General features: G+C 40.1%; 4 protein-coding genes across 18 annotated transcripts; 1 reads left to right on the top strand and 3 right to left on the bottom strand.

Annotated features, from left to right (window-relative positions):
- Positions 1 to 43,971: 43,971 nt before the first annotated feature.
- On the bottom strand, positions 43,972 to 184,264 carry adgrl3.1 (adhesion G protein-coupled receptor L3.1). 11 transcript variants are annotated; one of them, XM_088302184.1, is made up of 27 exons: positions 183,721 to 184,264; positions 164,204 to 164,284; positions 142,886 to 143,009; positions 135,793 to 136,006; positions 117,942 to 118,051; positions 107,099 to 107,113; positions 105,347 to 106,135; positions 89,440 to 89,847; positions 88,923 to 89,026; positions 87,296 to 87,481; positions 85,754 to 85,792; positions 77,394 to 77,577; positions 73,020 to 73,142; positions 72,719 to 72,924; positions 71,304 to 71,480; positions 69,859 to 70,068; positions 64,115 to 64,335; positions 61,221 to 61,287; positions 59,312 to 59,403; positions 55,553 to 55,721; positions 52,576 to 52,752; positions 52,005 to 52,098; positions 49,933 to 50,061; positions 47,939 to 47,956; positions 47,338 to 47,394; positions 47,092 to 47,271; positions 43,972 to 45,819 (listed from the first exon to the last, which is right to left on the bottom strand). In XM_088302184.1, exons 3-27 carry the CDS (start codon positions 142,938 to 142,940, stop codon positions 45,179 to 45,181), a joined length of 4,665 nt encoding a protein of 1,554 aa, XP_088158310.1. In that variant the 5' UTR covers positions 142,941 to 143,009; positions 164,204 to 164,284; positions 183,721 to 184,264; the 3' UTR covers positions 43,972 to 45,178. The 11 variants fall into 11 exon arrangements, with proteins under 11 accessions (XP_088158310.1, XP_088158314.1, XP_088158307.1 ...); XM_088302188.1 differs by having other exon boundaries at positions 49,933 to 49,971; XM_088302181.1 differs by having other exon boundaries at positions 47,092 to 47,394.
- Positions 184,265 to 185,516: 1,252 nt separating this feature from the next.
- LOC148332306 (multiple PDZ domain protein) lies at positions 185,517 to 230,957 on the top strand. Of its 5 annotated transcripts, none has more exons than XM_088302237.1 (43): positions 185,517 to 185,725; positions 186,583 to 186,682; positions 187,555 to 187,721; positions 189,119 to 189,340; positions 189,564 to 189,632; positions 190,043 to 190,165; positions 190,907 to 190,990; positions 191,062 to 191,166; positions 191,624 to 191,726; positions 191,818 to 191,909; positions 194,642 to 194,855; positions 195,250 to 195,324; positions 195,849 to 195,928; positions 196,303 to 196,449; positions 198,974 to 199,159; positions 199,270 to 199,431; positions 199,923 to 200,132; positions 201,036 to 201,197; positions 205,913 to 206,036; positions 209,673 to 209,871; positions 213,093 to 213,326; positions 214,915 to 215,085; positions 216,025 to 216,202; positions 216,511 to 216,621; positions 216,856 to 216,921; positions 217,273 to 217,344; positions 217,804 to 217,903; positions 220,168 to 220,376; positions 221,537 to 221,628; positions 221,702 to 221,831; positions 223,563 to 223,637; positions 223,721 to 224,005; positions 224,145 to 224,228; positions 225,375 to 225,568; positions 227,401 to 227,548; positions 227,621 to 227,692; positions 227,866 to 227,962; positions 228,096 to 228,139; positions 228,316 to 228,438; positions 228,759 to 228,863; positions 229,020 to 229,114; positions 229,274 to 229,397; positions 230,113 to 230,957. In XM_088302237.1, exons 2-43 carry the CDS (start codon positions 186,667 to 186,669, stop codon positions 230,257 to 230,259), a joined length of 5,496 nt encoding a protein of 1,831 aa, XP_088158363.1. In that variant the 5' UTR covers positions 185,517 to 185,725; positions 186,583 to 186,666; the 3' UTR covers positions 230,260 to 230,957. The 5 variants fall into 5 exon arrangements, 4 of the variants coding, with proteins under 4 accessions (XP_088158363.1, XP_088158362.1, XP_088158365.1 ...); XM_088302236.1 differs by having other exon boundaries at positions 227,839 to 227,962; XM_088302239.1 differs by lacking the exon at positions 213,093 to 213,326 and having other exon boundaries at positions 227,839 to 227,962.
- A 2,949-nt stretch (positions 230,958 to 233,906) lies between these two features.
- On the bottom strand, positions 233,907 to 241,175 carry tyrp1b (tyrosinase-related protein 1b). Its single transcript, XM_088302863.1, has 9 exons — positions 241,049 to 241,175; positions 240,174 to 240,532; positions 238,920 to 239,028; positions 238,311 to 238,524; positions 237,799 to 238,003; positions 235,279 to 235,446; positions 234,758 to 234,937; positions 234,275 to 234,421; positions 233,907 to 234,210 (listed from the first exon to the last, which is right to left on the bottom strand). The coding sequence occupies exons 1-9, from the start codon at positions 241,060 to 241,062 to the stop codon at positions 234,005 to 234,007; spliced, it is 1,602 nt and encodes a 533-aa protein (XP_088158989.1). The 5' UTR covers positions 241,063 to 241,175; the 3' UTR covers positions 233,907 to 234,004.
- A 1,418-nt stretch (positions 241,176 to 242,593) lies between these two features.
- LOC148332304 (uncharacterized) lies at positions 242,594 to 247,016 on the bottom strand. Its single transcript, XM_088303396.1, has 7 exons — positions 246,953 to 247,016; positions 245,760 to 246,821; positions 245,128 to 245,400; positions 244,381 to 244,501; positions 243,980 to 244,095; positions 243,380 to 243,488; positions 242,594 to 242,768 (listed from the first exon to the last, which is right to left on the bottom strand). The coding sequence occupies exons 1-7, from the start codon at positions 247,014 to 247,016 to the stop codon at positions 242,594 to 242,596; spliced, it is 1,920 nt and encodes a 639-aa protein (XP_088159522.1).
- Positions 247,017 to 255,676: the final 8,660 nt, after the last annotated feature.

Raw genomic sequence — 255,676 nt, 5'->3', positions numbered from 1 at the left:
CCAATATCTTCTTAATGAATATATCTTTGACAAGCCATGAGCTGTAATAGTCTCCCTTGGAACCAGGCTGCTGAGACTGATGAGCTCAAGCTGGCTCAGAGTCAGCATTTTAATTCATGCCAAATATATTCAATGGGTAATACATGGGCCCCTGGAATCCAAGAAGGCCGCAGAGGTTTATCCAAAACAGACTTGGTAAAAGTGCTCATTATGGACCTCACTTAGGTCATGAGGTCATTGTAATTTTACAGGAGGGAATGGTCCACACGCCCCTACTGACTGCAATTTCAGACTATTTTGCAGTATTTTGCTTAACTAAACAAGGAAATCATTACAGAATTCTGAACAGAATACAAATGCGAGTGTACTCAGAACATGCACAATCGAGGACAACAAAAAGCTGTATTTAAGAATGGCCTTTACTAAGATAATTATCGGTACTGTTCGCTGGTGAAGAGGTATTAAATTAAGAATATATCCAGGTTGCGGCATGCAGTAGGATGGATAGGCACCGCATCATTCTGAGAAGTATATACAGGGGGCACAAAAGTAGGTATGCAGCTCTAAAAACGAGAAAGCACCTTTAACAATTATCGTGGATATCATACAAAATAATTGAAATACTTTCATCATGTCACTAATTTCAATGAAGTGATACTACTGGACAGAAGTGGGCATTCATAAGTTGTGTAGACTGTCTCCTGTCCGTCCGAGTTCTCGTCCGTATTTCATCCCGTCCAGTCAGCCAAACGGCGAGTGCCGCACGCCTGACACACAGCCAAATAAATAAAAGATAAAATAGTGTTCTATACCCTTGAGTCCCTTAGACCTGTTCTTTTTTATTCCACCGATCATATTTGCCAATAGTCAAATTTAAAATTTAAATTGAAAAATCCACAAATTGCATTGTTTTTTGTTGTTGTAACCTTTCAGTGTAGCACCTGGGTGTTTTGTTGATAACAGATTTTTACTGATCATAGAGATCTGCAAATCTGTCAACTGCAAAGTGGATAGGGCTTCTGTATTATCATTATACTTTGTAACGCATGCATTTACAAATATATTAGGAGAAATTTTGACATTTTTTTGGAATCTTTCACCATTAATCTTCTCTCATCCTTGTTGTTAAATGTACTTTAACTTCAGTGTCCATTGGGTGGCAGTAGCACAGCATTCAAATTAGCAGCAGCAAGCAGAGTGAGTCACAGGTCACAGAGGAGCAGCAGCTACTCAGACAGACGGACAGAGGCTATTAAAAAAAAAAAAAAAAGAAAAAACAGGCCAACCTGCTCAACTGGCCCCGGTCTCAGAGCACCAACTCCTCTGCTAACCTTCCTGGATAAAAGCAGCGCCTGTCTGCAACAGAGCATCATCCCGGTTTCATTCGCTCAATAAGAGGAAAACAGATCACAACAAGAGGCATGTTTTATGGAGGAGGTATAAAAGGCCTGATGTGCTATCATAATCCAAAAGGTGGCAACCCTTGGCTAAATCGGACAATTTAGAAGTGGGGAAGTGACGCCTCTTATGGATTTCAGGGCAAACTGTGAGGTGGGTGGTGAGACATCATTATGTAAGACAGCAGAGGCACTACAAGTACGGTGCAGGGAGAGTTTCTTTGCAAAGGCACTTTTTCCCGAGCATTCTGTGCCATCTTTGTAGCAAACAGATCATCCGAGGCCTCACGGTCTGACAGGTATGAGTTTGAAAGATGACGAACATAATTATAGTGTTAAGGTGTTTATGGGACGACATGGCTCATTGCCCAACCTGTTGTTGGTTCCCTCGTTAGCCCTTGAGGCCATGTCAGTATTCTTGATACTGAACCACTAGTTGCTTCCTACGCTGCATCATAGTGGGTGAATTTGTGCGGCATTTAAGTATTTTGAGTAGCTCGAAGGTAGAAAAGGAGAAATGATCTTTTCATGAATATAAAGCAAGAAAAAATTTTGTGGGATGTCAACCTCTTTGTTTCGACATAAGTTTTTCTTCTTTTTTTATTTTTTATTTTTAAATATTCCATTAACGAAAGCAATGCAGTAAACTACAGAAAGCAAAGATTCTTCCTGATTAATTACAGCACTTAAAAATGGAAATACAGGTTTTATCTGTCTAGAATTATTTGTTGGTAATTGTTGCTAGGTAGAATTCAAGTAGGGCTCAATAAAAATGTATTAAAAATGGCACAGATAGTATAGTTTCAATAAAAAAAACAAAAAAACAAAGGCAATTGATTTCACGCACATTATAGAGTTCATGACTACTTTGTCAATTTATCTTCTCAATAAAATAATATCTATGTCTTTGTTAGAAGTAGATTGTTTTGGCTTCTTTGTACATAAAACGGTACAAAGGTTTTAATTTATCTGATGTTTCGGCAAATGTGATGGTACTGCGCTGCCTCCCGTTCAACTGTTGGCATTTTAATTTGACTGCAGAGCTAATTGTGCGTGAAGATAAGCGAAAATAAAACTAAGACGGTTGCACTTTATGACCAGGAATAGTTGACAGCTTTTTTTTACTTAAAACAAAAACATTTATCTTGACATATATACGGATACACATGACAACAAAATTCAACTTTTTTTTGTCATGAATTAAGGAAGTTATAACATTTGAAATACTTGAAATAGTGGGCATTGTTTCCATTTCATACCAATGGAATCAATTAAAAAAAAATGGAATTTATATGAAACAGTGTCGATGCTCCAAACATACTTTTGTTTTCTCCGTGAAACTTGAAATGTCTGTGCGGCCGTGTTGGGACAAGTAAGAACAAAAAGAAGCATTTTGAGTCGAGATAAGCATAGTGAATGATTACGATTGCCATAAAATCCATCTCTGCAGTGCAACCCCTGTCTGGCTGTTGTTTGTTTTGCTACCAGATTCCCACACCATGGCTGGTAACCGACAGCTGGCTTATCCCGGTGGACGGCTCCACTGCGTCTCTCACAATTCACAGGAAACAAAAATTTTGGCACCGTATTAATTTGATTTTTTTGTCATTGAACCAATTGGACTTAAGTTTGTCTGCATGTCTGCAAATACTAGGTTAGGTAGGTCTAAAGAAAAAAAAAAAAAAAGCAAGCGAGACTTAAACACATTTTGGGTGGTCAAAAATGGCTTCTGCTGCTGTGCCTGCGATAAACATGGAAAAATATCTAAAAAGAGATACAGAAAACAGACAGAATTTTTTTTTTCTGAGAGGAATGTAAGACAAAGAAGCATGAGGTGATCACAAGAAAATGGCTTCACAAATTAACTGGACTCAGGTCAAAGGTCACCTACCTACATATACGTATGTGACTTTTTGCAAAGTTTTTATCGACTGTTTAGAAGACTGGAAAACGATCCAGCGCAGATGTGCCACTGGGCACACATAAACACGTGAATGCCGCTTTTTGTTAATATAGTGATTGATATTGCGAATTCATTTTTAGCCTTCGTTTGCAAATGCCAAGGTTTTTTTTTTTTTTTTATCAGTTGCATGCACTGTATACAATGTGCATGTATAACAGTTTTTACCATTTAAGTGTGAAATTTGTGTCTCCATGTGATGGCGTGTCACTATCGAACCGCTTGGTGAAAACGACTGTGTCGTGTCTTAACCCTGCGGGTGTCACTTAATCCCGGTTCCTGATGTTAATCTGGGTATTGAGCTTCTGTATGGATGCGGGGTGGTCATGCTGACTCCTGATGGTAAAGAGGTCAAAACCGGGTGAACGTGAGTGTGCATGCGCGCGTGGGTGTGCGAAATGTGTGTGTGATGCTTCTCATGCCCTTTCCAAATGTCACAGATGGGCCAATTCCTACGGAGTGGGGCCATATTGCGGGCCCAACACATGACGGACGCGTGTGTGTGTGTGTGTGTGTGTGATCTTAATCTGCAACATTAAACACTTCAAACAGACATAGTGATGCTTGAGTGTGTATTCGTGTGTGTGTGTGCACACATGGCCAGTGTCGCTCCTCTGCATCCTATTCCCGATTCTCTCAGTGCATCTTTAATAGCGAGCGTGCAGAGAGCAGTTCATGAAAGTTAAATTTAGTTTCAAAAGGCAACAACAACAGAACTACTGCACTATGCAGTATTTTTGCCATTGAAAATTAGTTCATTGTAAGTAAAAATACTTAATAAAAATAGTGAGTAAAAAACCTAGCACTGCCATACCAGGGAACTTTTTTTTCCCCCTCCATACTAGAATAACGTGTAATAGCACGCACTCGATGATGGTGCCCAACGCATGCTGTGCGTATTCTGCATTTGGGAGTGAGAGCTCTCCTCATACCCAACTCCAGGTCCCTTTGCACGTTTTAAGTTGATTTGTTTTAATTTCATTTTATCTGGAGTTTTGTTTCCCTGTGTCTGTGTCGCAGTCGCCTCTCCTCATGGTTTCTTCAGCTCATATCTCCCTGTGTCAACCAATCAGCTCTCTCCATTCACTTGTGTGATGTCCAGATGTCACTTTCCCATTTCTGTTGATTTAGTTACCAATATTTGCTCACTTATTCTTGGTTCATTGTCCTGTGTCGCATGTCCTATGTCCTGCCGTCTATGGCGGTGATTGCATTGCTTGTGTTTTCTTCTATTTCAATTGTTTTTGGAGTTTGTTAATATTTTTTAAATCAATTTTCAATAATTAAATAATAAAATAAATAAAATAAAATAATAACACATTCCAAATAATGTCACGTTCTGCGTTTTATTTCTGTTGCTGTAAATTTAATAATCTGCAGTCCACAATTGTAGGTGGGTAAAATAAATCCTTATTTTTTCTTGCAAATGCTCTATGCAATGCTAATAATTTCTGCGTCTTGAAAAAGAAAATTCAAAAACCCACATCATTTATCATTCAAATGTATCCCTTGCCCACGTGAATATGTGTGGAGAAAAAAAAAATAAAACAAGGTGCTGGATGCCGTCTCAGCTTGTCCGCCTACAGTCTGTCACCAGTTGGTCCTTTCTTATTCACTTAAATGAGATCCAAATCCACAAATTTCGCTTGAGCATTGATGACCATCTTTGCCAAATGAAACAGAAAACAGAATATGTCAAGCGTTGCTTTATGATGCTAATGTTTGTTTGTTTTTTTATTTTCCATGGAAGATTTTCAGCAACACATCTCTTTTTTTCTGGCAGCTGGGATTGTACAAAACATAAGACAATGCACAACAGCAAACAAGCCATGCTTGATGTATTCTTTCTCGGTTATCTCTTCTCTCGCTCTATTTCCCCCACTGCTCTCTGAGGCTGATTTCTTTTTGACAAGTTATTATTTGAGTTACAAACACTGATGATTATGCTGTCCAAACACACAGGTAGCCTATAATAAAATATTGATTATGACGCCAAAATGTGGTTTTCTCCAAAATTCATCCACATACTACACGTCTCATATCGATAAACACCACTTTTCTAAAATGCACACGTACCAAATGAGGGGTTTTGTAGTTTTGAAATGCGGCAATAAAAAATAGCATATTTACAGCCAATGGAGTCAAACTCTGCAGGAGGTGGGGAGGCCACCGATGGTGGGGTGGGACTCAGAGTTGTGCAAATGAAGGATGAAAGAGCGAGAGAGGTTTCGGAACTGGTTTCTATGACAACAATGACACAACGGGTTGTCTTACTCATGACCAGAACCTCTAATAATTGTGTTTGAAATCACAGGAATATGGCAAAAAATATTATCATTATTGGAGCAAAACTCCCACCACCACTGCACAACTGTCAAATTACCGTAGGCCTATTGGGAGAGGAGATATGCAAATTGACCAAGTACACTAAATAAAAGGGTTACATCGATGAAAACTCATGGGGGTTGGAAGACTGTACATCTGTCTGCATTGCAGATAAATGTAGAATTCCAGTCGTCATCATCAACACCTTCACTAATTAGGATACATTAGAATATTTAATTTCAAACATTGGTAGTGCTAATGCTACAAAAGCCAATTAGCATTGAAAAGTACAACAACAATATTTTATTGACGATTTAAGCCATAGTCTTCCATAATGCCAGTTGCAAGTTAACATTACCAAACAGTAAAATTAAACATTTAAACATAAATATCAAAAGCGTACAGCTGCACACCAACATATTTACGTTTAGTCAAGAAATCGTCTTTATTTTATTTTTCATTAAAATATAAATATATATATGTATTTTATTTTATTTTTCCATAAAAAAATAAAATAAAATAATAAAAAAACTTAAACAACACCGTTAAAAATGAGCTTTCAATAATCTTGGCAAAACAGGTTGTCATTTATATGTTAAGGTGACGCTGTCGGTAGTTACATTTACCATCAAGAAATCAGTAAAGTAACTAAGTTACATTTTCAAGGTAACGGTGCCAGCACCAGCTAAGAGTTAGCTGATGACTTACTAGCTACGAAAGATGCTCGCGTGTTTTTTACCTTTCTCTGCCTCAAGCGTCTCGGTTTTCCTTTTGCGACTCAGTGCCATTATGTCTAATTGTAGCTTGAATGTACTATTGTTAATGTTTATGTTAAGGAATTGACAATCACATTGCCTCATTTTATTTATCAATTTAGCTAACTGTTCAGCCTTCCTTACCAGCATTACAAGTAGAAAGCTTACATTAGCTAACGTGTAAAATCTCCAAAGTCACATCACTTTGGCTATGGAGATGTTTTGAAGTTTTCCTGACCACTGTTTGTGCTTATATAAAGATGATTAACCTCAAACAGGTGATTTACTAAAATGAGAAATGAAGCCTCATTGTTCAGTTCGCTAAAGGCAGTTCTGACTAGTTTTAGCAGAGCATAACACACTGATTCAGTGTTCAACAATAAGAGAAAGGGTGGCCTTGCTTTATCAATCTCCTGCCCATAATGTGTTTGCTGAAGTATTTCTATTGTTTCTAGCCAATTCACAATGATTAATTCCTCTGCTGAGGTTGGACCCTTTTAGCTTTGACCAGCTGGACCGTGTGGTAGCAGATGTCATGGGAACTTGGAGGGTCAGTTTGTGTTTGCGTGCTTCATTTATTCAGGGATTCCCCTGATATTAGATGGCAGCCGTTACTTTCTCAGCCTCTTTCATAATCCTTTTCTCTTCTCATGAGTGATTCCCAGACCAAAATGGAAAACAATTTGAATAATGAGGTTCTATCTGGCACAATATTTCCCTTTTTATCCCAATCATCTGTTCCAATAGTAAGGCAACCACTGTTTGAGTTTGGACAATATGGCGAATAAAAGACAGTCCCTCAAAGACATAGTAAAGTTATGCCATATGTATCTGCTTTGCATTTATGATTTTAATGTATAATATTTAAAGTTTGTGCATTATTGCCATTTTTAAATTAATATTTTCACAAACCAGGGTTGAATAGAGCTTGAATAGAGAATTAATTGGAAATGGGGGAAAATACCTAAATTACATGGGTGGAGTAATCTAAGTTTTGGTATTTTTGCAGACGTTTGCAAGCCGATGCAGCGTGGTGCATTTTGAAAAAAAAAAAATAAATTGGACTGTGTGAACACAGCTGCCTTGATTCGCAGTAAATCAAAGCCGCTCCTCTCATTTCATTTAAGTGCCGCAACGCTAATAGTCCTTCACATAGTGGAACAAGACACTGATTTGCTTTAGTTCACAAAGTACATTTTTAAGAAAATACAAGCAGACCTTCTTGGGCGGATGACATGAAGCTGGGCAAGGGAGAGCACAGCTCTGTGAAGTGTATACTTGGAGACTGCCTTCCATCCGGATCGTTCATGTCCGTGTGAAGCTGATGCACTGAAAACTCATTGACTGCGCCATCATCTTATGTGTGGAAGTGTGACAATCTGCTTCTTAAACAGATGAGCACTTCTGCTAATGCTCATATACAAGGCCTGAAATATCAATCCAGCTCAGTGGCAGCAATCATATGACACTTAAGCATCACAGGAAGCGAATAGTGGAAACATGAAAGCCACGTTAGCGTGTTTGTGTTTGGGAGCGTCTGAGATGCCAAAACTCACCGGAAAAAGTCCACGCTTGGTAGAAAATATGAATTGCTGCACTTAGGAAAAGTGTATTTGAGTATTGATGGATGCGTGGATCATATTCCATCTGGGAAGAAGGATATCCATTAGTTGTGTAGAAGGAGGTGGTTTAATGGTGCCACACTGGGTACTTTCCCTTACCAATAACTTTGATTGCTGATTGCTGATTCTTATTATAGACTAAAGTCAAAATATACAGTAATCAACATTTACCCGACCTACTTATAAAATTCAGTAAATTGCTGTAAACGGAAAACTGGAAAGCATATTATCCAAACCTGTACAGATTGTGCATGAAAGGATGGATTGACTGAGACATCAGGAGCTATCGATAAAGACAGAGGGGCCCATTTTCGTTCCCAACATAAGTCTAGCTTAGGGGTGGGCAAACTTTTTGATTGGTGGGCCACAATGGGTTCTAGAATTTGACAGATGGGCCGCACCAGGAGCAGATGGATGGAGTGTTTTGGTCACCTTACCTCATCAGAGAAAAAAAAATATATTTAATTTTAAATGAAAATGAACAAAAGCATTACAACAAAATATCGGTCTTTGACACACTGCAGTATTTAGAAAATAAAGCATTAAGGTTTATCCATTTAATTTTTTTCAAGTTTGGTGGGCCGGATTAAAACATTTAACAGGCCGCATGTGGCCCCCGGGCCGTAGTTTGCCCACGCATGGTCTAGCCCATGCGTGGAGTTTTCTTTCATTTTTGTATTTTGCTAGACTTTGCACTTGTAGAATCGGCCTACCTGGCCTCAGTAATGACGGAAGTGCTATACAAATATTTTCAAGATGATAATGACCATATTTGTTGAATGAATTGATTGCTACAACGATTCAGAGGGAATTTCATGTGCTAGTGTCATATTTTTGAAAGAATTCTGCTGATATACATCACACACGTCCGCGGAGTGCTGAATTTGTCTGACTGCACTCTGATCAAATACACCAAAATCCCTTGACACTAGACCTCCTTTTAGCTTGTCGAAAAAAATGTTTGACACCAAATTGCAAGGGGGGCACAAAAGTAACATCCATTGAGAAGTAGAGCATCTACCAAATACAAACATGCTGAACTAGACCATTTCCCTGGCACCATTTTATTTTATTTTTTTTACTACGCCAAGCGCAGATTACTTTCTATTGCCAAATTGTAAGGAAAGAAAAGGCGGAATACAGCCCCAAATATAGTAAACTTGTGCTGGCATGAAAATGAAGTAACGCCCATTTTTACGCTAAGTACATGGATGCCAGTCTACCAAAATAGGGCCCAGAATTATTGCTAGATAGATTGAAAAATAGTCCAAGATATACATGAGGACGGAAAGATGGCAAGATAGATAGTGGTGAATGACATATAAAAATATACATGAATGAATGAACAAATCAAAGCAACAGATATATGGACTGTCGGATGATAACTGCACGCTTGGATCGATCGATAGGATAGACAGATCAGGAGATAAAACATGGATGGGCAGACTGACAGATAAAGAGATAAATGGATAGTCCGAGATAGACGAGGCAAGCAAAGATCGACAGACAGACAAATAGCGTGATTGATCAAGAGGTGGATGGATATACTTTGTACAAATGCTCGATCATTTAAATGAATAATTGATTAGGCGAATAGATCAGATGAAAGATGGAAGGATGGAAAAGACAGATGGATAGATGTACAAACGACTGGACAACAAGACCAAGAGATTGATAAAGGAGGGGGAAACTAGTGGCTAATGCATTAATCAACAGATGGATCCACAAATATGAGGATGAACTGACAGACATAAGGATTGCTCGATAGATATACAGAGAATTGGTAATTTAGGTGAATACTTGGTCAGACAGACCAAAAAGAAATGACTGATGAACGGCTGGACAGACCGAGGCAAACAGACAGACAGATGGAGAGGAAGATACTCAGAAGGACAAAAAGAGGCATAGATCAGAAGAAGGGCCAGACAAAACAGTCCAAGAGAAAGAAAGAGAGGTAGTGGCTGGTGGACAGACAGACCCATAGCTACGAGAACGGACCGACAGACAGATACACGTTTTGTGTATTGGACAGGATGATGAAGCGAGAGCATGGATGGAATGACATCATCGAGGACAGATGAAGGGATGGACGGACAGAGAGATTATGAAAAGTTGTATAAAAGAACACAAAGATGGCTCAAGCAAAATATGGACGGATGGACAGACATTTTTTTCGGTCGTGACTATTATTAGTCTCCCTGGAGACACCTGCAAACAAGCAATGTTGATTGCTACGCTAACAGTGAGGCACTGAGATGGCCATTGAATCAGGACTAGCTAATTAATGAAAAAATATTTAGCAAGAGCACCTATTTTTAAGATGCAAACTGTGTTCTGCCACATACTGTAAGCTGTCAATAATAGCCTTTAGCGTTTTTCGAATTTGGTATACTTCACGCTAAAATAAATATAAAGAAATAAAAGAGCCAGAATGGGACCACAGGTTAGCTGCTGAAAGGCCAACTGACAAAATCTGCATCCCCTCAAGGGGTCCTGCTTTAACTGACCTTCATGAATAAGCACGGGCATTCACACGAAAAAAAATGAGAATGGAACAAGAGCACAATGAAATGGGGAGTGTGTGTCAATCTCCGTGTGTTTTTGAGTGTGCATGTGAGTAGAAGAGCGAGCGAGCGGGTAGAAATGGGGTACACAATACCACAAAGCATCTCAAACCCAGCTCCCTGATACATTGACTTTGCAGCCTTTAACGACCTGAGTGTGCTGTTAATTTGTCACTAAGTATGAGCTGTTTTCACCCCCCTGCTGTGGCTGGGGCCTTGGTATTGCAGTCCTACTGTGTGTCATGTGGCGGTGGCATTGAGATAACCAAAAGACCGCATGCTGGTGAGGGTTCAAAGCTTCTACAACACAGGTGTGACAACACAGGCGGCGCACAATAAGACATTATCAATTAAAGGAAGAGAGACGATCATCCGACATGGCGCGGGACAATGATTGCCAGTCGGGGAGCTGGTAATCAAAGTGAAGGGGTGGGACGTGGTTATCACCAGGCTGAGGGAATGGCTCCTTCTGGTTTGGCTGGCTGCGGGTGGTTGGCATTGCAGTGAGGTTGGGGAATACAAATCCACTTCCCAAGAAATATTGGAAAAACTGGTTGTCATTTTTATGTGCAGGTGGCTTTGTTGGCAGCTGCTGAATGTAACTATAATAGTTACTAAACAAGCAACGAGTACACGGCATTTTCTGGACTATAAGGCGCACCCGCACACAAGCCGCGGCAACGCTTTGCAAAAAAGATATACAAGCCGCCCCAGGCCGCAGTTTTTTATGTTGAAAAAAATGAATTGTTTACTGCATGTACATGACGATTTTGTACTGTGAATGCACATTCATGTACCTTACATGAACAAATTCTTCAAACAGTGCCTTTCAACACAGCAACAATTTGCTAATTAAAACAGAACAGACCCAAGAGAAAAAAAATGTAAAAAATCGAGATTTAGTTCGCGTATTTTCTGAACTATAGAGCACCCCTACTGGTGAAAGAAAAATTCACAGAAAAGCCGTACCATTGTATTAGCCGCATGGTTCAAACTATAGGAAAAAAATAGCGGCTTATATGGTTTTAGTTTAGGTTTTAGTTTAGTTCCTTTCATTATCAAGAAATCAGTGAAGTAACTACGTTACTTTTTAAGGTAAATGTGGTAACACCACTATTGTCATATACCATTTTATAGTTTTCTCTGTTGTTTTTTTTTTTTCTCCCGTTCTGTCCACTCTCAAACCTTTTTCTGTCAGGCTGCATTTCCAACAAACATCCATCACAATACAAATAAGCACAGAGGGAGTATTGCACACTCCCATGTTACAAAGAAAAATGTTGCGGCATAAAAAGGCGCACAGATCCACAAAGCCAAACTTGTATTCTAGAAGGCAAGCTATATATATTTTTAAATGATTTCAATACATTTTTTGGTTAATTAATTATGAGCAAATTTTAAGTAATTCAAATTTACACAATTTTCAAATGGTCACTGATGACGTAGCGGTACAACCTCCTGACAAATTGAGTTCACTTCCCCCTTTAGTGACATTGTAAATTTAAGTATGAATGGTCGTCTGTCTCTGTGGCGTTGGACTTGCAAGTATGTTTCTCCAATGCCAGTTTGCACCTGAATGAAAATCAGATGCCTGTTCACCTAAAGGACGGGGTGACAAGATCCAGTCCTGGAGGGCCGCTTTCCCGCATGCTTTCCATGTCTCCCGACTGCAACGCACCTGATTCAAATGATCAGCTCATCAGCAAGCTCTGAAGAAGCCTGTTAAGTATCCTGCTCATTTGAATCAGGTGTGTTGCAGCCGGGGAAACGCATTTCAACTTATTCTTTAGGTCCTAAAGGATGTGATTAAATGTGTGGTTAAATGGTTGGGCAACACTATTGCAATGCGTCAGTGCTGGCGTTTCTTAAAGCGGTTTTCCAGGTGTACTGTTGCAAGATTCAATCGCAATGTTACATTTAATTGTCATGCATTTTGGACGAGTTTCATCAAAAATGACTTGGTTGTGATGGATCCCCCCAAATTATTGGAATTATCAATTTATTTTCTGTACCTCAATGTTTACCTACTTTTTCTACTCACACTTTGAATGCCATCACTTCAAATTTCCTTTTGTGCTTGTGTTGGTCTCCTAGATTTTGCGAAAATCATCAGTGCTACTGTCATGGTCTGTGTTTCTTGTTTTCACATTTAGTTTCATGTTTTTCCTTGTTTGGTGTGAGTCCGTGCCAATTGCGTTGACCTGTGCTTGTCGTCTCACTCCCAAGGGTGAACCAATCAACTCCCTCCAATCCTTTGTGTCGTGTCCAGGTGTTCCTCGTTGTCTCGTTACTTTGATTGTATTTAGTTCCTTGTTTGCTTTCAGTTCCTGTCGGTTCATTGTCCCTGCGTCACTGTTTTCGGCAGTTGTCATCCTCCCTGTCTCGCTTTTTTCCGTTAAGTCAAGTCCTTGTGTTTTGTTGCACCCAGTTGTTTTGTATTTTTTGATTAAATCCTATTTAAGTTACCCCTGCCTTGCTTCCCTGCGTTTGGGTCCTCCTCTTCCTCAACTTCCACGAACACCTTGACAGACACGAAGGGTTGGTGAGAGCTGATTAGTTCACACCAGGGAGTGAGAAGACAAGCGCAGGTGAACATAATTAGATTTAACATGAGACACACATCAACCAAGGAAAAACATGAAGCTAAATACAAAACCAGAAACAACAAACACAGACCGTGACAGCTACCGAAAGCGCAAAACCATTGTTTCAAATACAGGTTGGGAGCTATCGAGATGTTATGTGTAGAAAACCATCACCACGGTGACAATAAGTCAGGCTGCATCCCTCGTAAACGTCCCTAATAAATTGGCTCTTTTTTTATGGTTACAAACAGCTTGGTGATTCCCGTGGAACTCGCTGCTTGTCTGAAGAGCTATATGTACACGCTCCTCACAACAGGAGAGTAAAAAAGATCCATGTTTGACAATATTTTTTTATATATACCAGAGTTAAGTCAACCTAAAAAAAAAAATCTGTTTTTTCCGAATATGCTCTGACTTTTTCTGTTGCACTGTTTTCATAATATAATAACAAGCTCATATGTCATATACTAATATATTTAGTAATATTTATGAATTAAGATTTCATTTGAGCAACAGGGAATTACTACTCAATAAATTACTACTATCCATTTTGCACTACATTTTATAGGTTAAACTAAAAAAAAAAAAAAAAACTTAATGTGCTAGAAAAAAAATAAATTTTTTAAATCACCAGAAATACATTTAGGTACACGTAAAGCCTTCTCTGATCTAAAAAAATCTAAAAATCTGTTGCAAGTGGCAACTAGCAGAGAGGTGAAAAGGAAGATGTACCCATTGACCCAACTATCCTCCAACTGAAATGCGATAGGATGAAATAAATTAAGGACAGTGATCTTCCAGGAAAATCCATGAACTCGTCTCCAATAAAAGGAAAAGCGCAGAACTATTAGGTTATTAACTATCGGGGACTGTTAAAGGGGAAGTCAACCCCACCAAAAATCTTTGCAAAAATATGTTCTATATGTGCCCTCACTAGTCTTAACATGACATTCTAATGAATATTGCTTAGCAAAAGATGAGTTAAGCAGCAAAATCCTCCTGTTTTTAGAGTCGGCCATTTTGTCACTTTCTGTCGACTGAAAATGATTTACAGATGACTTACAGACTTACAGTCGCTCAGGTAACGACCAATGTAGAGTCATATGTTTTCTGCAGTTGACCCATGATTGGTCTTTATCTTGAGCAACTGTGATGTCATTTTAATCTGACAGCAAGAGACAAAATGGCCGCCCCCCGAGATGAACAAAAAATGAGTTTCACTGCTTGACTCACATTGCACAAACGCAATACGAATCATTATGCTGTTTTTATATAAAACATATTCTTGTAAACATTTTTGGGGTTGACTTCCCATTAAAAAATAATATTGTAGCTCACATTTACTGAGAAAGTGGCCAGTTTCACTATGTAAATCCTTGCATTTTCACACCGACTTGAAATCCTTGCATTTCACATTGCATATTTGTTCTATAAAACAACTTTTTTTTCTATTCCCGCCATCACTATGGAAACACACATGCATAAACTATGGGTGCACACAAAGTATGCCCACACACAAGGAGCTCTTTCATCTAATGCTGATCAGCTATAGTAGTTAATTACTGCGTTGAAGCAAATTGCAGAGAAAAAAAAAAAAAACTGCTCTCGCTTTGCATTTGACAAGAAACTTGGACAAATAATACCAAATGTGCTCTTTAGTGTTGCTTTATTTCACTCTTATGGGTTTTTGTTGGTATCATAGATAAGTGAGACATTAAAAACCAAAGACTGAGTGATTACAACCTTGTGAATGTTGTATAAAATGTGAACATTGCTGCATGCCTGAATGACATACAAGAGAACATTTACCCCGCGTCTTGTGCAATTTTGCTTCTTTTTGTTTTTTTTTTCTACAACCGCAGGCGCTCCCAAGACAAGATCAGAACCAACTGAGCCTGATGCATCTATTGTGCATCAAATTCACAACTTCTTCCAACCAGTCGCTCTTCTCTTAACCCTTCCTTTTTTTTTTTGGAATATCACTCTTGCTATCTTCACACTTCTCCTAACAGTGCCATTTCTCACTCTCTCTTGCTCCTTCTCCCTCGCTCACGCACGCGCACACGCACAAACACACACACGCAATCTTTCATTTCCTCACACTCCTAGCAATCTTTTCAGACTCACTTCCTTGATTCAGATCTTTGATCCCCCCCCATTTATGAACACTTTATTGAGAAGCAGAGAGGTGGCAGAAGAACAGACGTAATTGCCTACAGGGATAAGTTATTGGAAAATGGATGAATTGCTTTCTTTGGGTAAGGGCTGTGAGAGTGTCAGGAATAAAGCAGGCTCCTTAATAACGCTGAAGGTCAGGTGTGGGGATGTTGGGAAGCCATTTCTTTATGCTACTGCAGTATTGTGGTGGTGGCGCTGGGACGAATAAACACAAAGCAGTTTTCTCTCTCTCTCCACTATTGCATACGTAATTTATCACTGAATCTCTGAGAGTGTGTGTGTGTGTGTGTGTTTGAAGGTTCAGGTGTGTTTCGGGACTGCTGATATTGTTCTTCCTCTCCACGTGGGCTCGGCTGACTAAGGTCACAGCTTCTTTTGATTGCATCATTCCAGTTTGTGTCCAAGGTTGCAAACAGAATATGCAGCTGGTTGTTTTTTTTTTTTTTGTTTTGTTTGATTTTGAGCAGTTCAACTAATACTGTATTTAATTTCAGAAAGATATGACTCATCAAAAGGGAGTCATGAGTTTAAAGGAAGAAAAAAAAAATGTTGCTTTGTATCTAGTAAGGGACTTAAGAGAGTGTTGCTGCATTGGCCCAATTAATTAAGCGTTGTTTCCATTATTTCAAAGCTATTTCCTAAATGTGTGTGGTTGAGTCAATATCATCTGATTGCACATTTCAGATCCTCTGACGGTGGTTGGGTGCTTTTAAAACATTTAATTTGCCCACTTACCAAATTAGTTACTCCGACTATACAAGAGGTGTAAAAAGTTACAAAGCAATTCATTGTTCATTTTGTCCGTCGGAGGAATATTCTCTTTATTATCGTGCTTGGAGTTTGCAATGGTATAGAACTGCACTGCATCATACTGAGAAATAAGGGGGGCAAAAATTAACATCTATCAGTTTTCCATGACTGCCGCGCAAAAACGCAAGACAGTAAGACTGCGACAATAATACTGTGTCAGATCAAACCGGTGTTGCTAAGCTGGCTTCCAAAGTAGGATTTTAAATGAGGCCCATGTTTATTTTTTTCCCCTCTTTTTATTTATATTTTTCCCCTATGTTTTGGTCCCTAACAATTACTGTGTCAGCTCATATACTGCAAAATCTAGTATGCTGCAGTCCCACTAAGAATGTGACAGATAGTGTCAAGATGGGAAGCAAATCTGTTACACAGCATGACACGAGGCATCCATTATTTCTGTTTACCGCTACACAACATGTCAAAAACCTGATCTTCACCCGCTTCTGTGAGAGGCCCGGTTTTGATGGATGTTTGGGATGAAAGATGTTGAAGAAGACTGAAATCTTAAGGCGACCCAGTCATGCAGTGTATGCCTTACAGTATTGTACATAAATTCTAAACTTTAGTCTTGTCCCGAAAGTCTCACATTGCAAATGGTTTTAGAGAGAAAGGACCAGACGAGAGAGACAAAAAAGAGACCAATCGGGAACAACAAAGGAGGTCTAGGACACCAGTTATCTTCCACCTGCAGCCCTGTTCCTCCATCCCAGCCCTAGGAGATTTTGGCCCCTTGAGACAACCAAAACTCCAACAGCTGTCATTTCCTCTCTGCCTCAGGTGACTGAAACGATTCTCTCAAGGCTGTCATTACAACGGTCGGGAGAACTAATGAACCAAGCTGTAGCAGTGACCTTGATAACGACCCCACGGTTGCTAAACGCCTGGGACTCCCCTCGAATCAGTTTAAAGCCGAAGAAGGCCCTCGGATGACAGCGTATTGTCTTCTTGAACGAGCCCTTGATTCGACGATCCTCTGGGATTTGTGACAGGCAGCACAATGAGCAAATTAAGTTACCTTGATGGATGAGGATCATTTTAAAAGAAACAGTTATATAGCGCCGTTGATACCATGGACCAGTGATAGGTTGAACTGCTCAGGAGGAAAGAAAAGAAACGGGAACATTACTGGGTAAAAAAACTGCACACAACCGTAGAACGAGTCTATGGACTCTACAACCTTGTCAATATGGACTTGTGCATTGTTATGATGAGCTGAAGCCCAAGAACTTATTCAATTTGGTTACAAATATCGAAAATGGGGGTGAGAATTAAATTTCCGAGCATTTGTCCCAGCCAATCCCAATGTCTTGAATCATTGTCAGTGACCTAAATTTGCTAAGTATCACAGAAAATTTTGACTTTTGCTAGAAGGTTCCGTTTTGTCTTTGTGAGGTTTCGTCAATTAATTCAAATTGATCAGGTTCCTCAAGAATAAAAAAACGGTATATCCTCACCATCCTAGGTGCTCCTCCATTTATTATATATTTTTATTATATTTTTATTTATTTATTATATTATGTTGGGTTTTCAATGTTTTATTTTATACTGCTAACAGTACGTCAGCATATATCACATTTACTGTATATTTTTGGTCAGTTTACACATTGCTGATTGCTGAAGTGTTCATTAAATGTATAAAAAACAACGATAAATGTTTTTTGTTAACTGCATGAATTGAAAGTTCAAAGGTAAAGTATTACATTTATGAAAACAAACTATAATAATAGCAAAAACGTCCTTCGATTTCATCGGTGTCATTTAATATCACACGTGAGCTTTTGGAATTCTTTTTTGATGAATTATTTTTGCTATTATTTATTCCTCTACAAAAATAGGAAGTTCAAGCAGTCATTTGAAAGTTGTAATTTACTCGATTGCCCACTTTTTTTATCTTGCAATTGACAAACACTCCATATAAAAAACTAAAACTTGTCGTGAACTAATAAAGACAAAACTAAACAACCTCCTTAGAAAAAAAATCCCGAACTATTTGAACTATTTTTCACCCCGACGAAGCCCCGTTTTCTCCTTCTCCTAAAATGATTTCTTTAGCTTCTGAATCAATTTTCAAATTTTGAAAAAAAAAACATTTAAAAAAAAAAGTGCTGAGTAGAGATAAAACCCATCATAACCCCTTGGATAGCGGCAATATGCTGAAGTCGTAATGTGAGTTGAAAGTCAGAAATAGTGGCAGGAGACGGTAAAAGGATGGTATCATAATTACAAAAATTGTAAGAGTCACTTCATTTAACACTTGCAAGTAACATAGGTACATGAGAACGTTAGCCTTTTGAATCAAGAGGAAAAATGTCTCCTGTGAGTGAGCTCAGAACAAAAGACATACAATATATATATATATATATATATATATATATATATATATATATACAGACATTGGAATTGTACTCTCATCCATTTTCAAATCAACTCTATAAGAGTTGCACACTGGGAAAGTAGGACAAAGTGTTCTGGCAGCAGAAACGGAGAAAATCTAAGCATTTGGCAGTCAGGGAGGCAAACATAGAGGCTAGCATGCAGTTCTAAAGCCGTTTCAGTGGTTGAAAGCGGGTGTCGTCTGGCTGTGGCAAGGTTCTCGTCCTGCATACAGAGGAATGATGGAAGAAGAAGGGGCTAAATTTGGAGTTTTCCGATGAGAATCTCTTTCCTGGTTGTAACAGGATGTATGGAGGGCAAGGAAGAGACAGTGAAGTGGAAAGAAAGGCAAGTTGGGGAGCTGGAAATAGGATGTTCAGAAGTAAAGAGGATAAGACAAGAGAGCTAGTAAAAAAAAAAAAAAAATGCTGATAGCGAGGTGGGAAAAAAGTAACTGGGGGAACTAGTGCAAAGAATCTTTGCCATTTTTTGCTTTTATTTTGTTCACACTTTTATTCGATACACCACGCAACAAACATGCATACTGCTCTCATGGGAGCTAAGCTTGTTTGGAGTGCTTTGTTTGCCACTGTGTGTGAGTGTGTGTGTGTTTTTAAACGTGTGTGTGTGCGTGTGGGAGGTGGGAAACCGAGCAGGTGCGTAAAGGGAAAAAAAAAAAGAATGGAATATCTGTGAGGGAACTATCGCCATAGTGTGTGTATGTATATGAATGCGTGGGTGATTGAGTGTCCGTGCAAAAGAATGCGAGTATAATTAAAGTGTTGGGCTCTGGGTGTTTGGAGTAAAATTTATAAGCGAACAACCACATAAATAAAGAACTTGGGTACACCGTGCACACAAATAGCACTGGACGATGTTGATGTGACAATTCCGGCAGGTAGGCCCTACTCAAGAATGTAAATATATACGTAAATATATTAGTCTTGATTCTCCGGCTTTTAGTTAACCTTTTTTAAAAAAATCAATCATGTTAAAACTGCCACTCTCTGCGGCCAATTTAAATGACGCAGTACTGTTGCAATGTGTCAGCTGTAATATCATGTTCAGCTCCCGCTGTAGAGCAGCGGGCACAAGTCGAAAAGCACTTTTCACAAACATCAGAACCTACAGCACAGTAAGTGTTGAACCACATACAATTGAATCCTGCTGCAGTATGACATTAATGAGGCGCAGCGCGAGCTAATTTTCTCACTTGTACCCTTCTCTCGTTTCTCCTATGACTATAATTCTGTACTTTATTCACTTGAAGATGTTCACCATGAAAGGCACAGCACTGAATTAAGCTCTTAAACTTGTATTCATTTTTCAACGGGGATACGTGATAAACGGCGGTAAAGACTTTCTTGTCGGCGTTGCCCTGCTTAAATTTTGCAGCCAATCTTTGTTAAACATTCTGGGTGTGTTTTATGTGTTCTGTTAAGACATAAAGTATCAGTAAAAAAAATAAAAACAAACGAACTCAAATGCAAGCTGTATGAGGTTCGATCAATATGACGGGGAGGATTGTTTTGGTGCAGAGCTCTATCGGGTTTCTTCAAAACATCAAATCAACCTTCATGATTTATTGTTCAATGTCATTACGAAGTCATACGGATTCGGAATAGTTTCCAATGAAGAGGCTTGAGAATTTGACATTACAAAAACAGTAACAACCAAAGCAAATCGTCACACATGATTAAGACGACAGTCATGTTAGGTAATGGTGGGATTAAAAGGTAAGAGTTATTGTTATTAATATTATTATAATAAAAGACCTATTTGACACAGTAAAAATGTTTTAAAATTTGGATTTTTGATGAATCGACATTTTCACACATTGTCACCATGTCGTTACTCATTTCTCGAGCTTGTGTGTTTAATATTAGCGTAATGCGAACGAGACAATTATCTTGACATGCGTCAAAGCAAGATTTTTTTCAAAAAATGTTTCCCTTTCCATCCGTGTGGCCCGCCGCTGCCTGTTCAAAGTGGCCCTCGACCCTTTGGTTGAGGACCACTGCACTAGGTTTTAACTCTTAAATTCAAGTGCGCTAAATTCAAGTTCATAAATGACTTTCCATGTAACTTTGACCCATTTGTGCTTTGGGTTCTAAGACGAAGCTTTGTCCTTTAAAGGGTCGCACACAGCAAAGCACATAAGACGTCGTACACGGACTACATTGTGACCATCCCATGTCACCCTCTGTCCACCCACCCCCCTGGCGACACCAGAACCTTGGAAAAAATTTTTGTATCTGTAATTTCTCTTCCATTTTCACATTGATGCATTATTGTTGGACCCTTTGACACTGTCACCATTTTTTTGATCTTTTTAATTAACTACCGAAAGAATAAACGTACAATTGATCGAAATGAACCTGTCTTAAGTTAAGGACATTCAATTGTTACAGTCAACGTCAATCAAATTCATTACGTTCACACCATGGCAAGCAATCAATGAGTTTATCATGGTTTCGTGAAGTAAAATACATACACACGCACACTCATTATACAGCCATTATCAAACCTAAGTAAAAAGCAACATTTAGAATTGCGAAGAAATAAGAGATTTTTGTGGCATTGGGCTTTTTAGATATGACTTCAATGAATGAGCCATGAAGTACATTATGAGATAGTCCACAAATGCAATGTGATGGAAAAGAAAATGGCATGAATCAGTAAATTAAGCCCAGCTAAATGTTGCTTTTTATTTTTGACTTGTTCCCGGTTGATTATTAGCATGATGGACATTGTTCTGGATGTGTGTGAAATGATTGTGACCATGACTGTGGATGGTATGATTATGAATGATTTTTGTATGCATGGCTGCCCCTCACTCGAGTGTTGTGCCACTCTGGCCAACCCTCTGAAATTTTTGGACTATGCCCATATCTGGTTCTGCAAGTACAAAAGGACAATTGTGAAATTGGGCCATGCCTAGTTGCTGTAATGTGGCAGTATTGACCAAACACAAAAACCAAAACAAGCCTTTTTGGAGTTTACGTCATACAATAGAGCAGAAAGGACCAAACAAGGATTATTTTCAGTTTTGTTAATTATTGGAAGCAAGGAAGTCATCAAAATAAGAAATTAATATTTAGCAAAACTCAATTCAATAAATCAAAACTCTGCTTGATTCTTTGCATATGTGACTCTTTCTGTGTTGTGTCTCCATACCTGGCTAGGAATGTTCACTCCAGCCGACTGCATCTGCACCTTGGAGGCCACTCAGTGTGCGAACTGTACGTTAGTCAGACCCTCCAGAGAGATCAACCCTGCTCTGCTCATTAGCGGTGCGTTTAAATAAATCCACATTTGACTTCAATCTAAGGTATTTGACCATTTTTAAACGTCGATAAACCAATTTATATCACGTTTCTCAGCAGTGTGTGGGAATGTGGGTGGCGTTTGCTATCATTTACCTTATGTGCTTGCTGCTTGGATCTGATCCATTTTCATGTTCCACTCAAATTCTCGGCACACATTCTACTTGATCTCAAGTCTCCATCAGTAGATGTGCCACATGACTATAAATATCTAGACATTTCAAATAACCCAGCATTTAATCCTGCGAAAGAAGTTGTGAGAAATTGGATAATGTCTGCTGATAGGGCAAACAGCACCTTTTTTTTCAGCCTTGTGGAAAAAAACTGAATCAGGGAAGATTTGGACAAGGATCAAACTTTTTGAATTAAGTCAACACGGGGACACATTGGGGCAGACATATATTGCAGGCACTTGCTTGCGGGTGGCTTTAGATAGATAGGGCACTGTTAATAAAATGATACGGGCAATAACTGTCTCAGATAAGATGCGATAGTGAATGCTTTTATTATTAAACTTCCTGTTTGTGTGAACGTCCATGTATGTGAGTGTGTGGAATGCTCACAGAGCGACAACATAATGAGAAATCCTATAGCAAGCCAGAAATATGCCATCATAGATGTGTCAGGTGTCAGTGTCTCCCTTTTCTTGTGTTCTTAGGGCTTCAGCTGCATGCTACAAACATGTAGGCAGCTTTTCCACTGCATGGTACCTTTAGTTCAGTGCTTCTCAAATAGTGGGGCGGGTCCCCCTTGGGTGGGCGTGGTGCAATGCTGAGGGGGGGCGCATGTTTTTTTTGTGCTGTACTACAATAAAGTGTAATTGCACCTCCACTCCAGTAGTTGGCAGTGGTGCTCTCATTTCCTATTGTGTGCAGCGTGTATTCATTCTGCGGGGTAATTTGGTTTTGTAACGAAAATGCTATTATTTATAGTTGCGGTGGAGAGTGGGTGGAGGCGTGAATTTTTTTCTTCTTGCTGGGGGGGCATAACAGAAAATATTTGAGAAGCACTACTTTAGTTCATCATGCTTAAATTTGTTATTTACACTTTTACAAAGGCAAAACTAAGCACTATTTCTAATAATTGGTCAGTCGAGGGTTGTGATCTTAGGGTGGCGTATCGATCAGCTGTTTTGTCGTTGGTGGAGCGGGTTAAAAAAATATTGCGAGAAATTACAAAACCGCAACCAAGCACGCTAACGTTAGCGCACTTTGTTGCTATGCTGCTTGGTATGCTGGAGTCTTATACTTCGTTGAGTCCAATTTATGGCAGGGCTCCATTTTCAAGTTGCCTTCCATTTAGCATCCCATTCTGTTTAAAGAAAAATATATATATCTCTTCCTTTTCTCCGCTATACAGTCGCTACTTACCGAATGGTAAAGTCACTGTGATGCTAGCTTGGTATAGGAGGCAGTTTATGGTTTGGTATGGTTGTTAAGAGCGATGATATAATGGATGAAACGGCATTGTTCATGGTTCCAACTAGAGAAAATTGATAATAACGGTGTGGAAAATGGACAGAGGCCTACAAAACTGCTTTTGCTTGACAAGCACCAAGAAAAATACTGAACTATCAAGAAAAGCCTTGAGTGCAGTTGTTTGCTCTTCTTTCAATAAAGTGATGTTGTTGAATTCTGTCCAAACAGCGGAACTGTGGATGCTGTGGATAATGTCTTCAGGGGTCTGCCTTTTTAAGTTGTGCAGTAGCTATATGAGTTCCATGCTTGGCAAGTCTGCGAGATTTCATTACCTGTATGCATGCACGTGACCCCCAAAGCCTTCATCTGTGTTCCCAATAGCACGGAATAAGGTTCAAAACATCTTGTCTCTTACGGTTTCTAATTTATCTTGAGTGAGTTTAGCCCAATGCACATTGAGATGAAATCAAACCAGGGGCGGTGACTGTTCAAAGCTTTCACAGTCTTGTGGAGTCTGATGCAGCCGCTGCTACTGTTACAGTAACAGATCAACCATAAAATTGGGATTTTGCTTTTTTATATTGTGCATTTGTGGTTTAAAAAAAAAAAAGAAAGAAGAAGAAATACAACCCATGCATATTAACATCCCCTCATACTAAGGCCCAGTAATTTGAAATCGGCTTATGTTTTTTTTTTCCCGATAGAAAACTGTTGAGCGTGACCTCAGGTGGATTTCAGGTGAAACCGGCAATACCCTTTTTTTTTTTTTTTGTCTATGCTTTCCTTTTGCCACTCAGAATTAGTCTCTTAAATGTCTAAAATGTTGATGTGATTTCAAATCACATGACCGTTTTCTTTCTTTTTTCCTGTGCTGCTGTCAAATCAGCCGCTCTGGATTTTCGACCCTCTCACTGCTGGACCATTCGTTAATGCCTTTGTTGAGCTTTGTCTTCCCTCTTAAAACACGCTGGAACTCATCTCTTGGATCCGGTCCTCCTGCCGTGCTACACTGGATTCGGCGGCTCCATTAAAAACCATGCAGTCAAAAGCCGCCTTGGTTTAATGACAGAACTCACGCAGCTAAATAGGAGAGCCGCAAAGCCGGTCGCAAGCGGAAAAACGACACGCTGCAGGTCTCTTATCAAATCTGGAAAGACTGCTGGTGTAACTACCACATCACAGTTTAAGTGGCCAAAAGAGAACATTAATCAAACCTTATTCAGGCTAAACCGCCACAACCCATGTGTACTATTTAAAACTATTGATTCTCTACTTAAACCCCGTCAGCCTATTTGCTCAATCTTCCTCTGAAATGTGCAATAGATTCCTGCAGCTGTTCATTGATAACGTTTCAAATTTTGTATTTGTTTTTATTTTTGAAAGTATACAGGGACAGTGCATATTAATCAAACAGTTTCCTGTAAATATGCCAGATTATAGCCAATGGCTAATTTGCATCCGTTGTCCCTGTAATCGGCCTGCCATGCATGTTTTTAGAATGTGGGAGGAAACCGGAGTACCCGGAGGAAACCCACGCAGGCACGGGGAGAACATGCAAACTCCACACAGGATGGCCGGAGCCGGGATTGAACCCACGCCCAATGCCACAGTTGTCCACGCCCTGTGTTCAGCATTGTTAAATTCATTTGAAACGGTTTCCTTGACATTTTTAGAGGATTTGCTTTGCCGAATTTAGCCATCTGGCTCCCCTTAGGATTCTGTTCCGACACATTTTTTTAAGAAATTGGAGGCGAGTGAGTTTAATACGCGCTTAGGTCGTCGCATTCTATTAGTTCACCACTAGTAATGTCGAAAGTCTAACAATCATGGCCCAACTTTAAAGGAAGGTCTGAGATCTATTCATCAGAGATGGGCATTCCATCCCAGGGATGGAATGGTCAGTCAAATGAGTCCCTTTTCACATCTCTCGACCAGTTTTTAATTTACAAGCGATCTATCCCAATCTTTCAACTCTATTTCAGAGAAAGACTCTTATTGATTTTAAGTACGATAATATGTCATCTCTGTGTTGCATATTTTCCCATCTTTGTGTTTAGGCACCCCTCAGTGGTATTTATAGGACTTATTATACATAACTGAAATGGATTGAACGTGAAAAGAGGTCTATATTTTGATATTTAATATTCTCACGATATCAGCCATTCAATTTTTCTTTAAGCTACTGATTACTTCCACCTTTGAGCGCCACATTTCTCATATAATGAAACCACGTCTCAATCTTCTTTGCTCCTTTAGATTCATTAGAAGGAAATATGTCTCTCTGTACAGTTCTGGAGATCTCAGAGAAGAAGAGATAAGTGGGCATGAAGGACATTGAGTGAAAAAGTAAGGCAGCGGCTGCGAGTTGGAAAGATTATGAAAATCAAACATGTAAAATACGTACCGTGGTGTGAGTGGCTCGAAGATGAGAGACGGTAGAAGAGCATGATTCTCCCACCAGCGGTGAGCAGATGTTGGACCCGCAGACCCCCACCAATATGAAGCCCCCCCAAGACCTCTAAAGCTGGCCCTGCTGCAAACACACCAAGTGTTTTTGCCAAACCTGTTTCTGTGTATTGGAATTGTTTTTTTCAAGCATTTCAAGCTATCCATCCATTCATCCATAATTGTTAAATAAAATGAAGCAATCATGCAACCTGACTGCATTCTGGAGGAACGTCTGCACAGTCCAACCCTGTGGGACACAATTCGTAAGTTCTCGTGCCTCTGTGATCTCAACTGTTCATCTCACTCCTTAGATTTGACATAGGAGGAGTAAATCCAACTGCTTTTGAGAGACAGCAAATCCAAAAGTTCATACAAATCCTTGTTACAACTCTGATTTCTAGAAAGAAAATCTGAAAATCTTTGGGGGTAACACACACACATACTCATGCAAAAACCTGTCCATCAGTTTAAAAAAATATACTTGTAGGTGGTTACCATGGTAATGAGTGAAGAAAGAGCCAAAAAACGACCAAGAGAAGATTTCTCCAGAATTGTCCATGTGTTGGGGGCAAAATTCAGTCAAGCTCGTTTTTGTTCTTGGATCAGGGGGTTCTATGTTGGAGCACAAAATCTCAGCCCAGGGTGGTGTTGGTCCACATCCATCTAAATCAGCGTGTGCTGTCGAACCCACTGGTTTTGTTGGCACAGAGAGTCCACTATTCAAATCAAGATGGTTAACTGGAAACGTGTCAGGTTAATTAAGAGACATTTCCATTTGTCAAAATAAGCGTTGCCCAATTCAAGGTGTTACTTATACCGTTATTTTCCACCCACAAAAATCCTGAACATAGTCAAGACATTTGTTCTCTCCCCTTTGTGATTGAGCCCAATCTTGTTGGAAGGATATGTGGCATGACGGTTGGTATTCCGGCCAGTAGCCTGAATTGAAGCTTGGAAGCACTCAGCCTTGCAGTCTGCTGCTGCTGACCTGATGAGCTGAGACGAGGTGTCCGTCCAGATGAGCTGGAATCCTTTGTGTTGATCTGATGACGTCGCAATCCCCAGATTGTCTGTCAGCGCCGGGCTCAACAAGAAATGGTTGGCGCAAGCAAATGTGTGCTTTGTGCCTACTTTGATCTTGCATTTATATGACGGCAAATAAAGAAATCAAGTCCCTACTGCTGCCCCTTATGTTACTTCCTCAACTTTTTTTAAATAGATTTCCCTAAAGTACGGCTTGACCTTTATAATGGATGAATCGTTCCTAATGATTTGGAATAAGACCTAAATTGGGGGCTCATTTTAAAAGCACAATTTGAATGATCTAGAGCAAGCTAGATTTGGGTAGTTGTGTCTCGCCCTCCCAATTTGTCCCTCAAGAGGTTACGATGAGTCAATGTAGCATAAAGTAGGTGCGGCCATTATTACGCATGTTCTGGTCGAGTTAACGATCTCTCTCTCAAGTACCTCTCTTGACTGCGATGGGCAAAGGGAACCGTTTCTGTTGATGTAATCTCATTATGTCAGTCTCTCTGATTACATTCTGACTCATAAGCATAATTATGAAAGATGATGTGTTCTTCTTGATCATGTGATCTTTCATTGTTCGCTTGGTGGTTGCAACGGATTACTTTACAACACAATGACAGACCTTTTTTTTTCTTGTATTTTGCTACAAATTATATATTAAAAACAGACCACAAATTAAAGTGCTGAATGAACGTGTTGCATCGGGCTGATTTCCTGTTCCTGTCAGCATTTATCGTCGAGTGAAGGAGTGTGTGTGGTACACCTAATTAGTGACCCGAACTAACCCTTCCACATGTAAACACACATTTCGATGACGTTAAGGTGACCAGACAGCCCAAATCGGCCCTGACACATCCACTTTTTGAAGAATAGTGTTGACAGCACACAGAATGATTTGCCTTTGGCAATGGTGAACATGTTCAACATTTACAATTGTCAGCCAAGACCTTTTTCTCAGCCGATCTCTCTTATAACACCACGCAGCTCCGGATAATCGGCAGGATAATCTTTTTGAGCCGTGCAGTTATTGGGATTTTTGGAAAAATGTTCAAGTTCTACTCTCAGTGTATGTGTACCCTCCTGATCCAGGTATGTTGTCTGGAGAAAACTCCAAAATTGTATTTTCAAAAAAAATCGTGCTTTCTCAGAATCAGAATCAGAATGCCCTTTATTGTCATTGTACTCAGTGTTCAACGAGATTGGAGAGCTCCCCTCTCCAGTTCAATATGACAAATAATGTAATTAAATATATCAATAAAGTTATGGAATGATTAAATACATAAAATAAATAAAAAATAATTTAAATAATATATAAATATAAATAAAAATAATAAATAAATAAATAAATAAGTAAATAAATAAATAAATGTAAGTAGCAATTACATTCATCTGTTATGTTTGGTAATTCCCTGACATGTAAATCTTGTCATTGGTTTCAAGGCAAAATATTGAGTAGCAATAATGAACATTTTCTCTGCAAAATCTATTATCATCTGGAAGATTTAATGATGTTTATTTTAAATCACTGACTCCAAAATTAAGTTATTGTATGATTTAGGGGAAAGGTAAAAAGGTTCAATTTGATTGATTAAATATAATGTCATCAAACCAAACAAGGACCCTTCACCTCAAAGTCTGAATGACAAATTAAGAAATTAATTGAGGACTGCAGTTCTTGTTAATACAAATTATCGGCATGCCCTCCACGCATTAATCATTCAGTTGCAAACTATCCACCTCCTTTTTTAATCCTCACCTTACCAAGATGTTTAAGAAAATATGCTTTTAACGACAGCTCAATGCACAATGATAGAATAATCTACCTGTGTCCCAGTCTTGGAACCGTTTTCAGGGTCTTGAACATAATGAGGCGTAAAATCCAAATATATCCGATCTAATACTGAAATATAAACAGCTTTAACACACTTTTTCCTCTTCTTCAGTGCATATTCTGATTTTAAAACAATTCTTTCTTAGACCTCTTCACTCACTGCCACAAATCCACCCACTCGCTCAAATTAGCCAGCAAGCAATTCCTCTCTGTATTTGCTGGACAACGAACAGAACCATCAATGCGTATCAAGTTGCGCAGGTCAAATAACAAACATCAAAATAATCCAATAATAGGTATATTTGCCATATGTTGAACACGATTCTAATTACCTATTCACGGCCTCTGTTCTAAGTCGTATCACAAAAAGGTTGAACATTCCGGTAACTGGTGTTGGATTGTTACTCAGTAGATAAAAGTTCACACACCCCCGTCCAAATGCTTTCCTTTCGTGACAACATTTAAAAACGTCTCCCAACAATAATGTGACCTACAGTATAATCCCGCCAGCGCAATCGAAACAAATGAAAGAAAGAAATCTTTTACAGAGAGGAAGTAACAGCAACTCACGTAATGTGTATACTATATTCTCACAACTGGGGATGTGTCTAAGTTTAGAACTTGGCTATCATATTCAAACTAGCCTGTGAATATTCTCATTTATCGAGGTCATTTCATTCTCAGGGAACTGAATCGATTTTAACGGCTCTGCTCTGTTCTGTCCTCAAATTCGACCAGAACAGTCCAGCTGTGATCGATTCAATGGCTTGAGAACACGTTCAAACCCGTGTCAAACACAACTGGCACCTTTTTGAGTGACCATAATAAACCCCAAATAAAGTTCTGCTGTTGCTGTAGTCTTTTCGTGACAGTTTTCTTGATTCATGGTCGAATATGAAAAACACTGACTGGTTTTCTCGGCAACTTTGCTTACTTGCAACTGAAGAAACATGGTTGATGAGGTGTGTTACTTACCTTTTGGAATTATGGACAAAAAGTTCATTTTTCCTCTGACTGCCACATGCATTTGGGAAATTTCAAGGCTGTTTTTGCAAATTGTAGCCACATTTGGATGTTTTTCTTTTTTTAGGTAAAGTTTCTGTCTTGCCACCCAGGCCTATGGCTTAGATGTTATCACGGGTACTTAACAGCCAGCTCTCCCCAGAAATGCCGCTGCTTCATTGCTGCTGGTCGTCACCTGACAGCTTTCCTGATCAGTTTTTCTCTTATTTTTTTCAGCAATTTTGAGAGCTGTCCAATTTTTGAGTCGGTCACTGTGAGAGAGAGAGAGAGAGAGAGAGAGAGAGAGAGAGAGAGAGATGGACAGGTTATGGGTCCAATTAATGGTGTAAAAAGTTTTAAAATGACTTGTCTTAGTCTCATTTTTTGGGGGTGTGTAGACTTTTTATATCCACCGTGTATTGAATTATAACTGGGAGTCATCTATTCTTATTCAATGTCATCAGAAAGCAAGTCAGTCAAGTGACCTATGAATATGCGAGAGGCTCGTCTTTTTCTGAACGTCTCTCTTGATCCTTTCATAACAGTTTCTTTGCCACTAAATCATGAAAAGTCACCAAATTATCCTCCTTTAAAAATGAGTCAGACAAATGATGTCTTCAAAAAGTGAACAAAAAAAGGCAGGTTGTATTAAATAAGAAAATATTTGCAGGTGAACAGATATTTAGCCATTGTCGGCGAACATCGAGTTGCTCCTCTCATTCAGAAAGCTCCGGGGATGATTTATGGCATTCAAAGCAATCAAAGATTGACATGCCTTCAGATTTAAGGCCAGAGAGCACCTATGTGTGTGTACGTTCATGTGCGTGTACGTGCATGGCAATGAAGGGTAATTGAGGTTCCTGGGCCCAGAGTTTTGATAAGGCCACTAATGGCGCATGCGGTTGTCGTGGAAACCTTTGTTTGAACATGGCAGTACAAGGATCTTCATTCCTGCACTCGTACGTGCAGCCCTCTTCCTGGCTCACTCTCTGCTGTCATGAGAGCGTACTTTTTTCATCAGTGATTTGAAAAGAGGCAGCAGATACATAATGAAGAGTCCTTGGATGCTCCAGCAAACAGCCAACATTTTAATCCTTTTCCTGCCTCAGGGTTCTGCCAGCATGAGGGCATTCCTCTTTGGCCGCATTTGGGACCCAGAAAAAAAAAAAAAAAAATCGCTGAAAACATGCATTCATCTAAATGGAGCAGATGTACACAAAAGAAGCCGCAAATACCCAGCGAGCGCGAGTGACCTCATGCTGAGGAAGTGTTGGTAAATTGTTAATATTGTGAGGTGCATTGCGGCTTATACATTTGAATGGTTCTTAAATTACATTTTAAATTTAGATGAGGTGTTGCAGTTAGCTGACAAATGTGTTGTCCCGCTCACCGAGGGAGGGAACGTGCAATTGTTGGTGTGTATTTTATCAGCTGCAGACGAGGCAGCCCATCAGGATTCAAGATGTCACTTTTCTGCTCACCTCACCCACGCTGAGCATCCTTTTTGACAATAATGTGTGTGTGTGTTAGCTTTGCGAGCTGTATAAAATTAATTAACATCTTTCATTCAGGCACATCCTTTATAGCAGGTAATCATGCCCTCAAAAATGTAATCAAATTGAATGTTTGATGATTCTGCCGCAATTTCATGTGCAAACTCCAACATTTACACACCCGCGTCTGACACACAAGTACCTGTTGGTTATTGTCAATACTCCACTGAAGCCTCCCAGCTCACCCACTGATTCTATGCAAATAACCATGATCTATTCAAATAATGCAAGTACATGCAGGATGGAAATATGAGCCTGTAAATGTTTGCACCCAATATTCAGCCCCACAACTACTGAGCAAAGCATTTTGCAACGGTGCTCAGTATTCATGCAGTCTCCGCTTTACGTGAGCTAAATAAATCCTTCACGCTCGCCAAAGCTGGCTGGAGTTGGGATCGTTACAGCGGTGGTGTATGTAACAGAGAGAGCTCATCACATTCCCTGTCAAGACTGTTTGAGGTTTTATTATATATAGATTAGTACAGTCAGGGCACATAGATGCATTTTCATTGGTCTCAAAAAAAAAAAGTGCACAGCCTTCATATCTGTATAACGCTGGCATCACGCCAGAACCTCATAAGTCACATTTTCATACTTTTTAAAAAAAAACTTTAAAAAAAAATCTATGCCTTTGGTCAGTCCACACGTGTGGGTGTTACTTTTACACATTATTAGTGTTGAAAATGGCTTGCTCGCTTTCACAGTGTAGTGCGAATGGATGAACAAATTGATGACTATTTTGGAGGTACAAGGTTTTGGCCCCACGGCAGCGATGTGTATTTGTTGTTTTTGCGAAACACAAACGTTTCACAGAAATTGTCCTGCCTGAAAGTATCTAGCACCAAATTATCCTCCTTTAAAAATGAGTCAGACAAATGATGTCTTCAAAAAGTGAACAAAAAAAGGCAGGTTGTATTAAATAAGAAAATATTTGCACGTGAACAGATATTTAGACTGTCAAAGTTTTTGACCCAAAAACATGTACACTTTTTGGGCTGCAAGGATTTCAGTGCTTTATGTCAAATTGTGAAAACTAATAAATGCAGGTGGTTTTATAATTTTGGCACGTTTATGTGTGCCACTTGAAGAAGATAGGGTATGCCATTTCATGTTTGCTTTTGTTTCCCCTTGAATTTTCTTTTGTTAGTAATCTGAACCACACATTTTGGACAATTCTTTACTTTCAACCTGGTGGATGATTTGCTTTCAATGACGACATGATTGAACGAGTCTTGGATAAAACTCAAAAGCATTTATTTATTTATTTTTTTTTTAATTCATTTAAATTTTTTTTAAATTGATTTATTTATTTTGTATGCCCAACCCCTATATCCATCCCATCAAATAACCATTCGAACACACTAGAACAACAGTTGTGAGTCAGGCTGTCTCAGTTCCAACATCTGACCTCACAAATGGACAAGAATTCCCACCGAGACATGTCAAAATCTTGTTGCCTTTCCCAAAGAGTGAGAGCTGTTACAGCTGCAAAGAAGGCACCAACTCCCCCCACAGACTTCAAATTTAACCAAATGCAACACAAAAGCACCAATTTGTGCATATCAGTCACTGAGTGCCGTCTTCTTATCTCATATTATGTATTATCAAGTATCTACTGTGTGGCCAATGTTCCTTGTAATGGACGTTACACTATTTCTGGGATTTGAGCATATTTTGCTTCTCATAAAGACAGTGATGCGCATTGAGCTAAGTATTCATGAATATTCTGGGGAGTGAAGCTGTGTAACTGTCAATTATCCGAGAATGTTAATAATATATAATATGACAATATTATTATAATATATGACTAAAACTGCTATTACTGGTATTTAGAAAAAAAAGAGCCACCATATTAAACTTCAGTCTAATGAGCAGACCCCAGGTGGTTTCTGTAATGTTCCACAGGAATATTAAAAACCCGATAGTGCCTATGTATAAGGAAGTTTGTCTGCATCAGCTTGTTCTAAAATATATATTAATTCACATTTTTATGACTCTGCAGAAATGTAATGTTTGTTCTTTTCCTTTCACTGAATTATGTCCTGTACATATCGAGCAATAGACGGTATACCTTCTGAATGATAGGTTGCCCTACGAAATAAACTGCACATTCCTGATCATATGAGATCACTGATCAAGTTACCCTGTTATCTTATGTGCCCAAGCAGGATAAAGCTTATTTTTGGTTGTGTAAAAAAAATACATTGTGAAAACACTGGGGATTCAAAAATGCTTCACAATCACATGACAAGCGCTCGTCTCCTACCATGTTTGTGCACCAACTGGTGGAAACTTAAGGTGGCAACTCGGACCTGGGCGCCACCCTATGATGTCACTTATCAAGGACAGTTATTTACAAAAATTCAATTTCTATGTAAAAATATGTTGATAAAGTTTAAAACAAAAGTCAACTGGTATGTGAATGGTGGAAATAGAACCACGGTAAGGAACAGCTTGCGAAAAGATTGTCAGGCGCCCGTATGGAATATTCTGCATACCACTTATAGTCAACTTTGGAAAAAAAGGTGTAAAAAGGGCCATTACTAGATTCTTTCTATAAAAGTGACATTCCACTCAGTAAACCTTCACTTGAGTCCTACAACATATGCTTTATTCACAAGATGCTGAGGAGTCAAGAGACTCTCGGCCACTGACAAAAGAAATAAGTCTCACCCGTCAAAATTTTCTCTCCCAAGGTGCATCTCGGAGCTGTCATGTAATGTATCCATAGCAACAAGCAGCCAACATGTCCTGATGGGAATGAGAGATGGATCTGTGATTCATATACAAACAAAAAAGCCCCCGAATCCAAATATACTGCGGTCACCCAGATTGGGAGGCTGACAGTTTGCAGGAGGGTGAGGACCAAAACAAATACTTTGTGCATTCCTTCTTCATTTGCTCATTGTTTGTCTCGAATAATCGTAGCCATTTGCTGTCCCACTAACACACTTTGTGCAAACTTATGGCAGCAGGAAGGAATCAAGAAAAATGAGAGATTTCTTTGTGAGTCACGTCCTTTTGATTCAAGTACAGGGAGTGAATGTCAAATCCAAGCAGGTGTGCCTCGACTGGTTTGTGATAACTTTTAAAGTGGCGGTTTCTGGGATGGGTGATATGTGCACCCGCAAACATTTTATGATAATATTGCATGAAATTAGTCAAATATACTTTTAATTATCTGAGAAGAGCGCTGCGTTGTTATTATCCAGGTGCACACTCACAACATGGAAAATTGGCAAGGCGTCGCCACACAAAAACACCGCAACAAACATGCACAATGAAACTCAACCAAATAAGTAAAACTCTCAAACTACCGTTACTGTGGGAAAAAAATCCGGCCAAACAAAAAAAAAAGGGGGTTATCAGCAAAGGGAGAAGCTTGGACCGCCCCTGATTATTTATTTTACAAATTTGATGAATTTTGTTTTGTTTTGTTAATATTCTGTTTTCAAACCAAATCTTTGTGTACATTCACAACAGCAACGGTAATAACACTGACCCCTGAGGAACCTCAAATCAATGATTATTTTCTAACGTTTCTCAGAATTTTTGTCAAAGTGTTTTAATGTTGCCTTTTGGCATGCAATTTCTATTCGCTATCGCTTGGTCTCACATTGGTGCATCAGTCCTTTTGTGTGCCCCTGAGTTGGTGTGCTTTTCATTGACACATATTCTTCCGTCTAGACTTGTGACACATCCACCTGGTGTACGTTGAGAAAGAACGCAGACGTCCCGACAACATTTGAATCACTGAGAAAGGAAGCTGTCTGAAAGTCATGAATCTTTTCTGACACTGTCGTCGAAATCCATGAAAAAGATAAAGCACATTTTAATTTGGAAAAGTCCTGACAGTGGTGACGTGCACACCTCTCTACAATTACACTTTGAAGGCTAGATTTTTTTTTTAACTCTCTGTGCAAAGTTTGAATCTATATATATATATATATATATATATATATATATATATATATATATATATATATATATATGGACATAGCACAGCTGGAAAGGAAAATGTGAATCATAACAAGCAAGATTGAGATCTTCACATCACCCCCCCCAAAAAAAAAAAGGAAAAGTCCCTCGACACAATGCGGTCATCTTCATCACATTCGACCTGCTCTCGTCAGCGTTAGCCATCAACGCTGCGCCTGCTGGGGCCGTCCGCCGGAAAGAAGCTGTTCCTCATTACCAATTAGAGGAACATGGGAGACCGAGGCCCATGAGAGATCCCACTTTGGTCTGTTGTGGAGACAAAGCACAGGATGCTCATCCTCACACTGTCTGCTAAGATTCACACTCACATTATTTACATTTTACTTGGCAGCAACACATCTTTGGATGCTGTCACTTTGTTTTTCCCTCCTTGATACTATTTTTTTTTCCTCATCCTTGGAACTTGTTCTGGAACATTTGAGGTTGCTGGCATTTAAATGTATTTGTCTACTGACTTTTGTTAATCAAGTTTAGTGCTTTAGGACGCATGCACAAGTCAGAGTAGAAAGCATAGATTTATTATAGATTATATTTATTATATGAACGATCACCTAGCTTACATTTCCTTTATAGATACAAATACACTTTTTTTTCCACCAATGCTTCCAACACACCAGTTGTTACAATTGTATTTTAGTTAGCAGAATAACGCGATTTACATTTTGATAAAAGTTATTGAAAGCTGTTCTCCCCAGATGTTGCAAGTTGTGTTGCTTGATCCTAAAAAATAAACAAATTATTTTTAGCACTTTTGGTCATTAGTTTCACATTTTAAAAAAGTACTTGATATGAGTCTTGAAACAGTGCGGTATATTCCTGTTTGTCATCAAAAAAATGAAAAGGGTTTTCGGGTTTCATTCCAAAGTATTTTCATTCAGCAGCGTTTCATCTGGAGTTGGTCAGAGGTGACTTCAATCATGGCAAATCTAAACGGCTCCTTTGATTTCCTTTAAATGTCGGACGCCAGTCACGCACTCGACATTGCAGAAGTACATCTGCGTCATGAAGTGGGCACTTGGAGACTGCCCTCCACCCTCCAGTGTTAGTGAATAACACAATTTTTTAAACGTAATATAAAAGTGAAATGTACTCAAAAACTCTTGTGAAACTTACTAATGCGACAAAATTGTTTTTATAAATAATATTTTTTTTCCAGTAAATATCATGCACACCATTTTTTTACAATGTACACAATGATTCCGAGGGTTTGACGCCCGCTGTTGACATATTTATGAATGAAATAGGTCACATTAGTGCAACTTTCTACCTTTTCTGTGCCCGACTGATCTGAGCAGGTGCAAAGTTTGAATCGACTTTCTGCCGCCAAATGTTCACTCTGTCTCGCACATCTCCAAGGCACTCCTTCTGCTATGCCGCCCAGATTGATTTAGATTGTCTGCCGAATATGAAAATCAGAATAATGTGAGTAATCTAATGTAACGTAAATGTAAATTTGTAGCAGATATTTTTGAGTATATGAATTATGAATTCTACCTTCCTGGTGGTTATTCAATCATTTTGCTACCAATCAAATAGTTTTAAAACTAGTTTCTTTGAGATACTATATCAGGAATTTTGATCTCAAACACCAAAATAAAGCAATTTCACCTGGCTGTACTTGCTCTCAACAAAGGCACATTGGCAGCAGGCCAGTGTTTCTACTGTATCTATCATACGCACCAGTGACAAGCCCACACCTCTTCCTCCCCCTTAGCCATCCCAGCAATAGTCTAAATGTCAGTGTTTTCTGGGCTCCTAATATGTTCCTGAAATAGCATCTCCATTGCTGAGGCGCTGCGAAAAAAGGCACGCTGGAGAAAAGGCGTAGTGAGTGTGACTCACAGCAGAGGCAGCCGAAACACCGCTCTCCCAAAGCCAATTAAACATGCATGGGGGTGTATGTGACCTAAAAAAAAAAAAAAAAGCCAGAGGATTGATGTCCCCATATACTCTGCGTCCCTGCTGAAGCCCCCCCCCACCCCCACTCCAATGTTCCACCAATTACAGTGAATTATTCAGGGTGGCCCCCCTCACATACCTGTTAAGTGTTTGTCTTCCATGCGCACTCTGTTGGAAAATTGAGGTGAGGAGACAATGAGAGGTAAGTGTGCACACACTGAGACAGACGCTGGCCAATGCTAGCAGATGAGGTGGCATTCGGGCAGGCTATGCATGCACACAGAGCAAGGTAGCACGCTCGGGTCAAGGCAGGGAGGCCTGTGCGCATGTTGATGTGATTCCACAAGTCAAATGTCAGGCTGGCCATTCTGGAGCCGACTTGATGTGGCTACGAGAAATACAAATTAGCTTTCGCCCCAAAAGCTAGACGATCTAAGCAACAATGGAATGGCCGCAGTTATGCATGCTACTGTACGTGCATTCCTTGGATGTAAACGGTAAGCTATTTCAAGCTGGACAGTTTACAAACCTTTATAGAGCCAAAGCAGCCATTTGATCTTGACAAAAAATGGGAATGTGCACCAGTGAGCAAAAAATGCTACAAAAAGTATGAATACTGAAATAGTGATGATCTCGTCACATTCAATTCATATAACGTGAAATTGAACACTTTTTTTACAACCTGTTTTTGTTTTTTTTGCTTGTCAATACACATTGCTGGCACAAATGCGAGGGTCATTCAAGAAATAAGGTGAATTTGTCGGTTTAAGGAATTCGAATACAGATAGAAGCATCCTTTTTTTTTTTTTCAACGTAGTCTCCAAGCACTGTCACACTTTTTCCCCTCAGTGCACAATCTTTAGACTGATGTCTCAGTCAGTCGCTCACAAGACTTTTGATTTTGTCACTTTCAAACTTCATGCCTGTCGTGAACGCTTTCAAGGAACCAAACAGTTGACAGTCTGAAGGGGCAAAGGCTTTCGATGACCTCAGGCGACCTCACTTCTGAAGACCTTCCAGGCCTGTCTTCATCCTCAACACGGCTCCATCCTTCTTTAAACAATTTAGCTCACTTGTAGGCCGAAACATGTGGCACCAGACACGTAAAACATTCTCCCATGAATTTCAACCTGTTTGCGCCCTCCAGCAACCAAGAACCTGATAACTGGCCTCTGTTCAATCCTGGAGCATGCATCTTTGTTAATGGACCAAACTCTCAAACTTTTTTCTAATCTACAAAATAAATGAAATACACGTGCAAAATAAGTAAAACAAAAAAAGCTTCTGTCTGTATTAGAAGTCCTTACACTGAAAAATTCACCTTATTGTTTGAATGGCCCTCGTGGATTCGTAAAGATAAAGTATAATTAATGCAATTAATGAATGTGAGAAGCCGCACAAGCTGCGCGAATTTTCACACTTGACACTTCAATTTTCCGCTTCAAATTGTCCACTAAGGTTGTATGATAGGAACTCCAGAAACCTATTAAGTTACCTCACGTTAAAAAATTTCAAATATCTTCATTTAAAATAATAGATTCCTAGTAAGCAATCCAAAAGGATGTCCATAATAATAATAAAGATTCACCATGAGACTGCTTATTGTCATTCTCATCCTATTTTTTCCATTCAAACAAATTAGAAGATTTCCAGTGTCTTGGAACAAATTATATCCAACTCTGAAGGTTCCATTTCGGTTTCATGCAACAGATTCCCGTTCCCCTCGCAATGAAGAAAAATATTCTCTGCATGCTTTTTAGTGCTCAGTGGCACGAATGAGGTAAATGGGATGGAAATTTCCAAATGCCAAAGCATATATGAATGGACTGATTTTCTGCATTGATTCAAATTCCAGTTCAGCTTTTAAATGTCATAGTTGCCTTAATTAACAGGGAGAACAAAGTCATATTGGCCCCCCACAATGGAGAGCGCTTGTTACCCTGCCATTCTTTCCACTAACACTGGCCTTTGCTTCTCAAATACATCAAGCCTTTAAGTAAGTGACTGAGAGAGAAGAAATGTGCACTTTGGAGCACATGTGTTCAATCGTTTCTTCCAGACAAAATCCATCTATTCTCAATGCTGCTTATCTGTTCATGGTCACAGGCTACTGGTGCCCATCCCAGTTGAATGGCAGACTACACCTTAAACTGGTCGCCACTCTCCGGTCAGTCGCAGGGCACAGATGATCAGTCAGACTCGCATTCCCCCTGGCACTGAGTGGTGGGACATGAATCCTGCAGCAAAGTCAGGGAAATGTTCTTCTACGCCAGGGGTGGGCAAACTTTTTGATTGGCGGGCCACAATGGGTTCTAAAATTTGACAGAGGGGCCAGACCAGGAGCAGATGGATGGAGTGTTTTGGTAACCTCACCTCATCTGAGAAAAAATAAATACATTTAATTTTATGCAATGCAACGAAATATGTCTTTGGCACACCACAGTACTTAGAAAATAAAACATAAACAAAATGTATTCGTTAAAATTTTCCAAGTTCGTCGGGCCGGATTAAAATGTTTAACGGGCCGCTTGTGGCCCCCGGGCCGTAGTTTGCCCACGCCTGTTCTTCACCATCATTGACTTCCAGACAATATGTAAACATAAATATTATCAGAGAAAACAGACTGAGCAGATTTTTTGTTGATGTTATTTGAACTGTAATTTCCATTCTTACTGACTGTTTTAGAGCACCTATCATACATTTTAACACATTTCAAAAGCCTGCTTTAAAAACACAATAAATCCATTCATAGCCTATCCCAGCTGACTTTGGGTGAGATAAATGGTACCTCCAGGACTGGTAGCCAGCAAATCAGAGGGCACATATGGACAAACATATGCAATTATTATTATAAAGTCTCGCGATTTAGAGTCGTAAATGAACCTTATATAATGGATGCCATCTTGCACTGAGAAAATGAATGTGAATCAAAGCGATTTGCTTGCTTGACCTGGGGGAAGGTGGTCGTGCGGGTTCAAGCCTCGGGCATGACTGCACTACGACAAGATGCATGTTTTTGATATGTGAGAGCAAACTTATACAGACCATGGGAACAGCACACCGAAAGGCCGCAGTCTGAATGCATGACTTGTGAATTGTGAGGCAAACCAGCCTGTCACCGTGCCATCCAACAAAGAATAAAAATGGATTATTTGATTGGATTCACTGATTTATAATCACGGACTTTGTGGATGAAGCCAGTGGGCCACTGTTACTGACAATTTCTGCTTGCTTTTCACTGAAAACTGTTAATTGGTTGATTTTAAGCCAAGATACTTGGAGTTAATAGAGCTGGTCAAAGAATGAACTTCACTGATTGCATCGACCATCCAGAGTGTATTATCTCAGGATCCGGAATTGTGGAATTGTGACTTCCAGAGGTTAGGTGCCGTTCGTCGCGGTGAGCGAATGGCAACGCAAGATGGCCGCCGTTGGCCACATTCCTCACTATGGTGGTGGGTGGGGAAGCGGCATTGTTCGTCATTTCATTTCTGTGTATATTACCGCCATATGATTCACATAAAGAAATAGAACACAAAAAAGTAATAGTAAAGTTGAGTTATTAATTTTCCAACATTATTATCTCTCTATCTTATATTCTAATGAACCCAAATTTAAATAAATGACACCCTCTGAAATATCAAGAAAGCGCTCAGTGTGACACATTGCAAACCACCTCAACAATCACCATAAAAATCCTAATGAACCTATGAACCCGAAATTACCTCATGAGTGTTATATTCAAATTAGAGGCACAAAAACAGACAGAATGTACATGAAATAACAACATCTACACATGCAGCCCTCTGTGATTGTGTTTGTGTGTCTGAGAAACATGTCATCTTGTAAGACAGCCTGAATACTTTCCCTTGAAGGAAGGAGACCGGGAAGATAACAGAGCCACGCAGCACTAAACGATCAGAGTGCTCCAGCAGAGATATGGCCCACATAGACCAGTACTCATTTAGTCAGCGTCTGACTGGCAGGAAGACAAAGAGGAGAGGTGGTGACAGAGGGAGGATGGCAGTTAGGGGCCCGCAATGACTTTAAAAGACAGCAAAAATACATTTATTAAAAACAGTCTTTTCATCTTTCATCTTCTCCTTCCCTCCTCATCATTAATTCATGCGCATTTTTTTTTCCCATGAAGCGTTTCCGAAAGTATGTTTCTGGTTTTCAGGACCGAACGGCTGCATCGGCTCGATTCATAAAATACCATCAGTGTGATACGATGACAGTGAAGTTTGTTTGTCTTTAGTAAGTCTAGTTGAGTATATGACCGGCACTGGCGGCGTACCGATACGTGCTGCTGCCTTTCATGTTGATGACACGGCTATGTTTCTCAGCTGACGGGACAAACCCAAAGACACACATTCCTGTATGACCTTTCACTTAACTCATTCATTGCCATTAACGGATATGGACGTCAAAAAGTACATTCATAAAATGGACTGGTATGAATGAGTTCATGGCACACTGCTATGCATGCTGTTGTGCTGAGTCAAAATTCAGCCCTTGCTCTGCTGGGATTGACAGATTTAGAAGGTACACCTGGCTGCAAGCTGCACCAGTATGCTTGGACAGAAGAAGGGCCTGCATTTTGTATTAAATCAGACAAGCGGAAAGCAGCTACCATCAGCAGGTACAATAACTTCCTATTCTTGTATCATGAACTGCAGCAATCTTTGAAAATAGTACAATAGATGTGCCTTAGATGCACTATTTTTATTTGCACTGAGAATTGTTTTTGAGAAATCAACCATTCTATAGCAAACTTCTACCCTCTTGCCCTGAGATGCAGCAATACAGCCACTACTTCCTTGACTAAACTTAAAAAGTAAGGTAAGGTACCTTGGCTACCCTAAAGGCCCACTCAGAGTTCAGGCTCAAAACATTAGAGTCTCCAGGGGAAAGTGCTGCAATATCATACTCAGTAACTGCAACAAAAAGTCTCGCCTTGGAGTCAAGATGGTCCCAGATGAGCTTGTCCAACATCCAAATTATTCCTGCGAACCTCAGCCGGTGTGACCAATACACGGCCGAGCTCTTTTATACCGTATATACGTTAAAAGTGGGAGACAAGCCTGAGGCCACTGATGGGCTGTAGCTCATTTTCCCTGGAGATGAAAGAAGAGCAGCACAAATCATTCCGCCCTCTATTTTACTGGACTGCAGCTTTCATTGGACAGCTGCTTTGTTGCCTGCTTGCTCATAAATAAGCACAAGTAAAGGCGTAAATCACGATGCAATAGGATTCAGTGAGAAAAAAAAAGTTTACGTTTACACGTTTAGGTGCGACATATAGTACAGCGGCCATGAACACAACTTCCAGACTGTCGACCTTCCACTTCCATTTAATGAGGAATTTGGCCATAGTTGAATCCTATTCAGTGAATATATTAACGTTGCAATAATATTAATTTACACTACCAGTCAAGAATTTGGACAAAGTTTCTCAGTCAATAGCATGAGAAGGTGTGCCTACAAAACCTTAGAGGGAGAGAGAGAGAGCGAGAGAGAGAGAGAGAGAGAGAGAGAGAGAGAGAAAGAGAGAGAAAAGAAAGAAAGAAGAAATCAAGTTTTCTCTCATCAGTCCTGCTTTTTGGATCTCTAGAAAGCAACAACTGTAGCTTCATTTTCCAATGTCAATCTTTGGGCACATTTTTTGATGTATGTTGTGAATTTGTGATCAATTTGTTTGTTCGGAAAAAAAATGAAATTATATTTTTACTGTAAACACAAACAGATTAATAAACTATTAAATTGTTTGCAAAAGATTTTTATCCATTGGTCTTGCCCACTCTCAATGTGCTTTGTGTTAACTATTTCAAATGTGTGTCGCGATGACACTAATTATTTAACTGACGACTCCTGAATTTTACTGCCTGCCGTACACTCAGCCACCACTAGGGGCACCATATTTTTTCCATATTAAATTGAAAAAAAAATAGGCTGAATAAATTCGACATATAGTCATTATAAATCAGTTTAAATACTTTTAAAAAATAAGAAAGTACTTTAAGAAACACAGAGGAAGTGTTTGAATGGGGTATTTCCATATGGTGGATTTCACTTTTTGCAGTGGTGGTCAGGAAAGTAATCCCTTAGATGGAGGCGGGATTTCTGTAGCCAAATATTTCATCTTCATAAAAAAAAAATACAAGAGCATGTGTGAATGCGTTGAGATGCAGTGTTTGCATTTCATCCCAAATTTCCATATCAAGTATGAAAAGTGGAAGAAAAAGCCTCAAAGCTATGTCAGTAATTTATTTGTTGGCAAACAACTTTCACTGTTACAACAAATATTAGTTATGAGATCATTCAACTTGGAACCCATACAAAAAGAATAAATAATCAGCAATAATATCGTAATAATCAACATGATCGTAATAATTTAAAATAAGAACAACCCCCCCCCCCAAAAAAAACAAAAAAAAAAGAACGGCCCAGTGCCACTATTTACTCCTGCATAAAGTCAGCTCATTTTCCTCCAAGCTGGTTTTTGCTTTCTTTCAACCAATGAACAGATAAATAAATAATTTCTCTCTCGGGGAACTTGGAAGGGGCTTTTGGGATATATGTGCAAGCTACTCTTAATACACTTTTGAAAATCCCCTCCTAAATAAGTAAACATTGGCTTCAATATTAGCCTGTGCTGCTATGTGCAGAGTTGTTTCAATACACATCTATGAAAAAAAAAATCATGGCATTTCTTTCTGGTTTTTACTTTTTAGAAGGACATTTGTTCCCAACATGTTTTTCTGTTCAAGTTGACCAGTACAGCTAAGTCATGTATTTGGCAATAAAAACGATATGCGTGATATATAAGTTGCTCGAAAATACCTGGTGTGGTTTTTCTCACCCAGGTCCCCCACCCCCCACCCCCTTGTGCCTAAAGGAAGGAAATGTGTTATTAAATGAAAACAAAAACGTCAGCGGACTCCACTTCCAGTAAACGTGTTCCCTTGGTAACCCCTCCTATTTTCCCTTTTAACTACACAGTGTAAAATATATAGTAACAATTTGCAAAATGTGAGCGTGGTGTCACTATAAAAGGACCAGAAAGAAGTGTGCGTAGGGTAAATGCATATTAGTCAGAGTGCGAAAAACTGTCTCGATGAAAGATTGTTCTTCATCCGCTCCGTTGTCCATCCGTGACCAGAACCAAAGGAGACAAGTTCCGAACAGTTCCACAGACAACTGACAAATAAGAATTGGTCATATGCAACATTTGACTTGGTATTCTATACAATACAGAGAAATGATTTCACCATTTCATTATAATTCTTTGATAACTGAGAACTTGTACAGAAGAAAGAAGAAACAACCCATTGTCAACCCCCCACCCTCCTTTTTTTTTTGTTTGTTTGTATTTTTTTAAACCTATAGTCTCTTGGATATACAAGCTCTCTTCTTTGTTATTAGCGAAATAAACAGCAGCCGCAATCACTAGAACTCGCAGGAAGGAACAAATGACACCAGCCTGGACACGACTCCCGTTGAGCAGAGAATTGAGAACATCAGAAAACATATGGGTACAGTTTGGTTGCTATTTTTTTTTTGTATTTATTTTTTTTACGTATGCACCCCCCCACCCCCTCTTTATTGGCAGGTAGTGGGGCGGGGCCTCGCCCAAAGCCAGTTCAAGTTGTAGCTTCGTTCGACCACTCAAAAATGTTTCTTTTGAGTGAGAGTCATACGGGCGCGAGGACGATTCCGTTCGCCGGGAGGATGGGTAGGAGGGTGGGGGGTGTTGGTCAACCTCAGTCGTGGTAATAGTGGAGACTATACGATATGGTGGAGGGCCACATTAGAGAACGTTCATGTCTAATCCAAGATTTCAATGAAACACATAGAATTACAGATCCCTCCCCACTCCTCTCCCTTCCGGGTCCAAGGTTCTACTCCGGTTTGATATTCACAAAGTGTCTCTCAGCATCACCTTTGTGGCGACAATACATTCAGCCCCCTTTGTTGTCCTGAACCATACACATTAACCAGGACTCAGTCCAGGGGCGGACCTGTTCGGCCTGTCAGTCAACAACACGCGAGTGGAAGGTTGCAAGAGTGGATTCGGGGAGGGATAGGAGTCTCTTGGTGAGCTCTATAGACTGGTGACCAGGTGGGAAGGGTCTACAGGGGGTTCCTCTGGCGAAGAGTCGGATTCCTCCTTGCTGCCGGACACCATGTATCCATCGCTACCTCCACGGCCCATGTGGTAGTAGCTCTGCAGCTCATGAAGGTGGTTCCGGGAACCCAGATTCGGCATGCTCTTGTAGTAGACGTCATCTAACTCGGGAGCAGTGGCGCTCTTACAGGGCTGCAGTTCACCGGAGCTGTCTTCCTCGCCGTCTGTTAAACCGTTCATCTGGCCATCCGGGAGGTCGGTGAGAACCGGCATGCTGGTGTACAGCGAGTCTCTGTGGTTGGGCGAATGCGTGTGCTCGTCGGTGTGCTCATTGGTCAGCAGCGGGAAGAAGCTCTCGCTGGTCTCCTGTGGGATGCGGCGCGGCCTTGAGTAGCTGTGCGGGGGAGGCGGCGGCGGGTGGCTGTCTGGTGGAGGGGGGCGCGGAGGCAGGAGGGGAGCGTTTGATTCTTCTCGGATTATCTCCAGACCCAGGTTCTCGTCGTGGGGGAAGGCCGAAGGGTTGTCCAGCACCATGGGAACACTGTCCTCTTTACCGTTGCCCATGCAGCCACTGACCCCGCTGCTACTGGAGCTACTGCTGCCTCCTGCCATACCCCCTGAAGGAAAAAAAAAATATGGTTAGGATTCAAGTCTTAATCATTAAAAACATGCACCTTTGCGGCTCGGCTCCACAAAATTAACTGCTTCTAAACAAACTTTTCCCAGCTACAGTTTTATCAGTTGAACAAGTTGCAAGTCAAATTTAAGAGGAGGCGGGACTAATCATCTCACGATTTAGTATAATACTCCACTGCTGTATAGTGTCACTTGTCATAGGCCTGCACGATATGCGGTTTGAACATCGCGATTGCGATGTGCGCATGCGCAATAGTCACATCGTAGGACGTGCGATGTTTCTTTTTTTTTTTTTTAGAACATGGAAACTTTTGGGTTTGTTTCATAAAAGCAGCATGCTACACTATGCTCTACATTGTTGAGACTACACAGACCGTCTTGCTCACGCCCCCTGATGATCACGAATGCAATTACTTTTCACGCGGCGAAAGCAAGCAACTCAACGCCGTCACGAAAGAGAGGTTTAAAAATAATTATCCGCACGCTCGACAAAAGGTATAAAATGCCGTGGCCTCAAGTGGCCATCCCAGAGCTGTGTAATAAACAAAGCAAAGTCTTCCCAAACAGAGCTATTTGAGTCATCTGGTAAAGATTTTTCCAATTTCAATATCGCAATGTACATCGTAGCCTCCCCAAAAATCGCAATGTCATTTTTTTCCAATATCGTGCAGCCCTAACTTGTCATGTGTTTTTAGCGTTTTTTTATGTTTCGCTATTTACAACAGTTAACGTCTCCAATTGTGTGAGACACACCGGCAGTGTGAATTCCTTTTGTATTACACCTTTGTCAATTAAGTTAAGTGTTTTTACGCCTTAATATTGACAGCAGCTCTTTTTTTTTTTTTTTTTTTTTTTTTACACATAGAATTCATGCTAGCTAAGAATGTTAACATAAACATTGAACATCTGTTAAAATTGTTATTTCTCTCTCCAATATTTCCCATGGGAATAATTGGAGGTTGACCATCATTCTTCAAGGGATTACGCTTGACCTTTGAGAAGACACAGTATGACCTCTATATTGGATTGTCATTGGAAATTAAATGAATTGCTTGAAGCTGGTATCTCATTTAGCGGCAAATGCTTGTGAATGTTTGCATACATAGTGAATTTAGGGTTTTTGTCAGGTATTGTAAAAGGTTGCAAAAATGTTTGCACGGAATCTGAGTTTTACATTTTTTGCTACACAGTTTTGCTCTTCATATCCTGCCTAGATGAAAGCATGACGAGATTCATTCGAAAGAAGAGGTTACCTCCATTGGCCATGCTGCTGTTGACCAGTTTGTTCATCAAGTTGTGACTGCGCTCGCTGGTGACCCTCTCGTGGTTGTTGAGATACGAGGGGATGTAATTGGAGGTGAGCTCCTTCAAGATCTTTTTTTCGAGGGTAGTCTCTTTGTGGTTGCTATGGGTGCCGTAGCCGCCGCTCCGGTCTAAAATTTGCACACAGTCACTCAAGTATTCGCCGCTGGCCATGCTGTAGTTGTTGCCGTGGTTACCATTAAGGGGTAGTGTGTCCATAACACTGGAGTCTCTTGCGTTGTTCAGGATGCCTTCTGAAATACAAATGACAGAAAGTGGAATAAGGAAAATTTATTAAAAGCAATCATGACGTAAGCAGATTTCTCTGATGAAAAATGAATTAGTGAAAACAATTTGTGTGGGATATCATAGAGTTTTCAGAGGATTTAAGATTAACGAGAAGCAATGACATTTTTTTGTCCAAGATTAGAAATCATTTAATTTAATTTAATTTAATCATTGTCATTGCAAAAGTGAATTTGACAGTAAAATAAGTCAAAGTAGCATTAATTGAATTAAAAGTCAATTCAAAGGTAAAACCTATTGCACTTTCATTCAAGCCACTCAAATCTATAAATTAGATAGACTTGAGCGTCCTCAGAAAATATGTTAAAACTATTTTCCCAGTGAGCAAATGCCGAGATTCCGTATAAAATCAAATAATCCAATGAAACGATACTTTGCAAAGGCTGACAGCCAAACATAACTTCTTCTTGGCTGGAGAGAAACAAATTTGCTTCAGAAGCAAGACATGAGAAAAGGAAGCCTATGTTATTGAAGTATTAATTTAGCCCGTACTTGTGTCTCGATAAGATGCTATTGGAGGCATGAGGGAAAAGAGAGAAAAGAGACACATGTGAGGTCAGACATCACAACACCAGATGCTAATTGGAGGTAAGGTAAGATTGTTTGTTTTGCTAGATTGCCAGCATATCGCTGTCACATGTTATCATTTATTTATAACAGTAATCACACAGAATAAATATCACAAAATGCAGTGACAACACTCCACAAAACATGCACAGATGCAAAGTGAATATGAGATTTGCCATGCAGTGTTTAACAGTAGTGTAAAAAAGTGAAGTAAGACCCTTTCGCACTGCACTTAGCATAGCACAGCATGCTGTCGACAAACCCATTCAATGTGTCTGCGCTGCCTTGGCGTGGGTTTTTCAATGCCATGTGGGATGGGCACCAGCGCCTGAATTGAAAAATCCTCAATTTGAACGCAGACTCTAGTGAAATCTCGATGCATGCAATCGGAGTGATTTCAGAGTGACAACCGCAAGATATTTGGGGGTGTTCTACAGTGAAAACAGCATGGAGGAGAAAATGGAGGAATCAATAATTAATGCGCTGTCTCAGTGTCTGAGCTCTGGGACACAAGACAGATGTCATGTCATGACATGGTAGAAAAAAAAAAAAGCACCACGATTCAGGGAGATCTATTTTGGATGTACCACGGTTGTTGAAATTGTGAGAAATGTGTGATTTTAGCTTCCTGCGCCTCCTGAAGTACTCCTTAATGTGGCTGTAGCTTACCAAGTCGATTACAGTTAATGGAAATGACCAAAATAACTAAAACTAAAATGGAAAAAAACATTTACATCAACAAAATAAAACCAAAACAAAAATGCTTTTAAAAAACTAAACCTAATTGGAGCTACATTTTATCTTGATGAATACCAAAAGTGTTTAGAATTATAATGAACATGTCCTTCGTTTTCATCTTTGGCATTTAGCATGAACTTCCGGGCTTCATTTCAAATATTTTTTATAAAATATCATTGAATATATTTTGATTTTTATATCTTTGCAGAATAAGGCTGGTGCACAAATAATCATAACCATATATTTAAAAAACTAAATCTAAAAAAACTAAATCTAATAAACTAATTCTGATAAAGATATACTAATACAAAGCATTTTAAGAGAAATAATTTAAAAAAAACTAACAAGCTTTCTCTATTAAAATCATTTAAACTAACTGACTTAAAAAGAAATTCAAAAGGAAATAAAAACTAACCATAATGAAAAATCCCAAACTATCATAACCTCGTAGCTTTACAGACGAGCCAAAGCACCCTCCGATTGTGTCGTGCAATTGCAGTCGGATGGATCGATACCCTTCTTTTTATTGCTGCTCATCTCCTCCTCCTCATTATAAGCAAAGCCTGAGCTTACAGTGACGAATACACACTGCAGAGCTTTGGTCTGCTTTACCTCCAAACCAACAGGAAAAGGCACCAAGCGAGTTCCTACTTGTTTGCTTCGTAACATGTGCCAAATATGGGCTTGCTAGCGCCACGTAAACTAAGCACATTTGGTAAAACTAGAATTTGATATTTTCACAAATATAATGTGATTATTGGAACGTAGGGAAAAACATTCATTGCATGATGAGGAAAAAGAAGGATGGAAAAGTCTCATCTTTTTAAATATTAATTATAATGTGACAGGAGAATCAATCAGAATCTTCAAAACTCCTGTTTCCAAGTTGTAGTGTTGCTCTTTCTAATTGCAAAATAGTTGCAACCACGTGACCACCATCTCTGTCAATCAAATCCTCACTCCAATGACATAAGACCAATTATTATTATTTTTTTAATATTTAGACACAATTGCCAATGACAAAATCATAAATTCTTGTGCCCATCCCTGTTGCAGAGTAACATCTCAATTATTCATACTCAAGCCAACATCACAATCAAACAATCATGCCGGAATGAGATTCATCGACTTTTGTTAATGCATTGCATGCAGTACATTAAGAATAAGAACATCAGGCACACCTTGGGTGTTGTACATGCCGGCAGCAGGGTTGTTATAGACTGCAGAGTCCCCCAGCAGAGTGTTATAAGGATTGTTAGTACCATGGGGACGAAGGAGAGCATTAGTTATAAGATGATTAGCCATGGTTCCTGGTACAGGCAGATAGAGAAAGGAAGGAGGGAGGGAAAAGCAACAGCCGAGTTAAGAGAAGAAAAAAAAGGAGGAGAGAAGCATTTGGAGATTGAAGGCAAGAGAGAGCATGTTGATGTGGCGCAGTGGGAGTAAGTACAGCGGGAGTCAGAAAAAAGATGAGGAGCGAGTGTGTGGAAGAAAGAGGGAGAGAAGAGGACACGTGAATCAAACAAGCAAACACAAGTTGAGGAGAAAAGCAAGTCAAGTCATTCCTGCGGCCACAGGTCATGGCAGGGGAGGAGACGCGGCACACGGTCGGAAATATGTTATGTTTGCATGTTATAGCGGCCTTGGACATAATGCACGACAGCTAATAAAAGAACGAAATCAGGCGTGGGCAAACTACGGCCCGGGGGCCACCAGCGGCCCGTTAAACGTTTTAATCCGGCCCGCCGAACTTGAAAAAAAAATTAAGTGAAAAAACCTTGTTAATGTTTTATTTTCTAAATACTGAGGTTTTCCAAAGACATATATATTGTAATGCTTTTGTTCACTTTCATTCAATTTTTTTTTTTCTCTGACGAAATGAGGTTACCAAAACACTCCATCCATCTTCTCCTGGTCTGGCCCCTCTGTCAAATTTTAGAACCCATTGTAGCCCGCCAATAAAAAAGTTTACCCACTCCTGAACTAAATGTAAGAGAGTAAAACTTAGTTCCAAAAATTTCCCATTTAATTTTTCCTCAGCTATAGCGTCAAATATTTTTTTTTTTTTCAGTGTTGGTTAAGCAGCTCTCTGCACCTTCCAGGAGTGTATATACTCTAGAATATGTGTGACAAGGACAAGGAGAAGTAGAATGGGTATGGTAGCGGGGGGGATGCTAACACTTCCTTCGCTAAGTGTGCGATAATTCAGACGCTGACATTCCGTGTCTGCTTTAGCTTCAATATGTCATGCTAACAGCTTATTAGTAGCCTGGAGGAAAAGCGAGCCACACTTCAACTTTGAGACTAACAAATGGAAATGCGAGGATATTTCACGATTTGGATGGCACACACTTCCTTTGTAGCACCGCTTTGACCTTCACAAGAGCGGCAGCAGTAGATATCACTGAATGCAGTGAATTATACTAGACGTATCTGTTACATGCACTCGCTGGACACTTCATCGGGTCGATCCCTACAATGAAGAGGTCCCATAAAAGAGCAGAAGAAAATTCAGCTTTTTACAAAGATGACCATAATGTATCCTACGTGATATGTGAAATGTTCGTATGCATTCCACGAGTGGTACAGTAGAATCTCTAAATTGTAATGCAATTGAAGTCATACCGAGGATTAAAGGATTAACTCCGATTTGGCTTTTTCTTTGGCTATTTTGCAACGCTGTTTTGAAAAGACCCACCAGTGTCATGCATGAGTTCACCTTAGAGCTCAGCCTATATTTCAAATACCTGATGAGAATTCCATTCAGTGAGTGTCAAATGGGTGTGAAATCTGAAAAAACGTTGAAGTTGACCAATGCCTACAATTGATTGTGTTGTTCCATTGTAATAAATTAATATTATCAAATATCTGTAAATCCTTTTTTTTTTCCAAGCAAGGAGGAAATATTTACTTATAGTTTGTGCAGGTCAACTTAATTGAACTAATTTGAAATTGAAACCAAACAAAAACTTTCTATACTAAAAACATGAATATTTATTTTTATTATTTCTGATGACAGTTTATTTTCCAGAGAAAATAATATTCAATGAAAGTGTGCTTTCCGTTTCATCAAATAGTCAGATAGAGTTTATGTGCCTACCGTTGAAATGAACAGTGTTTTGTTACAAGATGCACGGACTCCGAGCACATCACTAAATGACGGCTTATGATAGCTAAGCCTTTCGCTACCGATAAAGAGGATATGTTGATGTGACAGTGATGGGGATGCAAATGTCTGGTATCCCACGGTTACCTCTGTTAAGCGTGGCAGAGCTGTTTATGTCGCCCGTGATGAAGGATGACTCCTGTTTCCTCACGGTGTCATTCCACATCCGCCTTATTCGACTCTACGCACATACGGGAGGAAGCCAGATGGAAGAGGGAAGAGGAAGAAGTTGGGTAGGGAAAAGAAAAACATGATGAGAAAAGGAAGGAAAAAAAGTACGGAAGAAAAGTCAAGGTAAAGCAAATTTACTCAAAAAAACAGCATTAAAAAAAGAAAAAAAAAACTATATGAAAGGGTGTGATGTTCAGAAAAATAGGCAATTAGCGTCGGAAGGGCGGCCAAAAAGGCAAAACAACAAGCAGCTAAGCGATAATAGGTAGGGAGAAAAAAAATAAATAAACACCCGTATATTTCATTTACACTTCAAAACAGCAACTACTGTATAGGCACAGCTGTGAGTCAAGGCTGAGGCTCGCTCCACTTTCAACTCAAAATGTCGCATGGACTTAGCTCAAATGAGTTCAATGAGCCCAATTGGATCGACAGTTGAAAGTGAAACGCGATAGCCCAAAACCCGGCCGGCGTGCAGCTGTCTCACCTGAGATTCTGCTGTGCTGTAGCGTCCAGGTGTGCAGGCAGGTAAGCTCACCTGTGAGCCTGTCGAGTAGCGGCCGGGTGTCCGAGACGTGGTGGTCTTGGAGGAGGAGATGGACGTCTCCACGCTTTTGCCGCTACAGCAGTGAGTCCGCAGACACTTGCCGTACTCTTTACGCACCTGCAGACGGGGGAAGATTGAAAGTGCTGTCAATGTAGAATATATTGAAAAAATTATTTTAGCCGCCAAAGCTAATTAATGAAAACGTTAGCATCTGCTCAACATGCCAAGTCAGCTATTTAAGTGACAAAGGAAGAAACTGACACACTACTTTTGCAGCTAAATTTCTATTCTATGGCGAACAAAATTACGCATCAGGGCCATTGCCGACTCCTGCCAGGGAACTCGCCATTCATTTCAATTATGATTTGCATAATTTTTTCTCTAATTCTAATTTTCAGAGGACACTGTATGCATATTGGGAATACAAATGTACATTTGTTGCAAAATACTCCGACTCTGAGATCTACTCTCAACAGAAAAAGCAAAATATCAAGACCGAAACAGAATCCTGGAGAGAAATTGAAGAGAATTTTGCTGATCTACAGTTGCATATGTCATTGGCATATATGTTTTCTTTTTGGCGAATAATTATTTCAGATGCAACCGTAGAAGGGTATTACGGATGGAAAAGCAACAGCTCAATATAATATGGTCAAGTCATAAATACTGTAATTTTAAAACATTTTTTTCTTTCACTGGTTTGACTGACACAAGGGGGCGGCGGGGAGCTAAGAAAATATTTTACGAATATATTAACACAATATCAAATAAAATGCGAAAAAGACTTAACTACGGCTAAACGGCGTTCTGATGGGGCTATAGTTATGTAATGAGTTTTTTAACAATAAGAAAATTGTAATATTATACTTTTGCTTTAATTTAACCTCAGTGGCTATTGTAGTGCTCCTTCTGGTGCGCATGCCGTGGCCACCTGGGAGCAGGATAATCAAGACATACACAGACATGTCACACGAGTCATATCAGTAGTTCTTTGCAGAGGATAAACAAAACATGTCGGTGAATATTGTTATATTACGTGTGTTACCTAATGGCCAACACAAATGCTTTTAAAACTTATTTCCAGTGGGTAAAAATGTATTCTAAAGTTTTGATGAGCACCCAGGAGGAAATGAAGTCTCCACTGTATTTCATTGCACCACGAAGGTCCACGCCACCACAGCGATTAGCAGTGAGGAAAATCAATTGAAAAAAATGACCTATTTAATCTTTCATCATAGTTACCTCATATCGTACAATTTGTATGGAAGCTTGAAGACTGACAATTGTGGCTAAGCTTTCAAACATTAATGTGACTCTACCATGTCTATTTTCATTTTTCAAAAGTGTCCTTTTTTTTCATCAAATAAAAGATACATTCAGTCAATCATTATTTGACAAATGCGCCTGGTGCCACACTGACAACAAACAGACTGGAATGGACTGCGGCCACATTCTGTGTCTACCCGCAGCTTCGATGGGACAACAATAACGTTGGCTTAATTTGATATATTACACTGCGAATCGCTTTTCTTGCTGAGGTTTCTTGACCAAACATCGACTCCATCAAAATGTCGGCGTTAAAGGATTAACTTTATAACTTTGCCCATTAACACAAACCTAAGTTTATTACTGCATTCGTAACGGCCATATTCCTCCAGGAGTCATATGATGCACTTGTACACACAAAACATCTGCATTTAGATCCTAATCAAGTTAGAACAAATAACAGTGTAATTGCTTTTTAACAAGCTTGTTGGATTGGCAGCCGTGTTTTGCCGCATGCTCTGTTTGAACAGCTGTGCGGTGAGCCACTCCGAAAATCTTGGGAGAAACCAGGTTGGGCTGCAGCCAAAGAAAACCTCAGCACGGTTCTAAGGACATCTCTCTAGATACCTGATCTGACGGCCTAACACATACTTTAAGTGGAGCTTGGACACACACGGACGCATGCACACCCACGCACACACACACACACACAGACGTATGGAAAAGCCAACATCCTCGATGGGACTGCCGCCACATTAGAATGTATTGAGTACTGGGTAAATTTATTGCCATATCTCGCTCCTCTTCTATTCTCTCAGGTAATGATAAAGTGTGGGAGGATGTGGAAATGTGACAGGATGTGTAGGCTCCTCCTGGAAAGGCATGTCATTCAAAAAAATAAAAAAATATAATGTACTGTATATTAGGGCTACAACTAACGATTACAATGGCCAGCTGCAAAATTTTAACCAGATGCCTTTAAGTGTCCCTTAATGTATTTTGGAATTGAATTTTTAAAAAATCGCTTTAGTTCATTTCTGGCGCATCAGGCTTTGCAGATATTTTAATTTCTCTGTTTTAAAGTTTGACTGACGTGTGCGCAATGAATTTTACCATGCGGTTGTATATATATTGTATTATATATATATATATATATATATATATATATATATATTATAATAAGCATAACAACAATATATTTAACGTAAATAAAAACACTAAGGCAAACAAGGGACTAGGAAAAACTAAAATATCAAAGTACAAAACAAGGATCAAAGTAACAAAACAAAAATGAGCAAAATAACTATGAAAATTGAAGAACGGACGACCGACATTTAACAGGAGACATTGACAACGACAACGATCCGACAAGAACTGAAATCGAACCCGAAACTGAAGCCAAACAAATTAACGAGACAACGAGGAACACCTGGACAAGACATAAAAGGGTTGTAGGGAGCTGATTGGTTAACACTAGAGAACGGGACGACAAGCACAGGTGGACACAATCAGCTTCAACAAGAGACACACCAAACACAAGAAATAACATGAAACGAAAAACGACAAACACGGATCATGACACCAACTGCAAATCCAACACGGAATTTGGTTTATCACTCTTCTCTCCACATTTACTCTGCATGTTACTCACCTTCTTCTGTAGAATGCAGTGGAAGATGAAGATGAACATGCCCTGCAGCGAGTTGAAGATGGTGAAAAGGTAAGCCATGATGACAGTGCTTTCGTTGATGTACATCAGACCAAAAGCCCACGTCAGGCCCAACAGGCACAGCAGGGCGATGGCCCCGATCACCCAAGATCTGTAGGAAAGGCAAGATGTGTGAGAAAAGCTTTTTCCCCTTGTACTCAACATACTCCAGTCTTTGAACAGAACGAGTCTCCTCTTCATGTGTCAAATATAAGGGTCAGTGGAAGCCACGGATAATGGACACCCATTACGAAAAGAGTACTTTTCGGTTTGCGCTATGCTAACCTTATCCGTTGCCCTCGATCAGAAATGCTCTTCAGCCAACTGCGATACATGCGGTACCATAAAGGATGAGAAAGGGGTTAGGGAGGGTTCACCTAAATCCCTGACAAAGTTGGATGGAGAAACCTAGGAAGATGTTCCGGAAGAGTTTCAAACTCTCACAGGAAGCATTAAACATCACAGATGTGGAGAGAGGTAGAAGAGGCCATGACCTTGCTGGCAGCGCTAGAGAAGACTTTTTCCAAATCCAATTTCAAGTTCAACTCAATTAATATTCTAAATCATTACATTTTCCACGCCGCATTTCTTCATCAGGGTCGCGGGGTACTGGGCCATGACTGTCCTCGCGGTCCGAGAGATACGCAAACCAAATTTCTAGCATTTTGGCTTTTTTAATGAAAACAAGATTCCAGAAGTGTTATCAAATAAACATTTCGCCCCAAAAAACAGAACAACAGAGAGCAAGTGAAACAAATCAATGGCCAAGCTACAGGGTGCTTTTAAATTTTAGTTCCATTTTTCTTTTCCGATGATGGGTTTGTTAATGTGGTCTCCATTTTACTGTGCATGCAGAACATTTTTTTTTAATGCTTTACAGCTTAAAACGGCCTGTTCCCAATTTAGCTCGATTCCTCCTTACTTCTTCCTGTCCCATTTTTTTTTTCTTCAACGCAGACATATGGAGGCCAGCCTGGGAATGCAAACGCTATTTATTTCCTGTACCGTGCAGATTTTCTTTTACTTTTCAGTTCAAAAGGCATTCTTCCAGGCGGCAAATCTGACTTTGCAAATTCCCACTCTATTCTCCCGTGAAAATGTGCCGTATTGACATGGTAATTTTGCAAATACGGACTCACTCAGCCCACTTTCCGTACACGATGGAATTTTATGATTTTTTTTGCCTCTCAAATACTCAGTGTACACCTTGTGTGGGGATTCAATACGCAGTAAGTTGGGCCATCAGAAAGCGACATTTCCCCACAAAAGGTCACTGTTTCTGGTCCACTTCAGCTTAGATAATGACCTCTAATGCGATTGGCTGACCGGGCAGAGGGATAGTCACATGAGGAGTGCGGGATATAGGAAAGGATATTAGCGAGATATTAAGCGAGTCAGGAGGAAGGAGGGGAAAGAAAAGAGGAGAGTAAGTGAGTGCGACTGAGGTGATTGATTTGATGTTGCCCTCCGTGGCACCATTCAGCTGAGACATAAGCGCCAATAAAGCCCGTCTGCCGACCCTCTCCAATAAAGGCGCGCACTCATCCCTCTTTTTTCCTTCCTTCTGCGCCCCCTTCTCTTCCGCCTTGGTGCTCCCTTAAGTCAGCCTCTCAGCTGCTTCCCCTCGCTCACATTGTAACATTTCAACAGCACATTGGGCAAGTTATATGGGTCAAAGAAACAGCTCACAAATGTCACACATGTTCAAGGAATTCATATTCCGGGGAGATGAGTCGACACGACCGGGTCTATTAAGGAAGGGAAACGAATACGGGGCCGCTTCTACAGACGCATAAAACGACCAAAACCGATCAAAAATGTCCGCGGGGCATCTTGATTGGAGAATGGCCTTACCAAAGACAACGTATGATCTCTTGAAATGAAAGAGACAAAGGAATGAGACAAAAAAAGGGCACAATTTATGATTATGATTAACGAGGAAATGAGACATGACTAATAACGAAAACTAGATTACAATCTATTCAACCTTCAGCATATTCGGAGAAAGAGAGAACGCCATTAAAAAAGCGTTCAGGGGGGGGATCTAGGAGGGGGCGGGATCCAAAAGCGTCATATTCTTTAAAGTGCTCTTTGATTTTAATCTATCATCAGGCCCTTTTGATTGCATCCCCCTGAAAGGCACTGAAGGAAAGATCATGCGGTTGCTCCTTAATTTCCAAAATGCTTTCCCAGCGCTGTCGCCAAAGGAGACGGCGGCAGTGGTGTTCATAAGGAACAACAAATGATCAGACCACCTCGTGATTGACTTTAAACACCATGCGCCGCATGTCGACAGGGCACCCGCCACTGAGCGGCGGCATATTGTTCAAATTAGACCGTAGCCTTTTGTCTCACGCGTCGGCGGAATGAGAGAATAACACAGTCGTGATTAGTTAGCGCAAGCAGACAGAGACGCAGCGCTCCTTCTGAAATGAAGTCATATTTTCAAGTAACGTTCTCAGAGGGTCATATGCAGACAATAATGATGTGACTTTCAATAAGAGGCCTCTTGAGAGGATGTCAGACAAAAATGAGATGTGTTTCATGCAAACATGCTGAATCAAAGAAAGACAATGGGAATTAGATTGGAGTCCCATTCAGACATATCTCCCTTTGGGTTTGTACAGTGGATGTGGAGCCAGAATACAGATAGCTTAGCTGAACACACACATGCAAGCAGGTCAAATGTTGCTCTGAGCAAAAAAAAAAAAAAAAAAAAAAAAAAAAAAGACAACAATGCAGCGATGCTGTATTCACTGGTCTCTTTTTCTTTTTGAGACACAAAATAATTGGCTTTGGAAAATAAATAAAATTTAATGACTGATAGATGATTATGGATGATTGACGTTTAACTCATTCACTACCAGCCAAAAAAAAAAAAGATCTTTGACGTCTTTATCCGTCAATGGTAGTAAAAAAGTAACTTATGGAAATATCGCAAGTATACAATATATAGTCTTGCTTTGTATTGCTTATTTAAACTCACTGATTACGCCTGTAAAATATAATGACAGCCTCGCAAAGTTAAAAATGAAATTAAAATAATTGTTACCGTTAAGAGCATCCGCGCTGATAGGCCCGTCATGCATTATTATTCTATTCAATAATGCATTTTCAAACTACTAGTCAATTTACCAAATATGGTATTAAGCTTAAATGAATGCATCACAAGTGATCATAACTACCTTGAAAAAGCAAATTTGATAAAGGTTACAAGAACATTTTTCTGTATGTACCAAACGTGGTGGTCGATGGGTGTATAGTTAAAAAAAAGCAAACATACTTTAATATGCAAGGTGTTGCACTTTCTGTAAAAGCAGGCATCTTTTTCTTTTTTTCCCTCTGTGGTGTTGCTGGGCAACAGCAACAAGTCTAGATGTTGCCCAAGTGAAACCACTTTCTTCGATAAGTCCATTTTTATGGATCAAGCAGACACTACATAATGTGTTGATGGGCTTTCAAATTGTTGCTAGGTGGATTCCAGGATTGAGCAAGGACAGCTTTTCTCCCTTTATTTATAAAACTTAAAAAAAAAAAAAAAAAAAAAAGCAACATGCTGGATCTCGCATTTTCCACTTCAAACGTCTTCGATTAGCTATCGCACTTTACAAAAGACATTTAAAACAAATGCATTGATGCGCCTTATCTTTCTGCACGGGAGCGTGCACCATCAGCGCGTAGCAGTGCCGAATGTACACTTACTTGATGTTGTCCAGACATCCAGAATCCGGTTTGAGGATGGCCGTATGGTGGAACATCTTATAGAGAGCGATGCCGAGGAAGATTACGTTGAGCTGAAACACAAACGCAGATACTAGTTGGTTCTTTGTCCCAAATCAAAAAACCCAACTGTCTCTCAAGCAGGGCACAGGCCAACGGTAACTAGAAGTTTGGTCGTGTGCTGAGATTTAAAAACATCCTGCAGTTATTCTATCCATTCAGGATCAGCGTTGGAGGACATATCCGAGTATCACAGTTGCAGTTAGTGTTTTAATAAAGTCGTTTTTGTGCTTCATCTTCGAGGCTGTCTGGTTAGCCGTGGGTGTAAAGACTGCACACTACGCTGCCCCCTCTCCTAATCTCGGTCAGATCAGCGGTAGAAGGAAGTGCGACAGCAGGCTGACTTTAAGACAAGCACGAAGCACAGCAGTGTGTATTCTAGCCTTCGTTTAATTGGGAACATGTTTCATTGCTACCATCGCGTGTGGAGTTTGTCTTTTATCCGCGTCTGACAAAAAGCTCCAACTCGATTTCCAACTCTGTGTACGAGACACAAGCGCTTCGTTTTACAAGAGTCGGATGACTAGATTATGAAGGGAGAATAATATTCACATGTTCTTCTTGTTACATTTGCACTTTGCTGGCGCTTTATTAAAAGAAGCTGGAAGAGTTTTGAAATGTTTGTGGTTGCGGGCTCTTGTACAGTAAATTGCAGATCACACGGCTGTTGATAAAACGTCTACAGTGAAGCGTACAAGGACTGAAACCAGCAGAGACACATTACGACCATCCATCTATTTTCAACAGCTTATCCTGTTAAGGCCGCGGGGGACCTGAAGATCATCACCGCTGACCGTGCTGAAAAAGTCAAGCTGTCCACTTTATTCTAGAAGGGCTGTGATGTTGAAACAATTATGGCCGCGACTTCCCGCGTGACACCGGAAGTAGAAGTGAGTAATTAGTTTGCCGGAGTGGCTTATTTGAAAATGTTTTGTTTTCTTTTCTAAATAATTGGGGGGGGGCGATTTGGGGGGGCGTGTCCATGAATGTCATTTTGCAGCACCTTGAGAACATGGATTGATTTAAAGGGGAAGTCAATCCCAAATTTTTTTTATGTTCTATACACGTCCATTAGTCGGAACAACCAAGCACGGCTCAATTTCAGAAAACAGGTGAGCCGTGATTAGTTTCTTACCTGAGCCCTGAGCCAATGTGATGTCATTTCCAGTTGACAGAAGTGACAAAATGGCCGACCGCTGAGATGGATAAATTGGGTGAATTTTGCTGCTAATTATGATTAAGTTTTTGTAATGGTTACAAAATGGTTTGCGGGGTGGCACGGTGGACGACTGGTTAGCATAATGGCCTCACGGTTCAGAGGTCGTGGGTTCGATACTGGCTGTGGAGTTTGCATGTTCTCCCTGTGCCTGCGTGGGTTTTCTCCGGGTGCTCCGGTTATCTCTAAATTAATTTAACACTCTAAATTGTCCCTAGGTATGAGTGTGAGCGCGGATGGTTGTTCGTCTCTGTGTGCCCTGCGATTGGCTGACAACCAGTTCAGGGTGTACCGCGCCTACTGCCCGAAGACAGCTGGGATATGCTCCAGCACCCCCACGACCCTCGTGAGGAGAAGCGGCTCAGATGACGGATGGATGGAAACGGTTTTTCATCGCAAATATTTCCATCTTGTTGAACCGCAATTTAAGAGATAATCTATATTTTATATTGAGATTTTAAATTGATATATTTCCACACTTTTGAGATACGCAGGGAAACCAAGGCGGAGATTTGGCAACACTTCCACGTAACTTGCGCAAACAGCAACCAAGCCAAGTGTGCTGAGAGAGAGCATGCATGTGTGTGTGTGTGTGTGTGTGTGTGTATATCTCACCATTATGATGAGTGTAGCAGGGCCTATAAAGCTCCAAATAAAGTATGTATCCAGTCGCAGCCAGCACCTAAAGAAAGAGGAAAGATGCAGGGGGATTAAAACATGTCTCAGAGGAATGCTGGCTGGCAAAGATTTACCAGCAGATGACAGCTTATGCATCACAGACGTACACAGACACGCTCTGGAGGAAAGGCAAACAACTTATTTACATGATTTTCAAATGCATCATGGTAGAGGTGTAGGACAAAAGGAATTGTAAGAAATACAGCAATGATGGAGTGAAAGAGGGGACGCACATGGCTCAAACATACATCAACGCAATGGAGGAGAGATGATCACCCGTGATAAATCTACCTTTACGCCACCCTCAGGGGATACATACTGTATATGACACAAACGCGTGGTGTGTCGGCGAAACATATGTAGAACATAATGTGTTTTTTTGAAAACAGAGGTATGGCTTGGAAGACTCCGTTTAAGGAGTCTCGGGTTGAGAATCGTGTGGAGAATAGAGGCGTGTGTGCAACACCCTCATGCGCATTTACACAGTTTGCAGAATTACAGAAAAAAATATCGAACCAATTTCTAGACAACTTAAAGGCACCAAAGAAGGTGGTTCTCAAACTGCGGTAATTGGACCCCTGGAGGTCTGCAGGCCATAGGTCAAGGGTCCATAAACTAATTTCCAATCAATTATATTGTATTAAAAAAATGCATAAAGTATCTAATTATGCAGATTGGAAACAAATTACTCTCTTTGATATGATTGATCTGATCACCACAGGAGGGATTACACTACTCCTGAAGCCACCATATGTATACATAAGCGCATATGTTGCTGCTACCCTCAAACTTTCTTGATTTGCAGAGGAGAAATTGCATCTTCCACTGGGGGGGTAACAACTCCACGCTTAAAAAGTTTCACTGGAGCAAAATGGCTGACTGATTCACGGCCAGCTGCTTTTGAATTATTAATCTTTCAATTTCCACCACATTAGAGCGCTCCTCCATTACGGGGGCCCCGCACTGTGTCACTGTAGCTTCCACCATGGCCGCCTCCGTCAAGTCATTGCTTCCCACCTTCATTATGAGACGCAAGAAGAGATTTGGGGCGCAGTATGGGGCGTTGTATCATATTTTTGTTCAAAAAGGCTAGAAGCGGTGCCATTTCCAAGGTGGTGGTTGATAAATGAGTCACATAACTCAGGTTTTTCAAAAGGTACTTTGCATTTATCATTAGGTGGATTTATTATACGATCAGTCCGATTTAGAAGTTTACATTATACATTTCAATGCCATACATTGTAAAAAAAAATAATAAATAAAATTATATTTCAAAATTAATATAGTGCAAATTTGAGCGTGGTTGTTATATTATCTGTATTTGATGGAATAGTTGTACCTAATGAATTGTCCCGTGAAGTCTATGAAGAACTTTTATCTGCGCTTCAATAAAACACGTACTTTAATTTTCATGAAATAATCTTCAATTTAGCTGATAAATGCTGCTCGTTGTTATTGACACTGTCAAAGAATTTTAACTTGTGAAAACAATTACTATTTTGGGCTACGGCCAAGTTTGATTTGGAAGATGAATCATTGTTTTTGATTTGGTTTGATGCTCATGTGAATGGAGGCCTTGTGATAAATTGATGGCTTGAAATTTATTATTAAAACAAAGACATCTTTTTGAATTCTATTGTTGTAATTTTGCCTTTTTACTGTGCAACGAAACAAATCGTCTAAAAAGAGCTCTGTCATCTGGCCCACAAAAGTACACACAGTGAACATTCATCTGGAGCCCAGCATGCAGATTCATGTTTTATTGATTATCCAGAGATGAAATATTGAGCTAAGTGGCACCGGTGCACCTTCAACATCTGATTCAACCCTTTCCCACTTGCCCAACTTCCACAGAGTGATGCGCACCTCGTGAAAAGCTGAACTTTACAAACGATCTCCAGAGCAGCAGAGCGAAAATGTGAATCATTTAACAGCTTGATAATGTGCTGTCATTGTTCCCTGCCTGTATGGAAGCACTTATTTATAAGGCGCCCAGGCAAGAGATTTTAAATGTTTAACATAAATGTATAAAGTTTGAAAAATGCAACATTCAGACACAGTTCTTGTACTTCCCAGTGCATCATTATCAAATACATGTGGTGCATTTTCAATCTGTAATTTCATTATGTAATCTAAGGCGTGTATGTTCAAGTTTGAGTCGCTTGATTTTAGCTGTGTTCACACCCACAATGGCGGCTTCTTTCATTATTGGGTTGAGATTTTATTCGCGCATAACTGCACCGCATCACCCTGGAAACTGTTTCTGATATTGATTTGGAATGTCACTAAATAGGCTTTGATGTTGTATATTATTATAATGTGCAGGTTTATGTAATATTGTGGCCAGTGAGTGCCTAAGCACTTATGAATAAAATGTTGACCTCATTTCCTAGGCATAGGACACACATGTTCAAACTTTCATGAGATTGACTCTTGCACGTAGAGCATGCATATGCGTCATATGAATGAGGTGTTGGCTGCCTTCTCTCTCGGTTTTCAGCCTGCGACTCAGTCAAGCATGCGTGAGTATGTCGTCATGTACGTTGACGACAGCGCACTCCCTCCCGGGAATAAATCCGCCGCTCACAAAGAGGCCAAGCTTTCTATTCGCACCCTTTCAATATTCCCACATTGTTGCGCTCCTGTAGGCAGTCTCAACTCTCTATGTCCCTACTCCGCCATCCTTCACTGCTTCTTCCCCATCTCAGCCTCTCTGTAGTGACACTTCTCAAGCGCTTGTAGAGTCCAGTGCCACAGCCAAAACGACAGCAGGCACACTCCCTCCATCCCCATCCGTTCTTCACACCCCATCATCCCTCCGTATTGCTTACACTCGGTCGGTGCCGTAGCTCCTGTAGTCCACGGCAGCGGAGACGGCCACTATGACAGCAGGCACGCCATATCCTGCCAGGTAGAAGTACTTAGTCCGGGAGTGTTCGCTCTCAAACACCTCGACCAGCATGATGTATAGCTGCACCCCTTCCAGGAACATCCAGGTGAAGGCTGCCAAGAAGAAGAAATGGAGCAGTGCCGCAAAGACTGCACAGGCAATCTGGTGAGGAAAAAGAGGAGAGGATTTAAATAAATAAACACTATCACAGCACTTATATAATATTCAAACTGATGGCTGTACTGTTTTTTTTTTGTAGAAAGTTTAAAAAGAAGGCAAAATAACTTTGGCTGTGACTTAGATTCCTAAAGCACGAGTTTATCATATTCAAATAAGGGAGGAACTGCGAATCCTCGGAAATTGGGTTGCCGATAGTAGAATTGACGGGAGAATTGACTGTAGGCTAAATAGAAAAACAGCGCGCTGACAATCATCACATATTATAATGACAATTACAGACAACGGAATCACTTCAAGACAGCACTAATAGAGCAGCCATTACTCAACGTCAACAAGTCCCCAAAGAAGACCAGGGAAAAAATATAACTGACAAGCTGGCGCCGCTGCCACGGATTTACACTCGATGACGAGTCAAGCACACCGTTCAAAAGACGTCCATGAGCCAGAGAGGAAAAACTATTGTTGACGCCGAAGAGGAACAGAGCATGTGAAATACAATGACAATAAAGGGCATTCTGATTCTGAAATCATTTGGATAATTAACAAGAAAACGACAAGAAAGTTCGAAATTCAATTACGGTTATTGGCATAATCGTAAAAAAACGATCATTATATACAATAGATACAACACTCCTTTTACAATGTCTAGTGTGTAAATTCGTAATTTGAGCAATCAATGGAAATTGGTTATTTAAATCTCGCAACACTTCTATGGCAACTTATAAGTGTATAGAAAGTAAACTCCAATATGATTTATCTTTTCTTTGAAATTTTACACTGTTTACTGGGACCAATTGGGTCTTTTTAGAGTAAAATGTACTCGATAAAATTTACGATATAATTACTGTAAATTACAAACTGCGTTCAATTATTGTCATCACAGGCTGCAAAATCTGAATTCTAAATTCTTAATTCTACTACTAGTACTACTAATAATAATCTTTGCTAAGGCATGGCTAAATGTTGCGCCAGAAACTGATGAATGCATTTCTATCACATTGTGGTCACCAGCACGTCATGACAGATGATAAAGATGTAAAATGAATTGGAGAGGCAGATGATAAGACATTCTCAAAGCCTTGTGAGTGAGACTCTCTGGCAGTATATAAATACATACGAAAATGAAAAAGAGCGCAGCAAAGATGAGCACTTGGAAAATGAAAAGAGAAGCATCAAGCCTAAAACAGTATTAACAATTGAGGCAAAAGGGCAGGAAGAAAAGAGGCGTGCTTCAGAAAAGAGGCAGAGGGAGGAATGATCTGTGCGATTTGGGCCATCATTTCCATGGCGATCTAAAGAGTCGTTGAATGAAAACGCTCAAAGTGTGAGAGAGACAATTACCTAATGTCTGACACACAATGAGTTAAGGGAGCCGGGGAGTCGCTCATTTCCATTTCTAACGATGGCACGTTTTGCCTTGCGCACACAAAGGTATATAAAAAGAGAAAAAAAAAAGTATGCTGCTTATGCAGAGTCATTTTCTTTTCCTGATGGATTTACTGGCTTAACCGGCTACAAGCTAAGTGACGCTGAAGATGTTAATGGAGGTCACGAATAGCCACCGGTAATTAACGGGAGAGTGGTTTGCGCACGCACAGCAGCTAGCGTGCATAGAAAGACACATGATCCCGTCCACACAGCCAGAAAGAAGCACACGAATCCAAAAGACAATATCTTAACACGTTGTTCTCCTCTCTGCCGTTGACAATTAGACAATTTGATGAGATGCAAAGCGACTCCGTGGAGGCGATGAAGGATGCTGCCAGACGGTGCGCAAGACAGGCGGTACATCAATAAATATTTCGAAAAGCAAAAAAAAAATATGCTGGAGAAAAAAAAAATGTTCCATGTTTGCGTGACCTTGCTTGGAGGAATTAGTCTGGAATTTGTTTTGTCCATACAACATTTGCGCCACCAAGTCTGCAAATACCAGTTGTTTGAGTCAACTCCCCTTTCTTTCATGACAATGACGATGACTAAAACATGATGCGATGAGTGCGTTTTTGTTTGTGACAAGACAAGAGCGGGCGAGAATGTTGGTGGGTGATTTGTCAAGGCTTTTCAAGATGCAAGCTCACCATGCTGATGTTGATTTGAATTTAAGATCTTATACAAGTAGGGTTTTATTTTCGTAATTGGTTCGACCTGATGTTGCTCATTTTGAACACGGGCGGTTCTGTGAGAGGGAGAGCTGCGCAGGCATAGGAGTGGTCATAGCTGACATCACTCACGGTCAGTAAAAGCGGCGTCTTTCATTGCCTTTAAATGTGGCGCATTAACTGCGCCATTAAGTACAATTGGAGACCGCCGTGCACCCCGATTGTTCGTGTTCTCACCCCCTCAGACACTTCTTTTGTTGCGCCTGGCCTGGTTTGACAATTAGCAAAAAATGAATAACGTTGTTTGAATGTTTGCAATGACAGAAAATTATTATTGATAATTCTGCATCATAAAAGATACATGAAATGAATATTCGTGATTAGGGTAATACAATATATGAGTCATTCGTGAGATTCTGGTTTGTTTAATTTAAAATTAAAAAATTAAAATTTTAGATTTTCTTCACTGCTTTTTTTTTAGGCCTATTAGGCTCTCTTAGGCACTGCAGCTCAGTTCAGATTTTTTTTCCCCAGATGCGACGTATCAAATTTTTTCGGGCCTTTTTGCTTTGCGGATATAAACCGGACATGTATGCGATGCATCGGTAGTATAAATGCTCATCCGTAGCCACCTATACGCCATCAAACGGCCAATATGGATTCCCGGATGGGTGGGAGAGATTGCTCAGGAGACGACTGACGTCGATCATGAATATGCAAAGTTGTTTTGAGTAACAGTTCTTGGCTTTGCATTTGCGTTTAATTGAATCTCACTTGAAACGTGAACCCTAAAGTGTACATTTATGCTGATAGCAGTAATTAAGCCACACAGACGGTTAATTCATTACACGCGGCAATAACGTGACGTCATTTTTAGTAGAGGTCTCCATGAAATGAGAGGATTAAGGAGCATTGCCTCATCGCTTCAAAATATTTCTACCTCCTCCCGCCTGGCTACTCTGCCGATATCAAAAGCATATTCTCCAAACCAGGGCAAATGTTATAAAATGTGTTCCATAAATAAATAAAAGTTTTAAAAATAAATGTTGTTTTAGTGAGTGTGCAGTACATTTGCAGTTTTTAGTGAGACTGAAAGAGTGTGGCTCGGCTCACTTTTGCGCACAATATGCCAAATAATTACTTCATTTCAAACAATGCAGGATTAGAATTAGAATTAGAAGCAAACACTAATAAAAAGTAATAAGGAGCACTGGGAGGGAGAGCTGTTAGCCGCTGCGTCTATGCGCGCCGCCATCTTGGAATGAATGATACGGTGTTAGTTGCTATGCCTCACTGACCACGGAAAGAGATAACATTATTGTAATTATTTTGGTAAAATGAGACGGGAAAATTTGATTTCGTTTTGTCATTATTATTATTATCATTTTTTTTTAAATATATAATTATTTTGCAACTACATGACTAAGAGCAAACGAAGAAGGGTCCTATTTTTGTTTTGCATTTATATCTTCACAGAATATAATACTAATTGATGAGCTCATGAAAAATGGGTAAACATTATCCAAATTCAAGTAGATTCAGTTCATGAGTCAACAAGTCGGTTGAAAATGTATTTTGATTTTTTTTTCCTCCGCAGTGGTAAGAAGAAACAAAGGCTATATAATTAGAGTTGGAGAAAACACACAAAATCGACTGGCTTTGACATGCCAAATTAACCTACAATCTAATTGGCAGCGTCCGAATCATAATGAATGATTGTTTTCTACCAGAAATTATTGGAATGGTGTCAGCCTGGTCAATTGAGATTAGCAAAAGGGTCTGGCCAGGCTTAGCTGTCGCTAATCAACTGAAAGCACCGCATCAGTGAGCGTGATGAATATGACCAAGACCATGAAAAGACTCAGTGACCCAGAATAAAACTACTCAATCTTATCTTGTAGTGTTTGATCTGAATCCAGGATCTCCGGTTTTAATATGAATCTAAAAAGACAGTCGTGCTGCGGTGTAGGCATCATTTACATATGAGTTATTTATTTCTTTTACATTCTGAATATACTTAATTTACACCATAAAAAAAAAAGCAGTGGCAAAAAATGTGTCTGGTTCGTGTCTGCGTGTTGAATGTGTTTGAATGGAGCAGCTTGTAAAATGTAGGCTGTACTGAAATTCATGCATTGACTTCCTTGGCAGAACCAAGTGGATTTTGGGATTTCCAAAAAAAAAATAAAATATATTCATACTAACCTGAGGGTGAATGACTCATGGAAGAGAGTGAAGCAGGACTGAAGTAGCACATTATTAGAGCAAAGCAAAAGATAGTCATGTGCACGTACGCTAATATACAATGTACACAAAATGGCAGGGATGAATAGCCGACAGCGCATTTTCTTTCCGAAATACCAGAGTCGGGTTCTTAAAAGACAAAAACTGAAATGACTCTCTGATGGGAAAAAGGTTCTCCACCCCTATGAAAAAAAGAGGTCTTCTGTATTCCGTATGAGATAAAACTTGAGCAATTTTTTTCACTCTTCACAATTGGAAAAAAAAAAAAAAAGTTATGTAACGCTGGTTTCGCCTTTATGAGGAGATTTTGATTTTTCTGTGCCAACTTTTCTGGCAATTATTCTCTGCAAAAAATGAGTGGCTGGTGGGTCAGGAATAAAATGAAACGTGTTTTATTTCATTTTTTAATTTCAATTTGAGCTGCCTCAGCCCATTTTGTACCACACACACACACAACCAAAAGGTGACAATTTCGCTGTGGTTAAAATGTCAAATGGATAGATAACCGCTGTTGAGATGCTCTTGAGCAAGGCACCGAAGCCGTTCTCAATTTCAAAAGGTACATCACCCTTTGCGTCCTCTTTTCTTTACTCGAGTTTAACATTCCATGCCTGCACATATGTGAACTGATTTTCTGCGCGGTATGCAAGACAAATATACAGCCGAGTGTGAGGTGAATTTCCCCTTGACGAATTCTAATGAGTAAAACAAATGGAAATGCTTGGTCATTGATGACTGCAACGTGTCCCTGTGGGAATCTGACACTCGGCAATGATACTGCAAATGAATCTAGCATAAGTTAAATAAAAAAAAAATATATATCCACTCAAATTCAAGTGTCTTGTGATGACATAACCCCATTAAATTTATAGAAAGTTGTAAAATAATTGGCTCAGGCCTTTTCTGAACACATACCAGTGATCATATCATCAGTGCAAAACTCTCCGACGACAATAAACTGCTAAAAATTTCCATTGGTTAAGTACTAAATCCCCCAGCCCAACCCCTGATTGATTAATTAATTAGGAGGTTAAGCATTTTGTCCATATAATGCATATAGCAGCAGTATTTTCAGCAATGCCAGCAATGGTCTTCTTTTGAAAAAAAAAAAAAAAAAAAAAAAGACTGCTCGGTGCAACCATATTGCATGTCTTTTTCTTACCGGCTGGTCTGCTCTGTTGATTCCGACCAGGAAGAGCGACTCAGCAATGAAGAGGCTGATGCAGAGGTTCTTATGGATGGTGTTGCGGTCGCTCTGCAGTCCGCGGAAAAAGCAGAAGGTAAAGATGCAGATGAGCAGGCAGACCAGGGACAGCAGGATGCCAACCCAGGTGATGACGTCCAGGAGCAGATCGTGGATGCTGTCCGCTTTCTGTGAGCAAGACAAGAGGAAAGTATAGTTTTCCAGAATATGAAACAAACAGTCACACGGAATGACCCTCCCTGGCGTGAATGATGGCAGTCTGGCTGTGTGTCATTGAGCGTTCAGCGTTAGGGCGTTGCAGAGTGTTGCACAGGTGTTCCAGCTCTATCTATCAGTGTCCTGCAAGCTGGCAGGCTGATCTGTGTTGAACGCAGCAGTGGCGTGATCGATATACTGCTCAAAGCCTCACGCTGCATTCACGTACGGCCGCCAAGTAAGCGCGCCCTGACAATGACCTCTCTTTGAAATAACATTCGTACTCTGGATGAGAGGGCGTGTGTCCGTATGCACGACAGCTGATTCTTAATAGAAGAAAAGACATTGATGAAATGGTGTTTCTCACACAGAGTGAAATTGAGGTTCCACCGATGATGCAAATGCGTAGTTTTGGAAAAACAAGAAAAATGACCTGTTACCTTTGATAACTTGATTAAAACACATTTACTGTAATATTTATGTACTTCTATATATATGGCTTCTATATCCGTCAATGGCAGCAAATGGAAGTTTTCATAAAAATATGATCTATGCAATTTTTTTAATTCTATCTAAGTTTGAATATTTGAACCAACAGTCAATTGTCTGAATCAATCAAATCCGTCCTCACAGGTGTCAGAGCGGGCTTTGTACATGGTCTGTTTTTTATTCATGCGGCTTTAAGATAGCGTAATGCGCCCGAGACATTTAGCATCGTGACGTGCGGTATGAGTCCGACGTCACTGACAGAAACCGGTCACTTTATAAACAAAATAATTTTCAGCATCAAATAGTAAAGTAAGTACTGCAACATTTTTTTTTTTTTTAAATCTTTGTGGCCCATTCCAAAGTGCCCCGTGGACCAGTACCGGGCCACGACCCGTGGTTGTGGACCACTGGTGTAAAATACAAAACCTACTGGAGTCCCTGGTTTTTCGATAACATAAATAGTAATATCTGATATTATGATCAGGATATCCTAATAGAGTTTTACAAATCACTTGTAAAACTTTCCAAAGAATGACAACAAAGTGTGGAGCCTTGAGAGTTCGAAATCCATTTGCCAGATGTTGTGGTCCCATTCTCTTCCTGTCCTCCACCCCCCTCCTTTATAAGATGTGTGTGCTGCAGCTTTTCTTGCAATCAAATTGGTGTCATGATACTTTCCAGAAGCATGCTGGCCAGGCCCAGCCCAAGTCACAGCCTACCTTGACCTCCACGTGGGCCATGAGCACGGCGAAGCTGGTGAGGTGAGTGCAGGAGCAGCTGGTGTGGGTGCGATTGGTGGCCAGCAGACGACAGTCCTGCGTGGACCAGAATCCTGTCATGGTGCGCTTAGAGTAGCTCCAGAAGGTACAGTTGGGGTTGAAGTTGTCTTCAGAATGCTGGGGGAGCAGAAACAGAGAAGATGACAGAAAAATGAAATTTGCGCGAGAAAACATTTGGAGGGCACGGTAAAACAAATAGGACGGGTCGAATGATTAGAGGCAGTCAAAGAGACAAAAGTACAACAAGCAGAAGGGACGGAATACGCAGCAACAAATGTCATGTCAAGAGGTGACACGGCAAAGGCTGTGCTTGTTGTGTGCGAGATTATGAGTGGTGGTGGTGTGAAAACTGAGGAATCGGAGTGTTACTTTCCAAATGAGCACCGGAAACACAGCGTGTTCGTGTGTGTATGTGATAATAAGGTCTGCCCTAACAAAACTGTTAAACTGTTTGAAAAGTAGAACTAGAACAGCCGACATGAGAGGACTTACACTATTTAGCCCAATTGGTTCTCGGGGACAACAATGACTTTTTAAGGCCTATTAGGGTATATAAAAGCGACACATCATAAAGGGAATGCCAATTTAAAGTACTAATCCATTTTGGAGACTTTTTTTTTTTTGGAGTGTTGTGTTGGGATTTGCTTGTTAAAAATAAAAAAATCACTTCCTTGTACGCATTCCGGACAAAAGTGTTGGGTCATGTAATTATAAAGCAAGGGATATTTAAAGCACAACACAGTTATTATTAAAGAGTGTTTTTTTTTTTCCTTTTTTATTATTGCTGTCAAGTGATACAATTTTTTAACTAATTGAGCGCAAAAAAAAAATCATCTGTAATTAATTATGATTAATTTCAACGGGTATTTGCTTGAATAATATGAATCGGAAACATTTTATTCGAAATTAAAAGAATTTAACTTTGCAAGATATACAAATTAATTTTCGAAGTAAATAACTGAGGTAAAATATTTAATTGCGTGATTTTTTTTAATTAATCTTGAGTTAATGCTTAAATGTTGACAGCCCAAGTTTTTTTTTTCAAATTTGTTTTAAGTACCTTTTCAAAAATGCCCAGTGTATATTAAAAGTCTACACACCCAATAATAGGTTTTTGTAATATAAAAAAAATTACCAAGACCAATCCATTCCAGATTTTGTCATTAAAATATATAATATGACCTATAATCCGTACAATAAAAAAAACAAAAAAATACAATGTCGTAAAAAAATGAGACTATGTGGTTGCCCAAGTGCGCACACCCGCTGCCACTCATGAAGACTCCTTACTAAGCCCTCGCACGTTCCGTCACAGTTCAGCGGCATTCGTTCGGTGCGCTGTGAGCCTTACTCACCTGTAGATGTTTGACCGTGAAGATGACAGGTTCCGACAGGTAAACCTTGTTGCTCTCCTTGTTGATGGATGCCATGATGACGGGGGAGTTGACAATGACCGAATAGTTGGGATAGACGGCCTCGCTGCTCAGTCGGACGCTGGCGTTCTCCGTGGAAAGATAGGAGCCCAAGTTCCTGTAGAGGACGAAGGCCATCCTGATCTCACCTGTTGGAAAACAACACATCGGTGAGCTCGATCACCCCGAGGAGGAGTTAGCGTGACAGATTTGCCGCAGCGTGACTCGGAGATTTCCTCCTTACCGTTTCTACCGTGCTGTTTGAGAGTGCTGGCTGACAGCTGGATGGAGTTTCCGTGTTGCTCAGACTGAGGGAATGTCAAGTCGGTGAGGCTCCCATCCGTGCTAAGCCGAGCCACTTCCAGTTCTGCAACACACACACACACACACACACACACATTAATTCACCCTTAAGACAAGTTATTGCACAGCATGTTACATCAGGTTTGTTTTGTAGCCTCTTGTACAAAACGTGTTTTCTCACTAAGAGCTTCACAGATGTTGATCCTCAAGCAATTCTCATTCATTCCATGCATGTAAAAATATCTGACAAGTCATTAAAGTGAAGTCAATTATATTTTAAAAACCACACTGGCTAAAGTGTCTTCAGGTAGATAATCCTTAGATTGTGATTATCAAACGTTTCCGTCGGCGTTTGTTAGCACATCCTTGATTAGGGCTGTGTAATGTAATAGATAAAGATTCTAATTAACAACTAATTAAACATTTGGTGTACACTATCTTCGGCTTCGGAGCGATTTGATGATTGAGACGCTGCTTACGGTGTGAAAACAGCTCGCACGTCAAATAAACCACACGAGGGCATGCATATTAAATGAAAAGAGGAGGCGTAGCGGCAGGGTTGAGGTCAGAGGGGGAGATCAAAGTGAAGAGCTGAAAAGAAGAGACCCAAGTCAGAGGATATATAAAGGGTTGGTAGGAAATGGGGCGAGATAAGTGGAATGCAAGGTAGATAAGACGTGTACTGGTCTCACTGTGGCACACAAACCAAATTCTTCGGCAAAAGGTAGCGAAAACATGTTTTGTATGTGCTGAAGTTAACCTTGGCTTTTAAATTGTAGCGTCACTTAGGTAACATCCCCATGGCAACCCAAGATAACTGAAACATTGTTCAACCAGCCAGGACAACACTTTTGTTGTGTACAGTTCTCGTTTGATTATTTTTCACAATTTGACGCGACGACACTTGTTGATTATTTTAAAGCCTATAAAAGGGACATTCATTCTTTCGAACCTTTATTTTGAGTTTTGAATGGAAAGCTAAAATCATTAGAAAATAAGTCCGCAAGTATGTTTGTATTCAGATTACTTGATGATATTTGTTAAAGCTCAAAATAACAGTTATTGAAATCAAAGCGTTTTCCACTACAAAATAATTTATAAATGAATGAACGACATAACCAGGGGTGTCCAAACTTCTGCATCTGAGCGCTGCACACAGAGAAATTGAAAGATTGGATTTTTTTTTTTTTTTGCTGTGACTTATTAAACATGGTAAAACCAATTAGTCAAAACATTGTATATATAATGTAGTTATTTTTTTTAAAAGTTGGCGACGTGTAGGCCTTCTATTTAGTTCATGTTTTTTTTTCTATTCTTATTCATTTTTTTTTTTTAGGTTTTGTACTAAGCAGAAAGTGGAGAAAATTTTTTTTTTTTCTGAAGCGGAATGCAATTTTATTTCCCACAGTGTTATGAAGAAAAAGTCTGTAACGATTTAAATAGTGAATTTATTTGTGCGTTTTAACTGTTTATCGGTCGTAGTGGTGGTAATCACCATTACTCAGGGCACACCGCTTTTTCGCCAGCCACATTTCTAACGCTGCCCAGCTCCCTTTTTTTAAATTTTTTTTTTTAATCCCATTGCGAGCCATGGCAGAAATATTTTTTAGTATATGTCACGGACTCCTACAAAAATGGACTGGTATCAAATGGCCCACGAGGCCTTAGGTTAGGACAGTCAGGTCCAGAGAATGAATTATTTCAAACCATTTATATATATATATATATATATATATATATATATATATATATATAGGACAAATTTCGCAGGGACCCTAGCATGTTTGGTTTCTTGCTTGCTGCTGTGGCTCTAACAAGAAGATCGAGCCACAAACACACACACACATCCATACGCGACTCAGCAGGATATCAAAACAAGCTGAGTCGAAGCTAATTAAAGCATCCTTGTCATGACAATCCACTTCATAAGAAACACACTTGTTCATCATTGTTATCACACGTGTGCATGCTGATGCCGCTGCGTTATCCATTCAAATCACTCTTTTGCTATCACTAATAATTAATTCATCTGCCTATTACTGGAGCGTATAGTCGCACATTCAATAATGCCGCAATGCTTCTTCGGGCTTCTTCGGGATGTCTCATTCAGATTCCTGTTGCACGCGCCCGTGAAAGACTTAGAGGGGGAGAAAGCAGGGATAGAAGGGAGAGGAAGCAGAGGAGCACGATGAGAAGTGCGATCAGGCCAGTTATGAATAAAAAGAAGAGATAATCGCGATGGATCTGCCCACTGGATTAGCTGGGAGGGAAGATTAACGGCACAAAAAAAGAGAAATGAGCACACAACAAGATTATTTCCTGTTTTTAGTTCTTTGGAGATGAGCTAGCCTACATTTTGCTGTGTGCTTAGCAAGCATGCAGGCAAAAGAAAACGACAGTTCATGGCAATGAAACCTATTCCAACTTAAGTGGGTAAAGTGTAATGTTCGAACCACATTAGGTGAATAGCTGTGATTTCGCTGCCTAGTGATGTGACAGAAAAACTCTCAAAGCATCATGTGACATTCCAGCACCGCCATCAGCCTCGCAGCGTTCATTGCTCATCATCTCTTACTTAAATTCCTTTCCTGCTTCTCCTTTTCACCTCTGATGGCGTAACATACAAGCGGATTGAGTCTTCCCACCGGGGGGGGGGGGGGGGGGTTGCTGGTTGGATGTGATGTGCGGGAAACATGAGATCAAACCACACAAGCGTAGAAAGGAGGAGGAGAGGAGTGAAGGAGGGCAAAACAAGAATGACACTCGAGGTTGAGATGAAATGAAGGCGAACACACAAACTACATATCGCTGCTTCTTGTTTCTGTGAAGCCAATCGCTGATTCGCAGTGAGGAAAGACACTCGAAGGTTGATGGTTATCACAAGCCACCTCTGTCATATAAAGTTTGGCTCGCTCTTAAAACTAATGGGATTCCGCCTTCAATATAGAACAATAATCAAAGTGAGCATGACAATGCTGACAGGACATCTTCAGGATGTGCTACTTTGGGGAGCAAACCCCACACAAGAACTACAATTAAAGGCAGGTTCGAAGCATGGACGCTTTTAGGCTTTTCACTCGGCCGTATTTCTTTTTTTTTTTCTCTGCAGCCGACTGTTCAGAATGATGGCATCAGTGAGACGCAAGGAGGAGAAATGATGGAGGAGCGGGAGGCAGAGGAGTGAAGGCGGTATGCGCACCGCTATAATAACTAGCTTTGTTTTTCTTTGCTTAGAAATATGTGCATGCATGCGTGTGTGCGTGTGTGTGTGTGTGTGTGTTGTGTATGGAAGAAAAAAAAAAAAACAGGTGTGTTTGACAAATTCATTCCATGCTTTGGAAGCCTCAAGGTCATTTTTTTTTCTCTGTGTTGTTCTCACTCAACGCAGGTCTCAGTGGCGTCAAAGTTTCTCCTTGAAGCTTTTCATTCTGCCTTTTATTTATTTTTTTTGACAGGTACGCGTCTGCTCAGTGTAACACACGTGAATGTCTTGCTAAATTGAAGAAGCCGCTATCCCCTTGCACATGTCATCACAGAATTATTTCCGGGCAATGTGATAATTAAATGAAAAGCAACGAACGGTCTTTATTAAAGATTGACTTTGATCGTGCCGCTCAGGCCGTAGGTAAAGCGACAAGTACTGTTAAGCAACCTTTCAATTTGTGCGCTAATAATGTTGACACGTTCTGAGCGCTAAAGTTAACAGCATTAAACACCTCACATTTGCCAGAGTGTTTTTTTTTTCTTTTTTTTTTTTTATTAAATGCAGGGTAACTCAATGATGCAGTGGAACACAAATACTACTTGTCACATCGTGCCAAATCGTAATGGGCGATGTTCACTAAATTTTGGAGAGAAGTTACATAAGTAGATTTGAGAAATATTCATCCTTAATCTCTTTCAATTTTATTTGATTTTTTTATGCTAACAGGTTATTATGAGCCGTATTTTGTTTGTGCTTTATAATTAGATGTTGTGTTTTGCACTTCAGGGCCACCGTGATTGGTGCACTGGCGATGATCCATCGGTAGATTTGTTGGGCTGTTGATAAGGAATGGAAGAATAACTAAGTACTTTCAATGAATACTTAAAAAAAAAAAAAAAAAAAAGGAGTATAAGAAAGTCAAAAGTTTTGGACTAATTGGTAGCAAACCACATCTCACCGAACAAGAAATCCAAATTCAATTCATCCATTGTGTACTGCAGTATGAATTTAATACCTAAACCTTTCGTCGACTGCTAAGTGACTTTCTTTTTCGACAGCTTGCATTCAGCAGCATTTGTGCACAAAAGAAAAAAAAGAAAAAATACTCACGGATGTTGTCAGTCGTCTCCTGCACGGTGTCGGTCTTGAGGAGGTTGTCAGCTAACATAAAAGCGCCGGTCTCCACCGTGTCGAGGAGCAGTGTGGCCGAGTGCAGTTGCTCGCTAGTGGACAGCTCTCTCCACGCTGTCTGGGCTCGCGGCTGCAGCAAATTATTCACCGTCTCCACCATGGCCTGAGGGGCGGCACAAACATTGAAGGAAACACTTAATAAATAATGACTAAATAATGCCAATCCATTAAGAGCGCATGTAACATTAGTGTTCCGTGACAAGAGTAGTCAATAACACAAGACAATGGCAATGTAGCGGCCTCTCATTTATCATGTTGATAAATTTTGTTGACAAAAATGTAAGGGATGCAAATGCGGCATTCCCATGCAGACATTGTAAAAGAAATTAAAAAAAAAAAAAAAAAAAAAAGCACATTTTTCAAAATAGAGATCCAATCATTTGCTGAATTTATAAACTTGTTTTTCACCCCCAGGTACAGTTGCCTTTCACGTAGTAATAAAAAAAAAATAATACTAATAAAAAAAACAATACATATCAAACCAAACCTCTTATTACTCACAAGAATGGCCTGCTCAGCAGACGACGGTAGACCAATAATAATTTTCCTTGCTATCCTCATACATCCATGCTAATGCTAATGCTATTGTTTATGCTACTTGTTGCTACATCGACATTGCGCTATTTAGGCTGCAACCTGATTTCTTTAATTTGATCACAAAGGAACCAAACCACCCTGATTTACAATGAGAAAATTGATGTACGGCCCATTTCAGATCCTGCACCAAAGTTTTGGAAACCCTCAACTAGAAGTCCAATTAAGAGGGCCTAAGGTTGCTAGTGTGAAAGCGCCTTTAAATACCCTTCATCTGTTTGTTCTGAAAATCAAACTCAGCTAATGAGTCGATCGTGGTTTCATGCAGGGGTATCTTTTAAGTTTCTAAACAAACACTGCTATTTTTGAGTTGGCGTTCTGCTGGTTCAGAGAAGAAATGATATAAGCGGTTGTTAGCAGCTTTGAATTGAAAAATATTAGCCGAGTAAACGGAAGAGAATAGAAGAAATATCCTTTCTGAAACAATCCTTATTTTGACTCCAGCCCACATTCCTTCACGCTCTTAAGAATTCATCTTCTCATTTTCAGACACATTTTAAAAGACCCTGGGAGAGATAGAGAAACTAAGAAAGGGAGTGTGGAGGGTGGCGGTGGAGGGGGAAGACACATGAAGAGAGTCATGGGAGGGCGATAAAACAGTCCAATGCTTCCACGGTGACAGGCGTCCTCAGAGAGAACGAGAAGAGCGTATACAGGTGCTATCAAAGGCATACATCGCACCCTCCCATCTGCCTCTCAATTTTTCCTCTATTTCTCACTCCCGACTTGTAAAGCAACCTCTCTGCAAACGTCCTGCCATCGCTCACTTGTGTCTCGCGCTTTTGCTGCCTCTCGAAAAGGAAGCCGGAGGAGAGCAGGTGGCCTTATACAAGCGTAAGACGTCTCTGGTGAGGGATGGCCGGGGTGGGGGAGCTGAGTGAAATATGTCCGTTTATTGTCGATCTGAAGGGGACCGCAGTGGACATGAAAATAAATGGCGCTGAGTTGGGCGAATGCCTGCTACAAGGCCGAACAGACTGCATTTGGATCAGGACCATACGGTCATTTTTGTATGCATCTATGTTCTGGAGTGATTGAATTGTGTCCCTAACAATCACGCTTGATTGATTCATAATAAGTACAATTTTTAGTTGAAAAAAAAAAACACACCATCCCAACCAAAATTATTATTATATTTTTTTACATTATCTATTTAGTAAATATTTAATTTTTCTTCACACAAAAAAATTTAAATGATAATGACTTGGTGGAGATGAAAGTGACAACCCTTAACCCCGTGACAACAAGATGGCCACTAAATTCAATCCATACTCTTTCTGTTTATTCATGACGGCAAATAATCCTCAGTATGATCACATATGAAATCCGGGATGCTAAAATTACAGTGTGATCCCCCCCCCCCCCCCCCCCCCGCTCCAGCTAGCAGCTAATTAGCTGTGATGCATGTTGCATGAGTTGCGGACGTAAACCAAACTAATTAAGCCAGTGATTCGGCAAACAAGTTAGAAGTTGGACAAAATCTGAAAACACACAAATTCGTGCACATGCAAAAACAAAAGATTTTTTCCTGTTTAGTCAACATCAAGCTTCAACAAGGCCCCCATTGGCAGCATTAGACGTTACAATGAAACAAAGACTTTAATGAATATTCATTATATCAAATTAGCGTGTGCAAAAAAAATAAAATATATAAAAAAATCCACCATTTAATGTGATTGTCCTTGAACATGGCGGACATAAAATAGGTTGATAATCTATCGCAGGTGACCCACACTGAACTTGAAAATGAATACCCAAGGTCAAAATTCTATTTGCAACACACCATGCTGACTTGCATCTCATATCAAAGCCCTTGATTCAACCTTTACAGATCGGCGCTAATTTCCTTAAATATATCACGTGTACTGTATGTGACATGTGACAACACAAGGACAAAAACAACTGGACTGTACAACACAGACACCACATTTGAAAACATGCGACGGGCGATTAATTTTTTTAAATTTTTTTAATGTAAATGTAAAGTCATTGTTTAATTTTTCAGGTATTGCTTGTGTTATAATTTTCAAAATACACTTTTACACTTTCGCTATTTCAACTAATGATTTTGAATCCAGTTGTTTCATGTTATAACTTTAAAAAAAATGCAAGCTTTAGACAAATCATTATTAGTTACAGACCTAAAATCTAGCTCATTGATAACCCAAATGATTAAAAGCACTTTAATTGAAGTCAGCAGAATTTGTTACTAAATTGTCTTCAGTACGTAAGATTTATACACATTATTCCAAAGAATCGTTCTTAATCCACCACCGAGATTTTCTTCTAAACAGCACAAAGGGTCACCGTTTTACAAGAAACACATTTGCATTATTGTCTTATGATAATGTCAGAAAATTGCGCCTTCATCCACTTGGATGATTGGGACACTGTCCACAATCATGAGAGACGATACATCGTAGCCGTATTTAGATACTAATAAATTACCGCATTTCTTTGTGATTTCTTTTCCATATTGAGAATTACAAAAAAAAGTGACAAGATCTGAGAAACAGTGTGTGGGTGCCTTTTTTGTTTAATATGCAAGTTTACAAATGCATGAGATGTGTGCGTGTGTGTGTGCGTGTGTGTGCGTGAGCGCACGCATGGGGGGCTGGAGAGGAGAGGCATTGCAGTGCATCATTCTGCTCCACTTGCTGAGACTATTCTCAGTGCACACTCTGTTTTCCATTCCCTCATGCTGTACTTTGATGTGTTTCAGATAACCACCAACTGACACCCACCCTCCCATCTAACTCTCATTAAACTTCTCATCGCTTTTTATTGAACTTTTGATTATCTTGCATTTTCTATTCCATAGAATTATTATTTTTTTTTTCATTGAAATGTAATTCTCCGGTGCTGAGATTACATCTACAGAGGAGAAGGGCGAGTTTCTGAGGGAAAAAAAAGGTATGTGATTTCCTTGAGGTTCAGACATCTTTACATCATAAAAGCCATGGAGTTGATATTTGTGTGTGTGTGTGTGTGTGCGTGTGTCTTGTAGCACAGTTGCCTCTGGTGACATCTACACAAGTCTGGCAACTCGAGGGCTAAAATTCTGGCCTTTTTTTTCGGGGTTACTCACTCTACAGAAACAGATAAGGGTGTTCATTTCTGCACTTGTGTATGCACATAGCATGTGCACCCCGAACACACACACACACACGCACATCCCCACACACCAGTAAATGGGGCAGAAGTGAAATCCTTTGAAGCGTTGGGGTAATCCAGCGTAAACAAGAGCGGCAAGACAGACGAGAGGCGGCCTGTTCTACTTCTCGCAGCTACACGAGGGCTACACGTGCACACGCATGAGCGCCAGTGCGTGGACGGCCAGTGTGTGTATGCTCACGCACGGCAAGGCGCACTTTTAAACTGACAGCATTCGGATGTAAAAGTAGAAAAAAAAATATTTTCTTTCTCGCTTGACTGCACTTGAAGAAAGTGCATGTTTTTGAGAATGTTTTTATCGGAGAAGCAGGCTTTTCTGTCATTTGTTGTTGGACTTCTCTTCTGTCCTTCCTGACAGAACGAGTTTAGGGCTAAATCGGGCTTTACGTTCACAGCATGTCATGTTCTGATCCTGCCATCCCATAAATAGAGGGCATATTAGACATTGTCATTAGGCATCGCTGTCTCCTCCTTGCCCGTTCTGTTTTATTTTTTTTTAAATTTTTTGTCTGATCGAATCTTTTCCTGTTTTGGCCCGCAGGCAACGACATATTCCGAAAATTCCGACGAAAAATCCGACAATCATTGATTGGCCAGCAGAGGTGACTCAGCCTCAACTAATTTCAACCCTTAACATCATCAGTTTTTGCTTAGTGAAAAACATCAAAATCGAACATTCTCCCATTCCAACTTCTGTCCACTGACTGACCAAAGTTGAAATTCAATCAATACGTTTAATATATTTATACTGGTTGCTTCTTACTCGCACACTCCCATCAAACTGCGCCATCAAAAAAAAAAAAAAAAAATCAACAATCAATCCATTGATTGCAATTCCTCCCCACGGGCCTTCAAAGAAAAGTAGTAAAACGCCCGTTGTCATTCTTTTTAATTTCTACCCCGCGCGCTCTCCATCACTCTTTCTTTCTCTCTCTCTCTCAGTGCACCTTGCACACGCTACCTGCCTCCATCAAGCAGCCTGCAGCATCAACGCCTCTTCAAATAACCAACTTCATCATGAATAAATTGCCAATTTAGTATACATGAAACGAGTCCCCAGATCCCCAAACGGAATGCGTGTGAGTGTGTGCGTGTGAACAAGAGAGAAGAAGAAGAGAGAAAGTGGGAAGAGAATTCAATTATTTTTCATCTCTATTAAGAACCCAAACCTCCTGCACGCTCTCCTCACTTGACAATTAGTGCAGCAGATAATTAACGAGGAGAGGGCAGCAACACACCACATCCCTAATCACGCACATTTCTATCTGGCAGAGTCGGGGACTGCCGCGATAATTTTGTTTTGCATTACGGAGGCTAATTATATAATCGATCACTTCCACCCAACCCGACGCAGAAGGTGTGCGTGTGATGTAATGTTCTCGACCTGGAAGGAGCTGTCGGTAGGTCGAGAGGCGACGGATGTAAAAGATCGAAGGGAACGCATCAAAAAAAAAAAAAAAAAAAAAAAATGTGGCGCGCCGCTGTGATGTGACAGTGTAGGTTCATCAGGGAGTTTATATTTATACATTGGCGACGTGTGTGTCGCGTGTTTGTCAGCATCCATACAGTTACAAGCCATGTTTCTATGATGTGACATTGCTGACTGGTGCTGACGTGGGGAGTTTTTGCAAAGGAGGGGAGGTTGGGAAAAAAAATCAGCCTGCATCAGGAGAAAAAGAGCTAGCCCATCAAGGGTGTGTATGAATGCGTGCGTGAGAGCAAAAATGAGATGCTGCAGGCTGTCTCCAGCACACAGATGAGGTAGGTGCTCTGCTGCCTTGTCTTTGTGTTATTACCTCTTTCAAGGGAGTCCAAATTCTAGCGCGGTTCTGGGTTCTTTGTTTATTAAGCGGATTACACAAAAGATACTTGACCAATTTCCACTGTACTTTGTTGGTGGTTATCGATTGTCTCTTTCAGCGGCACCGTACCAGCGTAGCTTGGTCTGAACTCGTTTCGCATCGATTCCCATTGGACGTGCCATTTCAGAATACGGTAATAGAGATTGGTCGAAAGTCACAACAAGCGCGTCGGTAAAAGTAAACACGCATCAGCCAAATAGTAAATATTGAAGAGTAAAATATTTAGCGTACAATTAACTCTGAGAATTTTACACTGAATATTTTACTCTCAAATTTTACCAAATATGCTGATAGTCTTTTTCGGGTAAAAGGAACGCTACGAAATTTACTGCGAACCATCATTAACTTGTCTGATAATTTTCAAACGAAACAAAGTGCTACTTACAAATTTGAGTCGTATTATGTTACGTCTCTACGTGATTCTACAGTCTTTGTGCGAGAAATTCCGTCAGATGCTAATTTTTTGTTAGCATGTCAATGTGATTTTACGTGACTTTAGCATTGGCGTCAGCAATGTTTTCAAAACGAAGCAAGTTTTGTATTTACATAAAGAAAGCGTGTAATCCTTTTTGTTGTTACAGTGAAGTCCAACAAGGTGTCGTTAAACGTCTCAAAATATGCTCAGCGATGGCACTATCACTTATGCTACACGCTTGCTACGCAAGCAACATGGCTACATGGTGTATTCAGGTTAAATGTGACACTTTTGACTGTTCCCACTTACACGGTGTTCTGCATATTAATAATTCTCCGCCAATCATAATGTTTTAAAGAGCAAGAGAAGCCAAAATCAAAATCACAATTGATATTTTGATTAATTGCCCCAGCCAGTCCTGCAATGAGTGACGAGCAGTGACTTACATCACGCGTATCGCAGCACTTGGATTATACCTGAATTTGACAAACGCGACAATTGTGACTCGAGCTGAGGTGAACCGCATCAGGAGCATTTAGTGGAAAATATGAAAGCGTATGAAGAGTTCATTTGGACAAAAATAGAGCCAAGCCTGCTAGCAGAGACTGACCATCACGCCATTGTTGTCAAGGTTGAGGAAGGTGAGGACCCAAACGCAGGGAAGCCAGGCAGGGGTAACTTAAAGGGCATTTATTAAACAGAAAACTAAGGCAAACAAGGAACTTGGAAAAACTTAACGACAGGAAACCAACTACAGGGAGAGGCGACAGGAACTGGCGACAGGAACTGGCAACAGGGAAAGGCAACCGGGACAAGCGACAGGGACAAGCGACAGGGACAAGCGACAGGGACAAGCGACAGGGACAAGCGACAGTGAAAATGCCAATGAACCAACAAGAACTGAAAGCAACCAGGGAACTAAATACACACAAATTGACGAGACAACGAGGAGCACCTGGACAAGACATGGAGGGTTGGAAGGACCGGATTGGTTGACACTAGGGCTTGGGTAAACGAGCACAGGTGGACACAATAGACAAGACGAGACAAGACACATATACAAGGCCAAAACATGAAACCAAATACTAAACCAAAAATAACAAATACAAATCATGACAATTGTTCCATTTTTCATTTCCTAACCTTGAAAAACAAATCAGCTACTATGTACAACTGACAATAATAAAGTTTCTATTTCAGAAAGTGACAAGTACTCCAATGAAGCCATCATCCCAAACCCGTCCTCACAGATGTCCGGGCCCGTTTTTCAACGAATATGGCTGGTGAACATAAAATGTGATAACTCTCGAGCCAGTTCTTCTAAAATCACCCTCTTACTTGCTTCATTTAAGTTCATTTAAAAATAAATTTGCTTTTGATCAGGCAAAAATAGAAATATAGAGATGTCTGATTTTTTTGTTTAAACTCCTTATATGAAAGTGTACAATGTGTTGTTTTTTTTTGGCTGCTTTCTCTGCACTTGACAGAAAGCCATTTCATGTAATTGCAACGTTTCCCGAAAAAAAAACAAAAAAAAAAACGTGACAATTTGTGTGGTTGCAACCTGAACCACAATCCACAAAGTGACAAGGACATAGAAGCCATGAACACTGAGCCAACCATACACATGTTAGTATGATTTAAAAAAAAAGGACGACCATGATCAAGAACCGGTGTGCAACAAACTATCCATCATTCCACCTCACTTTCTCTGATGCGCCAGCGGCAGCCGAGACATTTCAATGAATGGAGATGGATAGCGAGTCATTTTGCTTCCAGGCAGGCCGTTTACAACCCAGGACACGGTCTTGCAAAATAGATGAGCTACTATTGATATTGATCATGGTCTCTTATCGTTACCGCTGATTGCAAATGATATGACGAAAAAAAAAATGCAAACGAAAATAAAAGAAGCCAAACCCTTTGAGGAGATGAAAATACTGTCGGCAAACACCTGCGAATCCAGGTGACGCATGATGATGATTTATGATCGAGTTAAATTCCCGTCCTCCTCAAAGGGTTTCAATTCAAATTCTAAATCCAGAGTACTACAAAACCAACATAGCGCATCACAAATGTGTGATATCACACACAGGCTTGCTTGATAAATTACATGCGGAGCGTGAAAGTAAAAAAAAACAAAACTAAAAAACACACACACATACATAGGCTCACGCACACACAAAAAGCGGGATGTGGCAAAGCAATCAACGGATACCAGGAAGCGGAAATACCTGCGTGAAAAACCTGCAGGACCGCTCTCTCTTCTGAAGCTGTAAATTCAAACAATTCAACTGTTAGCGATGTAACACCTCTCATTCTCACACTCGCACGGGGCCTACGGTAAGCAAACTGGCGCACGCACACACACACACGTACACAAAACTATGACATTAACATCACTCAAACCGACTTTGGGGAATGGAAATAGATCATTATCCTTCTCACTCACCTTTGTTTTCAATGCATCTCCCAAAACAACCTCATTTCTCTTATACTTTGTCTTGTTTGTTTCCTAACTGACACTTTGTGACCTCAATCTTGGAGACGAGACTCGTAAAAAAAAAAAAAAAAAAAAAAAAATATTGACTCTCTCCAATTAAAACTGTCAAAGTAATTTTTTACCTTCTAGTTTATGAACTTTTTCCAGCAACGTAGTTCATAAAGTCATAAATTCCTGTGGTTAGACAGATTTAGGTCAAACATTAGTCGATGTATTTAAAGCATTGCTATATGCGGTACGAGTGATTTTAATGTTTTGATATGCAGATGTAAACATCATGATATGTATCTGACTAAAATTTTTAATATTAGCGATTGACACCATCAGCGTGTTGTGCATTATATTAAAAAGTCAAAAGCATCATAGGTGAGGTGAATGGGCATTTTCCTCGGCTGGTGCGCTATGCTTTCCATTTTTCCACTAGCACAGATTCTTGCATTCATTTTCTGTATCTACTGTATTATGAGTTTTATTATAATGCACTCCAACATGAATGGTCATCATTTTAACATGCGGTGATTTAATTATATATCTGGGTCATTAATGAGATCAGGAGCAGTGCTTTTCCTCTTAGAGTGGGAAATTCAACCTCGAACTCGCTATTTGGTCAACAGTGAAGCACAAATTAATGGATTCCACTTGCACACAAGCTTTGATGTGATCATTTCAGATAACTGAGAAAGGGCACAGGTTGCGGTGAGACAAAAAGGCAAATGGGGAGAGAGTAAATAGGTGCAGGCCCGGTGACTCAGAAAGTAAAGTTAAAAAAAAAAATTGTGAGTATATAAGAGTTGGCAGCAGCTGTCAGTCTCGCTCCCAAAGTCAGGCTATCACTGTTGACCTCAGCAAAGACAATCAAGGAACAGTCTCCCATTAAATGAGTCAGCCAGTCAATTAGGCAGCCAAGGCAGCCAGTCAGCGAGTCCCCAATGACTTGGCTCACTTTAATGAATGCCTACATGAACAAACTACCAAACTAAATTCATCCTTGTTCACTGCCGATAAAACAGATCCTCTCCATACTCAGGTTTGAGTTTCCATTCATGCAACCCGAAAGTCAGACGTACAGTTTACAGTCTCACAAGTGATTGTAAGGGAGGCTTTTGATTAGAATTTGGTTTGAGAAAAACAGATTGGACTAATTTCAAGGAAGCATGTCACGTTTCTTTGGAATATTTTAATATTTTTTGATCCATGTTTCCACACATACTTCCAGTGCTGACGTTTGCAATTATTTTCTGTTATGTAATTTGCAACGCCTTCAACACAGTACCTTGGTGAGACTGCGGGCGGCGCTGTCCTTGCCCCCGGGGGTAAGGTTCCTGAGCTGCACGTCGAGCAGCTCCACCAGCTGGGCCATGGCCCGAACTGTGGAAGGCACGTCGCCAGGACGCAGGAGCCCTTTGGTCTGCTCTGCCAGCTCCCTGGCCACGATGGCTGCCGTCTCGCCCGACCGGAGCTGGATGCAGGAGGGGGGGTGGGGTTAAACGGGATGATGGATGGAGTTGGGGATGACATAGTAGAAGTTGGAGCAAGGAGAAAAAGTTGCAGGGGAAAGTTGACAGCGAAGAGGAGTAGAGGGACATGCAGGAGAGAGGGAAAGTGAAAGAGGGCATTGGGAAGGTATGAAAAAAAAAATAGAATTATTCATAGAATACACTCTACACTGTGTTTGCACTTGGGCAATGTCATGATAAACAATTACATGTTGTGGAACCTGAACACAATATATGTTTCGATATTTATAATTATGAATTCATATTTAATGCATGGCTTGGAATGAGAAGTCAACTAAAAATGTGCACACACCGTCCTTTATATAAAGAAATTAGTGCTCGTTAAATAAAGTTACACAAAGCACACATCCAGACTCGGATATGCAAGCCATTACTTATGGGAAGAATTTAAACATCACAGTTGGGCTCCTGCCTGCTGTGCCACGGCTGAAGAATTTCTTGCATTTTTTTCCCCACAAGTACGGGTATTTGGAAATGAAGGTATTGCCTCAATTTTGTCCTCTAAAATTCACAATATGGTACGGGTACTGGTGAAGCATTCTGACTCATCTTACAAGTCTGATGACTTACACAGTTAATAGTGAACATTGAAGCAGTTTCAAGGACATGAGCCGGTGATTCAAGTGAAAATTTTTTAAGGTTGTGTGTTTATAACTGTTCATAACTGACAAATAGGCGCTACTAATAGTAAAATGATGAGGTATTGAGTCATGTGCTGGCATCACTCATGACATAAAAAAAAATGTAGTTCAACTCCCAAATTTTGACCAACTTAAAAAAAAAAAGCATATTTTGCATTATAATTCTCATCCAAGTCAGAAGGGTTGCCTTGAGCCGTTGAGAGCTCCCCTTCTACTACTCTACAGGAAGATGCTTGACACAATATTATCACAACACTACCCAGTCCATATCCAGACACAACCGAGTAGCTGCGAACAAAATTAGGATGTAATCAGAGCATCTTGATTGGATGCTGCAACTGGATCATGTTTGATGTGCATAGCTCACTGACAAAGTCAACGATCGCAGCGGCCGTGTTTGAACCGGGAAAAGTAATAGCTTACCTTTCCAAACAGCGTTTGCTCATTGCCTCTAGCATGTTTTTTGTCTCACAGTATTCACACACTATTGGCAATCTTGGAGAGCAAACCATCAACGTAGATGAAGTCTTTTCTGCAAAACCCGGAGATATCTGTACTCCCCGACAGCTAGATACAATCTCGTCTGTTTCAAGCACTAGTTGGTAGGTTGACAAATGGAGATGGATACACGCGGGATAAATCACTCCCTGTGGTCGTTGCATCTCCATGCGTGAGAAATGATGCACTGGAAAACTATGATAAGCGCACATCCTCGCAAGGGCGGGCTGAAACATCCACTTACTTTCTGCATGATGTGGTTGACCCAAGGAGACGTGCAGTTGCTGAGGTCGGGGCCTTTCGGTTCCCAGTAGCCCAAATGGGCCATGCACATGTATGTGGCCACGCCTGCAAGAGCAGCAAAACTAATAAGGTGAGACAGCCCTGACATTCACCGAAAAGACTTAAACGCTGTGCGGCGCCCGCAAGGGGAGTATGAGGGAGGTCTTTGTCATGTAAGCAAATTAACATGAACATTGTATCCCGTGGGGGTACTCGACAAGTGCGCGGTGATGAATGGACCGACAGTATAAAACATTGTCTCGTCACTTTTGGGATATGTTCGTCACCTGTTAAAACTCTAAAAGACTAAAAGTCTTGACCTACAAGAGGAGTTACAATGTTACATCTTGATCATTTGCTTAGAATATTTGAACCTTTTCCCAAATGGGTGCAAAAAAATCCTCATTAGTCTTAATCAGGAGCAGACACTTTGAACATAAAAATTGCACACAGTGACATCATCCAGCCTTGTTCCTTACCAAGCGTCCCAACTGGGCACGGCTGTTTGGCGAGTTGGCCTTGTTGGGTGCGGGGCCATGAAATATCAGCCGTCACACGAGGACTACAGAAGTCCTGGGGAGGCAAAAGTGGCGGCTGTGGTGCCGCCGGGGGGGCTTGCACAGGCGGGTAGCGTTCACCAGCTTTGCGGTTGGTGTCTGGGATCTGATTGGTGTCAGACGGTGAACCGCCGGCTGGATTTATGACAGGCTGGCGAACCGTGGTGGTGGTTCGGTAACGTTGTCCTGGTGAGGTTGTGAGGAGAGGACGCGGGGTGGTGTAGTAGGGTGGAGCGCGAGTCGTCGTAGACCGACTGGTTGAGGATGAGGAGCCCCCTCCGATGGCACCGCCTCCTCCTCTGTTAGGAGGGATCATGGGCGGGCGGAAGTCTGTGTCGGAAGAAAAGCAAAAGTTAAGTATAAAGGGCCAAGATTATAGCTCACATGGTTCATCAGATTATCCACAATCTAATTCATGGAAAAATCATATTTCAATGTCTAAGTACCAAAATTGATAAGAGTAAGAAAATATGGATGGTTTGCACTATGGACTAAAGTTATTAAAGTTTTACTATACTGCGCTGAGGATATTAAACTACTCTATTCTACTCTACTCCACTACCCTATGAAGTGATGCCTTGTGCTACAAATTTAATTAATTCCATAAGCACACCTCCAAATCAAAAAACTTCATCTTTTTTCAATGAAGTGAATTGAAATGCTATTAATTTGTTGTAGCCACTAAACTAACTCATTTTGCAAAAAAAAAGTGTTTTTTCATTAGAAAATGTAACTAACACTTTATAATATTTTTCTTTGTAAAAAAATAAATAAATAAATATAATGTAAAGCATTACACAGTTTGCGCATCCTGATTGAAGGCTGCAAGACAATTCAGTGTAGTGCTACTTCTGACCACTGGGAGACGCTACGGTAGAATACAGTCAACAGATTTCTCTTACTACAACTCAGCGAGTTGCATTTTTTTAAAGAGTATGAAGAATAACTATCTGTGAGTAGTGTCATATTATCTGTCCATATGTGTTCCTCCACCATTTGTGTTCAAACATTGGTTGCACAAAGGCCTGTAAAACCGTGACGATTTTTGCTAATCGTTAGCAGCTCAATGGCTTTTTCCATCATACATTATGCATTATCGTGGTTCTAAAGGCTACATAAAAAATGTGTTTTTTAAAACGTGTATCTTTTTGTTTTGTTTTGTTTAAGAGTAAACGCCTAATAAGTGGTATTTTAACAACCGTTTCGCTATTTTTAAAACTACTCCTGAAATTCTGATATTATATATTTTTACATTATTATACTATTATTACTAAGTTATAAGTACCAGACCATACAATTCCGTATTACACTATATTGCAGTGTATTGCATGATTCATAATCCAGTGACATCATGGGAAGCAGCACAATCCCCTAATGCATGTGAGGCATTTTTAGCGTCAATATTTCATCGTAAAATAATCCTAGTTATTCACACTGAGCTCAGAAACGAAGCAGGAATCGCTGCGATGGCAGGGGTGAAAAGAATGGAATGAGTGTTTGATGCGCAGCGTCTCCGAAAGTGCACGTACTATAGCAGCTTGTCTCATCCTATCCCTGAACTTGCTGCTGCAGCTCCGTGTGGTGCAAATCAATATTGCATTACAGAGTGTTAGATAAAGGGAAATATTTACACATTGCCTTCATAGAGGCCAAGGCAGAGCCTGACCTCACATCTTTAATTAAAAAATGCTTTCAAACAAAACCTGCAGGGAGGGAATCTCTGTCATTTTTATTTCACAATCGTCTTTATTAGCCAGGAATTTGTCCCTGGTAGGAGGAGCTAGACTAGAATTTTCAACTTTGAATGGAGAATTATGCAGAATCCTTGAGCACTTCAAAGCAGCCCTTATCAAAATGTTGTTTTTTGCATGGGACCCCGGTGAAGCATTTTTTTTTTTGTTTGTTTTTGAGGGGGTGGGGATACCAGGTAACAGTAATCACACTACTCCTACTACACAGTAAGATAACTCTGGCAAGCTCATTGCCACCATGTGCGCAAGGAGTATAAAGTTACAGATGTCACATGACTGATGCATTGTGCATATATTTATGCGACTATGCTGGCAGGAAAGTAGCGGTGGCAGGCGAAATAAGGACTTCCAATGGAACGCAGTAATAAAATTTGTTTTTACCATTCAACATTTCGTCCACATCTCACTTTGATGAAAAGGACATAATGAGATACTTGTGCAAGGCAAATAGGTTCGGTATTACAGATCCCAATCAAGTGTTTTTTATAACTATTGAAATGGCAGATGGCGGGAACTACAATGGTGAGTCCTTGCGATGCTTATTGTAGACATTAATTACGATTTCTTCATTTTAATTAAAAAAAAAAAAAGAAAATGATAATTTATTTTTTTTTGGTATTTTAAAATATTTTGTTTATTGTTCCTGAGTCAACATTGATGATAAATTTGTATTTATTCATTTCAATAAATGTCAAAGAATGTTTAAAATTTGGAAAGGGATTTAATATTTTCGAATTTCAGGAAAAATAAACATTTGAGGATTTTTTTTTTTAAACTTTACATTTTTAAATAATTAGCTATACATCGCCAATAAGTGTTTTCCATGAAAATGGGGGTTGCCCCCCCCCCCAAAAAAAAAAAGAAAAAAAAGAAAAATTAAAAAAAATCTGAGCGTGTGAGGGTCCACTGTATTCTGTAAAGATGTCGGCTGATTGAAATTGACCTACTTCCTCAAAGACATCTGCCCCAGAGGCAGCAATATTCTGCTTCATAAAACCTTGACATAGAAACACGACTTCAAATGGCCTTTCACTTGTATAGCGCGTTTCTATACTGAGTACAAGGCACTCAAAACGTCTTAACACTGTCTCCTCATTGACCAGACTGATGATGCAGCATCAGGAGTCACTGGAGGTGACACAAATCACAAGCTCACGGTCCAGACCACCACTCTACCACCTGAGTAATGACACATACACAATTAGCGCAATTTCTGCTCCGATTAAAAACAAAAATGCTAATTAATTAATTGATTAATCATGAATTTGTCTTAAGTTGATCCACGAACTTTAGTCAAATGACCATCCTTTGCTTATTCCAAGAGACAACAACTACACTAAATGTCACAAACCCCTCTCCCCTGGTGTCTTCATATGAGATTGCCCGTCATGTTTACGATTGTCTTGAGAGTTGGCTAAATGAGCTTTTTTGGGGAAGAAATTTGTGTGAGGTCATCGCGTCACCTTCTTTCAACAGCGATGCTTGTTACCATTGATTTAACGATATTTGCACAGTCCTTTGGGTGTGAATTAAAGAGTTAGTGGAACGAGAAGGTCTTTGTGGTGGTTTGCAATGAGTGGGTGTCTATATTATTCATTGTGACCAGAAGTTGACCCTTCCTGGGGTCTTTAATGAAAACCACCTTCCTTCTTTTGCTTTTCCGTCGCCCGCCTGCTTGACTGACAGCCGTGAAACATCCCGCTGTACACGCTGTACATTCGCTCTCTCCATAACTTAATGGAGTGTTTCGCAACCTAAACAGAGCTGCACCCTGTTCCTGAATTATTGCTGGCCCTGCCTTATGCATTCTCCACGGAACATTGCCATCAATCATGTGTGTCAGCAGTGGCCTAGGGATGAGCTGTCAATCTGTGTGTGTGTGCTCTTGACAAAAAAAAAAAAAACAAGTGCGCGTGTGTGTGTGTGTGTGTGTGTGTGTGGGATGCGCGATTAGGAGCCCTGCCACAACAGTAATGGTGTGAGTGTGTCTGTGTGTGTCTGAGGGTGATGTCTGCTGTCATTTGAGTACAAGGCTGAAAACAGGGCTGGCAGCTAGGGGTGAGGCAACATAAAAGCCTGCGAGCATCATCGACAACGGGGCCACAGCAACTCTGTCTTTTCTTTTTTTTTTCTCTGCTGCTCTCTTGACATTTTCCACCTGACATTTTCTGACTTGATTGCTCACTTGTAACTTTCTTGTTCACACTTTTATTCTCACTATTCCATTTTTCTGTTCGTCCAAACACACTCTTATTTTCCACATGGCTTTTTGGGTGATAACATACCTCGTAAATGCCATGAATTAATCATGACCGCCACTCAAGTTGCTTTTAAAGAAATTGCAGGGGGAACGGGAATAAGAAAAAAGGGGTATGGGTTGTCGTCATTGGGACTGCAAAGTCATGCTATCAAGCCATAACTACATGTCACGAGGCCACCTAAAAGGAAACGCTTTGCTTTGTCAATAATGCTTTCCGAGCGGTTCGCTTGCTTTGCTCCGAGTTGCAGATTACGTAGAACACATCAGCACGACACATGTTTTCTATCACTACAACTGCGGCATCTAGGCCTGGGCAATGAATCAAGATTTTATCGTGATTCTGATTTTGGCTTGTCACGTTCAATTTGTACCCTGAATGCACTGAGTTGTATAATGACATTCCAGTTGTAATAATGTAATAGTAGACGTAATATTTAAATACACAACTTGTTTTAAAAACATCTCCAGTGGTAATGCGAAGAGTCAATGTAAAATCCCATTGACATGCTAACAGATATTAGCTTTGCCTTCTGGGATCGATTGTCCGTCAAGGAACAAATATTTACACAAAAACTCTCTAGAAACACATACAAAATGGTACGACTCAAAGGCACATGAAAAACAGGTTCGATTAATAGAGCTCAAGCTACAGCCGGTATTTTATTTAATGTTTTTTTTTGTTTGTTTGTTTTTTAATTGCTATTATTCCGTATGTTATTTATTTATTTATTTATTTATGTATTTATTTATTTATTTATTTTTATTTTACATGTTGCAAATTTAGTTTTATTGAACGTTGTGTTTTCAAGGATTAAGTGAATTATTGTTACACTAACACATATTTCCACATGATATGGCACATGTAAATATGATACAGTAGATCACACGTTAGCCCAGTAAGTCCCAAAAGATTGTGAAAATAAAAACGGAACAACAAAATCATATCAAATCAATACAACATAGAGCAGGTGTGGGCAAACTACGGCCCGGGGGCCACATGCGGCCCGTTAAATGTTTTAATCCGTCCCGCCAAATTAAAAAAAAAATTAAATGAATGTAAATGGAGTGTAAAATAGTGACTTGTGTGCTACCAAATTACAAACTCAGTTCGAAGCAGTTTTGCGCAAACTCTGGTTTTGCCATAGATATGAATCATTTTAGAAATTGAGCTACAAGAATCACTGTTGGAGTCGAAGCACTCAGAAAAAAAAGGTAATATCACAAGTTGTCTTAATATCACATAGATTAGAAGTTCTTAACTTCCCTGGCAAAAAAATGAAATTAATTAAACTTAAGAGAGTCTGACAGCTGAGGAAAATGAAGTGATAGGATCAGAACCTTCAGATGGTCCGCTAATTATTTTTGATGAGATTGTTTTTATCCACTATTATGCCGCAGCAAAGTCTTTCAAGGAAAGTTGAAAGCTCGGCAGTGATGTTCATAGATCGCCTGGGGCTATTTGTTCCAAGATGACGATACTAAATTTCCTTTTGATGGAAATCATAGGCGAGACATAATAGCGCCAGGAGATAATACAACCACAATATATCATGAAAATCACCCTTATCCACACGTTCAAGATCAGAACTCCTTTTTTAGCTTCATTTGTCAGCAAAATTTCCTTTCCACATGCAACGGACAACAATTCTTTTGTGTATTTGGACCAAATCCTGTTCAGCACCAACTCAAAGCAAAATAACCTCTCTTGTTTTTTGATGTGGAAACAAACAAGCGTTCGGACGACACACAAAAAGACCCCAAGTCAGGTTCTACGAGCCATTAACGTCAGGAGTGGACTAAGTGTTTCTAGTTCCAGCTAGCTTGTTCCTGCTACACTCATCAGTAAAACACGCGTCACATTTTAAACAAGTGGTTCAGGTCAGTTCACAATAGACTTGTCACCTCGCCAAAGGCCAAAAGTCATCCTGGAAAGAAAACATGGCACCCTCAAACATCCAGCAGACATGATTTTAGTGTGTGTGTGTGTGTGTGTGTGTGTGTGCGTGTGGGTGTGTGTTTGTGTAGTGAGATTTCTCAATGTGGCTCTAAAACTGCATATATCTGCACGCATGCTCTCCGTAGCCTGGAGGACTCTCGTTGACTTCTCACTCAATAAACAAAAGCCCTGTGAATCGTCAACACCAAAAGGCTGAAGGGGTTGAAGAAAGAGCAAGAGAGAAGATAAATAAGCATGGCAGGATTCCCACATGGTCAGGAAAAAAACAGGCAGAAAGACAGGAAGTGGGTAAAAAAAAATAAGGGGGGATGCATTGAGGAAGTGGTGATTTGGAGTTTACAATATGAAGTGTCCTTAAACAGAAATGGCGGTTTGGTAACTCGCTTTCTCTCTCACTGGCAAACGCACACACCACTTGAAGGGTGGGGAGGGATGCATCCAAGGCAAAACGATAATCTAACTGGAGGACACAAAGCATTGCTGCATGGCACCACAAACATCGGACGGGGCTGCATACTGCGATAACACACTGTCCCTATGGCTGGCACACACACACACACACACACACACACACACACACAGCTTGTGGCGAGTGGCTCGAGCTTGCTGATAAGACAGAATAGAGCACTTCAAAGCAGCGATATTTAAGAGATAGAAAGCCACCTCAGCTAATAAAGCCTCCATCCAAATGGCTGGCAGGTCCTGACAAGTTCAACTGCTAATTTTGTATGCACATTTAATTCATGAATTTGATTTTTCTTTGCAAACACATCCAACCCGTGCTGGAGTTTCAGTAACATAAGCATGGCATGCTGAGGTCAGCTGTTGTTTGAGGCCCATTTCTTGTTCAAAAAGCATATAGGATATAATATATATATATATATATATACATTTTATCTTCCAAAAAAAAAAATTCAATGACAAATGATATTCCATCGTCACGGTCGCTCATTGAAGCCGCTGTGGCAGCTGTGGTTGTTCATCCTGCAATGTACTTGCAATTGAGCACAAATGGAAACTTTGTGGCTGAGGTTCCTTTCTTGGCGAACAAGCACTTTCATCTCACAACTTCCGTACACCAATTTCCTTGAGCGGATGCTGTACAAGCGAACACCTGGCTCCTCCAATTTGTGGTTCCAAATTTTCATCTCCACCTTTTTCCTGTAGCCATGCCCAGCGCCTTTTTGTTTCAATTTTTTTTTCAATTAATGCTGCGACACAGATTGATCAGAACTGGTCATCACTCAAATACTATGCACAGATTGATGTTAACATCATATGATCTGTTAAGATCGAGTTCATTTGTCAATTTAGCAAAGCACTTTTATAAAAGCAACATCTTGATTCAAAACAAGTTACAAGTACTCCCACTGCCGAAGAGCTGTATGTTGGTTGGCAATTTAAAGTCCCTATATGACGACATCGCTACTCATTTACGTCAAGACAGAGCATGTTGGATATTTCTACTGAACTGTTTGCAGAAGGAATATATAAACTGTGAATGTTTTAGCGGGTTGCTCGTTGCATGTTGTGCAGAGCGGGCTTCGTACATCTGTTTTTTTTTTTTTTTTTTTTTACTCATTTAATATTAGCATAATCCAACCGAGACAATTTTCAAAATGAATTATTTTTCAGATTTGAATAATAAATAAACCGGAAGTACCCCTTTTTTTAAACTTTTAAAAAAAAATTATTTATTTATTTTTTTGGACCGGTGTAGCCCCCTCGGTGGTTGGGGACCACTGATATACAGTACAATGTATGTCTTTACAATTATTCTGCAGTCTTTCATAGGTTCCCTAATTGTGTACATCTGTCTTCCCCTTTTTCCAAAACTGTAGCTTTCTCTTCCACCCTGGCGCTCTGGATATGCCAGCCTAATTTGGCACCGGCCGCTCGGTAGATGGAGAAGCGGCGTGGAAGCCAAATACACACAGACGGCCTGGCAGGGCCCTTTGAATCGATAAGGACACACCGCAGGCAAAGAACAGGTGTTCCAGACTCTCTAAAGCAAAGTCTCTGGTGAGGAGACTGTGTCGTAATCTGTTTAGTAGAGGAGAAGATGAGGCTGGGAGCGAAAAAGCAGCGAGAGAAGCGATGAATACAAGTGGAAGACATGAGGAGAAGAGAGTGAGTGTGGAATAAAGCCCCTTAGGAAAGAAAGTGAGAGCAGCAGAATTAAGGTGTAACATTGCGATATCACACTTTGCAAGTTGGTAAAGTTTAGATTTAACAAGATTCACAAATGTTCTCAAAATATGATTTATCACTTTAAAATGTGACCCCCCCGCCCCCCTCACTCTCCACATACACGCACACACACACACACAAAACACTTTGGATGAAAAAGAATTGTGCAGTAGCAGCTCAAGGACACACCGGCACAACACAAACTGGTGTGTGCTGAGTCTCCGAGTAATCAGTGATGTGGTGAAAGAGGGTTCTCCACTCCAGCCATAAACCGGTGTTATTCTCTCCACTTAAGCTTGTTTCCAACATTTCCTGCCATGCTTATCCCTACCGACTGATTGCAATCAGGAAGGAGAGGTGGAAAGGAGGGGCTGAGGGGAGGAGGGAAGTAAGCGGCAGCAGGAGAGGAGAAATGGGGAAGAGGTAGAACAGGAGAGGAGAGCAGAGCAGCGGAGGCAAGAGAGGGGACGAGGAGAGGACACGAAGTGAGTAAATAAATGGCCGAGGGTTAAGACAATAGCTAGTCCATGCTTGACTTCCCAAGGAAATGGGACACTGCGATCTCAGCCATTAGGGGTTGAGAGGTGAACTTTTAAATTTCCGCTAACTGCCAGAGTGGCGAGAAGGGCCAAGTCGAGTTCAGCTCTGCAAGACCATCTATTAAAAACCATGATTTGACGCCGACAAGTGATTGCTCTCCCAGATCAGTTTTGACAATTTGAACATTTATGCAAAAGGGGGTTTGGCGCTAATTAATTTTTTTGTTTGTTGCTTCAAGAAGTCAACCCTTATCGCAACATCGCAATCAGGCTGTGTTCACTGAAGTGTAATGAACAGGGCAAATAATAATTTTGTCAAAATTATTTGTGCACTTATTTTCAAAATAGTATGTTGTATCTTGAAGTGAGAAGCAAGCGATTATCTTACTGATATGTAACAAACCAAATAAGTTAATAAGTTATGCGATTTGCCAAAACGGACAATAAAAATCCAACACTACATTATTCAAGCAAGCAAGTAACATTTCTGATGTCACTGATATTTAAGATAAAAAAATAAATAAAATGATGATATACGCAAGCTCTTCCCCCGGGTTGACTCATGCGCTAACATTCTAGTTTATTTACGGTTTTCTGACCTGTCATGTGTGTACTGTACAAACTCTTGTATTATTCTCTCTCTTAAAGTTTTAACTTTACTTTCCAGGTCATAATTTCTTCCCCTCCATTGTAATGTGTTTCCAACCAGACTTGTGAAATGTGTACTGTGGCACCGAACCACTCATTCTGCAGTTTCACGATTCGCAATAGCTTAGCGGTTAGCATGTCTCCTCTGTCTTCTCTCTCCTTGCTCGCCGTGGCTAAGCCCCTTGTCCTCGTTTCATGACAACAAAACTCAGAAGTGTTGCTTATTTGCCACCATGGAGGCGAGGATTTGTGAGGAGTAAATCTGCTTCATGGAAGGACAGCGCTTAACCACGTTAGCTACCGCGGTAGGTCCTGAGGAGCTGGTAAAGCAGGGCGAATGGACCAGTTTTCGACATGGCCACACCATTTTTTTTTATTTATTTATTTTTTTTTTTACAACCAGCTCGGAGCTAGTTAAAAAAGAAATAGTGCTGGCAGCTCCTCTAGCTTCATAGTCAGACATACTTGAAGCCAATTTCACATTGAGGCTGTTACGATAGCTTTATCAAGAAGCGTTATTGCGATTGGTCGGGAGAGCCCAAATCTTTATGTCATATATTTTGACCCACACAACCCTATTTCCATCTTTTTTCAATGCATGTGCATTCTGTGCAAGCGGCTTCTGTCACATAATCTTAAATAGAAATGTTCAGCATAACATTGCTAAGCAGGATGCGGCAAAACGAGCGAAACAAAGCTGGGAAAGGATGCAGATGCAATATGAATTTGTTGGGGAGAAAGAAAAGAGAGAAAAAAAAAAAACTTCCCAAAGAGCAAGGCAAAGCAGACTGGATGTGTTAAATTATTCAAATGTTTCATCTGCGCCACGCTGCCTGCGTAGGCTCGGCCTCTACAATATGCATGTTCGAAGACATGATGAAACAAGTCCATAAACACGAGTGAGTTTGCATGGGAATGTTTGAGAGGGCAGGGTGGGAGAGAAGGAGCAAAATCGACCAGTGACTTTGACTTGAGACATTCATGCGGATGTCGTCCTTCTGAGGACGTCGCTGATGTGATTTTGAAAAAGGGGAGGGAACGGAAAAAAGAAGGCAGATTAAGCGGGGAGATAAAGCAAAGCGCGAGAAAAATAGGGCTGACTAAAGGAAAGATATATGAATAAGGGAAGGGGAAATGTTGAGATTCCTGCCATTGTGAGTGTTTATGTGCACGATGACGAGTGAGAGAATGGGGGACTCAACAGACAAAGACTAAACACAAACAGACGTGGGACAAAAAAACGAGCCGGTTCACTTTCTTCACAAGTGCCAAGAGAGAGAAAAAAAACCAAAACATTTCAAACAGGCAAATTTCCACTGCCTTCTGCATCAATCTGCTGCATTACATGTGGGTATTAATGTGTCACCTTTTGCTTAGCCCGAGAAGATTTCTTGCCTGTGATATTCAAAGTCAGATTTTTAAAGGAAACCTTCCAGGAGGTTTTTTTCTTTTTTTTTTTTTTTTTCAACTGAGCTGTGCTGTTGTATCTTAGGTAGGCTCGTTGCATATTGATGAGACTTTTTTTTTTTTTTTAAAGACGTGCTCTTGTTCTTCCTACCAGAAACAAAATACACGAAATAGAAATATATCACCAAGACTTAGCAAAACAATTTGAAAGTTTTCTTCGAGCAGGCAGAAAGATTTTGGCAAAAGTCAAACATTATGGAAGAGTGATGATTTTGTGTATACTATTAAATTGTCGTGCTGCCAATTATTTAAAGTGATGCTTTACAAATTTTGCAATTTTCAGCAGTGAAAAGTTCATATCTTGTCCCTTAAGAATTTAATAACTTTATTATTTTTCATGTCTAAAAAATTTTTTTTATATTATTATATTGACTGAAAATGACATCACACTTGTGATCGTTAAGTGAGCCGTGATTGGTTGTTATCGAAGCCCTCAACAATGGGCGACTTTCAGCCACGGATCTGAAAGGCTCTGAATCAGAATTTGAAAAATAGAATTCTGCATACTGCAAGCCTCCATGCCTTGAAGAACTGTTTCATTGTTAAAGCATAATCAAACGAATATCAGGCTTCGTCAAAGCAAGTCAAAATATGCAGCTGAGAAAAGAAAAAAAACTACATTAGATATGATGTTTCAGGTTTGTGAATCGCATTTGAAAGGTGGACGACAACTTGACCTGACTGACCTGCCGACTGTATCTGAGCGAGTGAAGGCGTTCGATTGCTCCATTAAAGGTTGGATAAATTCATCAATTTCAAATCTTAACCTTCACTTCGCTGCAATGCTTTTTGTCTGTTTTGCGAGAGGAGTATTTTGAAAAGTTGCATTTGGAAGTTGTCTTTAGTTGTTTGCACAATGGTTAAAAAAAAGAGCCTTTTTCTTTTCTTTTCATTGCTCCTCTCCCGCCTTGTTTGACATGTCGAAGAAATCCATACGAGGCAAGACGAAGGTTGAGCCAAATCAGTAATGACATGGAAACCTTTGCATGGCCTCCTTTCCTAGGCCTGCTTCCTGGCCTGAATATGTGAATGTAGGAATACACTAAAGCTGGAACGGTGTCAGTTTGACTGCTGTTAGCTTCGATTTTGAGTTCATGTTATTGGGGGAAAAAAAAATAGGATTGAATCAAACTCCACGAAAAGTGCAGTAAATATAACTTAAGTACGTCATCACACAAGTCATTTTCGGAGGAATCTAATGTCACTGTGAAAGTGCACACAGTTGCAGCATTATCCCACTTCACTAGGTGGTCCGTAAAAGATCCGTTGTTACGTGATGTTGACTTTGTTTGAGGGTCACTTCCGACAGCGACCTGTTGCAGCAGCTCCAACTTACTTTCCTGGAATGTTTTTCACTCGTTTACGATGCTTCGTCTCCAATCCCGAGGAGCACCTGCCTTGCCTCAAACAGCTCGCCAAAGAATGTATCGCGGAGATATGGAGAGGGGCAAGCGCCGGCACGCAAGTAAAGTGAGAGAGAGAGGACTGAAGCTTTGAACGGCTCCTTTGAGTCATCATAATGGGGGATGTGCGGTTGCTTGCCAACAAACAAACGAAACGGCAGGGAGAAAACTGCATTTTTTTTTTGGTTTGCATCAGCTGTTCCAGTGAACGTGAGTGATTTGAGCATCCTGGCGCTTTTATACTGGCCACAGGAGAATCTTGTCATGAACCGCGTTCCTCTCACTCATCCACAAACAACTTAGCACGACATAAAGCATTCAGGTAAAAACGAGCGCAGCTTCATTTATCGTGTTTGGGAATTTGGCAGACCACGCTGCGCTTCGTTATGCATCCCGGTGGACAAGAGGGGATTTCCTATTATTATTATTATTATTATTATTATTATTATTATTATTATTATTATTATTATTATTATTATTATTATTGCTGTTATATTATTTATATTATTATTATTATTAATATTATTATTATTATTATTATTATTATTATTATTATTATTATTATTATTATTATTATCATTATTATTATTATTATTATTATTATATTATTATTACCAGCAGCAGGAGTAGCATCTTTAATATACTTTTAAAATCACCCCCACTAGTGTGTCTGTCCAAGTGCCCTTTACATGAGCTACAAGTGGAGGTTTTCGTGAAGTTTTTAATAAGCATACTTTGCACATGCCGAACCCTTGCATGGACTCCAGGGAGCAAATATGTAATGTTTCCATGCATGTGTGTATGTCACCGGCTGTGTTCATTCCCACAAAGCGCAAACGCCCTTCTCTAACTGCGCTTGTCTATGAAAATAGCAAAAGAAAGAAAACACCCACCCATGCGCAGTTAGACTGAGAACGAAAATAGGGCCCTAAGACGGTACAAAACTCTGGGCCTCCGTATTCTCTCTTCTGGAGAATCTGACCACTCTAACTTCAGACACGTTTGGACCACCATCAGAGTGCTGGTCGGCCAACAGGTGTCCTAAAAAACAAAGTTTGGTTTAAAAACCAAGCGAGTGTTTCAATGTCACAGACTGGTTTTATGTTTTTAAAGAGATTTATTATTATTACAAATTATTATTTACAAACTTATTCTTATTATTGTGTGTTATGTTGGGTTTTTATTTACATGCAGCATTTCTTTCAGCTTTGGTTGTTTTTACAATGCTCTATAAATGAACTTGAGTTGAATTTTGCGGGCAGTCTGTAAAAGAGTCTTACTTGTCACCTCATTTTCCCCACAATGAGAAAATCATGCAGTTGAGGTAAGCTAATTTATTCCTTGTCTTCATTGAGCGATGGCATCCAGGGAGGTGCAGAGTAAAGCAGCGAGGCCGCATTGATTGTATTTATTTATCTCTCGCTGGTCAGCATTCTGGCTTGTTGATGTGCATTGGAGGTCATTCTCCACATTGAATCCCCATTGATCTCCTCTTTAGAGCCTCCTGACAGACTCAGCGCTCCATTATGACAGTGATCACACTCAAGCGTACACCGATAAACATGCATGCGCAATCATGAAGTGGATAGGAATAGGATAACTACATTCCACACGCGATGGACAAGATCGCCCATTTTTACAGCACTGATCGGTGTAAACCACGTTTGATGCCGCTTCTCTCTGTAATTCGCTGTATTGCACCTCTTAACTGCATGTAAGAGCATGCGTTAATTCAGACAACATTTAATAAGACACACAGCCAGAGTATCTTCAGACTCCATTGAAAGTCTTGAAAGAAGATTAAACCTGGAAAATAGTACTTATGGCCTCGGGCTTACACACTTATGGGTCCAGAGGAGACAAGAGTTGGCTCAAACATCACATTACTGAAAGAGTATAAAGTGATCTCTCAACTTGATACAACTTGACCCCAGACTTTCACAAAGACAACCCGGTTCATCCATCTAGATCGTCCATTTGATCAGACAAGTAACATACCCATGCATATTTAAAACCTGATCGCTGCATATTAATATTTTCCCGTTTTGTTTTGTTAGCTAAACTTTGAACCAACAGAGACTGAACCTCTTCCCACACCAGAGCCCAAAACAATGCATTGTGCGTGGGTGGCTTATTGTCAGTTGTGTCTGGTTAACAAGAAGAAAACAAATAAATAACAGGAATCGAACAGCTGCTACGTTGCACAAAAATATGGGATAGGAAACAAAAGCTGAAGTAACACTAACATTGAATACAAGAATGTTAATATGACTACAAGAGCAGTTGGTACCACACAAGCCAGCAACAAAGCGCTAACGTCACAAAATCCATAACTGCATCCATTAGCATTACGGTAAATAATTGATTAAAATGTTGCGGAAATTTTATTTCATTAGTTTTTCTACCTGCAATTGAATCGCTGGACGTCAGTTTAATACTCATTTAATAATAATAAATTAAATAGCCTAATAATCATTACACCCTGGGTTAGCCTGAGTGCTTAATGTTGTTAGCATGCTAATCCTCACTCTTACAACGATACTATAAGAGTGAAACTGCCAATGTTACAGTTTTGACTGGGCTATGACGTTCAAACAAACTACAAAGTCGTGGAACGAATCGGTAAAATGTAGGCTAAAAACATTAAAATTTCTACCTTAGTGCTACAGGGTACTTGTGCACTACAGTCACTTCAAAGATGGACAGGGCGAAGCTCACTGACAGGGAAATGAAATAATTAAACATTTCTAGAAAATGCTAATAGCAAATGTTGTTTTGTGCATCAAAAATTGTGAGCATCAAAAAGGAAAGGCAATCAGTCAAGTTTTTGGCAGTTCCACGCTTCTCTACAATATTTCATAGCAATACAGCAAATAATACTGTATCTTGATGGTCAACAAACGGAAGCGTTGCCACAGATTTAGGGACTTACGGTAAAAAAAACAAAAAAAAAAACAACACTTAGCAAGCTTCACCTCAATGCTGCAGATTGAAAACAATATTTTTAAGGCCTCTGCCAGACATACGCCATTAGCACTGACAAATCATTCCTCCTACATCAAAAAGGCAACGACAGCACTTCGATACATCATTGCATTATATAATATGGCTCATCTTTTGACAATCTTAGCAATAATCGAGCCTTTTGGAGTGGGTGAGTTGTTTTGCGAGGCTTGTTTACCACACAAAGATCAGTAAAGCATGCATATTTTCTTTCAACTAGCATCAAAGAGGGCAGTGCCATCCAACATTAAAGGGAAAACCTGTGAATACTTTTAATCACTAAAAATGCAGATACCATGAGTGGGGTGATGGGAGGAGTCATAATTGAGAACTATGTAGGCACAGATGGTGATTTTTTTTTCTATCCTCTTTATGATATTCTTGTGAATTTAATTATTGGCATAAGATTAGTGACTTCAAATATGCCTTATGTCACGAGAGAAAAAAGCAATTGGCATTAAAGTATTAAAAAAAAAAAGGCAAGTTGCTGCTAATGTTAAGAAAGAAAAAACATCCTTCCCAAGGATTTATTTGTCTTATTATATGTATCGTGTTACAAAGATGAAAGCACTGAAGGAGTAGCTCGGGAAGCGGTGGGATTTGGAACTCACCGTTGTTGCCGAAGTCGAGTGAGTACTTGACCACATGATAGTTATTCCAAACGTAGAGGAGGTTGTCTCTCGGGTTGTAATCCACTGCAGCGATGTACTGGTACGAGTTGGGAAACGGAATGTTGACGCTGGTCTCCTTGCTCTTGTCCGTGTTGTACATGTAGTCGATCTTGTTCCCCGTCCCTTCGTTGTCGTCGTCTTCATAGACGGTCTTGACAACGTACAGGACGCCGCAGATCATGAAGGCGTTGGACGCGGAGCGTTTGTCATAGCTGGTGTCCCAGGAGCCTTCGATGCGTAGGGTGTAAGGGTTGAGCTGGCTCACCACCACGCGCCCGTTGTTCTGCTCGGTCGCATAGATCACCCAGAGTCCGTTCTCATCCACCGCCAAGTCAATGTCCGACTTGCCCCCCCAGCGGTAAGGCGAGGTGTCATGATAGTTAGCATTGGCGATGATGGCCTCACCGCTTTTGATGCGTGTGCGGAGGTCAAACTTGACAATGTTGCGCGTGCGCTCTTTGTTGAAGAACAGCGCACCATCGTAAACGACAAAGCCGGTGCCGTCCACACGATGCGGCAGTTTGTATGTGGTCGTTGGCCGGCCTGCAATGAAATCTTCCTTGGATGAGTACTCAGTCAATGTGTCCGTACGGTACGGTGTCCAGGGCATGTAGTAAATCTTGTCTGAGGCCTGCAGTGGGTCCTTGCACCAGGCGCCAGATTGGTGATCGGACTCAAAGAGATGTTCACTTTGGTACACTCCTCGCAGAATCCCCGGGCAAAGAAACACTAAAGGATGAATAACACCATAATTACATTAAGGGCTTTGTTTTTTGTTTTTTTTAATGGAAGCATAAAATGTAAAATGTCAACCAGCCTGACTTTTTCCTGACAAGTACATTAATTTTACATTGTGTTTCAACTTGGCTGAGATTGTGTTGTGATGAGCCCCTCTGATTGCAGAGCACAGCAACAGATAATACCAGCATATTGTCGCTAAGACACACTAAGACATTTGCCCACCCCCCCTTCTTTCTCCGAGTCCCACTTTCCCTCCCATCCTAGCTCCTCATTAGTTGCATGGCTCTTTCTTCCTGCCTTTCTCTTTCTGTCAAGTTTTCCCCCTGCTGTTTCTGCAATTGCTACAACAATTAATTTCTCGGTCTGTGTTTGGTATTCCCATCTCGGAATACTGAGGTCATATTTTATGAGCATTGTGGGAGATGCAGAGAATTGTGGGTGGCTCGTGTGACCAAAGTAATAGCGACTCCAGTAATTTAACTGTAATACTGTCCACTGTACACACAAATGATACCTTCTATATAAACCAGACACGGGAAAAGACATGCCAGATGCTCATTGGGGTTTGCCAATTCTCCATAATATGATTCCAGATCGTAGGCAACCGACTGGGAATATTAATTGAACGTTGATTAGGTATTCAAAGCACTGGTGTCATTTTCATATCACGCGGGAAGAATCTGAAATATTAAATGTCAAAGCAATCCGCTATTCATTGGCTCGTCATAAAAATGTGCTTGACCCTTGGAGAGTTTTGTTAAGTGACGTTCTACCCGATACTATGGAATAATGTAAAGTGTATCTTATGAGAAGCAGTGTTTTGGAAATTGCCTCGACATGCTGAGATCAGGCTGTCTTAATATTACCGCAATGACAATGAGATGGATGGGCTTGGATCGTAAGGCACATAATGCTATTTTTAAGGACATGGAATAGGCATGTTGGGCTTACCTTTCTGTTCGACCTCTGCAGGGGCCATTGACGAAAGTTGAAGGGAAAGAAAATACAGACAGAGAAGCAAGAAAGAAAGTGAGAAGGACAGGAGACAAAAATTGATTAACGATGCAATAATAAGGAAATCATGATAATAAAATCTCCGATCGGCATAATTGTGGTCATGTTTCATCCTAACCTTGTGAAAGTGCAAAGAGGCTCTCCATGTGCGATGGCTAATACGATTACATAAAGGAGGCGGCTGTGCTACAACCTGGAAGTTATCTGACAGCTTTGCACGTCTCGTGTGTTATGCGCTCATACATATCGGTAAATGCTTCAGAGATTCTACTACTAAGTAGCAAGTGTTTATTTGAAGGAGACACTCATTTGTCAAGGGCCATTATTTGGTCAGATGCCGTAAGGGTGGTGGTGATGTTTATCAATTGGCTATGGAATCTCACTTATTTTCTGTTTCCATTCTCGTGTCGTTTTCTTGATTTATTTTTTTTATTCTTGTCAATAATACAATACTCATGGACACACTTAATCGACTCCTTCGCCAAAGAAGTACGCAACCCATGATGTTTTATTTGGAAATGCACACTACGACTTTGACTTACGTTTTGTGACTGTATGGATGCAAAGAAAATAACACAATTTAGCACATTCATTGGTTGATGTGCGCCTTTAAGGGGTGTCGCCTAGCGAGGGACGTCAAGAGCTGCAGTCAATAAAAAAATATTCCAATGCATTTCAATAGGCGTCAATTATATGGCGATTTTCGCTCATCCTCCTAGGCCCAGCAAATTGACTGCATAGTAAAGATCAGACTGCAACTAGTTGCACAATCTGCATTTTTGGGTAAAAATGGAGGTGTCAATCTGGGCAGGGCCATTTATTTTTACAGAAAGGGAACAAATAAACAGCCTCAATTAGAGCAGAGGATTTGTGGATATCTGCCATCTTTAGTTATTTTTAGTACATGATAGACCATGTAGGAATATGAAATGACCTGAGGATACAAGCTTTTAATGTACACTAATAACTAGAGAGTAAAAACCGATGTGATTACTGGGATTCCATTTCAGCGGCCCATTTGATATTGAAGCATTCTAAAGCCTCCGTACTGCGCCGCGGGCGAGTTAATGCTTTGTGGACGTCACCTCCACTGAGTGATTCTTGTATATGATTGTTCAGATGTGTGGGATCACACTGATTCCATTCCCAACAAACCAATTCCCTCTCTATTATATTCAAAGCACTCTCCTCAGAGCTCTCTTTGACTGAGGGTTATTCACTTCGCCCCCTCAGTGAAATGTGCACACTTGCTCGGAGCCTTTAAAACATATGAATTCCATTCCACCTTCTTCCCTTGGGGGGATGAGTGGCTTGTGAACACAGCAGAAACCTAATCCTGCAAGCAGTTCCCCTTGTGTCTTTCAAGACCGTTAGCTACCTGCTGAATGGAACTGCTCCCCAGAGAGCAGAAGAGGAGCTGAAGCAAGAATGATGCGATCAAGGCATAACATTTGGAAGGACTTTGGACCCCAATTTTTTTTTTTTATAATAAGAGGGCGCGACACTCTTTGTGTCCATGGATTATTTAACACATTAAAGCCCAAACTCATCAACACCCACAAACATGTGTGATGCACAGAAACATATGGAAACACATACGCACATATGCGACCATTAAATCCCTAGCTCATGAAAAATGCATGGCAACTGGTGCGGTTTAGCGCAACTCCTGATAAGCAATCTCCCGGAAAGAGATGGTGTTCAACTTAAAACAAGTGGTTTTCTCTGTGTGTGTGAGTGTATGTGTGTGTGTGTGTGTGTGTGAGAGCGAGAGAGAGAGAGAGAGAGAGAGAGAGAGAGAGAGAGAGAGAGAGAGAGAGAGAGAGAGAGAGTAAACCTGTTCACCTTTGATGAATGAAATGAAATTATATTCTTTAGAAATAGTTAGGATTAATATTTTCAGTGGTCCATGTTACACCACAATGTAACAATTAGCCGTTCAAGCATTTTTTTTTGTTTTAATATTAAAACAAAAACTGTTTTAATAGTTAATTGAAAAAAAAGGTTATATGCCTGACAGCAGGTGTGGTAAAACTACGGCCCGGGGGCTACATGCGGCCCGCCAAACTTAAAAAAAATTAAATGAGTAAACCCTGTTAATGTTTTATTTTCTAAATACTGTGGTTTTTCAAAGACATGTATTGTAATGTTTTTGTTCACTTTCATTTAAAACTAAATGTTTTTTGTTTTCTCTGATAAAATGAGGTTACCAAAACACTCCATCCATCTTCTCCGGGTCCGGCCCATCTGTCAAATTTTAGAACCCATTGTGGCCCGCCAATCAAAAAGTTTGCCCACCCCTGCTTTGCAATACGATGTATACATAAGTGTTCACACCCGAAACATATTTTTTTAGTTGAAGCTTTTGGCGAAAGAGTTGTAAAAATAATGAAAGGGGGAAAAAAAAACAAATCTAAATCAAAACCCACGCTCTTTAAAAAAAAAGAAAAAACTAAAAATGTAGCCCTTCTGTGGCATTTGATGGTCTCGCTGTCTTCTTGAAAGAGGCGTTAGACAAAGCTGCTGGTGTATGCAGAAAGAGGGAGCGTGATAGAATAACAAATATCCCACACACTTGGATACCCATATAACACCTGGTGGTTGCATACCGTAGATGGAAACTCATGGCAGTGAATAAGGACTTCAATTCAACTGAGCTTCCTTTCATAGCCTTCAAAACATGAGAAATGTGCCAGCGCCAAGGTTGCATTCCACAAATGAAAATAGAGCCTCAGCAACAAGTGTAGCAAATGGCACAGCAAATGTCATACAAATGCCGTTCAATTTGTATTGCAATTTCTTGTGTTCCTACATTGGCGGAACCCTCAGTCAGTGAGCTCATTGCAGGACAATTTCTGGATATCCTGCTTTGTAATTTCACGGAAAGGGCAGCAAAACATCTTGCATGAATCACTGGCTTCGTATTTCAGTGTTCAGCGCAAAGCGGATTGATTACACATGTATGACACCTTGAGGATTTTTTTTTTCAAATGAAATAAAAAATGAACTCCATTTCAAGTAATCTAGTTTTGTGCAAAAAAAAAAAAAAAAAGTAAGTACTGTATATACTATATACGTCTGTTTGTGTGAGTGTATTACTTGGCTGCCGCTAGCACAGTAAGGTTTCTTCTCAATCAGGGGTGGGCAAACTTTTTGATTGGCGGGCCACAATGGGTTCTAAAATTTGACAAAGGGGCCGGACCAGTAGCAGATGGGTGGAGTGTGTTGGTAACCTCACCTCATCAGAGAAAAAAAATACATTTAACTTGAAATGAAAGTGAACAAAAACATTACAACAATATATATGTCTTTGAAAAAGCACAATATTTAGAAAATTAAACATTAACAAGGCTTAGTCATTTAATTTTTTTCCAAGTTCGGCAGGCCGGATTAAATCGTTTAATGGGCCGCATGTGGCCCCCGGGCCGTAGTTTTCCCACACCTGATGTAAATAATTCCATGGATAGTTCTGTTAAAACCCCACCTGTTATGGCACAACTCCTTTGGGCAGCATTATTCTGCTTAATATTGGAATTGAAACCGGAATTCAGAACATTGAGATAGCCACTCCTGTAAAAATTAAAACAATTAATAATGAAGAATTATCTTTTTATGTATATATTGATAGTGCTGACCTACTGGGAGGTGCACACACCTCTCACTGCACTGTCTCAATTGTGACTGAATAAAAGTTGGAAATGAGAGTCCAATCGTAATCATCTCTTCTTACTTCATTCTTATCTTCCTACAGCTAATCAGTGGAATTTTGCTTACCTAGAGGGTAAAAAAGTGACAAAGTGCCAATTTTAGTTTTAATCAACATAAAAATCGAACTCAACATATCTTTTTAATTGTTCCCCAGGGTTATTATTTGATACATTTTTATTGTATTGCATAATCAGGTTGGAGCCGCTCATGTTGTGGTCACTAAGGTCTGTTTTAGTTTCAAGTGATGATTTAATTTAAGATTTTTTTTTTTTGATGTAGCTAAAATAATCATATGTTATTTTTATAGAATGTTCTCGCTTAGAAGAACTTATTGGTTTATTTATGCTTTACCGTTCCTCTTTTCTTTTTGCACACACACGCATAGCGGCACAATGTTCACCTTCCTTTGCAGCGGAGTGAAGGTAATTAGCATTTTTATTGAAAACGTATGCTTTATTAAGGATGGATCGGACCGCGCAGAAAGACAGTGAGCACGTCGGTGTGTGTCACCGCGGGGCACACGTGTGTGCGTGTATTTGTGCGTTTTGTGGGTGTGTGTCCTTCCGCAGGCGAGTGGTGACAGAAGCCTTAGCACGATTATCTCTAATCTCCAATCAGCCTGCTATAGCCCAAGGTCAATTACGGGCATTTTTTTTTGTCTTTCTTACTTCATTATTATCTCATTTCCTTTCTCGGCCTTCTCCTCCTCACCTGACATTCTGCCATTCCATTCCCTGCTTTTCTACTATTTCTTCCATCCCGGAGCCTGTCCACCTCTCCACGCGTCTTTTATCAGTTAATTCCCTATTTCTGCTCTTTGTCTGCTGGCCTTGTCTAACCTATTTCTCTCTATCGCTGTTTCGCCTGTCACTCTGCCTCCTTCGCTCTCCTTCTGTTCCTCTGGTTCGTTTTCCATCTTCCCTTGCCTGGACTTGAGAATACACACTCCTGCACGGAAACGCACGCAGCGCACAGGCGCACGCTTATATCGGCCTTCTCATGTCATCATGATGGAGTTCTTCCAAGGGTCCAATCTGACAGAAGTCTTTAATTGGACAGACAAGAAGGTGATTTTATCTTTTAATTAGCTTTCCTTCCGTGCCAATCGCTATTGTTTAAAATAGACAGCGTGGGTATTGCATAACATATCACTGGCTTTTTCTGATGAATACACTAAATGCGGTAGTAGGCTAATTGCTTCATAACGGCAGTTGGAGAGGCGCTGTGTGATGATGATGACGATGAGAAAATGGATAGACATGATCCCAAGTGTTTCTAATGGATGAGCATCAATGAACGAACGGATATCGTTATATAGACGTTGAGCAGCAGAGAAGCAGCATTTTCTCCATTTGGGTTTTGCCATATAGCTCTGTTTGGCCGGTATATACAGTAGAGCCTGCAAATGGCAGCCAAAACTTGCAGGCGAGCTTGGCATGCAACTGTCAAACACTCATACCACAGAGAGCTGGAGAATTCAAGAGCCAAAAAAAGAGGGAGAACACTTGATTTTAGCTTTGGATAAATGCCAAAAATCCAGTAGAGCAGCGAGGACCGATAAGGAGTTGCGGAAGTACTTCAAGCCAAAAAGAGGGGTTGCGATGATAGCGCAAATTTCCCGGAAAACTCAAGCGTACATAATGTCATTACCTGTTTTACAACCCTCTTTGAGATTTGCTTACGCCATCCGCAGAGAGGCGAGCGTACCCGCTGCTACTCTGACCTCGGGAGCCCGGGGAAGGTGCACGCCAGCGTGAAGTGGCGTCTCATTGGGGCGACGCTCATAATCAAGCTCTGATTAACACCAGATGGTTTCAGAGGTGATCGCCAGGGGTCAAGTGTTTGCACGCCGCAAATAGAGCGCTTTCACTGCATTTGATGCATGGCGGAGGTACGCACTCACTCGTCATAAGTTAAGTTAACGCTTGGTGCCGACTGAGGAGTAGAGGGGTCAAATTAGTTGTTAAGCGGTACAAAGGGATGGGTGTCGTCATCGATGAATTAATTCATTGATTGGTCGATGAATGTCAATTGGAGGAAAAATAATGTCATCTTGAAACAATCAGCTAAAATTGAGTGCAGTCCTTGGCGGCTCTCATCAGAGGCACTTTGAATTCAGTTTCAACTATTGTGTGGTGGAAATTAGAAAATACTTTTTTTGGGGGGGTGGTGACAAATCATTTGTTTAATTGTTAATTAGAAAAAATAATTCCAGAGAGTTCCTGCCAACTCTAATTTAAATGAGTGAATCCTTAATATTTTTCTACACACATTTTGTAAAGTGAAAAAAAAGATAAAAAAATCCAAATAAGTATCGTATATTTTTTTGCTGCTTTATCGGGGTATTGCAGTAGAGTCAAGCATTATGGGATGCTTGTGGGGGGTGGAGCTAAACATTATTTATTTATTTTTTTATTGTCAATAAATTGTGAAGTGGAATGGGAATTACCGAGGTGTTGAGCCGCACGACATTGTACTGAGAGCTGTTTCTAATATATTTTAGGTGCATGCATGCAAATTAAAACTGACAGTGTCTCCAAAATAGAATTGCCTTTATGAAGGCCGAATCATTGATTCAGCACTTGTGTTGAATTTCATGAACTGCTGGATGAAATGATCTGCTTTTAGATGTAAATATGAGCGCTTGTTGGTTTGCGAGTGTTTTTGAAAGGCGTGAGTTTAAGTCGACTGACACATATTGCACAAAAGGGCCCTCTTCCATTGATCTGTCTTGATTTACAGCAACAATTTGGAGATATTTCACTGCTTAATGTCTCGTAAAATTTATCTCGCCAACAAAGCCGCTGACAACATTGATTTGCTATGTCAAGCGCGGCGGCTTGATCAAAGACGGCTGGATCTTCGGACAGGAGTATCTTATTCCAAGCTTTAGACATTATTGCGCCTATCAAGGAAAATTGATTTCATAAATATTTGAAGGCTACAATACGAGCGCTTGTTGTAGGGCATTTGAAAGTGAATCCTGTTCAAGGTTTTCTTGGGTAAAACAATGTGTGTAAGGTTGCGCGGTACATCCGAGCATCTAAACAAGTCTTTTGGGAGTCCTTATGGCAGAACACACAGGCTAGAGACATGCTTTGTATCACAAGACGGCCCTCACAAATTGTACATTAGTTGTCATATATCAGCTAATCATGCAAATTATTAGTGTTGTATTCACATACAAAACAGACTTTCATTTGACAAAAGAGAGTCTTAAGGATAAAAGTATCAAGTATCACGTTTTGTGTGACTATCTTCATATTTCTGTGTGATGATTGAGTTTATTGTTGTGAATCGTAGGATAAGGTAAAAATGTCAGGCGAAAAGGAGCGAGCACTTTAGTGTATGGTTTGTGTTTGTCATTCATTCATTCATATTCTTTTTAGATTTGAAATGTAAAAAAAAAAAAAAAAGTCGCGTCTAGATCAGGTGTGGGCAAACTACGGCAGGGGGGCCACATGCAACCCATTAAACGTTTTCATCTGGCCCGCCGAACTTGAAAAAAATTAAGTGAATAAACCTTGTTCATGTTTTATTTTCTAAATACTGTGGTGTGTCAAAGACATATATTTTGTTGTAATGCAATTAATCATTTTCATTTAAAATTAAATGTATTTTTTTTTCTCTGATGAGGCAAGGTTATCAAAACACTCCATCCATTTGCTCCTGCTCCGGCCCCTCTGTCAAATTTTAGAACCCAGTGTGGCCCGCCAATCAAAAAGTTTGCCCACCCCTAGTCTAGATAGAGTTCCAATCGAGAAAATGTGAACATAAATGTATCTTTTACTGCTTAACAATAATCAACAACTGCTTTACAACTTTTCCTTGATTTTTCCCTGGGCTTTTTTTTCATACATTTGATTCGTACTTAAAATGACTAAGGGGTCATGCCACCTCCTGTTACTTTGTCATGTGCTTGAAAGTCTATGAATAAATGTCTATGTTATTTTTTTGTTTAATATGCTCGTATGGAATATTTGTCGCTGATTTATGTGCACATTCAACGGGTACTGGATGAAGATCCAAGAAATAACAACCACACAGCCACTTTTAAAGCGTTGCTTGTGTGTGGAGAGCACCCATGCAAGGTAGCGCATTAAGCGGGTATCAAGTTGTGTTTCCATCTGCTTCAGAGAGAACTCTGATAGTCATATTATTTAATCTGCCGGTCATTCTAGACGGCAGGCAAGGGGCGTTTAGCCAGACATAATTGAATGCTTCAGAGTGGGCAATCACCTTGGCCGCTGAAAGGACTTGGGTGTCAAAGATCACTCAGAAAAAGACTCCAAAGAAGTATCTGATATCTGTAGCACTTTGGGAAACGTTCAAAGGACACGCGTGCATTTGTGGTAGATTGATGGTGACATAATGCATTATGACCGCAACAGAATTCTAACCCCAAATCTTAAGTCGCCCAAACAGCTGTCTAATGTGCTCTCAGGAAAACCGTTTACAATTTAATGGAATAAAATATATTTTTTTTAATTATATAAATTGTTTTAAACATATTTTGTTGTCACTCAAATTTGCACTCATATTGAATTCAAATGCAGTTATGGTTTATCGGTTTGGGAATTGTCTTTTTTTCTTGTTGTGTTGTTTCGTTCATAAATATAATAATAGCAAATATTTCAACTAAGACAAAGAAATCAACGTCTAAATTGCAGTAAGGTCTTATGATCGTTTTTTTTCATTTTTTTTTCATTTTCACCAGCATTGTTACAATTTTGTTCAAAACAAGTGTGGCTGATTTAAATGACTTTTTTAAGTAACTGTGTGACTCTTTGAATCAATAATTATACAAAAAGTTGTAAATGTGTGAGGAGGAAAACAGCCATTGATGGTGAATCTAAATTGTGAGTTTGACACTGGCGAAAAAAAAACCCAACTAGTGTAATGATTCACATGAACATTCCAATATAATATGGATCATTTTTGTTCCAACAAAAAAAAAAACATCTATTGTATCTCCAACTCTAATGTTGCGCTGTTCTCTCGTTGTCGACATATGGCAAAAATCAAATCCATCTGGGATGTGCGAGCTACTTTTAAAACCTCTTGTGCTAGAAAGCAAAGCACGGATGGAATCCATTCACAATTGCCCCATAAAACTAAAACAGAAGTTGTGGTTAAAACGGTGCCGTTGGACAAACCCTCAAAGCTTAAATGTGACAGGAAACATCAAGGACAAATAGATGTCTTCAAACCACAAGGCTTTCCTTTGAACTCCCAAACATTTGCTGAGCCCAAAGCTGGAACCCAGATTTGGAAGAAAGTATGCTGAAAGAAGAAGGAAAACAAAAAAAAAAGAAAGAAGGTTTCACTCATGTCCCGGGAAGGTTTCACTCCAGTGGATACAACCTCCCAGACTGTTATCACTTGGTCAAAGGTCATGTGGCCATCTGTCATCATTTGACTCCTCATACTTCGCTCACTCGGACTTTTCCCAGCAAGGACCAGGCCATCCTCAATACCCTTCAGCACATCACAACTTTGTTTTAAGAATTAAAAGTGACTGATCTGGGCTTTTCACTTGAGTATACATGATCGGCATTTATTCCACTGATATTTGGATTTTGCCTTCCATTGGAACGCACCCACTTCCAATATACTGCAAGCGGTTGTAAAAAAAAAAAAATGGACTGAGAGGGGACTTGCCGAACATTTAATGGAAGGTCATTCCAGAGGGAAGGACCAGCAACAGGAAATTCTCAATCCCCAAGCAGGTGCGTAGGGGTGGAGGCGTTCAGGAAGGTATGCTGGGGCGAGGATTTTTCAAGATCTAAATACAAAGAGCAAGATCTTAAGATGAAATAAAAAAATGCACTGGGAGCCATGGAAGAGAGGCCAGAATTGGGATTATACAGTCTCTCTTCTGAGCGCCTGTAAGAAGGCGAGGAGCAGCATTTTGCAACAATTGGAGATGCTTGAGGGAGGACTGGCTGACTCCAAAATAAAGTGCATTTAAGTGATCTAGCCTTGATGTAACAAAGCCATAGATCTCTGTTCCTAAATGCTGCCGGGCAAGAAAGGGTTTCACCTTAGCCAGCTGCCTATGATGCAAAAATGTAAGAAATTCAGTGACATCCAGGTTTTGATTTTCTCCAGACTGGATACAAGTTGCTTCAAGGAGAAAGCATCTATTTTGCTCAGCAGGACATAGATCTGACTGTGGTCCGTGAAGCAGTGGAAGCTTCTAACGTCGTTCCACCTCTCGTACAGTTTAAACATGGGCACAGTAAGTAACATGCTGCCAATAGCTAAGAATCGAGTGTCTGAAATTTGCTCGCTCATGTGGAAAATTGTTTATTGTTTTAGAGCAACAATGAGCGCACTACTTGGCCGCAACCGGCACAAGCACTCTTTGATTCCGTCTGTGGCTTGAAGAACAACATGATGTCAGCTATGGCCTATATCCACGCGAAAGTGCAATTCCTCAAGTCAGCATGCATCTGATTAGTATTAAATTGGCATGGAAACAGGAGTTCAGAAACATTCCGAGAGCGTTTGTCCTCATCCGATGACCTGTACGCGTGTGTGTGCGTGTTTTTTTTTTTTTTTTATTTTCTTTCAGATTTATTTATTATTTTATAACTTAATCTTCAATTAATTTAATTGATATATTTAATTAAATTATTTATGATATTTGCACTGGATAGGGGAGCCCTCCGATCTGGTTGTATACTGAGTACAATGACGTTAAAGAGCATTCTGATAATTTAAAATAAAATAAAATAAAGAAATAAATAAATAAAACATTATATATATATATATATATATATATATATATATATATATATATATATATATATATATATATATAATTTATATATATATATATATTATATATATATTATATATATATAATATATATATAATATATATATAATATATTATATATATATTATATATATATTATATATATATAATATATATATATATATTTATATATATATATATAGAGAGAGAGAGAGAGATTTATGTCTGTTATGTCTACCTAATTATGCTCATAGAGTCACAATTGGACGTGATAATCTATATTTCATATTACGAAAAGAAACATACTTACTGTAAGGGACACATTCATACTGGACCTCCAGGTATTTGTATGTTCCGGGACATGGATCTGGGAAAACATCTGGGCCGGCCACCACAGCACACTGGGTACGGTTGTTGCATCTACACATAGAAGCAAACAAATACTTTACATGTAAACAAAAACACGCAGACCCTCACAAAGTGGTGAATTAAACGTATTGCAACCACTCAAACAATAAAACACAGCAGACTCACACAACACATTGAAAAATAAAACAACAACTTTAGATGGTCAAGAGTTTCCTGAAAATGTCTTTTCTGGACATAAGTGACTTGTAACACTAATCATCCAGGTGGTGAACACTGGCTCTGAAGGACATTTATATTTCTGTGTTCTTGCCTGCACAACCCTTGACATGCCACCTGTACTGTGTGGACATTTCTTTTTTATTTCTTCAGAAGTCCATTTTGGATAGTCCACACAATGACAATAAGAACTCCTTTCACCCTGTTAGATTGTGTGGGTGTGTGTGTTTCAGTGTACGTGTGTGTGTGTGTGTGCACGCAAGCAGTAACGATAAGTTATGGCTTTAAGAGTGTTTTGACACACACTCCAGATAATGAATTCCAATTATCAAGGGGGGCTCTCTCCTCTGACACGGGAAAAGTAAGTATGGCTCTCTCTTGTTAACACAGGTTCCAAAACGCAGAGCACACTTTGTATATTTACACGGCTACGGCGTAATATTTCCCATGCTTGTGTTTGTGTCACCATTGAAACAACATTTTGAAAGGGCAAATATGACCTTTTAAATGCAAATGTTTGCATTAAAAATGTTTGCCAAAGCCATTCCTCGCGACCAATAATGATTTGTAGGCTGGTTGGATTTTATCATCGGCGCGTGCATTGTAATGCGAACTACCGGTCTTAGAAAAAATTAGTAAAACTATTTGAAAGAAAAATGTGCATGACTTGGGGGGGCGCGTGAAGAAGAAGAAGACCTATTTTCAGGCAGATGAGGAGGTATTTCTTTCCTCTAGTGAATATTTTCTTTCAATTAGTACAACTGTTCCATTCCTCAGTCTTTCCCTCTGTGCACCTGTCAAACAGGCGACATTTACATTAAAAACATTCCGATTTCTTCCATTGAGATATTTTTAATGAGCGTGTCAAACCCGCCTCAAGTCTCTTCTGCTACAGAGCCATTGTGTCATTTGCATATAATGAAATATGCATGAAAACTAATTTAATTTTGACTTCAATATTCACGTACAACACACCGAACCATTATCTGGGTCTGAGAAATCACGCCGGATCTGGTTTGCGTCTGTTGTTGACCGTCGCGTGGCATCTCTGCCGGCGCTCCAACAGGTCTAAAACTCTATTTGTTGCAATGTCTGTCATATTCTAATAACAATACCCTCCAGTCCTCTCGCCGCTCGCCCTCCCTTCTTTTGTCTCGCATCTCTGCTTTTTAATTTCTTGCCCCGGTGCCTTCATCATCGGTCACCTGTCACCAGTGCAAGTTGCAGACTGCGCGTGTCTAAGTGTGTATGTGCACAGTGGCATTTGAGGGCGGCACAGCATCGCAAGTTGGCCGGGAAGACCAACTGATTGGACTCGAATGATTAGCCCACACCAGTGAAAAAAAAATCTTGTTTAACGACCTGTAAGCTGAACAAATTTTCCAATAGTTATGATGACAGCGACTGCATTCACCTGTTGGGCCTTTTCTCACCAGTTTGACAGCTATTTGTGCCAAATTTTGTACAATGCAGACATATTTCTGATTGCAACGAGAAATAATATTCATTTCTATTGAAGATACTCATATGGCGCCTGCAAGGACATAATTTGGTATCTGTAAAGCCGACGGTGTACAGGTAGTTTGAAGACTTAGGTGACGTTCATACTGCAGGGTTTGATGCAAAATTTGGATTTTTTTGCTAAATACGATCTTTAAATGCAGTTATTTATATTACCAAAACAAATGCAAACATCTTATGCGAACGGCGATGAAATGACATAACATGGCAGAATATTTCCAGAAGTAAATATGATCCCACGTGGAAGGGCTCATGTTGTCATCTCATATCGACAGAGGACGCGAGGTGGGAGGAGGTAGAAATATTTGGGCGATAAGAGGCCTTATCTTACCTTACCTTAATCTCCTCATTTAATTGTGATGTCTAGTAAAGATGATGTCACGTTAATGCCGCACTCTATTTGTGCCCTGCAATTGGCTGGCAACCAGCTCAGGGTGTACCACGCCTACTGCCCGAAGATAGATGGGATAGGCTCCAGCACTCCTGTGACCCTTGTGAGGAGAAGCGGTACAGATAATGGATGGATGAATTGTACTATTCGCATATGGGCAGAAAAATCGGAAATGAGCTGCGGTGCGAAAAAAGTAAATGCGCTTCTTTATATTGCTCCAAGCACTCTAGAGCATAGACATGCACATTTCATCAATTTTAGTGTTTCCGAAGTCTAACTGCATGCTAGCAAAATTGAAAAAGAAACAAAAAAAAAAAAAAAACTCCGAACTCAATCAGAGCTGACCCGCATTATAAAAGCAATAATGCAGAATAAACAGAAGATGCAAATATCTTTGAAGAGAGCAAAAAAAAACCTTTAGAATGCATGTGAGCATGTTTATTTCTGCTTCTTGACAGCTCAGGTCCTCGAACTTTCTCGTCGGAGTCATAAAACGCGGAAGGTTTTTGACTTCGATTTTAATTAGAGAGTCAAGAGCAAAGATTTGACATCATCTTTCCTGCTTGCTCCATCAATCTCTCCGCTATCACTCCTTCCTTCTCTATTTTTGTCTGCGCCATCTTCCTTCATCTCCACATGATGTCTAAGCCAAGATCATAAACCAATTTCTCTCACTGCTATTGCCTTTATCCTTCCTGCCAGAGAATTATTCCTCTCCCTTCCCTCATCTTTGTCTCTCATTCCATCTGTCTGTTTATCAGACTTAAACTCACTTTGCAGCAGCTTTTTCCAACCCAGATATGTTTGCTCGACTTCCTCTTCCCAGTTTCTTTCTGGCCCACAGTGTGTCCTCCTTAATATCTTTTGCTTTCCAAATCTTCCCTGGAGCATCATCTACAGTCACCCCACCCCCCCTTCCCTCCATCTTTAGTCAAGCATGTGCTGACGTCACATTTCAGTCTGAGCCAGTTGCATGAGTCATATCCAAAAAAGACTCCCTCACGTCCCATGTACCTGCAAGCTTCTCTGCTTATCTCCTAATGTGTTCATCCAGCAAAAATTCACCAGTCGTTTTGCCCTTGCGATGTATTTCCTGCGCACACATGGATCCGCCTTTCTTCAACATTCTTTCAACAGTGGAAATGGCTCTGTCTGTTTCGCCCGTACTTTGCCTGGTGTTGGCAGAAAAGCTCCCCCCTTTTTTTTTTTTTTTTTAATTAGCATGACCACATCAAAACAAGGCAGTGGCCTGGATACAGCCTTGCCTGCTGGCTTTCTTCCATGCAACACACACAAACAAACTAGCAACAAAGCTGTGCTGTGGCAGACAGGCGAAGACAGAGCCGCGCTTCTGCAATGGGTGCCGCTGTTGTTATCATCTGTGATGTTTTTCACTTTGTTTGGCAGGCCTCCCTTCACTCCTTCTCTGCCTCGCTTCCTCACATGAACATAACTGACTAATGATTTGATGAGGCTGACGGAGCTGCTGATGGAACGTGCGTATGTGCGTGCAAGTGTGCCCATGTTTGATGCGATGCGTGTGTGTGTGTGTGGCGAGGGGGGGGGGGAGCAGATTCAAAATGGAATAAATATTTGTGAGTGTGCATGTGTGCGTGTTGGTGTCAGCTTGCAGGTATGCGCCCGCTTGACTGCAGATGTGTTGAAGAACTATTTAATTACAGCATAGGTGAGAGCTAGGAGCTAATCCTCATGAGTAGAAAGAGTTGTCTGAGAGCGAGTGACGCACAAAGTCTCGGGAATCAACATTTAAATAGAACACAGTCATGGACATGCTAAACTCATAGTATGGAGGGGAGTGATTATATACTAGCTTTGCGCTTCTTTTCCACGGTTAAGTATCAGTTCCACTTTGCTACCGCAATAGGCAACTGGCAAAACCAACCCAACAATGAACAATGAATGCATCGGTAGGAACGAAACATACTAGCAAATAACAACAACGGAGAATTATGTGTGTGTGTGTGTTGTGTCTGTGTGTGTGTGGTCCTCTCGTCAGGCGGACCTACGCTGTTTCGACAAGTCTTATCCGGCATTTTAGGTTCATAATGCAGGCAAATGCGACCCAGATCGGATTTTTTCCTCGTATGCAACCTGTATTTTTTTTTTTTTTTTTTTTAAGGCGGTCCGAACAATTTTTGGGAAGCAGACCTGGGTCACTTTCACGTATGGTCCTAACCGGCAAAATCACTTTTTTTTTTTTTTTTTGACGTCACTTTTTCTCATAGACAAAAATGAATGGGGAGAGATTTGTCTAAAATATCACAAATGTTTCTAGAGAGGAAAATAGTGTGCGGCTGTGGACAGTTTAATTTGTGTGACACGTTGATAAAAATGTTTATTGGCAATTTATTGGGACGTAAATCTGTTCCGTGCCACATACGTCTCAAAATTAGGCTTCAGAAGATTCTGGGAGACTCTCCCTACCCAATCAAATAAAAAAATGAATAACCATTGTGCAATATCTTATTAGATAAGGAAATTTTGTAAAATGGCTATGCCAACATAAAACCTCGACTATGTCCCGAACTAAAAATGAGCAAGCATATAGTCTTTGCCGATTGACGAGGCATTTATGAGGACAGACATTGACGTTCAACATTCCCAAATAAAAGCATTTCAAATAACACATCCAAATTCAAACCACAAACTTCAATGGGCCTTTCTTTCTTATGGAGCCCCAGGAATAATTCATTAAAAAATAGTATCGAACCCCACAATTCCAGGAGAGCAAGAACACACATATATATCCATTTACTGATCGTTGGAGAATCGGCTCTCAATACTCCACTTTATAATGAGCAGGGCAATACCAATTTCAAATATCACATTCAGAGATTGTTAGCCGGGAAACGTATAACACAAGCCGACACCCATTACTTGTTTCCCTCCACTAGCGGAATTACCAAGAGCTTTATGCCCCGCTGTTTTATACACTTTGTATCTGTGCTGTTTGTGTCGTAACTGCTTTTTATATGGTACCATTAAAGCAGTGTTATGTAGCAACTGTACCTTAAAATAACATTTTGAATTAGGGAGAATCGTCTATGACTTCATAACCTGGGAGAATGATACTGAGCATCGTGCAGAGGCTGACGGCGCTTCTGCAAAAAAAAAAAAAAATAAATAACTCCTGCATGTTTTGTTGCTGAAATACAACGCTCAAAATTTGCATTAAAATAATATATTTTATGTAAAGCAATTATTGGAAGTCATGTAAACAGCAGGTGCGGTGCACATATTTACCTGTTATTCTATCGGCCACATTGTGCCACTGCTTTACACTATATTTTATCAGTTGCTACAACGTAATGTTACAAAGATAGATACATTCAGTTCAAACGATCCACAAAACTGCAATAAACGCACTATTGGCATCATTCTTTTGCGAAGCCTTTAACCATCTCCCAAGGTTAAAATCAAACATATACTGTGACACATTCTGAAAACAAATTAAGTCACAATCCTCACACTGGGAGACATTAAAGTGTGAGGACAGAGCAGTTGGGAAAAAAAAACATAAAAACAGAGCGCAGTTGGTGAAAAATAACCAACGGAAGGGGGCAATGTGATTATCCTCAGGATCCTCTGACCCTTTGGGACTCCAGGAAAGTCATTTGACAGCAGACAGGATATTTACTGTATGTTGCCGCAGAATAAAAATGCAGTTAGGTTGACCATACCCTGGCTCTCTCACACCCATAGAGTGCATACCTCCAATGCTATTACCCTTGTTTCCGCTTTATTACCTCCCTGATGTGGCGTTGTGTTGTTTGGAAATGGACAAATGGAGTGCTGCATGTCGAATGGGAGCAAAAAAAAAAAAACAGAATTGCAGAGGAAGCACTGCAGGTATTGTGATTGGCAGAGGTAAGAAAAGGAGACCGTATGTGTGCGTGGGGGTGGGGGTGTGTCTAGCAGGGGCAACAGTGAAGCGTCACATTCTTTGCCAGCACCACCAAGCTGTACTTATAAAGAAATGACAGATCTCTCACATTCAGAAACACCAACACACTCCTATGCGGTCCCAGAATGCAATTCTGTCAGTTTTGGAACAGCCTGTCAGACAAGCCACAGGTAAAATAATGTTGTTTTTCCCAGTGGGGAACAGCTTTGAAATGTGTTACATTATTAATGTTTGGCTGGAGGATGTCACTCTCGCCCTATTCTCCCTCCTTCTTTGCGAACATGTCATTCCTGACATGCAACAAGAGATGCATTTTGGACCGGATCCGCCACATATGTCCTGAAGGTTACGCCGTGTATCCCACATGGAGCTGGTGCAAATTATAAGACATTTGAGCGTGGCGCAGAGCGACCATGACAGTAAAGGCTGTGGAGAAATGTATAGGCGGAGTTATTATGGTGTCAGCATCTAATTCAATTTGTGGAGATGTGAAGTGATGCGCTCTAATTAAGGTCATTTGTCAGCAATCCCTAACAAATTGTATTTCCAATAGCGTAACTAATACAGGGTTGCAAAATGCTTAACAGGTGGGCCTATAGCCAAGTATAGTTTTTCGAGCTCTGCCATCCTCCTCGCCTCCTCAAACGGTAACCATGGCAACCTCCTCCTAGTCTGATCCCAGGACATACATAGTTTTCCTTCTCATTCCACCACCTCCACTGACATCCCCGTACTTCTCCTTACATCAGTGTGTCTGGGCGCGTTTCACTCTGCGAAAACACTTTTTCTCCACGCTTTAATCCAAGACCACCTGCCTGCACAGACTCTAAATCCCCTTCAAAGCTCAAATACAGCTAACATGTCAGACAGTGAGGCTGCTCTCTGCAAGGCAAGTAGCACAGCCATGCGAGTCAGTGCCGTGTCTTGTGGGATTTTTGTCAACCTGAAGCATGAATGTGCATTAGCAATTTTGTGTCCCGACCTGATTTTGCAGGTCATATAAGCATCACAGCAGTCTATCACCTCCTGTGTTCTTCTTCCTGAATGTGTCCATACATGCACTATTTATGCCAATGGAACTAAAAAATATATATAAAATTGAGTAAAAAAAAATCCACCCGCATAAAATACTACATTTTAAGGTTGCCAGGCTAATTCCTGCTGATCCATTTTGTCAAAACACACAAAGTTAATGAACAATACTGACCTTCCAGCAAAATAAAAAAATAATATTTGGTTGTTTAAATCTATCCAACAAAATCCCCCATTCAAATATGGCCCTGAGATGCCACTACAAAATTATTTGCTCATTCAAATAGTGATTGAGAAAAATGCTGCCTGTTTTAGAACATAAATGACTGTGTAGGCATCACTTGTAACTGTCATAATTTCACAGTGATACCATAACACAATACTTCAAGGTTGTTTCTATTCAGTCTTGTAACCTCACATTAACGAGCAATTAATTGATGAATCGAAACGCAATTTTATAGCCACAAAGGCATATCCGGCAAAATGGCATTGACTTGAGTTGCTTTGAGTTACTCCAGTAGCACAATTTACCACAAAAAGGCAAAAACAAATCCGTAATTATAGCATAATATAATTAAGACACTATGACACGCTCACACACACACACGACAGGTGGATATAAAGAAAGAGGTGTATGTTAGGATGCGATTGTGTGGTACTAATTACCATCCTGATGCAATTGGTGACAGTTATGCCCTCAGGGATGCTCCAGGTCATTCGGTGAGGACATGGCGGAAATATAGACAGACATACACAGACATTGTACGAATTTTCCAAACATGACCTCATTTGTAGGTGTGCACAATAGTTAGCAAAGGGAAGAGATTAGACCACGGGCAGCAATAAAATCATAGTCAGAGATACAGAAAAAATTCGCAAGACGCACATTTGCCAGAGCTTCAACTGCAACATTAATCATCCTAAGAGTCATAATGCAAAAAAAATAAAATAAAGATGCGTAAGAGGTTTTAAACATCTTCTCCTTGAGATGGATTAGAGTCAAATGGAGTGCACGTACATCTGAAAAGAAAATGCCAGACAGGAAGGCTACTTATATATACAGCGCTGGCAGCCTGCAGCACACGGCTCATGCTATATAGCCGCCTGCTTTGATTCAAAGCGTCAAAGGCAGACAACTTCAGAGGGTGCATTATAGTTTCCGGTGTGAATGGTTCAAACGTGTGCAAAAAAATGGCCGAAAACACACATGAGCAGGTAGATCAAATGATGTGTATCCTCCATGCTCAGCACAGAAAATATGTGGGCATGCATGTGTGAGAAAACAAGCATGTTCATGCATGCGTGTGCATCCACTGGTGTGTGCGCACGCAGCTCGTGTATGGTTGTGTGATTTTAAAGCGCCCCGTAACACTTTAATTTTGGGCTTTGGCGCGGGGTCATGTGGGACTGTAGCCTGGCACATTTGGGAAAGATAAGGTCGAGGATAAATACAAGCGGCGCTCGGCACCCATAATAAACCCTTGCATGTCAACATCAAACCTATGTCGCCCAGAGAGAGGCGCAGAAGAGCAGGAAAAATGCGATAAAAATTCAAACGGAATGTGACAGTAAAATAAATTCCTTCCAAGGACAAAATAAATATGTTTTTCCAAACTTACTTTCAATTGAAACATAACTTTTAATGAATATGGCCAAAAATTCGAAGTGTAAATTACGTCTTCTATAAATTCTCATTTCAAAAAAAAAAAAAAAAAATCCTTTTTAAATAGGTGAGTGACAGCACTAAGCGGCATTATCATTTTTGTTTCAACACAGCCAAAATAATTTTTAAGCAATACTTCTTCAGAAGAAAGAAAACAACAGTGATTTTTTTTCTCCCTGTATGTAGTATTCATAACTATGTGACAATACATAATTAAAATAACAATACAATCATGTGAAAATATGAATATCAGCCTTCCTGTCACGAAACGACAGAATAAAAGCAATCTTTCTGGGTTTGTAGTGATGCTGGAAATAGTCCCTTGGAGAAGGTGTAATTATTTTTGCTGCACAATATTGAGGACATTCTTTAAAAAAAGTCATTCTCTACAAATTAACATCTTGTATTTGTGATAGGCTAAAACATAATAAAAATAATTGGAAAAAAAATATCATAGTGTGTCCAATTTGAAACTAAATATGATATGATGGACAGTGGGATTTCATTACTGAACACATCTTAATTTCCTGCATTCCCATAATTTCATGACGGTACCGCCTAGTTCCTCCTGCCCTTTTTTTAAAGCAATATAGAATATTTATATTTTATGTAAATAGACCTTGCTTTATTGCAGTCAAAACAAGGGAAGCAAGTATACCGCAACAGAAAATTATGTTTTCCTTTCACTCATGAGTTAAAAAAAAAAAAAAAAAGGCACATTTCTTTTTTCATGCCCAAGGTCCGATGACAGTAGCCCGATGGCCCAGGCATTATATCGGGCCACCATGTTCATTACCCACGCCGCCCCGAGTGGGCCAATGTCAACATGGTGTTTTTTTTTTTGTTTTTTTAATGCAAAACAACTAACTACACAGAAATAATTATTCTTCTAATCTTCTTATAGTATCAAATCAAACAATATCAAGATGTCCGATATGAAAATAATTCTGTGAAACATGGTATATGATGTCATTGGATAATGGATGGTTGGATGGCTGGTTGGATGGATGGATGGATGGATGGATGGATGGATGGGTGGATGGATGGATGGATGGATGGGTGGATGGATGGATGGATGGGTGGGTGGGTGGGTGGATGGATGGATGAATGGATGGGTGGGTGGATGGATGGATGGATGGGTGGATGGTTGGATGGATGGATGGATGGATGAATGGATGAATGGATGAATGGATGAATGGATGAATGGATGGGTGGGTGGATGGATGGATGGGTGGATGGTTGGATGGATGGATGGATGGATGGGTTGGATGGGTGGATGGGTGGATGGTTGGATGGATGGATGGATGGATGGATGGATGGATGGATGGGTGGATGGATGGATGGATGGGTGGATGGATGGATGGATGGATGGATGGATGGATGGATGGATGAGACCAGTACCATTTCAGACTGGAGCCACCACAACGTGGCTCAGGGTGATCCCACAGCACCGCCACTCTGAAAGGCTTAATGTCAGACGCTGAATGTCATTCAAACAGACTCAACGTGGATAAAATATTCCAAACCTTTATTAGGCATATGGGGCAATCATGATTCCGTCCTAAGCAACAAGTGGCTCAACAAAAGCATCAAAATCAGAGGAGTAGGTTTTCCAAGTATTGGCTTCACCATTGAATATTGATTACTGCATTGGACAGGTGAGAAAACAAGTTTCATTCTTGTCAAAGTTTGCTTGTGTGCTGAGGGATTGCTGGAGGTAGAATAGCGGAGAGACAGATGCAAAGAGGAGGGAGGAATAAAGCGAGGAGGGGCCCGCAAGGTGACAGAAGGTGGGAGAGGCGACGCGGGGCAGTTGAGAGAAAGTCTGTTTGAAGTGCGCAAGTCATATTCAAAGCCGAGAGCTGTGAGGGAGGTAGCCAAGTGGAGTGTGTGGGGTGTGTATGACTTCGCATTGGCCACCGTGTCCACACTTTGCGCCTCAAGTGGCTCGTCTTGAGAGAGAGAGAGAGAGAGAGCGTGCTGAAAGGTGGCCGTGTAGCACTCAAGTATTGGTAAGGGACAAGTGGCGCATTGTGAAGCGTATCGTGAGAAGCCATCAGGCTAGTTTTATGTCAACACAACAGCATCACTTGAAGGCATTGCACCATTTCTGCTTGCAACACTCTCCTATAGTGCACCGCTCAACTGCAGCAAGAACCACACACCTCCGCGCAACTCCCCCTGGAGATACTTTAATGTGCACCCAACCAAACAACGCAGCAGATTTAACCATCATGGCTTTCTTTGACACACACTGGGATCCTCAATTAAAAGAAAGTGGAGGGAAGCGAAAAACAACAAGCAAATTACTAGTGGCCATTCTGAAAGGGGGCTGCATCAGTGGCCCGGCTCAAGCGATGCCACTATCACACTTAAAACTGATTAGGCGTAACGTTCATGGCCGCTGCTTTGTTTCAACCTTCAACCCAGCAGTTCCCAAAGGGGAGATAATCTGGGAAATGCTGCGATATCAGGTCCTCTCCGGGTTGCCTGAGAAGCCTTGGGAGATCCTCTGGAGATATGAGGCTTTGATATCAAGACCAATTATGTGCTACGGGCACACACTCACACAACAACCATGCACGTAAAACACGCACGCACACACACATACACAAGCTCTTTGGCCTTGGTGAGCTGGAGGAGGAAACAAAGCGAGGATGTGATAGCGAGGAAACACTGGGCAGGCGGAACAATTCTGATTTTATCATACAGTTGAGTTGAATTCCAACGACAATGCAGTCGCACAATGATAGCGTACCAAGCTCAATGAGGAACAAGCACAGTATTTCGCTATTCCTGTCTTTTTTTGCTTTTTTTGTAGTTAATGATATTAGATCATGATTTTTAAATTGTACAGCAGCTGTGCTTATTTTATGATGTACACCATAAAAAAAAAATGTAATTATTATCAAAACAATTAAGAACTGACTGGAGGGGTGAACATAAAAATAACATTTTGTTTTGGATTATTTATTTTAAACTACGGCAATAAAATACAAGAGTAAATAAAAATATTTATAATATATTTTCATTTTATTCTTTCCAACTCTATACAGTTGTCTTCCTTTCAACTTAAAGTAACATCTTCATATGAATTTTTTTTCAATCAGTTACATTTATGAGTTGAATATAATTGCAGTTCAATTAAATTCCCAATTACTTCATTTTCTAGATAATGAGGGAATATTAAAAAATACAAAAAAAATTAACACTGTGGTCAATAGCACATTTTAATCAGATGGCTCTATGTATCTCTAAATATAGATTCGATGCTGATAAAAAAAAAACAACTTCACTTCTGTTTTAACACATCAGGTTTTTGAGATAATCATTTTTTTTTTTTTTTTAATTTAAGTTTGACCAATAAAGGTTTGTACAGATAGATTTTACCATGCTTTTATGGCCATGACGTTCAAGATTAAAAAAATATATAAATAAAATAAAAACACCGGAACTTAATCCTATGATTCATAAATATTACTAAGTATTATACTGCATATCATGCTGTTATATTATACTCATGAAAACCTAAAAAAAAAAAAAAAAAAAAAAAAAATGGCTCTGAATCTGAATAAAAAAATAATCTAAAAAATTGTTGTCGTTGATATGTTCTCTCCATGCTTGAGTGCCTTTCCACAGTCCAAAAACATAAAGTTCACGCTAGGTTGTTTAAAGACTCTAAAATTGTACATACTGCAGGTGTGAATGTGGGTGTGAAATGTTGTGTCATCTGTGATTGGCTGGCGAACAGCCCAATTGGACCCGCCTCTCACCCAGTGAGGCTCCAGCTCACCTGTGTGACCCTGAACAGGATAAGTGGTGGATAATGAATAAATGAAAACAGAAATCCATTAGCATTTTGTCACCAGTGTGCAAATCTTCCCCAAAAAGTAGAGCACAAATGGAGAAGGAATAAATAGTTAAGTCAGAGCAGCCATGAGGGAAAATATGTCATTTAAAATGAAATATAGCACTGATGAAGGTGTTGCTTGATGATGAATCTTAATAATGACTTTGCAATGCTAACAGCTGGAGCATATTAGCGAAAAAAAAAACTTGAGCTATTTGGAAGTTATCTACGTGGGTGGAAGTGAAACTTTCATTAATACTAACTTGTTTTTGGGGATTAAAATGTCTGACTCATTTTTTTTAATTATTGTTCCTTAGTATATGGTATTTCAATAAAATATATATTTTTTTACAATTCAGGTAGCATCGGATTTTTTTTTGTAATGTTTTAATCTTGTTTCTATTAATGGTAGATTTTGGTTGATGGCTGCCTTAAATGATTGTTTTTGTTGTTGTTCCTGTTCGTTTATGTAATTTTCTACGATCTAATATTCCGTTATTTATTTTACTTATATGATAGATCCTATTCAAATACAACAGTTTTTTTCACAATTTGTCATTTATTCTTTAGTATTGCAACTGATCAATTTTGTCATATTTTTCAAAGCTCCATTGTAAAGGCTAATAGTGACAATCGTTGACAGATTTAAAGGGACTGTGTAGATTTTTTCGCCATCTAGGGGTGAACAAATAGAATGCAACAACCTGCATTTTGAAGAACGCTCATTACAGAGCCTAAGAGAGGACAAATTCGCAAGCCCAATTTCTTCAGCAGAGGCTCATGCAAAATGTCATGACAAACGACTTCTTGTATTCCCTCAAGTGGCAGAGTAATTGCATTGCATTTGTGACACAAGCCGCAGTCATTGATACAAAGATTTTCTGATCGAGTCATTCTCTTCTTCAGGTCTCGCAGCAGAAAGATGGAGGTGAGACATGCCAGCATTTGCATATTATTGCGATTAATAGTGTGTGTTTAAAATGAATGAACTCTGAAAAATCAAAACAGTCTACACACTGTCCCTTTAAAGCAAATTGTAACTCACAACCTTCTGAGACACACACACACACACGCACGCACACCCATACAGGGAATACTGTATATGTGCTAAAGTGTTGTTCTTGGTCTGAGTCACCTTTAACAGAGGATCCCTCAAGATTTAGTTTGGCCTCTGGCTTTGCTAATTGGAGCTTAAAGTCTGGCGTAGCCCCTGGGCAGTGAAAGCTGCATGTGACACAACACAAATGTGTGTGTATACGTGTGCAAGTACCGTGTATAAATTATGGATGGCAAGTGCAGTAAGAAAAGTGGCCACACCGGTTGCAGCTGCCAGAGCAAGCGGTAAGAGGAAGGCAGTGCAAAAGAGTCACAAACAGAGCACTGTCACGTGACAAAGACAGGTGGTTTGATAGAGATACAATATAATGATTGTGTGGCGGGGGTGAGGAGGGGGGGGTGAGGATGAAAGTAGCACAACTGAAAATAATGGGAGGATGGGACTGGATGTGAGGAAATGAAGTTACTCACGGTGCCATAATGAATTAGTTCTGTCTGGACATCCTCATTTCACAGAGCATTGCTTTTTGTTCCGCTATAATGTTCCAGTTACTTCTCATCAAGCCTCTAAGCTAGATTTGCACTGCAGGTCTTAATGCCCAATTATGATTTAGTGCCTTTATTTGATTTTTTTTTTTTCTATTGTCTGATTACTTCTACCTTCAAGTGGTGCATATCTATTATCACTTTATTTACGTTTGCTGAAAAACAAACCAATATAGAAGCAAAAATGACAAAATAAAGGTAAAACATTTTATTCAATCAAACATTACATATAATTTAGTTGTCATATGTTCAGAAAGTAATTTCTGAATTACTAAAATGCCCACCCCTAGATGATTTTTTTTTCCCTATTAAATGGCGACCTGCGAGCTTTCATTGTCGTTTTCATGTTATCTCTAATGGGCTGTTTGGCGAGACGTCTGTATCTCATGTCATCAATCGCCATGTTCTGTTGACAGCCAGCTCACAGTTATTAAATATCCAGTTTGAGAGTTTGTACAAAGCTAACATTATGGATATAGCAGATCCATATGGAATTTTCAAATCACATGAAATGAAGGTCATATATTGCCATCAAGCCGCGGGGAATCATTTAACCATTTTCTTTTGAATCATGCTGATGTGTTTGTAGCTCAAAGACCACATCCCTGAGTTAGAATTCTTTGTTAAGTACAAACATCCACCAAGGCCAAACAATACCACTCAGCGCCGTCCTGGAAATGATTTCTCTCCCCTTTCCACTTTAAAAGAAAAGTCAAAGATGGATCACCCCGAAAAGTGGAGCAAAAAAAGGAGAGCTTTGGTCCGTTGTGATCAAGCACAGTCCGAAAGGAATTTGGAATGTGCATTATCAAGTATGCATTCAAATGAAGGACAAGAAAATTATCTGCCACTTTCATTTATCACAACACCAACACTGTTTACTGAATCCATAGCAAATTTTTTTTTTCCTTTGGCCAGGCCCAGCACACCAACAAAAAATGTTGCTCCTTGGCAGAGGTTATTACCAAGCGCTCCATGACTTTAATTCAACAGCAACAAGTGTAATTACATGGCCCACTGCCAGTGCCTTTGAGGATGTGTTGCCAAAAGATTTTTGTGTTTTCATGCACCCGTGGTGTGAATTGGTTTCCAAATAAAAACACCTGCTTTAGTCCGGAGAGAAAGACGATGAATTGTTCAGATGAGTTCTGCTGTTTATGCCGCCGTATGCACCACTGGCATCTACCAGTGACTCATATATGGACAACAAAAACAGCTTGGAGTAGGGAAAATGATCTTCTTGAAAGAAGGGTGGTAATTCGTCTTAAAAATGTGACAAATGGATAAGGTTGTGCAGCAGAGCACAATTTACTTTGGCGTCTGCGTCAGACTTTTTTCTTTTTTTTTTTTTTCTGCCATTTTACCAGGTGTGACAGGAGTGTTGCCGTGTTGTGACATTTCTATGTTGTGTTTGTTTGCTGTCAAGTTCAGTACAGTTAGTTAGAATGTGGGAAGTGTAGAATTTGACACTGATACTTTAAGAGGATGAATACAAAATGAGCAGTTGAAAACGCGCTGGCTTCTTCCGCTCGTATCCGATGGCAATGAGACACCTCTGTCTTTTTTTTTTTTTAGTGTTCCTGTTTGTCACATATATTTAAGAAAGATTTTATTTCCATAGATCGAGACGTGGGAGAAGTCATTATCCAGTAATTCGGACATAACGCCGCATGAAGGGAGCTCAATCCGGATTCATCCGACAATTTGATAAAAGAAAGTAGTCTGTGTCCTACGTTAAAAAAAAAAAAATATATATATATATATATATATATATATATATATGTAAATTCTAGCATGGTCTAGCATACTCGTGCGCTGCCCTCATTTGGATGCAAATGAGGGATTCCATGTGGATTGGCTGGCAAAAGACAATTTCCATCCCACAAGGACGCGCAAAGGCGAAACGCTACTTTAAGCACAATTCGACCGGTATTCTAGCAAAACACTAAAAGGAAGAAAACTCCACCTATGCGCACAGACTGCGCGCAAAACGAAGATAGTGCCCTTAGAGTTGAATATTTGTGATTTTTTTTTTTTTTACACATTTATAATAGTCACATAAAAATAAAACTTCAATGTACAGAAAAAAGTAGCAATTGTCACTATAACATTTGGTCCACTCGTGCAGTTTCAGAGAGAGAAAAAAAAATCTTCTATAAATCCATTTATAAAAAGGGATGCATTGCATTTATAGTCAGCTCGAATTTCATGATCACGCTCTTTTATTCGATCTCATAAAATATCATAAAACTTTGCTGGTGTACTTTTCATTCATGTCTACGGGTTTGTTGGGAATTTCACAACAAATCATATAAAGAAGCAATGTACGGAAGGACCTCTAATTTGTCAGATTTATTTTTTGGCATCTTCTACCTCTCTGATGTTGTTTCTAACAAACAATAAAATTAATATGTCAGTCTAAGATGATCTCACCCCACTGAGACGCACGTGAGAGGCACCTGTGACTCCTTCCTGTGCCAATGTAGTTGTTATAATGTTATTTTAATGTTTGGGTTAGCTAGTTTTTGTCACATTGGTGGCGACTCCGCCATTCCAGCCCCACTCACGCCAGCTTCGAAGCCGCCTCATTACCGCATCGCCGGCTCGGGAGCGCTGGCTGCAAAGGCAGCGCTTTGAAGGCTCCAAGGAGTTGAGTTTTTAATAACGTACATTCACGCAGCATAAGCTGGCGTCATTTCCATTGGGTTAGCTCTGTTGCTACGAACGTAGCGTTTCAGTCTTGGCATGACTAATCGATTCACACTCAGTGCAACCTGGGGACCGGAGTGGGGCGGATGGATGAGTTTAGTACCCAAGAACCCCACAAAAAATTGGTCAGTTTTGTACAAAACAACACAAGAAAGTGTGTCAAATTGACAGAATTAATGGATGGCTCTATTTTTTTACCCCAAAATTATGTTATTTTTAACCCAACTGTGTTTAGAGTGAACTGTATGGTTTCAAGTTGTAATATATCTATTTACCACTAGATGGCAGACATCGCTTAGTAGGGCTTGAACTAGATCGTGCATTGCCCTATATTCCAACTTGAGTCGGCGTAATACATTCTTGTAAGTTTTTTGGGAGGGGGTATTAATAAGCAGAGTAATACATAGTACCTGAATATTACTATTCTCACGTGTTTTTGTGGAAAAATGAGAACTTGAACTTAACTCATTCACTACCAGCCAAGTGAAAAAAATAAAATGGATCTTTGACGTCTTTAGCCGTCAATGGCAGTCAATGAGTTAATGTGGGATTGCTGCTCAGCAGTTTTGTGCCATCCTTGAAAGGTATTTTTTATGATAAAGAGCTAGGGAAAAAAATCATCTTATGTGCTTATTTTTTAAATGTTCAAATGCCGGATCTTTTCTACATACATTGAACATCATTTAAGTTGCTCAACTGCTGGCATCTAAATTTGGACCGTGTGCACGCACATGAATTTTTCTTGACTGAGGTTGATGATAAGATATAAGTGTGGACTAATTTAGCAAAGGACTCATGCTGTCTAGTTGAGTTCTTTCCAAACAGAAGGCCACATCAGAACACATCACACACATCCAGACATAATCTGGCACACCCCCCTGACCTGAGTGACATGATCTTGTAGGCGTCGGGCAAATAGCACCGAGTGTTCTCCATCTGCGCCGGGTCCGAGTCACAGATCTTGTCGTCGGTGCGGCCGTAGTTGGCACTCTCGATCATGATGACGTCCGTGCCGGGGCAACGGAGTTCAATGGGGTAGGATTCACACGACAGCTCCCGGCGCACCACTGCCATGGGGATCGGAGCGCGGCTGGAGGCTGCAATACACATCAGCAGTCATTTTGACGTGCACACGAAATATGACAGTTCTTTAAACAAGCACGGACTGTTGTAGTATGTTTCCATATGTCCTTATTTTGAGCGAGATTATCCATTTGAGAAACAGAACTAACAAGTCGAAAAACTATTATCGTTTAATTCTCTGGAAATAAAACAGATTTATAAAAGATAACTCAAAGTATGCTGATTCCTAATTATGCTCTCTGGCTTTAGATTGTATGCAAATGTCCACTTTCTCTGTACTTAAATAGGATATGTGTCACCAATCCCTGTGAGACTGAAAATGACTGATCTGCCCCAGATCTTCTTTGGCTGCTGGTTTTCACTCCCTTGATTTTTAAATGAGTTGATTTGATGATGCTCCATTGGCTGACGAAACATCTGCCAGACTGTAAAAAGAAAAAAAAAAAAAAAGAGAGAAGCACTGGTTTGCTGCTGACGTGGTCTGTCTGGATTTTGTTTGACCTGGATTTAATGTGTTTTTGCCAAGGGGGGGCATTGTGTGGACCTCCACTAAAGCGAAATGGGTAGGCTTCGTAATTGACTTGACATATGTTCAACATAGTCATAGTCAAACTTAAAAAAAGTATTTGGCAGATTTTTTTTCTTTCTACTCCTTATGAGATGTTGGATTATATTGAAGCTGATACTGGAACATTCTTTAATACTGATGCTGTTCAAATGTTGAATATGGTGATGTCTAATGTCTCCTCATTCCCCATAACATAACCTGTAGTAATACTCTTACGACAATTTAATGATGTGGCAAATATCTCAAGCCTGAAACTGATGATGTGTGTGTGCCTGAATGTTCCAAGGAGGATTTTGGTTGTTGTGGAATATTTTGGATGTTGTTATTCACTATCCGTTGAGTGCAAAGATCCCTGTGAGCACCTGCCATCATCCCTTGATAGATGAGGCTGTTGCTGAGGTACTCTGTTTTATCCATGTTACCAATGAGCCTGGACCAGCTGTGCCATTCCATTTGAAAAATGTATCCTTGTGTGTGGTGATAAATACACTAATCAACCATGTCTGCAGTTGTAGCAAAGAGTTTGCCTTTAAAAAAAAAAGGGAAAAAAAATGCTGAGTTTGGTGCGAATTCCCACAATACCTTAGTTCAGTAAACAGCCATAAAAATCCATTTTGGGCTTTTATTTAGCATAACTAATAGGTAGCAGAACTTGGTTTAGCGACATTTAGAATTAGTTTGTAATTCTCCCATAATCCACTATCTGAAGTTATTACATGGGAAAATCCCGATGTCCAGTGTGATAAATTGTGGTCATTCACACAAAATATTCGTTATTCTTTGAATGCATGATAAAGTCGATAAGTGGGTAGTACTCTAGTAATGTTGATTAATTTATTATTAAATTATCTCTTTTGTTGTGGTTGCCGTTGAACACATACTTTTAAGCTTCTTAAAAATGACATATATATATATATATATATATATATATATACGAAACCAAACGAGTGAGATTCAGCAGCAACTTCCCACTTCTTGTAACCATAGCAACCTCGCCATCCCCAGCTCTACCATTGGTTGGACGAGCATCAGGGTTACACAGATGCAGCAAAGAATCTGAATGAGCTCAATGACACGCTGCCCCCAACTCTAGTTGATGCTGCACTTCAACACGCACTCACACACACACACACGCACACACACGCATGATGACATGTAGAGACATAAATTCCCGCCTTGCGTTGCATAATATCAGCGTAGCTCTCGAGGGCTCTGCATTGATAATGGCATAAGATGGCTTAGAGATAAGACTGATATATAAATGACATTTACTGAAAAGGTCCTCTCCAATGAACATGTTCATGCAGACACACACACACACACACACACAATGCATAAAAACCCACAGGCTATCACTCAACCTTCAGAAAAACTTCTGAAAAGATGTGTGTCGTAGTGGTACCAGAAGCTTTGTGTTTGTGTGTGCATACATAGTGGGGCAGTGGGTCATTACTGTGTTAATGTGCATTTTCTTGAATGGCTTTATCCGATCTTAGTGAGCATGAATGTCAGTTTTGAAGAGAGGGGTTAATTGAAGCGCGCCGGGATCAATACATCATATTGTGATGCCGGCAGTCTAGACTGGCTTTGCCTTAGATGTCTACCGGTGTTGCCTTGCAGGGTCTCCACAGGGCATAAATGCGGCATTTTGACACAATCACGTACAAACACCTCAAACACATCATTAAAATAAGAACTCTTGAAATTAATGGCAACGCAGTAAACGCTGTCTATTGAACATGTTGTCCTATCTTTATTTAATTATTTTTTTTATGAGGAGCCTAACCTATAAAAGTATCTCGATGTTTAACTCGCCTCTCAAAGACTCACTTCGATTGCATATTTGTGTCAGCCTGCCTCCGTACTGGAGATGTGCTCCTGGCTAATATTTAGCCATGTGTCTGAGCACACATTCGCCAATGCGTGAGTGCATGTTAATGTGTCAGCGCCGGTGTAAGTGGTGACACAAACTTGGCAGCTGCAAACGGCACAGACAATCTTATTTGGACGCTCTCGTCGCCTCGGGGGACTGAAACAAAAGGATATCGATTTTTACATTTGGGCCAAGAACAAGAGAGTGGCAGATGAGGTGAAGAGATGGAAAGGAGAAGGCGAAGGTGAGGGAGAGGAGGAGATAGACTTGCAAGGCGATTCCCTCGCTTGAACTGCCAATTGTTTTTGGCTTTTGTTAATGTTAGAGCAGCGGATGCAAACACTGCAAAAAGATATTTTAAAGGATAAAGCGGGTGTTAGTGAGCGACCGCTGAGCGAGTCAAGCAATCACTTTGATGTTGTTCTCAGCGGTGTCTCAACAATAGCGGGAGAGTGAAAGTTTTGCACCTCTCCCCCTCATCCATCCATTGATGCTGCAAACTATTCAAAATGAGGGTTATAACGAATACAGAGCAGTAATTAAATGAGCACATTTTGGCGGGATTGTCAAATGCAAGGTCATCAACATCAAAACCAATCTGGGAGGGAATAAAATTATACATTTAGATTTGTCTTTGGCTTGGAGTATTATTTTAATGTATATCATATTTATTGTATTGAAATCTTTTAGTGATACTCCAATAAAGGATCAGCCAAAATAAGATATGTTCAAAGAAGAAACAAGTGACAAGAAAACTTTTCACGTGAAGTAAGCGCCACATAAATTACACTAATTGATTTTGTTTTCCATTCTTTCCTTAAAAGATCTCCAAAGCGTCTCATTATTATTATTATTATTATTATTATTATTATTATTTTATTATTTTTATTTTATTGTTGTTATTATTATTATTTATAACAATAATAATAATAAGAAGAATATATTTAATGATTATATTTGTCACATTTAAATGACAGTTAGGCACATTCAAATGTTTCTGTAAACATTGTCAATATATTCCAAATGTAAATAGAGCTGAGCAACAACAATTAAAAAAAAAAAAAAAAAGTTGGATGCTGTACTAGTTATTACTCAAAGATCTAAGCACTGGCTGAGAATCAAATCAGATTTCTCTGCTCCTATTCCATTTTCTCTTCTTCTCACAGACTTTACGGTATTTGCATTGTATTCAACGATGGCTTTGATAAGCTGTGACAGACTCATATTATTTTCTTTCTTTGCCATTGTACCTCAGAGACAACATCATGGTATTCTCACTCAAATTTGGATGGAATCACATTTTCTAGTTCTAGTTTCATTTTATTGTCAACGAGTGAAAAAAAAAAAACAGCTGTGTGGGTGAACCAGAGCTTGTGTGTTCCTCTGTCCCGGACCAGACAATTTATGAGCGCTGCAATCTATCCAGCTATAAAAGTTATAAAAGAATATTTTGGAGCTGAGATGCAACATATTATATAAAAACCATCCCCACATTCCCCGCATGTTGACTTTTATAGAGGCGAGACTTTTCTCTTCAATGGTCCCAAGTGACTGAAATGTTGCCTCGGTTGAGGCAAGAAAAGTGCGGCGACTTTTCCTTACATTGTCAAAAAACTAGTAAAATCACATAAATCAGCCACTGCCCCCAAAACACCCAGAGTGACATTTGGAGGTTACAGAAGTGAACCTCGGTGAGCATTACAATTTATTTTAAATCAGTCCCACGTTGACGCGACTGATATAGTCTCCATTCTCGTGCTTATTTCGAGTCCTTGGCTTTAGCCAAAAAAAAGTCACGCAGCGCTCCCACTGTGGTCATGTGCCCCTTTTGGAATGCTTCAACTCACATTAGAAAATGTTGATTTATGACAAGGCACAACAATTGTTAAAACACTTCCGCGTACCGGAAGGTCAAGGTTTAAGTTGTGCGAAAATGTTTGGTGAAGATGGACAGCTTTCAGTGTCACGTTAGCAAAAATAAACCTGTAGTTAGAGTTAAGACAATAATGACCTTTTTTTGAAGGAGGTCTTAAGGTGGCAGAATAACACTTGTAAGTAACACAATGACAGAGCTCAGGTGCGGAAGCATGATTAGTGTAGAAATCACGTGATTTTTTAAGAAAATCAACACATGAGGAATAATGAAAATCAGTTGCAACATTAAGTTATAAAATTAAATTAAATTACATAATTTTTCTAAATTATTATTATATTTTTTTTTTTTTTTTTTTATTTAAGAAATGGTTGACATTACTCAAAGAACTTCAGTAAGTCCCAAAAAGTTTTTATAGCCCTTAACTCATTTATTCCCAGCCGTTTTCACGAAAGGAAACACCTCAATCACAGCGGGGTTTTTTTTCTCTTTTTTGACTGATTTTGTAACGCCTGCACAATATTGTGTTCTAAAGATAAAAACATGGAGCTATGACGCCCAAAAAAAAAAAAATCAATAAAAAAAAAAAAAAAAGGCTATGACGTATAAATACGTCTTTGGGAGGCAGGGACTACAATTTTGAAAATGTAAATATACGTCTAATGGATTGAATGAGTTAATCACAAGAACGTCTCAAATGGCATCTGTTGACAAATATTAACGACATCCCCTGATCTTAACCCCAAGGAGGGCAAGGAAACTAAAAACAATATATATATCTGGGGAAAAATGAAAAACCTTGAGAAGGATCCATAGATGAGTTAAACCCCCTTCAAGTTCACTTGTAGAGCATTCAAATGTATCGTAACATTAGTGTGGACACATGAATATTGCATCAGTCATCATGATGGATTTATAGATTTTTGTGAATGGCTATTCTTGTCTGCCAATTTTATATTTTTAAATGTATTGCTTTGTAAGTCATCCACAGCTGAATTTCATGCGGGTGGCGTAGGATCGATTCTCTCTCAATGACCACCGTTGTGATTGTGAGTGTCCTTTGGTTGATTGGCAACCAATTCAGGGTGTCATCTGGAACAGGCTACATTTCCCCGTGACCCTGAACAGGATAAGTGGTATAAAATGGATGGATGGCATTGTCTGGGTGGCTTGATTGATATTGGAGAGCACCGGTTACTCCAGTTCTTTCAGTGTATAATTGTACAAGTGGTCTCGCTCTAGTAGAATCAGGAAGAACACTGCAGTGATCTACATAGGTAACGTCAAAGAAGAATGTTCCCCATCATGCATGCATCCCTCGGCCTAATGACAAGTCTGTGGAGAAGCTGCCGTGCGCGTCGCTCTGTGTCCTCAAGCTAAACGGTCTTTGTTTCAACTAATCCTGCTTAAGTATCAACAGCACTATTTGCATATGTCGACTTATTCTTTAGACATCGATGCAAATACCTTTGACTGAAACCCATCTAGTGGCATTAAAGCTAAAAAAAAAAAACCTTGATGCCTCTGTAAAACACATTTCACCATTTCAAGAATATCCATGTCTGCGCTGTTAGTATGCATGTGCAGGTGCACACGCTGGAGTCCTGCGCATGTGTGTGCGCACATCCGCAGCAGCTTTTCCTCACAACGGGGTGATTGACAGAAGCCATTAATGGGATTAAGTCCAAGAGGGCCAGAGCTCCCTCTAGCAGACTTCAAAGTGCAGCAGCAACAGGGGAAAATACACAGAATAAGCGATCGGGGCATCTGTGCACTTGCTTGTGTGTGTGTGCGTGCACTAAGTGAAGCCAAAAAAGACAAGCATTGACATTAGAGATTCAAAATGGAACACATTTGGTAATCCTGCCACAAACTACTTTTAAATCTATTGTGCAAAAAAAATTGTCCATTAATGCAGTGGAAACTTGAAATGCCGACTAACATCATACAATTTGGAGTTCAAACTCAAAACTATTATCTTGCTTGATGTCACACAAATCTGGAGAAACTGAAATCCTCAGAGATTTTGTGACTGCAGTTCGCTGACGTGGAGTATGTTACAGAGAGGAGAACCAACATCGAGTCCACTTGGTCTACACTCGAAATGATTCACGTGGGTGATTGCAGAAAAATGTTTCTTTGTTTCAGTGGAATGAAGATAACTCAAATAAAAATAATAAAACATATGGACGCTTGCTTTGTCTACTCTTTATCCGAGAAAACTTGCATCCTCCCACCCTCCCCTTTAACAATCATCCCCAAGTGCAAATCATAAAAAGCTAAGTACCTATTTAATTGATTTTGCTTGTTATAATCAGTGATTAACTTCTTTCTAACATGGCGTGGTAGCTTTGCTCGTCATCGTCACAGGTTGCGGCTTCGTAAATCCTTCAAATCCAAATTTGTCTTTCTTTTATGATACCACATGCAGGGGCGTGGTGGCCTTCGGGAAATTCGGGAAAATAAGGCCGCTCGGTGATTACATTTCAGTGTGTGATGGCCGCTCCCTGTCGCCACAGATCCCCACACCGAAATTTTCACGTTAAAATTACCGTAATAACACCACACGCGAAGCTTACCGATGGCAATGGGAGCAAACAAAGTTGAGAGGAAGAGGAGGCATCTGGTCCACATGACGTTCGGTTGGCCCGGAAGTAGAGGAGGATTTACTTCCTTCTTCTCACAACTTACGAGCACGCAGGTCTGAAAGATAACAGAAAAACATCAGACGGCATTGACAAAAAGTGTTTACGATTGTGGCTGCATCGTGCAACGCTTTAAAACGCTTTAGGAGATAATAGGAAGAGGTTAGAAAACATAGAATACAATCTAGATCCAAGTAATTGCATGCTTTGCGGACTTCTAATGAATTTCTATTTGCTAGTCAAAAACTTTACTTTCCGCACGCTTATAATCCACAAAATACACTTGGGAATGGTAAAAGCCTTTTTAATAATGCATCATTAAAAAAAAAAAAACAATATTTGATATTTCTGCAGTGAGCTGTACAAACATCCAAACACGAAAACCGGCAGTGTCGCTTAGTGTGTACACACATCCACTCCTAGTTTGCTGCTTCATAATCTAATAATCGTGTGCAATATGTTGAATATGAAAAGTGTGTGGGGAGCAGATGTTTAAAAGCACATAAATCCATGAAAAACTAATCAGAATGACTCAGCAGGCCTTGATATGACATAGTTTTAATAGTATTTAATCATAAGTTAAATGTTGCTTCATATCGGGAAAAACTGCGCCTAAATCTCAATTAGGACACACTTCAACTGATCTTTCTAATCAGCTTTAATGTATGAACTGTATTGATGCTCGAGTCTAATTGTGCATTCTGCAGTCTTACAACGATAAGCAATTAATGAGAGGATGGTGAATGTGATTTTTTTTTTTTTTTTAGCAATAATATATTGCAAAGCCTCATTTCTTGCACCGCCAGCAAACTCAGCAAACCATCAATGGGACATTTTTCTTTTTGCATTTCTGAATTGTCGCCTTCCAACCTTATTGATCTCCCGTTCCAGTGAGAAATATCCAGGTTATGTCCAATTAAAATAATATTACCATTCACTGGGAGTGTTTCAACAGCAACAGAAACTCAAATGCCTTCAAAGCCCCTTCCCAGGGATGCCGAGAGACGCACGGGCAGGCGGATGGGACAGATGGAGCAAAGCGGCAAGTCGGAGCCATGGGAAATATATCATGTGTAACAGAGACTATTGATCAGGGTGACCATACCGTTTGGGGCCCAGCAGAGACTAAGAGACCGAGTGCATCTCCATCATGTCATGCTGTGTGGGCAAATAACTGCATTGCTTCTGCTGCAACTATTATGCGAATAGCAGGTTTCTATTTCATATATTTAAACTGTCAAGCTGACACGCTGACCTTCTGGAAGCACAAGAGACATGCTGTATATGCATAATGCATGCTCTGAGCAGGCGCAATGACAAAAAAAAGCGTCACACTTGAGATTGTAGTTGACTGGGAACACTCACGCGAGGCAGATACGACGCTAGCGGTGTGGTCATCTGGCTTTTTATTGACACTGTGCTTTTGAAGGCGGCCAAATAAATTCTAGAATTGGAAAATAAATTTCAAATTATGGTAATAAATTAGAATTTGCACCTAGCAGCTGCATGGATAGCAAACCTGTTGCGGATTACTGTACATTCTTGTAGGCTATACTCTTTATGGACTCGATGGGACTATAATAAAAGGTGCGATATTAACGTCAACTTTTAACCTTTTGAAAAAAAAATATTTAGCTGACTTAGTTCACTACTGTACCTGAAAAAATATTTATGGTCAATTTTGACAATAATAAAGCAAAATAGCTAACTGGTCATGCTAGCATGAGCAATTTAAAAAAAAAAAATGACAATAGGACTTTTGAATTCACATCAGTCAAAACGACATTTTCCGTACGCTGATTCCCATTTCAAATCGAGAGCCTGAAGACCATATTGGTATGCACTAAAGGTTTGCGCTCAAAATAGAGTCTCTTAAATATTGATGCAAATCTATAAACGTCCATTCTACAACTTGCCAACAGCTTAAAGGGAGAGAAGGAAGAAAGGATTGCAACCATTTCCTTGAATGCTTTAAACGTCCGCCAGTAGAAAGCAAATGTAGCTTCTGAATCGTATGTGTAATAATGTAACACCTCGCGTCTCATCAGCCGCGACTTTCTGTTAAATCATCTTGCACATGACCTCAGAGGCTTTATGACATACTCAAGGTGATGTTTCTTTTGGAGGCTCATTTCATATCTTCGGTACCTGACAAATCCCTAATGGCATTAACAATAGACAAGCGCTGTATTCTCTCGACCCATTTAAACAACTCAACAAGCTGCCCCATTTTGATTGATTGCTCTCTAACTCGCTTGAACGTGAGCAATCTGACCAGCTGTCCCTCGGTTAGACACAGGCGGTATACGCCGACATATGGCCGGACGCCACCAGCCGCAGCATTCCACTGTTCCATAATTCAAAAGCTATTCTATCACTCCGTATGCCACGCAGCCACCACCCCCACCCCTCCCTCATCAGTTAATTAACCCTTTCATTTCCACCACGCTCACACTTGACTTTGCACACAGGAGCATTTGCGTGACAGCCCGCAGCCAATCCCACTTGAAATCATTCAAGTTCATCATTCAAAAGTGTCACGTTCGAACATATGCTGGGCTAATTTCGCGATAGTTGCATTGTCCGCATTTGATCGTAGATGGCTCGGAGCGTTGATGTGTTTTCGTCAGTTCTTCGTCTTATGTGTAGATGGGTTAACATACCGTATGATGAGGTAAATGGGCAGTAATGGCGCTAATCAGCACAACATATGCGATGTGTTTACACTCCCTTTCATAAGGTTTGGCAACGATTGTACGCTCCATCTGAACCCACTCTGTGTTAAATTGATGTAATAATGGAGGTGTATATTACAGATCATCACCCTTAGCTAGTTAGTTATACTGTATGTTGCAAATGAAATCGTGAAGTATCAGATGGGGGGGGGGCTCTAAATTTCAAACACGGGTTTCGAGATATACTGGAATTGCCGAAGCCAAATAGATCAAATTTGGAATAATGTGAGGTTCACATTTGCCAATCAGGATTTTTTTTCTTCTATTTATTCAGGCCTCTTCAAATACTGTATTGCCCTGTGGTTAACTTTTTAGAAAGTTCAAAATGTTGCCTGTTGTGTTCAATTTTTTATGATATCTGGAACCATTGTATTCACTTTATATCATTTACAAATGAGAAAAAAATGATTTTGGAATTTGCAAAAGTCAACCAGCGTCTCAGGATACGGATTGTGTTCAACTTTGGAGCTGTTCCACACATCTGTTCAAGATATCTTGAAAAGTAAGTCCAAATCGCATCTGTCTGAATTCATAACCCACAACCCAATCCTCAAAAGATTGCATGCTTTGGAGAATTAGCATTTACGTCCTGCATGCTCTAGCCCCGGATAATAACTTGTTGCAGGCTGTTGCCGGGGTCACAACACTGACAGAATAGATTGCAACCATCTATGAACTAATTGATGTTGTGCAGATTCTGTGCACCAAGGCGGTCTGACCCCAGCAGCCAGTGCGCTCGCGTGCGTGTTGCCGTGCGCCATCCCTGTCGCAGAACTACTCATTCAGGGATTCTCTCTTCCACTAATGAGTGCTGACCAGACTAGGCTACCTTGTCAACAGATGTCACATACACACACGCACACATCCGCACACACACACAGTCTGAAACACACATGCTTATCACTAGGAGACCAGAAATCCGACCCCCCCCCCTCGTGTACCCGGCCTTCCTCCTCAGCCTTGAGGCAGAGATTCTCAAATGTGCCCGTGCTGTGTTTGCAATCCAGCCTGCATCCATGCCTTGGAATAATATCGCGCGTGACTGCGTGTGTGTTCGTGCGTGTGTGTGAATGTGTGTGTGTGGGGGGGGGGGGGGTTTAGGGGGAGTAAAACAAAGATTAAAAAAAAAAAAAAATCCTTAATTTTCTTGTTCATTGTATTTGCAAGTTTTTCCTAATTAGAATTAATCAAACTGCGGAATTCAGTCGTGACAGACAAGCGTGCACGTAATTAGCAAAACCACAAGTTTCTGAAACCAAAGCTAAAAATACTTGATGAGAAACTGAGTATTGTAATTAAAGTTCATAAATGAAAATTATGAGAGCATTAACGGTTGTTTCATTATATATTTATAAACCTGTATCAGAAAATTCTGCCTTTGCAAAAGAAGTTAAGATCAGTTTTGCCTGCCACTGCAGAGATGTAATCATTTAGCAACACGTTGTTATCGTGATTGTAGTTTGCATCCTACTGAGATATTTTATTCATCTTCAGGGTTACGGTTTGGGAGATATCAGTGCAAGGTGGACTTGGACAAATCGTGTGGAATTAATTGTTGATTAATTATGTTTTGAAGCAATTTAGGCAAAACTGGAGTCCACACATCCAGCAGAGGCACTGTTGACTCGAGCAGGTAATGTGGTGCCGGAAGTGAAACAATATGACCTCAACTACCATCCATACAGGCCATGCTGTGGCACTCCTATGAACAGGAGTTCAGAACATTCAGGGGGGGGGGGAAACAATAAATAATAAAATGGATATTTACAAAATATTAATTAAGTTAAAGTCAATGGGCGATTAGTTTAATGACTTCTACCCCAAAGCTACAAATGCACCTGACCTACGTTGTTAAAGGGGAGGTCAACCCAAAAAATTTTCTTTACAAGAATATGTTTGAAGAAGGCCCACAGGTCTGAACTTGGTTCTAATTAATATTGCATTTGTGGAATATGCGTTAAGTTGCAAAATCTATCAGTTTTTAGCCATCTCAGGGGATGGCCATTTTCGCACTTCTATCGACTGAAAATGACATCACAGTTGCTCAGGGCTTAGCTAACAACCAATCATGGCTGAGGTTCAGTAAACAGGTGTGCTGTGATTGGTCAGTACTTGAAACCTGAGCAACTGTGATGTCATTTTCAGTTGACAGAAGTGACAAAATGGCCGCCACCTGATATGGCTAAAAACGGGTGGATTTTGCTGCTTAACTCATATTACACAAATGCAATATTAATCAGAATGCTGTGTTTCAACTATTGAACATTATCAACTCATTCACAAAAAAAAAAAAAAAAAAATCTTTGACGTCTTTAGCCGTCAATGGGAGTAACTGAGTTAACATTTTTTTGCAATTTTTTTTTTTTTCTTGCCTTCCCATTAAGTGTTTTTCCTAAAAAGTCAGTCAATCCTGACCACCATGCACTTTATAAGTAATTGTATTGGATCTCATTTGCAAATTTAATTTGCTCGCAGGTTTATTTACTTTTACGTCGTAATGCCTTGCAACTCTGCAAGGGGGCGCTTGACAACAAACGGCTCTTTTATTTCTCTTCCTCCACTTCCAATCTTTCTTGAGACGCTCACTCTTTTGTGCTCCGTTGGAGTGAGAAGTCTGAGCGGAGTAAAGCTCAGGGGGACGTGCGCTGTGTTCAGTAAAATGGCATGTGTCTGCCAAGCTACGGTAAATTAGCTCCAGTTGGCTCGCTAGGGTGGGTTAAACCACCACGGACCCTTCCTGTGTGTGCGTAATGAGGTTGTGTGGGTGACACAGAGTGAGATGGCAGTGAAGCATATTATCATCAGCACCAGACTGGTAGACAGGCAGAAATTTGATTCGAGTGACTCACACACTCACACAGGTAGCTAAAAAGACAATTGAGGAAGGGTGGGTGGGTGTTCTTTGCGTTGCCTGAAATGCGCGAGACGAGCACTGAACATGCACAGTGAAGTGCATCGGATGGATACTGTGTAAATACACCACGCACACATTTGAACCACCGTGAGTGGTTTTGAATGGATACCCCCTCCCCGGCCATTGTAATTGCCCTCAGCTGATGAAGACCAAGATAATGATTAACAATGAGGGGCCCCTGAGAGTGACTGGAGGCTCGCACAGAGACAGCACAACCTGTCAGCTCCCGATGAGATGGATGTCCTGACGTGACGGTCTCAACATGTATCCGTATTGTCGTTGCATGTGGGGGATGTTTTCAGGAAAAAGACCCCTCGATCGACATTTAAATCCTAATTAATGAAGAGCCATGAGTTTGTTTGTTTGTTGTTGTCCTAGTTAGGTTTAAATTCTACTTGTGACAAACAGCAAAGCACAGCTGGGAACTCCTCGTTAATAGTGTGCTTTACCGCATAATTGCGGTATGGAGCCAATAGTAAGTAAATGCAGGGCGAGAAGAGCAAAGTTTTAAATCAGAGATGCCTTTTTGTATCCCTAATGGATGGATAGATGGACATATTTAAAAAATTAGCTCTAGTTTTTGAGATATTTTCTTTTTTTTTTTAATCTTGCATATTGTAATTAATTTTTGCTGAGCCTAACCCTTCATTCAGAAATATTACTTTAATACTCTAATACAAGTATTACTAGCATTTCTATATTTACATTACATTATTTATTTATTTATTATTATTATTATTATTATTATTATTATTATTATTATTATTATTATTATTATTATTATTATTATTGTTGTTGTTATTATTATTATTATTATTATGAATGAAAAAAATGTGGTAAAAAATGTTCCATCTCTGATTTCATTGACTTGTTTGTTTTTTATCTCCACGCTGAAGTGTGCCACTGGGGATCACAATGTGAAAATTGTGTCACCTGAACTGTTGTACTCTCAACCCACGCTCAGAATAAATATAGATTTTTTTGTACGATGGTGAAGCATTCAACAATGAGCATGGCTGTTTGCTCCCGAAACCGATTATTCCCATTTCCGTTTCTTCCCATGTGAACTAATCTGACGTCCACCAGTATCACGAAAGATAATCCATTGTATACATTGGCCTGATGCAGCTTGCTGCAGTATGGCTACACCCACGAGTTGTTTTCTACGCCACAATACAGCACACGCACACACACACACGATTAGATGGGCGAGGGGGGCTGCCTCAGTGTAGGAATGTGCACTATTGTCACGGTGCCCTGAAGACAAGTGGCCGGCCCGGCAATTTATAACATACAGTGTGCCTTGTAAATCTTTTGTGTGGCTTCCCAGCAAAGAAGTGCAGAATGCAGCAGTGTGTAGCCTTAGAGCAATAGGTCACCCCTACATCAGTCTGACATGCTGTGGTCAATTTTAAGTTCTCTGAGGCAACGTCTGACTAGTCAAATGGAGCCTGGAATTTATTTTATAATTCCATTTCCTTTTTTTGTGTTTCACGCGTCTTTTTTTTTTATTAGATGTTTTATAGCTTTTTATTAGTATTATTCAAAGAGCTTCATATGTTTTCGATCAGTCATAAGCGACTGCGACCGAGAAGGCCTCCTTGCAATCAGCATCAATACGTAAATAAAAAAGAAATGTGTGAAACCCAAGAGATGAGAATTCATCCTGAAGCTATTTCAAGCATTCAAATGTTTCTTATTAGATTTACATTTGCTTTTTTATCACCTTTAATATCAGTGCTACTACTACCGTGAATGCTCAGTGGATCCATAATCTTTATTCTGAAAATCAAACAAAGCGAAATGATCATCAAGTAAATGCAAAAAAAAAAAACATATTAGATTTGAACCATTCAAAGAACCAAATCAATGATCTTGTTTGATTACACATTTTGCTTCTGAAATGTTAGGGTACAATTACCTCTGTTGTGAAATACGGCAGTGTAATGACCAGGTAAAAATGGACAAATTAAAAGTAAAGATGGCAACACTCATCCACAAACAAATGAAAATGCGGTAATATAAATGCTGGAGAAGTAGTTGATTGTAGAGAAATAAAATCACAAATATGTGCTCTATTTGTCCTTTTGTGATGAAGCCTTTGCAAATATTAGTGTGTTTCACCATTATTGGTTTAACTGTCACACTTGGCCAGACTAAACGCATACGAGCGTGCTCTCCTTATTCACAGTCAGACATTTTTCGCATTTAAATTGAAAGAGTCGCAATTTTTTTTTTTAATGATTTCACGGATTGTAACATCTTTCCAAAACAAATAATAAATACAGACAAAAAAAAAATCTACATTTACTACACCGTCCATAAGAATGCATTTGGGGATTTTTATGTTGTTCTATGACGCATTCACCAGCTCATTCGTCTTTCATTTATTTCTGTCTTTAAATCAGTTTCTTTGCCTTTGCATCAGGATCTCTCAGGATTCATAACCAATTAGAAGCGAACAGCGATTCCTAGTTAAAGATGTGTCTCTTTAAAAATGATTTCCCCCTTCAGAATAGTTCAAAGCTCTGTGCTCAACACCCCATCCACTCCTTCCATGTTAGACATTCTACACCCGTCAAAAAATTACATCTGGGAGAGTTTCGGCTTTGACCGGACCACTGCCGTTTCCGCATGGCTGCCCCCAACTGCTCCAAGGATGCGCCCAGAAAGCTGATGCGCCCAAAACCACCCAGAACATCCACCGCCGCCGACCTCGTCTATATGCTCCGGCGTTTGGAGCCCTCGCTGCCTGGCGGCGAGACACTACATTCTGATCCAATGTGAACTTTCTAATGCTCCCGTCTAATCAACTGCACGCGCCCGCTTTGCCTCATGAGACCAGACGGCATGGAAGGAGGGAGCAAGGAGGATAAGGGACCGAGATAAAGAATATGAGAGCGAGAGAGGGAGATGAAGGAGATACAGAGGTCAAGAAGGAAATAGGCTGAGGAAAATTGAGATGGAAGTGTGGGATAAAACAGTGACAGTCGGATGGAAGCTGATAGAACGGAGGCAGTTGGCAGTAGAGGGAGTGCCAAAAACAATCTGAATCAACCAACGCTATTCTTTACCCTCCCATAATTGGACACATATTTACAAGGTAACACTTTAAGACCAGGCCACATTTCGTACACCTGCCCGATTCACACATTAACGAAAGATAATGTTGAGTGTCAGATGGCGAAAATAAGGCTCCTTGTACGTAAATCAATCTACATTGAGCATGTCTTTTTAAAGACAGCTTTATTGATTCAGCTGTTGTAACGTCATCGTGTGGCAAATCTATATTCAACAGTGGAAATGGTACATAATAAGGAAACATTTGGCATTTGTGGTTTCCAATGAAATAAAAAATATTGCCAATTCTGTTTTTTCTAGAATCTTGAAGAGTCATACGACGCATACAAAGACTTGTATTTTTGCCTGTTCTTCACGAACCAATAAATTACTAACAGTAAGCAACATAAAACAGCAAAACAATTCAAAGTATGGTGCCCAGCAAATGTCTAGCGCACAGTCTAAGTGTTCGCATGGGTGGAGGAATTCTTTCTGTTGGTATTTTCTTAGAATCGGGCGCATGCGCCGTTGTGGGAGGGGAAAGCAGCTCCTGTCATTTGCTTTCAATTTAGCACTGGGAGATCTGCGCAGTATACATAGCATGTAGATGCGGGAAATGTTTGCGTTCAAAGGAACTACAAGTCCACTCATGTCAAGTTAGCTGCTGTGGATGGGCAGCCACCTCAATCGTGTTTCTGCGTGTGAACTTGGTGATAATTGTTGACATTTTAATTAGGTTGGTCTAGATTACTACAGGATACACTGTAGTATTACACTATTTGAGTCATACAGATTACCCAGTAGCCATCTTGTGTCAATTCAACATCAATATGAGCTCAAATTCATTCAATTGATGTTGAATTGACATCATATGCTCACTGGGTAGATTATATAAAAAGCAATCCAAGGTTGATTTAATACTTTTTTTATTTGATATTTGTACTGGCTCCAAAGTGGATACTTAACATTCTCTTACAGTCTACAGTAATTGAAAAATGTCCCAGTGACGACACATTTATTCTAAGATTGTCATTATGAATTTGTGAGAGAGGTGCTCTTTTTAAATTCTCCATCCAGTTTCAGACACAAGTATTTTAATTAAGGATCAGACTGGAGATTATTCATTGATTAACTGTTTGGTTTGTCATTTCTGATGTTCAGATAAGTGCTCTACAATGTGAATTTGTTGGAAATGAAATGTCAACTAGATGACTTACTAGTATTCATTAAAATATTTCCTTTGGAATAGATGGAAAGAAGGAAAAAAAAATCCCTCCACTTTTCGTTTTGCTTGAGTAAAAATAATTGCGTTGAATTCCTCCACAGTTGCCACACACAGTCATCCGCCTACTCCTTCGATCGCGTTAGGGGAGAGTTAATGGTTTACAAAACTGCCTCTGATACGATCAATTATGTCAACTCGAGATACAGTGATGTTGATTCCACTGCCACGGCCATTGAATTCTTCCCTTTGATTCATCTGCATTCTCCGTCACATACTTGCTCGCTCCCCTCTCTTCCTCTGTCGCCGGGCTCCGAACCCAGTCCTGTCACAGTGTATCCATCAAAGGCCTGCCTTAAAGCCACAGGCACGCTGAGGCGAGTGTGGATGTGTGCGTGTGTGTGGGAGAAAAGTTGTCCTGTACAGTAGGGAGAACAGCCACCTCAGCAGTGAGTGATGTCGCACTGAAGTGGAGACAGACAAACAGGCAGGAAATGACGAGTGTGGCCTAGATTTAAACCCCCAGCAAAAGCCAAGGTCTTGGTCATGTTATTCTGCCCGTTTAGCATTTTTGTTGGGGTCCTTATTTAGATTCATTCCATTTCATAATTATGATGAAGTGCTGCCAATGTGAGGAACTGCCAACTTTGATTTTTCTGAAATTCAAAGAAATGAAACAATATACAACAATACCGAACAATATTGAGGCTAACTTGCAAAACGTGGGCAATTATGTTTACCCGTAAGAGAACATGGGAAGCCTAAATGACGTCAGTAATAGAATTACAAAATAGATGGTTGGATTAAGGAAATTTTAGGTTTAATAACGCTCCGCAAATCTTTAAAATTTTCATAAATCAATTCAACGAAAAATGCATGCAAGTTGTCCGCTTATCATCCTATCATATTTATGTCACCTTAACAGCACAACGGTCTGCTAAAAGCAATAGATTTAGACTTTGCTTCTTAAAATATGTCACCAAAACCGACGGGTTAATGTAGAAGTAATCGCACAGTTGAGTCTTAACTGGTGGCAAATGTACCAAACAAATAGTTTGGTTTTATTCAATGGAGCGGATATTTCGCCTTTTCTGTGGCCCAAAAACAAATCAATTGTTGTGCGCCTGGCCTTACCATGGTGGAAATTAGGATGTGCCTTCAGAAAGTGCCAGAGTAGGAGTTATGTGCTACCTTTTACGGATACCAGTCAAGAGGCGAGCGGGAGTATTATGGACCAACTGGAGATGCATGATGGAGGATTGTCTGACTCTAAAATTAAATACAAGATCGGGATCCTGCCGAGATGAGGCGAAGCTATGAATGAAAGATAGATAGAGATGCTTTACCTTAGCCAGCTGTAAACTAAAAAAAAATATTCATTAAATCTGAAGAATAACTTTATTATCATAGTTAATACTCACTGTGTCACCTACTGTAGTGGATGTGAAATTACACTTTATTCTACTAGCAGAGAAGAAAAAAAAAATCTTGGATCATATGGCCGCCCCAGCGTTGCACCACACTCCCCCAGGAGGGGGGGGCCCGCCCCACTATTTATCTTTACCTTAATCTCTCTCCATACTTTATGCCTTTTTTTTTGTCATCCTGCCTCCGCCTCTGTCTTCTCCGTCCTTCAATCCGGCTGTGCCTGATGCTCCGCAAAGAAGATTAAAAATGCCCACTATCCTCAGGCTCCTTAAATCTATTGTTCTCCCTTTTCATGAAACTTCTAAAGATTCAGATGACCTCGATAAAGTAAGAATGTTTTAACTTTTCCAGAAATTCGGTGACAGATTTGTTCCGAATCAGCAATTTGGTATTGTAATAGTGTGGACGCAGATTACACTGATTCAATTAGAAAACAAAATCATTTTATTTGCATGAAATGTTATGGTCCATCCCTTGACACTTGCATTACAGAGCAGGTAGGAACTCGGTAGATGAGAGTATTGAAATATTTATTCAAAATGGCCCTTTCCAGACTGGGCCCTGTTCATAATTTAATAATGCATGAACACCAACGCTAGTATAAAACATCCACTTAACGTTGGATTGTCTAACTGCTGAGAATTTGGCATCAGAAATGTGGAGGAATCCACCTAGGAGGACTGCTTTCATTTTCCACATTGTCAAATTGACTCACAAGTATGAAATTCACCAGTGGGTTCTAGAAAAACATATTTCTATTTAGTGGAGTGACATTAAAACTACCTCTTTTGGAGTCACTTTGACAGCCGTGGAGCTCAGTGCAACCGTGTGTATAAAATGTCTCATGACAGATGTCCGCCGCGATATTGGGAATATTTGTCAGCAAACACGTTCGTCAGATATTGCATTTTCACGTCTATCCACGCAAACGAATGGAAAGCGAAGAAGCCATTTTCTTCAAAGTACGCAGGGACTGAGGCGACGCAGCGGCAGTTATTCAGAAGTGTACCTGGAATATTATCAGATAAAAATCCAGGCATTTATTGTCCCTGCAGAGCTGAAGCTGAACTTAAGAGCAGAGCTTGCAGGCATATCCTGGGATCGGAGTTCACGTCTCCATCGCTGTCAAGGTGAGTGTCTCAAACTGCATTCCTATGCAAGTAGACATTTGTTGAAGTTCTTTTTTTTTTTCTACATAGCAATATTCAATATTGTTCTATTGCATTCCTGTATCAATCACCCTTCCATGATTGCGAGGACATGTTATTATTTTCCACACGTGCACCGACCGCACAAACTGTTATATTTTTGATAAGCTGCATCCATCACTTGCCCCTAAATAGCACAAAACTGATGATACAATGAGCTCCGGCAGGACATACGGCAAGCGATTTGGAAGCAATCAGCGGAGACAGTAAAGGTAAACACGGACGCTAAATGTCAGTGTGGTGATTGCACTGCTACAATATCACCTCGGGGCGCAGGACCCAAATAACTGAAATCAATAATTGAATCATTTCATATTCAAATCACGCCTGGCACAAGTCTGGATCCTATTGCAGTCTCATATCCCTCGTGTGCTGATATATTCCAATCAGCAAAGGGGCACCAGCATTGAAAATATAGTAATTCAAAGGAACAGATGGAGGACAACTGTTACGACGGTGCATCTCGCTCCTATAATAGATTATTTTATGGTTATTGTATGCTTTAAATTATGCTATAGGTATAATACATTTTACTTTACACGCCTACGTGTTATTCTTGCCTTATACCACATAGGTGCACCAATTCCATTTCACTGTAAATATACTGTAGCTGCCAAGTTGACTATAATAACATTTACTTTAATTATTATAATGAATGTTAAGATTCATTTCGTGTTAGTAAGAATTTTGTTCGTGTATTGTGTCAGTTTTCAATAGCAGAACCAATTTCCGTTATGTGCGTGTTGCTTGTGGACGTTAATAATTGATGCACACCACGTCAGGGAAAGGATCACCTCGAAGAAGATCGTTTGTAACGTTTGGACGAAGCTGTTTTACACTTCTCTAGTACCAATAAGGTAAGGCATATGCAGTAATTTGTAATATACCATCTGTTATTATTTGCGAAGCTTTCGGAAGAAGCGTTGTGTTATTGTTAGTTCGCTAGCGCAAGTCCGCTAGCATACCACCGCTAGTCTGCTAGCACGCTAGCACGCTAGCACGCTTATTGAGGGTGTGTGTGTTAACAAAACTATTTGGCAATTAAGGTTATTTTTTATTTGTTTATGTTCTCTATGAGAACAATATTCTGTTATTTAATTCCTTAATATTGTGTTTTCCGTATTTTGTACAGTTCATATGCTTAACAGGAATAAAAGTAATCTTGGTATCGTCATTCCGACTGGAGAGGAGTAATATATACATCGGTTGCACTCCTTCAAATGGGGTATGACAGCAATAACTAAGAGATACTGTTAAAATTGATAATAATAATTATTCAATGCCATACAAAATATTATCTTTTATTTTCCATTTAATACAAAAGGAAAGTATCCTAACATGGAGACATTTTTTTATTTTTTTTTGCTTGACCCTTCAAAGTAAAAAAGCTTTTGACTACTTCACTAGGGGCACATACTGTACTGAATTGTGACAACTTTTTTTTTCTTACAGCCCAAATGAAAGAGAATTGCAGTGGAATTGTATGTACACGCTGTGTTTATCAATGTTTAATTGTGCAAGGAATTTGTGATCAAACTTTCATTGCTTGCGCCTCACATCTTTTGAAGCAGGAAGAGGCTCGAGGCCTTCAACCCTGATTGGCAGTCAGCACAAGTTCTGACCAGATTGAAGTTTCTCAGAATTGAATTGAGAGTCACACATGGATGAGGCTCGTGCCAAGTGCATATCCACGAAAACTTTTCATTGCAAATCAAATCAAAACACTGACTTTTGCATCCATTCAAGAAGTGATCGTAGGTCTTACTTTGACTCACGTTGCTACTTTAACTTCACGTTATAAATGACTTTACCCACTTAGCGTCAGAACCCAAAATGGAGCAACACAAAAGGAGGAGAAACCGCAGGGAAGAGCAAGTGCATCATGGCGAACTGGCATCACTTGTTTTGTATCACAGCCATTTCACAAATACGATGGTGTATCCTTCAAGGAATACACTGATGCTAAGTAGATGTTCTTTTTCCAAGTTGTTGACAAAAGCTATCTCTGAAGGCTCTTTCCCTGTTGTCAAGGATGTGTGCGCGCGTGTGTGTGTACACACACTCGTGATGGACCGCTGTTTACCTCACTCAGGTCACAGCGTATTCATGTTCTGCGTTGTATATGTGTGTGTGTGTACGACGCCGGGGCATCGTCATGATCCTTAGAGGGAAATTAAGGTTTCACAAGGGACGGGCTGGTATCTTTGGTATAGTCAACAGGATACTCAGCAGATGCAGTCAAGGATCATACATCAGCAGTGAACAAAGCTTCTCGGATCAACACAGGCTGGCCTGCCTGCCTATAGTGTTTATTTTATTTATTATTTTATTTTATTCCAAAACAAATTAGTCATAAAAAAAGTGTTAAGAGAGGAAGAATTATTTGTTAATAAGTTACCACGGTTTTATTTTATTTATTTTTTTTGGAACAGTTGTTTAGATAGTTTTCAACTTTTATTGCAAATAGAAAGGACTAAAGGATAGTTTACAACATTGCCCGTACAGTTAATAAATGTTTTATAACAACCATTTTACCAAAGAAATGTTTCCTTATACTTATAATTTCTAAATCTGAAGAAACTGGCGGTCGACTGTTGTCCCCAATCGAAGGCAACGTTTCCATGGACAAAACGTCTTTATTCCGATCGGAGTTCGGATTAAAATTATGATCGGACCAACTGTTTTCATGGACACAAAAAATATTGATCCGATTAGGACTTGCGTGTTCATGCATCACACTTTCAATCTAACAAGGAAAAGCAAACATTTTCCGGCATATTTCACATATTTGCCCCATTTTGCGTTGTTACGTGGAGTTAATACTTCCTGGTGGAGTTGCAAATGTACCAGTTCAATTTGCGGTCGCTATTTCTTTCACCCGCTTTGCTTCCGGGAATAAGAGAATCGCGTACACTGACCTCACAGACTCGCTTTCACATGCTCTAATTGGATTATCAATCAACATAAACCACCCCTCTCACTCTAGAATAAAATCTTGATCGGAATAGGCTGGATCGGGTCAGATTCCGAATGGGGTGTGTACATGAAACATTTTTATTTCTATGAGGCATTTAATTTGAATAAACATATCCATTGACTCAGTAGTTCTCATATACTGGGGCACGGTGCGATGACAGAGGGACCACGTGCGACCCCACTTAACATGCTTTTTATGGGGGAGCTGTTCTAGAATAAAGTGTAATTACACATTCATTACAGTGGGTGGCAGTGGCGCTCTCATTGCCACAGTGTACGCTGGGAGTATAAACAATGTTAATAAAGTTATTCATTCAGATTTAACAATATTAATAACAATATTATACTGACATGTACTTATAACAATTTTTTTAGAGGCAAACATTCATTTTCACTGCAGTGAGTTGGGGGGTGAAATATTTTCTTCTCCCTGGGAGGATAAAATCATTGAGAAGCACTGCTCTAGTGTCAAGGTTTCGTATAATGCGTATTATCTGAAGTCATGCTTGTCATGCAAGACCTTATTCGACTTTACGGCTCCTTCGTATTGTAACGCGACCAAATATTGTAAGCCATTCTAATGATGCTCCATATTGGTTAGTCCTGCATGCTGGTCCTGCTAAGAGTAAAGTCTACCGGGAGGCCATTGTTTACTTCCGCGGTGAAACAATGAAACATTTAATTTGAAAGACAAAGAGGTTCGTTCCACTTTAGTTTCTAGTTATTGTTCTTTCAAAGGTGGCTCCAAAAGCCAAAAGAGCACTTGATTGCATGCTGCCAAGTCCTGAGCCCCATTTAAGCCGGCTCATTGACCGAGAGAAAAAAAAAACAAAAAGAACATTGCATGAATGAGTAAGGGGGGGAAGCTTGGGAGGAAGGAAAAGGTTGAATGGCTTTTGCATATTGAACACAGTCACACCTGGGCACTGCACACCAAAGCCAACGCTCCCTCCTCACACTGCTTGCCACCGAGATGTTCAGCTGGAACAACTAAAGGTTAAGTGCCGAGAGGTCAAAGCCCTGATGGTGGCTGTTGAGGGATTTCAGGGGCCAAGATTTTCACAGCCACTGTAGTAGTCGGATTCCAAAGCATGACCTTTCGGTCCCAAGCTCATTTCCTGTGAGCCGATATGTTACTGTGGGTCAATACAAGTCCAAAGAGGCCTAATGTAGAGATGGAGGACTCAGATACCCAGTCTGATAGATCACAAAAAAGCCAATACTCTGTTAACTTTGTGGGCAATGTGGTACTATCTCACAAACGGAATTTAGTCGAATAAATTCTCAACACCAGTTGATCCCACCATCAGATTAGTCCGTTGACCCCCCCCCAAAAAAAGACACAAAAAGACGACGAAAAACCTGAATTAATCGAGTCTATTGCTTGCGTAACTAATACCTGCAACTGTTTTTGGTTGTTTCTTTGACCTTCAGACCGACTTTAGCCATTCCACTAAATACTGTAAATAATAATAATTGCTTCCTCGTTGTGGATAGAGACCCAGACAAACATCTATTGATTGACTGACTGATTGATTGACTTCTGTTTTACTCGGGACACTCTCCCTCCCAAGTTTCCACCGCATCTCAGTGTCGATCAGGTTTCGTTTTTCAGAGACATCTGCTTCGTGTCCTGCTCTCTAAGTTTGTTTGTGTGCGCGCGCGCGTGTGCGTGCGTGCACACATATGTGCACACTAGGGAAGATGGCTGATTTTAATTGTGCTAAGCCCATCTGGTGATTCTTGAGAACAGCCTTGCATCTTACAGAAACAAACAATACAGAAACACACACATGCACACACGCCACAAGTTCTTTCCTCCAAGCCTTCAACTTGGACCCCGCACAATCTGTACCATTCCTCTAGCAGCTGGAGGGACAGCATTGACTGGCAGGGTTTCCAATATGGACTCCATTGTTTTAGGACAAAGGCCTTTCTACTCAAGGCAAAGGTCATATTCTTCAACAATACGCTTGTATTAATGGGGACTGATGGCGGGGGGAGCAAAAAAGCATTTACATGTGTGTGAGCGAGATCCAATAGACTGAGCGTAAGGGCTGATAGAGCTGGCCTTTTAATTATAATAGCATACAAATGCTAATATACAGTGCACTCAAGGACCAAAACATTAGGTTAATTAGAACGTGTACTCAGTCTGAAGCAGAGCACCACTACAAATCACAATAATAATAATAAAAAAAAAGTTAATTAATACTATGGATAATGAATGTGATCTATTATTAAAAAAATTGCTGGTTAATGTCAGAGGGTACTTCAGAGCCACAGCACCTTTTTAAAAATGTGAATAATAATAATAATAATAATAAATGTGAATAATATTAATATAAATAATAATAATAATAATAATAATAATATTGGTGTCATAATAATAATTTTTATTATGACTATTATAATAAATAATAAATAATTGTTATTATTATTATAACTATTATAATAATAATAAATTATTATTATTATTGTAATACTAATAATATTATTAATGATACTCATAATAATAATTATAATAATAATATAATAATAATATAATAGTAATTAATAATAATAATAATAATAATATTACTGTTGGTTAGATATTTAGGGGCTTTTTATAACAGGTTTGCCTTTTGAATTGCATGTGCTGGTATACGTAAGACTGTGAACAATTTGTCATTTTCAAGGTCAGATTCATAGATGAGAATGCCCCTTTTATGCGGCGCCGTGTGATCATGGTTACGTGCCGTCATATTCATGTATTTACTTAACGGATAATGTTTAAATGAGGGTTCTGACAGCTAATGTATCAAATTAAGCGTTTGCAATTGTGCATGGCGAACGGGAAGCACATGCCTGCCTCACATCCCAACATGACGACTGATATGTCCCCTTTTCCTGTTGTTCTTTCTTTGCTTCATTGTCTTGGCGCAATGAAGCATTTGTATCACAGAATTAGATTTCAAAAGAAGCATTCTGACTCATGTGAGAGCCAGGAAGGGAAACATTAGGGGTGACCCACTGAACAGGAAGTTCATTAAGGCATACGCAACACGTACTCACACAGATACAGACACAATAAATGCTACACTAGCTTGATGCCATTCATAAGCCACTAGAATTTTTTTGTTGTTGTTGTATTAAACTAGATTATGCAAGTCAACCTAATGAATCATTTAAGGAGTGGAAATAAATCTATAATGAAAAAATGAACATATTTCAGAAAGCCAAAAACCAGCTCATCAGATGACATGAATTCATATGCGATAATATAACAACTTGCAAAACTTGTAAGTATTCGAGTGACTTTGAACAAGAAAAAACAACATCAAATGAACCTTCATGTTTTGCAAATCATGTGACATATTTCTCCTTTAAGTACAAGAGCATGTTAATAAGGATGTCAAGGCTGCCTGCCGATACCCAGGAACAGCATCCTCCTCTCCCGTCAATAAATTGAATGTACAATTCATCAGGCTGACTCTAGAAGACAGTATTTCTAATTAAAAAGCCACTCGTAAATCCGACATTTTACAGGCCTCGCTCAGCTTGTAAATGCACTGTAAATAAGTTGCACTGAGTGGCTTCGTGGTCAGATGAAGGCCCGCTTTTGCGCTTTAACTCCTCTTGATGCCTTCAAGCCACAGCGGGCTGACTGAAATGAAACCGATAGCGATGCTGTTTTGCGTTCTGTCACATTCGCACGGGCCATCGCGTGCAACTCGATGAGGCCCCTCAACCCGTCATGCGGTCATATTTAGAATGCGGCCTTTACATGGGACGTAATACACGTGGTCATTTCCAACCCATCATAAGAACATCTGCAAACAGGCGCCTCAAACATCTGTCACCAATTATCATAGAGGCTGAGTTACTTCTAAAATCTTAACAACTAATGAACATTTATTGCCGGGCTGTCTGAGTTCCACATGGCGCGACTTCTGTGTTGTTTTGCTGTTAGGCTTGTTCAACTCGATCTGGTCTTATTTTACTCGCGTATCATTTAGCCAAAGTTGCTTCATCGAGATGAGGTGGAAGCAGCTATCGCTTCCAAATGGGAAAAAAATGCAAAATGTTCTCTTGTATGTAGCAAGCTCTGCACATTGCATGCTATTTTGTGTACTCTCACATCACACTGTCACATCTGATTGCATTACCAGTCTGAGAGGGCACATTTGTCGGGCCAATTAGTGCACTTTCTGGCACAGATGGAGCCCAGAGATCCCCAGAGAGAACAATGGGTCAAATTTGGGTCCTTAAAAAAATATCATCATCATGCATACAGTAGCTTCTGCAAAAAAAAAAAAAAAAAAAAAACAGCACACCAGGTGCGTGGGTATATTTTTGTGACTATGCCTCCGGCTAAAGCTGTGTATGGAAACCCATTGTGACTCATCATCTCGGTGGAGTTTAATATGAAGATGGATGGACCTACTGTGTACTCAGCCAACCGTGACAAAGAATGAGCATTTGCATTATTTTTGTGGATAGAATTATGCAATGTGTTAAAACGTTACGTTGAATGCTTTTGAAGTTATCAGCATGATATCTTTTTTAATTGAATTAAAATCTTCCATGAGCAATGGCTACCATTTTTTATCAAATATGTGTTTTTAATCAATTTGTTCACAGCGTTTAACCTTTGCATTAGTCTTAACCTTCGAAAATTTATGCCAGAAAATTGGCGTGGGCAAACTACGGCCCAGGGGCCACATGCGGTCCGTAAAACGTTTTAATCCGGCCCGCCGAACTTGAAAAAAATTAAATTAATAAACCTTGTTATTGTTTTATTTTCTAAATATTTTCAATCACAAATGCTTTTGTTCACTTTCATTTAAAATTAAATGTATTTTTTTTTCTCAGATGAGGTGAGGTTACAAAAACACTCCGTCCATCTGCTCCTGGTCCGGCCCCTCTGTCAAATTTTAGAACCCATTGTGGCCCGCCAATCAAAATGTTTGCCCACCCCTGTTTTAGAGTGTTTTATTGTTTTAATAATGAACTATTACAGTGATGAACTTACTTTAACATGTATAACTATTGATCATGTCCAAATGCTACTTGTTCTGTAAATGTGGGGACAATAATTAATCCATGCTTATTTATTTGATCTTGAAAATAGAAATGTTATTTGGTTGCAACCAGCAGAGATGCAGTTGGTTCCGTCTCAACTAGTTCACAATCTAAATAGAACATTATGTCAGTTAACTCCAAAATCTACGCGCACATCTGCTATAGCAAAACTCATTGAGCAAAATGTTTATGCTTAAAAAGAGGTCTGCATTAAAATGTGTTGAGAACATTCAGAGAGAGATTCTTGAATCTCTTGAAAAAGCTGTTTCTATTAATGACATTTTAAACAATGATAACAAGTGCAGTGCGTCATTACTCACAAAATAATTGAGTCGGATTTTGAACAAAATAGTGTAGAAAAATGAGTAGATGTTTTTTTTCTGATTACCTGAGCAAAAAAAAAAAACTAATAACAATATTCTTCGATTAGTTAATGCTAAGAAAATAATATTTATCTAAACTATAGCAGCTCAATAATAGCTTTTTTTTTTACATGCAGCATATCTGTCATGTTTGCGTTCACCATCCCGCAATTATTTGGGGTTCATCCGTCATTCGGCTGCTAATTAGTCCAGAAAGCCAGCGCTTAGACTTCCATATCAATTGCCATTAATTTCTTCATAGCACATACTGCCACGTTCCTACCTGTTATAGCACACTTTGCTTTGTCAAAGCGATATGAATGCCCAGGGAATCACATCTCACTGGCAGTTGGACGCCCAAGTCCTGCCGAGAAAGAGAGAGAGAGAGAGAACAACGATAAAGCAAAGAGATAGTGGGAGGCAGTGGAGGTTATTGGAGCTCACTGAAGTTAAGCTCGAGTCATTTTTCACAACAGAGACAGAAAGTCGTAATGTGAAGTGAATATGGTGTGCACTGCGAGAATAATGGCACCCTCCAGATTGTTTGAATAGCCATAAGCCACTCAAAGCCAAGAAGCAGGAGGCCATTTTCACTCCCGATTGCTTGTTTAGAGTTTGCAGGGTTGTGTGCGCACAAGGGCCTCGTGCTCCTGTGTTCCCTGCCATGTATTGTTAACTACTTAAGTGACACCGTATCAAAGTGCGTAACGACGTCATGGTTTATCACCACGCTCATGGCTTATCGCTTGCCAGGACGGCTGAGTTTAATGGGCGCCATTTCTTTGACAAACACCAGAGTCCATTTATCAGTCCGTCACATTGTCAGCTCTATTCCTGGCATGTAACATTTATTTAGTTCGGGTTGTTTCACATCTGTAATTCGTTTTCCCTGATTTGGAATCCACTCATTTGCAGGGTTCAATCAAAAAAAAAAAATTCAAGCACACAAAAATGTGTCAAGAGAAACCATGCAATGTCACTCTTTGTCTTACTTGTAACAAACTGTAAACGGGAAGAAGGTTTGCTTTTATTGACCCGTGAGTGAGAAGATAAGCAAAGAAAGCAAAAGCAAATGGAGCCAAACGGATGTTCGCTGATAAATGCCAAGAAGATACCAGGGTACAATACACCAACAAATTGCTGAGTGCACTTAAAAAGCACAACTCAGAACACATTATTCCCGTGGTGAAAAATGTGCTGCAATCGGATCTTTAAGTGAAAACAATTCGCAAATATTGACATGCTCAACCAAAGACACGTCTATTAAATCAATGGTCAAATCAACGATTTTTAATTTTTTTTTTTTATGCCAGCTGAAGTGCTGAGCATATCAGATCAACTCCCTATTGCAAATTTTGCTGCGTTATGCTGCATGAGAATGCAAGAATGAACTCACTACAAAGGCTTTTGAAGACATCCCTAAAACCGTACCGTTTCCATCTCGTGCAATCATCCTCTGACTGATTGAACAACAGAGTTAGTGTTGCGCTCACATTTGTCCATCTGAAGCGCACCAGGTGGGAAATTAACTGGAGTTTGAATAAAATGAATTAGAGGCTACTAGTGTGAATGCACACTTTCGAATCGATTCTTCCATGTGACTGTTTTCCATCACAATGTAACCCATTTGTTCACTCCGAGTGCCACCCCGCTGTCCAGTCTAAGCGGTTACGCTTATGCAAGCTCATCTCGCCAAGGTGAAGCTCAAGGTGATAGTGCCTTAAATGGAATGACACAGTGTGCGCTCTATAGCGTTGTTGTTTACTGCAACCACGGATGGAGCGGTGGAAAAAGCACCTCTCGGTGTGGCCTTGGCTTTGCTGCGTAACAATTGTTGCCCAACGTTGCATGCCGGACTGACACAAAAACGAGGAATTTGTAATTCAGAAATTGCATTTGGTGTGAACGCGGATGCCGAGATGGAATTAACGAAAATTCCGTGAGGATCAAAACGCTACCTAGCAATCACTGTGGAAACCTTCTAAATATAACACCAGGAGCTGTGGCGAGAATAGGGATGACATCAGAGCAGTCGATATTAGGGAACGCTTTAAGGTGATTTTGAGGCAATGCCGTGAACATATTTGCTACGTTTATTATTTAGTGAGCTTCTATGAGCTTAAAACTCATTCACTACCAGCCGAGTAAAAAAAAAAAAGGATCTTTGACGTCTTTATCCGTCAATGGTAGTAAATGCATCAAGCAGAAAATGCCAAATATAGTATTTAGGAATCAATTAGCCCTTACAAAAGAAATAGCATGCATGCACATGCAAACACACACGTCCACACATGCACATGCACACACAAAATTTGATGCAACACAACAGTAAACAAGCCAAGCCCCCCTGGCCCAGCTTTTTCGGAATGTGTTCATATTTGCACAAAAATAAAAACACACAACGTTCCAACCTCATTGGAACTGGAGTTTGTCCATTTGATCCTTTGAAATGTTTTAAGATGAGTTATATATCATAAATCATCTTTTAACAAGTGATGGTTACTAAAATGATTCAATGTTGACAAAGTGCATTATAAAATATTTGATGAATGGAAATTTGCATAATACATATTTCACTTCAATTTAACGGTGACTAAACTTACCTATTTTTGACAAGCACTAATCAGATTTGATTCAGCAGTTCTTAAGTCATTATTCTTTCGTCAGTCAGCTACTCAAAACACCATTATTCAACAGACCAGCGATCCAATTAAGACATGAATTCATTGCTCGTTTCGAAATGCTGGAGAACACCAAGATTCAAATGCCATTAAAAAAAACTCGTCCTTAAGCATAAAACTGCGCGTACTTCCACATCAGACACCAACAGAATAATTATGCTGGTGTATCAATCTGTGAAAGATCACAATACGATATATTGCCATATCAATATTCCGTCCCATTCCTAATAAAAATATTTTTAATGGCCCCAATCCAAACGCTTACCTCTCAGCATTAACCAACTGTAGCACTCACGTGACTATCCACACAGCATCACCGCCACGACCTCCGTGGAGCTTTCCAGCAGGGTTGTGCCGTAATTGTGTCTATTAGGCAGTACAAGAGGCCATGAGCAATATCTTTATGGTTGAGTGGCCAGAGACTGCAACGAAGGATGCCTTCACTATGTACTGTTTGTTCAAACGCACACGTACTCCTAAATATACATGTAGTGCATGCCCCATGTGTGTATGCATGAACTTGATGATGGAGAAAGTGCCAGTAGCAACAGATCTGTGAAAGAAATAAGTAAGGCGTGAAGCCCCCAACCACCACCCTCCCTCCCCTCCCTCCTTCCCTCCCTCACCGCCCGCCCATGCAGCATCTTAATTCGTGTCTGGCCTCTCTCAGAACACAGAATGCATTATTCACACTGAGCTGGTCAACAATGCTGGGATCAATGAATGACGAATGGAGGAACAGAGGTGGAAAGAAACTGATCTAAATGCGGAGGTGTGAAAGGAACAGGTTGGTACAAGGCATGAAATGAGATTTTTCATTAGGCCTCGTTTGCATGAAAGGGGGGGGGACTCGAATGACTAGATTAAAGATGCAGCCACCGCAAAAGTTCATGCATACATTAGCTTGTTGCTTGGTTTGCTCCCAGAAGAGAAACACTTAAAAACAGTATTTGTGAACAGAGAAGCCCAAACGCTTCCTCCGACTGCTTTGTTTCTTGACACAGCTCTTTGTCATTGTCATCTACCCTACCAATGTTGATTTGCAATGTAGGACATAGTTTGTCCTCAATCTTTGGCCGCAACATGGCAGATGGGTTTGTGGTCAATACACCCCAACTTTAAAAACAATTTATTTTTCCATAACGGCAACCTTGCCCTAACCTTAACCTTCACGCACAGTTACTGTAGAGAGAAAGATTAAAACATACATTTCTCCCAGGTTTCTCAATAATAAATCTAAAGGTCACTTTCTTTAATCACACCAATGTGAGGATGATACATCGTCTCAATTTTCCCATTGGTCCCATCTGCTTTCCCAAAGGTCAAAGTCCCGTGGTCCGGAAAAAGTAAACAAGTCGGAGGGTTGAACATTTTCTTCGATTACTGGCCAGACAACAAATGGGGAAAAAAAAAAAAACATCAACAAATAGTGTCTGTTTTCATTTACCAGAGAACAAGGGCACTGGGTCTTTGGTTCAAGTGACACCATTAAGATTTTTCACTCTCAAGTGGCAACAATCTGGATATGGGTCATGGGAATGTGAAGAGACTAAAATGGTGGGATCAAATCCATGCTTTCAACATGCACCTCAAATAAGTGGAATATACCCGTCGTGCAGATCTATACAAAACCCCCCTCACCAAACACACACACACATGCACACACAAGAAACACTCTGGTACCGGGCATCTTGAGAAGGACTAAGCTCCAAGCGCCAAGTAGGTGTGGGCATACCTATTGCCACCCCAACTTTGTGCCGGTACATTGGGGTTCATCCCAGTATACGAAAAGATAACCTCCCTCCTCACTCAGGTGGGGACGACCCCTGACAGTTGTTTGTGTCAATGCACAAAAGAGCAGCTCAGAGTACTCACCCTTTTGGAGTCCTTGGAAAGGGTGCTGGAGAGCACTCCCATTGAGGACCCCCTTGTTCTACTGGGGTACTTCAATGCTCGCGTGGGCAATGACAGCAAGACCTGGAGGATCAGACTCCTCAGCTTCCAGCATAGGGTATAATGAGGGGTTTTAAAGCTGAGGATCCGTTGGTAAATCGAATCTCAGAATTGAGAAGAGCAGGATGGTTCATCCAAGCCAAGGACCAGTGGACAAGCGCCACATTCTCAGGAGGGTCATTGAGGGTGCGAGGAATGTAGCGGTAGAACGACAGGTGTCTGCAGTGATGCATTGGTCCATTGCAGGGAAGAAGGAGCTTCACATTTTGACTCAGCTGATCGACGCTCATTCGTCATGACCGAAAGAACAAGAGAACGAATGCAAGCGGCGGAACTGAGTTTCCTGTTAGAAGCTCCTGGAAGTGCTCAGAGTTGAGCTGGTGCTCCTTCGCAATGAGAGGAGCCAGAAGAGGTGGCTCGGGCATCTTGTCAGGATGACACCAGGATGCCTCCCTGGCGAACCTTTCCGGGTACGTCCCTTGAGGACGACCCAGGTCACGCTGGGGAGACTGTCTCCCTGGTCACTTGTGACATCGGAATGTCTTGGGTTCCCCCCAGACTGACCTGGACGATGTGGCAGGGGAGAGAGAAGTCTGGGTTTCCCTGCTTCAGATGCCACCCCTGCGACCTGATCTCAGATTCATGGAAAGAAATGTATGCAAGGTCTACATATCATATTTGAATCTGTGCTAGGAATGTTGAAATGATAATAATTGACTCTGGGGCGTATTTTTCCACAATTAATTATTTGCTGTGAGTAAAATAGTCTGGAAAAGCAATTAAATATGTCAACCGAAAAAATACCACATTTTGAGTTCAAACATATTCATTGGGGAAAAAAAGATAATCTAAAAAAAAAAATTGAGGTGACATTTTTCTCACAGTAAAACAATATTTTTCTTTTACTAGAGGCAGTAGTTGCACTGAAGTGCCGTGTCACCCCCATTGCTCACAAGCTGGCTGTTTCTAATTAGGATGACTACACAGCACATATAATACGCTCATGATACTGTTTTAGGTACAGCAACGTTTGTACTGTAATTATGCCATCGACAACTGATTGCGGCGTGAGACACCAGAAATGGTGCGCATGCCGATTACAGATTAATGCGGCGCGTTCCTTTAAAGGGTGTGTTACCATATTGTGAAGCCGCAACTTTCCCCCCTAGACTTGGAGCGATCCGATACGCTAAGGATAAGCAATATGGACGAGTAATGTGTATATGTGGCCTGGCCAAGCGTAAAATTAAAGACTTGTCGGTGTGTCCCACATAAATATGGGAACGATAGAAACAGCAAGCGAGGGAGGTATGTGATTAAACTAAAAAGGTTTGATTTGTCCGGTGATTGTGAGTCAGTGAACTGTAATCAACAGCACTCAGCACCAACACAATACGACTTTTCAATGCATGCCCACACACACAATCAAATCAATCCGACTCTGGCAATAAATTATACAAACAACGGGATTGCGACACACCTCTGAATCAATTAATGAATTTATCAGGGGTCAAATTTGATCTTAATTATCCGGTTTCACGACACATTTTGGATAATTATATGCTTCTAACTTAGCATAGTGACAAGACACATTTTGAACAGGGTGCCATTGTTAATCTCTAATTTGAGTCCCCATGCCCAAGGCCATTTAGGAGCACCAGACCTAGATATTTATACAAAAAAAATAAATGAATAAATAAAAAAAAAAAATATATATATATATATATATATATATTTTTTTTTTTTTAAATGTCAAACTGACAAACTAAAATACAAATCACATAGTTCCACGTTCAATGAGCTTGTGAGGATTCCTTTTGCAGCATGGCTGTGCTCTTGTAGTTCCAAAACTGTATGCTTGTATGGGATGTCTGATTTGGAATGTCTTGAGCGCTCTGACTTAAGTCTCATCTAACAACTCTGAGATTAGGAATGGGCATTTGACATTTTATGGCCGTATTAGTGAAATCAACAATCAATTCCACATAGTAGACAAAATTATTCATGATCAATCCATTTTATGACACACGCCAAAGTCTTGTAGAAAATCTCTCCAGAAGCTGCGTAGATTTCAATATTCAATTGATTGCGGGAATCCCAACAATAGCCAACGTGCAAATATGTAGTTCATTTTCTGTAAATTACACATTTAAAATCTAATTTATCAAAGGCTATTCCAGTGCATCAGTTCTCAAAGGAAAGTACCGGTCCAGTTCCCTCTTGATACATATGATGGATGCCGTGTCATCTATCAAACATAATGCTGAGCAAAAAGCCAATCAGGAGCATCGGAGCGTGAACATCCTCCTGGATAAACATGCATGCAATTTCTCACATGGTTAGAATGCACATGGGCCATGTGAGGTACTGCTGCAAGTCTGCAGGCCACAGCGGTGCTCATCTGTCTTGGCGTGACACTATCAGACTCCTTTACGAAAAACACTCAGGTGGCGTAAATGATTATATAGCACAAGGCAGAAGATACCTCAGAGGGAACGTGACAGGCGCTGCAACGTCCCATGTAAAGGGCCATGCTTGATTTTATCTCCAATGACCGTCCTGTCCTCAGCTGAGACCAGACTGCTGTGCTTATTTTAACGTCACCTGCTGCTAAGTGTACTAATAAGTAACCTCGCTGATTTAACCACAGCTCTCTGCCGTTATTCACCGGCTCGTCAAAAGGGATTCAACCTTAGGCCCAACAAGGTGCTATATTTACACTTCACACGAGCACAGGCGCTGGAGGGGTGAAAACAAAACAACACAACTGATTATCAAGCCATTGATCATGACTGCATCTGATAATATCTTTGCTCCATAGAGAATGACCGCCTGGCCCTCCTTCTGATCCTCACCCAATCACAGCGCACCATCAAGTAAGCTCCAGATCAATACTCCCTGGCACGTTCGGCCTCTCAAAAGGCAGGGAATAAAAACGCCCCCATGTCGATTTCCATCTCAGCTGTGCTACCATCCACAAGCAAATAAATGGCATTTATTATTTTTTTCAATTTACTTTTAAATGACATCACCATTTTGCATCTGGGTTTAACACTAAAAAGAACCAGATGTACAGAGAGAACGAAGATGTATATAATGCAGTTAGAATAAAAGCCCAGTAAGCAGGAAATTTAAGAGGAGCCTGGGGATGATGGTATTACATCAGGCCTTGATTGTGGACTATTTGCTGAAGAAGGAAAAAGACACGGAAAATATCAGAGGATGCATTGGGTGGATGCACTAGAGGCATGCGAACACTAAGAATGGCTTTGCAGCAGTTTCTAATGAAGGTAGCACACCTTTACGCCAAATGTAACTGCAGCAGCATTATTGGCTGGGTTTCAAAACTACATTATTTAACTGAATGATTACACACACTGTATATATATATATATATATATATATATATATATATATATATATATATATATATATATATATATGTGTGTGTGTGTGTGTATAAGTGTATATATATACACACACTCACAATTAAAAAACATTTTGGAAAAACGTAAAATAATAAAAAAAATATTTTTATAATTTGGTGCGTAAGAATTAAATATTAACGGTCACTTAATGTAAACGGAAAGAAAATGATGGGCCAAATTTTTTTATTTTTAAATTTCACATGTCAAATTATCTTCCCTACTCTATAAACAAAAACAAACCAGCAGTTGAATAACTCATCAGGACCTACACATTTGATGAAAACAGAATATCTTACACTCGCGCTGCTATATTCTAACACACGACAATATCACTTAATAGATATTTTGTTGCATTCACAACATGATCTAAACTGTACAAAATCATTCAACATCCATTGTCTGAAGCCACACGACATCGTCTGTATTTGTACCATTGCCAAACAATGCTGTATTTTCTGTCTTTTGTTTCCTTCATTGATAAGAAACGCTGTTTTATAACAGGGCACGGAGAGATTTATGCCCACAGCCCTGCCATGACCTCATTGTTCATTGCCCCATAATTCAAATCTGCTCTGCTGTGTTGCATCACATTGTGGATGTCTCATTTTCAAGTTAAACTAGGGGGGCCTCCTAAGCATGCGATTGTCAAACGGCCGAGCGACTCAGCTCGGAATTTCCGCCATCAATACTGTGATGGACCAAAGACACGTGCAAAAAACACACCAATGAGCACACACACACACGCAGTTTAAATTGACTCAACTGGAAAGAGGGAAGCCGGGCCTAAGTGCAATTGTAAATGATTTCCTGCAGAGACAAAAATAATTGCCAGACCTTTTGAGTTTGCTTCTTAGAATCATTCCAGTCTTGTACACGCCTTCTGAATTCAGCTAACTGTGTCACTGTGTGCATGATGGTGTACATGTGTGTCATTATATGTACAGCTGCAAGCCATGTCTTTAGTGTGTTGGTGTTTAGCGTGACGGCAATTGATCTACGCCACATTAATGTGTATATCGAGTATCTGGGGGAGGAAAGGCATGCATGTGTGTGTAATTTTATTGAGTGGTGAATGTTTAGAAAGAAACAGAGTGAGAGAGGGGCAGAAAGAAGAAAAGTAGATTAGAAACGGAAAAACTTCTGAGTGAGTGAGATAGTTTTCATGAACAGGGGCTTTGTTTACTGCGGCGAGTTAAAAAAAATGTTTGGGGACGAGTTGAGTCAGGTTCATAACTGGAGAATCATTATCTGAATAAAACAGGGTTATCATGAACAAATGCAAGATGATTGAAGACTGTATGCAACCCGCTCAATTTGTTGGAACACATACAGTCCATTCCACAATAACGGCTGTCAAAGCATTAACTTTGGAAATTCAATTATTTAAAGGGGATTTTTTTTTAAATTTACTTCCTGTGGCAGCCTATTACCTCTGTCAAACACGGATTGCAGGAGGTTTTACATTTAGTTTTATTTGCTCGATAAATCTATAGTTATTTGCACATTTTCCAAAGCCAAAATCAAATTAGTAGTCCGTCTTTTTGTCGATCTCAACGTAAAATATCCCGCTCGTGTTACCTCCACTGGGCCTTGCACATCAACGCCGCTGGAGTGTGGTGCTTGTCGGCAGAACTAAACCGGCCAGAAAGAAGTTTGAGAATTGTTTCTATGAGAGGAATATAAAAGCTGTCAGTTTTGAACTTTTTGTTCAGCGATTGTATTTTAGCAAAGAAGAATTGTACTGAAAGATCAAAGAAAGCGGCTTGAATGTGAATGAAGGTCTGTTTGTGGATTTTGGTTTAGTATTTAGTTTTATTTTTTTTCTTGTGTTTGGTGTGTCTCTCGTTAAAACCGATTGCGTCCAACTGTGCTTGTCCCATTCCAGTATTAACCAATCAGCTCCCTCCAACTCTTTGTGTCTTGTCCAGGTGTGACTCGTTGTCTCGTTAATTTGTTTGGATTTAGTTCCCTGTTTGCTTTCGGTTCCTGTCGGTTCAATGTCCCTTTCCGATGTTGATGTCAGTTCCTATGTCAGTTGTCCTCTTGCCTCGCCTCGCCTAGTCTTTATGTTTTATGGAGCCCTGTTATTTTGTGCTTTTGGTGTTTTAGTGTTTCCCAATTCCTTGTTTGCCTTTTTGTTTTAATCACATTAAACTTCCAGTTAAGTTACATCTGGCTCGCTTCCCTGCATTCGGGTCCACCTCAATCCTCCGCCTCGTCAAAATGTGACAAAGAATTGTCTTTGAGTATAAATGTATTTTTGATCCTCGTGAATTTTAAATTAATAAATGAATTTTAAATGAATTAAATTCCAAGATCAATATCTGTTTCAAGCGTTGTAGCAAAGAAATGCAAAAATGAATCGCAAACATTTTAATTTAGAAAATAAATGAATAAATCCCAAAGTTGTAATCTAAAGCAATGAGTGAATGTATTTATTTTGTCTTGAAATTGTTGCTTTATCTATTGTTTGTCTATTTGATTGTCTAATTATATGGCATAATTAGTCGATTGAAATCAGTATTAGTGGGTAAAATACAGTCTTTTGTTTGTCCACCAAAACATCAATACCGTACTTCCAGTTGATTGGCCAATGCATCCCCGCAGATGTTGTTTAACAGTGTGATTACACTTTCCTGCTGAACAATACACCCATTGAGCTGGATTACGACATGTATCACAAGCAGTTGTGCACACACACGCTTGTATACACACAGCTCCAGTAGGAGACAGCAAGTGTCTGGCCAACAGTTTACGTTCCTTCCAAACAACAAAAAGATGGAGTGTTTTTTCCCTGGCTTCCCAACGGTTGTACGCTTTATGCTGACTGAGAATAACTCTCAATTCGGGGTCGGTCTTGTCAAGGCCACCGGAGCAATGAGTCAGTCAGAGTCCTGAGATTATAAAGCCAGCGACTAAGTCCCGCTCCCCGCTTTTAGCCAGGCAGACGTCTAATCGGGTAGCAAAGTAGTGGCGTCGTGCTCTCGAGCTGAGTGAACCTCTAATGGGGGTGAATTATAGACGTGGCCAGCTTCACACGTGCATGCGGCGAGAAGTGAGTTGTCACTAGTCCGAAGTAGAAAACGCAAGGAGAAGCAGTCGTTCTCCGAGGGGGTAATGGATGCTGGAAGGAAGGATGTGTTAACACATGACCGAGTGCTTTGGCTCGGTGGAGAAGACCGTCGAGGATCTGGCCTCATTAATTCAATACAGCATAGAGATGTCGTTCAGCGCTTGAAAAAAGGGGGCTTTTGAATTAGGTTAAAGTGGGGTTCAGACTGTGAATGTGAACCATCATCACATTAGGAAGTAAGGCTTTGAAATCCAGCCTTCCTTCTTCTCATTGGCACTTTTTTATAATAATCACAGCAAGAAGTCGGCGTTTCACATCTTAAGCCAAGGGTGACTATTTATTTATGTAGAAAGGTTTGTTGTCTCAGCGAGCGAAAATCAACCTTCGCCTGTTTGTCTCTGAGGCTCAAAACGTTTATTTCCACTCGCATAAATTAGCGGAATAAAATGTACCGGAGCCATGAAGTGCACATTCTTTAAGAGATTCTTGATAAAAGTGATTTTTGTGGAAATCAAACCCCCCTTAGTTTTGTTTGTCAACGTATTGGACTTAGTAGCTCGAGCAACCCTTGACTAATAAAATAAAGCTTGGCAAACATGGAGATAGGGCTGTTTATATTCGCATTGATTTATTTTATCTGCTCAAGCTCACAACAATCCCGCTGTGCTTTTCTATCTGTCATTCATAGCAGTCAATCTTGTGCGTTAAGCAATATTTTTTTTTAACATAGTGAGTGTAATGAGAAGAATTTGCCCTTGCTAAAATTCCCTTTCTGCAAAAAAGCATTCGGCCTTTTCCTCACTCCAAATTCAAGCCTCCTATACAGAAGACGGTATACAACCTCTGAGACTGAACACAATCCTTTTCCTGACGCTGATTGTCCGGACTTTCCCCGAGGAAATAATGGTCATTGAATACTCCGTTCCTCGGTCAAACTTTTGCCCTAATAAAACCTTCACAAACAATACAGGCAATGTTTTAAGTTACATTTTAACTGCTGTGAAAGTGTAAAAAGAAAAATAAGTTAACCACCAAAGCAGTGAGAGTGTTGATGCTTTGAAAGTATTTGTGTGGAAATCACCTCCAAGGTTCTTTGTCAACCAACGCAATGGACGAAGCAGTTCGGGTAAGCTTTGAATAATAAAACAAAGCTCAGCAGACGTTGAGATACGATGCTCAGGCTTCTTATTGATTTGTTTACTCTTTTTAAGATCGCAAAACTTGCAATGTGCTTTTTGCACCTGTCGTTCATAGCAGTCATTTGTTTGTGTTTGTGTGTGTTTAGTATTTTTTATTTTTTTTTTGACCAGATGAGTTTTAATGAGAATACTACCCCTCACTGCAAACCAATAGCCTTTTATTTTTTTTAATATTCCTTTATTAGTCCCACAATGGGGAAATTCGAGATTCGAACCCAGGCCTCCTGGGGAGACTGGGTCCTGAACGCGGCGCCTTAGACCACTCGGCCATCCATATTTATGACAATAAATAACATAAAGCAGTAGAACCTTTAAAAGCAAACACGATCAATTTTCTGGCCGTGGCTCTTTAGACTTTCCCATAAGAAATAATGTAAACGGAATACTCCATTCCACTGTCAAACAGTCGCCCTCAATAAACATTTTAACAACAGTCCGGACAATGTTTTACGTAACAGCTTCCGTATTATACGATTGTAAAAAAAAAAAATAAGAATAATTGAATCGGCGTTAACATAATAAATGTAAAAACAATCTTTAAATCTTGTTTTTGATAGGACAACATACCGATTTTTCGGTATGCTGGTCTCAATGACATTTTCGGACATCGACATCTGCTTTCCGGTTGACAACAAATGCTGTATGTATATTATATTCAAAATCAGTTACTAACATCTGAGCAAAACACACGCAAAGTGTTCATGCCGCGTGTTTTATTCGAGGCCTCTACATTGTTTGAATAAGCGACTCCCGCAATTTAAACATGTGCAGACCTTGTGTTCTAATGTTGCTTGGGGACGGGCGGGGGGGGATTGGCTTTGAATTTAATACGTGCTTAACAATTTGCAACCTCTTGCAAAACGGTTTCATAGATTTTTGTTAGCTCATTTTAGACCTCCTAATCATCAGCACGACCTAGTCTATTAGAGGGTATTCATGGACCACTCGTGTACTGTATCATTTCCCCCCTAACATTCTGCCATGAACTGACTTTCGGTTTCCGCTCTTGTCACATCCAGTTTGTGTCACATCCCGCATCTATAGGCGGACTCAAAAGCCGGCCAGGCGATTTAAATTTACATGTAAGCCTTCCAGTCTGCCCGTTATTGGTTCCACTGTTGGGTTGTTGCGACGCAAAAACCAAAATGATGCTATGATCAAGCATCGGCATCAAAGCCCATCGGAAATTCCAGACTCTGTAATGCGACGACAATGTGGAGCGAAGAAAAGAAGCAGAAGGGGGAAGAGCAAAATGGAGCGTGACAAACTGCACTGCAGCAACTCTCTCACTTCACTCTAAGTTAATTTTGAGTTGTCGCTTGTAGACGCACTCCCATAGTACGTCGAGGTCAAAAGCTGTCACCAAATGATTGCGTCAGGGTAAGATTCTGGTCCAGGGTCAGGCCCCACCCAACACTTTTTACGGTTCCTGCGGTGAGAAAACATATGGCGGAATCTTGTGCTTGCTTCATGCTTCTTTAAATTGAGCTCCATGATTCGAAGCTTGAGCTGGCCTTTGCTTGGACGCCATAATATTCGGCACAGCATGTCCGGTATGTTTATGGTGTGGAGGACTTTGGATTTTGGATTAAATCGCAGTTTAGAATGAATTTCCGAAACACGTCCGGCAAGTCCCCCTCCTTGTCCACTCCGAATACTCATCCGAAGACATATTTTTATTCTTTGGTTTTCAACCCAACTTGAGACTGACAGAGTTCTGCTGTTTTCTGGTGTCTATTGTTGATGTGTTAGTTTCGTTAATTTGTGTTTTGATTTACTGCTTTTCTTCTCTTTATTGTATTATTTTTATCTTGTGTGTAAAGGGCTTTGTTACAGCTTGTGATAAACCGATTATCGGCCGGGCCGATTATCTTTTGAAAACTTACTTTGCAAATTTAAAGTATAATTTGTAGTTATTGAGGTTATTTTTTACTGTATTTTCATTTATTATGTATTCATTCTATTCAATTGTAGAATATTTTTATGTTCAATTGACACAGTAGTTATTTTTCGCTTTAAAAAATATATTACTTTGTTTTGGCGGGATTTATTGAAGGTGTTTTTCATAATTTCCTAATCGATGTTTTAGTTCTTTATTTTAGCCTTTTGGAACAATCCGCAAAATAATAAAAGTATGCAATGTTTGTGGGGGTATCCTAACGGTATCGGCCAATACTCAAGGTTGCAATATCGGCATTGCATCGGAAGAGAAAAGGTTTTATTGCAAAATAAGGTGCCTAATCACCTCGTTCAATTTCCAAATAAACATCTCATTGGCACGTCACAGGGTGATTTTCAAGTACCCACTTCACAGTAGCAAACTTTTCATCATCCACAAGAGGAGATCTTCTTTCGGTTCTTTATTTTGCGTGCGTCTCCTGGGCTGAATTTAAAAAGACTGGAAGGAGCTTCTTCCATTGGCTGGGAATCATGTTGTCCCACAATGGCGCAAATGCCTGTCCCAAAATGCATGCATTGAGGAAAATACCAAACATAGAAAACTCCACCCAATGCGCTCATACCATTCTTTGCACGAGACTTGCACTTGGTATGAAAATAGAGCACTTAATTCATTCAATCCATAAAACATACATATACGTTTTCAAAAACGTAGTCCCCGCCTCCCAAAGACGTATTTATACGTCTTAGCCTCTTTTTTTTTTTTTGCCTCATAGCTCTGTGTTCTTATAGCAATTAGAACACAATATTCTATTGGACTCGCAAAATCAGTCAAAATCCAGAAAAGTTATGGAATTGAGGGGTTTCTTCTCGTGGAAATATCTGGGATTAAAAATATGTAGGATTGTTAAAATTTGCCACTCCCTTCTTGCAATATGATGATGGTATATACACAACTTGCCAATAATGTCCTGTTGCCTGGAGGCCTGACATTGTCCAATCAACAAAAGCTCATCTCATCTTTCTCACTCATTACTTTGTAAATTAAATTTAACTCCATTCTGCTCTGTGCTTCTCCAGTGATTAAATCTGCTTGAAATGGAGTCATCAGCATAGCTACAAAGGAGCTGAATTCACGCCTGCATGTCATCGTATCAAAGTGTGTATCTATAGCGTATGTAAGTGTATCTTTAATGCCGTCGCCGGAGGTTTACTTTGGGTCAAATGAGACCACAAGGCATGTGACGACGAATCGCATTCAAATCACAAGGCGCTTCTATTACCGGATTTAATATTGTTATATCACTCACCCCATACCTAACCAAATATTGTGCCGCGTTAACAGCTCTGAAACAAACAAAGCCATTAGCCAATGAAGTGGAACACTCTGAATGTGCACAACCATCATAATTTGCACAGTTTCCCCCGACAAGCAATTCCGTCTGCATTGTGAATCACAACAAGCAAAATGAATTAGTGGCCTAATTAAAGAAGGACGTTAAGACCGACAGGATGAAGAGCAATTCTTGCTTACTGCACTTGCTTGTATGCCTTTTTAATGCATTGTCCAGTATTTTATAGCGAAGATGCTCACTGACATGCACGTGCCCAAGCCTGTCAGTATTGTAAATGTCAGGGATAAGGAAAACTGCTGGAATTGTAAGGTATGAAAAAAATGTAAATCCAAAAAGATGTTAAAAATATATAACTGGCTGGTCAGATGATAAGAGGGTTACAGGATTAGGTTGAAAAATCCCATAGAAAAATCAGCGGACAGATGCAACCAACACACATTGATTTTAATAGTTGTGCTCAAGACAACTATTTCATGGAGAGGTTGTCAAAATGATTCAATTAAATGAGAACAAATCGATTGTCAGATTAATTGAAAATTATTTTCAAAATTGAGTCATCGTTTAAAGCCATTGTTTAACATAATCGTCCAAATCCTCTGACTTCAGCCTCTCAACAGCAATTGTTTTCTGAAAGCAGACTGATTATCTTTTGTTTCATCAAAATAGGACATTTACAAGTGTCTGCTTTTACTTTGGAAAACAATTAACCAAACCAGTAGCGGAATCAGTTTCAAAACGTTTGGTGAGTACAATATAATCTCTCTCCAGTTTTTTGCTTAATTGTTGTTTAGTAGTTGTGTTTTTTTTTATTATTATGAAAATATACCAAATTAAAAATTTTTTTTTTTAACAATACAAAAATTAGTTAATTAATCTATGGAATAATCAAATCTAAAAATATACAATTTTGAAATGTTATTTAAATCTATTTGATTTGATTTTGCTGTTTTTGCTTGAGTGGATCTATTGATGAGTAAAGCATCCCAACCCAATCCGAGGTAAGAAATCAAGTTACCACGATGTGGCATATAAGAGCACATCATTTAATAGAATTTCATGAAAAAAAAAGGGCTGCACAGTAATTATCACAGAACAGACAAATGAAAGTAACACTTGATAGGATGAGATCACTCACTAGGGATAGCCAAGATAATTGATGAATTCATTAATTGACCATGTGTCAGTTGTGCCAAATGCATCGTTGTTTAATCATGACTCGGATCAGTTGAGGAAAAAGGAAGTCGAGACGTGCTGTTTATTCAGTCTCGCCTCGTTTGCTGTCAAGAACTTGTGCTACATCTTCTACTATGCTCTATTATTCTGCTCCATATGACATTGGCATGGAAACAGGAGTTCGGCATAGATCTGTAAATATAACATTTCAAAGAGCAGCATTGAAAGTGTAGGGCTGATATCACCCGGGTAGATTTTTTTAACGATATTTCTGTTTTGATTGATTTTGAAGGTGTCTGATAAGTTTTTTTTTTTTTTTTTTTTTTTTTTAATAATTAATTTTTGGGATCAAACACATGAGCTCGGCTTCATTTTGCATAGATAGTTATATTCTCAGGAGAATCCAGATAAATCTTGCTCAATGTAAGCAAATCATAAGCCTTCCTTGACATGAACAGATGTGCTGTTGACAGATGTTTTAGTGATTGTTACGTTCTAATTTACTTGATTTTGAAAGGATGTGGTCAGTTGTTCCGTTATATTTTATTTGATTTTGAAGGGATGGTTAAATGGAGACCCGAACTGGGTGGGACGCGACATCCTGTTAATAATGTGGAATAATGTGTCTTTCTCTCACAAGAATGGGCTCTTTTGCACGTCATCTCCCTCAGCGCCGAAATATGGCTCGGTCCTTTCCGCTTTTGAAAAATGCATTATTCTACAAGCTGTGTTTGTGAGATTTTCCCAAACTGACCATCGCAGACGTGTTGTCTTTGGATGTCACCCTCCAAAGCACGAAACAATTAATTAGAGAAGGGCTTTAAGATGTGGATATGAACGAATATGCAAATATTCCTTCATAAAATTGAGATTACGTTATATGTAGAAATCTTGATAAAAAAAATAAATAAATCGATCTTTTGTAAATTACTGTCGTAGTTTGCCAAACCGGATAAGGTTGAAACTATCGTATTTGCAACGTCTATGACGTCATGATGCTATTTGCACATAGCATCATGACGTGATAGCCATAGTGCAAATTTTGCAGGATTTCATACAAAAATCATTGCACTGTAATTGGTCGATGACAGAGTTGAAAGTGATCATTTTTACCGACAAATGTGCTGATTATTTATTTTTTTTTTAAAAAGCACTCGTGGTGCGCTTTGTTTTAATAAAAGGAGACCAGACTATCCCAGCGGTATTACATCATGCTGCCATGATGTGCCGTCGAAGAGCTTTTTGTGCAAATAGTTATGCGCTGTTTAGCAGAAAACGTAACAAATGAGGGCAAAGCATTGTGGGATCACTTTGAAGTATGTTTTGATGTCAGAATTTTTTTTTTTCAAGAATAATCTGTGTATCGTTACATTTTGTGAGGTGTATTAGTGGATCTTTGGATAAAATGAGACGCCACTGAGATGTGACATCAGGTGACCCCTTCTTTGCTATAGAAAATGTAGCGGATTTTTTTTTCTTTAACAAATTATGATTAAATCATCTGGTTGTGATTTGACAGAACTCTCCTCATGGTAAAGTTCTTGAATTTTATACAAAAAGCACTGCAGTGAGATTCGTAGAAAGCAGACAAATGAAGGCAATGCACTGTGGGGTAACCGACTGATTGTCATTCAATGAATTTATAAAAATGAAATGAGCCCTAACTGCAACATGAAATCATTCTGCTATGACAAATCATAGAGGAGTTTTTTTTCCCCCCTCTGGAATTTTTTTCTTGGAAAAGATTGTGCACAGAATAGAGCACAGAATTAGGGAATTATGGAAACGTGAACGCAACACACTGTAAAATAATTTTAACTTTAACAGATGTGCTGAAGACAGATGTTTTAGTGACATTTATGTCATCTACAAACATAATGATGTCCTCCGAGACGGACGCTTCAACAGATGCTGCCAAAATGCTAGTGAAGCAAATCTACGTAGTAACAAAAAAGATATAAATTTGCAATCGCCTCTAATGATCATTTCCCTGCCGGCGTTTCTCACCTGGCTCTTTTATTCCTTCTAAACCTTTGCAATGACAGCACATTGTCACCTACTCCAGCCTTCGCACTTGAATCCACGCCGCCTTTGTAGCACACACAACAAATTTGCACACACATGTCCAAGCTGAGAGCCATTTGGATGCTGAGTGCGGATCGCCAGTGACTCACATGGGTCAGTTCAACAACAACAACAACAACAACAAAAACACTCAAACACACACTGAGGACAAATTTCCAGTGAGGGTCATACAAGGGTGTTCTTTTGCTTTATCCACATTATCTGTCAGGAAGTGCTCAAGATAACGCAGCAACAATGAAGCCTTCAAACGTGTGGTTTGTGCTGATAGTAAAGACCACCTTTGCAGGAAAACACGGTGCCACCTTTGGTAGTTTCCATCAAGGTCATTTACAACCCAGGGCGCCTCCTCAGTAAATAAGAGCAATAGCTTTCACTCATGAATCCGCATGATTGACATATCCTTGTGAATGCTGGCCTGCTGGTTGCTGCTTTGATTACAGAGTGGCTGCATTGACTCTGGATTTTAAAGACTCGCATGCGCACCGAAAAGCCGACTTATCGCATTCCGATATATTCAAATGACAGTCGACTAACATGGGAGAAATGCCGAGGAGATGAAGACTGCCTGTCATCCATCACGCCACAGAGCAGTGCATATGCACCCTGCAGTGAGGCAGACACATGCGGAACAGAATAATAATGTGCAGATTGCATCCTCCACCGGAGTGCTGTAATGTTATTACATTTCTTAGTTTTTAGCATGGTGGCATCATCATCTGACATCAGCGTGACGCCCAAACAGCCACACGAGCTACTCGAAGGCTGTACCAGACCTCCTTTACATTACATTACACTCTAACCCCCCCTCCTCTGCATCCAATGGGACCGGTCAAGTGTTGCCTTACAGGCCACATTCCCATGAGCAAGTCCAGGTTACCATGCCATTTGCATGGAGAGATGCACACAGGTTGATATGAACAGCCGTATGTTGAAAGGGAGAAATTAAAGGCTTACCGTGTCAGCAGGAGGAGCACATACATACACATCCAGTGCATACAAGAAGCGAAAATTAAGCCCTCTCTCCTCCAGTCCTTAGAGAGAGAGAGAGAGAGAATTGACTTCACTTGACTCCGGATCTTAAAATAAAAATAAAAATACAAAATACAAAACAAGAACACGTTGTGATTTTTTTTTTTTTTTTGCAAAGCAGCAGTAAGATAGCGTGCTTGGTATCCCGAGGCACGCGAGAGGATGGACGGATAGAAGTCCGCCGGAGTGTGCAGGAGAAGGAGGATAGAGGCGTATTTCTTTCCGCCTGTCTCCTCCCGTCCTCCCTCCCCTCTCTTTCTCTCTCTCCTCTCTATCCCTCGTTATCTTCCTCAGACGCCTTTACCGCCTTCACTGACTTTTCACCAGCAGCGCCAAAAGAGCGCGGTCAGCTCACTCGCGGAGGGTCAGCGATGACAAACCAGTTTTGTTTTGCTTTTTGGGGGAGTCAAGGCGACGCTGGGTGGATGAGAGCGCGTAGCCCGGCGACATGAGGCTAGTGTGGCAAAGCGGGCCGAGGGGGGTCGGGGGGGGGGGGGGTGCTCGAGGATGGGTGGGTGGCTTGTTTTAGGAGGGAAGGGGAGGTGGTGATGATTTCTGCCAAGGGGATGCACACAGAAAGAAAGAGCCAGAAGGGAAGAGTGGCGCGATCAAGTGGGCTATCTGGTGGAAAACGCGGAACTGGATCAGACTCCTAGATGTCTAGAGTTAGGGCTCCACCTACCGTGTGTAAACACACAAACACTCATGGAAGCGGTTCAAACTTGAGCAGAAACCGAATCTTTACTCCGCAGAACTCAAATGACCTTGCATAAAAAAAAAAAAAAAATCAAAACAAGTTTTGTCCGTTTGTGTCGTGCTCAGTTTGCACATACACACAAAACACGACATAACTCCTAACAGGAGTGTTTGACCGCCTTATTTGAGTCAAGGGATAGGTTCTGCATGGGAAAAATCTATTGGCACAGCACCCTATGAAAAATATCACGAGAAGTATAGGTTATACTATAACTGGAATAATGCTGGTCTAGTTTCAAGTTACTTACACGTTTACATTGTGCCTGATTAGTTTAATACATGGAAGGATGAATGGATGGATGGATGGATGGATGGATAGATAGATAGATAGATAGATAGATAGATAGATAGATAGATACTTATTATCAATCTCATACCAGCGCTAAAATACGTGTTAAAATGGATTGTGTTTAACTAAAATCAGAGCTGGGTAATAATATGCAACGTTTACTCTCTTATATTTACGTAATACTAGTTTTGTTTTTGTCCTATTTATTTTGGATATGTAATGGAAATAATATGTTTTGCACTTTGGCAATGAAGAAAAAAAACAAATACATGAAAATTGAAAATCAAAGTGAAATAATTACGAAAAGAAGGGAAAAGAAAGACTATATATATATATAAATAAATGTATATATATATGTATATATGTGTTTTGTTTTTGTGTGTTTTTATTTTCATGTCCTATTGTTGCGCAATAATCCAATTTGCACATTCCCTTATTCATGAAACATGAAAATAATAAATCAGAAGTTAATCACTACTCAGTACTTGAGTAGGTTTTAATCAAGTAATTATTTAGATTGCTACATTTTCTATTCCCTTTATTAAAGTTACAATGTTTAACCTGAGATTTGTTTTCGGCCGACCGAAGTTAAAATATTGAAACCTGTCTTATCCTTGCTGTGGTGTACCTAATGTTGTGTCCAATGAGTGTCACAGTGTAAGGATCAGTGGCCGACATGCGCACTGGCGTCCTGTCAAACAGGGCTCCAAAATAAAACACTTGCTTCTTTGGTAGCAGGTCGTGTGCCATTTCATTGTTTATGGAAACTTTAGTATTTTTACTGGAGTCTGGACGTCCACACTACATCCGGGACCTGTTGCTCTTCCACCCGAGTGTGTCCATGGATCTATACGGAGCGTCCATGATGATCGTCTGCTCGTCACGGTAATGGACGGAACTAGATGCTGTCTGTATATGTCATGTCAAATTAATTGCTAACGCGCATATTTAATTAGTCTAAATGATGTTCATATTGACGTTGTCTCGTCTGCATCGCCTTATTAAGAGAAAATAAGTTCGAAATAAGCCGTGAAGGACATTTACGCTGCGACGTACCTATCTGTTGCCCCCCTAATTAGCTTTTCAATGAGACGTTGTCATTGCTACTGAAACCATTAGTGTAGTATCCGCTCAATGGACACTCGATTAGGTACACGTTCATTCAAATTTAATACGAGGGCTGTATCAAAAATTCAGAATTTATTAAAGTGCACAACATATACTAGGTGAGGAAGTGTTAATTTAACATTTATTGATTAAAAAAAAGATTCATGTCATTTAATACAAATGGAAACAACTGATTGAGGCAAATTGATCACGCAATTGAGTAGTACAACATCAAATAACACAATAAAATTAATATTTATATTTTTCGGAGTCCAAATTGAGCGTTGTTTGGCGTTGTGCAAGTGACCAGCGAATGTCTAATTATATACAGTGGACTGATAGAGAGGCAGTTTGTCGCAGTTAATTACCATCGGTGGCTGGTAAACCCTTTTGGAGATTTAAATCCTGCTAAAGAGCATTAGTTGACAAGCCATTCGCTTGTTGAAAATAAAAAAAATAAAAATAAATGGGAAATGAAGTGTGTTGCAGAACAGATGTGAAATGCATATTGGATGCATTTTTTTCATGATGGGAAGATGATTTTGTGTGCAGTTGCAATTAATTGCTATGAGATACTCCCAAAGTATGCTGGCAGCGTTTGCACATAAAGTGACAAAAGTATTTATTCATTTTAGGTGTTAAAATCTTCATTGCCTGAAAGAAAATGATGATTAACTGAGCCAAGAAGTCGCCAAGAAAGTGCTTCACCAAGCAAATCTATGATGGAGATCATTGGTAAGTACATTAAAGACTTCCAGACGAGTCGCACATGCTCCATATAGACACATTTACAGGCTAAGGGGTCAAGAAATGTTGCAACTGTGAAGCGTTCCATGTGCAGGTGGTGCAGGATGCATAGTCAAGATGCTCACAACTTTGTTGTGAAGAGTTTATAGTCTTAACTCTCTGCCATGTGCAATTACTGAGTTTGTGGCTCATGCTCATTAGTTACTTCCTCACTGAATACAGCAGGCCAACTTGACCCCATGCGAACTTTCAGGGTTTTGCGACCAACCCCTATTAAAAGTTAAGCTTTCTTGAGGGGCATGTAGTGTAAAACTCAGTTAAGCACTGTAATGTTGGTATACCCCTAAGTAAAATATTTTTCCAACACGTACATAAAAGGGAAGCCAACTCCCCAATTTATTTGAAAATAATATGTTCGGTGCTCTTCCACTAGTCTAAACGAGACATTCTGATTAATATTGTGTTTGTCGAAAATGAGTTAAGCGGCAAAATCTGCCCATTTTTATCCAACCCAGGTGGCGGCCATTTTGTCACAGCCTGTCGACTGAAAATTACATCACAGTGTTTTTGTTGACTTCCCCCTTTAACGAATGAAGATTGAGAATAATATATCCAGTCTCAAAATATGCAAATTCTTCTTGACCATTTTGGTCAGTTTCACAGTCGCAGCGTTTGAATTTCAAGGTGAACCTGTACAATACTGCTAAACAGAAATGGCAGACTTCCATTCATGCTACCGGAATATGCTCGATATGAGAATTAAGGACACACCACAGCTCTAGGGATAAATGCAAAGTCATCCAGGAGAAACCTTGTCGCTGAATGACAGACAAATTAATGATGTACAATTTTCTGTGCAGATACTCAGCGTGCCTTGGAGGCTGTGGAGCGACTTCAAGCCAAACTGAAAGAGCGAGGGGAGGCCCCCGCTCAGGAGAAACTCAGCCTGCTGAAGACCGTCCTACGGAGCCCCCTCTTCCTTCATATTCTCAGTTTACAGAAGGCTCAGCGGAAGCCCCCAGCCAAGGTACTGCGTGAGCTCAAGTGTGTGTGGGTGTTTGGTGTACATTGATTGGTGAAGAAGGAGCTGGAATCATTCCCAAAATACTGAATGCAGGAAGCAAACCGGATGAGTAATCAGCTTACCTTGGCTTACCACTAAAGCCTGAAGACAGAGAGAGGGAGTGAGAAGGAGGGGTGAAGGAAGAAGTGGTTATACTGTATGTAATGTCAAGGAGTTTGCCGTAATCAGATATATGTTTTGGTCCGATTGTTGTTTGCGTGTGGGTTGTGGCACTGGTGCAAGTGCTACTAAGTAATTATTCACACCCATTTGCATCACACGTACTGCCTACAATACATAATCAAGGTTTTGTTGCTTGGCCACGTATCAAGGCTTGGTAAGTGTAATTAAGCCGTTAAAGACTAACACTATAAGACCAACACAAGCATTATTACGTTAGAGAAGTAGCATGATGCGTCTTCCAGTTAACTCTCAGGAGAGATGGAGATCTATTGCATTGGTCCTCAATCAGCGGGACGGTTCCAGATCATGGGTCATTTGGTGAGGATCCTTCTGCTATGAAGCATCACAGGGATTCATTTGGAACAGTCAGTTAATTATGTAAACCATAGTATTTGCTCTCATTAATCTATAAAAAAGAAAAACAAAAAAAACATCTAGACGTTAAATAGAGGCGACAATTACGCCACACAGCTTTCACAGAACGAGGAAACTGAAGTAGTTTTGCAACACAACTGCAACACTTCTCAAACATAAGTTGCGTTCAGGAGCGGCAGTGTATTTGCATGTTGGTCAGTGCAGCACAAATGGTTCCGGGTTTGAATCCGTGTCAGGCCTTTTTATCTGTCTTTAGCATTGCGTGAGTCACATGTGAAAGGCTTCATCCTCACAAGCACCTTGACAGTGCTCAAGAATTCGGTGTAAAATTATTTTTACCATAAATAATAGTGAGCATAATGCAAAAATGTAGCATACAACTCGTTGTACGTTTTGCAAATTAAGTCTTTATTTTTTTCATGCAACCTCCGCGACATCAGCAGACCTTACTTGATCGCAATAAACCTCTTCTGACTCGCACCTTAATGTTCAAGGATACTTACTCTCATTGAATGGCTAAATAAATAAACATTTCTCTGCCCATGCTTTACTACAAGTAATTCCGTCCTTCAGTCACACATCATCCTCTTGCTCTCTGTCTTTGCGCTTTCTACAATTAATGTGTCCACCTTCACCATCTCCTTATCGCCTCCATCCATCCCCCTCTCGATTTTTTTTCGCTTCACACTTGCATCAATCAATCCTTCTCTCGTTTGTCTTTTTTTTTCCTACCACGCCTTACTAAATCATCCCCACGTTGTGCTTCTCTTTCCAATCCTTTCTTGATGCTTCAACCTTTCCAGGGGAAGGGTCTCTCCAAGTCAGTGTCCATGAACTGCGGCAAGTGCCCGGGTGTGGCGATGGACGCCAAGACGCTCAGCCACAGTGACTCGTACACATGGGCCATCGAGAACCAAAGAGCCGGCAGGACGCTCCACAGGGAAGGAAGCGTTTCCTCCTTGGATTCGCAGGATCTGTCTTTCTCCGACATCTACCCAGACAACTGCATTCACACTGAATCCCAAGTAAGTCAAATATGAGTCATAAGGATGAGATTATTCATCGTAATGGGAGCAAATGACTCCCATTGCACTCGCTCAATGAGAAGACGCCAAGCATTGCTTTGCAAAAATGTCAATTTGTTATAGAATATGGCTTTAGATGACACAAGCATTTCTGGTAATAAACTTCCGTGATGGTGTTCGGCTTACTTGATGTCACTTCAGGTTTGTTTGTCATTTCTTTTAGTACTGTACACCACCTCGAATATCCAGAACCATGTCTATGGGGAGGAATCTGGCCGCAATTGCGCATGAGGTAAAGAAAACTCTCTCTCTCTGTTTCTCTCTCTCTCTCTCTCTCTCTCTCTCACCCTCTATCTATCTATCTATCTATCTGTAATAGTGCTGTGAAGCGATCAGACTTTTTTAGTAATTAATGGCAAAATTGTAGTAGTAGTAATCCCATTTTTTAAGTATATATTTCAAATCCAAAAGACAGTTCTGATTGCTTTTTCTGGGGTCAACTGCCACAAGAAGTACATAAAATCAATTTAACTGAGTAAACCGAATTGAAATTAACCTCATATTTTTATTGTTTGCCTTCAACACAGTTTTTGTTATTGTGTTTATTATTTATGTATTTATTTATTTTTAATATATTTTTATTTATTTATGTAATTTTTATTTATTTATTAAATTTTTATTTATTTATTTATTTTTTATTAGAGGCGCCACCTGGAGATCATAGAACTGACCAATGATGGGAAAGGGCTTGGATTTGGCATAATAGGAGGACGGAGCACAGGAGTCATGGTCAAGACCATACTACCCGGTGGAGCAGCTGGACAGGTAATTTAAAAATCACTTAAACGCTTAAATTCATCGGCTATGTTGGGACATAACAACATCAGTGCTACTATCATACAGTATAGGTCAGTGTAGGTTCTGAGTCATAGCACAAAAGCACAAAGGTCGAATGAACAACTTTTTGGTTGTCTTACATCCTCAGTCGTTTACGAGTGGCGATAAATATATGTTAACTCTAATTACCAACAAGAATCACCGCTCAGAAGTTCCCTGAAGTCTTGTGAGATTGCGTGTCGTCAAAAGAGAGCCCTTAATAAAGAGTCACTCATCAGTATTATTCATGCAATGCGCAAAATTACCAATGGAAGAAATTAAAAGTTTAAAAACCCGATAAGACGGTATGAGAAAAGAAAAGTACTTTTGCTACTAGAGTGTGCAGCCAACCTAATTGGTTGGAGCCCCACCATTTTCCTTTCCCATAAAAGACTCACTAAAACAGTTTCCATGCTGTGGGGTGACAGTGCTAAGTACTCTCCTACTGTGCCAGTAAAACGCCTCTAAAGCTCACCAATTAAGACCAGGCAAGTGAATGTAAGGTTTTGATGTAGCCAGTTACGATGTTGTTCATGCTAATTTAAGTCACCCTTCTGCCGCTCCCTCTTTCCCCTTTGAATACAGCGGTTTTCTCACCTCATGCCAATTGTTACCCAAATTAACTAGAACACTTGCACCTTTAATGAATTAAAAGAAAAATGTGTTGTGACTTCATTTTGGCACCCCAAGGATAAACGTCTGCACAGTGGGGATCAAATCTTGCGCATTGGAGACACTGATCTGGCTGGCATGAACAGCGAACAGGTGGCGCAGGTGAGTGGATCAATAGATAGATGGATAGATAGATAGATTCATTCATATTCATTGCCCATTCCCTGGCCCAGGTGCTTCGAAATGCTGGTAGCAAGGTAAAACTACTCATCGCCAGGGATATCAACAAGGTCAGCCTTTCCTCTCCTGTCCTCAGTCAAGAGTCCTTGGACGGCGAGGTGTGTTAATCCCAAAATGTACTCATGTAAAAAAGAAAACCTGCCCCAACATTCTTGTGTGAGCAAAGTATTTGGCTGAGCTTTTTCTTATGTTTTGATGACCTCTGTGAAGACAAGAGCAGTTTTGGGGAATGTAATGATGATTACGTTGAATTGGTTGAATTCTAACGTCATCATCATTTAACATTTAGCCTTGTACGACTTGTACACTGATGTGTACTCATTTAACGGGAGGATTTTGTCTCGACATGAGAGGGGCAAACGATTAGCAACAGCTTTTTACAATGATACCGTACAATGAATTCAAATTAACTGCACAATAATGAACGTATTGTCATGACAACACCTCTCGAACTCAAACTGTGCACTATTCTTGTTATGTGCTTTTTCTTAATCGACTGTGTAGGTGTTACTGTGGGTACAGTACATACAATGTTGTCTTTCTGCTTCTCACCAGCTCTTTGACTTGAATGATGACTATGAGTTCAGCGTGCAGTTCACTAAAAACAGCCGCGGGCTGGGATTCACCATCTCCAGCTATATAGGCGATCTAAACTCAAGTAATAAAAGATGTTTCACATTTGAAAATCAGCCGAAAAGGATGTGTTGTGTTAAGTATTTATTTATTTATTTTTTTGTAATTCTCCTCAGTATACAGCGCCGGCGTGACCGTGAAGAGCATTTTGAAGGGTAGCAGTGTCGACCAAGATGGGCACATTCACATTGGAGATATCATCCTCTCTGTAAGTTTAAAAAAAAACAAAAAAAACGGCTTTTTAGTTAGTTTTGCATTGTAAAGTTATATGCATTTTAACAGCAAGATTGACTGATTTCCGATTTTTGGGATTTAGAACTCAAGTTTTACTTCTGATTTATTACTAAAGAAAACAATCTCACTAAGCCTCTTCACTAGTTTGAGCTAAGTTCTTTCTCTTATTTCTGTGGCTGTCCTCAGAAAGAACAAAGAAATGGAATTGTTCGACAGGTGAATCTTTTGAAGCGCCGGGCTTTAGAGACTTGATGGTTTACGTATGAAAAAAACATGGCGCGGATTGAGATATTGTGGCGTGTCATGACTCAAAGAATTAGGTGGAATCTGAGTTTCTATTTTTGAGAACTAGAGAGTACATTTTTGTTTTAAGACCATCCGGGTATTCGCATGTACAGAAATGTTTTTTTTAATGATGCTGTTTGTGCCTTGAAGGTGAATGCCTGTTTGCAAACTGTAAAAATACAGAAACAAAAAAAAGTGTTCCCGGTAACTTGAAGAAAAACAGCGCTAGCAGTGACATGTATATATATAGTAAGCCTGCTTTTGAGGCCTTTGTGACCCTACATTAGCTAAAAATATTTATAGAGTTCATTTTGTACTGCTAGAAATTGCTTTGTTATGGGAACAATTGGGAATAACAATAAATATCTGGAACAAGTCGCTCTCATGACATACAACTGTGTGCAAACTCACATCCACTTGTTTATGTCAATGTTCTGGAAGGTTCACACAAAGTCACAAGTTCAGGTTGGTCCTTGTTACCGATCAAGATAACAGCAGTGCAGATAAGCTAGAGCCTTAAAGGGGGAAATGTTCTGGGAAATGGACTTTTCAGCTGTTTGTATACACATAATTAGGTTTCTGGAGTTCACCCATTAAGTGTGAAATTAAACAACCAAGTAAATGCTTTGTTAGCTGCCATTTCTGGAAAAAAAATGTATCTTGACCTTGAATAAATCGTATTGTCGTGATTAATTAAATTAGTGAGTGGTGGTTTTACGCAAGTGCAATTCATTTGCACTATGTATGCGGAAGGGTGTGCCTGGTGGAAGTCTCAGACTCTCCAGAAGTTTCCAATGGCACCACAAAAACTGAGTACATTTGTGAGTCGCTTTATATTAAATATAGTCAGCGGGGGGGGATGGAGTCTGAAATGTTGCATTGCTCTATTTAGTTGTCAACACTGAATAGCCCTACCTCTGTCGCATTGGTTGTCATGGTAACAAAAATCATAGATAGGTTTGCCCCCCCCCCCCAAAAAAAAGGTATATTCATTTAAGTGTGACTAGTGGATGTAAATGGCACTTTTGTTCTTTTTTTCTTTGTGTATTTTGATGGAAGAATGTGTCTCTTGTGGCTATTTTATTTTCAGGGGTACTTAGAGGTCGTGTGCGAATTTCTCCACGAGATGTTGTGATGTCTCTAGAACAGGGGTGGGCAAACTAAAGCATTACAACAATAGACATCTTTGAAAAACCACAGTATTTAGAAAATAAAACATTAACAAGGCTAATTCATTTAATTTTTTTTTTTTTCAAATTTGGCGGGCCGGATTAAAACGTCTAACGGGACGCATGTGGCCCCCGGGCCATAGTTTGCCCACCTCTGCTCTAGAAGAACAGGGAAGGGGACAACAATATTATTCATCTTAAGGCCCTTTTGAACACGATATTTTGTGTGTGACATTCCCATTGCCGAAGGGGGAGTCTGAAATATTGATAGGTTGGATGAAAAATGTAATGGGTCCTGCAGCGGGTTAACTCATGCTGGACTAGAGCCAATCAACTAGGAAAATGGGCATACTAGTTGAAAGTTTTCGCATGGGGGGACGCTGGTCCTAGCACAGCCCTCAGGTGGCCACAAATGCGCACCACTGTTCTCAGTGCTTCATTTTCATGTCTTCGGGTTGTCTTTCTTTCCACGTGGGACAGCAGTAGCTTTGTTTTTAAGGACTTTTACCGCAGGGATAAAGCTTGGGAATAGAGTGTCACCAGTTCAAGATCAAAACATGGAATTTGGAAATTGCTGGTAAGATGCCAGTTCATTTTCAACGGCCTTGAGAATTTGACGCAGACCCCTCATTCTCATTCTATTACGGGAAGTTTCAAGTCTTGACCTTAAAGTTTAAAGCAAGTTAATTACTGTGGTAGAAATTAAGCAAGTGATGTTGAATCGCGTAGCTTTTTGAATAATCGCTTCTCTAACCAGGCTACATATTGTTGAGCATTTTGTTGACCCAATTAAACTCATAACTGACCCGCACCTTCGCATTACGCCTTCGTCTTAACCGTAGTCAATTCTGAGTGTTCATATTGGGTTAATGCGTTTCTATTCGTGGGTAAGTGATTTTTACTCACTAACTGCTTCTTATAACAGTGTTACTGTACTAAAAAAGCCATCTCCATGCTGAACCTTTGCACACAACTACCCTTACCTTGTAGAACTGCAACATAATATGTTTTATTTATTTAATTTATTTTTCATTGAATTATTTCAGATTTAATTAATTTAAGTGATATATTTAATTAAATTATTTGCTATATTGCAATGTAGAGGGGAGCTCTTCAATCTTGTAGTACACCGACTACATTGACATTAAAGGGCATTCTGATTCAGATTTTTTTTGTTTTTTTTGCTTTTCTTGGCTGCTCCGTAATTTCTGTCACCTTCGCTTATGTGTGGGTGTGTGTGTCCCTTCCCCAGGTGGATGGAGTGAGCCTACAGGGCTGCAGCGAGCAGCGTGCAATGGAGGTGCTGAGGCGGACGGGTCCTGTAGTCCGACTGAGGCTGCTAAGGAAGGCCGTCCGGCTTAGTCACATCTTGCCCCCGGTCCCTCCGCTGCAGCCTCTCCGACACTCTCACAGCTTCCACGAGGGCAATCCCTACAGAGTGGGACTAAACAAGATTTATGAGACAGGTGATATGTGGAAAAAGCATAAAATACTTGGTTTATTTTTCACATTATTGATTTGATTTGATGGCGAAGCACACCCACAGGCCCTACACGCACCGTCAAAATATTCCTGGGTGCCTTTTAAGCTTACGAGTTTGAATGAAATAAAAATACCACTTTTTTATTATTGAACCGGTACAATATTGACACGCTGTATAAATGCTAATCTGTTAAACGCTCAGGTAATAATACTCAGTTTCGATTTACCCTGTCAGGGTGATATTTGTATATCCAGAACATGTGATCCACGACTTGCAGTACATCTCATTAAATTGTATGGGTGTCGAGTGAGTGTAAATTTGAGTTTATTCATTGTGTGTTTACATGCATGTTTGTGAAAATCCTTGCTTCCTCCCAGGAATATGCTCACTGCGTGAAATCTCCCGGCGTGCAGCATACGCCAACAGACGACCCCGACATGATTCAAGAAACGGTAAGCTCCCGTTTCCTTATGCTGCACTGCAGTCTGCAAGTGGATGATGAGACTCGCTCTGATACTCTTAAGTAGGCTTGTGGAAGAGCGATGTGGCGACGAAGCATGCTCTTTGATGAGAGTCTATTTATAGCGTTGTGCAATCATGTGTTTATCCAACTCATTCAGCTCCTTCCAGATGATTTGCCTTTTAGCCCGCCTGCATACACGGCTTTATTTAGACAGCGATCTTTGGGTTTGATTGGGGAGCTCTGTTAAATAGGTCCTGATTGCTGTGAGGCATTCATATCTCAAGTACAAGAAAATATTTGTTTGCCAAGAAATCTGATAGTGGGTGTGATAATGCACACTTCAGTGGCTTTTGTGTGCAGGCATCATGCATTGCCCCAAGGTCACGTTTTGTTTTCTCTGTATTAAACACTAAAGATAATGACTCGATGCTTTCTATTCCAGTCCAATGCGAAAATGTGGTATTTTACCATATTAAATGTGCTTTAAATGTGGATATGTGTCCGTAATCCCAGGAGTGCAACTGACGCCGGCAGAGGAAGAAGACCTAAGGATGAGGTGGCAACGTGCAGTTGGACCAAGATATGAAGTCATAGTATGTCCCTTTGCAAATCAAAATGCATTGCATTATATTCAGTATACGATTTGTGCATATGAAATTTCATTTCCGTATCCATCAAAACCTATTTTGGCTGATGTTTTATTTTTCCGACTTGTACTAGCGGCTATACAATAAAATTTTGCGAGTTGGATTGTCAACGGATTAGCACCTAAAGAACTGTTTGGTTGAGACAATCACAATGCATCCCAATGGCCATTCGGAAGTATGTTTACAATTTTGTCCATATATAAGTCAGCAGTTTCCACAATTTGATTGAATGGGTTGCCTTATGAATGATGCAATAGATATGATGAAAATTGTCATAGCTTCAAAAGCCAATGTTTACTTTTTTACTTTTGCTGTTTTAGATTTGTCAGCTGGAGCGCTTCAGCGAGACAAGTGGCCTCTGCATCAGTCTGGAGGCTCGGGCCGGACATCATTACCTGTGCTCCGTTTTACCTGAGGGTCCGGTTGGACAAAGTGGCAAGGTCTTCACTGGGGACCAGATATTAGAGGTGTGGAACTTGAAGTTGTGAATGAACTACTTGTTAATTTCTTAACTGTCCTACTTGATCAAGAACAGTTTATGCTATTTAGAAAACGGATGGCTGTGTTATGAGCTTGCCTGTTCTTTCTTATGCAGGCAGTGTGCGGAGGAAGAAAACATGGTCAAGGCCAATGAAAGTTGTCAGCCTCAAACTGAGTTGGGATATGTTTCTCTACGAGATCATGACATTACGATTGCAATTTTTTTTTATTATTATTATTAATACTGTGAAAATTTCATTTGGGGCAGTTTTAAGAGCACGGCGTAGTTTAGCAACCAACACTTAGTATCCCTTAAGGCGGCCAAGTGGTAATAAGAAGGTGGGTGTGAGTGTGCCCTGCATTTCTGCACTTAAGGTGGGAGAGTATGCACTCCCACGGCCGCTCTGAACAAGTTCACGAACCCACACATACAATATTACTTCGTGAAGAGAGGTTTGTCTGTTGAATTTGTAAACCATATCCGGTCTCCAAAGTCGTGTGAATACAGCAGCCATTTTTGGGCCTCTGCAGGCCAACATCTAAGTCACAGTGTGATGCTTTGATCTTCACCTTGCAATTCCAGCATAGCAACGCTCATTTTCTTCTCCAAATTTAAAACCCAACAATTTCTCAGTGTACTCAAGAGAGAAACTGTACTCCCTGACCTAAAGTATGACAGTTTCGATACAGGGAAAATGAACAGCATGAGAGAATTCACTTTATTACATTGCCACTCTGATACTTTGACTCACCTCTAGTTCACTTGTGCAAAGCGACAATTTGAAGAGTTGAACACATCCGACAAGGCATGTCAGACAAGTTCCAGGACGGGTATCATAAAATAAATATTCAAAATCCAAACTAGACGCTGCAGGTTTTCCCCTTCAAAGTAATCCCCCCTGAAGTGTAACATACTTTAGTAGCTTTCTCTACATACGCCTTGGCGGACCCCTGCAAGGACTTTTCCATTGTCGTGGCCATCTTGATGCTGTCTGTATCTTTAAAGGCAAAGTCAACCACCTAAAAAGTTATTTGCTCTTCTAAACATGGCATTCTGATGAATATTGCATTTGTGGAGTATGAGTTATGCAGCAAAATCGGCCTGTTTTTAGTCATCTCAGGGGGCGGCCATTTTGTCACTTTCTGTCAACTGAAAGTGACGTCGCCTGAGCAACTGATATATCATTTTAAGACATGGCAGTGTTCTTCTCAGCCACGCTCAGGGTATTGCGAGCTTGTGCGTTATCATAGTGAAGCAGCCATGAGTTGTCCTGCCGCAACTTCTTGAGCACTCACAGCAGGATCTCTTTGCACACATGCTGGATAATTGTCTGGTGACGTGGCAAGAAATCTCAGTAGACAGTGCCCCTTCACATCGAAGAATGTGATCAATATGACTTTGATGTCTTGCGTTAGTCGACCTTACCGACGTCAGACTCTTCCACTGTCGGCTCTGGCATCTTCAGGTCGTATACGAAGATCCGTGACTCATCACAGTTGATGTTTCCCTAGCAAGTCTGGTCTCATCATCATTCAAACTTCGCTCGATAAACTAACACATAGAATAGGTGATGCGTATATATATAAGAGTATGTGTGAAAAAGTTCAATGGCTGCGAGGACAGTTATTTTTTATTACATTGAGGGTTGAAACTTGAAGTTTGGGTTAGAAATATATTAGTCAGCTGTCCCAGAACTTTTCTGACACACCTCCTCTTCAAGGACAGTGCATGATATCGCCGGTTCGTTAGGGCCTGAACAATTTGTTTCAGAGGAAATGATGTAAATCAAATGGATGATAACTTTGTAAATGTAATGTTAGTCAAACAGTTTACCTGTTATAACCAGTTGCCAGTTAACCGCTAGTAGTTAGCAGATAATAGCACGAGTGGTTAATGTTATCCATTGGTGTGTGTGTATTATGTTGTTTCAGAAGCAATACTATTATTACTACATACTATTATTGTAATTCTTTTTAGACTTTTTGTTTTGGTCAAATTCCAAAAAGCAGTAAAGTGCAATCACCCTGAATTTGGTAAAGTATGTTTAAAACCAGCAACGGAGAACACTCAACCATCTAGATCAGACGTGGGCAAACTACGGCCCGGGGGCCCCATGCGGCCCGTTAAACGTTTTAATCCGGCCCGCCGAACATTAAAATAACTAAATGAATAAACCTTGTTAATGTTTTATTTTCTAAATATTGTGGGTTTTCAAAGACATATATAATGTTGTAATGCTTTTGTTCACTTTCATTTAAAATTAAATGTATTTTTTTTCTCCGATGAGGTGAGGTTATCAAAACACTCCATCCATCTCCTCCTGTCACATTTTAGAACCCATTGTGGCCTGCCAATAAAAAAGTCTGCCCACCCCTGATCCAGATGCAACCACTGATATTATATTGACCCAGAAGTGAAATTTCCTTCATCTGTAATACAGTTTGCAGGAAACAAAAGCCCCACAAATATCTGTCTGCGGAAACATGCTCATATTGTAATCTTCCTTGCAGGTGAACGGTATCCCACTCATTGGAGAGACACACAAAGAGGTGGTCAACATCCTCAAGGAGCTGCCCATGTGTGTTTACCTGGTGTGTTCTCGCATTGTCCCCCCTGCCATTCCCGACAGCGATGAGGAAGAAGAGGACGATGGCCAACTCACCCTGAAAGAGCTGCTGGCTGAATTCAATGACAAGGTGAATGCAGACGTTTGTTTAGTGGCAGCTGAGAATTGAAGGAATGCTTTTTATTCTTTTTCCTACAGCAGGATAAAAGGTTGTTTTTGTTTCTTCTTTTCTACCTCCAGTTGGATCAGGGTTGTGTTATTCCCTGTCCTACGGCCGAGGACATCACAAAGCGCGGTGTGCCCCCTATGTCACCTCCTCTGGCCATGTGGGAGAGAGAGGCGCAGGTGGTAGAGCTGGAGAAAGGGGAGTCGGGATTGGGCTTCAGCATCCTGGACTACCAGGTAATAGATAAGGCCGTTAGCCTTTCTAAAAATAGATCAGACCGGAATAAGCTGCAGTCTCACAACAACAGTGTCACGTCAGTGAAGAAAATAGAGAAGACAATCTAACAAGGCTTGTGTACGTCAAAGTCCCCGAGAGAGTTAATCGGATAAAATGGGGTAGAACTTTTTTGGGAATAAAAAAAAACTAAAAAAAAACTTATACCCCAGTTGTTTAAAAAAATATGTTGGAGTGAATTTAAAAATATGATCAAAACAAACCAACCCAAGTTAGCTATTCCCATACTGCTCCCACAGATAACACAATTAAAAATAAATATAAATGGGGACGTTTCCTTTTGAAAAATGAAACCAAAGCTTTTATTATGTATATGTTTGTATACAGAACATCAGAGATAAATTGTCTGCCCTAAATCTTAAAGAAAACAGTGTTTTCAAGTCTCACGTCGAAATCTTTCATGTGTATCATCTTCCATATGCTTGTCTTGCAGGATCCGGAGGATGCCACTAAAACAGTGCTAGTAATCCGCTCCTTGGTGCCGGGTGGTGTCGCTGACCAAGATGGCCGCCTGCTCCCGGGAGATCGCCTCATGTTTGTCAATGAGACCGACTTGGAAGGCTCCAGTCTGGATTACGCCGTGCATGTTCTGAAGTCCACCGGTTACGGCCCTGTGCACATTGGTGTGGCCAAACCGTTGCCGGTATGTTGGGGGAAATTTTTTTTAAAAAATTATTATTTATGTTTTGATTAGTCCTGGTCCTCTCTGCGGTTAAATAGATAAATAAGGAAACTCCTAAAGTGACCGATGCCAATTAACACTGTATCTGTCACTTTTTAGGTACAACCTAATGAGGTCCATTCCAGGAACCTCAAGGGAAAGTCAACCCAAAAACTTTCTTTGCAATAATATGTTAAATGCGCCTTCACTAATCTGAGCAAGGCATTCTGATTAATATTGCATTTGTGAAATTTGAATTAAGCCGCCTCCACCTGTTTTTAGCCATATCAGGGGGTGGCCATTTTGTCCCATTCAATGACTAAAAATTACATCACAGTTGCTCAGGGATCAGGTAACGACCAATCATGAGTCACCTGTTTTCTGAAGCTGAGCTATTTTACTGATTAGCTCATAAGTGTAATAATGATGAGTTAGCTAATACGGGTACATACATGACATCAACTTTTTCTGTTGTGTCCAAAAGTGATAAATATTGTCATTAGAAGAGACTGGCTATATCGAGTATGACATATAAAACTCGACTTTAGGACTCGCACAGTATGTGATATTTTATCATCCAAAATAACTTAATTAGTGAGTTGTACCCTGAAGAAAAGTTCTCTTTTGTTGTGGACTGTGGCCTAGTAACAAGGACCACGGGGTCCTGTTACAGCCCAACTGAATATTTAATGCCCCTCCAAGGTGAACACAAAGCTCAGCCGCACTAGAAATGGAGAGGCAAGAGATGGAGGAGGAGTGACGGGTGTCTAATTTACCGTCGCCTTCGCGATCTTGCTTGCCTGTTTGCCACGTTTCAACACAGCGATACATGGATATTCTTATAATAAGCTGCAACATTTCAGATTGCTTTCCGTGTGTTGTCAGTTGGAACTTTGCGGCGGCTTAACGCCCATCTTGGAAAGGAGCACGCGGGCATCCTGCGATGACAGCGAGAGCCACAGTCAGGTCACCCTGCTAGCTGAAGGAGCTGAGGCCAACGCTTGCAACCTGGCGGATAACAACGTCCAACCGTATTCCAACAACTCGGTAAGCACAACACTTAAACTAGTAAAAAATGGCTCTGGCAGCTGCTTTACTTTGATGCTTTATGTGTTTTGTGTATGCTTCTTCCGCACTTTCTAATGCAAGGGGTCACCAACCTTTTTGAAAATTGGAGCTACTTCTTGTGTACTGATTAATGTGAACGGCCTCAAGTTTGACGCAAACATTTTCTCAATTTACCTTTCAATATAAGTTATTATTATTCATTAATCCCACAACTCTCATACATTCCTAGAAAATCACAATGTCCCATCACTGCTCAGCTATTTTTCGAACAGGACTGTGGGCTTGTCATGAGGCGCTTGGGGGCGACCTCATGGTATTTATTTTGAAGTATTTGATTTGAACAACAATTTATTTGTTAAGATTCCTTAGAATCAGCGTGAATTTGTGAATTTCAAAACTAATGTAAATTAATCAGTTGATTGAATACCCAAATTAATTTTGTTCAAATATATGATATATTTATATATGAGACGGCATTTGAAATTGACAAGAAGAAGAAGAAGAACTTTCCCAGCATGCCTAGGCCTAGACCTACAAAAAAATTCTCTTGGAGCCATCTGCTAAATTGCACAGGAAGACGGCCATTTTGAATTTACTTCAAACATTGACGCGGCTTTGACAACAAAAGCATTTGTAACTTTAACTACACAAAAATTCCTCTTGAAGATTCCTCACGTTATTTCTTGTAAATGTTTCACATTTCCAACGTTGCCAGGGTTGCAAGGGCCCTTTATAGCTTCTTGCAGCTCTAGTTATTATTATTATTTTTATTGTTCCGGTCGTTCGATCGCAGTTTTGTAAATACTTACAGTCTAACCTTTTTGTCTTCGGTTATACTGTAGCTAATTGCAAGTACTAGCATCAATATTTCTTTTTGCGTGTGTTCTCCTGCTGTGTTGTCTTTGCAGTGTGTGTTTTACTTATTTCTTGTTCATAATTTTGCGACAAAGTAGTTAGTGTAATTGGTGTTCAGTACAATTACACCCCTGATCATTAACCTACCATAAAAGCTGCATGGTACTTCAATCCTGTTCCTCGAGGACTGCTATCCTGTCCGTTTTCCTTCTCTCCCTGCTGCAACACATCTGATTCAAACGATCAGATAATGAGCAAGGTCTGCTGAAGCTGTATAAAGAACCTGATCATTTGAATCAGGTGGGTTGCAGCAGGGAGAGATAGAAAACAGGCAAGAACAGGATTGAAGAACCATGCTATAGGCTATTATTATTATTAGCTCAATCTTTATGAATACCTAAAATTCCCACTGCTTATGACTCTTCTTAGCTGCAATATGACATAAAAACTACATCACAGGTCTACTAGATACAAATTTGAAATGCTATGGTTTGCGATACCTCAAATACATCCATTTTATTCAGGCCATTTGAAATGGATAAAGTGCATGAATCTCAAATAATTCTTTTTTTAATTACTTGTTCTTGAATAATTTAAGCACACTCAATGTTTTTAATCCTGTAAATAAATGTCAGTGTTTATTCAAAAATATTGAATTTATTTGATATTTTATATTAGTCTCATTCTTAATTGTTTTAATTAAATTTGACTGTCATATATAGATCACATCAAGTTTAATGGCCTGTTTATGATCAAATTGAACAATTTCAAAGTGATTTTTATGCGCAATTGAAATGCATACGTCTTATGAATCATTTCGAAGAATTTCTGTGAATTTCTGTATATACTGTAATCTTGCAAATTGATATATTTAATTAAATTATTTGTTATATTGCACTGAAGAGGAGCGCGCTCCGATCTCGTTGTACACTGAGTACAATGACAATAAAGGGCATTCTGATTCTGATGAATCTCATGAAGCTGAATATTCCCAAATATTACAAACAGCTCTTCAAAGCTGTCGCCATACTAAGAAATGGTTATACTCCTCTTGTCTGGTCGTATTATGCGAGTAGTCATAATGTTGTGGCAGTTCAGTGCACCGGCATTATTCCATCCAAGAGGTACTCAAGCATGTCTAAAAGTAGATCACCATGTCTTTTCTGAGGAGGGTTCCGTATGCGAAACGAGCTGTATCGGTATCACTGAGTCATGTTTGGGGAAAGTGCTCCATGTCAAAGACCTGTTTCGCTCTTGCAGCCTTTTGTGCTGGACTTTGCTTAATTGCCTGCAATTATGTCTTGCTGTAAGTGTATGCCTCACGCACGCCGATGCCACTCGGTGCAGCGCAAGAACATGATCTACCCTTGTCTCGCACGTAGTTGCACACGCTGAGGTTTCTCCTCAAAGATGTTGCAAAGGTACCGACTGAACTTCAGTGCTGCCTGTGAAGGTTCAAAGAACTTCTCCTCACTGAACTTTCTCTTTATGGAAGCATCCACCGGGACCGGAGTAGTCTACCTTTGTCGGTGCGCTCCATCCTGGAAGCGATCCCGAGGCCTTCACCCTGCAAAGTTATTACTCTTTAAATTATTTTTTTGTCATGGCAGTGCTTCCTCTGCTTCTGAGGGCACAGTTGGAGTTAAAATCTTGAAGCGAACGTGTTTGTCTCCAGGAGCAGCTGTATTCCTGCACATTTTTTCCGTGCTATTGTTCCTCATGAGACCTTCCTATTTGCCGAGCAGGCAATACGTGAATAAACCCTGGCTGGGTTAATAATGGCATTGACAAAATCCTCAGATATCTTGTGCAAGCGCTACAGTTTGCATCCCTCAAGAAAAGGTTAACATTCAATGCAAAGATTAACCCTTTATTCGGCTCGCAATAAAATACAGTGGAATTGGCAAGGTTGAGTCATGACATCTCCACAAATCTGCTCAAAATCCAATTCCAATAAATGTTTCAATTGCAATTCATGGAAACTGAATGTGCGCTCAAGTCAGAATCAGAATCTCTGTAAAGTGACAACAATTATCTTGTAAATTTGACACACCGCAGAGAAGAGTAAGGATAGTAACCAAGTATATAAAATAAAGTTCCAAACAAATAGAGCCTGCCTCCCACCTGATGCACTGTGAATGCTGCAGTGTTAAAAATGGGTCAAGCTATCACTAAGGAAGCGGCAACTGCACCAAATCGCCCCTGATGGAAAGAAAGCGCGAAGTACTTCGAGTGGGAGAGGGCCCACTCATGCCAGGGACTCTGTTTTAGCGACGCCTAAAAGCTCCGGGCAACTGAAATGGTGAAAACGAGTTGAATCCTATTTTGTTCTCAGTCTTTACACGTTTTCAGCACATATCTGTAAACATTTTAAATGTATTTAAAAACAAATAAATGGGACCTTTCCCCTAGTTTGCCAGTTCTTTTTCCGTCCTTCCCCCCGTGTACTTTTTCATAAAAATATTTGCCATTCGATTTTGTCCGTTAAAAGTGCTTCCGTCCTTGCATCTAACCCTCCGTCCCTGTCCCGCGCAAAAAAATAAAAAAAATAAAAATATATCCCAGCATGATGAGAGGCACAGAGTTTTCGTAATTCTTAAACATTACCTAAAAGTCTTTAGCTGGCTAATTTCCTATTCACATCCACATACTCTAATTTTCGGACATCAAAACATACCTGATTGAAAGCCACTATAGCCAAATTTAGTAAGTATGACACGCCCACGCCGGAAAAATGGCTTGGCGGTGGTGGCATGTGTGCTCCTCCACCCCTCCACACCGGCCCGCTGCCTCAGGTCTGCGCCAAATACTACTGGAGGTGCAGAGGACTAGGCAGAGCCTCAGGGGGGATCGTCGATCGACAGTTAAAGCTCTTTGACAGACCTTGTGCAAAGCTAAATCTTTGCATCAGCTTCCAACCTCAGGAGAATTGAGGAATACATTGCTTCATTTTATTTTTTGAAGCAACCAGAATTCTTTTGCGTGTGCACGTTTTGTGAATGATGGCTTCGTCAACGTAAGCTTTCACACACCCTGCAAATACATTACCGGGTTTTAAGCGACAGCCACGCATTAACACCCATTGGTCAGTCCCCTTTGGCGGCTTTCAAATCGTACAGCGTCACCATGATGGATTGAAGTGGAAAATCAGAGTACAACTGAGAACCAGCGGGAAGTTGCCTCAGGGTGCTTGCTGGGCGGCCGTGAGGTAGCTGGTCGTCACTATGTCGGAATTAAAAAAAAAAAAAAAACGGAGGAAAACCTTTTCTCCAGGGCTACCAGGGCCACCTCATAATGCACTGGGGCCGGCAACAATACTGCTGACGTCCAGCTGAATTTCAACGGGGCCAACAGAACAAAGAGAAAACGGTAGCTACAAGATGCCCACTTTGTTAGGGAGATTAAGGAGAACTTTATCAACAAAGCTTATTTATATAATAAATGCTATTGAATATAAATGAGAATATTGCTTTATTCAAAATCACACACATTTGTGAAAAGGGAAAATAGCTAGAAAAATGCAATCAATACTTTGAGGAGCATATTTTTCCAGAATATATATATATATATATATATATATATATGTTTATGTGACCATACATTACCCCGAAAATAACAGAACTGGTTTAAAAATGGTATGGATTTTTTATTTTTATTTACCGTGGGTCAGATTTGACACATGTACAACCACATTGTCACTGTCACAGTGCTATCATTTTTCACACAGTTTTCCGTCACTCCTTTTTAAATTCTGCACAATATTTAGTTTCATGTCCAGTGTAAGAGCTCAATTGATTTTAAAAGGTGTCTGAATGGTATCTCTATTTACATCCTTTCAGGAAATCCAGCCGCATCTGCGTTTTGGCATCAAGGAAGACAACGACATGCAGCCCGCCCCCCCTCTGCCCCCGCGTACCAGCTTTGAAAAGACAATCACAGTTGTCCGGGGCAACCGTAGCCTTGGTATGTCCTCCGTCTTACTCATGGTGATGGTGTCTTGGTGCGTGTACATTGCGGGCATGGCCATAATGGCGATAATAGGCAGTGATGATGATGACCGCCCTGAAGAGGAATGGTGAAATGTTGTGGCTTTTATACCAGAGACTATATCATCACATTTGCATGTGTGTGGGTGTGTGTGTGTGTGTCTGTGTTGAAGTCAAACTAGTACATCAAATGAAGAAGAAAAAATCTGAGATGGAAAATCTTGGATGTTGACCTTTAAGGACCTATGTTGTCATGATGGTCCATTGTCCCTAACAAACTCGCTAAATCGATATTTTGCTCAAGGAAATGAAACTGCCCTTCATTTTCAATGCTAGTTTTGGAGCAGAATCAGAATCAGAAATCCCTTTATTGTCATTGTACTCAAGTGTGCAACGAGATTATATTATGTTGAATCGCTAATTTAATATCCAAAAAAAAATCAAGAATAATTTCCCTGTCATTGATTACAAAATTCTGAATATGGTGCAGTGCTGGCTGGTGCTTACTGTCTTTAAGCAGCCGTCGTCAACCCAAGCTACCCACTCTCCAAACAGCCTTTGAACTTCACAAAAGCACACGCCTGTGTTATGTACTCTTCCTGAACTCTTTTCCAAAGCCATCAGCGACGTAATAGATACAGTAATAAGCTTATTATATCAATAAATATGAATCTGCACAAATTCACCTCGTAATGTCTGATGCTGCATTCAGCGCTATCCGGCCCAGTGCTCAAAGAATAGATATTTCCTCTTTGTTCTTGTTTGGTCCCAAAGTCCCACACCGAGCGTTGTGTGCTTATAGCTGGCGAATTAAGTCGCACTCTAAACAGACACGATCGGCTTTGTTGCTCATTACTTTTTTTTTGTTCTTTATTTGCTGCACCGATTGATTTTAACAAAACAAGTCTACTCAGTTGTATTTATCCTCACTATTGTTGCTCATTATTGTCTAAAAAAACATCCAGATGTTCAAATATAGGCAAAAACTACGTCATGGCTTTATCATTTCTCTGACATTTTGAGTATTTAAGCAGCTTGTTTAGATTTGTTCTCAAAACAATTTTAACCACTTCAAATCGGTTGGCATTTAATTAAAAAAAAAAGACGAGTGGGGCCAGACACAAATAATACTCTTGGGAAAAGGGTTCATGCTCTAGCTCTGACACCCGTCTGACGGCGCAGTTGTGAACATTAATGTGTGTTTTCCGAAATCTGTTGAAGACCATCAGAAGGCTGGCCTGAAATCACCACTGAGTCTTTCGAGGGGCAGAATTTTTAATACGAACATAATTTTTAAGTCCAGGACCATTAAATAAGTGCCAAGGTTCAAACTTTAATGTGCTCCAGGTTCCCGGTCCCACTATTCCATGGATTTTTTTTTTTTGTCCTATAATAACTCATTAATGTTCTTTCTGAGTGTAATTCCACTTTCTGCCACTAGTTTAAATCCGCAAGAAGCGAGAACCTTTGTTTACCGCCTGATGATGGGGTGATGTGGGATGGCACCATACATACTTAAATTCTATATTTATCTTATTCATTTCTTAGAGTCGCTCTCAATATATTAAATATTTTAAATCTGTTGTAGTATCATAAAGTGTGATTAAAAACCTTGAAAAAAAAATAAGTGCCATAAATGCTAAAGAAATCACGCCTAGGGAGTATTTCTATATTGCGGATTTCACTTAATTTGCGTGGAATGTATTCCTGGACCGTAACTCGTACGGTGGAAGCGGGTTATCTCTTTTTAAACTATGGCGAGGCCTGTCAGGACTGACAAAGTAAACACAATCCAGTACAATATTTGGGGTATTTGAGCACCGACAAACAGCCCACCAAATGGATAGTTTAATGTTGCGTAAGAAAATAAAGTTGTTAATCTCGATTATACTCAAGTATCACTGCAATGCAGATAATAGTACAAATAGTAGATGATGAGTCTCTTCAAATAAATAGTAGACACGCGGTTATTTCATTAGTATTTACTAATTGTTGCCAGATCAATAGAGTCTTGAGTGGGCAGGGCAAATCGTGCACTTCATTCGCAATTCTTTGGTCGTCATCACATGTTTTTCCTTATCATCGCTGGCACTCGTTTTTGGTGAAATCACAAAAAAAAAAAAAAAACAGCAAAATCTTGCCTTATGTCATGCATGAAGGATTAAAAGGCATGGCAGGATATTAAACGATAGCGTTTCCAATGTACCTGTACACTGTAAAAAATAAAAATAAATAAATAATAAAAATAAAATCAAAAGTTGGTTGAACTTAAGTTGGACAAGTCAACTAAATGTTTTAAGTTTTGCTGTTGTGCAAATTGGCTTTTTCGCATTCCACAACAAAGAAATAAGAATTTACAAAACGGTTGTCCCTTATATCGGCCGCCCATCAGCAAATTGCTTTGGAGCAAACAACTCGCTTGCCTTGTTGTGCTTACTAACATTGTTGCCATAAATGTCAATAATTACTATTTTAAAATTGTTCCAACTTCAAACATTTTTTAGCCCAAGTGTATTTACATTTTATGTATATTTTCGGTGTTTAGCGAAATGCATTTATTGTATCATTATTGAAGACGTTACAGTATGTATTTACTGTATAATCTAACCTAGCAGGTGTGGTGCAGGATTTCAGTATAGTGTAGTACTTTTTATGATGTGTTTTTATATTAGGTGCCCTTTACGGTAAAACCTGTTACTTAGTGTTGTCAGTTTGTCCATTCTTGGAGATCAAACATATAGTACAATTTTTTTTAACAATATCCTAAGTATGGTTCGGTAAAGGTTGAATTTACTTCACCTTGCTCATTAAAAAAAAAAAGAATAATTATAAAGTTTTAATTCTAAAGTTTTTGTTTAGTTATAGTTGGCCTAATTGTAGCCCTTAAGTTTAATCAACTCGTAAGCAATTCAATTTTAACATCAGTATTATTTTTTTGGTAAAGTAATATCATCTGTGTCAGTGTTTCATTGGGGATTTTGAGAAATTCATCACTTTGTCATTCTCGTGTCATGTCTTTCAAATGTGTCTTCTGTTTTGTCCTGTCCACTTCGCTAGCTGTTCATTGTATTCCCATGCACTATGATTGTATTGTAATTTGAATGCAAAAATAATAAAATATTCATTTGATCAAAAATAAGCAGTCATTTCTTTGACCAGCTTCAAATTATTGTACGACCATAGTGTGGTGGATGTGTCTTCCATTAGACTGTGATGAGTGTGTATACGTGTGTGTGCGCATGATTTACCCACTCCTGTAATCAGCCTAGCACACCAACTGATAAAGCCGCAGCAGTCAAGTGTTTGTGCAAACCAGCATGTGCTACCCCTGCGGTCACCTGTGACCTCTGAACCCTGTGGGTGTGTGCGTGGGTGTTTTTGATACAGGTGCGAGTGCAAGGAGTGATGCTGTGTGAATGTCAAGCATGTGTAGCAAGCCGTGTTTGTGTGCTAATCTGCCTAGTGTCTGTCTTGATTATGCTGATTATGCCACTGTCAGGTGTCTGTTTGGACAACTGTCTGTCTGCTTGGCATGTGTTCAAAGACGCCTTAGAGAACCCTCCACTCACCTGTGTGTGTGCGCGTGTGTGTGTGCGCTCATGGACGTTGGCAGGGATGTCGGTGAGCGCTATCAAGGACGGCTCAGGCATGCTGGTGCGCAGTGTGGCCCCCGGGGGCTCTGTCAGTCAAGATGGCAGACTCGGGGTGGGTGATGCAATCTTGGCGATCAACGGTGAAGCTACGTCCAACCTAACCAATGCCATGGCCCGGTCTATGCTGCGTAGACACTCTGTCATTGGGCCGGAGCTCAGGTGAAGCATGCAGCATTTCCACACAGTGTTCCATTTTAAAAAAAAATATATATATTATTTTTACACAGCTCCTGACATAAAATTCAGGTTTCTTCTGAGTCACTTAGCCTTCACATAATATAAGTCATATACAAAGTGTAGAATAAAGACTCAAATGCATGACTGAACAATGGAATGTGTGTTTTAAACTGTTTAAAAAATGAGCAGCTCTTTATTTATAAGGAAGTGCCTCCCACAATTTGGAGAGAAGGACCAAAGTTGAAAAATATTTTTTTAGGTTGAAAAAGAAGGCACGCGTTACTGTTTCAAGATGTTACTCAAAAAGCATGATTTAATACAGGCGTGGGCAAACTACGGCCCGGGGGTCACGTGTGGACCATTAAACGTTTTAATCCGGCCCGCCAAACTTAAAAAAAAAATTAAGTGAATAAACCTTGTTTTATTTTTTAAATATTGTAGTTTTTCAAAGACATATATATTGTTGTAATGTTTTTGTTCACTTTCATTTCAAATTAAATGTATTTTTTTTCCTCCGATGAGGTGAGGTTACCAAAACACTCCATCCATCTGCTCCTGGTCCGGCCCCTCTGTCAAATTTTAGAACCCATTGTGGCCCGCCAATCAAAAAGTTTTCCCACCCCTGATCTAATAGGACCACACGGTTCGGATTCTGACGCAATAAACGTGTCTTTTGTTTCCACTCTACACTTCCGTTGAGTCACAAAGACTTTTTTTTTTTTTTGCAATGCTCATTTTTTATGGTCATTGTGAGAAAGAAGCAGGTGGTAACTTCCTCATTTTGTGCTCGAGTTACATCCTGACATTCACCAGTGGTCACCATAAAATGACCTCATCCATATTGGTCCATTAAGGAGGTTTGATCGCATGAGTTTTAACAAGGTGGCTATAATAAACTTTTAACGGGATCTTCCAGTATCATCACAGACTTTATATCGGGTTCTCACAAACAGTTGTAAAATTATACAATAACACAATATAATAAAACAATACTATCATAAAAACTGTTATTTTTAGTGTTAGTTCACAAACAGAACATTGTCAGTAATAACGTACAGCTAAATAAGGAACTTGAGTTGATTTGGCCGGTAGGTATTAAATCTGAAATTTAGCTTCAAAAGACAATAGAGCAACCACGGATTGATCTCACTATTAATATTCACTGTAAGAAAAACATTGCTTTAATTTGATTTATTTAGCATTTTAATTGACTTTTTCATGACATAATTCAGAACTCAAGTGTTAGATTACCATACACAGATTGATAACTATCTTATCTTAAACAAACTCACACATTATATATTACATTAATTTTCCTATGTAAGAAAAGCTATAATCTTGCAATAAATGAAATCCATGATCTAGAAAGTACTATTTGAATGCACTCTATAAGCATATTTTTATAGCATTATATATCCACTTTCTGCCATTCAGACAACAAAATAATTTGTGGCTTCCTACAATTTTATCAGCTTTGTGTTCAATTAAACTGTCCTGCATTTCACACTGGGTAGGTAAGTTTGTGAGTCTAGTATGACATTTTTCAAATATAAAATGGATCGTTTGGCTCATTAAAGTTTGAAAAACACTGTATTAGAAGAGAGGAAATAGTTTGTCACGCAAAAGCGTTTTATAGATATTGCTGGAAGAACACATAGTGAGTTTTCTGGTTGCGTTATCATCTGTAGAAAATGACTTCTCTTTTTTGGGTCATCCACACAATCTTCTCTTTTGCCATTACTGTTTACCCTTCTGTGGTCGCGTTCCAAAAAAATAAATGAATAGAAAATCCCAAACATGAATTAGCCACATTAGAGAGCTGTTTAAATATTCTGTATGTATAAATATTTTGTCCCTTAGCTCATTTGTTTTAAGGCTGTACTCACTGTGCCGATGCACCGCAGTCATATTGAATAAACTCAGACAATAAGATTTGAAGTAGTTCCTAAAGGCGTATTTGGTGAATTTTCCCCTCTCAGTTGTTGTTGTTCTGATTGAAGATGTCCCTCATCCCCATTGCACCGTGGCCCTGCAAAACACCCACTCACTCATTCCCTTCAACCGCTCTCATTCACTCTTGCTTGTACACACACGTGCAGCCTTTTAATGGCCTAACCTCCCAAAACACCTTTTTCCTGCTATGAGAAAAAAAAATCTCTGAATAATTCATCTCTCATCTCACCTTGAACACCGTTCTTCGGAATAAAGGAATGTTTTAAATAGCGACCCGTAGATGCTCACGAAGGTTGAGCACACACAAACTACACTCACACACAGACAGACACACAGACAGGCTCACACTGCCTCCTCCTGACAGCACCGCAGACAAACTTAGCAGGGGAGTGGAGGCAGATGAGCCTTCAAGTAAGACAGAAATGCAAGGGTGATGGCTTGTCATTATAAAAAGTTGCTTCTGCTGAGACAAGCCAGCCTGTCCACATGGCTCAGTCACAACAGTTTAGTAGCCACATATTCAATCTGCCATCATGAGTGGAAGCAGAAAATTGGCCCGTTCAGCCGATTCAAACAGCATGTTTGCTAGCAGATGGGAGGAAAGTGGGAGGGAGCATTTAATGGCTCCTTGACACCGCAGTTAAATAAACATGATGCATGTTAGTACAATTTGAGCTTTTAAAAACATTTTTAAATTTCAAAGTGTATCAGAAGTTAATCATCTTGATTATTCAATGTCATTAAGCCACTAAAACACTGCATAATTTAGACCAGCGGAATCTAAAAGTCAGGGGTTGAACTTTAACCAAAAAAAAAAAAATCTGCAAATGGCTTGTGCTCTGACAAAAATGAGGCGGTGGATTAGTGTATTCTTTTACATCATAAGCTCATCGTCCAAATATTTCTGACTCTATTTGCTCTCTGTGTGCATACGTAGCGAGCACTCATATTTTGATGTTTTTATTAGTGATGAGAAAATGAAGCTTCAAATTTGCTTCATGAACCAGTTGTGGTTTTTGACTGGAGTTGGCATTGTTGATTTAAAGGAAGGGGTTTAAGAAATGCCAGTTTGGTGTCCTTTCAGCCTTATATTGAACAGAGACTGCCATCGAGAGGGTTTGAGAAAAAAACTGGTTCATGAATCATCTGGAAGCCTCATTTTCCCGTCACTATTTATTTAATTTGTTCATCCATGTACATTCCTATTTGTAACTGTAGTATATTTTCATCCCATCCCCTCATTCCTAAAGTATAAATTATGTGCCAGCACATCAAGTGGATGAGCACCGTACCCGACTGTGTTTGCCTCCACTGGCATCCATCCTAGAAGACCCACCTCCCTCCCCCACACCACCAGAACAATCGTTGGCCAGATCCCCTGTCCAGTGTAAAACCCCAGGTCCAGATGTGACCGCAGGCAAAACAGCGTTCCTATTAGAAGACACAACCATAGTCCCTCGTGTGAGTCCAGATCCAGACTTGAGGTAATGCAAGCTCCACAGCTCCCAACCTATTATTCATGCTCACCTAATCCCGACCCAGTGCAAGATAAACCTGTCTCGGCTTTATGACTTTATTGGACCACGAGGCTGCTGTTCTATCACATATTGATATGTTTGCTGCAGAGAGGCTATGAAATGTGCAGCTATACATTACGGGGAATGTAAATTCTTTAATGTGTTCACCTTAGGAATTTATGAGTGTAACGCATCACACATCTTCACTTTCCCAGCAGCCTCACTCGTGCTAATGCGCTGAGTTATTATCTGGCGCTTTAATGACCCCTATCCATGAGTATGCTCAGTGCCAGTCTCCAGTCCATATTTTCTCCTTTCCGTCCTTTGTGGCTAGCATGCGTGTGTGTCTCTCTCTTTTCGCTCTCTTTCTCTTTCCCTCTCGCTCTCGCCGCCTTGCATGTTGAATCGCTTGAGTTATATTTAGCTGTTCGCTTATGGATCTCATTGCTGACTGTCAGCGAAAATGAATTGTTTCGCTTCTGTCTGTCCCCGCTTTCACTTCGTCTCCCTGACTCGTCCTCTCTCTCTCTCTCTCTCTCTCTCTCTCTCTCTCTCTCTCTCTCTCTCAACATCCGACACCGCCACCCGTCCTCAACACCCCCGGCCTCGCTCCCATTTCTCTCTGCAGCCTTTTCTTCACCACCATCTTTCAATACTTTGTCTCAGTGCTTTTTCTATCTCTTTCGCTCGGTCGGCTCTCTCGCCTCATTTTTTCCCCTCTCCTTCCTTGCCTTCATCCTGTCCTCACGCTCTCCCTTTTGGATGCCCCCCTCCCCTCTCTTTCAGACCAATTGAAACTATTTGTTCAGCCAACTTTCAGTCGAAGCAAAAAGGCTATAGGCTCATGGTGTGCAAATAGCAACACCATCACTCACCTCAACAGGCTTAATACAACCCCTCCACCGTTAAATATATTCATGAAAAAAATCTCTCACACACAAATACACTACCTCACTGTGACCTCACTGGATGAAAATTGAGTGTTTAAGGACTGTTTGAACTTTAAGTACGGTGCCCGCCAAGGATACTTTTTTAGCAGGACTTGCTTGGTGCTGCAGTTTCATTTTTTTCACTCATAGCGTTCTTTCTTAATCACTAATGAATAAAAAAGAAGACCAATCCAGCAAGGCCCAAAAGAAAATAATCCTGTTTTGATCAGTATGAAATTGATTAAATATTGTCTTTAGGAAGAATGTTTTTTTTTTTTTTAATGTTTGACCCAAATTATGAGTTTCAGTCCATTATTGTTGTAATGAGCAGTTAGTTTAATTGTTTTAATTCCTAACAAAGTTATAATGAAATGTGATTTCTTTTCTTTTCAAGCCTTTAAAATAATTTTACTTGTATTTTTTTTTTCAGTTTATCATAGAGACGGCAAATTTTCTTAAAATCTTGAATCACAAAATGTTACTTTGACTGTTGGGTAACTTGGCCTCTTAAAACAGGTTTTATTCGCAGAAAATGCATTTTTCCTTTAATGCCCGTCAAAAAAAAGAAAAAAAAAAAAGGATGCCAATTATTTCCGATGTTTAAGTACAATTATGTTTCTTCTCAGTCATCAGTGCCCCAAATCTCACCCTCCCATAAAGGAGGAGGAAAAACCAAAGGGTGAGGAGAAAAAGGAGGAGAATGGTATAGATGGCGATGTCCTGATAAAAGCGGATGCGAATGAAGAGGCAGAGGATCTTCATTCTCGCATCCCTGTTTCTTGGGATCAACCAAGAAGGTCAGTGAATCTTTGATGCGGCTTAATGTATCATTCCATTGATACGTATTCATATTAATCCAACACATTTCATTTTTTTATTTGGATTTCCTTTTATTCGCCTCTCTTGCCTTCAATATGTTCCGGTTATGTTCAAAACGCATTTTAGACTAAAGACATATTACTAACGCCCATCTCAAGCTGTTCTTATGGTATTTATGACTGCATCCCACTTGGATAAATCTCATAAGCTGCACTGTGTGCAAAGAGCCGCTTTTGTGCGTCTCCCCTCGGCAGGTATGATATTCTATTGTTTTGACTTAATCTGTAAGACTCAGCCCAAGGCGGCGAGTACAGAAAGCTGAAAGAGCGAAAATAAATAGCACTGGATTAATTGTCCTTCTTGTAAATGTTCACTGTACTGTTTCAAGCCAAGTAGGCCTCCATCAGGCAGAAAGGGGGGAAATACATTTACACAATTCCCACGCAAGTTTGGCATTCTAGAGTGCTGTCTTTTCAAGGTTTGAAAAATGATATTTCATAAAGTGCTTTAAAGTGCAGGAAATGAACATTTTAAATTATTTTAAAGTTGCTTGCTTTCTGACACTGCCATTTGTTTCCAAGTTGCATGGTTAAAATAAAACATACAGGTCGGCCTATCACAATAATTGCTATATTGATTTAAAATAATAAAATCAACACGCCGGTTTTATCTAGACTAGATCAATCGTCATACACGTTTTTTTTTTGTTTTTTTTACATACGTCATCAAAATTCTGTCACTCTGCTTCATGCCCTTTCCTGTCAGTTAACTTTCTCACATCACACATATGCACACACTAGCACACACACACACCCAGACAGATGATGCCAACAATGAAGTTCACTCCTAATGCCAGAGTGCCGGTGTGGGAACAATTTGGATTCATGCCCATCTCTGTGTATTTTACTGCGTTACAGCGTGCATCTTACGCGAGCTCCAGGCCAGTCCCTCGGTATTAGCATTATGGGAGGCAAAGGAATGGGCCAGAGGCTGAGCGGTGGCGAGATGATGAGGGGCATCTTCATCAAGCACATCAGCTCTGATAGCCCAGCAGCAGATAACCGCAGCATCCACGTTGGAGACAGGATATTGGAGGTATGATTTTGTGCGTGTGAGGTGACTTGTATGCAGCGAGAGAGCGAGAGAGAGAGAAGTTCAAGCTACAAAAAATGCACAACTTGTGCTTTTGAACCACACTTGTGAAAATGCAAATAAAATAAAGAAAATATGAGCTATGTTGGTCAAACTTCATCTCTTCCTAAATATGTTCTTATATATATTCAATCAAACTATTATTATCTTCCTGAAGGGACACATAGCTCTTCGAATGGAGCACTATAGAAAAACGATGCGGCAAGTAAGCCAATTTGATCGACAGCAATGCTCCGTGTTTATGACCAAAGGTGTGCGGTGTGGACCTGAGTGATGCCAGCCATGAGCAGGCCGTGGAGGCTATCCGCCGGGCAGGGGACTGTGTAGACCTGCTGGTTCAGTCCCGACAGCGAGGAACACAGGTTGGCTGCATTTTAAGCTCACCCCAAAATACAACACTGCTTGCTTCTTATTAATGGACTCAATATTTAGCACGCCATGCCAGCATCACATTGTGGCACAGTTGAGTCCGTTGAGGCTCCAGTTCATTCATTTATGATTCTCTCGCTTTTCGCCATTCATTTGTCCATATCGATCGATCTGTCCACGCCAACGGACCACCCGCTATAATAATGCTTGTGTTTTTTATTCCATAGTCCCCTTTGCTTCCCAACCACGAAAGGGCAACTTCAAACTTGCCATCCAACTCGCACAGCAGCCAGGTAAACTCATCATGACAGTGCTACGACGTATGCCGTGTTGTTAAAGTTTTATTGAAAAAAAAAAGATAAAGTTTGGGAAAGGAGCTATTTTTATCTGCTTTTAAGGTCTCAACCATAACTTTTCAAGGGCGGCTGCGATGTAATGTTTCTCCTCCCACATGTTTGTTGCACTGTGATGTATTGGGACTGCTGTATCTAGTGATGAGTCATTCACTCCTACATGGCATTTTTGACACATTAAGATGCTTTGGCAGGAGTCTATGTTTTTATCTTTTTTTTTTATTGATTTATTTATTTTTATGGTGGCGATGCATTTAGAACTGGCATCTGTGTCTTCCCTCATGATCATAGGATATGCAGCATCTTACTGGTTTGTTCCTTAGTCTCTCCCCTACAAACCCATTCACCCCTACTCCATTTAAGGTTTGTACCTTGTTTCTCGTGTGCATCGTTGGGGATAATCAGGCTACTAAATAAAAGCAGCTCCGCATTAGCATCTGCGCCAAGGCAATTTCCCCCAAATTTTAATTAACGTTTGTATTTGTGGATTGAGTCCATGTGGTTCAAAGTACCCTTGTTTGTTCGAACCCTTTGTTTCCACTCTTTGATGGAGATTCATAACTCGCTAGAATAAACAGTGTGCTCTTTTGAAGTAAGTTTGCATGCATTTGTAAACGGTGTTCAAAAAGTGATGCATGATTTTGGCCATCTTTCATGTTATTTATAACCTTCATTCAAATAGCACACATTAATGCATCCTAGGCGCCGTTTTTTTCTCCCTCAAGCATGCTGAACAGGCCTCAGGGGTAGTCCAACTCATGCCTCGAGGATCCCCCGAGGCATCTCCAACAGCCTGTTCAATAATGCAAAACCTCTCCCAAGGTGCCTCAGCAGATTTCCAATCGAGCAGGTCGGCGAAGCCCCGTGACTGTGAAGACACCAAACATTGCAGGCTCCGATGATCAGGACAAGACTGGCAGAAGTAAGCAAACTTTGCTAAGACCTTCTTTTAAAGATGTACAGAACTAAAAACTTAACACACATCCGCACATTACAAGAACAGAAATATTGGGGCACATTGCCATTGCAAAAATGGAACAAAATGCGCAGCTTTTTTGCAACAGCAACATCTCATACTCTTCTGGGAAGACTTTTTACCAAATCTGTCCAACATTTTGCTCAATCATCCAGGTCTGCGCCAAGACCTTTTTTCCACATGTTCAAGTGACAATGCTGTCAGAATTAGGGCGGCCATTTTGGTAATGAATTAGTCACCAATTATTTACACCATTAGTAAACTAATTGCATCATATGTAAATTGTAGGGACTCTTAAGTAACAATCATTAGCTTCCAGCATTTAATGTATAGTTTATGCAATTTAATAATAAAGACTATCAAGATGCCTGTGCTGAACTTGAAATGATGTTGCAAATTAAATCGAAGGTGAGACGCTGGCCTTTTGCATTTTTGGCAGTAATCATTCCGTCCATTTTAAAATGGAACCAAACATGGAATCAAAACTATGCACATAGTTGCACATAAATACCATGTTTAAATACAAACAAAATTAAATACTTGACTGCCTCTTTACATCTTCTCAAGCATCATTTTTTTAATGTAGAAGAGATTTCAATTCAGTACAAATAAAATGAGGAGAAACAGGCACTGTGATAAGAACAATAATAAATAGTTGCGTAGTTTTTGCTTTGCTTCACTCGACTGTACAATTTCAACGTATTGAACAGATTTATAAAATCAAATCAATTAAATGATCCACAAAAATTAACAGCATTTTTATTTATTTGATTTTTGGGGCATTTTAACAAAGTTATACAATATTAACTTAGCCAAACCTTCTGTTCAAACATGACAGTGATGTTATACCATTCCATCAAACACACATAAAATTATCATGGTTAGCCTTAAACCAAGGGTGGGCAAATTTTTTGATTGGCGGGCGACAATGGGTTCTAAAATTTGACAGAGGGGCCGGACCAGGAGCAGATGGATGAAGTGTTTTGGTAACCTCACCTCATCGGAGAAAAAAAATACATTTAATTTTAAATGAAAGTGAACAAAATCATATATAGCAATATATTTGTCTTTGAAAAGCCACAGTATTTAGAAAATAAAACATTAACAAGGTTGATTCATTTAATTTTTTTCAAGTTCGGCGGGCCGGATTAAAATGTTTAACGGGCCGCATGTGGCCCCCGGGCTGTAGTTTGCCCACACCTGCCTTAAGCTAATGTTAGCGTTTATGACTATGAGCAAGTCTCTTACTAATTCTGACGTTAACATCATCACCTAGCTAGCCGACAACTGCCCCCTCTTAATCTGTACTTGAATCAACCACAACTTGCTTTTTCTTTAGATGCTCGTGCATAATAATTGCGTGCCCATGAAAGTCAAGTTTAATTTTCCAAATTTTGAATCACATTATTTTGTAGTATTATTGGTGAAATGTTTCCAAACCTCCGAACTCCGTTGCCATTTAGCCGTAGAGGCCGTTTTGAGAGAGCTGCAAAAAATAAACACCGATTAATTAATTTATTGAATTTGTGACTCGCCGACTCAGCTTGGCATCCCTATTCAGAACAAAAAATGATGGGAGGCCATTTAATGCGCATGCCAGGCCATTAGATGAAACTCTACATGCATGCACACCAACTGCTCGTGCTCCTGGAAAATATTGTCTTTTGAGATGGAAATGCTTCGTTTTCAAAACGTCTTCCTTGTGGGCCGTTTTCAAATGTTCTCTTGATGCGAGTTCCCCCTTTTACCGAGGATTTAAACAGCATCTCATTTTGAATGTTTTAGTCAATCTCCCCAAGCAACAAATCATATCATCGTCGTTAAGTTGAACTTTGTCAATGCTATTCATTAAAAGCCACAAATAAATGACCGACTACTCTCACGTGTCTCCTATGTGACGATGATTACAATGATGAAGTGAACATGCACGCGGCTCACGCACACATTCGTCATCCTGGATGTGTGCATTCGGTATTGAACACAGTCATCTTTCAGCATTCTGACAGCACGTCTGACATCATCCCCTCCAGACAAATTGCTGCAACGCACTCCCACACAAGCCCCTCTGGAGTGTGCCGCTTGCTCTCCACATGAAGTGTCACTCATTACCTCCAGCATGCTTTGCTTTTTGAGGTTCACCATCGTCTACGCTTCTCCTAACAATCACTTTTTTTTTTTTTTTTTGCTAAAGCTGTCTCTCTACTTTTCAGAAAAGATGCTCCAGCGTTATGGCAGCCTGTCAGGGAAGCTCCATATGATTGAGTTGGAGAAGCGCACAGCACAACATGGTTTGGGAATCCGCCTTGCAGGCAATAAGGATGGTTCCAGGGCCCGCATGAGTGTCTACGTGGCGGATATGGACCCTCAAGGACCTGCTGGCTTAGATGGGCGAATATGCGTGGGGGATGAGTTGCTAGAGGTAAGAAGGACAGGGAATGGCGATGCTGGGGTGAAAAAGAGAGCAAAAATATGGTGGAACATCATCGGTGGAATATTGGACAATGTCTGACTTGTTTGATTTTTGGGTTTCATGAGATTTTTCTGTGATAGGCGCATTTAGGTTCTAATCGGCTGACGTTTTGCGTGTACTGTAGTCATGTAAGACAAAAAAATCCACCATTTGCGATCAATTTTATCCAAAAAAAAAACGAACAAAAAGCGAAAATCATGACAGTTATTCCGCCAAAGTTCTGAACTAACACCTTTTCAGATAAACTCAGATTATATGTGATATGCAGACATCTCCTGTGATGACACAATGTTTCATTTAATTTTTGAGGAGTTTAAAAAGAAAAAAAAAAAGATGTCTTTTACTTTAAAAGAACTGACCACTTGAAAATTATTTTCCAGTGTTTGATTAGTCAGTATAAGGAATAAAATTGCAAACATCAATGGCATCTGATTTCCTGAAAAAAGGTTTTAACTGATTACGTATCAAAACACGCAGCCATATTGGACACTTTGGACCGCTTCATGTAATCCCCGTGACGTCACGCGTACTGTACGTTAGACTGTTCATTTCGGACTTGTTCACCGGCATTTTGTGATAGAAAAATAGTGCATTCCCATAATTTAGATATGAATCCTACCCTAATCCTAAACCCTAACCCTTTCGACGTGACTGTCATCCAAAAATATTGTAAATTCCATTCTAATATTTTCAGAAATGATCATCACTCGCCTTCACTAGTGCAAATAAATTTCAGCTCTGTTTTACCGATGTAGAGTTGTGATGTGATCGACGTCACATTGGCTTCTCGCAGGTTCACTTCATGGTCACCCATTGCGCTACTTATGTCTCGTTCTTGTCCCCTTTCTCCGAGGAAGCGTTGTAAGAAATTCCACCGTACAGGTGTCAAAGGCAAAAAATGGAAACATGGTTTATAAGGATAAATGACCTCTTGAAAAATCGTTGGTGTCATTTGGAATTCTTGCAATGACTGATGGAGGAACAGAGATGAGTTGGGGAAAGATGTGTTGGAAGGGAATGATTGACAAGGAACAGGACAAGATGACAGGAATCAGATTCGTGCGCTGATGGATGGGATAAAGTAAACCACAGGTTGTTTTGATTTATAGATCAACGGTCAGATCTTGTACGGACGCAGCCATCACAATGCCTCCACCATCATTGATAATGCTCCTTCTAAAGTCAAGATCATTCTCATCAGGTGACACCACACGAACCCTTTCTGAGCCACATGCAGTATAAATCCCGGTGACCACTCAATGTTGTGTCCGCAGAAATAAACCAGCGACTGAAATGTCGCATAGCTGCTCCACAATAGAGGTTGTCGATCCTTTAAGCAGCCAGACTGACTCTGGAGCTCATAAAGGAATCTCTACAGATGTCCGGAATGTCATTGCGGCACAGGTATGGTGACTTCATCTTTCTGATCAACTTTTTTTTTTAGAGGGGGGGGGGGGGGAATAATTAAATACGAACATGTTCAAGAGTTGATCGAACATTCTTGGCTGAGTTTCACTTGAGCAAAACTCATCGCAACTTTAATTGCTGGGTTGAAAGAACACTATTGACAGACGTGATGTGATTTCGATGATTGCAAGGCAAAGTCATTCATAATCAGTAGTACAACATTTAAAAACCTTTACAGTACATTTACAAGACATTTAAAAGCAAAGCAAAACAGAAAAAAACAATTCCGAATAGTGGGACTTGATTTTAGGGAATACGATTTTAAAAACGCTAATCATCGTTTTTAACCTCGATTTAATTGCATATACACTTGTACTTCAATACTCTTGGCAGCGTACTCCATTTGCATGCAGCATAACATCTAAATGCTGCTTCACCATGTTTTCATTCAGTCCACTAATTGACCCAAGTCTGCAGACCTCACAGACCTAGTGGGTTTATATTCCATTAGCATTTCTTTAAAATAACCCACTGAACCATTTCGAGACCAGTAGCCAAATTTCACAATCTATTCTCCAGTTGACTGTCGACCAGAGTAAAACCTTTAGGACAGAAGCCAGACTTTGTGTGATCCTTGTCAAGCGTAAACACATGGCAATAAAAGAGTTCTTCCCAAAATAGCACAGTACTTTGAACTAGTACCCTAACGCCACCCCCTAACACATGTGCCTGTAGCATTCGGTGGTTCCAGCAGTCATTAAACAGCCCTTTTCACCCTTCCGTGCCTCGCATTTTTCAAAGTGAGCCAAACATAACAAAACAAACGTGGGACTGCACAGCAAACCTGATCACATTTGTTTGTGGCGTTGCACATGGCTATGTCCATTTCCATATTTGCATAACGTAAACATCAGTCTGGGAAGGGAAATCATTACCATAGTCCGGACCTCCGGGACCTTATTGCTGGCTGCTGTTGTGACCAAGGGGTGCTATTCAATGAGTAGGGGGGAGGGGAAATGAATAAAGGAGAGAAAAAAATAAGGAAGAGGCAAAAAAAAATAATAATTAAATGCCCAATAGATTTTAACCTCAGTTAAGCTTGTCTTTATCCGTATCGTTATTAAATAATTAAACCGTCTGTTCCTCCATCAGCTTTTTGGCTGAAATTGAACAATAATTGACATTTATGACTCTCATACTCAAACACCTCTTCATCCATGAATGAACATTTAATTAGAGTTTGAAAAATGCCCTTTTATATTCCAGTATGAACACTTTCAGGATGAAAAGATCAGGCATACTGAGCCGGAGCCCTCTCTCAGGTCCCACATCAGTGACCTCGGACCTCGCAAATGAACAAATATTCCCACAGACACAACAGTCTTGTTGGAAGACGCTTTTATTGCCATATCCATAATTTATCTTGCTGAAGGGTGTCCCAACACAATACAATAATGAGGGCCATGTCAGCGTCTAATTTATGCATCTGTAAAGGTTCTTACGATGATTTTTTCCCCCTTGCTATTTCTAGTCCTAATTCTACTCGATTAACCTTGAGTTTGTGGTTTCCATGCACCGCTCGTGATGTCATCATGCACTAATAAGCTTTCATGTTGGGCCCAAGGCTGCAGCTATTGAGATATTTGGCCAGAGGGTGTTTGAATTTTAATCTCACTCCGGTGTGACATAAATTCCCATATATGTTACTTGTCTTAACGCTGCTTGCAGCGCAACACGGGGAAGGTTGGGGACGGCGGGGAAGCAGTGAACGACGAGCCTGGGACCCACTTGCATATAGAGAAGGTACAATGCTTCCCTCATTTGGAGGAGTTCATCAAGTGTGTTTAATTATTGACAGCTTCTTCTTTTTCATACTCGAACACCAGGCCACTGTCAACGTGTCTGTCAGCTGCCCTGAGGCTTCCTCATCTACGTCATCCTCCTTGTCAAAGCCTCATCAAGTAGCATCACCGCTTCTGGACTGCTCCACCTCTATGACCCTCAGTGTGAAGCAGACCTCTCCTCAGGAGCGTTGTGATTGGCCGGTTTCCACTTCAGCGTCCGACCCTCCTAACTGTCCTGTTGTAGCTGGCAAAGAAACCACCATCGAGATTTTTAAAGGAAACTTGGGCCTGGGTCTCAGCATTGTTGGAGGATGTGACACTCTGCTGGTGAGAGTGATCATTAATAATGAAGTAGTCACCTCTTTTATTGTCTTAGTTTTTTTCCTCCTAAATGAGAGACGCTGATGTCTGATTTTAAGCACATCAGATTGCAGTAGTGAATGTACCTTCTAATATTATCCACTAGGGGTCAGTAATAATCCACGAGGTGAATGATGGTGGAGCAGCGCAGCGAGATGGAAGGCTGCAGGCTGGAGACCAGATATTTGAGGTGCAATCAACAATTATTTGTGATTCTTAAAGATAAAACTGTAGGGTTCACTTTAATGTAGATGCCTTGCAATGTTAATGGCAAGTCTCTAAGTACACAGAATTTTGCCGATTGTCTGTATTTATCTTTTATTATACTGTATGCATCTGCCCATGAAACAAACTACCTCTATTAAATGGAAACTACAGCTAAAATATTATTTACAGAAGAGTGCAATCTATTTTAACTGCTAATAGGAGAACAGATCATTTTGTTTGGTTCCCTTTCATTTATTATACAAAGTACTAGACCGGTAGTAGCCTGGCGTCCCAAAACTGTTCAGTGGTGCCTTGAAATAAGATTGACTTGAATGACTTGTGAGGGTTTTTTTTTTTGTATATATATGGACATTTTTTTTTTTTTTTTTTGCGTGTGCAAACTTGACATGTATGTGCTTTAGGGTGGCAGTGAACTCACACCTCAATTCTCTTCACAACAAGCAGTTTGTCAGATAGCGGTAACGTTTCTCAAAAAGTGACTTCGAGTTGCTTATTACCACTCCCAGTTGAAGTTTACTGTCAAACCGAACAAAACTATGATAATTAGACTTTGTGTATTTAAAATGATCATGTAGCTTTGCCCTCTGCTGTCTGTCTTGAGTCTAACCCTAAACATCATTTATGTTGTGAGGCTGTAATAACTTTAAGCAATGGATTAATGCAAATAGTGCATTTAGACTCACAGTGATATATTTTTGATCATCTGCAAAGAATGACTATAATTCGTGTGATACCGATGAGCTGGGAGGAGTTGAAATTTCCAATGAACTGTAAATTAGTTTGCCGATCTTATACTGCCCCCAGGTGGCGAAGGTGGTCACATCAGAAAGAGCTGCACAATGGCCATTCAATGTTTAATTATGTCACGTGTTTTTATAATATTAACTCCACTAATATTGAGTGTTGTTTTTTCATGATTTACATACTTTGTGCATTTAGGAATTAATTAAGTTACAAATGTGGTCATAGAAGGATTTAAACTTAAATCTCCAACTATTTCACGACAGTTTTGATAGTTCAGGAAGTGAGAGCAAGTTATTATTTATTTGATTTTTTTATTTCACAGTGCCAAACGTCATTTCCTAACGCCTGTCTCTCTTCGCTTCAGGTCAACGGTATCGACCTGAGGCAAGCCACTCACGATGAGGCCATTAGTGTGCTGAGACTCACCACCCAACGCGTTCGGCTGCGTGTCTTCAGGCACCAAGTGGCCTACAGGGAGGAGGACCTGTGGGATGTCTTCAGTCTTGTCCTGAGGCCTCATCCTGTCAAAGGCCTGGGCTTCACCACTGTGGGTAAAAGGTATGCTTATCAGTATCACACTGCCCCAATAAGCTTTAAACAATTTATACTTTATGTCAATGATGGACCATTAATTAGTCAATTAATTTTGATGATGATTTCTCTTTTTTTAATAATAATTCAATGCCATTTAAAAGAGTGCTATTAGTTTCACTCGAGCTGACCTCATATTGGAATCTGGGATTTTGTTGGATACATATTGTATAATATGGACATCATAAACAATGAGACGATACCATCATTTATGATACCACGGCTGGATAAATGATTGACACGCTCTTATGAACTACTGGGTGTTGGATGACCTTGCTTCTCTTCAATGGTCCGTCTTGAAAACGGCCTTGCAAGTGTATCTGCAATTAAATCCACGCTTTTCCCTCCTCCGCCCATTGTGGTTTAAAAAAGCAATATATTCTAGATTTTCGAACGGTTGCCAGTTACGACTTTCGGGTGTGTTGATTCCGCTTAGCGCTGCCCCCTCACGAGTGAGTATCCAATCACAAGTCGTGTTCATCACCTTCAACGTGAGGTCAGCAAGAAGGCCTTACTGTCATCAACTCGACATCTGATTGGCTATCGGAACTGTCTATCAACTGTAAACCCCACCCCCTCACTCATACAGAACCGACACCCGGCACGATTGTATCTGAAATCTGCCTGGCAACACAAGCTATCTGAATTCTGATTGGATTAAAACTCTCACCCAGAAATACAACACTGTGACATCAATGTGAAGAATATGATCATGATTTCTTGATTATCTTAGGCCAGCAGCGAAGGCCTTGAAGGCCTTACGCCCACCACTGCACGATACTTTTTTGGATACGTACATTTCTAGTTTGAAGTGGAGTTTCTTGATGATATCTGGACTTGAGTTCTTGCCTGAAATAGTTTCTCGCCTTTGACAGTGGGTTTATTGATCCATGAAGGCAGTTGGAGGAAGTTTTCATGTTGATGCTTACAGTTGATGGATGAGGGTATTTTTTTTTCATATATGAGCTTCCCGATTATGTCGCATGTGATGTGATGAATGATGGCTCTGACCTCAGGACAGTATTGATAAATGTGTCATCACGTGGAACTGATCCATGTCTGACAATGTACTGCCTCACTTTGTACAACATCTTGCTTTCTAAATGATATTCTATATCATTTTGATTTTTTTTTTAATTAAAATGTCTGTGATAACATGTAAGAAGCTCATTTCCATTAATACATTAATTCATTTCCATATTTAAGGTAATTTAAGACAAAAGTAAAGTAAGTATACTGTATTCATAACTCGTTATATTTCATTTTCAACTTTTGACCTATGTTTTACATTAGATGTGATCTCCAATTTCAGGTCTGAGATTAAATCAGAATGAAGTCTCTTTTTATTAGTATGCTGTAAGCAGAAGATGAAGCGGTTTAATAGCTATGTCATAAATCCTGCCGAGAGCTTTTAATTTTATAGTTCAAAGAGAAAGTATGCAAACCCTTTAGAATGACCTGGAGTTTTGCATATATTGATCGGAAATGTGATCTTATCAGGTGTACCTAATATTGTGGCTGCTAACATGAATTAGCATAGGTTATGTGCACAATATTTGTAGAAGGACATAATTAAATGACACAGTTGCAGCTTCCTCTAATAACCATAGCTGTGGGAGACGCAGTTCATAGTCAAACTGGATCTCTGACACGCGATAAATTAATTTAGATGAGTGCTAATTTTTTATGCTTCTTCACATACCGTAAGTGTGTATGCAAAACAGCCCGCTTTCAGGTCTGATCGTGTGTTCTCCTTTTATGCGCCAGGCACAACTTTGACCTCTGTTTTCTTCCAACAGTAATGACACCGGCATCTTTGTGTCAGATATCATCAGAGGAGGCGTGACGGATTTGGATGGCAGGTTGTTGCTAGGTGACCAGATTCTGTCAATCAATGGGGAGGACGTACGTGCAGAATCGCAAGACCTTGCGGAGAGGCTTCTGCAGGTATGGCTGATTTCAAATTGCACGTGAGTTTACCTCAATGTCAAAAGTGATTTACTCACTTTGATGTCACAGAATTGCAATGGCGTGTTTCACCTGGAGGTGGCTCGTTTTAAAGCCGGACTGCAGTACGGGGAACAAAACCAGGTAAACTGTTTGCATGCCCAACCTTTTTCTGTTTTATGTTATTATGTTGTCAAACTATTTTGAATCTCTTTTGTAATTTGAAATGTAAATGCAGTTTACGCATTATTCTCATGCAATATTTTAACAATGTCACTTTGTGAATGTAGGAGTACTTTAAGTTGTGTTTTATCCAGAGTGAAGACTCAGACTGTTCCACCGTGACACTCTCGAGCGGCTCCAATCCTCCTATCGGCCACCAGAGGGCGACAGAACACAGAACAGGGAGCCACCGTGAGTAGTCAGCTTTTCTATTTGTCATGACAATGATACAAATGACCTGTCTACTAAAAAAAAGAAAAATGTTACTGTAATGAAGACTGAATGTGCACAATGATGACTTAGCTCACTTTTTTTGCTCTGACAGCATTTGAAGACTACACTGACTACAGGAAAGTAGTTATTAAAAAGGTTAGTGACTCTTTGAATACATTCATATTTGAATGTTCTTTACAGTGTTAGAGAAACATTAGACACGTTTGAATGTATATATGTGTTGTGGAGTAAATAAATATTCAATGAAATGAGTGCAACATTATGCTCATAACGTGTGTGTGTGCACGTGTGTGTGTGGGGCATCATGGCAGGGTCCACGTGACTCCCTAGGCGTCACTTTAGCAGGAGGAGTGGGCAGTCCCCATGGCAACGTACCTCTTTTTATTGCAACCATGGATACCAGTGGATCAGCTGCCAAAACACAGCAATTAAAGGTGTGCGTATGTGTGTGTGTGGGGGGGAGGGGGGTGTGCGCGCCTGTGTTTAAGCTTTTGTATGCAGCGGGGAAAGACATCTGTCATTTCCATCAAATTATAAGGACTCATCTGCCAACTTTATTTCTAAAAAAAAACCAAAAAAACTCATACATATTTATCAGATTATTGACCAATATTTCAATCAAGGCTAGATTTGTTCACAGTTGACAAATTGTTTAAAGGGAAATGTTTGAAGAAGTTGGGACGCGTAAAGTTACTGAAATGTTCTCACAAAAACAGTAGGTTACATTTTTTGGGGTGCGCTGTGTTCCCATCAGCTCGGAGACAGGATCCTCAGTATAAATGACGTATCCATAGAGGGAATGACTCACATCCAGGCGGGAGCCTTGCTTAAGAATGCCATCGGCGCTGTCACCCTGCAGGTAATGTCTCGGTTTACTGGGCCACTGTGTCAAAACATGTTCAAGTAACCAACGTGATAACATATTTTTACCAGGAATAGAATTGAAAAACTGCATAACTTTTCAAATTCATTGGCCCGCATAAATGTACAGAAAAGTTTTGTGTGTATGTTGTAGGTTGCAGCTGGACGCAGCCCTCATGATCCCAAGAGCGTACATGAGCGACCATCAGGCCAGCCTAGTAGCCTGCCGTGCTTTCACAAGAACCTCTGGTACCAAGCTTTTGTTTGTAGTCACCTCACATTTTTGTATTGTCATTAGTAACCGGTTTGTAGAAATTAGTTGGAGGGAGGAGAGAGATTTATCCGTTGTTTGTTTGCGGAGCTGAGAGTAACGCAGTAAAAAGCATGTTTTACATTGTATGCTCACAGCGCTCGGATGTATAAGACTGTCAGTCTGGATCGAGGTTCTTCAGGCCTGGGATTCAGCATTGTGGGAGGTTTTGGAAGCCCTCATGGAGACCTACCCATCTACATTAAAACTATCTTTAACAAGGTCAGACACAGTCCATGTGGACCATAGTTTGGGAATTTTCATCATAGTTTTTATTTTTGATTTGTGTTTTGAATATAGTTAGATGTCATTAGTTTTCAGGGCTGCTTTGTTAGTTTTAATTAGTTTTAGTTTTTTTCCAAAACACTTAGTTTTAGTTAGCTTTAGTATTCATATTCATTTTTTTAAACATGCTTTAAAGGCTCGCATATTAAATTAATTGCCAAAGACGAAACCAAAGAACATTCTCACCACAATTATAGTTAGTTTTAATTGATTAAAATGTAGTTTCAATTAGTTTTATTTTTTTTTAAAGCAGTTTCATTTTTATTTTATTTCGAAACATTTTTTGAATTTTCATTTTATTTTTTCAATTTTAGTTTGAATTATTTCATTCGTTTTTGTTAACTAAAATAACATTGATGTGGACACACCATGAATTAATATCACCACACTGTTCATTATTTTGTCTATTTTTTTTACCTGATAGTTGAGTTTTATTACCTCACACAAATCCTAACGATAACTTTATTATAGATATTCTCTAACAAGAACATTCAAGATGTCCTGGCTAGTCATTGTGTCCAAACATTTACTGAGCCAATTTACCTTTTTTACACACTCTGTGTGTAAGTGTCCCCAAAAGTATGAATTATCCATTTTATCATACTTGTGGACGCAGTTTGTAGTTCATCATATCCATGATTGTGCTCTGCAGGGGGCGGCCATTGAGGATGGGAGACTGAAACGAGGCGATCAGATCATCGCAGTGAACGCACACTGTCTGGAGGGGGTGACACACACTGAAGCTGTGGACCTCCTCAAGAAGACCAAAGGGACTGTGGTTCTCACTGTTCTCTCGTGAGTTTGACCAGCAAAACCCATAATTCATGTAGAACAGCCTCACATATACTTGGATACTGTAGGTTCGAATCTTGAAAATAAGTCGTTTATATTATTCTGGATGAACTACCTCTTCAACTTCTAGCACAGCCTGGTTATTTTTAAATGGATTCCATAGTCTCAATGTCAATTTTGTCATGATACATAAACGCCCCCTTTTATATTATGAAATTTTTTGGGTGGAAAAAACAAATTGAATTTTACTATGTAAACAATGCCCAAACTATCCTGTTATTTTTTTGATGACGTCCAACGCAATATGGCTGAACTTTCAAATGTGATTTCCCTAAATCTGAAATATGCCAAGTGCTTTTGCCAAAGTTTTGTATGGCATCAAGGTGTAACGACCATTGTGTGATAAGGATAAATATGTTCTGTATTATTTAATGATAATAATGGACAACAGCAACGCTAACACCTTCTAATGCTACACGGCGAGAGTGTGAATGGTGTATTAATGCTCTCTTTTTTTTTGTTCAGTTTGAGTTTGATGAATAGGAACCATGCCCATCATGAGTGTTTGTTTTCTAATTCCTGTATTTGTATTCTTATTTTCTGCAACTCATTGTATTTGATGAATGTTATAGACATGCTGTTGGGAGTTATACAATAATTTATGCAGTAAGTGTTCTTATTAAACGATCATTTGTTAGTAAATGACATCATCTGTCGCGTGCCTTTGTGTGGAGAGAAACAGCCTTTGTTTAGGATTTTAAACGGCAGTGGTGAATAATTGCTCGGTTGGTTTTTTTTGTTTTGTTTGGGTTTTATTTGTTTTTTTTGCCCTCATGCGTACAGGCTCAAGGTCATTTATGTCACAAACATTTATTTTCAACAGTCTCCAAACTGGGTGGGCATAAAGTAGATTGATTGTGGAGTCAAGTCCTTACAGATGAGCTATTAAAAATAATTCTGATGTAAAAAAAAAAAAAAAAAAAAATCAAAAGGTTGGTTATTCTTATTCTATTAAATGAGAAAATGTATACGAGGACACGCGCTATAAATTATAAATGAATGAAATTGATTTATTCAATCAAAATGCCTTTTATGTGCCACTATAAAGGCTGAATGATGGCAACGGTTAATTTGACTGCATCAGCCTCAACTCCAAACAGATGTTTACAAGAATAAGTCGGAGAAATACAAAAAGGCCAAGTGAACCTGAGCTGTATATATTTTTTAATTGCACAGAACTTTGCATTTAATTACTGGAGTAGCTGGTGACAACTTGACACGCAATCCATTTGCACACAAATGTCTCATTTAGGAAGTAGGAAGCACCGAGGGAGATCCTGTCTGGAGCTCTCTGCATTCATCAACACCATCTGCTCGCCTCGGCAGTTTTATTGAAAGGCAGCCATGACAGTCTGCTTCATCCCACTCCACATGAACAATTGACTATGAAGAGCCTTTTAAAGTGAATGAATGCCAACATGCTTTATGCATTTAAATGTGGTATTATTTGCCGCGTTAGTTTGACTCTCCGGGCCAAAATTGGGAGAAGAATATTTCATGCATGTCAGAAGATTCGCGTGCACTTTTGATAACATTGCATCATGCTCATCCAGATCTTTCTTCTCAATTGTTGGGCAACTATTTACGAGGGATAGAGCAGCAAAACACAAACAACAGATTGATTCAATGCCTTTAAAGCTCCACGGCTCTTCAATTTTTCAGAAACTGTCGGCTGCCCCGCTGTCACCATTTTTTTTTTCCTCCCACTGCAACAAAAAACATTCTCAAAAGAGCTCACTTGATATGTGAAGCACTCATGATCCTCACTCGGGGGGCTTTGTCGATGTTGGCCAATTGTCTGCGAGCTCATGTGACTGTCACATCTGTAATATCAGTGAATAAATGGGGACGGGGCTATAAAGTCTGGAGCTGTGATGTGTTTGTGCACAAACTGCAACATTCAACAGAGATCTTCTGCGGCCATTGCCATAGATATAATTTCGTCATCAGACAATGCCAATACAAGAGTTTAATTTAAATTTAAATTAATTTAATTAATTAAAAAAAAATAATTTAAAATATTTATATAAAATATTTAGAGTATATCCATTGCCTGTTTTTTCCTTGTGTTTGGTGTGTCTCGTCATGTTCATTGCGTCCACCTGTGTTTGTCTACCCAAGCCCCAGTGTAAACCAATCAGGTCCTTCCAACCCTTTGTGTCTTGTCCAGGTGCTCCTCGTTGTCTCATCAAGTTGTTTGTATTTAGTTCCCTGTTTTCCTTTAGTTCTTGTTGGTGCATTGCCCTTGTCAGTTGTCTGTGTCAAATGTCCCTGTCAGTGGCCACTGCTGGTTTCTTTCTGCCTGTCTTGCTTCATTTTCTGTTCAGTCAAGTCCTTGCATTTTGTTGCTCCCATTTGATTTGATTTTTGTGTCCTCCTCTGTACCAACCTCCACCTAATCTGACAGTTTCAACAGTATAAAATGTACTGTTTAGAAACTTTTCATCTTGCTACGTTTGTCAGTTATACGAAATCAGTAGCCACTGTGTTGATAAGCACCGGTGAGCATGTCCCATTAGTAGCCAGCCGACTATGCCATAACATGTTTGAGACATGACGAGGTTTGCTGAGGATCACGAACTGGTCCTGTTCTGCAGGCACACCTTTGAGTAAAAGTGACTCATTGCCTGATGACTTCACATTACAAATTGTAAAGTGGTTGTTTATTGCAACTGCTGTTGTAAAAAAAATGCTTACTCGAAGTTTCTATTTTTATAACAATAATATGAAATACAAAATATCAGGTGAACACGCCAATTAATCACAAATTTAACCTCTTAATTGAAACTAGTATATGATACACCCTTAATAACAAAATACAATCGTCTATTTAATCTTGATTCACCTATTTATTTCCGTGATGTGACATAATGTGATGCTGTAATAAGACCTATAGTACAGCGATTACTAACGTGCTTTGGCCACAAGAGGGCAGTGTATGTGCTCTTTTCTCGAGATAAAACATGGAAGGTGCTTCGACATGACTGATCTGTTAAAAGTGAAATAGAATCTAAATGTTCTGATTTGTTATTTAGCCTCAGGGCTTAGACGGCGAGTTTGGTGCCTGCAGCTGTATCTGTTAGTCAATTAAGGGCCGTGTTCATCGCCAGTGCGTCACATTAGCCACTTGAGTGTGGGGTGTCACTTAGGTACTAAGGTAATTTTGATTGAGGTTTTCATGGTATAAAAAAATGTTTTCATGGCTTTGTAAATTGAAAAATAAATGATTCGATAATAACTGAAAAATATACAGAAGCTGTAAAATACGTTTTTTGTCAAATTATATATTTTAGATTAGAACGCAGAGATCTGTTTTTGGATGTATGGAGAAAAAAGGTGCAATAACATTTTTTGTTGAATGTACTCAATTTTATTTTAAAATTATAAAATATAATATAAAAAATATAAAAATATTTAAAAATGACTAAACAAAAGAAAATTTAGTAAATTCAACACACCATTTTTTTTTTCAATATAATGTGATCAGAAAATAAATATTCAAGTGCTTGTACTTTACTTCGCACTGACACATTTCTGACACCTCATCCACCACCCTCCAGGATACAGTAAAAATAATGAAACAGACATTTAAAATTTAAGTTTTAAATCAGGGACACTTTATTAAAAGATATTGTGGGGCTTTCTTAAAAAAATGCTTAAACATGTTAAGGCCTCTTTATAAAGGCGTCGATTTAGACAACAGACTGTGATTTGTCGAACCGCCGGTCATCCTCTGAGTACCTCCTGAAGGTTTCCCCCAGCAACGGCTCCAAGGCCTCAGCCGAGCGATACGACCGAGCTCGCACCGCACAGGCGATGACTCCGCCCACCAATGCCACGACCAGCACCGCCGCGACAATGGCGATGGTGATGATCTCAGACAGTGTGTAGGCGGGAACTGTGGTGAAAGAAAAGGTCAAGGTGGGGCGTTTCATGAATTGTCGTGTTTGTATGTATCCTACCTGGCCACTGGACCTCATAGGAGTAGCCCAAGTTTTGAGGGGCGGCCACAAACATCTCTGCGTTTGTGACAGGAGGCCAAAAAGGAACCATGTTGAACTGACGGTTGTGTCCAATCGGAGCATTCTCCTCAGGATAGACGATCTCACCTTCGGAAAAAAAAAATATTAATCCATCCCCCTGCTCTTTCTGGGATTGAGTATTATGCTCAAGAGGCACTTCTTAGAGAAATGGGTCGGGTGATTCGTAGGGAAGAAAGAAAGAAATAAGAAAAAGAAGAATTGGTATGTAATATTAACAAATATCTAACTCGTACACAAACATGCAAAGTTTTAAAGGGGGCAAAGGCTAAATTAATGGAACGAATATATAATTATGTAAATGCTCGGTTGGCCAGAAAAAAGTATGCTGTTGTATCCCCGTCCCTCCCAACGACATACTTTGCCTAACCTTGCCCTCGTATAATATGCTGGATTGAATATTACCTGGTTGGTGCCTACTGAGCCATTCATCAAAAATTGCATCGGTGAAAGTGTGAAGCAGGACGAAGATGGGATCATTAGGGGAAAGGTGAGTCTGTCCGCCGGTGCCGTTGAGGAAGAGGTGGGCCAGGTTGTGGAGGCTGCGGATCACCGGATCATACATCCCCTGGGGAGCGCTGTAGCCTTAAAAAAAAAAAATAAAAAATGGAATAGCAACGCCATTAAAATGTAATATGATATGAAATGACTTCCAATAGGTCTGTTTATATTTTCCAATTTGGAAAGTGGGCTTTAATTAATTTAGTGAAATTAAATCTTGAAGCAATAATGATGTGGACTTTGACTTTTACAAATTTTTGAATGAAAACAATGGAAGACAATCCTGTCCTTTTAATAGATATAATTAAAGTCTTCTCTGGCATTCTATTTCTGACCTTTATGCTAATATATCCGAAATTGGCAATGCAAATGAAGCTTCACTCCAAAGTTGCGATGAGAAGGAATCGTGTCGCATCACCACACACCTTCAATGGAGTTCCGGAAGCTCTCGGAGGAGGTGGAGTAGTAAGGCGGGGTGTCAAAGGTGTTGAGCTGCAGACAGTCCAACACGTCCTGGGGCTCGGGCAACCTCTGCACCATGGGCCGTGCCACATTGCCCGCCGGGTTCCTCCTGATGGGGCTGGTCTCTGTGTCTGCGAGGGAAGGACCCAAGGTCAGAGTTAGTGTTTTCGCTGGCGTGTTAACAAGGCGCAAAAAGAGAAGGATGACTACCGTCTTGCTGCAAGCAATAATTGTATTCAAGGATTTTTTACAAGGGAGGCGCTCAAACTGCGGTTCAGATCCAGGTCAGTTGTCCCCATGGAAATGGAGAGGAAGGAGATGTGATGAGTTATGTTGTATTATTCAACAACTCTCTAATTCTATGTGGGAGACTAGACTAGTTTGATCAGTCTTTAACATGACAGCATGGTAATTGTTCACTAAATTCCAACAACAGTGAGTGGGAGCTCTGTGAAGTCTCTTTGCAAGTATGACCTCCTTCTTGTTTTCCTTTTTTTTTTTTTTTCTCCCCTCCATCACACACACAGGGGTGCAATCAGTCGGCTACATAACAAAGTTGTCGGTGTGAAGATGATTCCCGCAGATCAAAGTCTGCCAGATTCCCGTCTCTGACAAGCGCACAGAGAAACGAGACAACCCCCTGTAACCCAGTTAAGGAGAAGTTGCTTGTTGATGCAGGAAATACCGAGCCTGTCGTGATTCTCCAAAGGGATTAACCTGACACATCACTCACACCTCAGCCACTCACGGTTCCAAATCCCCTCCCGTTCTTCTACATTTGCCATTGAACTGAAAGAACCAATTATAGTTATGTTCAAAGTGGATTGACAGTAAGAATTATTCCACAATACCATATTCAAAGAAATAATTTTATTTTCAAAGTGAAAGCCTGGTGGTGATTTGGGGGCTTTTAAATCTGGTGCCAGCGGGAGGCAAGTTCCAATCCGTGCAAATCTGATCACCTAAATCTGATTTACTTCAGTGTCTCACACAATTGCACTTATTCTAGTCTCTAATGCTTCAAACTATTCGGAATAACTGATTACAAACAAAGTGTGATACAATGTGCAACTGATTAAAATCAAGAACATTAAAAGTGTCTGGTGCCTGTCGCGGGTGGCCCTTCATCCAAATTACGGTGATCTAATATTGATTGTCGCAAATGTACTGGAAAAAAAACATTAAGAACATGCTCCACTTTTCCACTTTGTGCATTATCCCTCAAGGGTACACATTTAAAAAAAAAATGCTGGGTTGTTTTCTTAGCCCACTTGCTGAGTGGCCATGGATTTTGAGCAGATTTGACCCAGCAGATTGGGTTGAAAATGGGATTTTGGTTGGGTTGAAAATCTGAAACTGGTCCTATTTTGGACGCAGTTTCTTCATGTACAGAAGTTGAAGTAAATTTTATGCAACATTCATGGACCCATTTTTTACCCTTAACTGGATCAAAATGTTGACCCAACAATTTATGTCAAATGCTAAACAGGGCATAAATAACCCAATATTGAATCTGTCCGTTTTGGACCCAGTGCTGGATTACCTAGTTCATTGAAGTTGGATCGCAAAAGTTTTGAGCTTGTACTAGCTAAAGAACAATGATGTTGGAGTCCAGTAATTAGCCCCATTTAGTACGTTGGTACAAAACCAATCACAGATAATATAGTGGTTCACACGGCTGACTTTCAGATCAATTCCAGTTGAGTGACTAATTGTGAGCGCAAATTGTCATCCGTGTCTATTTGAACTCTGCAATTGACCAATCCAGGTCATAGTCTGCCTTTCACCCAGAGTCGCCTACAGCTTTCCCGCAGCCCTGAACAGGATAAGTGCTCAAAAATGGATGGATGCATTGTGCTGTGTAAGGGAATGAAAAGGAGAAGTTACAAGCAGGTGACTGAAAATGGGCTGTGACCCTTCGAGATTGGGCAGGGCGCTCAGTCATTCAGAAGAGACCCCATGGGAAGAGAGGAGTCAGCAAAGGTGGTTCTATTTCAGATGTTTCCTGGATGCTGTGCTGGGGAGGTGTTCCGGGCATGTCCCACTGGGATGAAACCTCAGGGCAGTATTCAGACACGCTAGAGGGACTTCAGAATGTCTCATAGCTAGCCCGGTAGCCAGAGAGGTTGGGCAGTCCTGCACAGATTGCAGCTCCTGCGACCCCGATAAGCAGAGGAAATTGTCAGAGAATGATGTATTTTTCTAAGTTTGGGTCCCAGAGAGAACTAACTTGAGATTTGAGCTGAAAACTTTGGCAAAACCTGGTGAAGAATAACTTAACAAATTGAGTTTCTGACAGACTGTGGCTATTGTGAACAATTTCAAATGCAGCGCAGCAACTAGGGGGTAATATTTATAGCAGCTTGTGTCATACATGCTCTATTTATGAGGTGGTTGCCCTCATTTTGCTTGCACCAACACAACTCCCTCACGGTCTGAAGTATCGCAAGCTTGCGAGTGAAAGAAACAAAACAATTTCTTACTGTTGCAGATGGTGCCAAACGTGTCGTACTCTTCCACGCTCTCGCAGACCACCCTCCACTGAGAGAACACCGAGTTGGGGCTGATGGAGTTCATGTCGAAGGAGCTCCTGGCTCCCAAGAGGTCGTCCGTGCAAATATCGCAATCGCTGCCTCCAATGGCAAAATTCCAGTAGGGCAGCGCAAAGGATGAATCGCCCAGCATGTCCTAGGTTATTTGAGCAAAATGTAGTCTGATATTAGGTTTTAATCCAGATTAGTAGGTAATTAATCAATTAAATCTAATCTCTTTCTTTGTCTTTTGTACTATATGCTCACCGGTCACGATCGCCTGTGGGATACATTTTGGTTCTCGATATGTTTCTACCTGTCTTGGTTACGTTTCTGACACAACTCTTGCATTAGATCTCATTTGATCAATTTAGTAGAGCGATCATCCTAATGTTGCGTTATTAAGATCTTGATCACAATCCCTCATTTTTGCTTTCTTCCCATGTATTCTGTCATCTACCCACTTGCATATCTCTTTCCAGTTGCAGCAGATGAAAGCGATGCCAGGTGACAAAACCGGGGCCCTCGTGGGAAAAGTCGACTCCTCCGAAGCTGGCCTGGCCTGGGCCTAGGAAGGTCTTACTGACAGAGTAGTAATGGCTCCACACAAAGTAGTTGTAAATTGTGATGTTCTCAAATTGAGGTGTGTTGCCATCTGGTCCTAAAATCTCCTGGTACCTAAAAGGAAAAAAAGCGGCAGGGTGGCAATTCAGTTTTCCTCTCTCACAACTTCCTTGGATATATATTTTTGGGGGCTTTATTACGGTTTGGTTGTCGCTCAGTGGAGTCTATAAATAATTTTTTTTAATCCCCACTGTGGCTGCCATTGAGACATCAAGTGTTAAAAGCCTTTCGGGCTGTCGCGGGAAAGCACTTTTGACAAGGAGGTCAAAAGGTTTGCAATTACCTCAGTCGAGAACAGCGTCAAATATTTATGTACTGTTGCTCCCAAAATGATTCTACCTGCGGCGTGTACAGATACATCTCTTCAAAACAATCTGTTGTTTACCCACGCCGAAGAATGATGACTTCATGTGTTATGAAAATATAATAAAACACATGAGCATGGATACCGTCTGGTACAGATGACGAGATCGGGGTGGGTCGTCCTCTTTGCTTGGTCCAGAGCGTTGATAAATGCTTGCTTCTCAGCTGCACTCATTTGCATTAAATTTCTCCTCACTGTAGAGATGTCAATGGGAGAGAGTCACATAAAAGAAGTAAGATTTACCACAAATAACGTTTTTTTTTTTCAACTATCTATGCCATCAATGTATAGTGAGAGGCACAGCAATTCCACAAGATGTGACATTTTTGTTTGGTGGTGGGCAGTGAAAATAACTTGAGCCTTTGCTTAATAAAGGTTGGAGACATCAGGTTTTCATTACAATTATAATATCCATCCATTGCTTAATAAATTTCTATATTACATTTAATATAAATATAAGGAAATTACGAATTAAGGGTTAAATTCATCCGTGGGTGGAATTTTTTTCTGAAATGTCATTGCTATAAATTACAACGCATGGAAAATCTGTATCGAGCAAGGTTTCATCAGTCAAACTAATAAACCAGATGTTCTCAATTTATTTAATTAATTTATTATTTTTTTAAATCAGCAATACAAATATGTTATGGGACACATAAAGCCATCTCTTAATGAAGTGTGCTGTTGACCAGTGATATCATAGCTACTTAATGACACCGTCTACTGTCAAATCCTGGGACTAAAACTACCGTATTTTTACGGCCAAAAGACGCGCTGTATCAAAGGGCGCAGCACCCGTTGAGGTTGCTATTTCTGTGTTTAATACATAGATTGAGCGCGCCGCACTATGAGGCGCATACTAGCTTGCGCATGCTAGCTTGCCCATGCTAGCTCACGCATGCTAGCTCGCGCGTAGTACTTATTTTACTTTTTTTTTTTTTTTTGCAAAAAGTAAAAAAAAAAAAAATAATCCCAAATTTAACATGGATTATATTAAACAGTGAGTTTGATAAGAAACGAAAATTTTTCACTATAGAGCAGTACCTCTCAGCATTACCATTGGTTTAAAAAAAAAAAAAATGGAATCACTCATTTATTGCGCATTTCATACACAGCGGAACTCAATTTGATTTTCGCACTGTAACTAAAAGTACTACTACAACTACGACCTACACGGATGCAAGTTATTTATGGGATTATGGGAAAAGTGGCACTGGTTTATTCGGGGTGGGGGGTGGCACACCCATTGATTAATTGGAGCACATTGTCTACTTTACCATAACTTTATGAGTCAATGCAGTGTGTATGTCACAAAACAAAATGCTCTCTTTTCTCTTACCCACAGAGATCCTCTGGTCACAATTTGGTCCAGTCAGTCCATGTCGACATCGTCCACAGTTATAGCCGCTGAAATTCCCGTTACACTGACAAGAGCGGTTGAAGAATCTCAGAGGCCACCTCTCTCGATCATCGCGTCCCGCATAGGGGTACTGGGGTCCATGGCGCCGGTTGTCCGCAGCAATGGACACACACTGACCCCGTCCCGTGCTGGAGCCGCACTCATCCCCCGCTTGGCCTGACAGGGAGGGGCAGCACTGGCCACTGCGAAGTCCCTCTGGGGTGACACACTCTCGAGGAAACTGGGCCACAATCGTTGTGACACACAAGGTCGCCACCAGGAAACTTGCTGTCCAAATGCTTGACAGGTGGGAGAAAAGACTCGTCAAGTTAATTTGAGTTTTTTGCATACTAATGCTGAAAAAAAAGTGAATACAGCCTTTAACATTATTTTTGAGGAGCATTTATCTGTTTCACGATTTAGCGATATATGCTGCATTGAAGGCACTGAAACACACTCACTTCATTTTTGTTCTGTTCTACTAAATTCTCTGGCAAGACATTGTCGCTATCCTGAAACTCCTTACTGCAGGCGGTTTGAGCCATTATTCATAATTCAAGGGGCAATTAGCTCACAACTCTCACAAGATCTTTTGCACTTGTCGAGGTTGGAAATAATTTTTCTTTTTTTTAATCCAGTGGATTTTTGATACAAATTGAGCAGCTTCTATCACGTGTTAAGGTTTTTTTTTTTTTTTTTTTTACATGATGAGAAAAATCATTCAGGAAAATAATAGACAATTAATTAATATAATGCCAAATTTATAGGTTACTGCATTATAATGATATTTTAGTCAAGATTTATTTTTCCCTTACCTGTGATTGTGCATCTTGCTCCTCTTGATACGACCAACTGTAGCCCCCAAAGAATTAGTTCATCCTGCTTCTTTGTCTTAAATAGCTTTGGAGCGCATGACTAAAGTATTTGCACCCTCCACCCTCCTCACCCATGCTAGTCTTACACACACACACGCACACACGCACGTGCACACACATACACGTTGAGTACAAATGAATGACCAGAAAAGGCTTGAATCTTGTGATCATAACTGGACCAGACTGTATCTTCCCTTCCAAAGAATCACATAATTTTCACCAATATGTCTTCCATGTCTTCTTGTCTGTGGATGTCCAGTTGAACAAGAGAGCCAATAATAAAATGTGACATATATTGCCGACTCAGGGGTCACCGACCTTTTTGAAAGTGAGAGCTACTTTTTATCGGGACATATTAATGTGAAGGGCTACCAGTTTCATTCACACTAAATAAAGACGCAATAAAGACACTTACCATGGTAAGGATTTTTTTTTACAATGAATTTCAACAATGATTTAACATGGTAAGGAACCGATTAATACCAACATGCATGACTCCCTAAATCTCTGCAAATATTAACATTTTACAAACACTAAACTTCACCCATGAGCTATTTTTAGAGCAAACGCTCCGAGCTGGGACCAGGTTGGCCACTCCTGCTGTAGATACATATGTATAAGTACATGATGGTGTTATAAACTATTTATAAAGCAGTGCAATTTGTAAATGACTTTGAATAATGATTAGTGTATTTCAACAATTAATGTCAGCTGAGTTTTCAACAAAATAGAGCTGCCTTGACACTTTGACATTTTATGTATGGCTGGAAAAGTGTCATGGATTAGCATTTTTTTTGTTCATGAATATTAACAAAATATGTCCACTGCATGCACCATTACATCAATTAACACACCAAGTAAATTAACACACAATACGTTGTTACTACAAAAAGAGATAAAAAATTGTAAATTAAGGTGGCCTTCAGTATGTAAGTGTTAATAAATGTATTTAAAACACTTCTAATCCTTATAAGAACCCCTCATCATGATAGCTTTATTGTGATGTATTTTTTAAACATTTTGTGGGACTGACAAACAGGAAACATTGCTCTTTACTCTTCATATTACGCAACGCTTGGTGACGGTGATACAAATGTCACTAGTTCTGAACAATGTAAACCTCAATTTGAAATGTTACACTGTTGGGCAGGACAAAGAGCATACTTGAACAGAAATGTTAATGACGCAAGAAAAATGCTTCTTGCCTTTTACAGCAAGGCAGACGTCAGCTGGAGTCACATCATTCCATCCTCAAGTCTGAGTACTTCCTGGACATAATCATGCATATAAAATGCGTTCAGACTATTCTCCTCGTAACTGCTCCTCGGCTTTGACAAAATACTCACACAGACGCAAGCGTTCACATGCACTCGCTCAAACGCACCGCATACAAACTAAAGTGATCCTTTGATTACTGTTGGACTATTTCAAATACTTCATGAGGGACTTTCACTTTCATAACAACACAAAAATAATCAGACCGCCCTAAAGCATGGAAGTCCTGACTTGATGAAAGGAATCTGGTCCTGGTCCAGCATTGGCCAATTCCTCTGTGGCGCCGTCTGGGATGTTGGTCATGCTAATCACATGCTCCCCTTTGTGCCCTTTGGTGTTTTGTGCCAGGATAGTCACTGCATCACATAGGTCTGTTGCGGCACTTCTGTCAGTGATAGGAAAAAAGAAAATAGAGTATTGTGTCAAATGCAACAATACTTTGTACACAGTAGACTTAATATATTTGAGGGCATATCTTTTAAAACATTCCGGTACAGTGGATTCTCTAAAACAGGCGAGGGCAAACTACGGCCCGGGGGCCACATGCGGCCCGTTAAACGTTTTAATCAGGCCCGACGGACTTAAAAAAAAATTAAATGAATAAACCTTGTTACTGTTTTATTTTCTAAATACTGTGGTTTTTCAAACACATATATATTGTTGTAATGGTTTTGTTCACTTTCATTTAAAATTAAATATATTTTTCTTCTCCAATGAGGTGAAGTTACCAAAACACTCCCTCCATCTGTTCCTGGTCCGGTCCCACTGTCAAATTTTAGAAGCCATTGTGGCCCGCCAATCAAAAAGATTGCCCACCCCTGCTCTAAAGTATTAAGAGTGTTGCCCATGCATTGGATTAGATTAGAAAACAAAACACTAATACTGGTAGAGAAATTGTAACTGTAGACAAGCTCTTAACTAACCAATAAATTTCTTAATTTGACATTGAATAAACATCCGTGAAAGTTTAAACAAGAATTGAGTTGGCTGGTGGACCTGATAACTGCAGTGTGGACATTCTTCCTGAGTTTTTCTTCTCCTAAAGGTTTCTTTGACCCATTCATGCACACTGACAAGGCATCACATGTGTGGCACACTGAGTAGCCTTTGGAGTGTATGAACTTACAAAACAGCTTGAAGGGAATCAGCTGAGAGGTCCATAATTGGACCTCTGTCAGTTTAGTGGACAGCATTCATATTTCGACGTCATCGGACAGTGATGGAGTGAGTAAGGGTCAGTGATGTGAATAAACTAATGTGGTTGCTATGGTGACCACGGGGTTTTATTCATTGGGAGATGGCTGTGTTAACAATCCCATTCAAACAACCCAAACTGTGCTATGGAGAAGTGTGTTCTGTTCTGATCTCGCAAAAGAAAAGCACTTAACACTCACAAATGAAGCCCAACCAGAGCCCAGACCTAAATGCCATGGAAAAACAAAAGGAGTCCACTACAGCGGGCATACTGATTCAAAAAGGCCAAATACTGTACCACAATCCATAATGCAGCAAACCAAAAAAAATCCTTTAAATACTTTTCTTGCATTTGCATGGGTATTAATAAATATAAATATATATATATATATATACACATACTAACGTACTGTTGAGCATCCCCATTTCCTGCATGGAGTGTGTCGTCACTGCTGTCACCTCCTGTCGTCACATCTGGTTCAACGCACCCTTCCTCACATGAGTGTTGCGTAGCCAGGCTGCCGCATTCAAGGATATTCACAGAATATCGTTAACATGATGCCCTCGCAATGAGGTCATTTTACGTTTATTTTTTTTGTATAATTGTAATACACAACTACGGAAGCCTGGCAACATTGCATTGAGGCACTGAGGAAAAAGAACTACAATTTAGTCCATTTTTTTTTTTCAGACTGGGTAAGGCTGTAACAAGTTAGGCATATGCAGATACGGAATAATAATTTATAATAACTTGTGATTGTGAAAATAAATGAAGTTATTAAAAGGAGTAGGGCATAAAGTGCTACCTGTTTTTGTTACGGCATTTAAAGATATAGATGATAATGACAAGCGACTCCAAAACCAAGAACACTGCAGCGATTGTCGCGCCGATCTTCCACGCTTCCAGGACCATTTCCTTAGTTTCTTAACACATAGACAATAGAGAAGAAAATTCAAGGTCAATTCATCTTTATCATGTATAGTCTACCTTTCATAAATTGGCCTAATGCATATGAGAAATATCAATCCATCCATCATCCAAGCCACCCTCACAAGGGTCGCGGGCGTAGGCGGGATACTCCCTGAACTGGTTGCCAGCAGGACACACGAAGACAAACAACCAGCCACGCTCACACTCACACCTAGGGAAAATTTAGAGTGTTCAATCAACCGGCATGCATGCTTTTGGAATGTGGGAGGAAACCGGAGTACCCGGAGAAAACACACATAGTCATACGGAGAACATTGAAACTCCACACAGGAAGGCCGGAGCCGGAATCGAACCCACGACCTCTGTACAGTGAGGCCGACGTGCTAATGAGTCAATCCACCGTGCTGTCTTATAAGGACTATCTTGATCATAAATATTTAATTTAATGAAGTAGAATGGGAAATATGTTTCATTGTTTAGTTGGTCAAACAAGGCCACTGCTTCATCCATGTCATTTTTCATCATAAAAAAAAAACAATCTAAATCGTTATTGTCACCTTTTGTATCAGACAGAAAGACACAAACAAAAACATTGAAAAATAAAATTGTGATTCCTCACCTGGATCCTCAACTGTTTCTTCAATCAGCTCTCCTCTTGCCTGAGGGGGAATCGGCAAGACATTCTTCACGAAATAATCGAGTGTTGGTTGGGCCACATTGGAGTCACGGGTAAAAAGGTCATCAGACGGGGAGAGGATCTCATTGCCATGGTCAGTGAAGACATTCTCTGCAACCTCACTGAGCGCCGTGCAAGAGTCGGCAGCGCCCTGGTTTTCAGGCCTCTGCTCAATGGAGACTCCGGCATCCTCTTCTGGTTCTGGGGCAGTGATCACTGTTGTTTCTAGAATCGGGGGTTGGTATGTGACAGGGAAATGAAAATGAAGCCCTGAGGCCAAGGTTTAAGGTTTGTCGAGTGCACCTATGGAATGTGGAATGTGTTTCATCCAAGGCTTGGTAGACCGTGTTAAAAAAGGACTCATTATCTGCATCTCATTAAAAGCCACATGACGTATAGACTTTTTGTCGAAATAGGTTAACAGTAAATGTTTTGTGACCTAAAATGTATGTTTAAACCTAGTTTGAAAGTAGGTGGGTGGACACAACCAGATCAGAACCAGACAATGAAATAGTTCTATTTGTTTTTTTGTGATATTTCAGCGTTTAGTCTGTTATACTTAAAAGTGTCTCAACAGAACACATCTGGGTCTTCTCGGAGGTCATTTGACGTCTGCGATGTAACCTCTTCTACTCGAGGCTGTTGCTCATCCCAGCCGTTGACCAACACTTCATATTCTTGTGTGATAACGTCTTGGTGACTTTCTCCAGCCTTTGAATCCACTTCACCACCTTCAATCTCAAGAGATTCCTCTTCTTCCTCAACATGACTTTGCGCACCGTCTTGGCTTGGGTCCTTCACCGTGTAATTTTCTTCACTAACTGCTAGCTCTTCCACCGCAAGTTGTGTTGCGTCGATATCAGGATCATCAGATGGCAGAGCGATGACTTCATCTTCAACCTCACCTACTGGATCATCTTCCTCCATCCCCCCTACTGTCTCTATTTGTTCAGCCAATAGACTTTGGCCAGCCTCTGTACCGATCTCGCCACCAAAGTCTACCTCTTGAACAATCGGAGTTGCTTCAATTTCGACTCTACCATTGAAACTTACATCCTGCTTGTCGCCGTCTTCTACCTTTCCATCGTGCCATAATGCTACATCTTTGCCCATTTTTGCTAAAGTAGCCACAGTTTCCTCGACAACATTCTGACCAACAGTGGCATCGGCAGATTCATCAGTAACGGCCTCAGTTCCAGCAGTGTCTTCACCAACTGTAGTCTCTTCCAAATTAACAGCAACCATTTCTCCCTCTCCTTCTCCTTCCTCAGCCTCCTGCTCGTCTTCACTACCAGCATCCATCCCGACCACCATCTGCTCGGAAACTTCGACTTCAGTCTCATCTTCAACCCCCGGTGCATCCTCCCCTGCCCCTTCGTGCACTGCCAACTCATCCCGTTTCCCTTCCACTTGTCCTAGAGCTGCTTCCACCACCCTCTCTAGAAGTTCCTTAAGGACTTCCTCTGCTGTCCCACCCTCCACCTTCTCAGATGCCTCCTGTACGGCTTGTTGCACCTCTTCCAGGCTTGGTGGGGCGACGACTGACACAACCTCAGCTGGGCTCCACTCTGGTTCATGGGGTGAGGTATGTGTATCTTCAATAGCGATCGTGGAAGACTGGGTTGAGTTAGGAAGGCCTACATATATTGAAAACATTTTTGTAAGATTTAGAGGCGGGCAGACAGCTCCGTGGAATGCTGCAATGTCGACCACCACACTACAGTACATGTCTTGTGATGTAGCTGCAAGTTGCATAGTGCCAACCTACCGTCGGATGTGCAGTGCTTTGTCAACAAAACCACCAAGAATCCTTTTAAAAATAAGTACTCCATGGGTTCCAGGAAAAAATACTGTAGAGGCAAAACCACAATCCCAGTCGGTTTTAATAAAAACTTCCTCACCCTCTTCCTTATGGTTCCTTTTAAATGTCAAGTGCGTCCCCACGACCACGATACATACTGAGTGTGTAGGCTCTTGACGCTTGGACAGTAAATTTTGGTCTGGGCAGGGAGGTTGACGTTCGCAAGTGATGCTGAAATGAGGGTGGGTGAAAAAACGAACAGCGCCATGTTAAATATAGCCAACTCGAGCTGCCTTTGAACCTTAAGGTGTCTTAGTGGGGGATGGGCTTGGGCGAGTTTGGGGCTAGTAAAGTCTCACCTGATTGTTAAATGCATTCGGAACCTTGACACGGACTGTGGTGAGGCCCTGGCGGCATGTCGCACACAGAGGGAACTCAGCTGGGGCAATTATAGGTGGGCTGTGAGTTTGTCCATGAGCAACGCTACCGTGCCTTGATGGCGAACGAGTGAAAGTCTATGGGTGTAACATTAAAAAGACAACATTGGTAATCAATGAATGAAATTGAGAAAATGATGGAATATTATATTATCGGTAATAGAGAGAATGGCGAGTTCATATTTAATATAATGCAGTCGCTTGCTCATGTTACATGGAAGTCAAGCGTGTATCTGTTTATTTAGCCGATGTTACTGTGGGAATAAACAGGAATCAGGGGAATAAGAAGCTATGTACGTACAATAATTGAATTTTGTTTAGAAATCCAGCGTCCACCATGTGTCTTGCCAGAGGCATCGAAAAATCCCCAGATGGTTTTTTGATAGGAGCAGATTATTTACATTCACATCCGGGTTAGCATCAAGGAGACGCCCATAGTGAACACAACATACGCTCTGACAGAATTGTTTGAATTTGCCTCAATTAATTTTTTACAAATTGTATATCCGTCCATCCATTATCTGAGCCTATCCCTGGTGTCTTCAGGGAGTATGTGGGGTACACTCTGAACTGGTTGTCAGCCAATCACAGGGCATACAAAGACAAACAACCATCCGTGCACACAATCACACTTAGGGCCAATTTAGAGTGTTCCATTTACCTACCATGTGTGTCTTTGGAATGTGGGAGGAAACCACGCTCCCACCACAAATTACACACTTACTTCACAATTAATAAAGAATATAAAAGGGGATCCAATATTCCTGTGAATCACACAAATTGATTATTGATTGGTTGAATGAAATCTAAAAGTGGCTGTGGATTACATCCCGGACTGATTGTCGTGATTCTGAAAGAGACACTGAATTGGATTTCCATCCCACACCAGGTGCACTACAATCATCTATTGGGAATACAAAACGACCACATGCCTTATAATTCAATCTACTCAATAACTGAATAATAAATGGATGGATGGATTTGGTCAGTTCTCCCTTCTGCTTCATGAAATTCCCAAAGTGTTTCTCTGTCGAACAGTTAGAGCTGTTTGGTACTATATAATGAATATTAAACTTTTCCAATTTATTTTGTACAAGTAAAAAAGTCATGTATGTCCACTTGATACATCCAAGAAAATTGCAAGTTCCTGATGATTAATAACTTCTTTCACATGACATTAACATTTTGGACAGCTTTGGGTCTATCTGTCTGTAAGGTGGAAAACTGCCGTCATCTGCATTTTTTGGTTTAGGTTTTTGACTTTCAGTCAGTTTCATGTTTTGCCTTCTTCCTGTGTCTTCTGTCTCATCATGCTTATTGTGTCCACCTGTGCTCGTTTACACAAGCCCTAATGTTAACCAATCAGCTCGCTCCAAACGTTTGCATCTTGTCCAGGTGGTCCTCGTTGTCTCGTTCATTTGTTTGTATTTAGTTCCTTGTTTGCTTTCACTTCTTGTTGGTTCATTGTTCATGTCAGTTGTCCTCCTACCTGTGTCGTCTTGTCAAATTAAGTCAAGTCCTTGTCTTTTGTTGATTCCTGTTGTTTTGTACTTTTGCATTTTTTGTTTTCCCTTTGTTTTCGTTACATTAAATTCCCATTTAAGTTACATCTGGCTCGCTTCCCTGCATTTGGGTCCTCCTCGACCCACAGTAAAAAAAATAATAAAATAAAAAAAAAAGATTCGATTCCATCAGATGGTGATCGGCAGACATGGGGGTGAACATGCAGAGTGCAAGGGAGGTGAGTCTGTTCACTAAAAGCAGGCCTCCCCCTTGGCATGACATTTTGCCTGACTTTAGAGTCATATTTTTTTTTCTAGCATATCTTAAAAAAAAAAAAGGAAACCCCCAAATCAATGGAACTATAGACATACACACAGTGAGCTCACATAACAAAGAAAGCAATGCACTGTTTCCGAAAGACTTTATATGTTTGGGAAAAAAAAAATATTAAAAAAGAAATTAGAAATTGTAAATGTTCTGTCCAGCATGTGAAACTTGTCCTCTGGCTTAAGGCATTATTGCCCTGTGATGGGTCTTAAGAAACTTTTTTCTCTATTTATTTATTTTTTTATCGAATCAGGAGCTTCAAACCAGAGGCTCTATTTATTCTCATGTCAAAAGACCAGTGTGAGAAAACAAACTCTTAGTCTGAACATCTTCAATTTGCATTCCCTCAGTGGAAATGTTCCCATTCTTCTCACAGAACTCTTTAAACTAAATACCCATGAGTGCAAAAGAATTGACACCTTCTTCAAATTGAACGCCTGATTGAAATCAATGTCGAACCTTCAGAAATACAAACACAATTGAGGCCATTAAGAATAATTACATCCGAAACTTTTGTTCTCATCTGCTCCGTCTTTGCAATTCCCCCTTTCAAATATGTTTGATAAGCACTGATCCTTCTGGCTCTCTTTCATTCGTGACTGCTGGGGATTAGATGGGGAAGGTTAATACAGTCACATGAGCTCCACATTGTGCTTTGTGCTACCAGGCAGTAGCACTACATGCAAAGCTTGTGACTGGGTTGGAGCGCAGGATTATCTCAATGAAGCTTATTGTGCACATACACATACTTCACACACTTTAGCTTCATATCTCAGTGTGCACGAATGATCATGCACAGGCTTAAGAATGCATTGTATACTGGGAGAGGTAATCGCAGAGTATCTTTTGGTACAATGTCATTGTCATTTGTTGCAAATGATAATGACATGGCGCTTATGTGATCGTTGATGTGAAAATAAAAACATACAATGCATTATGGAACTATATGTTGGTCTTTCACTTGTATAGTGATTTTCCACCGATTAAAGAACTCAAACTTAAAATTAAATGTATTTTTTTTCTCCGATGAGGTGAGGTTACCAAAACACTCCATCCATCTGCTCTTGGTCCGGCCCCTTTGTCAAATTTTAGAACCCATTGTGGCTCGCCAATCAAAAAGTTTGGCCACCCCTGATATCGACCTATGAACTTTGCTGCGTAAAAAGCCGAAAGAAGAATCTGGAGTTAAAAAAAATGGTGTGTGGAGAATATACTGGGGTTTTCCCATGCTCTTGCTTGCCAAAGTACCTATGTGTCTTTTTCTCCACCATTTCTTTTTTCATAAGCCTCAGGGTGATTTTAAAATTTTATTTTATTCTTTTAAACAGCATGTTTTCTCAAAGGCAGTCCACCAATTAAACGGAGGTGATTACATTATATACAGGCCACATAATGTGCAGCGTTTCATATTCTTTGAGTAAACGACAGAAGCAGCCTGTGGACAAACAGGAAGGCCATCGGAGTTGGTGTCTGTATTTCCCATGTTGCTGCTGGAATTTCAGAGGTGCTCTCCATGAACGGAGCACATGATCGAGGTGTGTAACCAAAACAGTAACTGTAGCTAGTACACATTCTACAGTACAATCCAAAAATGTTAAAATGTCTTTTATTTTTTTTCAACCTGATCTTGATTGGCACAATTATGGAATTCTGCCTTATGACAATTTTTTTTCTCGCCTCATCTTCACACTTTTTAACTGTATTTATATTTACTCGTTGTCTGTGAACTCCTGTATACATTCTAGAGAAACAAAGTCACAGTTCATTTTGTTGTCCCAACAGTCGGCAGTGACTCTCAGAAAATGCCTGACTGATTGGAATGCAGCTTTGGTTGAAATGATGGAAGCCACTGAGGCCAAGCAGCTTTGGGTTGAGGTCATTATGAATGACACACCACCAGAGGGGGCTATCCCCTTTAAATTGGTAGGCGTGTTGACGCATTGCATCAGCAATTCTTGTAATGATCCGATCACCATTAGCATTGAGTGACCTCTTCAGCCTTCAGCGGTTACTGTATATTAGAGATTTATGACCTGAATAATATAAACCAATATCACAAACCTTTATTTTTTTTTTTTTTTGATAAATCGAAAAAGTTGCCTTGTGTACTCTTAGAGAACAAACGAAGGTTATTGCATTTACAATAAGACAATGCAAGAATCACTGATAAATCATCCTTTTGTACGACCATTTCCATTTTTGTGTCACGAGTTTCAGGAATATTTAAATACTGTGTTCCCCAAATATCTGGGTCATTTTTTAGGTCATAGTTAAAACTTGTGAAGTTACCTTTTTTTTTCTTTGCATGCATGGAGATCTGAGACTTCCTGTTGACACAAACAACAACAACATCCACCAGTGCCAAGCAAGAGAAATAATGTATGCTCTCATTATTATTCCTATTTAGACTTCTAATTTATTCGGCCTTAGTGGGGAACAGCCTTTTCAAAGGAAAAGTGGCATGTTGATAAGGCGTGGAAGTTGGGTGGAATTATTCAGTCCTCCCCTCATTTTCTGTCGTCCGTGAAAACATGAACCCGTAGCCCCACTTGTGTTCATCACTCACATGCTGCAAGCCTTGAAAATTTACAATTAATTAGAAAGAATTCAAATTTCTGGGCATGATTAGGCTCTGTGATCAGTAGCTCAAAGCGGAGCCGTAAGCCGAGGAACTTAAATCAGCTCATTGAACGACGAATTGCGGCACTAAACAACTGTGCGAAAGGGAGAACACAAAGAGAGTGCACATGTGTCTGATAAACACACACGTGTTCACACTTTTTGACAACAGACAAAAGCGATCCTCTTTTTAAATATGAAGCAAGAAACAATACCTCAATACCTTGCCCTGTAAATGGACCAATTATATAAAGGCGCCGTAGTGGATTACATAAATGTTTCAACGTTATCAATATTTCATCCTCTGTGCATTTGATGTCTGCTAATTGAATATTTATGTCGAGAGCTCCCACACAACGATTTGGACATGTATGGATTGTATGTGCATGTATGATGGTGGTGTGTGGTTATTTATATTTATTTGACAGTACATGTTGAATTTGAGAGCCATGTTCCTCGTCATGTGTCAGAGTGGCGGCTTAGTTAGTGGACACTGTAGTGTCAAGGCGGGTCAGCAAAGGATGAAGGGTGTCTTTGTGGTGCTGATGTTTTTTTTAACGTCACACAGAGATGGGCATGTAAAAAAAAAAAAGAGAGTTTGTCTGATAGTTTGTTGCGTTGTCTCTCTACTCTGCAGAATGAGAACATGAGCGGAAAAGAAGAGGAGGAGGAGCAGTAGTTTAGAACTCCTTAGTGGGGAAGCCTAATACATGTTTGATGTGTCAGTGCTGTCGTGACATTGGATTTGTTGAAAGGTATCTTGGCAAAAAAAAAAAAAAAAAAATCGCAGTGATGAAATTCTAGGAAAGCAGCTACCATCGTGTCATGTCAGTTACAATTCTGCAAAATGAACTTGCACAGTTAGGACAACCTCATCCTAGTGAGAGTAAGTCACATATGTGCAAGTCACATGACCAGTTCCAAGTCATTGTGGAGAAAAATCTTTTCTCTTTCCTAAAAGTTCCACAGGAGCTACAAGCTACCGTAATAATAACTTTTATTTATTTTTTTTATGTTTTCTTGCAAATTTTGCAGCAGACACCCGGCTTGAACTGCCTGGCCTGGTTGAAGCAAATCCGCTATACAAGCATGGCTATTGTAGCCATAAAATCTGAAAATGATATTTGTATAATTGCGTTACAATAACATTATGCAATCAAGAGCAATAGGGGAAAGCGGGTGATGCGCAAAGGCATGCGCTAGCAATATCCCGAGTGCTGGAGAATGACCTGCGGGATAGAGAGACTGTCCACCACCACAACCGGCAGCCGCAGCACGAGCAAACATTAAGTCCAAGTACCCATTCCAATGTGCCGAATGTTCATTAAGAGGCGTGCCATCAGCAGTCTCCTCTCTGGACTCTATCCTTGACTCATTCGATTCAGCGCAGATAAAGTAAGGACAGAAAATGTGCAATATAGTTTTGTGCAGTTGTGCAAGGTACATCGATATGTAATGTCCCTATAAAGAATTCTAATAATATTTTCAAATAAAGGGACTCGGTTGTTTTATAAGTAGCTCGCATGCTGAAAAAAGAGAGGCCACCCCAGGTGTAAATGTTTAAACCCAGTGAACGAGGTTTGACATCCACTTAATTTATCCCAATCACCGATTCTGCTGCATTTATTATGATTTTTTTTTTTAAGGAGAAAGAAAAACTTTACAACAAAAGACAAGGACTTGACTTAACATAGCTCGCGTTACAACTCCAAATATATCACGTTTTAGTCATTATTTCAGTTAAGGTTAGTGTTAGCCGTTCACTTTTCTGCCACCTAACCAGCCTCTTATTATTTACACATCTTAAGAAATGGTCACGAACAAAGGATGACTGGAGCGTTCCCTTGTTTTTTTTTATGTTTTTGTTTTTTTAAAGTGTAGTTTCCATTTCTGGCCACGGAGAGTCGCTGTTGAGTTTCATTACAACGCTCCCAGAGGATTTGAAGCCTGCCAAAGACAAAAAGAGACGCTGAGATGACAAAGGAGGAAGTGAGAGTGAACCAGCAACAAGGGAGTAAAGTGGGGAGGAGGAAGGAGCGAAAATAAAGAGTCTGACTTGTACCTTCAGAAACCATTACATCACCTCCTCTTGGTAGACTACTCCTCTCGGGCTTACGTCAGTGGGAAAGACTCCAATGCATCATTTGGAAAAGCAACACTTTCATGCGTGCATTAACAAACACAGTCCCCCAGCTTTGAGCTTTGTGTGAAATGTACAACACGTTCTTTGGCACCAATCAGACTTGGACGATGTGACATCCCGGTTCACACTCGTGTCAAGCATGAAGGAGAATGCTGAGAGGCACAATGCTCCTCATAGCAACTGTAGACAGCTTTACTGCTCATCAAACTAACAACACCTTTGCCCCTCTGATGCTGATGTGTCTGCTTACCTGCTTGCCTCCTCAGCACAAAGTAGTCGGAAAGTACACAAGAGAAGGAGGCGGCGCACAAGAGGGTTTTTTTTTTTTTTTGGGCACTCATGGGAAATTCTGAATATTTAGCTCAGGCTGACGTGCGCGTGAGTGTGTGTGTGTGTGTGTGTTGGCTAATGGTCCCGAGCACTCCTTCTCCACCATGTGAAAAGCAGCTCAGTGCCTGCAGGTCCCAGATAACCTGTTTGGGCCATTTCTGCTGCGGATGCGAATATTGCCGCCTCATCATCAATCATTAGACTTTTCTCATTGGCTCTTTGAATCAGGTTGAGCTGGCTGTGAACACATTTAGTGTAACAGGATCTGTGTGGGCGTGCGTGGGTTTGCGCGAGGGTACGCATGTGTGCACGGCCCTCTGTGAACACACATGCAGCAACACTCTGCACCGGACATGAGAGTGAGAATGTGCAGAACGATTATGATTTGAGAGGAGAGTGGATTGAGTATTCACATCAGTTGGCAACAAAAAGGGAGCCTAGTTGTGAACATGTACGACTATATGATTACACACATAGTCATGCATCATCCAGGTGCAGTGGGAGGTGTCTACTTGTGATGAAGCAGCAACTCCAGGGCAAAAATAGGTCAGAGAGCCTCGGGGTCTCTAGAGTCAGCTGGTCCTCTGCTTTGTTTTTGCTTTTAGTATGCAGATTTGTAACGTTGCTTTCAAGTGGTGTTGTATACACTCGCTGGTTAGTTCTTTAGGCACACCTGCACAATCTAATGAGGTCCAATTCAAGTGCTGGGACAACAAATCAGCTGCTTCACATTTGAAGGAAGCTGGTAACATTTTTTTGGGTGGTGGAGCGTGGGGTGACAAATTTGACCTTTCCTCCTGCCTCAGCATCTTCTTATCTACGACATCCTTGGCACACATCTAGTTGGAATCAGTTAAGACCGGTGCGGTCAAACATTGTCACACGTGATAGGGAGACTCTCCCTGTGGGTGGGCGATGAAGGAAATATAAAGAATATGAACCATTTTGACCAGATTAGACCTACTTCCGCAATCTTGCAGAAAAGACTCCCCAGCTGTGTCTCAATCTTTCCGGCATTCATTAAATCGTTCAACTGAGAATATGCAGTGTTCTGATAGAAACTGTTAGCATCGTGAGCGTTAAAGCTAAAAGAACCAAGCGGAGGTTCCCTCAGAACTTTTCAGTAGGTAAGAAGGTACATCATAGGAAGATAACACGTATAAGCAACTAATCTAATAAAGCACACAAGGGACATGTTTGTGAGAAAAATATGAGTCATGCACCAAGATTCTGAGTGCCTGCTTGGTAATCAGTAAAATTGCATTTAGCATTTTAAATCTAAATAACTCAAGAAAATCGGACCTAGAACCGCTTTTGAAACCAACAATAAAT

The sequence above is a fragment of the Idiotropiscis lumnitzeri genome, chromosome 8 (genome assembly GCF_059441095.1).
Source record: "Idiotropiscis lumnitzeri isolate Australia: NSW breed Sydney's pygmy pipehorse chromosome 8, RoL_Ilum_1.0, whole genome shotgun sequence".
Lineage (NCBI taxonomy): Eukaryota > Metazoa > Chordata > Actinopteri > Syngnathiformes > Syngnathidae > Idiotropiscis > Idiotropiscis lumnitzeri.
The sequence above is the reverse complement of the archived record's forward strand: the minus strand, read 5'-3'. Positions and strand labels throughout refer to the sequence as shown.

What these genes read in the sequence shown, in the direction of transcription:
- LOC148332304 (XM_088303396.1), bottom strand. Translation starts at nt 247,016, where the DNA reads ATGGAGTACTTATTTTTAAAAGGATTCTTGGTGGTTTTGTTGACAAAG. An exon ending in AAAGCACTGCACATCCGACG is followed by an intron (nt 246,822 to 246,952) that starts GTAGGTTGGCAC and finishes CAATATATGTAG; the next exon opens with GCCTTCCTAACTCAACCCAG. An exon ending in GTCCACACTGCAGTTATCAG is followed by an intron (nt 242,769 to 243,379) that starts GTCCACCAGCCA and finishes TATCACTGACAG; the next exon opens with AAGTGCCGCAACAGACCTAT.
- LOC148332306 (XM_088302236.1), top strand. An exon ending in TCTTGGGATCAACCAAGAAG is followed by an intron (nt 215,086 to 216,024) that starts GTCAGTGAATCT and finishes ACTGCGTTACAG; the next exon opens with CGTGCATCTTACGCGAGCTC. An exon ending in TCAGGACAAGACTGGCAGAA is followed by an intron (nt 217,904 to 220,167) that starts GTAAGCAAACTT and finishes TCTACTTTTCAG; the next exon opens with AAAAGATGCTCCAGCGTTAT.
- adgrl3.1 (XM_088302181.1), bottom strand. Translation starts at nt 142,940, where the DNA reads ATGTGGACCAGATGCCTCCTCTTCCTCTCAACTTTGTTTGCTCCCATT. An exon ending in TACAAGATCATGTCACTCAG is followed by an intron (nt 118,052 to 135,792) that starts GTCAGGGGGGTG and finishes TTCTATGTGTAG; the next exon opens with ATGCAACAACCGTACCCAGT. An exon ending in GGATGTCTGGACAACATCAA is followed by an intron (nt 55,722 to 59,311) that starts GTAAGTGTACAT and finishes CCTTTCCTACAG; the next exon opens with ATCTTGGGTGATCGGGGCCA.
- tyrp1b (XM_088302863.1), bottom strand. An exon ending in AACTGGAAAGAGATATGCAA is followed by an intron (nt 238,004 to 238,310) that starts GTGGGTAGATGA and finishes CAAATAACCTAG; the next exon opens with GACATGCTGGGCGATTCATC. An exon ending in GCTCAGTAGGCACCAACCAG is followed by an intron (nt 234,422 to 234,757) that starts GTAATATTCAAT and finishes TTTTTTCCGAAG; the next exon opens with GTGAGATCGTCTATCCTGAG.